Below are 288358 nucleotides of genomic sequence, written 5' to 3'. Positions count from 1 at the left end.
GAAGCGGAGCTGGCAAAGGAGGCAGGAGACCAGGAAGACAGGGCAGGGCAGCCTGGAGTGGAAAGAATTTCAGGAAGGTTGGAGTCAGCTTGTTTAATGCTTTTGAGGGGTTGAGAAAGTTGAGGACCAAGATGTGTCTGTTGGATTTGGCCAATGGAGGACTCTAGTGACCTGGAAAAGAGCAGTTTCAGCCGACTGTTAGGGAAGAAGCTGACGGAAATGAATTGAAGAGAGATGGAAGCTGCAGTACAGATAGCATGGGGAAGCCTCCTCTTAATAGATGTGGGACTTTGGAGAAGAGGAAGGCAATAGGGTAACTGCTGGGAAAGGACTGAGAATTAAAGGGGTTGTGTTTGGTTTTTTTGAGTTGAGAGACACCTGAGGATCTTTGCACACTGAGGGAAACTATCAATAGAGAAGGAGAGAAGGGTGATGGGGGAAGCCATCTGTACCTTTGAGAAGCCAGAGGGGATGGAAACCAGGGTAAAGAGGGGGGTCTGGCTTGCGATGGGGAGCAACCCTCATCCTCTGGGATGCCATCACCTGTTGTCCAAATGTAGTTCCAGAGTTTAGGCTCAGTCTCTCAGATGACCTTTTTGTTTTGTGATAATGTACTCTTACAAATCTTATGGATTTCCATCTGAGACAAGGATTGTAGTTAAGATCATTGGAATCATTCTGGGCAGACCAGGTTAGCAACAGCCCCTGTAAGACACAATGCTATTCCACTCCACTAGTACAAGACAAACTACAGGTACACTACCTTTTCATCTTTTTCAATAGCATACATCGAGTACAATATTATTCCTCTCTTCCCTCCCCGCCTCCCTCTCTGTATCTTTTAAGATTTTTGTTCCAGGATATATTTACATGGATGTTTACTACTGCTGGAATTGGGAATTTGGTGTTTAAATCTTAAATGTTCACTTCTAAAAGTGGCGTGTGGCTGGGAACCAACCATCCCAGTTTGCCCAGGACCGAAGGGTATCCCAGGATGCAGGACTTCCAGGGCTAAACTGGGCAAGTCCTGAGCCAACCTGAATGGCTGACCACCCTGAGTGCGGGTTACAAATGTAAAAGTGGTTTAAGGGTCTTTGGCCTTAGGGTGAACCTACTGAAACATTGTTACTTTTTCTCCTTACCCAATCAGGCTTAAAATACAAGAGCGCTTCTGAGAGAGCTAAGGCGAGTGTAATCCAACTATACCCGAGTCTGGCAAACAAGTTAGCATTGTGTTGTGCTTAAAAGCCAGCCTTTGGAGTCAGAAAAACCTAGGTGCAAGTTCCTGGTACTATTGCGCTATGAGCTTGGAGAAATTACCAAGTCTCTCAAAGCTTCCGTTTCCTCATGAATAAAATGGTGCTATAACGTTAGGACCTGTCACTGATTGTTCTGAGCATCCCCCAAGATCATGCATGTGAAGCACAGTACTTGGCATGGAGGACTCGCTCAGTAATTGATAGCTATGATGTTAGTATTGATAATCACAAGTAGACATAGGTAATAATATCTGAATTACGCCCAGTTCCATGCATTGAAACACTTGAATTGCACTTCTATCATTCACCAATGCAGTGTAACTGATAGGCTCACGACGGCCTAGAGACAGAAATGCCCTATATCCTGTCTGCATAATTGAAGAAAGGATAAATCATTTCAGTACGTTTTAATGTAAAAATGTGTGAGTTTTGGGGCTGGCCCCGTGGCCGAGTGGTTAAGTTCGTGCGCTCCGCTGCAGGCGGCCCAGTGTTTCATTGGTTCGAATCCTGGGCGCGGACATGGCACTGCTCATCAAACCACGCTGAGGCAGCATCCCACATGCCACAACTAGGACCCACAACGAAATATACAACTATGTACCGGATGGCTTTGAGGAGAAAAATAAAATCTTTAAAAAAAAAAAAGTGTGTTTTTTTGTTTTTGTTTTTGTTTTTTTGGTGAGGAAGACTGGCCCAGAGCTCACATCTGTTGCCAATTTTCCTCTATTTTGTATATGGGACGTCACCATAGAATGGCTTGATGAGTGGCGTGTAGGTCCACACCCGGAATCTGAACCCACAAACCCTGGGCCACTGAAGTGGAACATGCGAACTTAACCACTACGCCATTGGCTGGCCCCAAAATGTTTGAGGTTTTTAAAAAATTTCTTAATTAGAAGATAGCATTATGGTTCAGAGCACAGACAGCCTAGGTTAAAAGCCCAACTCCACTACTTACCAGCTGAGCATCTCGGACAAGTTATTGGAGCACCTGTGTCTCTATTTCCTCATCTCTAAAGTGGGAATAACATCAGTTCTTACGTCACCAGATGATCTGAATAAGAACTGGGATAAGATGTAAAATTTAGCTCAGAGTGGGTACCAATAAAGGTACCTGTGATTATCCTATTGATAATGGTATTTCAGGATGGTATTTACACAAACCCTTGGTTGCTAAGTGTATTTAATTCCACATTGAATAAGAGATATTACTATCATTTAAATGAAAAATCATGAAACATAAATATTAATTAGAAAAAATTCATTGAAAAAATGCTAATTGAGGTAATAAACCAAAAAATGCATGCTGAACCATTAAAAATCTATTGTCTCTCCCCTCCCAGAAATTTTAACTCAATATTTCAAAACCTAAGGGTACTACCTATTATTCTAGTTATTCCATGCTACCAAAATAAGAAAAAGAAATCCTTTGGTTATAAGTTTATAAATTAGAGGGAAACATATGCTAAGAGCAACAAACATTTTCAGTTTAAAACTTTTAATAACATTTTTCTCAAACCAAAATAAATATGAAATTATTGCTGAAATACTTTTAACATAGAAAAACACAAAAAAAGAAAATAAGCTCTACCTCAAATCTTATTATCCAGAGATTAACATTTTGGTATATGTAGTTTTAGGGGTTTTTTCCACATACATTATGTTTTCATATTTTTTTCTTAACAAATTAGACTCACATTATATACGTTGTTTGGTAAACTATTTTCTCCTAACAGTATACAGTGACTCTTTCTCAAGTCATTAAATATTCTAAAATTTTATCAGGGCCTATTTATGTACCACATATATACTTAAACAATCACATCTTTTTGAACATTTAAGTTTTATTCAATTTATAGCCTTATAAATAAAGCTACAAGATTTATTCAGTAACCTCTGAAGAATAATAATTCAATGGTTTTTGTTTTTATCCAAAATAAAATGTTTTAAGTAATGAAACTGATATGAGATAGTAGAAAGTTAAGAGCTATACAGATAATATGAGTTAAAATTCAATGAATTTGTAGTTATAGCATCTTAAAGAATGAAAAACTCAAGGGCTGGCCTGGTGGTGCAGCATTTAAGTTTGCATGCTTGGCTTTGGTGGCCTGGTGTTCGCTGGTTCAGATCCCAGGCACAGACCTATGCACTGCTCATCAAGCCATGCTGTGGCAGGCATCCCACATCTCAAATGGAGGAAGATGGGCACAGATGTTAGCTCAGGGCTAATCTTCTTCTTCAAAAAAAAAACCTCACACTCTAAAATGGTCACTCTGAAATCCTTTACACACTAAACGTTTTAAAAAAGTTAGCTCCTTTTTTTTTTTTTTTTTTTTAGAGGAAGAGTAGCCCTGAGCTAATGATCTGCTGCCATTCTTCCTCTTTTTGCTGAGGAAGACTGGCCCTGAGCTAACATCTGTGCCCATCTTCCTCTACTACACCTACCACAGCACAGCATGCCAAGAGGTGCCATGTCCACACCCAGGATCCAAACCAGTGAACCCCAGGCCACTGAAGCAGAATGTGTGCGCTTAACCGCTGTGCCACCAGGTCAGCTCCAAATTAGCTCCTTTTAAGTTGTCTACTGAGCTGAAGTTGAGATGCTTGGATTCTCAACTTTACTACTCATTCCATTTTTCACCAATGGTAACTTCTGGATGTGTCTTATCTTTCCTACTTGACTGGACTCTTCAAACCTCTGAGGATCTTATGTTGTCCAGCTGTCTTTCCTGGTGGTATGACCTAGCCCAGTGACCAGCACTCCATGCTGAGAACTAAATAGTACTCAACTACACGTAGTGATTTAAATCACTGTAAACGTTTGCGAGGTTTACTTTCTTCAACACAAAGATGAGGGTTGAAGATATACTATAAAGAAAATACTATAAGATTTTTCTAGAAAAATTCTAGAAATGGTGACAATAAAAATGAACCAAAGTTGAGCCAGCCCTGATGGCCTAGTGTTTAAAATTCCACACTCTCTGCCTCAGTGGCCTGGGTTAGTTTCCCAGTCGCGGAACCACACCACTCGTCTGTCAGTAGCCATGCTGTGGCAGCATCCCACGTAGAAGAACCAGACGAACTTACAGCTAGGATATACAACCATGCACTGGGGCTTTGGGGAGAACAAAAAAGGGAAGAAGATTGACAACAATGTTAGCTCAGGGCAAATAATTGCCTGCAAAAAAAAAAAAAAAAATGAACCAAAGTTAAAACACAACAACAAGGGAAAAGAAGTTTCAGTGGAAAAGTGCTTTAAGATTTCATTTTAAAAGTTATCTCAAGGAGACTAAGAAGACATGAGAACTAATGGAGCGTGGGATTCTGGATTGGATCCTGGAAAAGAAATAGGACATTATCGGGAAAACTGGTGAAATCTGAATAAAGTCTGCAGGCTAGTTAACGATATTCTATCAAAGTTAATTCCTTAGTTTTGATAACTGTACCATGGTTATGCAAGGTGTTAACATCAGGGAAAGAAAGTTAACTGAAAGATACATGGAAACTCTGGACTACTTTTGCAACTTTTCTTTAAGTCTAAAATTTTTTCAAAATAATAAGTTTTTAAAAAATATCTGGTGATAAACATAAAGCCATAAAACAACCGCCAATGCCATTTTGGTGCCCTAAAATGTTAGAAGATCCAGGCAACATTGCATAATTATTTATTTGGAAGCTTTTTAAAACAAGAGAGAAATATAAGCATTGAAACATCAAGGTACACAATGGAAATCAGCCTCAGATGTTTCAGTGTCCATTTCTATTCAGTTCCAGCTCAGAGTTACAATTAAAAAAAATAAATTGATTCTGTGCTACCGAGGCTGGGTCTAAAAATGGCAGAGAAGAGTTGCTTTATAATATTTACCTCTGTTCAAGCTAACTTCTGACAACGTGGCTTAGTCTCAGAGAGCCTAATAAATAGGAATCTTTTTTTTCTTTTCTCCAAATACCTGAAAATAAAGTGCACAAACCTCAGTGAGTTTTGTCAATAGACTTATCTAGGGGCCACACGTACTTAATGGAGTTTCCACCTATAAATTCATATGAAAGATTGACAGAATCAGACACCTCCAGAGGAGAATTTATATGAAATGCCCAAAATAACCATACAAATTACTTTAATTCATTCTGGGCTTGTTACCTTTCTATCACTTTTATTAAATAGTTGTATTTAATTTTTAAATTTTATTAAACATTAAAAAGTGCAGAATTTAACAGTTTACTCTGTCTTGTATTTTATAATGTCAGGCCAAATATGTAACTATTATGAACTATTCTCAGCTGCTCTAGCGACCTATTTTTTTATATTTTGGAAGCAGTATTATCTGATAAATAAGAGTGAAAAAGATAGACAAATACTTATTAGAGTTTTGTGAAGCAAAAAAAATGTGGCTAACAAGTATTTGCAATTTTGTCTCATCAAAATATATCTCTAGAAACTCAAATGATTGCTTTCCATTCATATAAATATAGTAGGAAAATATTTCTAGAAACTGATAAAAATAGAAGATTGTAATTCTTTACTCTGAATTTTTCTAGGATTCTGCAACCCCATAAATGGATATTTACCTTTTTTTTGACAAGCAAATGCATCTATCCTAATAATAAAGGGAACTGAAATTGTCTTAGTGATATTTTCCCCATGCTATCTGTCATTGAAAAAGGAAAATTACTCAAGGTCAATCAGCGTAATCTGAAGGAGAGGAAGTTTACCCTCATTTCCCAAAAGATTCTCTTTAATTGGGAAGCTACATTGACAGGCAGCCTCAACACCCAGGGCATGACAGACCACCTTGAAGGTCTCAGTGCCAGGAGCCTTTGAAGTCAGAGTAATCAGCAAGTCATCTGATACGCGATCAGACAAATGGCCCCACGGAGAAGGCCGTCTCTCAGGTAGACTGATTGTCCATCAAATAGCAATAACTTGATAGAGTTTGCTGAGCGAATTCAGAGACTTAATGGAACTATAAAGTGGAGATAAATGTGCATTACAAACTGATTTTCAGTGCTCTTACTTTCTATATGTGTTAACTCATTTTCTTTCAAGAGTATAGAAGCATATACAAAAAAATGATCTTTTACTAATGATGAAGGGAAGAAAAATTATTTTGTATTTTATGGGCAGATAAAGCTCCTCCCTCTCTTTTTTGGTAAATAGTAAATTGTTTGATCTAATATTTTGAATAAGAGCCCATCTAAAGTCACGGATAGTACAAAGAAAAAAATTAAATGTTTTTTTCCACAATGTGTGAATAAGATGGGAAAAAGAATTCCCATTCTTGGGAAGGGATTGAGGTTTTCCTATCAGAATTAAATAAAATTTCTGGGCATTAAATAGTCTCTCCTCTCTGATAATAGTTATTAAGATTTCTGTTTATCAAACCTGATTCCACTTGCATTTATTGAATTCTTAGTCGGGTTTTGCCCTCCGTTGAGCAGGTAATTTTATGTTTTTACTTTGTGTAACCAACTCGTCCTGTTCAATTGAAGAGTGATTTGTAGACGCATTGTGTGCTCAGGAAAAGACCTAAACATCGTTTACATGTACATTTGTGACACTCATATTGTCAATGTCCTTGTCAACTCAACTTAGTGCAATAGGTTCTGAGCTCCTTGTGTGTTTCACACACCTGACCAGGTGCTGCGAAGGCTATTCCATGGGCTGAAAAGGCTTTCTCAATAGTATTGATAAATGACAGGGCAATCTCCCCAAAGTGAATGATATGTTTGACATCCTTCATGTGGCTACTGTTCCCAGAAAAACAGTTTCCTAGTTCACAGGAGAGCTTGACTTTCCAGAATATGAGGAGGCTCCCATTGGCAAGCACAGCTCTCATGATTCAGTAGATGCCCTGGAACAAAATCCTGCTGTTGATAACTTGTACCTTCCAGCCTCTTAAGAAGCTCAAATGTAGTGAAGAAAAAGAGGAAAATTAAAAGAAGAATTCTTTGAATAGGAATCAGTAGCATTGGGAATGTTTCGAAAGAGCTGAAGACTCATCTCTCTCTGATGGCTGGATTCACTGACCATTTGCCTTATCATCGGTGAGCATTTGCCACCTGATGGGTGAAACACAGACTCTGGAGTCAGGCCATGAATCAAGTTCCAGCTCTGCCACTTCTTAGTTGAGTGACCTCAAGCTGCTCACTTGAGTTTTCTAAGTCTCAGTTTCCTCATTAGTAAAAATGGGTAACAATATACCTACCACATTCTCAGAGGCTCTCCTGAAGATGAATGAGACAATGCATGCAAAGTGCTTAGCACGGAGCTTGGAACAGAATCAATGTTCAATATCGTGTAGCTTCTATTTTTATTCGGAAATGTCATTCAAGTTTTCCTCAGAGATACTTGGCAAAACATACAATATTTTTCAAGACCCACGGTTTTTGTTCTTGTTGTTGTTATCATTGAGCTATCAAGCCACTATTGCTCTTTTTCCCCCTCCCATTACATCCCTAACTTCCAGAACTCAAAAAAGCTATTTAATGAGTAGATGAATCCAGAGCATTCAGAATTTTCTGCCATGGAGTTGGAGAAAATGTTTGTAAGGACCGCATTGAATACTACTCTGAAGGGGTTGTATGTAAAGATTTTTAACCTCAGTAACAGGAGGAAAGTTGCCGTTCAGGGAAGCTGGCTGAGAACAACAGGCTGAGTACGTTGATCGGAGACAGAAGCCTATGACACAGGCTGTTAAAATAATCCAAGATGGAAACTGTAGGGAAAAGGAGAAGACATCACTGTAGAGAAACTGGATACATAGTTTGAAGAAACCAGCCTCAAAAAGGAACCCAGAAAGCAGTACCATTTACATTAGCACCAAGGAACATGAAATATTTAGGAAAAGATCTAACAAAATATGTGAAGGATCCACATGCTGACAACTACAAAACACCGATGAAAGAAATCAAAGACGGAAATAAATAGGGAGATGTATGACGTTCATTTATTGGAAGACTCAATATTATGAAGGTGTCAATTTCCCCTGAACTCATCTCTAGACTCAATGCATTCTTTTTTTTTTAATTTTATTTTTTTAATTGATTTATTTTTAAGATTTTATTTTTTTCCTTTTTCTCCCCAAAGCCCCCCGGTACATAGTTGTATATTCTTTGTTGTGGGTACTTCTAGTTGTGGCATGTGGGACGCTGCTTCAGCGTGCTTTGATGAGCAGTGCCATGTCCGCGCCCAGGATTCCAACCAACGAAACACTGGGCCGCCTGCTGCGGAGTGCGCGAACTTAACCACTCGGCCACTGGGCCAGCCCCAACTCAATGCATTCTTAATCATCATCCCAGCAGGACTTTTTGTAGATATTGACAAACCCGATTCAAAAACCATTTTTCAAAGGCCAAAAAAAAAAAAAAAAAATCGCACACGAGAAACTAGAATAGCCAGAATAATTTTGAAAAATAAAAACAAATTTTGAGGACTACCTAATTTCAAGAATTACTATAAAGCCACAGTAATCAGACAGATGCTATTGGCAAAAATATAGGCAAATAGATCTATGTCTCAGAAAGAAAGAGCCCAGAAATAGAGATACATATAAATGGTCAACTTTGGCAAATGGATTTTTGTCAAAAGTATAAAGGCAGTTCAATGAGAAAAAAATAGCCTTTTCCACAAATGGTGCTGGGACAATCTGAATCTCCATGTGTAAAAAATATGAACTTCAACCCATACCCTGTGCATACACAATAATTAATTTAAAATATATTATGTACTTAAACATACAAATTCCAAAACGATAAAACTAAAACTTCTAGATGAAAACATTGGAGAAAATGTAGCCTGGTTAGGCAAAGATTCTTAGATATACCACCAAAAGAACAATCGACAAAAGAAAAAAATTGATAAATGATGCTTCATCAGAATTAAAAACTTCTGTAAAAGATACCTTTAAGAGAATAAAAAGAAAAGCCAAAGACTGGTAGAAAATATTCACAAATCACATATTCAACAAAGGACTTTATCCAGCATATATAAAGAGCTCTCAAAACTCAACAAGAAAATAACACAATTTTTAAAAAATGAGCAAAATATTTGAACTGAAATTTCACAGAAGAAGATAATAGGTTGTCATATAAACACATGAAAAGATGCTCAACATCATTAGTCATTAGGTAAATGCAAATTTAAGCCACCATAGGATAGCATTACAAACCTATTAGAATGAATAAAACTAAAAAGACCGACAATACCAAGTGAAGAAGGGGATGCGGGACATCTGGAACTCATATATTGCTGGTGGGAATGTAAAGTGGTACAGTCATTTTGGAAAAGAGTTTGGCAGTTTCTTATAAAGTTAAACATATACTTACCATGTGATTCGGCAATGCCATTCACGAGAGAAATGAAAACTGTGTCTACACAAAAACCTTGTATATGAATGTTTACAGTGTCTTTATACACACTCACATACACAAAAATCTGGAAAGACCCAAAATATTCTTCTACAGATAAACTACGGTTCTTCTATACAATGAAATACTACTCAGCAATACAAAGAAAATATTTTTGATAAATGAAGCAATGTGGATGACAAGAAGGTAGTATGCTAAGTGGAAGCAGTCAGACTCAAAAGCTACATACTGTATGATTTTATACAATAACATTCTGGAAAAGGCAAAGTTTTAGGAACAGAAAATAGATCCGTGGTCACCAGGACACTAGAATAGGAGAAGGGCTTAATCACAAAGAGGCGGTCTTGATTATGGTGGTTGTTACACGTCTGTATTCTTAAACCGTATGTCTAAACCTATAGACCTGTAGGCCAAAAAGAGTTCATTTCATGTACATTTTTGAAAAAGTGAGGAGGATAACAGTAAAAGTTTTTCAGCTGGGGTGGCTAAAATGGAAAAAAACTAAGAGTGAAAACTAGGGAAGACCTCAGAGAAGCAGAAAGAAAACCAAAATACGAAGAGTCATGGAAGAGAAAAGAAAAGAGACTTTTTAGAAGCAGATGATGGCAAACATATTTCATGTTGTTGAAAGTTATTGCTGACTTTAGAAAGAGCTGTTTTAGCATAAGAGTTACCCCATCTAGCAACTACTTTATTCTTTCTTAGGTCAATAATGCATTAACTTGACATTTAAATAACCACTCTTGTAAGAGGTCTGGTAATGATAAGAGAAGACTAAGGTAGTTATTAGATAGGGCTTCAGGTTCAAAAGATGGGTTTTAAAGATGGGGATAGACTTGGGAATGTAAGGTGCAGGGGCAAAGGATTCATAGGGGAAGAGGAGACTGAAGATGTTGAAAGATAAAGAGATGGCCATGAGAACATGGCCCCTCTGGAGATGGGAAGAAATAGAGCTTAGCCTTTAAGGAGGAGGAATGGCCTCTTTTCTCTTGAGTCAGAGGGAAAGGCAGAGATAAGAGGATGAGACTGAAACATGAGGAGAAAAGAATTGTAGAGGGCACAGATTACCACCGATGGCTTGTGAACTCCATTCCCTCTCTAGTGATGATGAGTGTCGAGACAGTGTTAAAGATTTTCACACAGCGTCTTCCTCCCTGTGGTAATTTCAAAATGGCTGGTGGGAGTTCTTTTCTTGTAGCTTTGACTCTACTCTCTCTGGCAAGCTTGCCCCACTCAGCGGTGTATCCAGGAAGGTGTTAAGCGAGTGCCCCCTTGTGGGCTCAGAGAAGAATGGGGCCCGTTGTACATTTGCAGACACAAACCACTAGACTCGCGATGCTCTGTAAGAGGAGTGTGGAGGTGCTATTATATCCACCACCATTTTCTTCTCCCTAAGGTAACCAAGGTGTAGTCAAGTGTCACCTTAAATAAATAGCCAGGGATAATGTGCAAGGAGAAATGTTGACAATGAGTAAAAGTAATGTTTGACTGAATTCTATTTCCAGATGTGTTCCAGTATGTTTATGTTTTTGTTCAGACAAGACTTGTGCATATATAACTTTCGGCATCAGAAAAAAGAAGGAAAGTAAGAAAAATCCTGAAATTGTTCTGACTATTTCTGAGCCATTCCTTAATGGGTGTCATTCATAAATCTATTTGTAAGGCTACGGACCACTGACAGAGAAGCAATAGAAACCAATTTGCAGTGCTGTTTGGAATGAGACTTGGGACATGGACATTAAACATCAGCAAATTCAAAGCAATTTTTCCCGCAAAGTCCTAAGAATTGATGAAATTTGACATATGTCATACCGTGTTTGCCAATTAAATAAAAACCCTACAGAGACACACGTAGTGCTTTAATTGCAAAAATAACACCTACATAAGGAGAAGTACAGCAAGAATCCTCATGATTCCCATTACCTCTAATTGGAATCAAACAGCAAAACCCCTGGCCTCCAGATGGGGTATTCATTTCACAGCTGACATTTGGTTTTTTTCTCAATTGATATTTTTAAATTATCACATAGGAATAAAAATGTTTTAGGACTCTGCTTAGGTCAGGGTTCCAGCACTGATTTGTAGGATTACATTTAGAGGCCAGGTTGAGCCCTTTCTCCATACTCTTTTAGGGCCATATGGTAAGATGAAAATAGAATCGGCTAATTGCAGCTTTTCCTTCTAAGCCATCCTGTGAATGGGAAAGTGCTGTGGTGAAGCAGAGAAAAGTGTGAATTTCCAAGCTCATAACCAGTAAATAAAGAAATAAATTACTCTCTGGTTTCCATCCTTAAATGGAAACAAAGCAGCAATTTCGTCCATTCCGTCTGAGTCGTTCCCAGAGGCCAAACCCTTCCAGATCTGGAAATGATTCAACACAGCGAAGGTGAACCCCAGGATGTGCCCAAACGTCTGTACACAGGTTGACTATAAAAGCTTGATAGCCTGAAAGCTGAAGTTTATATCAGCTTCAAAGCTACCACAGTATTTACTTCTTAAATTTGCCTGGTTGGGAATTAGTAAATCTATTGAGAAGTCCTACAGGGAATTTCTTCCCGGGCTGTTTGAATAATGAAGAAGAATGAAAGGAACACGGCCAATAGCTGAAATGCTATTTGGTGACTTCCTTGAGTCCATACAGTAGCAAACACCTGAATGGAAACTGAAAATGCAGTAAATTACCCTAGATATGTAGCATGCCCAACATCCAAATACACAAAAGTACAGACACAATAACCTTCTTGTAATATTGTTCTCAGGACCCACTGGAGTTTCCCATGGAGAAACTACTTTATAACAAGGTTTATTTTAGATAAAACCAACCAGGAGAATGAAACCACCCCTGAGAGTAACGGTTAAATCAGAAATAGAAAGGAAAAGATATAGACATAAATTTGGAAATTGGCGTTAGAGAGGAACTATGTGAGCAAATGAATTTCCCAAGTTTTGGAACATAGGGAAGGACAAGAAGAAGGTCAAAAGGATGGACGTCTGGTGGATGCTGGTGATTAATAGCGCCACTCCCTCTCGCAGCCACCATCACTCTCTTCTTTCTCAGCCCCTCGCATATTGTATGCTTATTTAGCATCTATCCTCACAGATGAGGTTGGGACCTCACCACTATACATAAGCTCTCTAAGAGCAAGTATTTTGTACTGCTCTTGTTGAAGTCCCAATGCCTAGACCATTGCTTGTAGTACAGTAGGTACTTCAAGGAAATGAATGAGGCAGAGAAAAGTACAAAGAAAAGAGATGAGAACCAGGAAAAAAATTGCGGGAAGAATCGGAAGAAGTAGGTGGCTCATTGCTGTGAGGTGAAGTTGAAAGGTACAGAAGCCAAAGGTCTAGGAAGGCATAATGCATTGGAGGGAGGGTTAGCAGAGTGGGCAGCTAGGCAGGCCATCCCATGAGTGGTGTAGCAAGCCCCCTACTGAAAACCTCTCTCCCCGTGGTCTCCCATAGCAGCCCTGAGTCTCCTTTGAGTTAAGGCAAAGCATTTGTTAATTTGTAGTGAACAGAGCAGGAGGCACAACAGATTGTTAGAAGCCATTAACGTAGATTTGTTTCTCAGGTTGTTAACTTTCCCCTTCCTTATGTGCTTTTTAAGATGTCAACATAAATGTGTGACGTAATTCGTGACAAAACGTCTTACTGATTATTTGGAAAAGTTCCCCGATTAAGATTGCTTGTAGAGATCGGAACTGAAATGTATTTGGAGCACACAGTGTATATCTTTTTGCAGCATGTTGCATTTTCTATTTTGATCGGGTTAATATTAACATAGCTTTGTTGTCTGTGAGTATACACACTGAGGGCAGAAGAAGTGACCCCAAAGGCTAATATGGCACAGAGAAAGCCACTTGAGATATAAATGTGCTCTGAATACTCTACATACAGCCAGCCACCTAATATTTCTGATTTCTAATTCCTATTCAAGGGCAGCCAGCCAGAGGAAATGCATGTACTACAATTCTATGGGGGTCTGGCTTGGGTTTTAGACAATTTAACTTTTTAATCAATGACACATAAAATCTAATAGAAAATATTGTCATTAAATATCTGGATGACCTAAATTAGACCACTATAGTGCTATAAAGAACCAGATTATAAATAGCAAAGCAACCTTATTAAATTGTCAAATAGAAGGTAAGGACATACGTGAACAAGACAGAATTGGAAGGTGAGTCACAATTTGACAAGAACTGAATCAATAAAGAGGAGAGGGGTAAGGAGGATCCACTCTGTGCAAACTGGGTAGAAAAAGATCTGAGGGTCACAGTGATCTGCAAAATAAATACTAATTATGTAAAAAGTGTCTTAAGTGCTTTTGTGAAAGAAATTATCAGCATTAATACATAAATAGGGACCTGAGGGTCTGGGAGCACATATATGAGTTGTTTTCTCCGTTTTAAAAATTCAGGCTAACCAAGATTGAAGTCAACCAGCCATAGCAGGCTGCCTTTCCACTCAAGCCCGCCACATTAGGCTGCTGAGATCTCCTGGAGTGAGGTCATCTTTGCAGATAGATTTTCCCATAGTTCCTCTTCTTCCAGGCAATGGTGGCCACTGGTCTTGAGTATTCTGGCCTAATGTCCAACCTCACGATGATGTGAGAATAAAGATCTAGTGAGAAGGAGCTGCCCCGTGAGGAGAGCAGCCTTAGCCATCTGGGGAACTAACTTTTTGGTCCAATTGCTTTGCTAACAACACCTGGAAATTAGTGGCCACCCTTTGCCAATTATTCTGCTACTTATCAAAGCACACTTAACCGTATCCCCAATCCAAAGTCATGCCCACCAACCCCACCAAGTCACTGTCGCCTCCCTCCTGTCGTCACTAGGAAGAGATGAGAGCTGCCTTGATGTGTCAGGAATAAGTTGGGATGCAGTGCCTGGAACACACAGCAGGTCACTGAGTGCAACATCAATGAGTGGTGGACCAACTTGGAAAATACTCAAAAACAGTGGTTTGTGTTTCTTAATGGTTTGATTATGGGTTTGGGAACTTGATCTGGAGAGGAAAAGAAAAGTGAACTGTATGTATTTAATGAACAGAAGAGAATCCTGACAGCAGACTCGATTAAGGGGACTCTGTTTGTGACGGTTAGCTGCTATTTCATGTGCTCTTTTTCTTTTTTCTTTTTGAGGAAGATTAGCCCTGAGCTAACATCCACTGCCAATCCTCCTCTTTTTGCTGAGGAAGACTGGCCCTGAGCTAACATCCGTGCCCATCTTCCTCTACTTTACATGTGGGATGCCTACCACAGCAGGGCTTGCCAAGTAGTGCCATGTCCAACCCGGGATCCAAACCTGCAAACCCCTGGCCGCCAAAGCGGAACGTTTGCACTTAACTGCTTCGCCACCTGGCCGGCCCTGTCATGTGCTCTTGAGAGCAGTTGATGAGTCTTGCTCTGCACCACGGTGGATTGAAGTGAGACATTAAGACCTTCCGAAATGAACTCTTTACTGAGACAATGAATTTGCTGTAAATTTTTCAGAGGAGACATACAGCATTTTGGAAAGCTTGGAATCAATTACACTAAAGGTATGTGAATTTTGAACTATCACCAGCTGAGGATTTCTGGGAAGCATGTGTACATTTAAGAGGAAAAAATAATCTTCCAGGAAAGCTCTAGTGCCCAGGGCCTCCAGTCAGCTGGCCTTGCATGTTGTCATGTTTTATCCATTCTGCAGATTTTTTTCTCTTGAGCTCTGGAGGCCTGTTTAAAATAGGGTCATAATTAAAGTTGAAGGAGACCTTTAGTGTCGAAAGAAAGGGACCTCGGAGATGGTTGAGTACAGATGGAGGTGTGTCCTTCTCACATTGACTCCTTCTAGAAGGGAAGAGAGGCCTGGGAGTGTGGGAGTCAAGCAAACAGATTAGAGACTTGAGGCCCCAGATTAGTGACTCAACTAGCTCTGTGACCATGAATTAATTAACCTTTCAGAGCCTAACATTTTTATTACATGTAAAACAGGGATAATGATAATATCTAATTTGCAGTGATGATAATAGGATTAGTTGACTTAAACAAAACTCCTGACCTATCATTGGCACTCAAATCGTAGTCATTATTACATCTGTCCACCTACATTCTCCACCCAGAGCTATGTTATACTGTATTGCATTGTATATATTGTGATGTTTACCTCTAAAAACACAGTAGACAGGCACCCAGACAAACTTGACCTGAAATGTACATTTCAGATAAATGACGTTCATATTAGTATAAGAATGTCGAATGCAATTTTAGGGACATACTTATCCTAAAAAATTATTTGTTTATCTGAATTTAAATTTATCTGAGCGCCCGGCATTGTTATTTGCTGAATCTGGTAAACCTACCTACTCAGCGTTTATCCCCTGTTTACCTCTTTCTAACGGCATGTAGATTTTTGTTGTGGTGGTGAACGCTCTCCTACAATGGCTAACTTCACCTGCCCCCCCGGGGTTGGGGGGGCATGGTTTAAGCCAATCAATATGTTTCGTCCCTCCAGCCAAAGTGATTGGTTATTTGCTGGGCATGTGACCTAAGTCAAAGTAAATTTAGGGACTCTTGTTTGGGACACAGAATTAGAAATACTTGCTCTCCCCTGATGTGGACAAGAAGTAAGGGGCTCCCCAAATTCTTGGTAATTGTTTGACCACCAAGAGGGAACCTGACTCAGAAGACGCAAAACCAAGATGACGGCTGGGGAATAGCTCCTTCCTGGAGCCAGGGGTGGGATCCGTTTCCTTTGATGCGCATGGCTGTGTGGGGAAGAGGTTGACACCTGAACAAAACCTTTTTGTTGAAGGAAGAGAAGGTGGAATAATTGATGCATCATAGGAACCTGCTAGGATCCACTACAGAGTGAAAAGAAGAACTAAGAGAATATCCTTCTGTGAGTTGGAATGCTTTACTTGCACGTGAAGAAAAACCTAACCCAGATGGTTGTAAACAATAAAGGGTATTTAGAGGTTCTAGAACATAAAACCCCAAGGGCAGGTGAGCTTCAGGTTTGTCTTCAGAGTCCTCTCTGGGGAAGGTGTTTATATAATAGCGAAATAGGGCAACAGACAGACAGTGGGGGCTTTCTTTTTTCTTTTTAACTTAGCTGCTGCTTGTATTTTTATGATTCCATAATTCTACGATGATTTGGCAAACTCAAAATGCAGCTGTACTCATCAGTTTTCCAAATTAATATTTATACAACTTGATACATTATTCAAGGCCAAATTTTTAGCAGAATTTTATGAACACTTTATTGAATTTCAGTCTTATCTGCTTAGAAATGCAAGCGTCACATTTTCCTATACATATCCCAGAATTGCTTCTGCCAATTCAGGATTTCATGATAAGTTTGCACGATGTTTGCCTTTGTAAGCTTCACTTCCTGATTACTTGATTTGTGCCTTTGCAAATTCTAATTCTATGCACGTTCAGTAGAATTATGAAGACAATCAAAAAGTCTGGCTGCTGAGTTTAGATCTCAGGTTTTAAAAAATATTTTTCCTACAGCTGATTTTAATAAAATATATAATGATAATTGCTATGGAAAAAAAGGGCATATGATAAGGAATTTTCCTTTCAATTCAGCAACATGGTTTGAACACCTTTGTTTTTTGTTTTTTTTTTTTTAAAGATTTTATTTTTTTTTTCTTTTTCTCCCCAAAGCCCTCCGGTACATAGTTGTGTATTCTTCGTTGTGGGTTCTTCTAGTTGTGGCATGTGGGACGCTGCCTCAGCGTGGTCTGATGAGCAGTGCCATGTCCGCGCCCAGGATTCGAACCAACGAAACACTGGGCCGCCTGCAGCGGAGCGCGCGAACTTAACCACTCGGCCACGGGGCCAGCCCCGGTTTGAACACCTTTGTATCTGGCACTAGGATATTCTTACGCACATGAACTACTAATATGCATATGGTAAAAGATCTCTGATCCAGGAGTCTTAACACTGGAAACGTCCAAACAGGGGAATTGTTCTGAAATAATGCTTTTCAATGACCATCCGTTTTAAAAATTACATGTTGAAATATTTGAAAATAACAGTTAGGTATCACCCAAGGAGCTGAAATGATAGCTCAGTGTTGCCTTGTGAGCTATTAGATGCCAGGGTGGCAGTCAGAGTACGACCATCACCTGGTAGACTTGTGGGTTCCATACTTACTGCCTTAGCTCCCAGCCAGTACATAGTTCCGACGGCAACAATTGTTTTAAAGTGTTGTTTTCCAATCATGCAAATATGTGTTCTATAAATCATTTCTTGATTAGTACAATGGAAAGAAATACCACAAGATGCATCTAGTGGAACACAGCAAATCTTTGCCTGCCCTCTGGGCTATGTTGGTGTTAAGATACCTCAGCTCCAGAAATACTGTTGATTTGGACTAAGACAGAATTCATACTGTCCCAGTAAATTATCCTCAGCTGGAAATACCATTTTATTAATAATGAAAATAAGAATGGCTAACATTTACTGAGCTGTTGTTATGTCAGGAGCTGAGCTAAGAGTTTGCCATTCACAGCCCTGGCCCCATTTTTGTGGCTGCCATTTTGCTGATTCCAGAGCGACAAGGGGCCACTGGGCCCTGGTTGCTGCAATAGCAGAGCCAGCGTGAGGACATAGATCATTCTGGGTTCTGCTGGGGATCATGAGCAGTAGGATACACCCCTCAAAATTAGGGCTTTGTGAGACAGTACTACTGTTCCTGTTCTGCAGAAGAGAAAAATTAGTCTTTTGCCAGACATCTAGCTAATAAATGGAAAGCCTAGATTTAAATTCGGACTTCTGAACTCAACTTCATTGCACCCTCTGCTATATATCTGCTACTGTCCCATTCAAATACCTTATCAGTTTTTATTTATTTCGCATAAAAAGCTTAAGAATATTGATGACATCTCTCTTGACAAGAAGAAATGTTCGATGACAGAGCTAAGACCAGTTAAGGAAACTTTGTGGTTTAATTGATTTGGGGATATAAACTTTTCAGCGAATATTAAGCCTCAAAAAACAGCTCTGTTTTAGTCAGCATAAGTGAAGGTAGCTTAATCCAAGCAATAATGTTCTAAACCCATGTGTTTTTTCTACCTGTAAGACAAAGAAAGAAAACCACACAAAGGACATTAAATTTAAGAGAGAGATTTTCCTCGCCATGCATTCAAATAGCATCCACAAGCTCCATTATTGGCACCGCTGAGGAATTTTTTTCTTTTATGTAATTCAAATGGTATTATAGTCTTCCCTTCGGGGTCTGGCTTAAACTCAAAATACAACAAACTACAAATTAAGACCTCTCTTTTCAAATCATCCTTTTGTTCTGCAGAGCCGAGGCTAGCCCTCCAAGTCAGAGAAATTGGTGTTCCAGCAGAAGCCTGCTGCTTTAAGCAAAACAGCCTTTAAAATGGAAAGATTCTCCCTCAGATTGCTGGGTGTTTGCAATACCACCCCAAGTCAGCTTTATTATTATAACCTACCATCACAGCGAGGTCATGAGAAGAATACAGAAGATGCTAGGGGCCGGTTGTTCACTCTCTGTTCTGTTCTTCTCATAGAAAGGACTGTATGTGGCAGTGGAGCTTGTCCTCCTTCCTGTGTGGGGCAGGTTCCAGAGTGTGTTCTACCTAACTACATGGGCTAAATGTTTATGCGCGGATATGTGTATGCATGTGTGTGTGCCTCTGTGTATGCATGTGGGTATGCGTGTGTGTGTGCTGGTGCATTTTGACGTTTTCCCATCTGCCACCTTGGAAAAGGTCACTGGCCCTTTTAGACTTCAGTCTCCTGATCAATACGATGAAGCCACTGGACTAGATCAGTCGCTCTCAGAGAATGGTCTGGGAACATCTGGGAGTTCCCAATATCCTTTCAGCTTGTCCTCAAGGTCAAACAAGTTTCATGATGACAGTAAAGGCATTATTTTCCTTTTTCACTCTCGTGCTCTCCTCAGTGCATGGTGGAGTTTTCCATGACATGTGATGATGTCATCACTCTGAATGTGTGTTTATATATTCTTGTATTTTAAAATTATCTTGAGCTTTAATTTCTAATACTACAAATACCAGTAGATATAACCCACATGAAATCTAGTGGGGTTCTCAATAATTTTGAGGAGTGCAAAGAGGCCCTGAAATCAAAAAGTTTGAGACCTGTTGGACTAGATCATCCCTGACTTGGTGGTTTCTAACTGCTAGTGCTGAATTAAAATGTCCTTTTCATTTTTGTAAATGATGGCGATGGTAGATCTTAAATACTTTAAAAAAATTCCTACTTGGTAAGATAAAAAGTTGTGACCTTTTGTCAGGCCCTTCATTAAGAAACAATTATACTCCTAGTTTTTACATAGGCACTCCTAGGAACCCTTCTTGTGTTAGTTTCTATGTAGGTTCTTATCACCCATATGAGTCTTAGATGAAGTTATATGAAACTGTCTGTCCTCAGGCCCTCAGAGCTTTTATACAGAGTTGGGCTCGATTGAAAATCTAATTGAGAAAGATACACTTCTTTCCTTTATCAATTCTCCAATGTCAAGTTCTACCTTGTTTTGTCTTGGGCTTTCCTAGATTTCCCACAATTGATTTCAAGTCAGATCCTGAGACTTGAGCCAAAGGCTTATTCTTCAAATGTTATTTTAAGGTGTCAGAAGGAAGAATTGATCAATGAGAACGCCTCCAGTAGGTGCTCCAAAAATTGCCTTCTGGAAAATGCCAAGGGGAAAATTTTCAACTCAATCAATAGCTCTCTTTGGAACACTCTATGTTTTTGACAGATTAGTTCTGGGTCAGTTACAAAAATGAAAGTTCAATTTTCAAATTTGAGTAGGAACTTTTATGCTTAATTTTAAAAATTGCAACTCAGAACGATATCACTGGGTGTTTTCTTCCCTAAACTGATTTACATGGTAAAATCAAGATTATCATGTTCATTTAATCCGCATAAAGTCCATACCATTAAACAACAGATCAGCTAATTAATTACTTCCAAAGCACTTCTGTAGCACTGAGGAACGTTTTTCTTACTCTGACTCCCTATTTAACAGGCTTTCCAATGTGTGGTGCATTTCTCTTGCTTTCTTTAAGTACTTCTTTTTATTCTTCTCCATTACCTCATCTTTTTTCCTCTTTGTTGGACTGAAGTGACAAGAGGCCTTGAATTCATGATGAAAGAAGATGTAATTGAGCCTACTGAACTAACCACAGGAAAATCTGAGTTCGAACTCTGGCACTCTCTCCCCTTCATTATCAAACCCTGGAGTTTCATCATCGGGACAATGTATATTGTTATAATACTTCATGGAGATGTTGTAAAGATTACTGAGTACATTTCCTTTGGCATCCTTAGTCTAAAGAGCTAGACAGAGATAAATGCTTTTCCAAATGCACTCCACTTCAGTGAGGTTGCAAGGTCTGAGAAGCAACTCTCTCCCAAAATGCCAATCAAGTCAGTAGCAGTAGAAACAAGGTGATTAGAAGTATGGTTTTCTCCCTCGTAGGAAGTTGTAATTAACCTAATTTCTTTTTGAGGGAATCTGAAGGACCTATCACCTGGGAAGTAGAACCTGTTCTTCTTGCTGTGAAAGTGACTTCATTCTGGTATTGGTTTCCAAGTAGGTGAAAGGAGCGGGGAGCAGGTCTCAGATCTGAATATCCACACTGCTCTATTACACTGACCCCTTGTCTTTTCATTTGCTTTCTGGGAAAGTACTAGTCAATGGTTTCCAGTGCGGAATCCCTTTGATCACTGCAGAGTTCTATTATGCTCCCGTGGAAGGACCTTCACAATGGTGACATCTCAGTGTGTAGCTGGGCTTCTCAACCTCAGCACTATTGACATTTTGAGGTGGATGATTCTTTGTCTGCCCTGGGAGGCTGTCCTGTAAATGGTAGGATGTTTAATAGCCACCCTGGCCTCTACTCACTAGATGCCAGTAGCATTCCCTCTCCACGGTGGTGATGATCAAAAATGTCTCCAGACATTCCTGAATATTTCCTGGAAGGCAAAATCACCCTCAACTGAGAACTGCTGGTCTATAAAGTCATGAACTGTCAGAATTAGAAGAAACTGTTCATGTGTTCTTTTTTCCCCCAAATTGTAGCTTATGACCCTTTGTAGTACACTTGATGATTTTAGGTAGAGAGCAGCATTAAATGCTGTTGAATCACACAGAGAGAAAGTAATTATCTTTCAGCTGTCTTTCAGGTGTTCTCGTTAATCAAGACAAAAATCTCTATAAGTACTAGAGCATCTTTAACCCCTCCCTGATATTTGCATAAGATAGGGAACAAGGCAAGTGAGGCCTCAAGCTGAGAGCCTTCAGCAGAGATTGTCTGGCTATTATTTAGTAATCTTCTTTTCTTTTTATGGTGTTTATTTTGTCTTCTGTTTATAAGTGGCACTGGTTCTCCATTTGCCCTATTCATATAAAACTTTCTTTTAAAGTTAATATGACTCAGCAATTCCACTTCTGGGTATTTACCCCACAGAAACATGTATTTATATTCACCAAAAGACATTTGAAGAATGTCCTAACAACCCTGTTGATAATAGTCCCAAGTTGAGTTTTTTTCAAATGCCCATCCACAGATACGCCATGTATGCTCACACAATGGGATTTATATGGCAATAGGAAGAATGGACCAAGACTACAACGATGTAGATGAATCTCACAAACAAAGTATTGAGTGAAAGAACCCAGACAAAAAAAGACTGCGTACTATGTGGTTCCATCTACAGGAAGCTCAAAAACAGGCAAAATCAATTCAGTCATTTAGAAGTCAAGATAGTAGTTACCTTATGGAGTCATGACTGCCAGGGGCATGAAGAATCTTCTGGGGTGCTGGTGATATTCTGCTTCGTGATCCAGTGGCATGGGTGTGTTCCATTTGTAACAGTTTATCTAGCATATAATTACTATTTGTACATCTTTCTGCATATATACTTTCTATATATATACTAAACTTCAATATAATTTCAAAATTAAAATAAAAATATCAGTAAAATAGTAAGTAGATTGAGAGGAAAATATTAAGCAAATTAAATAAATAATTGTACAGGTTGTACGTTAAATAAAGGAGCACAATTGTATATGTGGTTTGTAAATGACGGAAGTTGAGGAAACTCAGGCGTTGTACAACCCTGTTGTATAAAGAGGAGGACGTGTAGGGCCAGGAAAAGGAGGAGTGACCTGCCCAGAGTCACAGGCGATGAGTAGCTGGTGGCTCTGCAACTATAACCGAAGTTTTAGCTCCCAGTCCCGGGCCTTTTGTGATGAAACAGGCACGTGCCAGGTTTCCTACCACCTGGTCTCAACCCTCAGTTTCTGGCATCCCCATATTTCCGCCTCCTCATTCAGCCAGTGCCGGGTCACACCAGAACTTTGGAGTTGACAGTCGGAAACATATTGATGTGATGCTCTTCACCTTCTTTGCCCAGTTTCTCCAGAACATCCAGGATCCCAGGGGCTGGGACAGGCACTCAATGTCCTACCTCCGACTGAGACAGTCCCCTCATCTTCTCCTATGGGTTAAAATGAATGAACAAAGCAAACCGAGAGGCCTCCCCCCACACACCTTCTCATTATGTCAGCAGAAACCGCACTGAGAACTTCTAAAACATGACATTATTCTCACAGCATTTCCAGGTATCATTAATTAACATGAAAGCAAACTGCATAACACTGATTGTGAAAGGGGAGGGACGAGGAGTAAGACACCCTCTTCTTTCGGGGAAAAAACATGAGCTTGAAAAGCTCCTCATCAGGCCCATCAAAGGTAGCAGTTTTCTGCCACCGTGCTTCCTCAGTAACCTTCTTCTAAGGATGCGGCTCTTGATTCAGAACAACTGCAGTGAAGATGACACAGCGCTGGGTGTGGTGTGGCTCGCTGCCAGGGACATCGCTCATCCCATGGAGCTTCAGATTCATCATCTATGAGATGAGGTCAAGGAAAATACGTCCTATTTATCCTATAGGGCTGTCATGGGAACCAAGTGAGTTGAAGTATGTGACAGTGTTTATAAAAGGTGAATTTAGGTTTATTGTTTCCTCTGTTAAGCAGCTCAAATACTGTGCCTCTCCTAGTGAACATTATATTTGGCATATCTTAGTATTAATATTAAAATAGCAAGGTTAGGTTGCCTCCATAACATATTGTAACGTGGCCAGAGAAAGGATATTACAAGCACCTCATTCATAATAGCGTGATCCTAGGCTTGCAGTTTTTTAAGAAGTTTTACATTTCGTTGCAATGAAAAATTTGACTTTAACAGATTTACTACTGTGTCACGGGGCTGATTATGCTTGTAGATGGAGACACCTTTCCGCAGTTTTCCCCGTGATAAGCAGCTCTGCATTCTGGGAATCCAGCCAGCTCCAGTGGAGAACTGGGCATTATGGAGAGTTCAATGTGCCCATAGACAAAGTGGCGATATTAGAAATTATGCAGATGACACACTGCATGATTGGGCTCGTATTTCTTTGCAAATGCTGCTAAATCTCTTTGCATACTAAATCAGAGTGAGAATAATGTTGATCTTTGGCTTGCATTACATGGAGATTTGACTTTTTAAAGTGATTTTTGAGCCTAACTGGTATGATTTTTTATTTGATGGGCCAAAATTATGTCAACAGCAAAGGCTTAATTACTGTCTTGTCAATGTGTTTGGGTACAATGAAAGGCTCTTGTTTTTACTTATAGGTGACAGTTACATCATCCTGAAAGAACAGGAAAAGCTGCTATGATGAGAAACTCTGCAGCAAAGGGACCCAACCTTTGCAAGTTTACAAGTTGTTGGATTTCAAATGGCATGAAAGGAAGCCCTTTGGGCCGGAAGTTGACATGTCATTCTGTAGCCCTTAGCCTGACCCTCTCCAAACATCAGGTCCCACACAAAGACACCCTGCTTCAAATGACTTTTTTACCTCCAGGCTGGTAACCCTATCGTCTTCCTGAATGACACCTCCGCCACATCCACTCTTGTCAGGAAGGAAGCCTTTTAATTCCTTGAAGCTCAAAGCCAGTAATGTTCTTCACAGTGACCTTGAGGGGTGGCTCACCCCCTAGTCCTTGCCAACTACAGATTAATTTCTATTGTTTAGCCCAGAGGAACCTGTCAGGGAACTGTGGATCCACGTAAGCTCTCTGATGGGCTAAAGTCAGTTTAAATTTATTTGCAGATGAATTTATTTGTGAAGGATATTTTGATGGGAATTACAGGCTATTTAAAACTCTCTCTGTTAGAAAAATAGTGCGAAATTTCAGTAGAGATGAATATATTTGCCTCCACGGAAGGACTGCAAAATTATTAAATGAAAAAAAATGGAGGTTAAACTGTTCTATTTTGTTAACTAAACCAAGAGAAACACAGCCAAAGACTAGATTTGAAGGCTGGCCTCAAATAGTTTCCTGTAATGAAAATTGGGATGAGAGAAACAATCCAAACTCAAAGAGAACCAACCTTGATTTAAATAAAGCTGTTGGAAGCTCTGAGAGTACTTTTCCTTACATCGTTTTCCATTTTGAAAATCCTCTTTCTCACTTAGGCTGCGTGAGAAATTGCCCAGAGATTATTGAAAAATAATTATAGGTTATATGGGCCGTCTAAGACACTTTCCTTCAGAGCAACAAAAAGAAAAAGCCCAGGGGTCCGTCAAAGATAGGATTCAAAAACAGAGTTACTGCAAGTTCAATTTGGAGATGCCTTTTGCAGTTCTGTGTCTTGGCAGTGAATTGAAATAGAAGAAGGTCCTTGGGGCTGTGGTAGCACCATGCACTTGTGCTGGTCCTCTGTGGTTTAAGGCCTCTGTAAGCCTGAAGTATTTAGGAGTCTCTGTGTGTGTATTCATGTGTTGTAATTGAGGTGAAATTAACATAACAGAAAATTAACCATTTTACAGTGTGCAAATCAGTGCCTTTTAACATATTCACAATGCTGTGCAACCATCCCCTCTATCTAGTTCCAAAACATTATCACCCCAAAAGAAATGCCATACTTGTTAAGGAGTCACTCCCCAATCTGCCCTCCTGCTGGGCCCTGAGCAACTACTAATTTTCTTGTTGTCTCTATGGATTTGCTTATTTTAGATGTTTTGTGTAAATGGAGTCACACATTATGTGACCTTTCGTTCCTGGCTCCTTCCATTCCATATAATGTTTTCAAGGTTCATCCATGCTGCAGCATGCTTTTTACTTCCTTCCTTTTTATTGTTGAATAATATTCCACTACATGGATATACCACAGTTGTTTATCTATGCATCCTTCGATGAACGTTTGGGTGGTTTCCACCTTCTAGCTATTGTGAATAGTGCTGCCATGAATATTTGTGTGGAAGTATTTGAATACCTGTTTGCAATTCTTCTGGGTATCAACCTAGGAGTGGAAGTGCCAGGTCATACAGGAAGTCTAAGTCTAACCTTTTGAGGAACCCCAAACTGTTTTCCACAGCGTGTGCTCATTTACTTACGTGCATATAATCCATCTCTTCTCTTTTAACATCTTTTTGAACAGGACTCAAGCAAAGTAGATAAAACTTTAGATGACCTGGTCTTCTTGAATCTTCTCAATGTGGAGAAGCAGCAGTGGCTGTTATCTGTTCCATTTGGAAAAAACTTTCTGGGGGCCTGATAACATGGGAATTTGTCCAGCCTGCTTTGTAAATCATCCCAAACTCCAAGTCTGTCTCCATAGGGGACGACAGCTGTCATATTTGGGAAGTATTAAATACAGTAAACACTTATTACGGTGTAGCTTTTCAAGGCCTGGATGTGAGGTTGGAAATCGTGCCCTTCTTTCGCATTTGTGTAGAGAAGCAGGGAGACTTATAAATCAAAAGAACCAAGCCCCTGCAGCTGTAGAAGTCTGAGAGCAGAGTGTTCTTGTGATGTCTCTCAGGTCACACTGCATCCTCTTCTCATTCTACTCCTTCACATGTATAGGGACTGGCTCCCTGAGTCTTGAGAGATAGGAAGAAGTTTGGCAGGTGGGCCTCAGAGGAAGAGAATTCCAAGCCAAGGAAATGGCTCCTGGAAAAACTGACATCGTAAAGGATGAGTGAGGGGAAGGACTCTTGAGAAGGGTATGGAGCCTTTCCAATATTCTCTGTGGAAAGTGGAACAGGCAAATTAAAAACTCTTGAGAGGAAGTAAGGAACCCCATATTAGACAGGGATCTCTTCTTTTAAAATTTCTTGATCAGTTTTATTTTTGAATTTTCACCCAAAGTTAGAAAGAAAACTCCTTTACTCTGTCAAAAAACCAACAGACATCTGTGAACCCTGTACATTGCCCGATTCATACATGAATAAATGGAAATATGAGGTTTTGACATATTGGAAAACCATTCAAACCATTGTTTAGATTTTGAGACCATACTTATTTTTACTCAGTCTTTTGTGGAGGCTTCCAAGTTGTCCAAAATTAATAAAGAAATAAATGGAGGTCGTTCAGCCATTTCTGTGAATCGCTTCTGTTAGAAAGACATCTCCAAGCATCCTGTGACTGTTTGCAGGTGTCTATTGATACAAATGTTCTCTGATTCCCTCAGTGTTCAACTGGGCCAGACTTTCTAGTTAAACATGGATTTAAAAAGGCGTTCATTCTCTCAGACTTCAGTAATGACTTCTCCATTTCTGCTCATTTATTGGGACAACTTCCTCTTGGAACCAAGAAAGGTTCTTGAAATGTCACTGGCTTAGACTCTTATTTGCTAGCAGATGGCTTCAAAAAGGGCCTGGTTTGCTACCTTGGGTCCCCTGGTGGCTAAAAAGGTCTTAACTCACACTCTTTAAGAGGTTAATTTATAACCCAAGACTAACTTGACACAGTGTAGTGGCAGTCTGAGTTTTTTGACTGATATATTTAAAAGCCATTTCTATTTTTCTCTTTGTCAATAGACCATCTTTGTACTGATATATTCTATTTCATCTACTCTTCTCTTTTACCCTTATATAATAAAGTCTTTGTAAATCTTGTCTCTACATTTTCTCTTTTCATGGAATAATGTTACTCATGAGACCAGGAAATTTTAACAGTATGTCAGAAATCAGTTTTTTTCCCTATCATTGAAAAATGGGAGAGATCATATTAAAGAATTGTGTTTACAGTGACTTGAATAGGCAGTGATGCTATAAGAAAGGGATTGAGAAGAAACAAATCTTCTCCCAGGTCTTCTGGAAAAACCGATGTAATGGCTGGTGTGTTGTTCCCAGAAAGGTCCAAGGTTGAGCTAGGGTGGGAGCCAATACTGGAGACAAGCTAGGGTGCCCGGCCACAAAAGAGCCGCTGCTGAGCTCCCTGGAAGGAATTTAGTTGAATCTATTATAGAATAATCCATGTTCTTTTCTCAGCTATTTTCTAGATGCAGTGCTGATGACATAAGTTAAATGTTGAGAATTCTGGTGTAGGGTCATGTCCTGTGATATTACATGTTTAAAAACGTAGTTAAGGGGTTGGTGGTGTGAATAGAGAAACTACCACTCAAAGGAGAGTGCAGACTCCCAGACACACCATCTTTGAGCTTCTTTTGTGCACTGCCAAGCCAGACCCTCAGGTTTAGCCTGATTTGGATGTCAGACAGTCTCCTTTTATTTCAAGGGGGTCATTGATTCTGTTTTGCTTTCCATGCTTTTTCCTGAAAGTGTGCCACAGTGTTACTGTACCTTTCCCCAAAGTGAGTCAGACGTGCTGACCATTGGAACACCAAAGTGGTGGTTCCCATAGCAGCCAGAACCACATGGAAGCAAACAATAAAATACCAACCCTGTTCTCAAACCCACTGGAGAACTGCGATCACTAGAGCAAATCGAGGATGTAGTCAAAACGCTGTGCCTTTCTCATGTCGACGTTTCTTTTCCAAACTGGAAGAGTTGTACCTCCTTCTCTGAAGGCGTCTTCACAAAGTGAATATTAGAGCCTCTCAGACTTTCCGGGGAGGGACGCTCTTAAGTTTCCTCTTGTATGCATGGTTATGGCTAGGATGACGTTATTTGGTGGACTCACAAACAAGACCCTTTTGCGGACTTTCAAAGTAAAGCCAGATGTTAGTTGCTGCTTCCACAGAAACTAAATGAAGTTTCAGGTAAATCAGATATACACATGATTATAAAATTGCATGGTCCATTTCACTGAAATCTGCACTGGTGCAGAACACGACCTCCACGGCACAACCTTAAAATGTGGACCTGAGCATTTACCTGGAAATATTTTCAGATTCCATAGAATCCTATTTGGGTAAAATAATTATAGGGACTCACCAGTTATACAATATTTACCTTTGGAACAAGGAGACAGAAGAAAGAAACACATGTTCTTGGAAATATGACCAAAAGAGATTTTCTTGATTCTGTGCGAATAAGATCCAGAAAACATTAACTAGGAGATAAAAAAGGAAAATTTCTGGACTGATATATTTGCATGGACAATAGGGAGACAGTGTAGCTTAGTGGTTAAGAGCATATGCTCCGGAGTCAGGCAGGTCTGAGTCTGTCTGTGACCTTAATATCTCGAAGCCTCGATTGCCTTCCATTAAAAGGGAAATTATGATGATAACAATTGTCCCTGTTTGTTGACCATTTCCTGTGTGACAGGCACCATGTCAAGGTTTTATCCTCATTTCAACCTCAAAACAACTTAATGAGGTAAGTTCTATTACTGTTCGATTACAAATTGGGAAACTGAGGTAGAGATAGTTTAAGTAATTTGCCTGTGTACCTCATATAACTGACCTGTGGCTTAAGCAGTTACTAGTGTCTGACACATATTAGCACCAACAGATGATACCTATGATGAGATTGGATATTTTGTGTAATGTGTAGCATTTAAAACTCTCTTCTGTTTCATCTTGAAATGGATTTTAAAAAGTATTTTTTTCTCATTTTTCCCCAGCTTTACTGGGGTAAAATTGGTATACAAAAAACTGCACGTAATTAATGTATACAGTTTGGTGAATTTAGATGTATGTATATGCTTGCATTACTGTCACCACAGTGTAGGTAATAAACACATCCATCATCTCCAAAAGCTTCCCTGTGCCCCTTTGTTGGGGCTTTTTTGTTTTGTTTTGTTTTTGGTGGTAAGAACACTTAATATTAGATTACCCCTCTTAAAAAATTTTTAAATACACAATACTTTATTATTATAATTTTTATAATATTATATTATAATACCTTATTATTAACTATAGCCACTATGTTATACAGAAAATCTCTGGAATTTATTCCTCTGGTATAACTGTAACTTTATAATCATTTTCAAATGTCAATTTTTTTTTAATTTTTGGTGTGGAAGATTGGCTCTGAGCTAACGTCTGTTGCCAATCTTCCTCTTTTTCTTGAGGAAGATTGTTGCTGAGCTAACATCTATGCCAGTCTTCCTCTATTTTGTATGTGGGTCGCCACCACAGCATGGCTTGATGAGCGGTGTGTAGGTTCACACCCGGGATCTGAACCCGTGAATCCCGGGCCACTGAAATGAAACACACAAACTTAACCACTACACCACCAGGCTGGCCCCTCAAATGTCAAATTTTAAATTCCAGGAACTGATCTCCCCCCCACCACACACACACGAAATAAGCAATAGGTCCTCAAAAGAAAATTCTCTTACGCTACTTTTTCTCTACCTAGAGCCATCATTAAATGCGAAGGTACAATTTTACTTTTATTTATTTATTTTGTATTGGGCTAACATCAGTCTATAACTTTATATAAGTTTTGTATGTACAACATTATAGTTCAACTTCTGTATACACTACAGTGTGCTCACCCTCAAAATCCAGTGTCCATCCGTCGCCATGCAGTTGGCCCTCTTTAGCCATTTCGCCATCCGTTTATACTCCTTCCACTCTGGTAACCACCAATCTGTTCTCTGTATCTATGTGTTTGTTTTGTTTGTTCATTTATTTTGTTTTTTTAACATTCCATATATGAGTGAAATCATGTGGTTTTTGTCTTTCTCCACCTGACTTCTTTTGCTTAACATAATACACTGAAAGTCCATCCATATTGTCGCAAATGGCGAATTTCATCTTTTTTATGTCTGAGTAGTATTCCATTGTTTATATACCACATCTTTTTTATCCATTCATCCATCGTTGCACAATTAGGTTTTTTCCATGTCTTGGCTATTGTAAATAATGCTGCAATGAACATAGAGGTGCATATATCTTTTTGAATTAATGTTTTCATTTTCTTCAGATAAATACCCAAAAGTGGAATAGCTGGGTCATATGGTAGCTCTAAATTGTCTGAGAAATCTCCATACTGTTTTCCATAGTGGCTGCACCACTTTGCACTCCCATCAGCAGTGTTCAAAGGTTCCCTTTTCTCCACATCTTCTCCAACACTTGTTATTTCTTGTCTTTTTAATAATAGCCATTCTGATGGGTATGAGGTGATATCTCAGTGTAGTTTTGATTTGCGTTTCCCTAATAATTAGTGATATTGAACATCTTTTCATGTGTCTGTTGGCCATCTGTACATCTTCTTTGGAAAAAAGTCTATGCAGATCCTCTCCCCATTTTTTAATCAGGTTGCTTGTTTCTTTGTTGCTCAGTTGCATGTGTTCTTTGTGTATTTTGGATATTAACCCTTTGTCAGATATATGATTTGCAAATATCTTCTCCCATTTGTTAGGTTGTCTTTTCATTTCGTCGATGGTTCCCTTTGCTGTGCCAAAGCTTTTTAGTTTGATGTAGTCCCATTTCTTTATGTTTGCTTTTGTTTCCCTTGCTGAGGAGACAGATTCACAAAGATACTGCTAAGACGGATGTCAACGAGTGTATTGCCTATGTTTTCTTCCAGGTGTTTTATGGTTTCAGATTTTACATTCAAGTCTTTAATCCATTTTGAGTAAACTTTTGCGTATAGTATAGGATAGTGGTCTCCTCTCATTCTTTTTCATGTGGCTGTCCAGTTTTCCCACCACCATTTATTGAAGTGACTTTCCTTCTTTCATTGTATGTTCTTGGCTTCTTTGTTGTATATTAGTTGGCCATATGTGTGTGAGTTTATTTCTGAGCTCTCAGTTCTGTTCCATTGATCTCTGTGTCTGTTTTTGTGCCAGTACCACCCTGTTTTGATTACTACAACTTTGCAGTATAATTTGAAACCTGGGAGTGTGATTCTCCGAGCTTTATTCTTTTCTCTCAGGATTGCTTTGGTTATTTGGGGTCTTTTGTGGTTTCATGCAAATTTTAGGATTTTTTATCCTATTTCTGTGAAAAATGTATTGAGATTTTGATAGGGATTGCATTGATTCTGTAGATTGCTTTAGGTAGTATGGACATTTTAACAATTTTAATTCTTCCAATCTAGGAGCACAGAATATCTTTCCATTTCTTTGTGCCTTCAATTTCTTTCAAGAATGTCTTATAGTTTTCAGTGCACAAATCTTTCACCCCCTCGGTTGAATTTGTTCCTAGGTATTTTATTATTTTTCTTGTGATTGTAAATGGGGTTGTTTTCTTAATTTCTCTTTCTGCTAGTTCATTGTTAATGTATAGAAACATAATATATTTTTGTTTATTGATTTTGTTTGTATTGGTTTTTTTATTTCTAATAGTTTTTGGTGGAATCTTGAAGATTTTCTATATATAAAATCATGTAATCCACAAATACTGACAATTTTACTTCTTCCTTTCCAATTTGAATAACTTTCATTTCTTTTTCTTGTCTAATTTCTCTGGCTAGGACTTCCAATGCTATGTTGAATAAAAGTGGCAAGAATGGGCATCCTTGACTTATTCCTGATCTTAGAGGGGTAGCTTTCAATGTTTTACCATTGAGTAAGATGTGCCTTTATTATGTTGAGGTATGTTCCTTCTATACTCATTGAAAGTTTCTATCATAAATGGATGTCGAATCTTTTCAATTATTGAATTTTTTCAGATGCTTTTTCTGTATCTATTGAGGTGATCATATGATATTATCCTTCGTTTTGTTAATGTGGTGTATCATGTTGACTGATTTATGGATGTTGAGCCATACTTGCATCCATGGAATAAATCTCACTCGATCATGGCATATGGTCTTTTTAGTGTAGTGTTGTATTTGGTTAGCTAAAATTTTTTTTTGAAGATTTTTGCATCTATGTTCATCAAAGATATTGGCCTGCAGTTTTCTTTTTTTGTGTTATCCTGTCTGGTTTGGTATCAGGGTAATGTTGGCCTCATAAAACGAGTTAGGAAGTACTCCTTTCTCTTTAATTTTTTGAAAGAGTTTGAAAAAGATAAGACAACATTCTTTGAATGTTTGGTAGAATTCACCAGTGAAGCCGTCTGGCCCTCGACTTTTGCTTGTTGGAAGATTTTTGTTTTTGTTTTGTTTTTTGCTGAGGAAGATTTTCCCTGAGATAACATCTATTGCCAATCTTCCTCTTTTTGTCTGTGAGCTGCTGCCACAGCATGGCCACTGACAGAAGAGTGGAATAGGTCTGCGCCTGGGAACCGAACCCAGGCCACTGAAGTGGAGCGTGCTGAACTTAAACACTAGGCCACCAGGGCTGACCCTATTGAGAGGTTTTTGATTACTGCTTCTATCTCCTTACTAGTGATCAGTCTATTCAAATTTTCTGTCTTCTTGATTCAGTTTTGGAAGTTTGTATGATTCTAAAAATTTATCCCTTTCTTCTAGGTTGTCCAATTTGTGGGTGTATAGCTGTTCATAGTAGTCTCTTATAATCCTCTGTATTTCTGTGCTATTCATTGTAACTACTCCTCTTTTGTTCTTGATTTTATTTACTTGAGCCTTGTCTCTTTTTTTCTTAGTGAGTCTAGCTAAAGGTTTGCCAATTTTGTTCATCTTTTCAAAAAAAACAGCTCTTAGTTTCATTGATTTTTTTTCTGTTTTCTTTTTGTCTCTATTTCATTTATTTCCCCACTGGTTTTTATTATTGCCTTCCTTCTGCCGACTTTGGGCTTTGCTTTTTCTTCTTTTTCTAGTTCCTTTAGGTATAAAGTTAGATTGTTTATTTGAGACTTTTCTTGTTTGTTGAGGTAGGCCTATATTGCTATAAACTTCCCTCAGTACTGCTTTTGGTGCATCCTGTAAGTTTTGTAGGTTATGTTTTCATTTTCATTTGTTTTCAGGTTTTTAAAAATTTCTCCTTTGATTTCTGCATTGACCCAATAGTTGTTCAATAGCATGTTATTTAGGCTTCACATATTTATGACTTTTCCAGCTTTCTTCTTGTAGTTGATTTCTAGTTTCATACCATTGTGGCCAGAAGTGATGCTTGATATGATTTCAATCTTCTTAAGTTTATTGAGATTTGTTATGTGTCCCCACATATGGTTTATCCTTGAGACTGTTCCATGTGCACTTGAGAAGATTGTGTACTTTTCTGCTTTTGGATGGAATCTTCTGTACATATCTGTTAACTATGTCTGGTCTAATGTTTCATTTAAGGCCAATATTTCCTTGTTGACTCTGTGTCTAGATGATCTAGCCATTGATGTATGTGGGGCATTAAAATCCGCCAGTATGATTGTGTTGCTGTCACTTTCTCACTTTAGATATGTTAATAATTCCTTCATATATTTTGGTGCTTCTATGTTAGGTACATATATTTTATTAAATGTTGTGTTTTCTTGATAGATTTCCCCTTTATCTTTATATAATGTCCATCTTTGTCTCATTACTTTTTGGCTTGAAGTTTATTTTGTCTGACATTAGTATCATGACACCTGCTTTCTTCTGGCTGCAATTTGCTTGGAATGTCATCTTTCATCCCTTCACTCTGAAGCTATGCTTGTCTTTACAGTTGAGATGAGTCTCCTGGAGGCCACATACAGTCAGGTCTTGTTTTTTAATCCATCCAGCCACTCTGTGTCTTTTGATTGGTGAAATCAATCCATTTAGATTTAGGGTGACTATTGATATATGAGGACCTAGTACTACCATTTTATCTTTTGTTTTCTGGTTGCTCTATATCTTCATTGTTTCTTTTACCTCATGTTCCTGTGTGCCACTTTAGTTTGGTGGTTTTCTATGATGTTTTTCTCCATTTCCTCTTTTTATAATGTTTTGTGTCTCTGCTCTAGGTTTTTGTTTTGTGGTTACCATAAGGTTGACATAAAATGTCTCATAGATAAAGCAGTCCTTTTTCTGCTGACAGCATCTTATCCCCATTTGCCTTTACAGGTTCCATCTTTTATATTTTTATTGTCACAAATTACCCCTTTTTATGTTGTGAGTTTCTTACCAAATTGAAGTAGCTATAGTTATTTTTGCTGCTTTTTTCCCTTTTAACTCTTATGCTACAATTGTTTAACAACCTATTCTGATTTAGAGTTGCAAGTTTCGAATTCCGTCTGTCTATTTGTTGCCTTATTCAGAGTTTTGTGTACTTTTGAGTTTTTGCTTCAGGTAGAAGAGTTCCTTTCAACATTTCTTGTAAGACAGGTGTAGGAGTGATGAGTTCCCTCAGATTTTGTTTGTCTGGGAAAGCCTTTATTTCTCCTTCATATCTGAAGGATAGCTTTGCTAGATAGAGTATTCTTGGCTGACAGTTTTTATCTTTCAATATTTTGAGTATGTCATTCCACTTTATCCTGGCCTGCAGAGTTTCTGTGAAATCTGCTGATAGCCTAATGGGGGTTCCTTTGTGGGTTACTATCTTTTTTCCCCTGACAGTCTTTAAAATTTTTTTGTTATAATTGACTTTTGACAGTTTTAATATAACGTGTCTTGGAGAAGGTCTTTTTGCATTGAGATGATAAGATGTTCTATAAGCTTTGTGGACTTGTATATCCAGTTCCTTCTGGAGGTTTGGGAAGTTCTCAACTTTTATTTCTTTAACTGAGTTCTCCCCTCCCTTCTCTCTCTCTTCTGCTTTTGGCATACCCATTATCCTTCTATTTCCTTTTCTAAGTCAGATATTTCTTGTAGAGTTTCCTCACTTTTAAAAATCTTAGTTATTTTCCTCTTTTATTTTCTTCTTCCACCTGAATCATTTCTAGATTTCTATCTTTGATGTCCTTAATTTTCTCTTCCATATGGTCTGCTCTATTTCCCATGCTTTCTGCTTTATTCTTCATCTCATTTACTGAGTTCTTCAGCTCCAGAATTTCTGTTTGCTTGTTTTTCAGAGTTTTAATGTCTTTGGTAAAGCATTTCTTCTGTTTTTTAATTTTATTCGTGGGCTCCTTCAGCTGCTTTCCTGAGTTTTCTTGTAGTTCATTGAATAGCTTGATGACAGCTATTTTGAATTCTCTGTCCATTAGATCACAGTCTCTTGTGATTTTAAGTTTAGTTTCTGAAGAACTGTCATTTTCTTCTTGTGATACTGTATTACTGTGGTTTTCATGGTACTTACTGAGTTGTTCCTCTGTAGGTGCATTTGAAGTAGAGGAGACCTTTCTTGTTTAGGTAAAGCTATGTTTACCTTAAATCTAATAATTCAATAAGCTGGTAATTAGAGGGCTTTCTTTTATTTTTCAGAAGGTGAAGCTGTAGTACCAGTTTTTGGTTTCTTTTACCTGAACTGCCTTTGGCTATATTTGAGAATTGGTGTTTTACACTCTCCACCACTTCTGCCAGTGGTGTCATCAGTGCCCTCCTCATCACTATTTGTGCCTTTGAGGTTGCTGGTGCCTTACTGCTGTTGGTGTCACCACAGTTGCTGTCATCACTGCTCTGGGCACGAAGATGGCAGGTGTCTCCACTGAGTCCAGGGTTGCCTCATTTGTAGGCACTACTGCCACAGTCAGGGGAGCAGATGGTAGGGGGAGAGCCAGGGTTGTGTGCACCACTGCCACATCCAGGGTTGTCAGGTTCATGGGAGCCACTGGCTTGGGCAGGGGAGGTTGGAGTCATGGGCCCTTCCACCACAGACACCACTGTGGCCAAGAGGTTGGAGTCATGTGCACCTCCACCTCTGCTGCTGCTGCCAGATTCCCAGGGTTGTGGGCTCAGCTGTTGTGGCCAGGGGCCAGGATCGCGAACACTGCCTCCACTGTTCCCTTGGTTCTGCCTCATCTGGGTTCCAGTCCACTCACCTTCATCTGTACAAATGTGTGGATCTTTCCGGCATCTTGGGATGTTAGGCAGAAGAACCTTTGTTGAGTTATGGATGTTTTACTAGTTGTAGATTGAAGGGGAGAGCCTAAGGGAACATCTCACACTGCCATGATGCTGACATCACACCAAGAGTATTAACTTTTATTGATAATCATGGTACCCTGGAAAAAGCTCTTCCATACCAAGTCCTGCCTCTCAGGGCAGTGACAGACTCTTCCGCAGCTGGATCAGTTTTACTTTTAGAAAGCTGTTTTTCTGCTACTCTAAAATTGGTCATCTCACCTCCAAACAGTTTATACCTTTTTTCTATGTTTTGGGGAAGGCACTTCACCACTGGTTATAAAGACTTGCTTTCTCACTTATCATGGGGAAAGTATAGAGTGAAGTTTCTTTAGGGAGAATTTCTTCCAGTGAAAAGGAAAAGCCTAAAAATAAATCTGAACAATCCAAACATCCATGAGTGCTTTAAGAGAAAATATTAAGATCCCCATTTTATACACACACAGAGATATACATATTTTCCTGAAAGTTGGACAAGAGCCCAACTCTGACGGTTTCTGCAGTGATGAGAAAAAAAATAAATGCATATGAAGCCATGATATAGTGAAAACTCTCATAGGCCTTATTGTTTCATGCCAGATAAAATAAAAGTGAGTTGATTGGGAAAGAATTCCTAATAATGCCAGCATCATCAAGAAATAGGTTAAAAGATCTTATGTTGAAATAAGGGCCAAAACAGATAATCATGGACTTATTACATAAATAATAGTCTGTCCTTCATATTGCGGTTGTGGCCCATAAACCTTGATTCATTTTTCTGGCAATGGGGATGAATGTGCGCTGACCTTTCACACAGTCTTGTCTGGACCACCTTGTGATGAGGGTCAGGAATTTATGGACATGAGTGGGGTTTGAGTGCGATCCAGAACATGAATCAGGGACACGACTTGCTGGTCCAATTCCTGTCCTGGCCATGCTGACATGGGGTTCTAACCAATGAGTTACCACAGGAAACTGATGGCTTCCACACAACTTAATTTCCAGAGTTCCAAAGGCATTTCATTTACCTTTATTGAACTCACAGTTCCAAAAAAGATAGTTCTTGGTAGGGCTTACATTTGGCAGATACGCACTTCTTCTGAATATGGTGTCCACAAATTATCAGATAGTAAATATTTTGAATATCACCCTGAGTGATTGCATAGCACAATGTAACGGTTAGTGCAACGCACCTATCAAATGTCTGAAAGCATGTTAATTTTAAAAAGATCAATGCACAATCAGACATTCAGAATTTATTGCCTAAAATTGGTCTTGCTCAGTCCACTTAGATATGCGATTTTTAATTTTTCACTTTGCAGATGAATCTCTTTCCAGAGTTTCCAGTTGAGTGTTGGTAAATGATTCTTACATGAAGGTTTCCACTGTCAAAGAAATGATTTAAATTGACTTTCTATGACTATGGGATCTACCTGCTTAAGCCAATCACTAAGTCTAGGGAGAATCCAGACTTCATAGCAGTTTCAAAGTACACATTTTGACATCACAGTTTTGAAAAACTTCCAATACGTTTGCCAAGTGCCTTTCCCCCCCTACCTTTTAATATTTGAACAGATTTAAGGGAAATCTAATCCATATGTTTCTGACTCATTTACACTTGAATCATAGATATATTATTTTCTAAGAGCCATTTAACATCCAACAGTTTTTTGTCACTTGCAAAATATACACTTTTAGACCTTTTCCCCTTAAGAACAAAAAATCAACTTGGAGCAAACTAACATAGAAAATAGGTACAATTCTGGTTCAAAGTTCTTGTTTTTGAGTTCATCTTAAACTTGGCAAAGTGTGCTTCTTACAAGTTCCCTGTTTGTTATGTTAGCTTCAGAAGCATGCCAATTTCTCATTCTTTTACTATATAATTATTAACTTTAGTGCCATTGTGGTTCCTGTTAATTCATTCCACACGTTGAATAGCCTCTGGAGACCTTTATTTTTCAAGTATCTTTAAGCTTAGGTCATTTGGGGCTTAAGGAGTGAAAAACATGAGGTGGGGGCAATTTTGCTTTTTTTTGGAATATGGATAATTTTTAAGCAAATAATATCTTAAAAGGCATATATGCTGTGTGATCCATATTCAACACTGAATTATTTCTTCTTTATTTTGATAACAAATAAATAAAATTCCAGACAGCACAATCATTCTAGAAAAATCCTCCAAGGAGGCCAACAGACATTAATGCAGTCCTTGAATTTAAGGTGATTTGAATCAGAATCTGCTGTTTCCAACACACTCATGAATAAAGAGGATTGAAGGACTGAGAACCTCAGAAACACTATTATTATACATTACTGTATGACAGCCAAAAGGTTTTATTTTTTTAGCAAATATTATTTTTTCGCTTTCTCCAAAAAGTTCATCTTATTTAATGCATTTCAGTAATGACCATAGATATGTTTCTATTTCTCACTGAAAATATTTCTATTAATTGCTTCCACGTGTTGGTATCCATGCTGATGTAAACTTGTCTTTGCTGCGAAGCACCCAGTTATTGACTTTGACGTGACATTTTAAGTATCCTGTCTTTTCCTTACGTTTATTTAGCAGCTTCATACACTTGATGTAGTACAATTGCTATCAGATTTATAGATCTATCCTGAGAAATAAAATGGAGGCATAGAATCTTGAGAAGAATAATTACTCTTGGTCCCATGAGATATTTCATGCATCTGTATGTGACCTGGCAAGCTAGTTCCAATCCTTATTTAGCAAGAGGTATAATTAACACGTGGCAAGAATATCCATGCTCCATTAAACTATTTAACTCAAGATTTTAAAACTTACTTTTCATTAAAAAAAGAACCTATAAGTACTCTGATACATCCATGAAGGTTTATTTTGATTAGGAGGTATATCAGGGTTTATTAGAGGATGAAATAAAATAGTTTAGACTATGTCTACATGGAAAACTCATTGTAGTTTTACAATATGTCAGTCAGTAGCAATTCAAAGTAGATGCAAAATGAATGGCATCATCAAAGGAATGGTTGGTGTGAGTGGCCTTGTCTTGCAGCCAAATGATTTGTTGGTCCCACCCCAGGAGCTGTTTCACCGGCCCAGGCACTTGACTGACAGCACCTCAGACTTTCTTTTCTACCCTCCCACTTCCTTGCCACTTGCTCCAGGGTCATCTCTCACCCTCTCCATCACAGTTAAGACATTCTACTCCCTCCCACAGCTCCCACCAACAAATACAGAGACGAGAGCTTGGGAAATGTCCCTGCACTCACATAGAGGAAAGGGAGATAATACTTTGTAAGAACTCACCGCAATTGAGAATGCTTTTGTTATCATTTTCCAGGATCGATCCAAGTTGCAGAACATAGGAAAATTTCAGTGATCCCAAGATCATAATGCCTTGCACACCTAAGTATGGTTTGGCGAATCAACTGTTCAGTGCTAAGCTGCATGGGGTAATTCGCCTCTATGGAATGGGTGTTTCAAAGAGACAAACACAAAGGTTTTCCCAACTCCTTTCAGTGGCCACAGTTCTTAAATGTGAATGGCACGTGTCAAAGAAATGAACACTAATATGATTAGTGCCAGTAATTGCCAATTCTATAACTAAATCCATGTTCTAGACCCCTACTCTCATCTTAGAAATAAAAATTGCCACTTTGGTTCCTACTTCATGCCAGGGAAACAGAACACACATTTTGGCAGTACTGGACAGCGTGGAGAAAATCTCCAAGTAGAAGCCAATTCCCTCAGAGATGACATCCCAAAGGCTTGTTTCTTAAAGACCTGTAGCCCAATGTTCAGAGGATTTATGTTCTGGAATCCTGACTCTGCCATTGGCTTGCGATATAGCCTACGGTGGGTCACCTGGACACCAAAATATCGTGAAAAAGTAGTATGTTGATCTGCACAGTGTAAATAAATGAGAAAATATGAGTGAAATTTCCTTTAACATGTATCTGTGGGAAAATGAAAGCAAACAGAATATTAAAATGAAATGGATGTGTTTACTGAAAGACGCATTCACAGAATTAGATGATATGGTTTAAAAGCAGAAAAAATCTTAGAAATGACACTCCACCCAAAAAAAAGATAAGACAAGCTGACTTTCAGTTAGATGACAAAATTAATTTTTACTAATGCAAAAGTTCCTGCGGATGTACGCCCACATACAGTGAATTTTTGATGAGAATTGCTGGTTACTGGCCAGGAGTCAAAGCTCATGAGACAGGAAGTTCAGGGACCACAACCTTAGCCTTGGAGATGTGAATGCTCTGGGATAACTCATACCACCCCACGTGAGGGGCCGCCTCGTGCACATCTGCCGTAGGAGACAAGGTTACAGTGTCCATGATCTGTGTGATATGTCCACTTATGGTTCCTGGGGGAAAGAAGAGTTTCTGATGTTGACACTAAGTGACCCAACAAAGCACTTCTCCTGGCGTTGTTTGAATATAGCAACAAATAGCGTTAGAGTCCCAGAAACAGAATGGATCTGAGAATGGGGAGGCAGAGTGATGTAATGGAAAAAACTCAGGATCTGGAGGTGAAAAGCTCGACTTCAGTTTGCTCCTTACTGCATGACCTTGGACTTGGAATTCATTAAGCTTTGAATTCCTTAGTTTTAAAATGGGAATGATACTATTACCCTGAGGGAGGATTAAAGTACTCTGTATATAAATAAAGTAGTGTACAATTGCCAGACATTATTCTTATTTAATTATTCAACAAATATTTAGTGAGAATCTGTTATGAACCAACCCAGCATTATTAAGATGCTCTCCACAATAATAAGATGTGGAGGTCCCCACCTCCAAAGAACTTAAAAGCAGTCTAGTGAGGATCGTAAGTGAGAAAGTGGGCAATTTCAATAGAATAGAATATAAAAGATACAAAAATTTTTTACCTAAATCACTGAGGGTGGGAACTGTCTTTGTGTAGAAAAAATACCTTATAGGTGGGAAGAGGAAAGGGATATGAGTTAGCAGGGGCCTATTCATTTCACATGTATTTATTGAGAGCCTACTGTGTGCTAGACTCTCTTGGCTCTTGGGATCCATCAGTAAACCAAATCCAAGACCCTGCCTCCTATGGAGCTGACAGTCTAGTGAGGGGAGACAAACAACCCTTGCCAACAATTTAGAGGGCGAAAGTGCTGGGAGTTTGTTCATTCAGGGTGGACAGAGTAGGACTTGTTGAGAAGGAGACAGTTCAGAAATGACCTCTTAGGGGGATGAGGAAATTAGCTATGTGGCCATTTGGGAAACAGCGTTCCAAGTAGAGGCACCAGGCACCACAAAGACCTAAGATGGGAGTGTGCCTCCAGCTCCTAAGAGCAGCAAGAAGGCCCCGACCAGTGGAGTGGAGGGAATGCCTCAGAGACCAGTGGAAGATGAGGTCTGAGAGGTAATGGCGACCTTATAGGTCCTTACACGCCCATCAGAGGCCTATAAGGATTTGACTTTTATGCTGAGTGAGATGCCGAGTTTTGAGTCAATGGAACCATGATTTGTATTTGAAAAGGATCATCCTGGCTAGCAAGTCATCCTTGTAAAATAAAAGAAAGAAAGGAACTGTAATTTCAGAAGGGAAAGGAGGGCAGAGTGTAGAGGGCAGGGTGAGAGAAAGCACACAGCCTGCAGGGAAGGAGGGCTGGAACTGCAGAGAAAAGTGAGAAATTGTCAGGAGGGGATGGGCACCAAAGGACGTTTAGTCCAGAGCTATTTAATATTTGGTTCTACAGGTCCTTTCTGTTGCTGTGACGTCAATTTCTAATAGCTCTGCAAATCCTCAGTAAATTCAGATACTCTCCTACACCCAGAGATGGTCTTTTAGTGGGGAATAAAGAATTACACCTTGACCTATGTTCCTTCCCTCCTCTAGTGCCAATGCAAGGGAGAGGCATCCTGTCTCAGGAAAGAGTGGTCCAGGGTTGCAGGAGATGAATAGGATTGGAGCTAAGAGTGGAACAGAGAAATAGCTATGGAGAGAGGTAGCCTGAGAAGCAGGGGAGGTGGCCCTTTGGCAGGTACTGTAATAACTACAAATGACAGTCTCAGGATGTCAAGGGAGCTTCACACGAGGGTTACGTACCATGGTGAGGAAAGGCATCTGCTAAGAAGTGACTTCCAAGTGAAGACCTAAGAAAATGTAGACTGGGGCTTGAGGTATGCGACTGTAGGGTCCAGGTAGAAGGGCGAGCCTGCACTCAGGCCTACTTATTATTACAAACATGGAAATATGGGAACCCGTGGTGCTTCACAGTATGGCTGGGGAGTTGATAGTGAGGAGAAGTAGCAGGAGAGATGACCCGGGGCCAGACTGAGATGAATTCTTTAAGACAAGCTCTTGAGTTTATACTTTATCCTTATTGCCAAAGGGAGCCATTGATATGATTAAGAAGGGTGTTGACAATCATTTAGAAAGCTCACTCTAGCGAAAAACAGTGTATAATTGAAGTTTGAGGTCAATAGAAGCACTATGGACCTTAGAAAGCAACTCAGCATTATTCTACCAGGCTAGGGGGAAGGCCACCAGCATCTACATTGTTAAGGTACTGTTAATTCTGACAATGAAAAAATAGAACAAGGCAGGTGGTATTGCATGAGTTATTTTAATGGCAGAAAAGCTAGGAAAACTAATAGGTCCTTCCTCAGTGCACTGTCTCCTTTGGCTAAAAGAATAATCTAGTAACAGTGTTCCATTTGATAAATCTTTAATACTGCTATTTATATCTACCAAATTATCAAGTATATGCTAGATGATTATAAATGTTAATCACTCCATCTTCTTTTAAGTCATCTTTGGGGGTGAGACGAATCAATCAAATTCTCGATATGATCTTCAGACATCCTAACGTGACGGTGACTCTGAATAAGTTGATAATGTCGCTAAGTGTCATATTTCCTCCAGTTCCAAATCAAATATTATATCGAAACAGTCACTCTTTTGAATCAGTTCGAAACCCATTCCTGGACCACTCGGCTCCTTTAAAGCCTATCAACCTCACTCATATTTCTTTAACTATGGCACCTGGAAGGGACTATTGGAGAACTTGTTACGATGGCTAGAAAAGGAAGGAACGGGATGGAGAGACAAGATGAGGTATGGACTGAGAAAAGATCAAGTGACAAAGAGATACATTAATCCTCAAAGGGAATTTTGCTCAGGGTAGAGAGAATTAAATTTAGCCCAAGCTGGGGAGAATGGTTGTTCAGTGATCTTTATTACATCTGATTGTGGAGTTATTCTCTAGAGGTCATACATTCATTTTCCACTGGAAAAAATATTTATTCTACTAGCCACTCCATGGGACATGACTAATAAATAATAAATGGAAACAATAACTCCATTTGGTACAATTTATTTCAGTGGGTCAAGGCGCATTTTTATTGCTTGCTGTCGAGGACCTTGCGTTTGGAGCGTGTTCACGTGTCTATTTATCAAGAGACAGGTACTGATATTGGCGGAAGAGAGGGACCAACAGGAACTAATCAATTCCAACCTCGTGGTTTCTCTCGAGTTCTTCAGCTGCCAATGCACAGGCTGTATTCAACATTCTCAGAGCCTAGGAAACCACAAGCCAGTAAAACCTGCTTTCCTCTTGCAGTTATACATCCTGTAGAAGGACAACTTTCCCTGGTTTGGGGTGCACCATGACATTCGGTGGTGAGAAGGAAGTGGGGGCCAACGCTGGCCTTCAGAGAAGGCCTGGCACTGTTGACTGTTGAGCCAGATGTCTGGCGTCACATTACTTGGAAAACAACCCTTCATTTTTCACTCCCCTGAAGCTGGAGGGCGGTAATTCTTGGGCTCATTACCCTTGTCTGTAAAATATAGGCATGTGAGAATGTGCTGGAGTAGGTTTCAAAGCTGTCGGACTTTGTGGTCTTGATATCTACTTGGGTGCCCAGCTTTGCGTTTTATAAAACCACCGCCTTGCACGCTTTGTGGGCATCATGCTGGATAAGCACTTTTCTGCTGCCAAAACTTGGGGGACCTGGAGTGACCAGACTATTTCCAGGCTATATATTTTTAGGTGAAATGAAAAAAACAGGTTACAAAAGATGGATATATATCTATATATATATATAAAAATAAATTTTATATGTAATATTCATAGTGGAAAATCTGGAAAGCATTGCAACAGTGATGTTACAAATGGTTACTTCTGAGTAATGGGATTTAGGTTAGTTTTTCACATGTTCATTGCCTATTTTAAGAGAACAGACCCTGGGTTTGAGTTCTGAATCCACCACTCAATAGCTGGGTGATTTGCGATGTCATTCAACTTCTCTAAATTCTAGCTTCTCCATTTGTATAAATAGAAATAAAAATAATATCCACTATTCAATGAAATTAAATGAGGTTAGATATGCAAAAATCTTAGTTCAGGTCCCAGTTCACAGTAAGGACTCAATAAATGTTAGTTATTGCTCATATAGTACAGTGTTAGCACTGTTGTGGTTGACGATGCAATATATATATTGGGTGAAACCAACAGAGGCATTTCCTCAGACTTGTGATTCCCGGCTCACGTGTGTGTGTTGCTCAGAGACCCTACGGGCTCAAGTTGTCCATGTAGCTCTTGTAGCACTTCCCAAGAAAGATGGGATTAGTGGGTTCCAAGCCCACCCACACCACTCCCCTAACTGGCTTAGTCCACACGATCTGAGAAAATCATATCTTCCTGTTTTCGCCTTCACTAAAAGGAAAATAATCTTCATACCATGGCTGCTTATCGGGATCCTTTGAGTTCTCTTAAATCACTAGGATTGTGTTGAACATCATGGGTAACTTAATAGAGAGTCCCGTGAGAAAATTCCAGAGGGAACATCTCGCTCTTATGACTGAGTCTTTCATCTTTATGAAACAAGTAGAAATAACCCCTAATGCATGATTCTTGCAATCTCAAAAGCCCTGGAAAACCAAGGCAGCAGGTGAGAATTGCACCCTTGGAAACCATGTTTAGTTAGGGTGCTGGAAGTCCCTACACGCTCACATTCATCAAGGCTGAGACTTTTGGGAAGGGCTGGTGAACATTTGGATTGGCCCCTAGGTATTTTGAGTTTCTCCACAAGGTTCGAGATATTTTACCTGAATCTCCTCCTCATGGCCATGCAGATGAAGCTTTGTGCAGTTTTATAAGGAGAATTGATATTCTGTGGGAGCATCTGCCTACTGATGAGATTCCAAAAACCTCGAAAAGTCATGTCTTCTAAAAAGTAGTTACCCACATATCTGCCAGGATGTTGCCGTCCCCACCGCTAACTGGTCTGAAACTCCCCCAGAGGAATCATTTTCCTGGATGAGTCGTTGTCTCTAGGAGACTGACGTTTTGATGGGAGTGGTTTGAATTCTAGCTTGAGGAGCACTCTCACTTGTCCCCTCTCCCCTGGCGTTCTGGCCTGGGTAAGCTTACCAGAGGAGCACCTCCTCTCAGCACGACACTCAGTGGTTCCCAAAACGCTCTTAGCAAGTGGACCCCTGCACATTTTGGCAGATGCAGAGGGGGTGAGGAAATAATTGCAGCCGAGGCTGACTGGGCTTAGTGAGGGCAGGAAAAGAGGAGAACAAGCTCTGACAGGCCTGGACCTTAGACCCCAGGAGTGTGAGGGTGGGGAGTGGCGGTGGATTAGGTAGACAGACAAGTAAGCCAGGGATCCCGTGGGAGTAGTGCCTCCAAGGGAGTGGGAAGAACGGAAGCTCATCCAAGATTACTGTCCTACTTTTCTCAGGTCAAATCTGCCCTATTACAGGTCAGCACAGGGAACCTTAGAGATCATCCTGTCTGATGGTCCTGGATGTATTGTGTGTATCAAGAGAGGCCTGGGGAGCTAGTAAAAATGCAGCTTTCCAGCCCACTTGTAGCTATTCCTACAGACCTGCCAGAGTGAGGGCCAGAAATCTGTATTACAACAAGCACTACAGGCCTTCTGATACGGGTTGTCTGTGAAGCACACTTTGAAAACCTTCTAATCTAATCATCTCATTTTCTGAATGAAGAGACGGAAGCCCAGAGAAGTCACCTGACTTACTGGGTACTACACTGATAATTTGGTAGCAGACTGGGCTGGAACCCAGGTATTTCTTACTCAATAACCTACCACGTGCCAGAGACTTTTCTAATCTCATGCCAGGCTGCCCCTCTATAAAAGTATGGTCTCCGTTTCCCAGAATGTGCAGCCTCTTTCTGCCACCTGGAGAGTCCTGGGAATCCCTTGTATGTTGAATGACAGGTCAGAAATTCTTGTCCAACAAAATACGTCAGAACTGAGATTCAGGGGACATCAACTGGCCACATGGCTTCAAACTGTGTAGCTATAGATTCTGCAGCTTCCACCCTGCGCACTCAACGCCACATAAACAGAGGGCCCGGATCCTAATGCTCTGGAACTCAGTCTCACAGACCCAATCCAGAGCCACGTAAGGGCAGAGTAACAACACTCCAACCTCCCAACCATGAGAACAAGGGTCCACAGAGGCCTCTTGCCCTGTGTCCTTCTCTCCTGGGACAAGCACCTCTACCTTGGAGGTGGCCAGAGAACCCTGTTGCCAGCGGAACAAGCCATGACAGGATCCCTCCTCATAGACACATGTCATCCGGTGCAGAAACCTCATCTTTAGCTCCTGTCTGGGATAGATGTTTAGGTGAGATAACTCTACAAATCTTCTATTTGGAACCAAATTATGGTGGAAAACACCATATACTTTAGACAAGGCTATCTAGACATGACTTAGATGATCTCAAATATTTTGCCACTCTCTGAAGCTTCCCAGTCAGAAGTGACTTCCCATCAGGTTGGTTAATGCCTTGACCCTAACTAGCTCCAGCAATGCCACACAGTAATGGCACGACCTGAGCTGTTCTGTGGGGAAGGGTCTGGAAATCCACAATGAGGGCAGAACGTGATGCTCAAAGACCTCAGGCTTGTTCTTCCACCGAGGGGTCTTCCGAGGGTACAGTTGGGCAACCTGTAGAGTCCTGGGATCTTGAGCTCCCAAGAGTGAATGACACCATGTGCCTGTGGACATCACTCAGCTCAATGCTTTTAACCCTCAAATCCTTAGATTTAACTCAGATGAGGTCAGGGTGGCAAGACACAGTTGGAAGCTTCATTCTTCACCTCTAGAGCTCTTTTGAGAAAAAAACCACATCGATGATTATAAAAATTAGTGGCATAATAAAACGGAATTTAAAAAATATTTTACAGTGAGAAATTTGCTGTAATAATAAATCAAGCAGTTAAATAAAGTACTTGAAGTAGTAGACAGAGATTGAAAATCTCTCTCTCATGCACACATATACACACACACACAAATGTACAGAAAATTGTCATAACATCAGAAGTAAAAAAAGTCAAAACACTGAAAAAAGAACAAGTCCAGAGTAAGTGAATTTTGATTTAAAAGTTGGAAAAATACTAAAAGATCTCATAAAAACACAGAATCAATGTTTCTGTTTTCAAATTTTGACATTTTGGCTGCCAATCCTACCATTCTGGACTTTGCCCTGTGGATCTACAGAATTAACAACTAAGCTCCCAATCTTGCTTTTCTTCCTTATTTGCTCTTCATCATAAAAGGGTTTTGGAATATTGAGAGACTTCTCTGCTCAGAGAGATTTAATCATAGAGCAAGACTGATGATAGGTACCCAATTCATGGAGGATGGCAAAGCTCCCATTCCTCCATCCGTTCCTTTATACCTTAATGCATTCCTTCATTCTTATGTGTGTGTTCATTCACCCACTAACTGAGATTTAGATGCTGTATTCCAAAATGATCTCATCCTCCTCCCTTACATCATCCTCTTCTCCAACGTTGACTATCTCTGTTAATGGAATCGTTGTCTTTCACTTCTCTCGTTTATTCACCAGCCACCACTTTCCCACCACCATGACAAGCGTCCTTGAAAATCTAAGTATTGACTAAATTATCTCCCTGCCCCTCGCTCAAGGATCCTCTGATTTCTCTTTGAATCCCCAATTTGAGCCAAGTATCCCGTCAGAGTCAGTGTTTAACACAAATGGAACGAAGAAATGAATGGATGATTCATCCTCTAATTCTCTCACCTCCCTATCCTCTTTCTACCACTGGGGTTATAATTCAGGGCTGTAACCCCTCTTGAATAGACCACTGAAGTCACTTGCTGATACAGTCTCCATTCTTATTTTCTCTCCGCCACCACCCATTCCCTGCACACCCCACCCCAACAAAACCCTGTTCTGATCTGGTGACTCCTCATGAAGTCTAAAGTCTTTAAGGTGGCATTCTAAGCCCTCCACAGTTTGTCTCCAATTTATCTTTCCAGTCGCATCTCCTGCTGGACCCCATCCTGAAATCCCTGAGCTAACCAGACAACAACAATATGGCTTTGCCAATTTCTGAGCCCTTCTCTCTTTCTAGAATATTCCTGCCTGTGCACCCATGCCCACTCTATCTCATTCTATCCAACTTCTACCCACTCTGAAGGCTCATTTGTATAGTCTTAATTAATATTTTCCTCTGTCCTCTCAGGATAAATTTTACTTATAACATTCATTGCATTCTTTCTTACCTTTTAGATATTTGTAACTATATCTTATCCTCTACTAGGTTATGGTCTCATGATGCGGGGAAGTTGTGTCTATTTATCTTTCCCCCACAGAGGCTCGAAAGTGCCTTATATATTTTAGGCACCCAATAAATGATGCTAATTGAATTGAATTGAACACAGAAATACATTATAGTTCTTACTCTTAAAGGAATCAGAAGAAAAATATGGGAAAGAACATGACAGAGTGAAGGCTATCAGCTTTTGGCCCTGGAGATATTTGACTACCAACTAGGAAATGCAGATTTATACCATGGACTATCGATGTCTTTTATGTGCCTGACACTGAGAGTATAGGATTCTCTGTGCTCCAATACCTCCAGCCCAATCAGGGCACTAGCAACAAAAAGCTAAAAACACATACAATTTAGCATTTTCAATTGATGGTGGACTTAGAGACCTCTTCTAAATCCATCATTTCGAACATGAAGATGAGGAATGAAGCCCAAGGAGGTCAATAATATCCTTGTACAGTTATCATGTGCCAGATGCTGTGCTAAACGCTTTATATGCAATTCACCTTGAATTCCTACACCCTATGAAGTGGGCACAGTTATCAGCCCACATTTCATAGGTGGGGAAGCTGAGGCTTGAAGAGGTTGAATAACTTGCCCAAGTTCCATAAAGCAAAAATGCATAATGCAGAATCACCATTAAAATCCGTATTGTTTGACTCAAAGATATTCTTTATCATGTCAGTAAAGCAACGTTTTCAAGATCTTTCAATGAGTTAGCGATAGGTAGAGATGACAATTCCAAACTTCTGACATGTGTTCCACATCTCCTTTACTCACCACTTTCATTCAGATTTTGCTAGCAAATAGGACAAGTTTGCAAGTGCTTAGAAAAAGCAAATTAAAATCTAGTACAATTTGCTTCATATCTCCAAATGGTGGATAGTCTTCTTTATCTGTTCTAATGTCTTCTGTGCTTTTCTATATGTTTGAAATTTTCTGTAATTTAAAAAAGTCTACGGTAAAAAATGAAACAAAATAAAATAGAATTTATTCTTTGACACTACAGAATTATTCTCCAGGGAAGAGCCACATCAAAATCTCCTTAGCAGGCTTTATTTTACCAAAAATAATCTTTTTCAAGGTGATTTTCTACTGAGACTCATCTAGGAACATAATTTTAAATTTAGGCAAATTTTCAGAAAAACGTATCAGGAAAAAAGAGGGAGAAGAGATCAGTGTAGTTTTGAGATGGCAGGGGCGGGGGCGCATTCTTGTTTCTTTCACAGGCGTAGGCCGCCCTCTGCTGTAAAAAATAGGCTTTTACAGTCCCTTGTCTGATTCCACAACAGAACTCTTGTAGCAGATGTGCCACATAAAACCAGATTGTAAGGTTTTAAGTGCAACATTGATATTCATTATGTGATAAACGTATTGCCTTGGATCTGAAAGGCAGAATCTGGAGATTCAGATTGGCAGATTAAGTTAATGAGATGACTTTCATGCGTGCCTTGAAAACAACTCTCTTCATTTTATAACGATTCCTTGAATGACCAAATCTTAGTTAATGGGAGGTCAGAACCACTCGCCAGAGCATTTCTTTCACTCTCCTGTTGGAAGAAAGTGCCAACTGATGAGACAAGTTCCCATCGCAGGCCTGTGGTCCAGATTAAACAATATATGCAAAGCACCCAAGCACAAAGCTGGGCACGTCATGACTGCTCAGCAAATAGACGTTGTCCTTGTTATCTTTATCCTCATTGTAATCGTATCCAGAGGAGTGTACTAGTCTGCTACGGCCCCCATAACTAAATACCATAGACTGGGTGGCTCAAACAAAGGAAATTTATTTTCTCACAATTCTGGAGGCTACAAGTCCAAGATCAAGGTGCCATCAGGGTTTATTTCTGAAGATAACTTTCTTCCTGGCTTATAGAGAGCCACCTTCTCAGTGTGTCTCCACAGGGCCTCTCCTCTATGCCCACATAGGGAGAGAGAGAGAGCTCCGGTATCTCTTCCTCTTATTATAAGGATATTGGTCCTCTTGGATTAGGGCCCACATTTATGACCTCATTTAACCTTAATTTCCTCTGTAAAGTCTCTATCTCCAAATAGAGCCACATTGCAGGTTAGAGTTTCAACATATGAACTTTGGGGGGACAGGATTCAGTCCATAACAAGTAGCATAATAAAAACAAGTCTTGGGCACATCTGGGAATGCACAGACAGGCTGCTTGCCTGGGCTTCCACCATTTAGGTCTGCAACTGGGTAAAACGAGCATTCAAGTGTGATAACACGACCCTGAGGCATTGCATAATTCACTTGTGCCTTCTAGTGTGGAATTCACAAGGCTGGCCTCCCATATTTCAGGAAGATTTTCAAAAGGGTTAAAACAATTTATATTTAATGCAAAAAGGAGTTGGAGAAACCTTAATTTAAGCTGAAAATTCAAGAAGAAAAACCAAGTCCTCAAAGCCATCTGATTAATAGAAAGTTCACTCTTATTTTTTGGTGATTTCATCTCAAAGCCATAATTCCAGTTCTGATAAACAACAGAAGCAATCAGCCTGTCCTTGTTGACGCCAACACTCCAAGAGAATCAAAGCAACTCTTGGTCCTTAGAGGCAGTCATTCTGTACTGGGAATAAATGTTATGTTATGCTCACAGGACTATTTTTTGGCCTCCCAAATTGCTGTTTCATTTGCAAGTCATTTGCAAAGATTCCAGGCACTATTTGGCATAAGGTAGTAACTACAGTAGAAACACGGCAAGTGCTAAGATCTTTGTGGATTTTGTAAAAAAAAAAAAAAAAATTATGAGTGCTTTGGCCCGAACATCAACTTTCACCGGGCCCACTGCCACATCTCTGTTCAAAGAACAACTCAGGGAAACTAGACGATTCAGCAACAGCCCTGCTATTTCGCTTGCTGAGGTTTAAATTTTTCCTGTGTTTCGAGGGTAAGACAGCAAATAGAGAAAGAGACCGAATTAATTCAGAGAAGAATAGAATGAATCTATCCATTTAGAACAATGAGTGTCTGGCCTTCTATCGCCCCCTTCCCTTACTATGGAAAATATTTCATCTTTTGACACATAGTCAAGGCTTGTTGCCATAGAATGTTTTCTTTTTGGAAAGTTACAATCTCTGTGGTTTTAAAAATCTTCTTTGTCAAGGCAAAATTATTTCCATCAGTTTTTTGAGGTGTAGCTGATACTTTTGTAACTTCGTTTATTCAATGATCTCAAGAGACTTGCTAGGAAGGAGTCTTTTTAATAAAGTCCATAAGACTCCTAAGGATCCAGCTTCGGGCTCCCTCTCCAAATTCACCTTTTCTTCACCTTCTCTTGCTTCTTCCAACCAACCAACTTACTGATCCCTAAACACACTGATGGCTGTCTTCAATCTCCATGCATTTGCATAGGCTGTTGTTTCTGTCTAGAAGGCCCCTCCAACCCCACCTTGTTTGCCTGTCAAACTTGTAATCATTTACGTTTTAGATCAAATCTCTTGACCCTTTGGAATGTCTTCATGATCACTACAGGATTCATTTTCATAGTACATACATCTATTATATCACTTCTTGTAATGAAAGGCAACTATTTCTTTACACAATAACAATAGCTAACATTTTCTGAGTACATATAACACGGTAGGAACCCTGTTGTACATTTCACATGCATTATTTCTACTCCTCCTATTAAACATGAAATTCTATAGATGTGGAGACTGAGGCTTCAAGGAAATTAAGTGGTTTGCCTGTGATTACACAGCTTGTGTGTGTGGAGCTCAGATGTAAACCCATTTCCTTTCAGTCCACAAGCCATGCTATTTGTCACCACCTTACATTGCCATTCCATTCACCATCCCCAGTTGATGATGAGCTCCTTTATGTCAGGGACACGTTCGATTCTGTTTGGTACTCCTTATGTCAAGCATAGTACTCTACATCTAACTGTTGTGTCCAAATGCATGTTGAATGGATAAATGAAATTCATGAATCATTGTAAAAATTGTTTGAAACAAAGATCAAATAGCAAGGACTCTACTTTCAAAGGCTGAGAAAGGAGGTCCTCAGAAGGAGTCAACATGAACTACTCTTGGTCCAGCTCCATATCCTCGCCTCCCATCCACTTCCCGTCCCTCCCATCTAGCAGAGCTGCTTAACATTCACTTGCTCAGAATCGCCAGGACAGCTGCCCAAGTTGCACAGGATGTTCTCAGTCCTCTCTCACCTTCCTCATCAGGCCATTTCTCTTTTTCATCCATGCAGCTTTTTCATCCATGCACCTTGGATGGATCCATCCATCCAGACTCCCTGCCAACAGTACTTCCTTGGACTAACCAGACAAGGGGCAAACCACGAATACTAAAAGCTGTAAGGTGCAAACCCATGCAGGGCAGCAGTGTGCAGTGGTCAGAGGCGAGGGCTCCAGAGTCAGACACCTTTGAGTTCATTTGACTTACTTGCTGCATCATTTTGGGAAAGTAGCTAAAGTTCTCTACATGGAATCTTTTCAAGTGTTCCCATCTCCTAGGGTGGTTCTGAGAACCCACGCTTCTAAGGCTTAGGACTTGGTCCAATATAAACACTCAAGGAATATTAGCTTACATTATTAATAAAACAGAATTTAATAGACACACGGTCAAGCAGAATGGGAAGGGAGGAGTAAGTGTTAACTTCTCCCCAGATATCAAGGCCCAACTTTCAGTGATCTTATGAAAAGACAAAATTCCCAGGTTACATCCATGGATGCAGCCATTGTATATGAGTCTGTCTTTGGAAGCACACTGAAATTTAGGACCAGGAAGCAAAAACTATAGTCCTCTATCTATTAAAACAGGTAACAGCTACACACGGTGTGATTTTTGGCAAGGAGATTGATTCAAGGGCAACTGTTCAGGAAAAACAAGCCATTTCCTGTTTTATGGAATGGCTCATAAACACTTGGGCTGTGGTCTTTGAACTGAAGCATGTCAGGTCTCCAGCGACTAGTGTTCATCGGAATTATTAATTGCAAGGCAGGGACACTTAACAAGTGTCACAGAAAATTAATGATGATTCCTTCAGAGGTGCAAAGAATGAACAAGGGGGAGGAGGAGAGGAAACAGATTCCAACAAGGAGCAGGGACCCATGGAGAGACAAGTGGGAAGACAATATTGCCCGACTGACTTCATTTCTAATCCTTCTTTCCCTGATGAGCGATGTACTTCCTTTACCCCTTTGGCTGTAGGTTTCCCAACAACTTCTTTGACAAGTAAATGTAACATTTTCTCTTCCTCAGTGTCCCCCTGCACTAAAGGCTATGCACAAAACCAAAGCTTCCTCGGCGAGAAAACCTTTGGAGGAAGCAGTAGCGTGTGGTCATCAAGGCATGAGCTTGAGGTAAGGTAGCCCTGGGTTCAAATCCCAACCACGTCACTCAATAGTTACGTGACTTTGGGCACTTCATTTAACCTTGCTGAATCTTGGGTTGTTCATTGTAATAAAGAAAAATAATAAATAAGTAAAATAAATAATAAATAAATTTCCACTTCAGAAAGTTATTGATGGGATTCAATGAAAATATCAATGAAACATACTTAGTACGGGGCTAGCACTCAATAATTGTTAACTATCGTTATTTTAATCATTATATACATGTATGCGTACGTGTAACAAAATATTTGTAGTTAACCAAAATGATACTTGTGGTAAATTCTCAGTGCCCTATGATAATACATCTTTTTTATACGCTCAATAGAATGAGAAAGTCTATCCATGGTCCATCCATTTCCAAACTCATTTTGCCACCCTAGGGATCACCAGAGCTGCACTGAGGTGTCAGGTCATGGCGTAGCTTTCGTCTTAGGGTATCTTCCAGTTTGGTTATAAGCAATGGGAAAATCCACCTCATTATTCCCAGAGAGCAAACCGCTTGACCAAGTTAAAGCTGAGCATGATTTGCCCCATGAGCAACTTAACCCACATCTGAAGAGAGAATACTATTACGTAGAATTGCTAGCAACAATGTCATATTTTGGATCCCCGCCTTCTTAGAAGTCAAAGCATACAGGTCACTCACTAGCCACTGGGCAAGCACGTGACTGCACTTGAGAATTATCCAACCACCCTACTAGAAGAATTGGCTTTGGCTTCTCAGTAATAGTTTTAGGTAAAGAGGGAAGGTATTGAGGAAAAACAAGAATAAATGGAATAAGCTCAAATTCAACGTATCTGCCTTCTGGGTATTACTATACGTATTACACTTCCCTCTTCATTCTTCCTCAACTAGAGTGAAAGCTCCTGAGGACAGGGAGCAGATCTGTGCTAAGCACCCAGGCAGCGGGTGCTCCGCAAATTTCTATGTAATTGTTGAGTTGAATTTACTATGATGTTGAAACACAACCTTTAGAGAGCATAGAGGCACCTGTTCCTGCTCAGTCTTCAGAGGGGGCTCTACTTCCCAGCTCTACTTCCCCCAGTTATAGTCAGGAAAAAAGGCATGTGAGCATTGTGTGGAATAGAGCCCATCCTAATGAGAATGTCTCAACCATAAATAGCGTGCTTGCTGGGAATGAATGAAAACAAGTCCAGCAAAAAGAAAGAGAAATTATTGGTATAAATCTATAAAATTCACTAGCAACTGATCACTTCAACATATCTTCTAGAAATATAGTATGTGACATTTGCAAATGGAAAATTCCTAGAAAACATATATCAGAAGAGCAAAGCTTTCTTTTCCTTTCCTGTGTACCCCGCAATCTTCCCGAGGAACACAGGAGAGGTAAAGAATGATTAAGTCAGTGCAGTTCTCATCCCAATCAGAATGCACAGAGACCTCATGCTGAGTGTTTAAGGGTGAAGCTGATGTCAAGCTTGAAAGTGACTTTAAAGATTCTGTATGTTAAGGCATTCTCCCCAAGTAGAAAAAGTCTGGTGGGAGGAGAAGTGGATTCTAGACTACTTTGGCTTTGTGCCTGCCACTCAGCTTAAAAAAGTAATAATAATATTACTAATAAAATTGGCGCCCTTTGTTTCTCTCTGAATCACACCCTATTCTTTCTCTCAAGGAATAACCACCACCCTGAACTTGGTGTTTATTATTTCCATGCATTTCTTTATACTTTTGCCACATAGCTATGTCTCTCCAAGCAACGTATAGCATTACTTTGCCTGTGTTTAAATTTTATATATATACAGAATTCTGCCATGTGTTTCTGCAACTTTTTTGCTGCATATCAAGAAAAAGATTTGTAAGTTTGCTTATATTAAAATTGAAAACTTTTGAACATCAAAAGACATCAATCCCAAAGGCAGAGGGAACAATCTTCGGATGGGGAGAAGATATTTGTAATATTCATGTCTAATAAAGGATCATCAGGCAGAAACTAAGCTCAGAATTTATATCAGGTTAAAACTGGAATCTGTACACTCATTTTTCAGGCCTCTGTACAAAGGCAGCCTTCGACACTCGAAATAATAGTGCCAGCACTGGACCCTCACGGCCGTCCTGTCACAATACAGTTGCTCAGGAATGAGAACAGATCAGAAATCAAGATCAAGTTCAGATAGCTTGTTTGGAGACCACCCAGAAAATGTATTGTCTCTGCCAAGAAATCCAATTTATCCAACCCCAGCTAGATTAGACAAGTTGGATGATACAAAAGAAAAGAAAAAAGAAACTGTGGGGGCGGGGTGAGTAATTGTGGTGACTGATGAGCTTATAAAGTAAGCTTGAAAAGTAAAACTACAAAGTCATCTGAAGTAACAACCAGAGTCCGTGGTATCAGGGACCTCGAGGCCATACGATGGCCCCATTGTAATAGGTCGAATGATGTCCCCCAAAAAGATATGTTCCGTTCTACTCCCTGGAACCTGTAAATGTGACTTTGTTTGAGAGAAGGGTCCTTGCAGATGTAATTAAATTAAAGATGTCACAATGGGATCATCCTGGATTACCCACCCGGGCTCTGAATCTAATGACAAGTATCTTATAAGAGACAAAGAGGAGAAGACCCGGGGGGAAAAGACATGTGAAAATGGAGGCAGAGATTGGAATGATACAGCCACTAACCAAGGAACGCCTGGAGCCACCAGAAACTGGAAGAGTCACAGAAGAATTCTCCCATGGAGCCTTTGGAGGAAGCACTGCCATGTTGACACTCTGACTTCAGATTCTAGCCTGCAGAACTGTGAGAAAGAAAGAAATTTCTGTTCTTTCAAGCTGCTAGGTTTGTAATAATCTGCAACAGTCCTAAGAAACTAATACACCTGGATTCCATCAGAAAGCCGACTGTATTCTCATTGTCTAGGGTTTTGTTTTGTTTTGTTTTTTTTGATTAGGCCATTTCCAATATTTAAAGAGAGTTGGCCTCCTCTGTTCTCTGTTAACTTCTGGACCTGCTGAGCTATCTGAGTCTTCCGTGGGCACGTGCTCTTTCAGTCTCCCAAACAGAGAAACAAATTTGAGAAATTAATAAGACCGCGCATCCGATGGCCGGATACTCCAACATTTATCTAGTTGGGGCCCATCATTAAAAATTTACAAGGTCATTTAACTTTGCTAGTGCAATGTTAAATGGACACACATCCAAAGTTATGAGTTGGGCATAAGAAGATACAACTGTATAAGTAGAGATTAAATAAAATTAATTAAATAGAATTAAGCTAAATCAATAAGAATGGAAAGCTATGTGCTCGTCAATAGAAACAGTCCTGACATTAATAAGAACGTAATGAATGGAGGAAACGAGGCTGCAGCCTAGGTCTACACTGCCTGATGCCCTTCCTGGGACCCCCATGTGCTGTGAGCGACATCTGCAAACTTGACCTCATCCCAGGGAGGGCAACGAGGACTCTGGAGTGTGGGTGTCATGACAAATGAAGAGAAGATGAAAGATTTTGTGATTCTCAGCTTGGAGAAAATCTTTAGAATAAATGTGATGAAGTCTCCATGCCTTCAAATGACCATCATAGGAATTAGATTGGGCTCTGGGACCAGTGGGCAGAAACTGGTAGAGGGGGTGAGCCTGCAAGAGACGAACAAGAAGTGGCCAGGGAGGAGGGAGAAAGACCAGAGCGTGTTGTTTCAGGGAAGCCAACGGACAGCTGTGGCCCGGTGATGTCAGTGTAGAAAGACACCCATTGTACCATGTGGACTGCCGGTCACCTTGACGGTGCAAACTGAGGTACAAGGAGGGAGAAATCTCGGAATATTTCCAAATTACATTCTGTGTCTTGTCACATATCCACGTGGGCTTAATTTTCCTGAATCTGGAAAATTACCCAATTCACCTGGTCTCTACCTTCACTCGTTGGTTTCTAATGGTGGTCCATTGCTGCCGACAACCTGCGAGGAAAGTTCCTAATGGCCATCAGAGCGAGGAAAAGTAAAGACAAGGCAGTAGGCTTCCACTTGAAAGGGCTACTCTCTGTTTTGAAATAACATCCTTCCTACTTTTTTTCTGAGTGTTAAAATACTCATCCTTATTTGAAATCATGATGACAGTTGGAAACTGACTTTCTAAAATGTCTTCTTTGGTGAAATAAACAATCGACAATCCCAGTTGTGATTTTTAAAAAATTTCTACGTCTGAGAAACCCCTCCAAAATTAGCTTTTTTAATTCAAAGACAGAAACCTCAAAATTATTGAAGAGCTTTTCCTCCTAAGAAATTAGCAATGAAGGAAATAACATTTAGATGTTAACATAATTTGGAAAGGTTTTAAAGTCCATAGGATGTGGGATTTTTAATGTAGAATCAAATTAGAGTAAGATTTGGACTGACTCCGTTAGAAGCCTCTCTGGTTAGTGTTTGAGTTGAGTTGCTCTGGTTTAACAAACGGGGGGCGTCAACTCCTGTGTGCTGGCCTGGCGCCAGCACAGAGCTGTCATCTCCCGCTTCATCTGCTCCCAGTAACTCCCACATTCACTGCATTTTACAGAAGAGGAATCTGAGAGTTTGGAGAAGTTAAGGGACAACGAAAGAATTAAATTCCGTGCCACACTAATAACCACAGCACAAGCAGTTTCCAGAAATAATTTTGCATTTCTTTCTCATCGGCACCCCCGCATTCCTGCGATACTACTATTGACCACAAGGGGGCGGTATAGACTCAGACTTTAGTACGCGTTCATTTTCAGTCATCGCGGTTTGACCTATTCTCAGATTAATTAAAACAACTCAAAGTGCAAAAGCATATGTTAACAATTTTTCCTGTGTCTCTGTTTTCATCCATAATATTTATGATTTGGCTAGAGAGAGGATCCAAGATGGAAAAGTGAACAGAAGACGGTACCACACTAGAATGTGTGTTCTCATCTTAAAACGCAGACGTGGAATAATATACATGTGGGAATGCAGGCTTTCCACGAGAACAAGCAGAAGGAGTCTGGTATTTCCAGAAAGTCGCAGCAAGTAAATCTACCGCTTCATATTTATTCTGAAAGCTGAGGCCTGGCTTTAATGCGTGTAAAATGGAGATAATTATAATAATCTTCCCCACTTACCTCACGCAGACAGTTGGAGGTTCAAATGAAATGGTCATCTTTGGCCTTCCCTTGAACTAACCACTTCTCCAGAAACAATCCTCTAAGAACTGTAAGACTACTTGCAAATATGACCCAAGGACAAGGCTATGGAGCTAGCTGTACATTTGTGTCTCATTAATAATAAAGTAGTCGTGGGTAGCTTCCCAAAGCTCCTTTCTAGAAGAGCTGTGATGGCCGTGGTGTTGTTTCAGAACTGCTACAAGGGATGTGGACATCCATGGATGCCCACAGACAGAAGAAATGATGGCCATGTGTGGGGATGCCCTTGACGTTGACATGGTGCAGAACCCCGTTTATAGAGGACTCCCTCCAGCAGAGTTACGTCTCTAGAAAGACCACCAGCTGCTTTCTGGAAGCTGCAGAGGGACAGGTTACGTCTCCAGGGAAGTAAATCGTATTGAGTTCCATAGCTGCCTTTATGAATGGGACCATGTCACCAAGAGGGAAACATGAAGTTTAGGTGGGGCCATGTCATCGCGGTGGGGCTTTGTCGTTGCAGGAGGAGGGGGTCAGCCCCACGTGGTGCCCAGGGTGGGTGTAGAGGAAGAGACTCCAGGTGGGGCCGACTTCGAGGGAAGGAAGATGGAGCAGGCAGAGAATCCCCCCATCCCTCCCACAAGACCCCCACCAGCAACACCTCCATTTGGGGTCCCGGGAGATTCTTGTGGCCTCTCTGAGGACGTCTGTCCTGGTCCTAAAACTGTGGCCGGCTTAGCTGGGCACCACCTGACGTTTGCTCTCCCTTCCTCCCTGCCTTGCTCCCCATTTCCCCCCACTTTCGCTTTCCTGCAGACTGCAGTTCCCAATAAGGCGTAGCACCCACGCTTTGGCTTCAGGCTCTGTCTCCTAGGGAATTCAGGGTAAGACAGAGTGTTTTGTTATTTTAAAATTTGAAATCTTCGAGAAGGCGTATAACCCTGATGCCTGTATTCGTGACCAACGACCTAAACCGTTTCAGTTTGAAGAAAAGGCAGAAAGTAACCTTGGGCCTTAGTTAAGAGTGAGCTAAGGGTTCGCTGCAACCTATAAATTGACCCCTAGGTGGCGCGATAACCACATCCTACAGTGACTGGACAGGTTGTGCGGAGCAAAGAACCGGGCCTCCTTCAATTCAAGTATTTTTCTGATTGAATCCTGTGCTAAGTGCTGGAGCTGCAGAGAGTTCCTAGAATAAAGGAAGCAGTGCTTATGTAAGCAGATAATATAGTGTGGAAACATCTATTGACAGATGTATTTACTGCCCTTGAAACTGGGTTTCACATGACTCATTTTATTTTGATAACATATATTACTTTTTTTTACAAAATCACTTTCTAGGTGAAATTCACATGATGTAAAACGAACTATTTTAAAGTGAATCATTTAGTGGCATTTAGTACATTGACAGTGTTGTGCAACTACCATGTCTATCTAGTTCCAAAACATGTCCATCATGGCAAACTAAAACCCTTTTTAGAAGTTCCCCCATTCCTGTCATCGCAGCGCCTGGCAACCAGCCAATCTGCATTTTGTCCTGATGGATTGATTTATCTGTTCTGGATATTTCCTATAAATTGAATCATACGATATGTGATCTTTTGTGCTTGGTTTCTTTCACTTAGCGTAATGTTTTCAAGGTTCACCCATGTTGTGGCATTCATTCATTTTTATGGCTGAGTAATATTCTACTGTATGAATAAACCACAATTTGCTTATTCATTTGGGACATCTGGGCTGTTTCCACCCATAGGCTGCTGTGAATAGTGCTGCCATAAGCATTCACGTGCATGTACTTATTTGAGTACCTGTTTTCAGTCCCAGGAGTGGAATCGCTGTGTCATATGATAATTCCACGTTTAACTTTTTGAGGAACGGCCAAACAGTTTTCTACAGCAGCTGGACCACTTTACATTTCCACCAGCAATGTAGGAGGGTTGCAATTTCTCCACATCCTCACCAACACTTGTTATTATCCTTTTTAAATGATTATTATGAAGCTATCCTAGTGGGTGTGAAGTTATACCTCATTGTGGTTTTGATTTAAATTTCCCTAATGACTAATGATGTTAAGCATCTTTTCATGTGCTTGTTGGCCACTTGTATATCTTCTTTGGATAAATATTTATTCGAGTCCTCTGCCCATTTTTAAAAATTGGATTTTTGCCCTTTTGTTGTTGAGTTATAAGAAGTCTTTACATACTCTGGTTACTAGACCCTTATCAGATATATAATTTGCCTGTATTTTCTTCTATTTTATAGGTTATCTTTTCACTTTCTTGATAATATCCTTTGATGCACAAAAGTTTTCATTTTTGATGAAGTCAAGTATATCGTTTTTTCTTTTGTTACTCATGCCTTTGGTGTTATATCCACTGCCAAATCCAACATCAGGAAGGTTCACCCCTATGTTTTCTTCTAAGAGTTTAATGATTTTAGCTCTTATATTTCAGTCATTCATACATTTTGAGTTAACTTTTGAATATGGTGTGAGGTAGGGGTCCAACTTCATTCTTTTGTGTGTGGATATCCAGTTGTCCCAATACCATTTGTGGAAAACACCATTCTTCCCCATTGAACGGACTTGACAGTCTTTTTGAAAATCAGTTGGCCATAGATGTGTGGGTTTATTTGTGGATTTTCAGTTCTGGCCCATTGGTCTATATGTCCATCCTTATACCATTACCACATTGTTTTGATTGCTGTAGCTTTGTAGTCAGTTTTGAAATTGGGAAATGTAAGTCCTCCCACTTTGTTCTTCTTTCTCAAGATTGTTTTGGCTGCTTGGAGTCCCTTGCCATTCCATACGAATTTGAGGATTTCTGCACAAAAGGCCGCTGGAATTTTTATAGAGAGCGCATTGAATTTGTAGGTTGCTTTATGTAGTACTGATGTCTTAACAATGCTAAGTCTTCCAATCCAAGAACACAGGATGTCTTTCCATTTATTTTGTTGTTCTTTAATTTCTTTAAGCAATATTTTATAGTTTTCAGTCTTTCCCTTTCTTTGTTGAATTTCTTCCTAGGTGTTTCATACTTTTGGATGCTGTTGCCAGTGGAACTTTTCTTTTCAGATTCTTTATTGCTAGTGTATAGAAACACAGCTGAGTTTTGCTGAGGAAGATTTGCGCTGTGCTAACATCTGTGCCAGTCCTCCTCTATTTTGTACGTGGGTTGCTGCCACTGCACAGCTGATGAGCAGTGCATGTCCACACTTGGGATCTGAACCTGAGAACTCAGGCCACCAAAGTGGTGCACACTGAATTTAACCACTATGCCATGGGGCTGGCCCCAAAACACAGCTGATTTTTGTGTGCTGATCTTGTACCTTGCAACTTGGCTGAATTTGTTTATTAGCTCTTGTAGCTCTTTGTGGATCCTTGTGGATTCTTTTGTAGATATATAGGGTCATGTCATCTACAAATGGAGATAGTTTTAATTCTTCCTTTTTAATTTGGATACCTTTTATTTATTTTCTTGTCTAATTGCCCTGGCTAGAACTTCCAATACAATGATGAATAGCAGAGGTTAAAGCAGACATCTTTGTCTGGTTCCTGGTCTTAGGAGGAAAGCCTTCAGTCTTTTACCGTTATTTTTGATGTTAGCTGTGGGTTCTTCATAAACACTTATGATCTTGTGGAAGTTCCTTTCTTTTTCTAGTTTTCTGAATGTTTTTATCGTGAAAGGATATCAGATTTTGTCAATGACTTTTTCTGTGTCAATTGAGATGATCATGTGGGTTTTTTCCTTCTTTCTATAATGCGGTGTATTACATTGATCGATTTGCTTCTGTTAAAATCATCCTTGCATTTCTGAGCATATATTTTTAATAGGCTTTTTTTTTTTAATGAAGACATGAAGTGATAATGAAGACATACATAAGGTGTGGCAGGATTACAGATGAGGTAGAATTAATTCTGCAGGTCAGGGAAGAAAGCATGGGAGGGGCAAAAGGGAGGAAGAGGAAGACAACACAGCCAGTAAAAAGCAGGTAGGAATGACCTTGAACGATAGGGGTTAAAGCCAAACCTTCAAGCAGAGTCTTTCTCTAATCCCAGATGTGTAGTTGAGAAGCCATATCCAATTCCCAAAGATCCGGCTTCACTTTCTTTATCTGTAAAATAAATAGATTATTTTGGCTTTATCATTTTATAATTATAATTTCTTATCATGCTCACATTATAAACCTTTCCTATGTAGTTATGCAGTTCGGGGACCACAATTTTTAATTGTTGCATAACAGCCCATAGTTAGGTAGTCACAGGAGACATCTAGATTAGTCTTTATTTTTCATTATTTTTAGCATAGTGTGATGAATACAAAGAAGATTATTTACGAGACACCTTCTAGCTCTAAAATGTTATGCTTTATGATTCTATGAAATCTATACCACAGGTTTCTACCTAATTCTATGAATCCCTAATCCCAGATGGTTAGAAAATCTCTCTGTTAGACAACTTCACTGTCTGCCTTAATTCTCGTATGCTTCAAGTCAGACATACCGTCTCCTGTCCTGTGTTGGTGAAGATGGAAAGCAGTGGATGACCCATTGCCAGTGGAAAGTTGTCTATTCCTCAACTCACTTGCACAAGTATCTATGAGGCACGTCTACACTCACGGCTATTCTAGGCACAGTGGGGAGACAAGCAGCAAGCACTGCGGTGAGCAGAGCCCTCAGTCACAGCTTTTCCTGGCTTTACCCACCTCATTTTTCCCTCCAACTGCTCTTCTCTGATCTTCAGATGGGCCACCTCCTGCCTCCACTTCTGGGCTCCCCAGAAGTGTATAATTCTGTGAGCCAACAATCCCAGCTGACGCTAGATCTATTCTCTTTTTAGCTCAGCACATATACATTAGGCGTTTTTCAAATCATCTTCATTAGGAGATTAAGAGAAAAACAAAACCAAAAAGAAACAGATCTGTTTATAGATGACAAGTGCCTTTCCATGGGTTTCTTTGGCTGGTTCCCAGCTAAGCAGACAGATCCTGGCTCCTTTCTTCACTTCCACACCATTTTAAGCACTCAGACCCAGGTATAACTCTGTGGGTCATCTCTTGTCCCAAGTTAACACCCAGGGCTAAAGTGACCTGGTTGGTGGGCACCATTTTCCCACCAGTTTCCTTTCACACCTGGGAGATGTCCTTGGGAGGCAATGGGATGGAGCAGGTTAAGGGTTCAAATTCTGAGCTAGAGAGAACCACGTTTACACTCTGACTCTACCACTATCCTCGTATGGCAACTTACTGAAGCTTTGTGAGCCTCAGTTTTCCTATTGGTAAATCAATAAAATCACAGACCTACTAACGGTCTAAAGAGAGCCTTAAGAGGATAATATCTATAAAGTATATAGCATGAGGCTTAGCATGTTTACAATATTAATTTGTCTCTTCCACTTTTAAAGCTTTTGTCCCTTAGGAAACTCACTCACTAAGTGTCTTTTCCCAAGAACCATCAGATTATGTGCAGAGCTGACATGCTGCATGTGTCAGGCAGTGGTGACTAATTAAACCAGTGTCCCGCTTGTCTGTGATGATTATATATCTCAGGGAGTTTTAGAGAATGGACTTTCCCAAGTCACCATCATTTCACAACAGAAAGATAATTTAAACCAAAGAGTAGCAACAACTATTTCCTATCAGAGCAATTTATTAAATATTTATTGAGCACTTTGTACTAGACAGATGGGGGTTATAATTTCATAAAGATCCAAAATGAAAAGCCATGACCCCTACTATGAAGACATTTACAATCCAGAGACAGAAAAAAAGGCAAGCTCGTGCAGAACCAAGGCAGAGGCATCGTTTCCAACTTTTGTGTCTTTGAACTGAGGAGTCCTTGTCTCTCTTTAAACTTTTGGTTGTTAGTTTAGTCGAAGCTGAACCCCTAGAGCAAGACCAACTTTGAAAAGAATCTTGTTAGGCCATTGGATGGTAGAGTTCCTAAATGAATGGTACAGTTTCTAAATCCTGTACTCTTTTAAATTTGCCCTTTTAAAGTTTAGTGATAAATGATGAATCATGATGACTTTCCTGTTCACTGTCTGGCCCAAGTCAGAAGCCTTATAGTCATCGTTAATTTCTTCCTGTCTTTCATCACCGGCATCCAGCCTCAAACCCAGTCAAGTTGATTCTAGCAGTAAAATGTCTTTGGAATCCATTGCTTGTATCCCACCACGACTCTCAGCCTGGGCCTTCAGTCTGTCCTGCCTCGACTGTCCAGTTCATGCCTCCTTCAACCCATCCTGCATGCCCCAAGCCAGTGACCGCTCTCAGAGTCCATGCTCAGGGGACTCACATCTCGAGACAGGAAACCAGCCAAAAGGCGTGATTCTAAAGCACCAAGAGCACATTTTGAGAAATCTCTGAGAAAGGTGAAAAGAGCTACAGGAAAGCAATGGGAAAATATTCTACCTAAAGGGGGAAAAAGCTCACTAGATTCTCAAAATGCTAGACCAAACTTCGACATTTCCTAGGCTTCTAGGAGTTTAAAGAAAGCCATCATATTTTTTTGCTGCAGATTCTTTTATTTGGATCTGGTGTTTTTCCGCTATAATTTTTACTCTGGGACAATTCAAATACAATCATACAATGCTTGTTAAAAGGTCTGGCAAATCTCCTTGTCTTATCATTTTTTAACACTAATGAAAATTTGCCTTTTGAAAGAAATAACTTTAAATACCACAGTCGCTGTGCTTACTTGATTTCTACAGCATTCAGAAGAAGCTTTTTTGTACCTTGGTAAGACTGAGTACTTATCATAGAAACGAAGTCGGTAGTGAAGTTTATAATCGACAGTGAAACCACATAGAAACAGTTCAGTTCTTCTGTGCAGTGAGTCAAAGGACACCAGAGGAGACTGAGCCTAACTAAAAGATTTAAATGTAGGTTAATTCTGTCCTCCTGTTCAGGCTCCCAGCCTCCCTGTTTGTATGTACAACAAACCACAGGAGGCGTCATCGATGCTGTTCAGAAGACCCATAAAAGGGAGCATTTTAGAAATGTAAGGGACTCCAGGCTTCATCCAGCCCAGACCCCTCATTTTAAGCGAGAAACCAAAGTTGGAAAAGCGAGTGATTGCCCAGGGCCACCCAACAAGTCAGGTTCCCAGAACACCCCGCCATCACCCCGGGCAGACTCCCGCGTGCTTGGCCGGTGCGCATCGAAAGCAGCTGCGGAAAATAGCTGTCCTAGTGCCAAATGCTTATCTGCCGGTTTCCTTCAGATTGGGTGGGCTGGGTGCCAAGGGGACACTCAGAGTCTATGAATTCTAATCCTGGACAGCTCTGGTCATAGGGTCTTAAATTTCCCTCCAGAGCTGAGGTTCTGGGAGAGATCACAGGGGAGTTGAAAGCGAGAGTGCATCCTGTGGGTGCATCTGCATCAGTGAGTCTTGTCGGTGCTGTTTTTAACCCTGACATGTGAGTGTGGCCAAATAACCAGTCCCGGCATTTTTCTCTCCGGCTGTCCTGACCATACAAATCTATCGTAACCACCTATTCTCACACCCCAATAGGAGCTAGCTGTGCGGCTTGTCCTGAAAACCAATACCTTGAAGATTTCAAAATTCTGAACACGCCAACCCCTTTAGAGGACAGCTGAAACAAAATCACTGTTAAAGGCTCAGAGTTTTCAGATTCCAGGAAAGATGAAGGACTCTGAATTATCAGGGATGTATGTGGTCCTTAGCACTTTCGGAAAGCAGGCCAAGGGACCACGCAGGTCAGCTCAGCGTGGTGCTGCTGCTCATACTGATGGACTCACATTTGTTGATGACTTATTATACCAGGCATTTGCTACTGCCTTTAATTGTCACCACAACCCCATCACCTAGATTCTATTGTATCCTCATTTTACAAATGAGGAGACTGAGGCTCCATGGTTTTAAGTTACTTGTAAGAGTCCATGCTTTTAACCACCACACTCGACATTAACCCCAGTCACTCTGCTAATATTGGAAGCCCTCCATTACTGACAGGTCTTTCTGGTCTCCTTCTCCCACCCTGTCCAACCCTCCTCCAACATGACTTGCCTCTCCGGTTGGTTCCTTGGGAAGCCCTCCATGACTACCCAAGTTTCGTGGGTTTTGTGCCCTTCCTTGGAGAGCACCACTTTCTCTCATGGCGCCTGGCCCACCAGACTTCAATCATCAGTCCGTTTGTCCATTTCCTCCTTCCCAGCTCCTTGAGGTGAGGCTAATGTTTCCTCCAGTTTGTTCTATCCAGCACTGTCCTGACTCAGCAGATGATCAAAAAGTGTATCTTCAATCAATGGCTGATGTGGAAATTTACTCAGCAACATGTTTTGGTTATCAACTGCTGCATGACAACTACCTCAAATTTAGTTGCTTAAAACAATAACTACGTTACCATCTCTCACGATTCTGTGGGTCAGGAATTAGGATGGGGCCCAGCGGGGTGACTCACCTCTGTGATCTGTCCTTGATACTTCTTCGTGCTCGGCTAAGACACCTCCACAGCTGGCTCTAACGGCTCCACTGGGATCCTACGTGTGGGGCCTCCGTCCTTACTGTCAGCTGGGCTCCTCAGTTCTCTTGTATGTAGTTTGAGAGCTTCTCTCTCACATGGCATCTCCATGTGGTCTCTTCAGGAACATGGTTGGACTTCTTACATGTCCGCTCAGGGGTCCTAAATAAGTAAAAGCAGAAGCTTCTAGTCCTTAAGGCTTAGACCCGGATCCGTCAGTCACTTCTGCCACCTTCCATTAGTTACAGCAAGTCGCTGGGCCGGCCCTACACAAGGGCGTGGTCATGGGAGGCCTGGCTCATGAGGGAACGTCTTTAGTGACCCCATACTCAGCTGGAGCCAACTCCATCCCACCCAAGTCTCTAAAGAGATGGTGTTAGTCAGAGAGGACTGGGCCAGAGAAGGAGGACAGCTCAGCCTATTTCATTATCACAATTTCAGGGAAAACTTGTTACTAAAGCATAGAAAGTTAGAGATTCCCAGAGAGTTTTGTGCATGTAAACAGCTGGTGATAGAGTCCCTGGTCAGAAGTGCCTAGAATGTTCCGTTTAGAACATAAGGTATAGCCTGTGCCTAGCAATGCAAAGGTTTGAGATCTGTGTTATAACTTCAGCCTTTCCTCCCCTTACAGCTCCTCCTGTCTCTGTGTGTATCAGGTTTAGCCACCTTGTACCCTGGGTCCCTGAGCTCTTGGGTTCCCCCTCTTAGAGCACTGCCCTTTGAGATTTAAGTGCTCCTTAATTAGAGTTAGCCTGAGGCTTCTCTGTTGCTACATTTTTTTTTTTTAAAGAAGATCTTATTCTTTCTTTTTTTTTGAGGAAGATTGGCCCTGAGCTAACATCTGTTGCCAATCTTTTTCTTTTTTTTTCTCCCCAAAGCCCCCTAGTACATAGTCGTGTATTCTAGTTGTAGGTCCTTCTGGCTCTGCTATGTGGGTCGCTGCCTCAGAATGGCCTGATGAGCGGTGCTAGGTCCGCGCCCAGGATCCAAACAGGTGAAACCGTGGGCCACCAAAACAGAGTGTGAACTTAACCACTTGGCCACAGGGCAGGCCCCTCTGTTGTTACTTTTGCACAGGATACTCTCTCCCCACTCCCTAGCTCTTGGAACAGTTTCCTTAAGGATCGCCCAAACCCCTTGGACCTCATGTCCATGAGCTTTTTATTTTATGGGATCCTTTTCTTTGTATTTGAAGACGTTTGCTTCCAAGACATTTGAGGGTTTCCTGGGTTTTGTTGTTGTTTGTGTTTGTTTCTTTTGCCCTCAAATTTTGCATTTCAGGGAATTTAGTTGTTTCCGTCATGTGCCCTATATGAGTTAATAAATGTTATCATGAATAAATACATTTGTCTGCCACTTGGCAAACCTATGGATAAAAGACTCTTTGTGGAGAATCAGCAAAATGATTCCTGTGTTTTGTTCAATAAATTTCTGCAGTAGGATGATAGAATGCTGTGACTCTAACATGGCCCTCAGAGGAGATTAAGATATTGTCAAAATAAACGGGGTTTTACACTCCCGAGTTTGGGGCATCACTCTCCCTTTCATCTGAAAGCCAGGTCCAGCTCTGAGGCTACAAAGGCTCAAAACGTAAGGGCCTTTGGGCGACAGGCAAGATGGATATGGGGCAGAAAGAGCAGGAAATGGTACAGAAATCCTCCTGAGAGCAGCCTGTGTGAGACCCTCTCAGGCACTGGGCCTGCTGATTTGCTTGGCCAGACTACAGTGTGATGCATGGCGAAAGCTGGCCCCACCTAAGTCCTCATCTTAAGCTCTCGGACGAATCTTTCCCATGAGATGTCAGCTCCTATCTCCAACCTAGGCACCATCTACAGACTCCTGTCCTGCTGAGATTGCCACAAAATCAAGAAACCATGGAATCTTATCAGTGAAAAGGGCCTTGGGAATTATCTAGGCTAGTAATGCTCCAACTTTTTTTTTTTTTCTGGTGAGGAAGATTCACCCTGAGCTAACGTCTGTGCCGAACGTCCTCTATTTTTTGTATGTGGGATGCCACCACAGCATGGCTGATGAATGGAGTACGTCCAAGCCCGGGATCTGAACCTGTGAACCTAGGCTACTGAAGCAGAGTGCGTGGAACTTTAACCACTTGGCCACGGGGCCGGCCCCTCTCCAACTCTTTTTGTCTCTAGGCTCTTTACACCTTTAAAAATCATTAAAGACCCTGAAAAGCTTTTGTTTATGTGGCTTATATCTCTTGATATTTATGGGTTAGAAATCAAAACAGAGAAAGTGTTTGTTAATTCATTTAAAAATAATAATAAACTAATTACATGTGAATGTAAATAACATATTTTTAATGAAAAATAGCTATGTTTTCCATAACATTTTAATGGGAAGAGTGGCATTGTTTTATAGTTATGCAAATCTCTTTAACATCTGACTTCATAGAAGATCTGACTTAACAGAAGTGAATTGGATTCCAAAATCTCAATGGGTTGTGAGATATTATTTTGGTTGAAGCGTATAAAGAAAATCCAGCCTCCTACAGCTATGTAGTTGTAAAGGGAAAAAGTATTTTAATAGTAATATCAGGCAATTGTGTATATTCTTTGATACTACTCTAAGACACCACAGGATAATTTCTGAAAGGTTGGCTGCATTATGAAATCCACAATCGCATCAGTGACATGTTTGTACTGTGTTACATCAAAACCCATTGGTCTACCCGTCATTCCAGAATGAGTTGTTTTTTATCCCATTGACAATTTTTGAGGCTGAGTGTTACGATCTTTATTTTTCAAGAGAAAATCAAACGAAAACTTCTCCATAATGGCAAAAAAAAAAAAAATCAATTAACTTAGGAAAATTAGATGTGGCATAAAAGAGCAAGGTGATAAACTGGCAAAGGGGAAGGGTGGGACAAATTTGCAGATGAGGATCGAGGTCACCTGAACTACTGTTACAGGAAAGGAAAAAAACTAAGACTACAATTTTTAAAAATAAGCATTTATGGAGCATTTCCCAATTGCCTAATAGAATTATCTCATTTAATCCATTTTTAAAATGGTCTGTGAGGTAAGATGTGTTATTCTTTTCTCGCAGAGGAGACAAAGTGCCTGAGGATGCAGAGCTATAAAATGGGGCGACCACACAGGAATCAGCTACATCTGATGCGGCAACTTGCAATCTTTTAAAAATATATGAGTTTTTAAAAATTCCAAAAATAGTATACAAACTCTTTCAACAAACAAAGAAAAGTAAAAGATAAAAACCTCTTGAGACTTGCTCCCCATTCCTTTCCTTTCCACTGCTGGGAGTAATAGTCATTACAGACACCGTAGTTTTACCAAAACGAAAGCCCTTGCTCTTAATCATCCCACAATCCTCTTTATCCAATGAAGGGTCCCAAAGTTGATACAGAACCCATCGTGGTGAGAGCAGAACCAAAAAGGGAAAAGGTTGAGATAATTCAAGATAACTCATACCTTAGTGCTAATTGTGTTTTCACAATTACATGTGGATTTCTGACTCTGGCTAATTTCTAGACCTTCTTAGAGTTAGGAATTGAAGGACTTCTCTGAACCAATTTTCACTGTTGTGGGAGAGAGTAGAAAAATAATCCAAAGGTCAGAACAGAATAGAAAAGGAGATGAATGGTGAGTGGTGAGTGTGAAAATGCAAGCACGCTGGCCGACTCAGGTGGGTAAGTGGGAGGGCCCGGGCAAAGGACAGCAGCCAGGTGCTCAGTCACAAAGGGCAGCATCCGGACTTTCTCAAGAATTTTTTGCTCCATGGTTTCTGGACTTTTGCAGAAGTGAGATGCTTGGCACTGAGAAGTCAATTACCAATTATGAATTCACTTATTTCTGCCCTTCCCAACATTACTTAAAATGACTTTCTCAGTTATTGTTTAAATTTTGGAAAAGTATTAACTGAATTACTATCTACCTATTATCTATTGAAATGGAATGTTTTCCAGTTAGTTCTTTATTATGGGGGGCGGGTGGTGGATGTCTTTCTATTTTTTTTTAACTTACAAAGTATTTATTACCAGGATGGAAAAATTGTGCCTGTAAAAGATCTCCTTTGCAAATTGTGATGGTCATTGTCACTTTCTGTTGAAGGAGGAAAGTGAACTTGTCACTTGAAGGCCAGTGCAAAAGAATAGGCACCATATCGATTCAACATCCACAACCAAGAGAAACACCTAAATGTTTCAAAATTACCGTGCCGAGAGCATTTCTTTTAAAATATTCATCTTAGGAAGAGTCTGTGAAAGGGGATTTTTGCTCTCTTTGATTGAGTCAGTATCACTAATAATAATGTCTTGGTCCCTCAAAAAGCCCCCTGAAGAGTATTTTTCAATTTACTCATTTTATTTGTTATTCAGTACTTTCTACATTCTATTTCTTAGACTTTTGTCCCTCAACTTTTCTCTCACAGCAGTCTAATCAAATTGAAATAACCCTAAGGACAGACTTACTTCTCTTTTTGTCTTAACCCCCTCCTTCCCTCAGCCCTACCCCACCTCCTATTGCTCCAACCCACATCCCTAAAGGAAAATGATGAAGAAAAAAATATGGAAGCTCTGGAACGCCTTTCTACCCCTTAGAGCACAGAACAGTCCTGACAGATCAAGAGAAGAACGGTTCAAGGTGCTTAACGGCCCCCCCACCCCCAATAGCAACTTTTGCCCAGAAGCTTGAGCAATTCACCCTGATTCATTGGGACTTACTAGAAATTGGCCTCTTTCTTTCTTTCTTCTTTTTTTTTTATAACACAATTCTTGGCATCGAACTTTTTACAGAAACCATGGAGCAAAAAATTCTTGAGAAAGTTTCTTTTTTCTTCTCTATAAATTATAGGATTATAAAATGGCAATAAAAAAATGAGTTTGCTGGGCCCAACTCTGCACAAGTGAGTTGGTGAATAGCACTACCTTCATCGGGGGTGAAGTAGGGGCAGAAAATCTGTGAGTTCACCCCTGGGAAGTGCCTGAGAGAACACAATTATAGAAGCAAACAATTTAAATATTTTTCTTTTGTTTATGAAAATTTACCCCAATTCTTCCTTCTTTATTCAAATGCTTGTCTTATCTGTATTCACTACAAATACTGCATAGTCTTTCTTTACTTCTTGTGTCTTACTGCCCTTGAGAGACAATTCTCTTTTACGGTTGTAAACCAGGCATCTCAAAATTGGATCCAAACCTAAAGACTGAATTCCAGAAATGTCTGTTTAAAGTGTCCCCTTTTGCCAAAGCACGCCCCCCTTTTCCTTTAGCAGTCAGTACTAGGGTGCTGCTCACCTCCAGCTAGAAAGCTTGCTTAGATATTATCACGTTCCTTCCTGACAACAACAGGTAGGCACTGTTATCACTCCCATTTTGTAGATGAGGAAACTGAGGCTTCCAGGGGTTGCATATGCACTAGTCTGTGGGGCGGCAGAGCCTGGATTTCAAGCTGGGTTCTGTAGACATTTAGGTTCATCTTAACAAGGTACTGTGTGCTGCCTCGTTTCTGTGAAAAGGACCTCATTTGCTGGAAGCTTTGGAAAAGACCTTGACTAAGAGCTGGCCTCCTACAGACACCCCAACCCCCAAGAAGGTGCCACCCAGAACTTACAGGGCCTAAGTGTCTTTAACCATCAGGGAGGGTTTCCTGTCACTAGTTACTCCCCAGTTCTCCTTGACCAGAGAGCCCCTGGTGCCACAGAAACCGACTAATATAAACCTCAGCCCTGGCTGCAGCCACTGAGCACTGGACCAGGAGGGCTGAATCCCCCTAGAGATGAAGAAAATGGGGTCAGAAAGCAGTTCTCCGGAGTCTGGGTTTGGTTTAGTTCAAACAAGCAGCCATGCTCCCTCACCGCCCCCCACCTCCTAAACTCCAGCTGTATTTTCTCTCTCTGGTCAAGAAAACTGCCTTTCAATTTTACAAAACAATGGACACGCCCCAAAGTGGGCAACCGTTTAGGTAGTTTCAGCCTTCATACTTTTCTAAATATTTTACAAACAGGATGCTGCTCTAAAAAAGACTGGTGCTTAAAAACCATATGATGGGTTTCCCAAGTTGTTATTTGCTGTGAACATTGCAGTGAACATGGAAGAAAATGACAAGGAAAATGGGGTGGTGTATGTTAAAAACACTATATAAACATTATTTGGGAAAAAAAAAAAAAAGAAACTCTACTGAAATACAAATTGGCACCTTGTGTTATGATTTTATTCCGCAGTTAGACCTGAGACTCACCTCTCACTCCTGTTTGTGGGTTCTTGAACTACTTGCAGTTGTAAGCATTGGAGGGTGCTTTAGGCTGGAGAAAGTGTCCTGTGGGTGTGTGGTGTGCGTGGGCACAAGAAAGATGTGCACCTAATTTACCTGGAAGAGTTTATGCCTTTCAACGTGGCCCTGCCCCCAAAAGACTCTTAGGGCCTAATAAGCATCCAGTTCTTGCCTTCCAGGAACCCTTGTCTCCAGAAGAATCAGAATCATAGAAAGTAACCAGTTCCATTCAGAAACGCAGTGATGCAAACGTGATCACTACCGTTCCGCCCCAAATGACCCAAAACCCCTGTCCAGAACCACGAGGGCTCCTTTAACTTCCAGACCAAACTTCTTTAGAAGGCAACAAAGACTACACTCGGACGCACCCAGGGGCACTCGGTTTTCACAATGCGTTTTATTATTCATAAAAAAATAAATTTATTTACATTTGCTAATTACCGTGGTAGTGCAGCCGGGCGGCAGCCTTCCCCTGGGCTAGGTCGTTAGGTACCGAGCAGCCCCAGGCGCCCACCGCGCGCTCCTCCCCGAGCGACTAAGAAACTGCGCGCCGGGAGGCGGTGTTGGAGGAGGGAGCGACCCGAGCTTGGAGGGGGCGGCCAGGTGGGGACAGTCAGGAGTCGGGGAGGGCACGCTGCAAGGAGGTGGGAGGAAGGAGTCGAGGGAGGCCCGAGGAAGACCAGAGCCTGGTGCAGGTGGGCGCAGGGGACCCGGAGCGCGCCGGGCCAAACCCGGCTCAGGTAAAGCGTGCCTCCTTCTCTCCTGGCGCCGAGAGGTCCTCGTCCCGCCTCGCTGCCCTGTGGGATACAAACCTGGCCCAAATATGCCACTCTCCTCTCTTTGCAACTTAAAAAGATCCCCCTATGTGGGTCTCACGTGAGGACTTCAGTCTTTAAGGCCGATCACCGAGAGCGCGTTCTAACCATTGCCTAACCTTAAAAGGCCTGGGCTCTGCAGAGTCGGGCCATCACGTCTGGCTCAGCTTGGAAACGAACCCCCAGGCAGTTTGGCGCTGGGCTCAGACCGCAGCGCGGGGGGTTAGTCTACACTGCTAGAGCCCGAGGTCGGATCTGGGTCCGCGCTCTCGACTGAAGGAGGATCCTTCTGGAGAGGTAAAGTGTCATCGCCCAGATCCCAGGCAGCCGGAGCCGTGGGCGCCCTGCGAGGACAGCCACGCCGCTGACCCTCCGGCTCTGCCCCCCAGGCCCGCCAGCTGTGCTGTTCACAGTTCGCGCGGGGGTGGGGGTGGGGTCTAGAAGACTCCAATGGAACTTTCTTCCCATTCTCTGGGGGTTCTCACGCTGTCTCCTTTCTCTCCGTGGCCCCCAAAACACGCGCTTAATCAATAACCTCATCGAATGGGTTCGAGTTCGATCTAAGCGGTGGTCCCACATAATCTGTTGGCTGCGGAAACTTCTTTGGTGTCAGAGTCGGGTCGTCCCGAGACCACAAATGGCCACGTCTGTAAAATCAAAAAAGAGCGTCAGATACTGGAGGAGCCCAGATAAAGAGTCCTGTCTCAAACCGAAACCGCTCTCCCTGAGCGAACCCTGGAATATCCCTGGCCTTGAGTAGTTCAGATTTTATCAGTGTTCTGAGAATTGGCGTGTCTTGTCTCTAAACTAGGATTTTAATTTTACTGGAGTTTGATTACGTGAGCCCCGAGACGTCGGTCTGTGCTTCCTCCCGGACTTGCCCTCAGGATGATTCGGTGAGACTTGCAAAAGTTTGGGATTTTGTGGTTTAATTCCCTTCCCCCAACACACACACACACACACACACACACACACACTCAGTCCTCCGCTCCAAGTAGGAACTGGGATATGATCTTTCTCAAGCCAGGAGAGTTGGCAGGTTGGAGAGGGGCTTTCCAGACAAATCCCATTTGGGGAAACCTCTGCTTTTCTGCGCGAATTAAAAAAATCCAAAGGCTCTTTATAACAGAGTTTGGTCGTCCCTCCTCCTTTCGGAAAGTAGGGCTTGTTGAACCAAACCTGTCAGACTCTTAGCTGGAAAAAGCTGGGCGAGGGAGATCTGCCATTCAATCTGCAACCGGGCAGTAGACCCAGCTGGAACCCAGATTCACCCCGGAAGTAGGATATTAACCAATAGCTGTCACTGGGCAAAGCACCAAGTACAATGATGAGAATGATGCAAACCCAGAAGGGTGGATGGCTCTTCTCCAGGAAAATGGCTGGCCCCTCTCGTGATTTGGGAGAAACTAAACTGGCCTCCTCACCACCCATACCAGAACCCCCGTTTCGGCGGTTCTTCCCAGCGGCCTGATTCTGCCCGGCGCCCGGGAGCGCTCTGGGCGTCTCCTGGCCGCTCGCCCCCGGCCTCGCACAGCGCCCCTACCAGGTTCACCGGGTGCACGTAGCCGTTCTCGTAGCGGTCCTCCTGCAGCAGCTGCCGCAGGTGCGCGATGTAACTGGAAGCCAGCCGGAGCGTGTCCAGCTTGGAGAGCTTGGTGTCGGGGGGCACCCAGGGCAGGCTGGTCTTGAGCCTGGAGAAGGCTTTGCTCAGCACGCGCATCCGGGCGCGCTCGCGGGCGTTGGCCGCGTTCCGCTGCGACTGCTTGCACTCGGCGGCCGAGCCCTTGGGCGGGAGGGGCTTTTTGCCGCCGCCGCTCCCAGCCACCCCGGGCCGCTTCCTCTTGCAGCCTCCAGCGCCGCCGGCCGCGCCCAGCGCACACTGCTCCTCCTCGCCGTCGAGGTCTTCCTCCTCGGCCGACGAGTTGTCACTGGGCGAGATGTAGCTGCGCTGGGCGCCGCGGAGGGGCGGCCTCTTAGAGGCGGGGACCGGGTACCCCCGCTGCAGCCCCCGCGGCTCCATCTCCTCGGGGTCGCTCACCGAGCCGGTGGACATCGCTGCGTCCCCCAGGCCCCAAGCGCGCCCGCCTTCCTCTCCCAGGCCAGTCTCGCGGTCTCCGCCTTCCGCTCCCTCCCGGAGGCGGGGGCCAGGCCGGACTCGGAGAAGGACTAGAGACCCGAGTCGGGAAGCGCGGAGCGTGAGAGCAAGACCCGCCGCGGACCCCGGAGAGCGCGGCCGAGACGTCGGCGGCCCGGCCCAGGCTCGGCGTGCACACCCGCGAGCTGCGCCTTTCGAGAGGACTATTTATCTGTACTCCTCGGAACAAACCACCCCAGGCCAAGAAGAGGGGGTTGGAAAGGGGGGCAAGAGGTGGGGCAGGGGCGTGGAAGGGGTGGGGACCGCTTTTCTGAGCTCAGAGGATCTGCTGGTGGGGGCGGGGGAAGGGGAAGTCTCTGCTGAGCCGAGATCTGGACCCTGGGGTGGGGGCGGGGGGTGGCGATGGCCCCTCAGACTGTCAGCGCGAGCTAAGCGTGCGCTGGGCTAGTGATGGAGGGGACCTTGTTCGTACCTACCCCACTTCCACTCCCAACTAATCTTAGCGATGGTGAAGATTGCCAGACCCTTAGAACCCCAGGATGGCTACCTCTGCTTCTCTACCAGTTTTCAGGAGAACTCTGTTTTCCAAGTTCATCGCTCATAGGGTATGACTGAGTATCCAAGGCTGGCCCCACACAGGAGTAAAAGCAAAACAAGCAAACGACACTGAACAGCCCACAAGTTACCTCGCGTTTTCTTCCTCCTCCTTTTCTTTTAGCATCACTTTATGATTTACAAAGCACTTTACTCTACATCCGTTCGTTTCATTTTCAAACAACGTCTGTGACTCAAATATTATCTCCCCTTTGCAGAACTTGAAGCTAAGCCGCAGAGATAGATGCTGAGTAAAGGACCCCAAATCTCCAGGCTGGTGAGTAGAGTATGGACCCAACATCCGTGTTTAGATCTCCGGACCCTCGATATTCCTATCCTACCCGCCTCCCCACCACACACCACAGGATGTTGTATCTGCTATTTTCTACTGTCTTGAGAGTTCCATGTGTGATTTTGATTTTACACCACAATAAGAAAGAGGATCCTGCCCCCACCCTTTGAGTGAGTTAAAGTCTAGGGAATCGATTACTCTTTTGGCTTGTGTCTTGAAGAGCATGCCCCTGGAAGCAGAATGCTAAGTCAGCACAATCGTCCAACTTCAAAAACGACAAATAGCACCCAGAATTATCGTGACCCACGTCAACCAAAAATAAAACATCCTACCCCCAGCCCCCGAAGGAAATAAAACAAAACTGTGATCTCATCACTTTCTAACTCCAAGGGCCTTTGCAATACGTAGTCCGGGGATGTGTACTTATTTTGGAAGGAACACCAATGGCCAGCTACTGAGTGCCTGCTGTGTGCCGGTCACTGAGCAGGCGCCACGTGACAGCCCACTGAGTAATGAAAACAAACCAAAAAAACCCCCTAAAACAACAACTAAAGAATTAAAACTTTCTGAGGTTGGAATATGGTTACTCCGTTTTCCAACGAGGAAAGTGAGTCTTCACACCCAATTTAGGTTTTCTTGTGCTTCCCGTCAAAGCCCAAAGGCTCCCAGGCTGAGCGAAGCGCAAGGAGATGGACGTGCCGGCAGCGCGGGGCAGGGCAGGCAGAAGCCACAGGGCCAGCCTCGCTCCGCGACTCCTCGAGCAGAACAAATGCGCCAGGCTCCGTGCCTGAAGTGCCGCAACAGGTGGCTGGCCCGGGCTGACTTCATCACTCAGGCATCGTTCCACCTTCGTCTGTCTCCCAGGCCATGCTTCCCTCGTGAGGGATGTTTCACACAACCCCTCCCGCTCGCGCCCATTTGCAGAGGTTTTCTCTCGGTAAATTTTGTCATTTTGTTGGGGGCGGGGGAAGGGCTCCTTCTAAGATCAGTGGAATAAAAAGATCACTCGCTCTCAGTTCTCTCTGGGCTAGGAAAAGGAAAGCACAGGGAGTATTCCACAGAGCGAAGGAATCTGTCCTGGAGCACTTGAACTTGAACTTGACTCTAGGCGCGCCAGGCGAAGGAGGGAAGCAGAAAAAGAGAAGGGAGAGCAAAAAGATGTCAAGGGGGAGATCCCAGGCTAGCTTTTTGCTGGCCTATTGATTACTTGAAGCTATCAGTATAAATACAGCCTCACACATTAGAGGCAGGCATATAGGTTTTAAAAATCTGGATTGTTTATACAGGTGCAGAACAAAGTCTTTCTTTAGAAAAGATTAATGGCGGGGTGAGCGCTAGATTTTCTCTAAACAGTCGCAAAAACTGTACCCAGCCTCAGCGCTAAGCGGGTCACGGCCAGTTTCTTTTTCTTGAAGGAACTGCCTGGCTCCAACAATTTTTGCTTATTGTTTTCGTAGCCTTTTCCTTTCCTTGTTCCTTCTTTCTTTTCCTTCCTCTTTCCGTGTTTCTTTCCTTCCTTCCTTTCTTTTTCCTTCTCTCTCTTCCTCTTCTTCTCTCCCTCTGTGCTCTTTCAAAAAAGACAGCTATCTTCTCAATTTTTCTTTTGTCTTTCTATCATTTTCCCTTTCCCGTCATCTCTTTCTAGATGTATTTTCATTCTCTCACTCTTTTTTCGAGGTTGCAGACTCCTAATAAAGATCAGGAAATGTATCCTCATGTACATTTCATATTAGTATAGAACCGCAGTTTGTTGTAACATGTTTCTAATGCTATCTGATGTTTGTCACTGCTTTACACTTTCAAAACGCTTTTATTTTTCCTTCTCTCTCAATGATTACAACAGCCCCATGAATCGAACAGTTCAAGTACAGCTTTCTCTTTTGAAAACCCAGTTGTTTTAATTGTTTTGGCAAGTTACCCCTTGCAAATGAATAATAAAGCCTTTATTTTTGTATTTTAAAAAAGCACATTTTTGTATTTTAAAAAAGCACATTTGCTGCTGCTTTACAACCTTTTAGATCTATAACATGGACATACAGTTGTTTATGGTGTGCATTGATGGTCTTCAAATTCTCTAAGATGTTCTTTTTAAGTATGCAATAGGGAGGGAGGTTAAAGTTACATTATAAAACAAACGTTAATATATTTGATAATGTTTTCTAATCCTGACTCTCCTACTCATTGGCTGTATGACCTTTGGCAATTAACTTTTCCTGAGGCCCAGATTCCTAATCTATATAATGAACTATCTATCTTGTTGTGAGAAAGAAAAAGTAGAAGAGCAATTGCCTGGGCCAGAGCCTGAAACAAGGGAAAGATGGATAAATGCTAGTTCTTTTTATTACTGTGAATTGCCTTGCCCACACCACACAGCTAGTAAGCGACGGGGCCTGGAGCTGACCCAGGTTTTGTGCTCCAGGCCTTGTTCTGGGTTAAAATGGCGCCAGGCCATGTTCTTTCTCTACCCGCTGGCTTGTAGGGTCTGAAGGGCCCGGTGCCATCGCTTCACATTTTCTGCAGATCTCCTCAGGGACCTCACTGAGGGAAAATAGATGGGACTGCATTAGAAACTTCTTCCTTCTCCACGTTCTCTCCTCCTAAAGTCACAGCACTTCTCCAAGCCTCACTCTTCCCTATTTGAAAACTGGGATAAAACTCCTAAATCAGAGTTACCAAAAGGACTAAATGAGGTTGGAGGGTATGTAAAAGCAGCATGCTTGGATGTAACACAGAAAGGTGCTTAATAGGTTAAAATATTCAAAAATGCAGACTTTGGTTTTCTAAAAAAGGAGAATGAGGTGGGATGGTAATTACAGGCCATAGAAAAGATGGCCTTTCAGTGCCGCCCCCTCCCCCCCAGCTCTGTAGTGGGACTGGCTGAGGACGTCTGAAGCTGGGCAGGGCAGGTGTGGGAGAGCAGAGGCTGCATCTATCTTCTGTGAACACCAAGTCAAAACACATAGTAAGTAGGTGCTTAAGAAATGGTTGATGTGGGAATGCATTTGAATGGGTAAAGCTCTCCCCACAGGACTTCCCTGGTGGTGTGTCCCCACAGCCTCGTGAGGTTCTGACCTGTCAGGTTGGCTGAAGAAATTGCCCATACCTTTGGGATCACTCCTACTTTTGATCTAGGAAAACAAAGAGTCTAGGTCAACACTGGCCAATATGGAAGCCGCTTGCCACGTGAGGCTGTTGAGCCCTTGAAATGTGACTAGTCAAGTACACTACTGTAAAATATACCCCAGATATTGAAAACAATATGAATAAAAGAATGCCAAATATCTCATTAATACTTAAAAAAATTATATGTCAAACAATAATAATATTTTGCATATATTGGGTTAAAGGAAATATTATTAAAATTAATTTCACTTGTTTCTTATTTTTATAATATGGCTACGAAAAATTGAAAATTACATCTGTGGCTCGCATTGCATTTCTATTGGATAATTCAGGGATTAACTGTGTAGCCATGCATTGAGTGGCTACTTTTTGCTGTGGCAGGTGTTGGTGAGACGGACTCCTGCCCCCTCGGAAGGCATAGTCTCGTGGGAAAAAGCGTGATAATGTGGGGCGCGCACATTACGTCACATCCTTTCTCGCCTATCCCAGTCATCTGGCCTGCGCCTCACCACGTGCACCTGGTCTGGTCTAATCCGCCCAAACCCAGGACGCCAGGAGAAACGCTTCCGGTTTGGATCTCCGCAGCTCCTGGTAATGGAAACCTCAGCCCCGGAGAGGCCTTGGCTCGCTTTTCCAGGCAGGACAGGCCACCCTGCGGACGCCGGCCTGGGCTCGGTGCCCAGTACCTGGGCCTCTTCAGAGCAGCCCTGGGTACAGAGTAGACGCACAGGCCAGGGAGATGAAGGCTCAAGGTCATGGGATGTTCGAGTCACGTACTGTGCAGGTCACGTGGGATGCCAGTCACGTGAGGGGCAGGTCACTTGGAGGCAAGTCGCTTGGGGGCACAGAATGTGACCAGCCTTTCCCTAGGCCCAGGCTCTTCTTCCTTTATCCACGCGAAGCCCTGAACCCAGCTCCAGGTCCGGGCAGTTTGTGTCTCGGGCGCATCCTGAATGTCCCCACGCCCCCTGCCTGGGAAGGAAAGGAGCTCCTGGCATTTGATGCCCACCAGCCACATGGTTGGGCACCTGTGGGAACAGTGGAATCGACCAGAGGAGTCCTCTGTCATCCAGACACAACCATCCCCTGCTGCTGGTTTATTCATCCAAGAAGTGTGGCAAGATTTTTGCCTCCTCAGAGCCCGGTAAGGCCTGAGCGTGGAGAGAGGCCGGTGCCAGGATGCATCAGGCTTGGGGAGGCTGAAGGCAGAAAAGCCAGGGTTAGGAGTGAAAAGGGAGACGGAGAGTGAGAAGACGCAGAGACCTGATTTCCTCTGCCATTCAGGAGAGGAAATAAAAATCCTCGTTGATATCTTGACAACTACAGATGCACGTGGCTTTGGGAAAAGATTTTCTTTTAAAGCTGTATTTGTGGATTCTAGGGAGGCTGCGCCAGTGTGTAACTGTTCTGCAAACCCCGGATTCCACCTGGAATGTCGTGTGTCTGCTGCAAATCACTTTGACCACTCAAGCAGTGGAGTACAGCAGCCCAGCTCTCGCGGAAAAAGCCCTGCGGTGAAGGTCTCCCTTGGAGGCCTGTTTGCAGAATCCCTGGACCTCATTGATTTGGAAAATCCTGAAGGGCAAACAAGTCTGGCCTGTGGCTTGTGGGTCTGCGAGCAGTCTTGTTTTAAGAAATCCCTTGAGACAGCTTTTCACTCTTAGGCAGAAGCCAAGAAACTTGTATCTCGGGAGATTTTTCTTTGACTATTGATTTTTATTGGCAGTACTTTGGGAATGTGAAAATACTCCATTATGGAAACATCCCTTGAAATGCAGCACACGGCTGTGGTCTCCAGTATGTGGTCCTGGCCCTGTTGGATTTAGTTGTGGAGTTAACCTAGGAGAGAATGACCTCCTGCCTTGTGGCACGTACTGGTGCTCTGCTGCAGACATCAGGAGATCTCTGCATCTACCGGCTGAGTGGCCTTGGGCCACTTGGAGCTGTTTCTCTGTGTAGAGCCCACCTCCCAGGTGGTGGTGAGGCTCAACACGACTGCCAGTGTGCAGGCTCCCCTGGAGGCCATAGAGCATTGTACAAGGTCAGTTATTACGTTATTGTCCCCATTCTCTCTCCTACGGGCTCATTCTTTCTCTACTTCCTCTCCCAATAGTAGTGGGCGCTGCTGCTCATTTAGCAGCCCTCCGCCGCGCACCCCCATCCCTTATAGGACATCAAGTGAAAAGTAAATGCCTCCTGGCGCCAGAAGGAAGTTCTCATGTAATAGATACTTTGTGGTGTCAGAGAGCAAGGATTCTGTACACTTTGTCAACCAGTCCCTTCATCAGCTCTTCTGTAAAAGATGGGGCCTGGCTTATTTACGTACAAACTTTGTTTCTCCGGCTCTAAGCTCCCTGACCTGCAGTTCTGAAGTGAGCTCTCATAGATGATCAGACAGCAGGGGGGTGTTTTGGGAAAAATGCCCACTTTTTCTGGATGTGTTTTTCCCTTGGTTTATTTGTGCTGCTCTGCCCAATTAGCAAGGATAACGAGCCAGTTAGCTTGCAGGGAGGGGGGAGCCGCAGTTACATTCCTCTTTAGGTTTCAGTCTCAAAGGAGGCCTCCTGGAGGATGTTGGAAAGAGAACTAGGTAAAATATCTTCCTGTCTTGTTCCATCGCCCTGCTCCTGTTCTTTCTTAGATGGCCACGTTCAGGCAACTTCCTTTAGGGAAGAGAGGAGCAGAATTAAAATAAAGAAGAAGAAAATGAAAAGACCAAACTGTAAGCTCAAGGAAGGCAGAGATTGTGTCTTGTCCTTCTGGATATCCCCAGTGTCCAGCAGCTTATGAAAGGCACCACCTAAATATTTGATGATTGAAAACATTCACAAACACATGAGCCAAATCCAGTCTGCACCCATGGTTAATGGAGACGCACACTCATTTAACCAACTCAGTTTATTCCTATGTACTCTACCCTACAATCAACGCTTACTGGAACCCAATTACACTTCTCATTCACTGAATGGATGCTAAAGAATATTTCCTGTTTGCAAATGTAGCTTATATATCTTATCTACTTATCATATACTCCACTTGCCACAACCCCAGAGTTAATTCTAAATAACCAAAGAATTACATTTATAAACATCACAACAACAAGGTTTCTTCTTATAAAAATGAAATCTAGTCTTAAATACCATTTGTAACACTTTTTTCCTAATGGAAAAAATTCAGAATTTTCATAAAATTTTAGAGGCTCACAGACCCAAAAAGCCTCAGATTAGATCTTTATCATAGAGTAAGGAGAGAACGGAGCCTTTAACAGTCCACAGTTTTAATGGGTGAGCAGAGAAGGAGGATTTGGAGAAATCAAGGCAGTAATCAGAGAGATGAGAGGAAAACCAAGAGAGAGGAGTGTTATTGAAAGCAAGGGAGCAGTTTCAGGAAATAGTGGATGGGGACTTCCAGTTGAGATGGTTTGGTTGGGTCACATTTTGAAGCTTCCGCTGAGCTCCAAACGCATAGCAATAAGAGTTAAGGTATAAAAATAGGCAGCTGAAATGACATAGCCATGTTCAAAAACAAGAAAAATCCCTCTGTGGACCAGGAGTGGAACCGAAAGCAAACACTGAGTGGGGTTGAAGCTTCTGGCTCGTCCTCGGCGTCGGCTCCAGGCAGGAGTATGCAGGAGTCGAGTTCCTTTGCAGACAACGGGAACGTGACTGGCCCATGTGAGGAGCGAGGCTGACCTGGGTCAGTGCTGCCATTAGGATGCTGGAGCAGGGCTTCACCTTTGTGAATGCAACCACTACGGAAGCAGAGGGAAGCAGGCCCAGCCAGCGGAGTGGCTCTGTGACTGTCATTTTCAGTTGTCTTTTTCTCTTAATTGTGGGTCACGTTTTCCTGCTGCTTTGCATGCCTGGTAGCTTTTGTTTGGATGCCAGACATTATGAATTTTACCTTTTGGATGTTGGGGATCTTTGTGTTCCCTGAAATGTTATTGATCTTTTGCTCTGGGATGCAGTAAAGTTAGTGCAATAGTTGGAAATAGTGTAATCCTTTTCAGTCCTGCTTTTCAGATTGGTAGAAGGAATCAGGACATTGCTCATTCTAGAGCTAATTCTTCCCCCTACTGAGGCAAGACTCTTCTCAGCACTCAGCCCAATGCCTCGTGAATCATGAGATTTCGCAGTCGGGCTGGAGCAGGTGTTATTCCTGGCCCTGTGTGAGTACCTGGCACTGTCCCCTTTAATCTTTTTTGCTGGCTCTTCCTTCAGCCTCTGGGTGTTTCCTCACCCTCTGCAGATCTCCAGAGTTCTCTCTCTGTGCATCTCCTTGCTGTCTGGTGCTCTGTTCTGGGAATTCTAGCTGCTTTGTTCTCTCCAGTCTCCCAGCACTGTCTTCTCAACTCAGGGAGTCTGCTTGGGTTCTCCCTTCTTGCTCCTCAGCATGGAAACCTCTGTCACAGCAATATCTGGGGCAATTATAGCCTTTCCTTGTTTGTTTCCCATCTCTCAGGGTCCACTGTCCTTCATGGCCTTGTGCCCAGTGTTTGGAGAACCATCATTTCATATATTTTGCTTGTTTTGTGGTTGGTGGTCGAAGACTGAGTCTTACCTCTGGTCCTTAATCCTGGCCACAGGTGGAAGTGTTTGGAATCACACCTTAGTAGGAAACTATTTTCTTTCCTTTTGTATTTAAGGGTGAGAGTTGCTTAAGCATGCTTGTATCTTGGGCAAGAGATTACAGATATTAAAAATATGAGAAACAGAAGGAAATAATGATGGGCCAAGATGGGGTAGAAGGAGATGGGAAGTTAGCTTTGAAGAAGAGAAGATAGACCTCTTTGCCTGAAGTGAGATGAAAGTAAATAATGTAGGATGCCACTGTAGATCAGTAGAGGTGTGTAACGACAAGCTAAGAGATTAGCCCCTGATAGTCTCTGTTTTCTCGGTGGAATATAAATTCAGTTTATTGACTTAGAATAGGCGAGTAGGCATGAGATGTCGGATTACCAGAAGTGGGAAATGTGGGGAGTAACCGTGTTGGAGAATATAAGAAGGGTTTGATTAGGTGTAAGGAAACGTATTTCAAAGCAGTTTTAATGCCCCGGTGAGGATGACTGATTGATACTTATACCCATTAACAAATGTGAAGTTAGCTAGCGCAATGATTGATACGTAGTGGTTTTCAGTTAGAAATAGTCGAATCTTGATAGTAAGATTGCCTGTTTCCATCTTTGGTAGGAAGAACTTGCAGGAGTGAGCCATTAGTGGGTTCCTTAGGTTTCGCTGGGGCGGAGAGGTGACTGAGGAGCACGGAGATTAGGGAGACACTTGGAGAGACTTACATGGAGCTTCTACAGTCGGGGACCCGTGGTATGCAGGAAGGAGGCAAATGAAGGCATACGTTTTTTTTCCTTTTTCGGGTAAGTGGAAAGGGAAGGCTTTGCGAAGACACAGAACCGCTGTGTTGTAGAAGTCGCGAGGGTGCCATTAACGTAGAATGCCATGTGGAAATTCTATTTACTTCTTGTATTTTTCACCTGTGCCTTGTCTATGTAAAATGGCCTTAAGACCAAAAGTATATAAATGCGTGCAAATATATATGCATAAACATAAACTATTTGTGAAAATTTAGGCCGCCTGGAGGTACTAGTGGATTTCTTTCCATATATCCTTTAGCCATTTAGAACATAGCAAATATTGGGTATTTAAAATCATGATAACCCTCTGACTTTTCAGTATTAGCCATAGGGCACCCACTGGTACGTGAAGCATAGTTGAACGGGGGAAAAAAGTAGAGTAGGTTAGACTGGCCCCCCACCACTGCCCTTATTTTCTTATTCTGCTCACTAAATGTCAATATCCCCCCACATTTTGTGATGAAGCTGTTGAAGTTAAGAGAGGCGAAGTCCATTGCCGAGAGTCACAGAGATAGTTAGCTGAAGGGGAACCCAGATGTCGAGAAATAACAGTCTAGCCTCATTGTTACTATATCATGACCGTGATGGTTGATTTTATGTGTCAAGTTGGCGAGGCCACAGTACCCAGACATTTGGCCACACGTTATTCTAGATGTTTTTGTAAAGGTATTTTTTTTTAGGTGAGCTCAACATTTAAATCAGTAGACTTTGAACAAAACAGATTATCCTTTGTAATGTGGGTGGGCCTTATCCAATCAGTTGATGGTCTTAATAGAGAAAGACTGACTTCCCCAGAAGAAAAGGAAGTTCTGTCAGGAAACTTCCTTCAGACTTGAACTCTAACTCTTCTCTTCAACCCGCTGGCCTACCCTGCAGATAATGCTCTTGGACAAAGAATGTTAAATCCTGGAGAACTTAGAAAGCAGGATAATGTGAAATGCTAGGCACTCTGTGCTTAAATTGGGAGTTTTTAAGTAATAAAGGGATAGCTAATCTCATAGTTCTTGAAATTTAATCCTCATTTTAGAAATTGTGGAAAAATTAGTCTAGCTAGGGAGGAAAATGCCAAGTAACTATAAAATATCAACACATGACTTTTCATATATTTTTTATATTATTATACTACTTGGTTGAAAAATATTGTTTTTATTACAGTCTTTTCTTCGCATTGCTTGGATGGATATAACCACTGACTCTTTTCTTTTAATAGAAATACAATTCTTATATCATAAAATGTTCAGTGGTTTTTAGTATGCTCACAAGATTGTGCAACCATTACCACTAGGTTTTTCCCAAACATTTTTATCATGCTAAAATGAAACCTGACAGTGATTAGCAGTCACTCCCCACCTCCTGAAAGCCACTCCTCCTTATCTCCTGGAAACCAGTAATCTTTCTGTCTCTGTGTACTTGTCTATTCTGGACATTATTACATAAATGAAATCAAATAATTCCATTTATAATCAATCCATATTATAAACCACAGACCCTTTGTGCCTCGTTTATTTCACTAAGTATAATCTTCTTCCAGGTTTATCCATGTTTTAGCATATATTGGTACTTCACTTTTATATGGCTAGATAATATTCCGTTGTATGTATTTCCCAAACTTTGTTTATCCTTTCATCAAATGATGGTCATTTAGGTTGTTTCCACCTTTTGGATATTATGAATAACTATGCTATGAATATTCGTGCACAAGGTTTTGTGTGAACATATGTTCTCAAGTCTCTTGGGTATATATCTAAGATATAAATACTGAGTCATATGGTAACTCTATATTTAACTTTTTGAGAATCTATCAGGTTTTTTTCAAAAGAGCAGTACCATTTTATATTTTCTGGAACAAAGTAGAAAGGTTCCAATTTCTCTACATCCTCACCAACACTTTTTATTGTCCTTTGTCTTGATTTTAGTCATCCTAGTGGGTATGAAGTGATGTCTCATTGTAGTTTTGATTTGCATTTCCCTAATGACTAGTGATGTTCAGCGTCTTTTTATGTGCTTGTTGGCCATCTCTTTGAAGAAATGTCTTTTCAAGTCCCTTGTCCAGTTTTTAATTGGATTGTTTGTCTTTTTGTTGTTGAATTGTGTTATTTATTTATTCTTGATACTACACCCTAATCAAATATATGATTTACAGATATTTTCTCCCATTCTGTAGGTTGTCTTTTCACTTGATAATGTCCTGTAAAGCTCAAAAGTTTTAAATTTTAACCAAATATAGTTATCTATTTTTTTCTTTGTTTGCTTAGACTTTCGGTGTCATGTCTAACAAACCATTGTCTGATCCATGATCACAAAGATTTACCCCTGTTTTTCTTCTAAGAGTTTTATGTTTTATGTCTAGTTGTATGGTTGATTTTCAGTTAATTTTTGTGTATGGTGTGAGGTAGGGATCCGACGTAGGTTTTTTTTGCATGTGGATATCCATTGTCCCAGCACTATTTGTTGAAAAGACTCTTCTTTCCCCCATTGACTTCTCTTTGTACCCTTGTCAAAATCAAATTGACCATATATATTGTGGTAAACTTATGGACTCTCAGTTCTATTCCACTGATCTATATATCTGTTCTTATACCAATACTGTAAATTCTTAATTACTTTAGCTTTCTGGTAAGTTTTGAAATTGAAAATCTTTTTCAAGATTGCTGTGACTATTCTGTGTCCCTTGAATTTCCATATGAGTTTTATGATCAATTTGTCAACTTCAAAGCCAGCTGGAGTTTTGATACGAATTGCAGTGAATCTGTAGATTAATTTGGGAGAGGATTGCCATCTTAACAATGTTAAATCTTCTGATCCATTAACATGGGATGTCCATTAATTTAGTTATTTTTTACTTTCTTTCAATAATGGTTTGCAATTTTTAGGGTGTAACTTTTACTCTTCACATGTTAAGTTTATTCCTAAATGTTTTATTTTTTGGATGCTGTAGTAAATGGAATTGTTTCCTTAATTTCCTTTTGGGATTGTTTGTTGCTAGTATATAGAAATACAATTTATTTAATCTTGTAACCTTCAGCCATTCTGAACTCCTTTATTCCAACTGTTTTTTGGTAGATTCCTTAGGATTTTCTATATATAAGATTATATTATGTTCAAATAGAGATAGATTTATTTCTTGCTTTCTGATTTGGATGCTTTTTATTTCTTTTTCTTGTCTAATTGCCCTAGCTAATACTTCAGTACAGTGTTGAATAGAAGGAGTGAGAGTGTAAATCCTTCTCTTAATCTGCTGTTAGGGGAAAAGCATTCATTTCTTCACCAATAAGTATGATGTTAGTTTTGGGGTATCCATAGATGCCCTTTATCAGGTTGAGAAAGTATCATTCTACTCCTAGTTTTTTTAATGTTTTTATCATGAAGGGGTGTTGGATTTTGCAACATGCTTTTTCTGCATCTATTGAGATGACCATGGTCTTCACCCTTTATTCTATTTGTATAGTGTGTTACATTAATTGGCTTTGGGATATTAAACCAATCTTGCATTCCTAGAGTAAATTCCAATTGGTCAAGTTGCATAATCCTTTTAACATATCACTGGATTTGGTTTGCTGGTATTTTATTGAGGATATCCGTGTCTGTATTCATAAGAGGTGATAGTTTTCTTTTCTTAGGTCTTTCTCGGTTAATGATATCAGGGTAATACTGGTGTCATAGAATGAGTTAGGAAGTGTTCCCTCCCCTTTTGTTTTTTGAAAGAGTTTGTGAAGCATTGGTGTAATTTATTATCCAAATGTTTAGTAGAATGCACCAATGCATTCATGGACTTTGTGGGAAATTTTTTGATTACTAATTCAATCTCTTATTACAGGTCTATTCAGAAATTTTATTTCTTCTTGAGTCAGTTTTGGTAGTTTGTGTCTTTATCTGAATTTGTCCATTTTATGTAGATTATCTAATTTGTTAGCATACAATTGTTTATAGTATCCCTTTGATCCTTTTTATTTTTGTAAAGTCACTAGTAATGTCCCCTCTTTAATTCCTGATTTTAGTAATTTGAGTCATCTCCTCTTTTTGGTCAGTTCGGCTAAAAGTTTGTTAATTTCATTGATCTTTTTGAAGAGCCAAGTTTTGATTTTGTTGATTATTCTTTAATTTTGTATTCTCTATTTTATTTAGTTCCACTGTAATAGTTGTTTTCTTCCTTCTGCTTTCATTTGGTTTAGTTTTCTCTTCTTTTTCTAGTTTCCTAAGGTGGAAGGTTATTGATTTGAAATATTTTTTCTTTTTTAATATAGGCATTTACAGGTGTTATGGATGATTTTATGTGTCAGTGTGGGCTAAGAAATGCTAAGATAGCTGTGAAAACATGGTTTCTGGATGTGTCTGTGAGGGTGTCTCCAGAAGAGATTAATATTTGAATCAGTAGCCTATATAAAAAGAACATCTTCACCAATGTGGATGGACATCATCCAGTTCCTGAGGGTCTGAATAAAACAAAAAGATGGAGGAAGAACAAATTCATTGTCTCTGCTTGAGTTGAGATATCTATCTTCTCCTGTCTAGAAACATCAGCTGTCCTTGTTCTTGCGCCTTCAGACTTGGACTAAATTACACCACTGGCTTTCCTGGTTCTCTGGATTACAGATGGCAGATTGTGGGACTTCCAAGCTTTCATTGTCCTGTGAGCTAATTCCTATAATAAATTTCCTCTTATATATATCTTTATATATCCTATTGGTCTTATTTCTCTGGAGAACCCTGACTAATACAACAAATATAAATTTCCCTCAAGGGTTGCTTTAGTTGTATTCCTTAAGTTTTGGTTTGTTGTGTCTTCATTTTCTTTCATCAAAGTATTTTCTAATTTCCTTGGTGATTTCTTCTTGGACTCATTGTTTTTCCTTTTTAGGAGTGTGTTGTTTAATTCCCACATATTCGTGAATTCCAAATATCCTTCTAGTATTGGAAAAATATTTTGTATTATTTCAATCCTTTTAGGTTTATTGAGACTTGTTTTGTGACCTAGCACATGTTCTATCCTGGAGAATGTTCCATGTGCACTTGAGAATAGTTTATATTCTACTGTTGTGTGGAGAGTTCTGCAGATGCCTGTGTGGTCTGCATGGTTTACACTACAGTCATGCACCACATAAGGATGTTTCAGTTAATGATGGACTGCAGATAGAATGGTGGTCTCATACTATTACTACCATATAGCTTAGATGTGTAGTAGACTATACCATCTAGGTGTGTGAAGCACACTCTGTGATGTTCACACAATGGCAAAATCGCCTGACAATACATTTCTCAGAATGTATCGCTATCATTAAGTAAGACATGATGGTTTTGTTCAAGTGTTCTGTTTCTCTGTGGATCTTCTTTCTAGTTGTATCTATTATTGAAAATGGGATATTGAAGTTCCATATATTATGATTGAATTTTTCTAATTATTCCGTTACTTCTGACAGTTTTTGCTTCATGTATTTTGGGCCTCTGTTGTTAGGTTCATATAAGTTTATAATTGTTATATTTTCTTGATGGATTGATCATTTTATTATAATTATGAAATTTCATTTTTTTGAAATTTCATATTTTATGAAATTACTTCATAATTTATTATAATTATGAAATGTTTTTCTTTAGTCTGGTGAAAATGTTGTTTTGAAGTATATTTTTGTCTGATATTAATTTGGCCACTCTAGCTCTTTTAGTGACTATTTGCAAGGCATATCTTTTTCCATTCTTTTACCTTCAACCTATTTGTGTCTTAGAATCTAGAGCAGACCTTTTGTAAACAGCATATAGTTGGATCCTGTTTTTCATCCATTTTGCTTATATCTGCCTTTTAATTGGAAAGTGTAATCCATTTACATATAATGCAATTATCAGTGAGGTAGGATTTATGCCTGCCGTTTGACTATTTGTTTTTTACATATCTTAAGTCTTTTTTATTCCTCTATTCTTCCATTATTGCCTTCTTTTGTGTTAAACAGATATTTTATAGTGGACCATCTTAACTTTCTTGCCATTTCTTTTACTGTATATTTTTTGGAATTATTTTCTTTTTGGTTGCCCTGAGGATTACAGTTAACATCTTATTTTATGTCTATTTCAGATTAATATCAACAACATTCAAAAACTTCACTCCTATAGAGCTCTGCTGTCTTTGCTTTCTTTTTCTGTTATTGTCATACAAATTGAATCTTTATACGTTGAAAACCCATCAATACAGATTTATAATTGTTGCTATATCCAGCTCTCTTTTAAATCAAATAGGAGAGTTACCAACAACAAAATGTTGATACTCTTTTGTATTTACCTATATAGTTACCTTTACCAGGGCTTTTTTTTCCTCATCTGGATTCAAAGACTTGAGTTGTCTTTAATATATCGTGTAGGGAAAATTAGCTCATGACAAATTTTCTCAGTTTTTAAAAAATCTGAGAATGTTTTAATTTGGTGTCCATTTCTGAAAAATTTAGCTTTGTTGGATATTGGGTATTTTCTTGTAGCAATTTGAATAGGTCCTGTTACTGCCTTGTGGTCTCCACGGTTTCTGATAAAAAATCAGCTATTAATCTTATGGGGAATCCCTTTTGTGCGATCGGCCACTTCTCTCTTGCTGTTTCTAAGACTCCTTCTTTATCTTTTGGCAGTTTTATTTTTGTGTGCTCAGTGTGGCTATCTGAATTTATCCTACCATACTCTGTTGAGTTTCTTGGATGTTTAGATTCATGCCTCTCATCAAACATGTGAAGGTTTCAGCCATTATTTCTTCAAATAATTTTTCTGCCTCTTTCTCTCTCTTGTCTCCTTTTGGGATTCTCATAGTGGGTATAGTATGTTTTATTGTGTCCTTCAGGTCTCTGAATCTCTTTTATATTTTTAATTCATTTTTATTTTTCTCTTCCTCAGATTGGATATTCTCAATTCAGCTGTCTTCTGGATCACTGCTTCTTTCTTCTGGCTGCTCAAATCTCTTGCTGAAACCCCTCCAGTGAATTTTTCATTTAAATTTATATGTTTTTCAATTCCAAGATTTCTATTTGGTTTCTTTTTGTGATATCTGGTGAGAAATTCTTTATTTGGTGACACATCATTCTCATACTTTCCTTTAGTTCTTAGACATGGTTTTCTTTTAAAAGTTCTTTGAAAATATTTAAAGTAGCTAATTTAAAGTATTTGTGTAGTAAGTCCAATGTCTGGGCTTCGTTAGGGATAGTTTCCTATTGGTTGTTTTTTTCCCCCCTGTGTAAGGGCCCTGTTTTATTGTTTTTCTTATGCCTCATAATTTTTTGTAGAAAACTGGACATTTGAGATAATATAGTGTGGCAACTCTAGAAATCACGTTCTTCCTTCTCCCCAGGTTTGCTATTTTAGTTTGTTGTTGTTTCTGTTTGTCTACTAACTTTTCTGCATTAATTCTGTGAGGTCTGTATTCTTTGCCATGTGTGGCCACCTAAATTTCTACTTGGTTAGCTTAGTGGTCTGCTAATGATTGGGCAGAGATTTCCTTACATGCCTGGAATCAATAAATCTCCCAGTCTTTGCTGAGGGGCTCTCCACATGTGTTGGGGGGCACAGCTTCAACACTTAGCTAGATAGTTTATAATTCTGCCATAGCCTTCACTTCCTACTTGCACAGACAGCCAGAGGTGAGAGTGTAGGGCCTTTCAGGTCTTTCCTAAGCATGTGCACAGTTCTGGGAGTGTGCACAGACCTATATGTGTTATGGCTTTCTCAATTCCCAGGAGCATATCAGAGCTTTTCAAAGCCCCTAAGGAATTCTCATTCTCCAGATTCTCCTTTTAAAATTTTTGGTTAGCTTATTGTTTACTCCAACTGTTATTTACCACCTTAGGCAGTTTGAAAGTTAAACAGTTGTCTATAACTGTTTTTGGCAAATGTACCTAGGGAAAAAACTTTTTGCATTGAGTGAGCTCTGAGTCAAGTTAAAGACATTTTTACAAGTGGAGTCTTCCAGAGAATTAATAGACAGGTCAAATAATGACAGTTCTCTTGGAATGAAACTTTGAAGGCACTCTACCTCATTCTGCTCCCTCCAGTGGCTGCCAGGCTGCTGGTTTTCACTGTGATTGTGAGCTGTCAGTTTTCAAGGCTACAGTGGAGATGGAGAAGAGGAATGGGAATGAGGCAAGTTAAAATGCTACAAAGCACACTGTTCTTACCAAGATTCAGCTGTTTTTCTTGGAAAACCACTACCCAGATTGTTGGGAGCCTTTGGTCAATTTCTAGTATTCTGAAAATATTGATTCTGACAATTTTTATGAGTTTTCTCATTGATTTTATGGAGGAGAGAATTTTTGGAGGTCCTTAATCTGCCATTTTACTGACATCATTGCCTTTCCCACCAAATTTTAATGTATATTATATATATCATGAGATTCAATTATAAGGCTAATAAATTAAGTGCCAGTTCTCCTGTTCACATGTAGGAAGGAGAATGTTATGAGGTCCCACATGTGTTGAGGAATTTGCATTCAATCTTTTCTGAAGTTTCCAGCTTCCTTTGATTCAAGAATCAGAGCAGAGAACAGGAATCAAGGAGAAGTTAGCTACTGGGATTCAGCAAAATTGTCTTCACTTTGCTTGTCTACCATATCCTCCTATGTAAACCACACTCCTGTGCATTTACTTTTTTGCCTCTCCATCTTCCTCGGTATCTTCTCTGTGGTTAGACTTTCCATGGCAGCGGCTGAATCATTCCCTTGAGAGAGTCTGATGTGGGAACAGCTGTGTCTGAAAGGCTTTCCCTCCACGTCCAAGAGGGAAAGCTAGTTAGAGGAAGGGAGGGGGCCTTAACTATTTCTGTCTATGATGATAACAAGTTGATATTCTCTAAGACTTTTGTAAAACAGTTCCTAGGTGAATAAAAATACACAGAACTTATTTAGTTTCTTTCTTTTATTCTTATCTCCCTAATACCTTCACATATAAGCAGAAGTCTCCCACTGCTGCCAAGTACAATAGTCATTTTAGCATATATTAAATCAATAAATTCTGTGATGAACCCAGTTAATTTAGGTTCATTCTTTCAGCAAGGACATGGTGTGTACCTACTATGGACGAGGCATGTGATTAAACTTTTTGACATCATTCTCCCAGAATTCCAGAATTCTCCTATTCCTTCCATATCCTGGTTGTGAACCACAGAGTGTGGAATTGACTTTATTTTTACTCCCTTGTTTTATCGATGAACACAGAACAAAGTGATCCAGATGTCACATAAAATATTCAGTAGTTTCTCTTTCTCTCTCTCTGTCTCTTTCTTTTTTTCCTCTCTCTCTCTCACACACACACACACATGTAAAGTAAAGTAGAAAAACTATGAAACCTAGAAATGTTAAGTGAAAATAATTTTTTTTAAGTTCATACCACTTTCTAGTATGAGACAAGACATACTAGAGAATGGTCATCAATTAGTTCTTTCTCCTCTGGCTTTGCTCAACACCCGGAGACATGTTCAGATACTAATTTGACATATTGAGATTGTGGGGAAATTCTTCTATTAAAAGATTCCAACTCTAGATCAAATATGTGTAGGGTATCATTTTCATACATATTTCATCAATTTACTCTGTACACTTCAGAATTTCCTGGTTTAACTTTAGAGGTAGTGGGATTGCCAAGGTTTTCCTATTTACCGTCACCTTGTTTCCTCTTTGTACATAAGCAGACATAGTCTGCATGTGGTTTGATACTCCCAGTTATGTAGGGGAGGGGAGGGTGGGAACAGTGACAGCTGCCAGAACGGCTGTGGTCGTGGACGGCTGGATGCAGGTGCATAGACTGCCTCAATTTGACAGGCATTAAGGCTTGCATTATCTCTAGTGATATCCAATATCCTATTCAGTAAAGTCCTTAAAAGCAACAGAAGTAACCCAGTTACACATTCACCAGGCATATACTTCCATGACGTTCACTCAGATCTACGTGGATAAAACATCTGTAATGGGTCATTTTTGTGATCTGCATGGCCACAGTGTCACAGCAGCTTAGAAATTAAATCTTGCACCTGACGTTATGATATTTCATTATCTGCATGATTTTCTTCTTGCCCTGTATACTACATAAAGATTGGAACTCTTAGTTTACATAACAGTTTCTTGCCAGAGCAGTGCAAGGGGTAGACAGTAACTGCTGGAGGAGTTGTTCTTCTGGTAGAATGTTAGTGTAGAATTTTGAAGCTGCAGAGGGTTAGTGTACCTCTGATTTTGAGATTCTTTCCTCAGTGTCTGATGGCTTGGGCTTAGTCCTACTCCACCACTAACTAACTAGACCATGGATGAGTCATTAACTTTTCGAAGTCTCCATTTTTTTTTTGGCTGTAAATTGAAATTAATAATCCTTGCCTGGCAGTATCGCATGGTGGTTTTGAGAATGAAATGACAAGAATGCATGTGAAAGTAATTTGGAAATGACTGTTCGAGGCAGACAAGAGCTAAAAATTACCTCCCCTCCTTGCCAGCTTCTCACCTGCAGGGAGAAGAATCACTAGTTAGATGAGGGTTGAAAGTATCGTCTTTTTAGGCAGAGAAGTAGCAAATAAAATTCAGGGCTCTGGGAAAAGGGCATTGGAGAATGTGGCTTAGACCTGAGGCCAAAATTGGGTGCCCTCCCTCCCAGCCCAAATAAAAACCTCTGTATTTGCCAATAGAGCCCAATCTGCTCTGCAGCCTTCCAGTCCACTTACTGCAAGTTCAAGGACCACTTCGGGAGGCCAGGAGGAACTGGAACACAGAGAGAATGGCAAGCATCTTCACTGAGTGGAGCAGGTCCTCCCAAAGTGGGTTAGTTCTCAGAGATAAGAAGTGCCGTGGCTTGCACCAGAGGAGGAGCGGGATCTCAGAGCAGGAGCACAGGACAGGCAGAGAGAATGTGGCGTCATGCCACAGGTGAGCAGTGACCGAGTGAAGTCAGCCTCCCACGAACAGATTAGCACCTCTTCTTCCTGAGGGGAGGACCAAGTAAAGGGAGAAAGAGACTGGGCCTGTTGACTTCATCACTCTCCAGAGGAAGGAAAAGATTGGAAATTTGCCCCTAGGTGGGTTTAGGAGAAGAGTGCCCTCTTCTCACCCAGCCATGGCAATGGGGTAGGTCTACAAATGGATTAGGGTTTTCCTTTATAGGGTTTGCTTCAGTGAAAAGTCTGCAGAAATTGTTTACGTAAGGTACATTAGAGGTTACGTAAACAGTGCACTCAGTTTACAGGAAGAAGGGTCCAACGGTAGGTTGGTGACTGGCTCAACTAGCTAATGTCAGTTGTCTGGTTCTGAGAAGGTTAGGTCAGAAAACAGAACACTCAGTAGGAAGGACAGGACTCTGGTGGGGGTCCCTGGGCTGCCAGAGAGCTGCATAAGACCACCAGGTGCTCTGGGGAGCAGGGGAATGTGTTCTCAAATGGGAGAGGGGAGAGCAGAATGGATATGGAGGAGATGAAGATCATAATTTTGTTTAAAGCAATTTTCTTCAAATATTGAATTATAGCTACGATTTAGACAATCAAGGTAAAATCAAGTCATTAGCATGATTTTAATTATGTAAAGCAGGACTAGGTATTTCCTTCTCACTGCCCTTTGAAGGTGTATTTTCTTCTCTATAGTATTTCCCTTTCAGTTCTTATGATGGAAAAAATATTTAGGGTCCCTTTGGGAACCACCACTCTCAGTCCACATAAAGATGGGGCTGACCTACTCCCGAGGCTAAGGGGTGGTCTGCTGACTCAGATCTGGCCAGTTAGAACATTTCATTTCCCTGACCACAGGAACTGGTTCAGGGAAGGGCATGTGTCCCAGTCCAGGAAAATGACACCCCTTCTTGGACCTCTTGGGAGTGAAAATTCCCTTTGCTGGAAAGTTTGCAGCTCAGATGGTATGATATAAACCTAGAGTTACTGTTGACCGTCTTGTCACCACAGAGAGGGAGTTGGCTTGAGAATCAAGCCAGCTCAGAGGAAAAGGAAGCTGAAAGATGGAGAGAAACATGTTTTTTTAATGTAATTTTTGAGCATCTTAATCAGGCATGTCCAAGGTCAGTATCCCACTACAATTTTCAATGACATAGGCCAATACATTCCATACTTTCCTTTGTTTTTGTTCAAAGCAGTTTAATTAAGGTTTCATCACTTGAAGTCAAAAGAATCCTGACTAATTTCTTTTCTCTTTTTCTTTGTTACATCTCAATCGTGTTACCTGTGAGTAACATTTTTCTGTTCTGCTCTTCTTCCTTTCTCCTCTTTATTCACCCGAGTGTAGACTAACCTGAATAATAAAATGAAAAAGCATATCTTTTTGGGGTTGGCCTGGTGGTGCAGTGGTTAAGTTTGCACCTTCTGCTTCGGTGGCCTGGGGTTCGCCGGTTCAGATCCCAGTGTGGACCTAGGCACTGCTTGTCAACCTGTGCTGTGGCAGGCATCCCACATATAAAGTAGAGGAAGATGGGCATGGATGTTAGCTCAGGACCAGTCTTCCTCAGCGAAAAGGAGGAGGATTGGCAGCAGGTGTTAGCTCAGGGCTAGTCTTCCTCAAAAGAAAAAGAAAGGAAGAAAGGAAAAAAGAATCATATCTTTTTTTATCAAAGGTCAGGAGACTGTTCTATTTTCCAATAATATTAGGCTATGTTTTTTGTTCAAGACTGTCTTTAGGTTCACAATATGTGTACTATCACAGAAAAAAGTTTTTTGCAGTTATTTATTGCTGCATAACTAACTACCCCAAAACTTTGTGCTTATAGCAACAACCATTTTATCATATATTATGATGTTGTCTGTCAGGAATTCATCTAGGGATCAGCTGGATGATTTTTCTTCTCCACATGGCATCAACTGGGGTCATTTGGAGATGTTCAACTGAAGGCTGGCTTAGTCTGGACTGTCCAAGATGGCTTATGCCCGCCATCTTGGTGGGGATGGCTAGAAGACTGGGTTCAACTGGAGCCTCTTCCCATTTAATCTTGGTTTCTTTCCTTGTTCTCTCACAGTGGCTCAGGACTTCATGAGTAATTGTTCCAAGAGGTCTTGTGTGTAAGCTGGAAGACTTCTTATAACTAGACTCAGAGATCCAAGGATGTGATTTTCACCTTATTCTATTGGTCAAGCAAATTACTAGGGCCAACCCAGATTTGAGGAGGAAAGGAATTTGATAACTAGACTTCATCTTTAAATGAGAAATGTGGCAAGGTATTTTCAGCCATCTTTAATGTACACAGGGTGGGATAGCAGTGGGAAGAGCTTGAGCTTAGGGATTGGACAAACCTGTCTAAGAAGGGCTTGCTCACTCCCTAGCTGTGATTATTTGGCTTCAATTGTAAAATAGGGGATAATAAAACCTCTCATAGACTTTGAGAATCAAAGGAAATAATTTGTATGAAGTGCCCTGGGACAATGCCTGGTACACAGTAGTCACTCAGTAAGTTGTAGTTGGATTTCTTTAGGGAGATTTATCTTTTGATTATAGAAGTTCTTTTTCCACCAAGAGTACAGTCTCTATCGATTGTGACAGATTATTAAGTGTGCTGAGATTTTATCTTTATCTGTTAACTCTCACTATGTGGAAGCATTTTGGGTGGCCAAAAGCTAATTCATAAACTCTAGCTACTGCTTCTTGGCTCCAGAGCCAGCTTTATTGCATATTGTCACAGATAATATCAGTCTGCCTGGGGCCAGAATCATTTATTTTGTAGAGGAATAGTGTCACCAAAAGGTAATAAATTCAGCATCTTTCTGCAGGCCCGCAATTCTCTTTCAGCATGAGGTTTCTCAGTTCACCATTGCCCTTGCCACAAACCAGACTCGGATCAGGGCTGAGCACAGTTCAGCCATGGGCTGTCATTGAAGGGCATTAGAAAATCTTCAGTCAAAAGCTCAACAATTCGTTTGTGTGGAAACCTCACCCATGACATCTGCGATCCCCCGTGCGTCTCAGAATTCCCTTGGAGTTGACATTAGTGCAAAGAGGTTGTTCTACGTTTGTGAAGTCGCTTCCTCTTGAGCCACAATCCCCCTCCCCTTATGTCATTATAATCATAATAAATTGGCTGTACATGCTGGCTGCCTGGGATGGAAATATATTTTATGGTTCTAATATAATGGGAAAAAAGAAGTGACACGCATAATACTCATACTTGGAATTGCTAAACTCTGGGAGCCATTATTATTATACCCATAGCTGAGTCTGTGGTTTGCATTTGGTATATAAATTCCTAAGTTCTGCTGAAAGTTATGTGCAAGGGGTGTTGTTAATGAATTATGAGTCTTCTGTATTATGTTTTAATATTTTGTCCAGTATTTTGCATAAAATTGCCGAAGTGTCATGAGTAGTATATGGGTCTTGCCATCATTTTTCAGTTGTTTGAGAAAAATAGTGCCTTTGAAAGACTGCCCATTTAAAGTTTTGTAAAATAGTCGTCGTTTTATTTCAATTGCTTGTTTCTTAAGATGTTTATATTTTTACTTCTTTGTCATCTCATGTTGCAATATTGAAGCAATCTGGAATGTGGGTTTGCAAATTCTGTTCTGAGCAGCAGGCCAGCTGGGAGCCCTGCACAGATATCATGCTCTACTTCTGTGGGAAAATAGAAACCTCTCTCACCACTAATGACCCCTATAGATTCGATAAACTTAAAATATATATATATATTTTAATAGCAGCTATTGAAAATTTCTTTTTTATTTTTGCAATTTTTATACATTTGTCGTTTATTTTGTTTACTTCAATGACTTGTACCTGAAATAAGATGATAGACATAATGGTTCTCAATCACATAGAGAAAACTTTTAATCTTTCACCAATAAGTTACTTATTCATTTATTTTAGTTTCTCTATTTTTTTTTTTATTGAGGTAACTTTTTTTACTGAAGATATTTCAACTCAAATATTTGGAATAAATGAAAGAAAGAAAGATGATAAATTATTATAGTTTTTTAAATTGATGGTAATGTCAATCAGGCCAACAACAGATTGTTAAACAAGATATTATATATAGCTCACCTAACTTTAAATTTTAAGATCAATTTAGGTAAGGATATAGCTTTAAGAAGGCATATATTAGGTTGAATATTACAATCACCCATTGGTATATTACTACATCATTTTTTCTGATAATTCAGGTGTTAAACTCAATTTCTAGAAGAGAAAGAAAAATCCAGATTTTGTTCCGCCTCATTGTTCAAGTGCTTGGTTGTCACCATCAAGCCATTTGAACTATGTTCGCTCCAGTAAGCTATGGACACAGTAAGTCCTCTGCTCTCTTACATAGAAATGTTCAGTGGATAGTATTTTTACAGTGCTTTGAATGCTTCAAAATATATACAGCGTTCCCCCCATTCGAGTATAGGTGCTAAATAAGTCTCATAAAATTCCTTCACTATTAGTTTAAAGTGACACAATTTTTGAATATGTAACGAGTCCTGTTAACTAAAATATCTACCTCCTTCTACTTTATCAACATTTCCATTGCCTACCTATTTTCTCTGTTTGGGTACATTTTATCACAAACAAAATAAGTATTTTTATACTAAAGGAAAAACAGTCATACTGAACCAATTAAAGCAAGCAAAGGAAAGAATTAGCTGAGAAAATCTGTGGTGTTTTATGGATGAGATGGCATATACGATATCGTCCCTCAAATTATCATAACTCACAGACTTCTTACTTTCTTAATGAGTGACAATGGCAAATCTGGAAAACATCTGCCTTGAAAAAGAACCCTAACTGCTCTCTGCTTAAAAAATGCTGCTCGGCAATTACTGTGTGGCAGCCACGCGTATCATATTGTGGTATGAGATGTCTTGGTTGCAAGAAATTAATATTCTCATGTTTGATTTCAAATTGTCTAGAACAGAATCCCAGCATAATTCAAATCGTTGTAAAGCCACAGTCGGAATAAAGGACATGATTTACTATTAGCAAATCTTCAACACTGCTACTCAGTTCTCAGCAATCATTATGCTTCGGGAGAAGGAAATTTAGCAAACCGTTGCGTGATTTTGTGCCATCTGAAGGGAAAATCTGCAATATGGAAAGAAAATCTAAAAATAACCTCTCATTTATATAGCTAACCATCTCAATTGATAAGCATGTGTTGGCTGCACAAGTAAAATATATTCTTTAAATCTCATTACCACCACAAGAGCAAATGGGATCATAATAAGTTTATTAATATTCCCACCTGTGTTTCTCTCGTGGACAGGTGTATTTTTCCTTTCCTCTCATTAGCAATTGATAGGTGTTTGAAAGATGAAAGAATGACACTTTTAGAATAAGAAACAAACAATTCCAGTATCAATTGTGCACTGCACTACCTCCTTAATATTTCCAAGTTATTGTCAAATAAGTGTGGAAGTTAAAAGTAGCTGTTGACTTGTTTTTGTTTCTCCTTAAAGTGGGAGATAAGATCACTGTAGATAAACTGCTTTCACACTTTGGAGACGTGTTCTCATTCTACTAATACTGTATTGTTAATTTCTAAACTGTTGCAAAAGCATGGACTTTGGCAAAATGCTAATTATTTCTTTCTTGGCTTAGAAAATAAATTTGGTCATGGAAAAGAATTTGTTTCCGGATTATCTCAGATATTTGTCGTCATCTTTTCTTTTTTCATTTCAGTAGTGATGCGTTCTTATTACAAAGTGTGAAAATTTTCATTCAAGAGTGACTTTATCCAAGACATTATCTAATAGAACAGCTGGTACCCTTGTTCGGATTGACCCTGAACCATAGAGAGGTTCACAGTTCTTGCAGACCACTGGCTTGCCTTTGTCATAAACAGGGCAGGGTCTGAATTACTTGTATTCACTGTTTAGCTTGTCGTCTGTTATGTTTGATGAAATAATTCACGTGAACTGAAGACAGAGTTTTTCCGTATACCAACTGTTTTAAATTGCACAGCTGATTTAATCTCAAACATTTTTTAATATCCAAAATGCTCTCAAATTTTGTAGTTCATAATTTTATATAGATAGATGGATATAGATCTGTTTTTAGATAATTCTGTTTAGCCCAAAGCATAAGCAGATTTGAATTTTTAATCTTGTTAGTTCCAGAAGGCAAACCTAGCAGTGTATAAAGAGGCCTGAGCCAAGTTTGGTGGTAGCTTGTGAATATTTCTGACTCTGAACAGAATCATATACTGTTTATAGTTGTCTTTTGAGTACAGGTGCATTGTGGGAAAGTAACCCCCCACTGAAGTCGCACGAATCCTTTGCTTCAAGTCTTTTGCTGGCAGAGTAAGAAATTAACAATGCTGTATTTGTTTTCTTCTTACTATTTCTCATATTTCTTATTCTCATTCTGTAGGAATGCATTCTAATCCAAGGACACATTCTCATACATTCATTAATCCTTGTGCTCCAAAACGATTCACATGAAAATTTAAAATCAGATGGTTTCATGTGTTCCAACTCAGCTTTTGCTAAAACAGGGTCATCCTTGAACTTGTCATCTGCTGAGGTATTGAGTTCCCTAGTTCACTCAATTGCGTGATCTTAAGAATGTGGCCATTTGCCATTTCTGTCTCAGCTTTGAACACATGTTTTTGCATCTAACTCTTCAACTTTAGGATCCCCTCAATTATAAATGACCTACTGGAAAAAAGAGTAAATCGTTTAAGGAGCTACCTAAGTAATACATAAAAATGTTGTTTCTGTTTAAAAAGAAAGTATTATGAATGTCATTTTCCTGGTAATGACAAGTTTTAACTTTTTAAAGCATACTACTGCAATATCCAAGATATAAATTACCTGTTTAAAGAGTAAAGTATTCCTTTAGTTATAAGAAGAGTTTTTATCTATTTAATGAAGTTGTTATCAAGGTGATATTTGGAAAGAAAACCAGTTGTCATTTTTTCTAATTTAAAACAGTATCCTAATGTGGAATCATTTAATTGTAAAAAATTTATTTTCGTATGTGTATATTATGTTACCCAGTTTTCTTCTAAAAACGAATTGGACAGGTATTAGTTTCAGATAATTGTAATTAAATGATTGAGTCAAATTAAACATATTTGTCTTCTCTGCTGGACTGAAAACAGATTGTGTGCTATTCAGTCTTCAGATGGAGATGGAGAAATGACTAGGACAAAGTTTGGCATACAGCAGGTGCTCATTAAATTTTGATGAACTGATCTGAATCTTTATGTGGCCAGATGTAAAACACCTATTTTATTTTTAACCATACAACCTTCAACTAAAGCATAAAATAGAAGCTCATACTTTGCATTTATCCTGTATCTTTTTTTTTGTTGTTTTTTACTTTTCAGATCCCTTTCACATAGTTGTATCATTTGATCGTTTTAGAGGGTGGTTTGAGTAAGTCTTATCAGTCCAGGTTTCTTGTTTGAAGTCACACTCCTGCTTAATTAATTACATGGCAGAAACGGGAAACTATTTTTTTTTCTTTTAAAAATTTGTAGGCCCTTTACCCTATACTTATTCACCGTTTTATGAGAACTATGTGGGATGGGTCAAATTGCCTCTTTGTAGAAAAAGACTTCATATTTCAGCTTGGAGATGAAGGGTGCTGAAAAGACTATCACTCCTGCTCGAACAAAGAGAAAAAAAGCTGACAAACTGGAAATGAATGACTTTCCTTGAACCCTTGAGAGAAATGAGATTGCAGGGCAAAAAGCTACCCTGAAATATGGGGGGAGACAAGTGCTTGCGAAAAAAGATGTTGCCAAACTCCACATAAGTCGAAAAGAAGATTCAGCTAGAAATTTTTAATGAATTGCCAAAGGCTGGGTGGGAGTGAGTAGTCCCTGGGGGCTGCAGACGTGCGTGGAGGGGGTCACACTCTCCTGAAGGGTTTTCCTCTAGGAACTCACAGGGAAGATGGGGGAGATGCCTGGGATACTGGCTCGAGCAGGGGAAGGAACAGAAGCCACTGCCGAAACACTGCCAGATTCATCTTCTGTATTGTTTCAGAGGAACAGAAGCCTTAATGTGCAGGGACAAGAGAACAAAAGTGTAGACTGAGGTCCCTGGGGGAGGGCTGGGGCTCTGTAGAGGCTCAGCATTGCCCCTGGGGAAGGAGGGGGAGTACTTGAGCCTGTCATAGCCCAAGACCCGCGTTCACAGAGCCTAAATCTGAGGCTTAATAAGCACATCAGACAACACGCCTTCCCCCACTCCTCTACCTCCCTCACCCTATGAAGTGTCAGGTGAAACTGAGTGGAATACAGCTGGGAGAGCAGCTAGAGACCGATTTTCTGTTGCACGAAGGAAAAAACCTAAGCCCAGTGGGAAGACCCAAAGCCAAGCTGGAAGCAACCGTCAAACCCAGCCCAACTCCTGACGACATTGACATGGACTCCTCCACTGACAGCCCAGCAGAAGGAAAGGGGTGCTCATCTCCCAGCATAACGATTATCTTAATATCTCTTTTCTCCTACAATAGGTCTAACTTTCAGCAAAAAACTTATAAGGGATATGAAGAGGGAAGAAACGATACAGTTTAAAATGACATAGGACTCAACAGAGCCAGACTCAGGTATGACCGAGATGTCAGAACTGTCAGGTGGGGAATTTGAAATAGCTATGATTAATATGGAAAAGGCTCTACTGGGAAAGGTAGACCACATGCGTGGTGAGGCAGATACTCGGAGCAGAGACGTGGCAACTGTAAAAAAGAAAACCCTAGAAAAGAATAATTCAATAACAGAGATGAAGAATGCCTTCAACAATTTCATCAGTAGATTTGACATAGCTGAAGAAAGAGCCAGTGAGTTTGAAAATGGGGAGAGATCCATGGAAACTACGTGAAGTGAAACACAGAGAAAAAAAAAAAAAAGAGTAATAAAAACAGAACAGAGCATCCAAGAACTGGAGGACAATATCAAATGATCTAACGCAGGCATAAATGGAATTCCAGGAGAACAAAGAGAAGAAGCAGAAATAATATTTGGAGAAATAATGTGTAAGAATATTCCCCAAACCCAGCACCTATGAATATCATATTCAAATTTCTTAAAACCAAACAGAGAGAAAACCTTGAAGGCAGCCAGAGAAAAGTGATGCGTCACAGCAGTGTGAGAAGGGTAAGAATTGCAACAGGCTGCGCATTAGGAACCAGGTTAACAAGAAGACAAGAGAGTGATGCCTTTAGAGTGCTGAAAAGGGGAAAAACCGACTTACACCCGGTGAAAAGATCTTATAAAAGTGAAGCAGAAGTAAAATCTTTTTCAAACAAACAGAAAAACTGAGGTAACCCATCTTCACAGATCTATTCTACAAGAAATGTTAAAGAAAGCTCTTCAGGGAGAGGAAACATGATATGGTCAGAAAGTGGGATTTACACAAGGAAGGAAGAATGAAGGTACAATGGAATATTTTTTCTTATTTTCAAATGCTCTAAAAGCTGGCTGTTTAAAGCAAAAGTTGTAACAGTGTTTTATTCCATCAAAAAATGTGAACTATATGACAACAATAGCACAAGGTATGGGAGGATTTGAGAATATGCTGTTACATTATATATGAAGTGGTATAATATTATTTGAAGGTAGACTTATTAACCATTACAAAATTAAATATTAAAAAAGAGGTATCAATTCTCTGTGAGGAAGACACTGTGGCTGCTGCTCCGGACTCACCATTGTTCCTTCTTGCTGAGGAACAAGTTTGTCAGGAAGTTGTGCCACAGCCGTGTGGCAGCTATGGCTTTTAAGGATACCGGAAAGACACCAATGGAACCGGAAGTGGTGGTTCACTGAATTAGAATTATCCTAACCAACTGCCAGGTAAAATCCCTAGGGAAGGCGTGTCCTGACTTGATTGGAAGTGCAAAGGGAAAGAACCTCAAAGGGAAAGGACTGCTTTGGAAGCCTACCAAGGCTGAGAATCGCCATGAGAAAAAGTCCTGGTGGCGAAGGTTCTAAGACTTGGCATCGTTTCCAGATGAAAATCCACAAGTGGCTGATTGATTTGGCTGGTCCTTCCAAGATTGTTGAACAGATTACTTCTATCAGCATTGAGCCAGGAGTAGAGATTGAAGTCACCATTGCAGGTGCTTAAATCAACTATTTTAATAAATTGATTATCAGTTGTTTAAAAAAGAGGTATAAATAATAAGTAATTAGAAGAGGTAAAATGGAATCATAAAAATGCTCAATAATTCAGAGAAAATGGAAAGGGAACAAAAAGGCAAGAAAAAACAAATGAAACAAATAGAAAACAGCTAGCAAGACAGTAGCTTTTAATCCAACTGTAGTAATAATCACTTTAAATGTCTAAATTAATTAAAAGGCAAAGATTATTAGATTGGATATAGAAACAAGACTTAGTTATATGTTGTTTATAGGAAACTTAGTTTAAATATAAAGACATACAGTAAGTTAAAAGAGAAAGCATATACCATGCGAACACTGTCACCTCTGTCGCCTACAAAAAACCAAAGCTGGAGTAGGTGCATTAAATTCAGTCAAAGTAGACTTCAGACCAAGAAATGTTATCAGAAATAAAGTGTAACATTACAGAATGATAAACGGGTAAGTTCTCCAACTAGGAATAACAGTCCTAAAGGTGTACACTCATAACAACAGGACTTCAAAATACATAAGGCAAAACCTGATGAATCTGAGAGGACAAACAGACAAATCCCCTATTATCGTTGGTGACTCCAACACTCCTTTTAGTTATTAACAGAACATGTAAGCAAAAAAAATCGGTAAGGATATAAATGATACGAACAACACCATCGACCAACTTGACCTAATTGACCTTTATCACTCCGCTGAAGAACTTTAGAATACACATTCCTCCCAAGTGCACATGGAACGTTCACCAAAATAGACCAAATTTTGGGTCACAAAACAAACTTTAACAAATTTAAAAGAACAGACATGGTACCAAATATGTTCTCAGATCATTGCAGAATTATATTAGAAATCAATAGAGGAAAGATATCTGGAAGATCTCCAAATATTTGGAAATTAAACAGTACGTTTCTAAATAACCCATGAGTCCAAAAGGAAGTCTCAAGGGAAATTTCAAAATAGTTTGAACTCTCCACAATAGGAAAATAAACAACCCAATTAAAACAGGGCACATGATCTTAACACAAAATAAATATACTCACTAAAAGGAAATATACAGACGCAAATGAGCATATGAAAAGATGCTCTGCATTATTTGTCATTGGGAATTTCACATTAAAACAACAATGCGATACTACTCCACACCTGTTAGAATGGCTAAAAAAAATCTCTGACTATATAATTGCTGGCAAGGACGTATAACAACAGGAACTCTCATTGCTTGTAGGAATGCAAAAATGATATAGCTACTTTGGAAGAGAGTTTGGCAAGTTCTTACAAAGTTAAACATAGTCTCATCACACAACCCCCAAATCACACTCTTACATATTTATCCAATTGATTTTAAAACATGTCCACACAAAAGCTTGCACGTGAGTGTTTATAGCAGCTGTATTTGTAATTGCCCCAAACGGGAAGCAGCCAGAATGTCCTTCAGTAGGTAAATAGATAAATAGATGTTGGCCCATTCATACAATGAAATATTATTCAGCAATAAAAAGAGGTGAACTATCATGTCATGAAAAGACATGGTGGACCCTTAAATGCATATTGGTAAGTGAAAGAAGCCAGTTTGAAAAGGCTGTATATTGTATGATTACAATCATATAACGTTCGGAAAAAGTCAGAACTATAGAAACAATAAAATGATCAGTGTTTGCCAGGAGTTTAGGGGCCGGGGGAGAGGTATGTATAGGTGAACCACGGGGAATTTTTAAGGCAGAAAAATTATTCTACATTCCATTGTAATGGTGGATACAAGACATTATGCATTTCTCAAGTCCGTAGAACTTTACAGCACAAAGAGTGAAGTTTAGTATATGCAAAATTTGAAAAATCTTATAGGAGATTGGGGGAAGCCAGAATGACGTGTAGAAGTGACAAAACAATGTAACTATATTATAAGTGTGTGAAAGGGGTGTGGAGGAAAGGTACTGAACTAAATAATTTTGGAAATGAGTAGAGTCTGTGAGCCTATACTCTAGTTGATAAAGTTGTTTGTCATGGGGGTATGGTTTAATAATTCTGATACCGCTATACATGTAGGCTGGAACTGAACAACTAAGAAATGCATAGCAATAGTGGGAGATAGGCTTCTCACTGTTGGAGAGGGAGTTTAGAGATGACCAGGAGGAAGAGGACAGAATGATCCATGTGGTAATAGATTAGAGTTGGAGACATCAATATGAACTTCTGTTTAGCTTAATATAGATAGAGATCGTCAGATATAGAAACACACACACAGGTTAGTATACACACATATATTTCCTTGCTGTGTTAACTGAGGGCCTGAAGCAGTGAAACCCTAGTAGCCACAAGTATACCTCCTACCCATATCTTGGTTTGTAATATCATTCTCCACTAAAGGGAACAGGGCTCCTTAGAGAAATGGCTGATTGTAGGACTGGGGCAGGAAATCTGGATGAGTCTGGAGCATCTTATAGTGGCATAAACTAAAAAATATGAAACCAACAATGATAAGATGTGTCAGAGAGACACAGGAGCCAACTGAAAGCGCTCCCAATGGTCAAAGCTATAATAATTTGGGCAATAAAATAAATTATATTGGATTATAACCCAAAATAAATAATAAATATTCATGAGTCAACACTGCCATAAATGAATGAATAAATAAATAAATAAATAGGGAAGAATAGACAAATCTCCATGCAGAAAAATTCCAAATAATTTATGTAGATACTCTGCCCTCAAGGAGGTGGAGCCTAATTCCTCACTCTTTCAGTGTGGGCTTTACCTAGTATCTTCCTTCCAAAGTGTACAGTGTGGAAAGAGGAGGAAAGAGTAATTTTACTATGGAGACAATATCTCATGAATATCTCATGAGGAATTTTGCCTCAATAAAATATTAGCAAATTGCATCCAGCAGTATATAAAAAGTATGATGTATCATGATCAAGTGAGATTCATCCCAGAAATGCAAGGCTGTTTTAAAATTTGATAACCATTAATATAATTTGATGCATTCACAGACTATATAAGAAACACCATATGCATCATCTCAATAGGTACAATAAAAACATTTAATAAATTTCTACATTCTTTCATGATAAAACACTTAGCAAACTAGGAATAGAAAGGAATTTTCTTAACCTAATAGAGGGCATCTACAAAAAAAAAAATAAAATAAAACTTCAAAACCAAAAAACAAAGCTACTGCTTATGTCCTGTTGAATGGTGAGAGATTAAATTTTTCTCCTAAGATCAAGAATAAGGCAAGGATGTTTTCTCTCCTCACTCCTGTTTAACATTGGTTGGAAGTCCTAACCAGTGCAATAAGGCACAAAAAAGAAATGTAGGTGATACAGATTAGAAAAGAAGAAATAAAACTGTCTTATTTCATAGACAATGTGACTTGTCTATATAGAAAACCCAAGAATCTACACAAAAATTCCTGGATCTAGTAACACAAGTTAGCAAGGTTGCAAGATAGAAGCTCAATATAAAACAGTCAACTGTATTTCTGTTTACTAGCAATGAACAATTGGAAAGCCATTTATAACAGCACCACCTTCCCTAAAGGAAGTACTTAAGCATAAATCTAGCAAAATATGTGCAGGATTTGGATGGTGAAAAACTACAAAATAATGATGAAAGAAATCAAAGAAAATCTAAATAAATGGAGACAACTACTAAGTTCATCCTCGGTCTGTAAATTCAGCACGATATCAATAAAAACTCCAGCAGGCTTTTCTTTAGGTATCAACAAACTGCTTCTAAAATGTATGTGAAAAGGCTAAGTAGAATAGCCAAAACAATTGTGAAAAAAATAACAACAGAGTTGGAAGGGTGTACTACCTGGTCTTAAGACTCAATATGAAACTACAAAACTCAGAACAGTGTGGTGGTGGTGAGAGGATACATATATATCAATGAGACAGAATAGAAAATGCAAAATTAGGCCCACATAAATGTAGTCAACTGATTTTTTGAAAAAGATGCCTAGGCAATTCATTGGAGAAGGAATAGTTTTTCAACAAATGGTGCTGGAACAACTGGGCATCCATATGCAAACAAAAGGAAACTGGACACGTGAGCCTGACATCTTTACAAAAAATTAACTCAAAATAGACCATACATGTAATTGTAGAATGTAGAAATGTAAAACCTCCAGAAGAAAACACGGAAGAGATTCTGCATCATCTGAGCAAATATTCTCTGAAGATAAATGGATAGTAAAAAAGCTTAACATTGTTATTCACTAGGGAAATTCAAATGACAACCACAATGAAATTCCATTGCACGCTTGCGCTCTGTTCACTGGGAGGGCCTAGAAGTAGTTACACCCTAGTAGCCATGAGCACACCCAGTGCCCAGATCTTAGTTTCTAAATACCGTTCTGAAAAAAGAAAAGAAAATGGAAAAATGGCTGACTCTAGGCCTGTATCAGGGAAAGTGTGAGAGGAATATGTAGCATCTTGTAGCACCAGAAAGCAGTTAAGTGCTAAAAAAACACAAAACAGATGAGAGCATGTCAAAAAGACACAGAACCTAATCTGTAAGAGCTCCCAATGGCTAAACTTGGAACAATTTGAGCAAGAAAATAAATGATATTGGATTATAATCTAGAAATAAAATCAATAGCCATGAGGTCGTACTGATATAATTAAATTATTGAATAAATAAACAAATGGAAGAAAAGAGACTAATCTTTCTTAGAGAATAATTCCAAATAATAAACATAGAAGGGATGAGGGAAATAGAAATGACCATCAGAACACCTCAGTAATGACAGCTACAGGCTGTCCACAGATGATTTTTAAAAACAGTGGGTAAAACTTTACAGAGAAACAGGCTATTTACATAGCCATGTGATATTTATGAATTGTTGTGGTTTTAACGTGTTTCCACAAATTCCTTCGTACTCACCTTTCCAAGAGATGGAGTTTAATCCCCCTCCTCTTGAGTAAGGCATAGATTTTGTAATTTGCTTCTAATGAACAGAGTATGGAAAGGGGGAAAATGTTAATTTTACAGAAAAGAATCATGCAGTGATCAAAACTCTAAGTGATCAAGTTAGCTGTACTAACTTTATTAAGCTTATTAACCAGTAATAAGTCAGGTTTACATCAGGATATGATGTGATGAGAAGGGTACTTGACTTCTGGGGTTTTCTTCCCCCAAATCCATATTCCCTGTCTAATCATGAGAAAACATCAGACAAACACAGTTTGAGGGTCAGTCTACAAAAATACCCAACCAGTACCCTTCCAAAGTGTCAAGGTGTTGGAAAAAAAAAAAAAAAAGAGGAAAGACTAAAACAGTCACAGATTGGGAGAGACTAAGGAGAAATGATGAATAAATGCAATGTGGTGTACTGGAATGGATGCTGGAATAGAAAAAAGACTTTAGTGGAAAAACTGGTGGAATGTTTTGATAAATGAGCTACAGATATATAAAATGTTAACCTTAGGGGAAGCTGGGTGAAGAGTGTAATGGAACTTGCTGTACTATTTTTGCAACTCTTCTGCTAATCCAAAACTATTTAAAAATAAAAAGTAAAAAGAAAAGCATGTTGTAAATGATTTTGATATAATAAGTGAGGCTATTTGACACTTCTTTGATCTAGGCAAAGAAACTCATAAATAAGCATAGCCATAGACATTTATATAAAGATAGTAGAATGACGAAATAGTTCTGGTGCAATGTACTGTATGCTATAGGTACAAGTAGCTTTATCCATCCCACAACTGTTTAATTAATATCTTCTTTTCCCCATTCTTTCTAGTAATGCAATCTCTAGGGTTGTGCTATCTAATAAAGCTTTCTGCAGTGATGGAAATGTCCCTTATCTGTGCTGTCTAATATGGAGCCACTAGCCAGATGTGGCTATTGAACACTTGAAATGTGGCTGGTATGACTGAGGAGCTAATATTTTAATGTAATTTAACTTTTTAACTAATTTAAATTTAGCCACATGTTGCTAGTGACTATCATATTGGACAAAGCAGCTCTAAATAATACATCCCTTGAGAGCAGCAATTTGTTTTACTCGGTTTTTATCTTTTTTGGAGATTCTGGTCTGGTACAATGGTTTTCAACCTGCACGCACATTAGAATCACACAGAGGGGACTTTAAACAGAGTTTCACTTTGTGATCTCCACCCCAGGCAGTTAAATCAGAATCACTTGGTGGGGGATCAGGAAGGAGGGAAGAGATGTCCAGATATAAGTATTTATTTTAAAAGATGCTAGGTGATTCTGATACCACCAGAGTTGAGAAACACTGTTTTCAGTAAAGAAAGGATATATAACACAATGATCAAAAATGGATTTGAATTCTCTACCTTTTTATAATGCCAAAGCTGTCTCACATTATCTAATAGACTGCAAGGTAAATTATGTTTCATGCCTATAATTTTAAATAAGTAAATGCCAAGTAGTACTCTTAGGAAAAAGAGACATTGTATCATCCTTTAGGCTGTTATAATTTGTGAAAAACTTATGGTTTAGACAGTATATACATATATGTATATATGTACATATATAAAATTTATATGTACATATAAAATCATGGAGAATAAGATACCTTGAACATATACCTCTGCAGTTCAGAAAAAGTGAAATAGATAAATTTCACAGATTTTACTGTGTGTTGTAGTAGAAACTGGTTCAAGAGAATCGTTGCTAGAATTGTTTTTCTGGTCTATACAGTGCCTAGAGATTAAGTAGATTTATTACCTGGGCCCTAAATGGTGAATTAGCATATGAAATGAAAGGTTTGAACCCAGCTAGGGTAAAAGCCAGGGAGGTGACCGCCATATTCCTTCACTCGCTATGGAGTTCCTCCTTCAAATTCCTGGGTCTTTGTGTTTTAATTTGGTGTGTAGGTTGGGAGATTGTGTTTAAACCATTAGGGGATTTTAACTGGAGAAAGGTGAGAGCTGAGGGGTAATTGTTACTGGATGACAGTATAAGGAGCTATCAAACATTCGGCTTCAACTTGGATAATCATTTATCTTCTCTACATCTGGAATTCCAGCCATAATCATAATCAATTACGTGTTCCTTTCCTGTTGACTTTTTTCCTTTTATTTTTTCTATATAGAGTGGCTGGTTTTTTTTGGCGGGGGGTGCTGAGAGGCATAAAAACCCCATTAGTTACAGGGAATTATTTGTTGTATAGAATTACTTATTACTGATGGTGAGCTGTTTTTACGGGCCATTTACTAAGACTTGGAAATGATTTACCTGGTGTAGTGGGAAGAGCATGCACATTGTGCAGACAGACCTGGTTTTGAATCTCAGTTCCTTCCCTTACTACCTATATAATCTTTGGCAGGTTTACTTCTTTGAGTCTCAGTTTCCTCTTCTATATAATGGTAATAATAATACCTGTGTTAATGGAGCTGTTGTGAAGATTAAATGAGCTAATATTCTGAAGTGCATAGCAGCCCTTAATCCATTTTAGGTTTTCTTCCTTTATGGCACCTCATGCTTCTCTCAACAAAATCATCCCCCTGGCTCCTTCTGGCTCTCAGGGGTCCCACACTGTGTCCCCACTATGTCTGTTGTGCAACCTTTCTTTCACCCCCTATCATTACCTCGCTGTGCTCCTTCAGCTTCCTTCAGGTCTCAGCATATTGACTACTTTCTCCGCCCCTCCCTTCTCCTGATACTAGAGTTCGTATTTATTGAGTACAGTGTTAAACTCTTTAGATCTATGTCCACTTCATTAATTAACTAGTAGCATTATTGGTTATGTCCATTTAATCGTCACAATTTTTTAGATGAGGCCACTGAGACTTAGGTGAGATTGCCCCAGGTCACATAACTAGCTGACGTGACACAGCCAATTCATCTCTTGGTTGGATTCAGGTGGCCCACAGGACCCGGTAATAAATTCTTAGGACAGAAGACGATACTGTTCACAGCTAGGTCCCAGCCTTATCCTGTCATTCTACTCTAAGCTTCAGCCACACTCGAAGACATTCCCTAAACATTCTGTATTCTTCCATGCTTCCCGGCTTTCCACGGGCTATTTCTTCAGCCTGCAATGCCCTTTTCTTCTTTTCCATCCGTCTGATAAACTTGAGCTTCTGTTCTGTAGTCTTGGCAAAGATGTCAAGCCCTCTGTGAATCCTCCCCTGCTTGTTGCAGGCCCTCCAACTTCCACAGACTGTTGCACAAACCTGTGACTGTAGCTCTTTTCACACTCTTTGGGAATTAGTGATTCATCTGTCTCTTTCACTATACTATTATTGTCCTTGGACTGCTAATGGGAAGAAGAATTTTTGACACCTGGTTGGTGTTTAATAATGGTGTGTGTGTTTAGCTGAAATTTCTATTAAGATAATTTTAGATTCACATGCGGTTATAAGAAATAATAGAGAAAGATCCCTTGTATACGCTGCCCATTTTCCTCCAATGGTAACATTTTGTAAAAGTATGGTATAATATCAAAACCAGGTGTGTCAATTGACATTGATCCAATCCACCGATTTTGTTCAGGTTTTCTCAGTTTTACTTGGACTCATTTGCGTGTGTGCGTGTGTATTAAGATTACATAAAAATTTTTTGTCTGTTTGGTTTGTGTATCCACCACCACAATCAAAATACCAGACAGTTCCAATACCACAGGGATCCCTCATGTGCCTTTTCATAATCACATCTATGTTCTTGTGCCCCTCCCCCATTTCCCACCACATCTGTAACCTCTGGCAACTATTTATCCTCCATTTCTAAAATTTTGTCATTTCAATAATGTTACATAAATAGAATCATACACTATGTAATCTTTTGGGATTGGCTATTCTAACTCAGTGTAACTCCTGAAATATTCATCTAAGTTATTGCATATGTTAATATTTCATTCCTCTTTGTTGCTCAGAAGTATTCCATGGCATCTGTATACCACAGTTTATTTAACCATTCACCCGATAAAGGATATCTAGGCTGATTCTAGTTTGGGGCTATTATGAATAAAGCTGCTGTGAACATTCCTGTTCAGACTTTTAGGTGACCATAAATTTCGATTTCTCTGGGGTAAATACCCAAGAGTGCATAGGGTGGGTCATATGGTAATTGCATGTTTAGTTCTGTAAGAAACTGCCAAAGTGTTTACCAGAGTGTCTGTACCATCTTACATTCCCACGAGCAATGCATGAGTGGTCCAATTTCTCCGAATCCCAGTCAGCATTTGGTATTGTCATTAAGTTTTATTTTGGCCATTCTGATCTCTCTCTTTCTTCCCTCCTTTTCTCTCTCTTTCCCTCCTTCCCTCCCTCCTTTCTTTGGCTCCTTCATTCTGAGAATTACCGCTCCCTCACTGCACGCAGTCTTCTACTGTGGGTGTTTTCAGGCAGGTGCTCACTTCTCTTCAGGATATTATTTTCCTGCCTCCTGTGCGTAGCCAGGTAGCACGCATGGAAGGGAAGGCAGAGGTCTTTTATTGCGGGGTGGGTGCCGACCACTCTTCCTGCTACGGCTGCTCCTTTTCAGCATCCATGGTTCCTCCCTATTCCCAGGCTTGGTTGTCCCAACATCCTTGTAGGAGACCTTTAATATGTTTTTCATAAATTAACCTTTGCTTCGTTTAGCCCGATATCTGTTGCTTACAACCTAGAATCCTGGCTATTGTTTGCTTTTTAAAATTTAAATGATTTTAATCACTAATTATTCATAGTAGAATATTTAACATATACTTCAATGTCTACTCTTAGTGATACAAACACATATAACTGTTACATAACATGGATGAGGGCTAAATATAAATGAAAAATGACAAAGGTTCAGAGGGAGAACAATTGTGTTTACCTAGGTGGAGACAGGGAGAGGAAATCAGGAAACCTTTGTGCAGGATGCAGAATTTGAGTTAGGTCTTAAAAAGCAAATAGCATTTGGACAAATTATAATCCAAATTGAACAGCCGTTTGCTGAATTTTGGTTTTATGCTTATCCAAATAGATCACATAATATCCATTGAATATCTTTTCTGCTTTTTCACTACCTGTATATTTACCCATTCTAAATAGATAGATAATAGATCCTGTACTCTAACACAATCTGATTACCTTGGATTGGTGTAAATGTGTCTCTGTCCGCCCTGAAAGAGAGAGATGGCAATTGTGATGGAACTAAATGGTCAGGGCCTGGGGAAGAGGATGCCATCCGACATATTGGTGCTGGATTCTTTACACGATGATACTTAGAGTTTTGTTTTGTTTTTTGTTTCTTTTTTTAAGCTTTTCCTAAAAACATACTGAGTTTTACCCAGTTGCAAAACAAGGTGGAGATAGAAATTTTCACAGTATACATTTGATTATGCTGGCAGGAATTGTATAACTCCCAGGGGACCTACCCACCCATGCTGTGCTTACAGGTGGTAAGGTGCGATATCAATGAAGGGAGCACAAGGTAAACTTGTAAAGTGTCATAGACATAGTTTAGTGTGATTATTATACTGAAGCCAGAGAATGGATTCCTACATGGACTGTTATGACCTCACTGAATATTGTATTTCACTTAGCTCCAGAAGCAATGAAATCTGCATCAAGTCATAGATTATACAAGAGAGGTATAAGCAACATCTGAAATATAGTTAATAGATCAAGAAGAACTGTATTTTAACTTATATGAAGGAAGTAATTTGTGGCATTGTTGAGATGAGCAACGTGAATCACAAAACACGATGCATTCTGGAAACATATCACAACTCATATTTTTTATTGTGACATCTATCATTCTTATAAAAGTATATAAATAACATATGTGCACACTTTAGAGAATAATAAAATAAATAGCCATATTCTAGGCACCCTATTTAAGAAATAGATTGTTCCCAATATCTTTACGATTACCATTTTCCCTCTTGGGTCCCTTCCTTTGCCTCCCTCCTGGAGGTGGTTATGAGCCTGAATATTGTGTTTATCATTCTCCTTTCTTTCATTATGATTTTATTACGTATGTATGTAACCATACACCATAAATATTTTTTAATTTCACATACTTGCAAAGTATATATAAATGGAATGTACTGTATCTGTTCCTCTGTGATTTGCTTTTTTGCTGTCAGTTATGTCTAAGATTTAATCATGTAGATGCCTGAGCTCGAGTTAGTCATGTTTACTCGTATCTATTGTCTGTTTGTAACAATGTCCCACAGATATTTTCAGCCATTCTAGTTGTAATGAACATATATTTCAGGGCCTACTCTGAGTGGATGTGAACACACAAAATGTGAAATAATTTAGAAATACTGTTTTTCTATTATAAACGTGAGCTGATATCAAGGTTCCTTTAGAATAGTATTTTATACGCTTTTCTGACTATGGCCTCAGTAAAGTATAAATTGATTTTGCGTAGTTTTCACAAAACAGTACTTTGATTACAGGTGCTTTTGATATTTTCCATTTCATTTCATTTTTTAAAATTCTAGTTATGTTCCTCTATATTGATTTCTTGAGCTACTGATGATCAGTCGACCAGCAGTTTTTAAAATATTGCCCTAGGAACAAGAATGGAATTGCTGTGTTGCAGAGTATATATACCCTCAGCTTTATTAGACAGTGCCAAATTGATTTCCAATTGACTAGCAAGTTACTCTCCCAACAGCAGCCCCATATGTGTTCCCTTTTTTCTAAAGCTGTGTTAACGTTTGATATTGTCAGATTTTTACATTTTCTGGTTTACTACATTCCATGCTTTTAATAAAAGAAAATTGAACAGGAACCCAAATTTAAAGCTCACCATAGATAATAGAAATTAGAGTGAATCTACTCAGTCTATCAACAAAAATTACACATTCAGAAGAAATCAGAAGTTTCCATTTTGGGGCATTTTAGTATATGAGGTTTTTTTTAGGAAAAAAAATGACGTACGTATACACTAAGAAGTGAACTGGAATTAGAAGTTCAGATCCCAAATTGACTCTTTTGGGGACTCAAATTTGTCCAGATCGGTAGTCAACTATAAAAAGCATAAACCTAGAGTTGTAAAAAATCCACTCTGGGTTTTAATCTGAGTCAACAAAAATTTTAGCAATACCAGTAAGCAGAGGAAATGTGTGGTTTGGGCTTTCGGAGCTCAGGTCTGCAAGGTATTGAAGAAATTTCTGGCGTTGTCTTTCTGCTGTTTCTATTTAAACTTGGACAAAACTGTGACTCCTCGATTTTCCCACTGTCTTCAATGAAGAATGATAGGAAAAGATTAGAATAATCTGCTGCTTTCACTCTTACATCGAAATCCTTGAGATAAATTTCTGGTGAACATGCAACTCTCCAGTGGTGAATTAGGGGCTCGGGAGGCACGGGAACTTGTGCTCTGTGACTTGTGCCTCTAACTGGCATGTGGAAGGTTCAGGCGTGTAGGATTTCCAAATTTCCATGCATGCAATCCTTGGGAGGCTTGCACCATCCCCAAGCCCTCAGCCATTCCCTATGCTGAGGCAAATTAGCAAGACCAAGGAAGTCAGTTAAGTTATCTTCTCGCAGACAGGCAGCAAATTTATTTACGGCGAATTCTTTGGCCACTTGCCAGCAGAAAACATGTTCACACAAAACTGGTTGGGGAGGGGAGGCAGAGAAAGACACAAAGCTGAACCTGGGCTGCAGCATCACTAGGGCTTCCTAAGGATACAGCCTCCACGAGAGTTTTGGAAGGGCTGTTTGGGGGAAGATTTCCTAATCTGACTTCAAAAGAGATGCATTCTATCATTTGGTGGGCCTTTCTGCTGCCTGGAAACTGATATTTTAAAGCATTTCAGCAATAGTATTCCATTTTGCAGAGCAACACATAAGATCGAGGAAAGGAGGAGTAACATTGGTAGGAGTTAGAGAATTTTTGGTCCTGGCTCTGTTGGCATTTTGGCAATTAAAAAAGGAAAAGACAGTTTCTATTTAGAACTCGTTACGAGGTTTTTAGATCCATAAATTTCCGTCTATATTCACAGGTTAAATGCAACGTACAGCACTTTTTGCCATTTTACTCTCAGATCATGATCCCTTATTTTTTCAAAAATATACTGATCACCAATAGGACTCTCCATGCAGAGCATTTTCTATCAATTGACTTTGAGTTCTTAAAACTTACACTTTTAATAAGATTATTTGAGTGCTCACATTTATGATTTAAAGCTATAGCTTTATTTCAATGTGAGTCAAAAGGCTGAAAAAAACTAATAAATTTTAGTTTATAGACATTCTTAAGTCTAATCCAGATTAATATTCGAGTAATAACATTCATCATTCATTCATTAAACACCCATGCCAGGCACATACTTGACTTTTACGAAGGGCTTTATCTTTGCACAGTACTGTCATGCATCATTTCACAAAAGTCCAGCAGAACCCTGGGAGTGTCTTAGGGGGTCCACCGGGATCAGAATGGTGATGTTGCTGGGCTGCTGGAGACCTGCTCAACCAGGCTGAAGCCTGAGGGTCTGCTCCAGGCTGCAGCGAGGCAGGCAAAGGGGCTTTCTAAAGCCCATGGGACCTTGGTCGCAATTTCCCCCTTCCTCCCATCATTCTATCCTGAGCCAGTCCCTGTCTTTGGATGACAAGGTTGAGATAAAGACAGCACTGATGTGCTGATGATTTACCACACCATCCCTCGCAAGACTATCCACCTGAATTCTATAAGTGAGAGGCGAGCTCACAGAAATTTCCCATCCTGGGGCTTCGCAGGTTGTGAAACCCAAGTGGAGGAAACATTTTCGCTCATTACCTACTCCCTAGTCCAGGAAGACCCAGGCGATAATTTTTGTATTGAGCAAACAGCTTCATTACTGTGATTTTTTTTTTCTTTGCAGTAACTGTAAGACTTCTGATATTTTTGTGACTATTTTAGCTGCTACATTAAGTAAAAAATTTCCCAAATGTGTAATAGCAAGTTGAAAACATTCCTAAACAATTATGGGAAGGAGTGATTCTTAAATCTATTCAGAAGGCATCCACAATAGCTGGAGGCTCTGCCTGAGTCTTAAAAAGCTGATGAAATGAACTACAGGCAAACCAATCAGCTAATGACGTGCACTGAGGGCTTCCACTTAATAAACTCCGCAGCCTATCATGGAGACAAGCTACCTTTCTGCCTTTGCCTGTCTTTCACATGTGTATGTTTGATAAAATTTTGCATATATTAATAGGCTACATGAAACAGTTGCCGCGTCTTTCACCCTGTATGCCCCTGGTGGTACTAAGGGGCACAGATACTCTGGTCAAGCAAGAAGGGAAAAGAGGAAAAAGTGATTAAAACAAGTAGTGGAATTCCTGTCCCTCCAGAGAAGTTTTCATGGCACAAGTGGCTCCGGTTGAGAAAAGACCAGAGAAGTTTCAGCTGCTTAGGGTCTGCATCTGCTAGAAGATGGGAAGTGGTCAACCAAGGACTTGGTGATAGATACTGAGGAGGCGAGGAGTTACAAGAATTCTTGGTTGCTCTCAAGATTCAGTGCACCAAGTGGGGTCTCAGCAACTGCGAAGCTGAGCACAGGAACCAGTGCCCTCAAGGTTCTGCCTGCCTGTGGGGAAAAGTGAGAATCCAAGTCTCAAGGAAGACAGCTGAAGTGAAAGGGTAATGAAACTGAGATTGTCTTCTCACTTAGAGTTCATACATGGGCACACCACGAGTCGGTTAACCCAACATCCATTCCCAGTCGCCTACTTCTGCTATAGCCGCTGGGAGAGCTAAATGCTTACTTTCACAATCTCCCCTGCAACTTAGGGCAGACATGAGAGAGAAACAGAAGGCTGCCGTGGAGTAGGGATTGGGGAGGGGTGCGGGCTTTGGGGGGTGATTCTGGGGCTGGGGATTGGGATTCTGGAAAAACTTTTGCTTTCCTAATAAAATGGACAAAATATGGCTTCTTTACTCCTTTCCCCTTCTTTTCTTCTTTCTGTCTTAAGTGGGGATGTGTTGTCAGAAGCTGGGGGCAACTGTCTTATAAAGGAGAGAAAGGACTTCAGAGTCGCTGTCGCTGACATTGTTGAGCTGCTAGACAGACATGAGCATTTGCCTCCCTGAAGAATTCTTGCTATGTGAGAAAAATAAAGTCCTATTTGTTGAGGCCACAGTAAAACTTTTTTGATGCTTGCTGTTGAAACGTTCCTTACTATACGACATGTATACCATGTGAGTTTTCTCTTGATTCAAACTTCTTGTAACTTTGCTGTAAATGTTGTTGTCCTGTGGTTCAGATATTTCCGAGTAGACCAGGGAAGCCTGCAGAACCTATGCCTCTTGACAATGTTTTTTGTGAAACCACCTGGAGGAATTAATAAGATATTGTTTGCATGGATGAGCTACAAATGTAATGGCACATTATTCAAAAATGAACTTACTGTCATTTTTTTTCCGAATTATTTTTCCAATAACTTGATAAATTTATGACTAACCCACTATAATGTCATTTCCATTTCTACAGTTTGGGTGTAGTCTGTGACCCTGGTACTGTCAAAACCAGCAGATCCTTTAAGATAAGGGGGGGACATTTGGTATAGAGAGGAAGAGCAAAAAGAACAAAGTCTGTAAGAATGAGAGAGAGTTATGGGAAGGTTGAAACAAGGGTTCAAAGGAAAATTATGTTCTATTTATTGTGTTTCCTCTCAATTAGTGTTCCTGGAATGTTTTAAATGAGATCGCATTATTAATTTCAAACCAACAATTGCATCTCTGTTAGTCTTGGTTTATTTTAGGGTCAAAGCCCCAAATTTAATTATCCCGAGGGAAACCTTTCTTCCACGCTTTGTGTCTCCTGTGTCCCCTCCTCCTGTATTCAGAAAGGATGAGAAATGTACTGAAATAGATCTAACCTTATGAGCTTTGTGGTTCTGTTTTCGAGTAGAAGTGTTGGGGATAAAGTTGGATGATCTGAACCTTTAGAAAAGGGATTGTATTCATTGAATTTTACATTTTGCTAAGTGTGATGAAAACAAAATAAAACAGGTGCCCTTCAAATGAAGGTCTGGTCTGGGAAGCTTTTTCCAGTCAGCTTAACTGTAACATTTCTTTCCTGCGTCAAATTTGGCAAGGGCTTAGAAATTGAGTTCTTTTTTTTATGTTGGGTATTGGGAGGGAAAACGATTCCTGCGCTGAATGTGAATAAGATTTGAAGGTTAAAATAGACTGGAAGTGTCTTCTAAAACTATATTATTTCTGGTCTTTTTCCCTGTAAAGTCAAATAAATCTTCAGAACTCTTCACATTTCAAACACAATATTTTTTCATGTCCATGAAGTGATTTTCTGAAGCTCTCGAATATCCTTGCTGGATGCATGTGGCTTTTATGGTCTGTACAGTGCTTACCAAGAATATTATTAGTTATGCCTCCTGAGAACTCTGAGGGGGAACTCATATTATTACCTGGTTCCATACTTAAAAAGCTGGCAAAGGCTTATCAGAGGCCACCTCTGTGAGCTCTTGGAACGGTGACATGTGGCAAACGGCTGAATCATTCTGTACTTTGTGTATCTTTTTAAGGAGTTCTTAAAACATATTCTAAAATGAAAAAGGAAACGACTTCTTAGCTATATAGCCACTTAAAGATATATCGTCTGGTAATATCTCATATAGGTATTTTAGTTCAGCTATTTCCTAATTTAGAGTTGGTACTGACCTTTATTTTTTGGCTTAGAATTTGGATTAGGCAACTATGCCTGGAAAAAAATGTCTGATATATTCACTTACAATACCCTTCCCAGAAACAATGCTCCAATTCCAACTAGGTCTAGAAGGGAAGTACCAACACTGATTCCTGATCTAAAAGACTGGACAATATTCTATTACCTTGGGACTGTGACTTCTCTCAGGGCTGTTCAGCATTTGGCTCAGAGGGGGATGGTTTTAAAATCAGTGGCAGCCAGGAAGAAGGCAAAGAGCTAGATTCTTAGGTGCTCCAGTTAGCTGTTTTTCAGGCTTCTTGACCTGTATATGCCAGGAGTCATGACCATGTTGAAAGTGGTTGTGCTGCCACTGGTAGGGCTCAAACTACCCACAGAAAACATCTGTGGACTATACACAGGCCGTGATTTTTGAGAGGAGGAAGATTTGGTAGCTAACTTTAAGGTCCCCGCTCATATTGGTCCCCTATGAGTTAATAAACTATCTACAGTTTGAAGATAGAGTTATTTCTACCTAACAAGTCCCTATCAGCTCATTAGTGTTATACTTGTAAGAAAAATGATGTAAATGTTTTTCTAATTATGTATTCAATCTACAACACATAGAATACTGTAGAAATCAAACTGTTGATGTGATTATGCTGGTATGAAACTGGGGATTTTTGGTATCAGATATTGTTATGATACAAGAACATTTATTAGGGGAATTTGGGGAAGGGGCAGTTTTCCTAGAAAAAATGTGAGAGCACGTGGACTTTCCATGTCTGGATTTCTCTTTACACTAGGGTGAGTGGTTCATTTTGAGGAACTGGAATTTAACTCTGTTCTTGTTTTGTTTGCTTTGCTTTTAAAGGCACATGCTCTTTATTTCTGAGCATCAGAATAGACACTTACCTCAATGCAGCGTTTCTTAAATCTTACTTAATCCAAGGCCCAATTGGAAAGGTATGTTTGTATTGTGAGATAACTCTGAAGAATTAGATTTCCCAATGTTTCTTTTGAAGTTGAAATATGTATTGGAAAGATGGGAAAAGTGATACAGGGAAGGAAGACAGCCAGTAAAGGGTGAGTTATTAAGGCGGCCACCAGTGTGGACAATTGGAACTTCATTCCACGAGGGAAACTCTGGGAAATGGTACATGCTTCATGGAATAATTCCTCTGAGGAGGCGAGGAAACTTGAATGGTTATAACCAGCTCCCATCATTGTTGGGTGAAGCCTGCTCCCAGGGAGTGTTAATTCTCTGGCGCTTGTATTTCCATGGTTCTGGCAAGAGTCCCCTGCCACTGAGAGGCAGACCCTGGCCATTGGAAGTCATCTGGAGCACCTAAATAGTGGGGTTCAAGGAATATGAGTGGGGCACTGACAGTATCTGGTACAATGGAAGGTGGAGTTACTGTGAGTGGTCCGAGAGTCTGCTGTGAAATGCAGCAGTACTTTTTATGTTACAAAGTCATCCTTATACATGAAAAGTTTGAGAACCATTGGTATAGGCTATTAATCAATAACTCATAGATTGTCGGAGAATTGTCTAATGTGATTTTTTTTTGTAGATAAGGGAATTGAGGTCCAGACAGTTTTAATGACTGGTCAATATCATGGCACCACTTTCCGCACAAGGGTCTTGTGATTTAATGAATTGTGGTGGACGAATGGTCTGGTTATCATTAATTTCATTATCTAGAGAGTTCTCAAAAATTAACATGTAGGCATGTGGGCACAATGGCTCCACTGCTCTTGGCTTCCACTTTCGGCACCATTTCTCCTTATCCCTACATGCAACCCACCCACCATGTGGGGCATTCCTTTTTGAGTTCCAATACTTGGAAACCATTTTCTTCTAGAGATTTTACTCCATACCCCTCAAAACTTGCTTTGGAAAAAGTCTTTTAAGTTTATCAATACTAAGCTATAAGTGACTAAAATAATTCTATATTGAACTATTTGTTCAATAATAGAAAGTAAAGTCTTTAGCTTCAGTGATGAAGCTTTGATGTTTTCAGGAGAGGGGATGTTCATTTTGGGTTCTGAGGGCCTGAGACTAACTGTAAGTACTCATACACATGGAATGTTACATACTTTTAGAAAATACTGCTGATCTTTTAACCAATAAATTGAATTATATATGATGAGATTAATTGAGCCTGGGGAACAATGGTGGTCCTTAGAAGAAGGAACTGAGAGTTTAACAGCTATGAACCCAGTTAGTCACTATAATGTAATCATTACTAGACTTTTACAGTTTGGAAATATCCAGTTGCATTTTTCATCATATTGGGTAAAATACAAAGATAAAGTCCATTAGTCCATTTTTAATTACAAACTAATAGAAATAGCAACTGTTCAAAGAGGATCAGAAAATATTCAAATTGCAATAAAAATTCAGGATTTGGCTTTTAACTACTGTAATGTTTCCCAAGTTATGTTTTCTTTTTGACTAGGGTTAAATTACATCCAATTGTATTCAATACGAATAGTTATCATTTTTTGAACTCCTACTGTGCACCAGATAAAATGTTAGGAGATTTACATACTGTAATTCATTTAACTTTATAATGTCCTTGTGTGATAGATATTTTATCCTTATTTTATGGACATAAATGAATTTAAGTAATTAATTTATATAACAAATTCAATGCCTGGCCCATAATATGTATTTAGTAACAGGCATTTCGTAAGTATTTCTGAATTCAGAATGAGCGAAGAAGACTTGCTCAAAGCCATAAGACTTCAGAGTGGCCAGTGGGGCCAACCAGAGGGCTCTGCAACCTGTGGGGCTGGTCCAGCTCTGAGTGCAGAGGAGGTTTTCACTAGAGGTTCTGAAGCCTTGGGAATTGGAGTCAGCTTGGCCTGGAACATGATCTGCACAGTTGAAGCTCTTCAATCCAGTTCACTCCAGTTGGTGCCCTGCAGTAACTCCCTCCTGAGAACTGAGTTTGTCTTCTTCAGGTCCACTCCATTCAATATGATCTGTTGATAACTGTCGAGGACTTTGGCTCCCCTTACTGCTCAGAGTCACATATTATTCATTGTTCGTGTGCTCACTAAACATTTACTAAGAACCTACTATGTGCTGGGAAGTTGGCCGGATTCTAGAGAAACAAAAAAGGAAAACGATTGAGTAAGATCAAGATTGTGTTAGAGATATGCACAAGTAACCTAGAAAATGACTGAACGGATCTCTTGATTCCCTCCCAGGATTCCAAAGAAAGATTCTTGTGCCAAGAACATTTTAGTGGATCAGAGAACTACTGATTAAATGAGAACATACCGTTCAGATATTGGATTTTACGCTTCTATATCATTTAATAAAACACTTGAGGGGTAAGCAAGCAGGGAGAGAGGTATTGCCTTACTCTGGATCCCTTCCACTTTGGTTAGCCCAAGAATTCCCGAGCTATTTCTCATTCACTCATAAGAAGGATCCTGGATCAGACATACCCTGACATACCCAGCTCAAGGCTGAAAGGTAGGCAGTTGGATGTGACAGCTTTTTCAGCTGCCGTCCTTCCCAGGGTGTGATTGTGACATGGCTCCGCCATGCAGTCTTGATGGCTTGAAAGGCCCATGCATGCTCTTCAGCATGGTCTCAAAATAAAAATACAGAGTCACAAAACGGGAGTTCTTACAATCTGAATTCTTCCCTAAATCAAAGATCTCTTTTGTCACAAAGGATTTTTTTATGATAGGCAAACATATCCAGGTTTGCTCATAGACTTTTTGGGAAGGCATTTTTCGGGCTAAGTTTTAGTGCTAAAAGCCAATCATGGTGTCACAACATAGTTGAACTATCCTTTAGCATTTTTTTCCGGGATTTCAGATAAAATGTTTTTGCAAGGAACATCGTTTTTTTCCCTTCAAGGCTCATGTTAAAATAAAGGTCAGGAAATTCAGTCAAGTAAACAAGTTAGCCACAACTTTCATCCAAAGGGCCAGGCATGACAGGTGTCGCGCAGTGCTGCTTGCGTTGGTTTGAACACATTGGTTATGGTTATATATAGCACGGAAAGTCCAAACATGCGCTCCAGCTCCATCATCACTTACTCAGGTTGTCCCAGCAAATTCCTCTTGGACTATTTCTTTGCCAAGTTTAAAAAGCAGTGGATTCTAAAGTATACCAGAGAAAAATCAACGTCTCTATTTTAGAAAAAGGTAAAAAGTTTGCCCTTTTTTCCTTCCCCTGAAAAGGAAGCTTCTCGCATGCAAATAAATTCAAAGAAATACATCTAGTGACTGCAGCATGAAAGCAATAAACTAGTTGATCTCGGTAGATGACATTTTTATAAATTAAAAAAGCTGCAGGAAAATAATGCCATGTTTATGTTATTGTTTTTAAAAACCATGGAAGATAAAAAGATAATAAATGGCAAAACAGTGTACCTAGTATGCTTTCTAAGAAAACCTTTCACTAAAGGGAAATATACGTATAAAAAATACACAGTTCATAAGTGCACAGCTTGAAGATTTTTCGCAAACTGAATACGCCCTTGTAACCAGCACGCGTATCAAGAACTAGATCATCATCAAAGCATCATCTCAGAAACCCTGTTCTTCTTCCCTGCTACTGAGACCATTTCCTGCCCTTGTGGATAGCCACTACCCTAACTTCAGACACCATACACTTCTTTTGCCTGGTTATTTTTTGGTAACTTTTACAAATGGAATTATGCATTATGTGCTTTTTTTGTGTCCAGATAATGAATAGTGCTTGTGGGAATGTGGTTGTACACATCTATTGGTGAACACGTGCATACATTTCTTTTGGATATAAACTGAACACTGGATTGGTGGGTTGCAGGGTATGTATATGTTCAGTGATGGTTGATAATGCTAAACTGTTTGCAGAGTGGTTCTACATGCTTTCCATTTATGCTCGCCTATACCATACTAGAATGATTTTCCCAGTCTCATTTGTCATGAGAGGTTTCCTTAAACTCAAAAGATTATCTGAAAAACACTCTGCTGCATAGATGAAAAGATCAATTTTGCTAATATAGTTATTTTCTGTGAAATTTTTTTGTGATCTAAATCATAACTTGTGAAAACGTGTTCATAATAGTACTAACAACTCCACCTAAAGGGCAAGCTGTAAGTTCTGCAATGAAAGGTGAATCACCATGAGACAAGGCCGTAGTCTAGTTTGAAAATAGAGTGTATATTCTAATCTTACATAACTGAAGTTTCCATGTTACAAAATGATACTAGATTGCTTTCCAGGAAAATCAGGTAAAAATGTGTTCCTACGTCTTTTCCCCAAAATGTATCAGACAGTTTTTATTTGTGAGCAACTGAAACCAACTCTGGCCAATTTAGCAGAAAGGAAATTTGATAAAAGTATATTTGGTAGCTCACTGAGTCTCTCAGAGGACCAGAGAACCAGGCGTGGAAACATTTCACTTATGCGAGAGGCCTTAAAGCATCTTTTGGAACTGGTCCTCTCTGTAGAGGTACCAGTTGCCACTGCCACAGGGTTACGGATTTCACAGCCTGCCTTGGGTAACCAGGCTCCAAGATGGCCCCAATGAGTCTCATAGCCTGGTTTTCGTGCTCTTGTGTGATCTCCTTCCACACTGAGTTAGGGCTGCTCTGTGTGTGACTCCTGAGGCTAGGTTATAGAGAACATTGAAGCTTCCACTTGGTCTCTGAGGTTGCATACTCTGTGGGAAGCCAGCTGCCATGCTCTGAGGACACACCAGGAGCCCTGTGGAGAGGAACCATGGACTCTTGCTAACAACCAGTACCGACTTACCAGCCATGTCAGTGAGCCACTCCATCTGCACTGGAAGCAGGCCCTCCATCTCGAGTCACACCTTCAGATGATTGCAGCTCCATCTAAGGCCTTGACTGCAAACTCCTGAGGGACTCTGAGCCATGGCCACTCAGCTGCGCTACTCTGAATTCTTGACCCACAGACACTGTAAGAGAAAGGAAGCCATCAAGTTTGGGGTAATGTTGTCACACAGCAATAGAGAGATAATACACTCACCAATCCTAGATATGAAATACAGCTGCTGGAACTGTTGCCACTGCTGCTTTTGGGAATTGGGTGTGTCTGCAGGCAGCCTCACCAAAATGAATTCTGCACAGTCCCCACTTCACTTCATGGCTTCTCTGATTCAAAGTCTGGGCTCTTTGCATTTGGCTGACACTGCATTCACGTACTCATATTTTAGTTGTAAAGAAGGCTTGGAAATGCAGGTAGCTGACCTTTTCAGCTTCTAGAATGGAAGGTGAGCTCTGCTTCATAAGGAAATTCCTCCAAGCTAGGAAGACAGTTTAGAGACTGGGCAGCCAAGAAGAACGCCAAGTGTTCATTATACCAGGGCTCCTCAAAGCACGCTGGGCAGTGAACTTTCTGTTGTTGGTTCATGATGAGAGAAACGTAGAAAGGGAGAATAAGCATTCAGAAACTTTTACAGCCATTTGACATAGCCACAATATTTTTATTGTATTTGACAAAAATACTGATCCACAATAAATTGAAAATAAAACATAAAACCAGTTCTTCACCGCAGATACTTTGAGAAGCATGGCACTACTCTGTATCTATAACAACAGGACTTGTTTGAAAATACTCTCTCAACTCTGTCAAAATCTGCAGGAAGAAGTCGCTTTGTCATGTGATTGACATCACTGAGTGATGATTTTCTCTGCATCCTTTTACTCCAAGACCCTGACATCCTTTATGCGTAAACTCATTGCACTAAAAATCAGATTATTTTGGCCAGTGGACATGATAGGAATAGGAGTAATAATCCTGTAATCTTCACAACAAATCTATGGGGTAAATATTATTATGGTGCCCATTTTACCAGTGAGGTAACTGAAGCATGAAGAAGATAAATATCTTGCTCAGTGACACAGTTTTTAAGTGGCAGAACCAGGCTTTGAATTCAGGCAGCCTGGTACTGTCCACAGCTTACACTCTTGGCCACTCTACAACATAGCCTTGCTAAAGTCACAGGAAAAAGATTGATATGGCCCAAAATCTTATGTCAGAGTGTTACCTGGATATGGACTTTGTTTCCTCTTTGCGTGGTGGCCTTTGCAGAGAGCTCTAGGAAAGAACTTTTAGGAAAATGCTGTTTTTCTTAATTGTCAATATACTGTATGTTACAAAAGATCTGGTGCCTGCCTTTGACAACATTATAATGCCCTTGAGACATAAGAAGTAGTTACATTCCAGAATGATGCTTTTAAGACAAATACCTTTGTGGAATTCAAGCCAGGGTCTAAAGTACAAGGCAAATACCTTTGTGTTTTTAGATCATTAATGAACATGGCCTTTAAAAAATATCAGCGTAGCTCAAGACTAATGTTTACAGATCTTTCAAAATTTTAATTTCTAAAATATTTTTCATGTTGGGTTGATTTCAGCATTACACATCAATCTTATTAAAGATCTGTATCTATAATGGATATATATATGCATTTCCATTTCATTTGATCTCTTAACAACCATGGTTCATTTAGCAGACCATAAAGCTGATCTCCATAGGCCAAAGACGAACTCACCATCATGAAGCAGCCGGCTGTGACCTCAGAGCAAGTCAGGGCAAGTCTGGACTCCAAGTCGGAGGCCTTTCTACACTCTGTAACAATCCACATCCACCCCTCACTGACACAGCCCTCGCTGCAGATTTCAAGCCCTGTAAATTCCCAGCACACTTCTAAGAAGTTGGGGATGGCTAAAAGTCATTTCACAGTAGGATTGATTTGCTTCCAGAATCAACCAGCCTTTGGCCTCATTTTTGTGTAGTTTGGATGATTCTATCATCAGATCTGCCTCTCTATATAAAACGTTTCCTGTTTGAGTTTCCTTTTTCAAATGAATGGATTTATTATCCTAGAGGAAGATTTGGCCTGGCTGTTCAGAGAAGGGCAGGATGAATGAGAGGTTATAGATCAAATGCTTTTATGTGGCCCTGTCAGCTGAGAATTGGTTTATGTGTATCATTTTGTGGAGAACAGAGGAACAGTGACACATATATTGAATTTATTGAATCAAGTGTAACAGCGCTGGGTAAGTCTAAGAAAACAAATATACACAGAGTCACGCGCTGCATAAAAACATTTCAGTCAACTACAGACTGCATATATGACGGTGGTCCCTTAAGATTGGTACCATATAGACTAGGTGTGTAGTAGGCTATGCCATCTGGGTTTGGGTAAGTACAGTCTATGGTGTTCACACGATGACACAATTGCCTAACAACACATTTCTCAGAATGTATCCCTGTGGTTAAGCGACTCATGACTGTATGTGGGGAGAGAGAAGAGAAGAGTTAGTTCACATGGCCACTTCTTATCTCACTTAGGAAGTCAAGGTGTGCGGCCCAAAACCTTCCATGCCAGCAAGTAGAGGAGAAGAGGGAGAGAACAGTGTTGGATGAAGAGGGCAGAGAAGGCTTCTTGGAAAATTTGGAATCTTAGGCAGGATTTGAATAACAACATTGCCTAACACTTACTTTATTAAACATGATCTCATATAGTCTTTACAACGGCCATTTGAAGTAGGTACTACTGTACTTTACGTTCTGTTTTACATTTCTAGAAGATAGATTGCTCGCATCACATAGTTAGTCAGAGCTAACTGGAATTCAAGCCAGAGTCTAAAGCACGTGCTCTGAACACTACCCTTCTCTATGCTACCTCAGGCTGGGCAGGAGAGGTGCTGAGTCCTGAGTGGGGATGGGAGACAGAACAATCTAAACAATGGTCAGGAGGTAGATGAAAGTATGTTCTTGAGTCAGTGCAACTAGCCTACCTAATGTGCATGATTTGGGGGGGAGGTTGTGGTTGATAAGACTGGAGATTTGATAAGGTTGAAAAATGTTATAGACATTAAATTTCCTACATTAATGGATTCTGATCAGGGAAGTAATACTAAGAAAAAACTATTTTCTTAAGCAGGTGAACTCGGCAGTCATCTGTAGAAGGACAGCAGAGGGATGGACAGACAGAGGGCAGGCTGGGAAATCATTGAGATGTTGTACAAGTTGGGAGATGAGTCAATAAAGACATGGACTAGCATAGTAGTTCCTAAAGTTTTGCTCTTGGGACCATTGATACGCTTAAAAATGATGGAGGACCCCAAAGTGCTTTTATTTATGTGAGTTTTATCTATCAATGTTTATCATCTTTGAAATTAAAGCTGAGAAATTTAAAAATACTTCATTAAATTATTTAAAAATAAAAATCTTTTATATGTTAACATAAAAGCCCTTTTGTGAAAAAAATTAACTGTTTTTAAAACCAAAGTCTGAGAAAAATGACATCGTTTTATACTTCTGCAAATTTCCTTAATGTCTGGTTGGCTTAATAGAATCCAGCTGGATTGTCATACATTCATGCTGTTGTAATGTTGGGTGCCATGTGGACTCTAGAAAACTCCACTGTTCACTTGTGAGAGAAAGTGAAAGAGGCAAATAACACCTTAATATTGTGAAAGTCGTTTTGACCCCACAAAGCCCTGAAAGACTCATGGGGATTCCCACAGGTCCCTGAACCACAGTTTGAGAACCACTGGGCTACAGTGTGGCTGAAGAGATGGAGAAACGCAGAACCAACACAGAGAAATGAAACAGCAGCATCTGGAGACGGATCAGGTTTAGGGGGAGCTGCAAAGGAAGGAATTTTATATGGCCCAGTACAGCAAACCTGAGTAACCTGGGACATTGCGATGCTTCTTGCGAGAATGGGGAAACCCATAGGGGAAGGCAGTTTGGTGGGGAAGTTAGTAGTTTCTGGTTTTGGCGACTTGAATGTGAAATGACAGAAAGCTTTCCAAGTACATACGGAATCAGGTCACAGAAGATGATGGAATCTTTTGTTACTAATGAAAGTAAATTTTTCAAAAGTTAATTTAAAAATGCAATAGAGCAGGTACTATAATTTCTCTGATTCATCACAAAGTATTTATTAAAGAGTGGAACATTAGAGGAATTTAACTGTACTTGATTTTATTTCTTAAGATGTGGATATTTCTTGTGTTATTCTTCATACATGTTTATATGCCTGGAATAATTTATAATTAAAATTTTACAGTTCATGCCACATACTAACCTACACATCTCTCTCTCTCTCTCTTTCTCTCTCTCTCTCTCTCCCTCTCCCTCTCTCCCCCCCTCCCTCCCTCCCTCCCTGTCCCTCTCTCTCTCTCTCTCTCTCTCTGTTTCTGTCACACACACATACTCAATGTGTATATTCCTTAAATCAGACGCCATTTTATTTCCAGGTGCTAGTGCTAGGGATGGCCCATGTAGAAAAAGAAAGAATAAGAGAGAAAGAAAGAACCTAAACTCAACTCAAAATCTAGTACCTTCCCTTTAGATATACAAATGCAGTCTGTAGGGAAAGGCCTTACCTGCAACATTGGCAAAGAATAGAGAAAGTGTAACCCAAACAGGAAGACACACCAATATTCACAAGCTACCAAAGATCTGTATTTTATTACGTGCATTTAGCAATAATTCAATCAGACCTGAACTTCCTCGAGTTTACAGCACTTAGTGGGGAGAGGTGAATGGGAAACAAAGAATTACTGTTCCTATGATGAGTTTCCAGAAGAATCAGGGGTATCAGAAGAACAAAGTACTTAGCAGGGGCATCAGAGGGGAAGCGACTCCCTGCCCCCGGGAGGCTGTGTAGCTCAGATCCGCTCTGGAATTGCAGGAGATCTGAGTGCGAGCACCGACTCAGGAACAATTAGTGTTGAGACTTTGGGAAAGTTACTTAATTGCATAAGCTTTAGTTTGAAAATATTTTATTGATAAAAGAAATATGGTAATGGTAGCTGCTTCACAGGACCGCAGTGTGGCTAGCGCAGGATCAGCCCCAGTGAATGTCAGCTCCTCTTACTCTAAGCACTGACCGGCCAGCCTCCGTCTGCCCTCTGCACTCTCCCTGCCCACCACAATGTCCTCTCCCAGATGGCTTTAAAATGCCGCTGGCTGTCGGCGTGAGCTCTCCAGGTTCCGACTGCTTTGATTACTATCTTGGCCACCCGTGTCCTGTAATTCTCCTCCTCCTTAAGCCTCTGAAAGCCTGAGCTCTAGTTTGCACCAGCGTCACTCGTCCTCAAGCATTTCTGGAGCGTACCTTATGCTTCCTTTCTATCCATTTCACAGGCATTTTATTTTCTGATTCTTCCTTAGCTCTACAACTATGACATATCCACCATACTACAGATCTTTCTTTGCCTTAGAATTCATTCCAGAGTGTGTCCTGTAGCCATTTTAACTGACTAATAAATGAAGTGGGAAAGAGTATGGAAGTTGTTTCACCTTTTACACAAGGAAATCATATGATAATAAAAAAAGTCTCCTAAAAGTCTCAAAAAACATGTTTTGTGTGCGTGTTTGTGTGTCTGAGGGGAGGATGACCGTTAGAATATTTTAGATCATTAGCAAGCAGATTCACGGGCAGAAGGATGCTGTCATTTCCCTTCATGTGGTGTCTACCTGGGTGGCTATTGGGTGAATAGACTCTCACCTGAGGCTCTGAGTGAGAAGTAAGCCAGGTGCTCCTGCAGCCGGGTACCTTCTTTCAATGAATCAATGGGTGAATGAATGCAGTAAGCAATAATATATATGCAAAGACTGCTTAGCCAAAAATAATGTCCATATACTGAAGGGTATGAATTGCACTGTGTAGATAATTTAGCCAAAAATGAAGCTAAAATTTCTTGACAAACAGGAATTTCAATTTTGGTTCCTTTTTTTACCCAGGGATATAATTCATATAAAGTAGGGTTAAAAGTCACCTTAATGCAAGTAGAACTTTCTGCTAATTATTGTTTCACAGATATATGTGTTCTATAAACTATCATAACCGTCATTTTTTTTTTAGTTGTTTCATGACCTTTGCAAACAAATGAAACTCTCACATATGCTAAGTTCCCTTTAGGACTTAATTACCAGAAATTTAAGGACCTTGTAGGGCCTGCAGCTGTTCTGAGTTTCAATTATTTTTCTGCATATCTTCCAGGCTAATAACTTGGAGCTCTGGGTTGAATGAGTTCCATTTTTAGCAACGAGAGGCATCAAGAGAGTCTTGTTTCCTACAAAACTCAATGCAACAGAACTGGGTCACCTACAAGCTTCAGAGACCCTCCTGGAAGGGATTAGGAGATAAGCAGGGGCATTTACACTACTGGGGACAATTGGTTTTAATCAGAAGATTCAGCAACAAAAGCAAAAAACTAGGCTGGAACAGAATGGGTGGTAGGTAAGACTTTCTAAATTAGAAAAGGTTCCTGGGTACAATCATGATATATGTTATTTTGGTGAATCTGAGTATTACTGCTGTGGTTTAGCACCAAGACGTTGACTCATGTGTCTGAATCAGGAATCATATGTCTGAGTCATATGTCTGAATCATATGTGTTGAATAAGGAAGCACAAGTTATGCATATCACAGCACCAAGACGTAGAATCATAGATTTTTGCAGAGCTAAATTGGATGTGAGGCATCTCTTGGATGGGTTTCTTTATAGCCAGGGACACTAGGACCCAGAGAGGTTAAAGGACTTATCCAAAGTCACATGGCCCTTACAGGACATTTGGTCCTGTCCAAAAGGTCCCTAAGACATTTGATCCATAAGACATTTAGTCCACGTGAAAAGGTCCTTGACATCTGGTCATATTTGGTCCTGTCCACAATGTCCGTGGAGACATTGGGTGCACACCAAAAGGTACTTCCTTGATTTTTGCAGGACCATTTGGTCCTGTCCAAAACATTCATAAGACATTGGATCCATGCCAAAAGGTCCTCAATATCGGGTCATATCCAGTCCTGTCCAAAATGTCCATGGAAACATTGGGTCCACACCAAAAGGTCATTGATATTTGGTCCTGTCCAGAACTACTTGGCATAGCCCAAATACACTTATGGACATTTTTGACAGGACAAAATGTCAAGGACCTGTTGGCATGGACCAAATGTCTTATGGACCAAATGTCTTATGGACGTTTTGTACAGGACCCAATGTCCGCTAATCCACACCACTCATCCGTGGCAGAGCTGGGAACAGAACGCATTTCCTATTCCCAGTCAGCGCACTTCCCTCCCCACCACATGTGCTTCCTCTTTCCTCTGCTCCTTTAAGCTTCCTATCCCTTCAGGCCAGAGCTCAAGTGTTCTGGTGGGTGTTCTCAGCACGATCTCCAGATGGCTGTTTTTGACACTTCTGTGTCTGGCGCACCTTCTGGTCTCCTAACTTAAAAAATGACATTTTTGTAAAATTACTAGGTTTTGTGGTAGAGGTAGGCACTAACGTTTGAGAATTTATTGCATTGGGACACTATCTAGATAGCAACTGATAAAGAGCTGTGTGCTACTGAGTTAAGGTGTGTTTAGAGAATCATATAGCTGGAAGGAGTCATTTGGATCAAGCGATCTAAGACCCTGCTTTGCAGATTAGGAAACAAAAGCCTAGAAAATTTGGCGGCCATTAGTTTAAAGTACAGAAATCCTAATGTCATGGAACATTCTATCAAAGCAAAGTTTATGTGTTTGAACTTTGACTCCAGCAAAGATTAAACAAAAATGGTCATGGGTTCTTATTATATTCTAAATAAGATTGTTTGTATTTATTAAATGTCTATGTACATTATTATTCATTGTTTTTCTCATTTGGAGGAGTTCTAATAGGAATAGCATGAAACCATTAACCATCAAAAATTATTGGATGCTAGGGTCAGTGTGTTATAGGAAACCAAATAGTTTCATGGAATTTGAGCAGCAATAGATTATGTCATTGTCAATATTGCTGTTTTGATTAGATTGACTGTCAGTGTACTTGTCACATGTTTTTGTCTGGACATCACTGCTTATGGTGTTGCCATCTCACTCCCCTACAACTTTGTGGTGAAATCTTCCCCATCCTTCAAAGGTCAGGCAAGTGCCCTCTCCTCCATGGAGCTTTCAGCAGTTCCTTCAAACCCAGCGGATCCCTCCCTCTGCATCCCCAGGGCTCTGAGTATTTCTCTTCTGTCGCTTATTACACCAATCTGTGTTTTACAAACAAATTAAATGCAGGTGTTACCCATATTCTGGATTTGAAGCTCCATAAGGAAGAAATCAGGACAACAGTTTTGGTTTCCCCACAGTATCATGTATTTTGGAGATGCACAGTATTTGTTGAGTGAACAAGTGAATAATAAATATCATGAAAGCACTCGGCTGAATACAAAGCATTATACTTCAGAAGACTGATGCTGAACAACACAAATTTGGGAAGCCCTAACTTTTTAAAGTTGAGAGTCAGTTGGGAATCCATTGGGAATCTGCGTGTCCAGAGCAAATATCATAAAGAATGTTTCTAATGCCTCTCTGAGAAGCTTTTATTAAGTGGGAAATAACAGTTTGTGAAATACTAAATGACACTGCAAATTATGAGTGGAATTTTCATAATGTTCAGTTCCCTGCGATTTAAAAACCACATGTTGGCCTTTCAGTAACTGTTTTAGCCGTATCAGGTGCATGAACAGACTCCAGGAACCATCTGCTTGCCGGCTGCCGATTAAGTTTGCTGTGTTCTTCCTGACAGACTGACTATTCCATTAAAACAAGTGGCTTTTCCAGGAAAAAAGATCTTGGGATTTTCTTTGGTCATTAGATAGCTCTACACCAGATAGGAACATAAAAATTTTCTTTGTGTGGGGAAAGAGGAGAGCTTTCCTAAAATTTGACTCATATTACTAAAATGGGGGGAAATGGATTTAAGTGCTTATTTCAGTTCCTTTTCCAAACATGGAAAGTTAAATAGTAGTTCAGCCTCAATCCTTTCAGAGGAAGATCTCATTGCAAATGTAAACTTCGCCACTCACTCACAGTGTTTCATATATTGCAAGTAAGCCAGACTCAGAATTCAAACTGCCACATGCAAATCCTGATTTAAGGTCTAGAAGTGTTAGCGAGATCAAAAGCAAACGAACTCTCGCCATGCTTTTACATTCTGAGTTAACCTTATTTCTTTTAATTGTCTACATTACGGAGCTCCATGTTTTATCCTTTTCATTGTAAAACAAATGAGAAAACTAGTATCACACTGTTAGTAGTTGACCACAGAGCAAATTAGTGGCAGAAATGGAGCATGGGCTTGGAATTTTAAACTTGCTCAGGTTCATGGAGAAAGACTGCCTCACACTTGGCTTTGTTGCTGCTCTGTGGCGAAGACGGATCAAACACACTTAACTATTTTAAGAGCACCTTCTCTAAGTACAAAAGTTCCATGGAACATGTGTCTTGAAACAACGCGCAGAGTCAGAAAACTCCATGTGTAGTTCCATCTTTGCAATTTACTGGACTCTGCGAGCCTCAGTGCTGCCAGTTTGCAAAATGGGAATAATCATCTCTCTTACACCCTGCATATCTCCTAAATTCACTGTGGAAGTCAAGATAGCCTTGAGAATTGTGAAGTCCTGCATAAATGTGAGGTATTATCGTAACTGTAGAGTGCTACATGTACTCACCTTCTGAACCTTTGATTTTCTTTCCCGGAAACACTAAAATGTACTGCATATCAGGTACCTCCCCAGAACATGCCCGTTGCTCTATAGTTGCTTACCCAGAAAAGGGAAAAGGTCTGCTCTCCAGAGAGGATCAGAGAGGACAGAAAACCTTGTTAATTAATTGGAAAATAAAACACATATCGAGAGTTTTCTGTCCCCTGAGGAGCTGCTTTTCTTCTCTCCTCCTCCCTTAGCCCCAGCCGTACACACACACGAGTGCACACACATCAGCATAGACTCATTGATTCTTTTTTTTTGTTCGAGTCAGTAATAATCCATTACTTTCATTGTTCATTTTGATGCTCACATGGTCACAGATTTGGCCATGGGGAGCTCCTTTGTCTCTGGGACCCATTGACGTGTCCCATCATTCTTTGAGCACTTTGCTTACTTTTTGCACAAGATGTGCTTGGCTTATGTTGTATTTTCCCTTGCGCAGCCCTAGAATCAACCGTTTTCCCAAGAAGCCCTGATTCCTTTTAGTGGAGAATGGAATTTGAAAACCAGGATCTTCATGCTCGATGTGCTCATTGCTACCAGAGTGTCATTGCTCTTAGGTCCTTTCAGGGATCAGAAGGAAATAAGGAAAAAGAAGTAACAAGTCAGAAGTGTATACTGTTTGTAGGTGACATAATGAGTCTTCCAAGTAGAAAGCACAGCACATGCAGGGGTGTGGGGGGTGTGTGTGTATGTGTATGCCTTCTTATTTTCTTGTTTTTCATTTCTCTAATTATTAATAATGCTAAGCCCTTTGCCATGTTTATTTGCTATTCATTTTTATTCTTCTGTGAAAAGAAGTATGTAATTTTTTCTCTTTTGCCTAGTTCTCTCTTGGTTGTTTGCCACTTTTCTTATGTATTTAATCGTTTTCCTTTTTGAACTTTACATTTTTTTAAAAACTTAAAAAATATGTACACACTTGAAAACAGGGACTGAAATAGATGTGCATATTCAAATATTCATTGCAGCATTATTAATGATAGCCAAAACATGGAAGCAAACCAAGTGTCCATCAACAGATGATAACAAAATGGAATTTATACATACAATGGAATGTTATTCAGCCATAAGAAGGAATGCAATTCTGATACATGCAATATGGATGAACCTTGAAAACATTATGCTAAGTAAAATAAGTCATACACAAAAGGACAAATATTGTATCATTCCACTTATATGAAATATCTAGAATAAGCAAATTCATAGAGACAAAAAGGAGATTAGAGGCTATCAGGGGCTACAGGGAGGGAAAATGGGAGTTTATTGCTTAATAATTACAAAGTTTCTCCTTGGAGTGATGGAGAAGTTCTAGACATAGATAGTGGTAATGGTTGTACCATTATGAATGTCTTTAGTGCCACTGAATTGCCTGCTTAAATATGGTTAAAATAACAAATTTTGTGTTGTATATATTTTACCACAATAAAGAAATTAAAAAATCCATAAATGGACATATTTGTGTGGGTCTGCTTCTGAGCTGTCTATTCTGTTCCATTCATCTATGTGTCTGTCCTTCCACTGAGACCACACTGTCTTGAATACTGTAGCTATATAATAAGTCTTGAATTTGAGTAGACTGATTCTTCCCACTTAATTTTCTTTTTCAAAATTATTTTAGCTATTCTAGTTCCTTTGTCTTTCCATGTAAATTTTAGAATAATCTTGTCTAGATCCACAATAAAAATTCCTAGGATTTTGATTGGTTAAACCTGTATTGTTGTATATTTTTGATGATTTGTCCCCGTCACATTGTGATATATTCCTATATCCTTTGTAATATTTTTTTTCACAGTCTAATTTAAAATGGCCGCTCCAACTCGCTTACGGTTAGTGTTTGTGTAGCATATCGTTTTTCATCCTTTTAATTTTAACTTATCTGCATCTTTCTATTTAATGTTTGTTATTAATAGATAACATATAGTTGAAATTTATTTAAAAAATCTAGTTTGATAATCTCTGACTTTTAATTGATATGTTTGCACCATTTACTTTAAAATAATTGTGTGACTGAATTTAAATGTTTTTATTTTTCCCACCTTATTTGTTCACTTGTTTCCTTATTCCTGCCTTCTTTTGCATCAATTAAATAGTTTTTGTACTTCATTTTCCCCACTATTATTGGCTATATCTCTTTTGTTTAATATTTTCAGTTTAATGTTGCTATCTTTCAGTAACATTACGCCACTTCACTTATAATAGGAAAATCTTTATTTTATTTCACCTCTATCCTTTGTGCTATCGTTCTCATACGTGTTACCTCTACATGTGACATAAAACCACAAAACATTGTAATTATTTTTGTTCTAAGCAGTCATTTTCCTGCCTCGGAAGTTTAAAAATGAGAAAAAAAGGCTTTTATGTTTACCCATATATTGACCATTTCTGGTGCTTTTTATTAATTTATAAAGACCTACGTTAAGACTTGATGTCATTTTCCTTCCACCTGAAGAACTCTTGACATTAGTAGTAGTAGTGCTCATGCTTTTGTGAAATGTCCCTCAACTTATTTTTTGTGGTGTTTTTCTCACGAGTAGCTTGAAGTTATTGATTTTAGGGAAGAACACCACAGAGATTGTGGACTTGGCTCAGTACAGACATCAGAGTGTTTATAATAGCAATGTATCTTATTAGTGATGTTAACTTTGGTGACTTGGTTTAGGGGGTATATGTCTGGTTTCTCCACTGTAAAATTACTGTTTCCCTCTTTACAATTAATAAATATTTGGGAGAAGATACCTTGAGGCTATGCAAATATCCTATTTCTTCTTAAACTTTGTCCACTAATTTTAGCATTCATTGATAGCATTTGCCTGTATCAATTGTTACTATAGTGTTCTAATGGCCATTTTCTATTTTCGTCATTCTGTCTACATTTACTGATTGGAATTATTCTGTAAGGATGTTTTGGCCCTTCTCCTTCATTTATTTATCTGTTTGTTTGTTTGTATCAAGATAAGCCCCTGATAACCACTAATTTGTTTTCCATACTGATAATTTTCTCTTTTCCTTGTTGTATATAAATGGAATAATGCAAGATATAGCATTTGGGCTCTGGCTTATTTTACTTAGAAAAGTACGTTTAAATCTCATCCATGTTGTTATGCGATTCGATAGCTCATTTCTTTGTGTTCTTGGGTCATATTCCACTGTATGATGTACCATATTATGTTTATTCATTCATCATTTGAAGAACATCTAGGCTTTTAGTTTTCAGCAATTATGAATAAAGCTGCTAAAAACATTTGTGTACAGGCTTTTGTGTGACCATAACTTTTTAATTCATCTGGATAATAAATAGGAGTGGGCTAGCCAGGACATGTGGTAAATATAAGTTTAAATTTGTAAGAGGCTTCCACACTCTTTCCTAAGTGGCTGTATCATTTTGCATACCAACCAGCAGTGTGTAAAAGTTTCAGCTGTTATGCATTTTTGCATATAAGTTATGAATATTATTCATTTTCTTTTTTTTAATTTTAGCCATTTTAATAGGTGTGTTATAGTATCTCATTATGAATCATAGTAATTATTCTTTTAAAGATTGGCACCTGAGCTAACATCTGTTGTCAATCTCCTTTTTTTTTTCTTCTCCTTCTCCCCAAAGCCCCCCAGTACATAGCTGTATATTCTAGTTGCAAGTGTCTCTGGTTGTGCCATGTGGGATGCCACCTCAGCATGGCTTGATGAGCGGTGCCGTGTCTGCACCCAGGATCCGAACCAGCAAAACCAAGGGCCACCGAAGTGGAGCATGCGAACTCAATCCTTTGCCATGAGGCCAGCCCCTGAATCATAGTAGTTTTAACTTTTTTGTTTGATAACTTGAGCATCTGTCACATCTGAGCATGGTTCTCTTGATTGTTTTGTCTCTTGGCAGTCGGGATTTTGTTTTTCTTCCTTTTCTCATAATAATTTATTGAAATCCAGACATCATGTGTAGCATAGTAGAGGCCAAGATAGTTAGTATTTGTGCCTGAAAATGAACACAGCCCTTCTTCTGCTACGTCTTTAGTGTGGAAGTTTTAAATTCTTCTAGTTAGGAGCTGAGCTCGATTTGGATGTTACTATAGTTACTCTCAGTGTACTACTGGCTTCAGATATCTCTAGCATTACTTTGTGCTTAGGGTGAGGACTGGGTTGCTGGGTTTTTCTCAATTTTCCTGTTCCACTGAGACTGCAATTCAGAGATCTCTCTCTGTGCTCTTGTCTGTCCCCAAGTGGGAGACTGCTGTCACTTGTTCAAGGCTTGCTGGCTTGGCGGTGGGAGAATAGTAGACAGTATCTGCTGTCCTGGTTCAGCCCCATTCTTAGGCAGGCCATGTGTCTCTGGGTCTCAGGGTTAGGGCTTTCTCAGTGGTCTTGTCCCCTCCCCAGTGCTAGGGGCTCTCTAATGTTCTGGGTCCATGCCAGTTTTCTACTCCTTCAGAGGTAGTAGTTTTTCTTCCATTTCTTTTCCCCAGATGCAGTAGATTTTCACTTGTGCCTATGAACGGCTGGGAGCTGAGTGAAGCAATTGAGGCGTCTAGGGCACAATATTTAAGGAGACACTCACTCTCGGGTTTGTGCAAGTACAAGGTTGGCACTGCACAAACCTTGGAGTGAAGGCTTTCTTATATTTTTCTCGCTCAGTGCCTCACTTACTTCATCCTACTTCTGGCCTTGGCCCTAGGGATGACAGAGTTTTCTGCTCTTCCACTGATGAGTTAAGGCTTTTTGTCCCACTGGAAGAAGAATCTGGATAGGGCTTCCTGCCTTTGCACATTGGCAGCTGATCCCTTCTCCAGGCCTACCCACAAGGGAGACCTTCTCAGGCCACCTGTCCTGCCTCAGTGTTTCTTGTGAGCACCCAGTGCAACCTGTGGACAGGAGTCTGTGAGTGGTGCAAATTCCCATTATATCTGTGATTCTAAGAGGATATAATTGCACTTTACCTCCCACTTGGGTTTTAGTAATATGTCAAAGATTTTAGCTGAAATTTTGCCAGCTTCTATGGTAGCTCTGCTTCTTCCTGTACTCTGCCCTAGTTAAGCCTATTTATGGATGTACTAGCCTTTTCTTTGATGTCAGAGTAATTGGTCCCCCTGTGTCTTCAGTTCTAATGGGCTCAGGAAAAGTTATGATTTTGGAGATTATCCAGATTCTTTTTGTTGTCGGTGTAGGAATGATTCTGTTTCCAGCTTTCTGCATCTAAGGTGGAATTTTTCAATACTGAAAGATGTTATTTTCGTATCTTCTGACTTGCTTTTTTTTTTTGCCTGAGGAGTCAGCAGTCTTGTTCTTTATTCTTTGCTATGTAGTGTTTCCTTTTTTATATCTGCTTTCATAATTTTCTATAACTCTTCTCTTATAACTTTCACACTAATTTTCAGAAACTTGATTATTACCTGCCTTAGTGTGGTTTTCTTTGGATTTATCTTTCCGTGGATTCTTTGACTTTCTTGAACTTGTACGTTTATATTTTTTATCAAATTTGGAATTTTTTAGTTGTTATTTCTCTGTTATTTTTCTGTACGCTCTTCTCACCTCTTTCCTCTAGAACTCTAATTATAAATATGATAGACCACTTGATATTCTACACACCTCTGAGGTTTTGTTAAACTTTTTAGTCTTTTTTGTTTCTCTTTGCTTACATTTGAAAAATTTCTATTACTTATCTTCAAGCTCACTTATTTTTTCTTCTGTAGAGTCTGATAAGTTCTTCCTCCTGTCCAGTGATTTAGTTTTTTATTTCATATACATTATGTCTAGACATTCCATTTGATTCTTTTTATATATTTAACTTTTATCATTATTATATTCATGTTTTAAGTGCTTGAGTATATTTATAGAAGCTATTTTTAAGTCCCTCCTGCAAAATATATCATTTTTTCCGTTTCTGTCTGTTTCTGTTGACTGATTTTAATTTTGGTTATGGGTCACATTTTTCTGCCTCTTTCCATGTCTAGAAATCTTCAAGCAAAATACAGACATTGTAGGTATTACATTGTTGTAAGCTGGATTTTGTTGTCTTTCCTTAAAGAATGACAGACTTTCTTTTGGCTTGCAGTTAAGTTACGTGCGGATCCACTTGATTCTTTTGAGGTTTGTTTTTAATCTTTGTTAAAGAGAGTTTAGAGTAGCCTTTATTCTGGGACATGGTCCTTCTGGAGTCTTTATTAAATGTTCTGAGTTTTCAACAAGAATTCTTTGCTCTGACCAGTCAGATTTTCACATCTCTCAGCCCTACGTGAGCTTTGGGACTTGTTCAGCTTATGGCTTCTTGTTCTTTGTCCAGTTTCGTGGAGTTTCACTCTACACGTGTACATTGGTATTCAGCCAATGATATAAGATGAGTGATATGGAGAATTCTGGAACTTTTTCTATGGAGCCGTCTTTTCTCTGATACTCTGAAACTCAAATACCAGTTGGTTCGGGCTTGTGAACTCTAAGCTCTGTCTCATAATCTCAGTGAGATCCATCTGTTCTACTTGGGGGTCCCTCGCCCTGCACAGTGGACCAAAAAGTGCCTCAGATGGAAGGTCTGAGTAACCATAGAGCTTGCTTTATCCGCTTTCTTTGAGAAATAACAGTCCTGTGCTATCTGTTATCCATGTTTAAAATCATTTGCTTCAGATATTTTGTGCATTTTTAAAAAGTTGTTGTTTACAGCGGGAGGAGAAGTATGGTCCCAGTTATGCCATCACAGCATCCTCATTTCATTTTCTAACTTGCTTTCATTTTAATCATGCTTTTCATTGTTATGTTCCTGGCTAAAAATTCTCTCTACTGTATTTAATATAATGCTTCTGGCTATCCTTTCAAATTGTTGTGACAGTTTTTAAACAGCAGGGCATGCATTATAGTTTTCTGGAATTATTGTTTAGGGTTTTCTTTTCCCAAAAGAAATACCAAGGCTCAGGTTCATTTAATATCCGCAAAATAAAATGCTTAATTTAAAATCATACATACACTCAATGTTTGTAAGAGAGCTTATGCCTGATTCTAATTCACTAATCGTGTTTGTGATAATGTTATAATTTCCTTTGCTGTCAATATAGTTATATTGAGTCGTAGAAACAAATCATGAAAGTCAGAAAGATGATTTTGTTATTTTAAATTTCACTTAATATCTTGTGCTTTTTCAGTTTTTTGAAGTTAACACTTCATTCTTTCTAAACATCAATCCATGTTAGCAAATGAAAATATAATTTTAAAATTATGTGTCTAAACAGATAATATGATAAGGTAATCCTGAAATCCCAAATCCAGATGCTTATGAATAGTCCATTAAGTGCACTGTAGCAATAAGTTGATTTGATGTGGAAAAAGCCAATTTTTGTGTAAAATCATAAGGAAACAGAACTAAACTACTGATCCATAAAGAGGTAGTTTTATTCTTTAGTAAATCTGCTGAGTGACCCCCCTCAGACTGTGGTATTCACATTCCATCTCATCAACTCAGCAGGTGAGCACTTGTGTCACAGCTACATCACTGACATGGTGGGCTCCTGGGTACCGCTTGTGGACGTGTGCAGTGTGCACTGTGACACAGCTACAGCACTGATGCTGTGGGCAGTCTGGTACTGTTTCTAGACAGACTTAGCAGTGACACCAGTCGTTTACCATCTGCAACCTAAGGAAGACTGACGGCTTAGTTTCCTTTCCCCTCCTTCCTCCCTTTGCAGCCTTTACCAGGCTGATGGTTTTAGAGGTTGGGGTTTCTTCTGCCAGATTAACAAGGGGGGAAATATGGAAGAGGCGAGGTGTATGGAACTACTAAAGGTAGTAAATGTGCTGAATCTATGCCAGGTACTGTTCTAAGAGCTTTACAAATAGGAACTCATTTAATCTTCACAACATTATAAACTTGGTGTATTATTATCTTCCTGTGTTTTCCTGTCTACATCAAAGATCAGATACTGGCTTGGCTTCAGTAGGATTATGTTCAAAATTACCACAGTTTTAAGTCACAAACTTGCAGAGAATTGAAAACTCTGCTGATTTATCTCACCCAATTTCATTCCTCCATCCTTTCCACCCCCAAGTTTAGCAGATGTGAGAAAGTGAGGTTCTAACTTTACTTTCATATATATATGACAAGAACTTTACGATTGTTTTTTAAACTACTAGTAATACCAGCTCTGCAGGAAAATGCGCTCTGGTCAGCCTCTGGTTTTGTGTGTCTTCAGCATGCCACTGTGAAGACCCACCCAAGCATATGCATAAAGATGGTTTGAGGAGCTTGAAATATTACATTTTAACTTTAGTGATGTCTTCTTTTCTGGAAATCAGTCATTTTCACTTTCAATTAAAAGATGCCCAGGTGAGAAACAAGGGCAAGTCAGATAGTGGGCTAAAGGGATGAAGGGACTGCCTACCCATAGTTAACTCATTGGAGGGAGAGGTCTGAGGCCAGAGGTGGTCAGTGAGGGTAAACTCGAGCTTATTTTGGTAGTGCTGGTGTGCGGGAGGTGGCTTGCAGGAGCTCATAAGAGCTGACAGTTTCAGGAGTTTTGCAAATCATTATTAAACATTAAATTATATAAACTTCCATTAAATAAACTATATTAAAAGCAAGTTAACAAACACTCAAGATTCCTCATTTCTCAGTTATTGTACTCTTCTCTGTGCCGTTGAAGTTATTGCCATGTATTGTAGCCCTTTGAGGGGCTATTGCATGTCTCTTCCCCACTCTGGGTTCAGTGATGTCACTTTGATAGCTTGAAATTGTCCAGGGAGTTACACCACGGAGAGCTGGTGGTTAAACATTTACCAGCATACCACTGCTTGGAGGGAACCCGGCGTCTGAGGGAAACTCTTTCCTGCTTCCGGCTGGGAAGGGCAGGTGAGGATGGAGAGCAGAGAGTTCTAGGTGAAGGCACTCCAGCCCGCAGATGTGTTTGCCTTCCGCATGTAAAAAAGAGTTTGAATTAATTGGCATCATTTATAAATGGGAGAACTTCATGTGAAAAATCAGATTTCAGTCTCCTTAGCAAATTAGAACAATATGGTCATACCTTCTCACATGGCAACAATTGGCTAGAGTCATGATTACCCTCTATAAGGGTATCTGTTCTCCAGGATCGTTTTATCTCGCTGGCTCAGGTTGTCATTTAATGTCATTACCCCTGCTGTAAAGGTAAGTGACGTTAGGGTTAGTAGCCAAGGAAATAGAATGAATGGGGGAGTATGAGGTGCAGACTAGGTGAGGTTAGATGCTTTTCTGATTCAGTTTACAAACATGGGCCTGTCCTCTAGTGTTCCTTTTTATGGGAAGCTTAGACTTGCCAGGACTGGCATGCCTTCTTAAGAACCCACACAGAGCTGGATGTAGAAAGGTCTCCACAGCATCAGGACACACGCCATGCATGTAGTTCATGATTTAAGGATCCTATACTTTACATAAGACCCCGTGCTCTTACTCAGAGCCTGATTATTCATTTTAACATTTATTTTTCTTTTAGATATAATCACAAAATTATTTATATTATCTAGATTTCCAGACCGCAGCAGATTTTGAGATAAAAATTGACAATAGGAGCAGTGTTACTAGAAGCAGAAACACTATCAAAAGTCACAAGGGATGGTTGATGGCAAAAAAAAGATACAAGAAAACCAGATACATCAAATGTAAGGCCTTAAGACCAATTATATGGGACCATTTATCTCAAGGGTAACAACTTGCCACATCTCTATAACTCCTAGACACCATTTCTCAGCACAGTATAATCACTGATGATTAAAATGATGACTTGAATAAGCCAGAAAAGTTTATACCATTTTTAGCACATTTAGGTTACGAATGTAGAGAAGTGCAGGCCCTTACAGAGATTTCTGTCTTCTCTACTCCAGGAGTTTCCTTCCCCTTGGGGCCTTGTCTGCTGTGTATAACAAGGCTCTTCTATTCTTCTTTCTTCCCCTGGCTAATTTCTGTTTGTCCTTCAAGTTTTAAGTTAATGTTACTTCCTCAGTGAGGTCCTCCCTGATTTTCTTGTCAATATTGGATTCCGCTGTTATATACATTCTCATTGTACCCCAGACATTTCCTTTACTGCTTATTCCATCATAATTCTAGTAATTTCTATGTTTCTTTGTTCAGTGTTTATCAGCATCACTGGACTGCGAGCTCCGCTGAAGCGCTAACCATGTTTGTTTTTTCGTAGCTGTGTTGCCCAGTGCACGTGACGGGTATTCAATAAATAAATTCTTTGAATAAATAATGATCAAACTAAAAAAAAAAACAAATCTCAAAATGTTGCCATACATCTACAAAGTTGGACCTTAATAAAAATGTGGCATATGACTGAATTCCTTATGTATGCTTTTATTTCTTCTTAGTAGATCATAACACGTGTGTTAAAAATATGATAAATATAGGGGCCGGCCCGGTGGCACAGCAGTTAAGTTCCCATGTTCCATTTCGGCGGCCTGGAGTTCTCCGGTTCGGATCCCGGGTGCCGACATGGCACTGCTTGGCAAGCCATGCTGTGGCAGGCGTCCCACATATAAAGTAGAAGAAGATGGGCACGGATGTTAGCTCAGGGCCAGCCTTCCTCAGCAAAAAGAGGAGGATTGGCAGCAGATGTTAGCTCAGGGCTAATCTTCTTCTTCAAAAAAATATGATAAATACATGCTGGATGAATGGTGCTATATAATTAATTAGGCTTTGGTTCTTTTTCCTGAGAGCCAGTGATTCTCACAGCACTTCATATTTGAGAGTAACTGAACATTTTCCAATTTTAATTACAAATTTAAATAGGCAATTTTTTTAAACAGATGGAAAAGTCTAAATCTCATCAAATGTAACACTGTTGCAAATATAGGAAAATGCAACAGTACGTGCTTATTAATTAGCCACTTTAAACCCCAAAGTGTTCCTCATTTTATTTTTTGGATCATAAACACTGTGTGGACTCAAACTACCAAAAAGTATGTCTGTTTCACCAAGCGATTTCCCAAATGGAAGCTGGCCTTTTCTATAACTAATGATAGGCATTTGTGGTAGCCAGAGACAAAGATGTTTTAGTTGGGAGGAAAAACAAAGGTTATGTTTTAATGTAACAGAAAATTAGGAACCCTAAACAATTTGCTCATCAATCAAAACACTGGAAACTTTGAAAAAAGGAGCCTTCTAGTTAACAGCGTTTTCACCTGGGGCTCATTAGTGGTTCTAAAAGCGGTTCTTTCTCCAGTTTCTAACTAATGCATGGCTGGGAGTCAGGCCAGGTGTTCCTTATACTGATTTCCACTCTGAGCAACTTTATCTGGAAACCCATCCCCGTCACACCACACAAATGCAACCTGTTTGCTGGTTCCATTGAATGAGCTCAGCCCCTGCTACTACACACAGACCAAGACGAGCGGCTGGTTTCAAATAATAAAAGCTAAGAACCCTAAATTCTTTTGCCTGTTTATCTTTGGTTAATGGGAATGGAAGCTGTTAAAATTTGGAAAATTCTTTTCTTTGGGTTGCCTTGCCACATTACAAGAATTAAATGAACCAGTTTTCATAGTCACTTTAACAAATTTGTTGAGCAAGTAAAATATCAGGATAATATTTTTAAATGAAAAATTTTAAGTTTTCAAACAATACCCATTCGTCTTCTATTGTTTCAGCGAGAGAACCGCAACTGTGCATGAAGAACTTGCCTCAAATCATTGGGTTTGGCTTCTCCTATCAAACTTTCCCCAAGATTTTCCAAAGCTGGAGCAGACTTCCATTATTCCTGAACCACACCTTGGTGAGAAATGCCTTGACGTATTCTTTCCTTTAATTTAATGTGAGACATGACCTTGAAATCTTTCTGTGTTATAGACTTCCTTTTCAAATCATGGACAGTGCTGGCAACTGAGAATGAGAATATAAAACTGCGCCAGACCATACCATAACTTGTTCCAAGGGCGACTCAGTGGGGTGTTATCACACACCAAATGTATGTGGCGACTCCACGCTAAAGAGCTTTACTGAGCCATTAAGAAAATAACACAACTTTAATGGTTTGGGGAAATGGGAAACAAGTAATAAACTATCATAAGGGATAGAGGGGGACAACCTATGATTCCAGTGTAAGGAGGAAGTCAGAGAAAGGGAAATGATAGAGGGTTAAGGCAAGTAATGGCAGAATGAATACACTTCTGAAAGGAACCTGCAGTACGATGAGGGACCAATACATTTCACCTGTGTCTTCTAAATTAGATCAGGAGACTTTGATTAACATGACAGAGAATTGTGTCCTGTGTACTTAGAAGAGGACGTGGGCTCTCATCTTCTCCAAGAAAGTGAAAAGACCGTTTTCAAGATCACTGATGACTCAGCCATAGATGTTAGACTGACCGCATCCTGATGCAGGTAGGAGGAGATGCACTTGGCATGTAGAGTAATCTGAGACCTTCCACATCCTCTAGCTAAGGTGAATTTACATGATTTCTTGAGTCTCTTCTAAAGGGCAATAAAGGTTTTCACTTAGAACTAGCATGCAGCACATTCTGGGAATAGCCCCTTATCAATGAACAGACGGTATCTAATTTAAGGTAGCAAGAAGAACCGTCACCTAAATTTGTCATTTGACTTGCACTAGGTCCAGAGAGGAAAGTGGACAGAGTTTTTTCCCCAGTGTGGCCTTCTCTGGGGTGCTGATTTTTGTGGCTGCCCTGTGGATGAGGCAGAACTGAGAAGGGCTCTCCCTAGCGGGGCTGTGCTCCCTGTTCACCATCAGGACAAGGAACGATTGCACATCCCCGCTCTCCTGTGTTCAGGGTGAATGTGTTCTACAGAGACCCAAGAGGCTAGCTCTTCTGAGACACAACTTGAGGCGTACCTCCTGCCTTGCCTTAGGTTACAAAGGCCTAAATACACATGCCAGATCTACCTGCTTCTCTGTCAGCTTTCTTTGAGAAAAGGGGCAGGTGGGGAAAAATCCACCTCAGAGTGGTTGTTTGTATTTGGAATTTTAGGTCACTCTAGGGGCAATGTGAAATTATTTGCTTTCCTTGATCGACTAGAAAGGCCCAGGATGTGGTCTACACGTACAGTCACAAATAACCATCATCAATAGATAATTTTGTTAAATTGGGAAGGGCTTTTCTCTCACATCGCTTTTAAAGGGTTCAAATAACCCTGGAAGAGTGGAGAGCTACTACTCAGGTGCTTTTTCGGATGAGTTGGACAAGGGAGTTAGAAATCGAGTATATATATACACACACATATATATGTATATATCTTATACTTATATAAATATTTATAATATATATTTTACGTATATTTAAGTTTAAAATATTAAATCACTTTTTCCCATAGTTCTCTACTGAAATCACTTCCTGGTTGTTAAGCGTTACTAAAACACAACTCTTTCAAGCCACCAGGAAGGTGTCACAGTTATGGTATGGGACCTATAGTTAAAGATGTAGAGGCTTTACAGTTTGGAAATAGAAATGAATCCAATAAAGCTCATAAATTCTGGTGATATTTGGTTCCAATGTACAGTGTACGATACATTAAGAAGGTTAACACTGGGTTTAATTGTTCATTTAAGAAACTAGTTGAGCTGTTTCTGCCAGTCCTATCAGCCTTTGGAAAAAACATACAGACTCAGTCAAACTAAAATATGGGTGATTTATGGTTCTCAGCAGGTATTTATTTGAGAAGGAAATCACAGCAGGTCCTGGTTCATACTTGTATGTGGTCGTCACAAAATTGGCCTACTGACTGCCTTTCAAAAAATTATACATGTGTAACACCAGTCTTTGCTTGGCTTTAAGATACCAATGAAACCAAGACCTACCATTTGCCTGGTTGGTAACAGTAAGTTGTGCCATAGGTTCAAGTTTGGGAAGCCAAAATCTCAAATGAACACTGAGGACACAATGAGGTCCCTGTTATTGGATTTGCAGCAGACAGAGGCAAGTGCACAGTTTTAAACGGTATCTTGCAGCTAAATCTCTCCCTTAGAAAACTAACATGAGTGTAGGAAAAGTGAACTTCGCTCTATAGGAGGCTAAATGTCCCTGATAAACCTACGTCCAAAAAAAAGAGAGAGAAAGGAAAGAAGGAAGGAAGATAAGAAGGACAAATGAATAAACAGGACACAGGTCTCATCAGAGGTTTATGTTGTTCAGGGTTTCTTTTAGCATTTATTTAAAAAATAATATTTAGGAATTATATAATATTCCCTACCTAGCATGCTGTATGTACTATCACTTAGTATGTCAACAATCAAGATTGTTAATCAATATAGTAATATATTACAATGTAGCAAATCAATCAAAATTACAGTATGGTAAATTAGGCAAGCAGACTGATTTCTGCTTTGGTGGCATATGTTCAGGGTTTTTTGTCTTCTGAATTATTTTGGACTTGTGATATTCTCTGGAGGTATCAGCTACTCTGTCAGAAAACATGTGGGGAAGGAACTAAAGTCCATGCCCTAAACTGTACCAGTTCTGATGAGTTTAAAGAGAAGGGACAGGATGAGCTTCTAGGAGCAGTGACCCAAATACCCCAAATCCACTATTGACGATTCGTGTTGCTGCCACTGTGCCCGGCAACTGTCTTGGGCAGGATTTCACCTTTCCACACCTAGGAAGATGCAGCACTGAGGAAAGGCACTCTCTTGAGATGGTGTCCATCAGCCATTTGGAGGGAAGGGGTCAGAGAAGTGGGTGTCCAAAGGCAGCTCTTAGGTCAGCACGCAGTACCACTTTCATTAATTGTTCACGCATGCAGGGCTTTTGAACTGCCCTGATCTCAAAGGACACCAGCACCAGTGCTTTGGGCCGTTTTTGCCCTTTTCTAGGGAATAGATGGGCAAGGATTGTACCAAGTCAATATGGGGTGAGGGAAGAGAATCCAGTGGTTCCCTCCAGCTTAGCCATTGCAGCTTCCTGCTCCCACCTGCCCCAGACTGCAGTTGCCCAGCTCCCACCCACATCAGTTTAAGACAACCTGCAGCTCAGCAGGAGGTTACCATGGTCTTGTCCTGTGGTTGTTTCTAGTTCTGGAATCCATGCTTCTCTTTAGCTTCTATAGTTTCTCCAGGTTTGGTTTCTGAGGAGGGAGCCAGCAGTGTATTTACCATTTTGGACAGTAACAGGAAGCTATGAAAGGACTTCTAACTTGTACTTCTGTGGAAGCTCTCTTTCTATATGCTGCCTGATCTCATTTACTCATTGAAAAAGTATCTTTACATTTAGTAGCTAAGGAAAATACTAGAAATGCCCTCAATCTCTTATTGAACCTTGAAGATTTCACTGTAGCCAGATAGTGATTGTTGATTTCCTAATATTTAAAAATGCTAGGAAACTTTTTGATATGCTTTAATTTGACACTTGGATAGATAGCATGTTATTAGACTGCTGAACATTATAATTTTATTAATTTTCTATATGTAATTGTGATTACATATTTTGTATTGCCTGATTATTCAAATTTCCAGTGACTGTTACTTAAATAGCAAGAAAAAGCAAGCATAGTCAGGTCAATAACATATATAGGCAGTCCTTGCTTTGTACAGGATCATGAAAATGACTTTTAGAGCTGGAATCGTACAAAGCAGTCTTAATAATCAGTGAGTAAAAATTATGATTGTTCTGTGACCTTTAAAACTTTTTGGCAAGCATTAAAAACTCTCTTACTGTTAGTCATAAATATATAGAGAAATGAAAAAATATAGTAAAACTCATGTTTCTTTGATACATTGTAATTTAAAGCATTAGAAACAGTGAGAAAGACAAAACCTTATCGCGTGGCGTGAACGATTTTTGCCTTCTCGGCATCTAAGTTAAGATGCTGAGTCAGCGTTTCCCCATTCCTTGGTGAGTCATCACACTCCTTGCTGAGCTTGGTTTACCTTCCAACATTTTGTTTTTGCACTTTCAGTGTTGTGAGAGCTCTCTGAGAGTCCATTCAATGTGAAGATTTTTAACCCGCATCAGTTCCCCTGGGATATCGTCATCCTTTTCGTCATTAATGTCATTAACTGCATCTTCACTGTGTTCCTCTGTTGGCATAGCTAGAGCCTCTCCAACTTCTGCGGTATCAACATTCCTGTGGGCAGCTGTTTCTTCTCTAACTCCATTTGCATTCAGTTCAAATGTCACTTCTAGCATTGTCCCTTTTTGGGTTTTTGTTTTACTTTCATATTTGTTGACCAGTTCCCTCTTCTGATTATCTATTAATGTAAATATCACATGGGTTTATCACTGAGAGACAAGGAGACAAAACAAATATATGTTTTGTTATCTGTGCATGAACTTTATAACTTTGGCACAGTGACCCGTCACCAAAAGACTTTGAAAGAAGTGACATGGTTAGCTTTGAGGAGGAAGGTTGTGAGTAACCCTGGGAGAATTTCCGCTGGAGGTGAGGGTAAATTATGTGATTGTATTTGTATTTATGAATACTTCGCGGCTGTATTCGAGATGGACTGGAGAGGTGATAGAGATGGAGGTTAAAGAAGGGGCTGGGAGCAGAGACGTACCTTAGGCCGGGGATCCATGTGAGAAAATAATGGGAGTTTGAAGAAAGAGGGGCAGGGAGCAGGAGATAAGATGCGTTTCAGAAAGACTTACAAGTAGGAGGAGTAGAACTTGGTGCCTGGATCTGATGTGAAGACAGAGGAGTGTAGAACGGTCCTCGGGCTTCCGGCTTGAGTAACTAGACCGAAGGCTGAAGGTGGCGCATTTCTTCGAGTCGGCAAAAAGAGGAGACGCGGGTTTTGGGGAAGATGATGAGTTTAGCTTTTGGACTTTTTGAGTTTGAACTGCTAGTGAGATATCTCAGTGGAATTATCTAGGAGACAAATGGATATACATGAATTTGTGTTCAGAATAGAGATATGAGATACATGTACATATATATATATTCTCATATATTATGCATATACAATATGTATATGTATGTGGCTCATATATTTTATATATTATCTATGTATAATATATATGAACATATATATGTGTGTGTGTAGGTATATATATATATATGTATAAACTGTCGTGTGTATAGCATATTTGAAACCACAGCATTGATCAAACAGTCTAGGAGAATGTATAGAAGAGGAAAAGGCGACAACGGGACTTCAATCCTAGAGAAGCCAACATTGAAAGTGTGCGAGAAGAGAATCCTCTAAAAGTGACTGAGGAAACCTGGGCAGGAGGCAGAGACAAAGGAGAGTGGAGGAGGCCAAGGGAAGGAAGGAGAGACCCACTTTTGGGTAATGCTACAGACGTGGTAAGTGAGGTAATAACGACTATTCACTATGTTATTGTTACCGGGGACTGTACTTTGTAAATGCAATGTTCCCTTAATTCTTCCAACCTGAAAAAAATGCACTGAGGAGAAAGCAGATTCCAGGAAGTCAACTGATGTAGCCAGTATCACAAGAGTTAGTAAGTGGTAGGACTTGGGTGTGAACTCAAATCCTGATATGATGTTGTCTCTTGAAAAATACCTATCATGTTGTCCAAGAGAACTCTTTCTGTAGAGTGATGTGGACAGACAGACAGTAGTGCTGGCAGCAGCCTAGAGGTTGGGGAGGGGAGAGTTTGGAGGCAGTGGGTATAGACTGTTCTTTCAAGAAACTTGAGCCCTTACTGTGTGTTTGACAGTTGCCCGACACAGGTAAAGATACTTACCGGTTGAAATAGCACACGAACAGTAGTAATGGGTATGTAGTCACTCAGCAAGGCTGTAATAAGTACTACGATGACAGAGCCTACAATGTGGCTTTAAAGAGCTCTCCACAGACTGAGTTTCCCTCCTGATTATGTGATAATTTACTTGATGTCTGTGTCTCCCACTGGCCTGTAAAGTCCAGTAGGGCAGGGACTATGTCAATTTTCACTCACAATTTTATCCCTGAAGCCTGGCACATAGTTGAGTAAATATTTTTTTTATGAATGACTAAACAGTTGAACCTTTTTTTCCCCGCCATTCTCATTATTGATTTATGGACAACACATTTGTGTAGATTTGGCTGTACAATTAGATGCGGTTATTAGGATAGTCAATTTTTAAAAATCATTTGATCAGTTTCCTGTGGCTGCTGCAGCAAATTACCACAAACCTGGGGACTTAAAACAACACAAATTTATTCTGTCACCTTCTGGAGGCCAGAAGTCCAAAATCAAGAGTCGGGAGAGACAAGTTTCCTCTGAAGACCACAGGGGAGATTCAGTTCCTTGGCTCATCCAGCTCTGGTAGCTCCAAGTATTTCTTGGCTTGTGACCACATCACTCCTGTCTCTGCCTCACTCCCATCACATGGCCTCCTCCTCTGTGTGTCCGGCTTAGGGCTGCATCGCTCCAGTCTCTGCCTCTGTGTTCACACAGCCTCTTCTTTTGTCCATGTGTCTTTTCTGTGTGTCTCTTACAAGGATACGTCTCATGAGATTTGAGGCCCACCCAGATAATCCAGGATGAACTTCCTCTTAACTTCATTACATCTGCAAAGACTCTTTTTACAAATAAGTTAACATTCACAGGTTCCATGGATGTGACATAGATATATCTTTCTGGGGGCCACCATTCAATCCACTACAGTTGTGAAAGGAGAAATATTTCTTATTTCAAGTACTCCAGACCCAGGGACTTATCTCATTGTAACATCATAAAATTATATATGCATCAAGACAGTTGTCCTTGTTTTATTTTAGTTGGCAGCAGAAATGATGTTGTTAATTTTCAATAAAAACACTCACAACATAAACTTTCTTTTTGTGATTAGATGGAATTAGAAATGTAAATAGACTTGTGATTTTTTTTCCCTTAAAATGTTTGTGGAAGTTGTGTAGGTAGTTTAGAAAATTCAGCCAAGTTGAATTCACTGGATTTCCATTCTGAGTCCTTGTCCTTAGGAAGACATTTTTCAGTAGGAAAGCCAACTTTTAGCTTCTGTTTTTAGCAGATCTTTTCCGGTAAATATTTATTCTAATAATCTAATAATCTAATAAAAGAGGATAACTATATGAAGCTTCCGTGGAGATTCAGAAGCCAGAGGGAAATAAAACGTGGCAGAAAAAGATTTGAAAATTGTCATAAAAATTTAAGATTTTGGAGGAAGGGCAATTTTGTTATAAAAGCTTTTTAAAGAGCAACTGACTTGGCTGCCCTTGGGCGTACACAGCTCCTACTGGAAAGTTGACTTTGAGAGAACCAGGACTGACTGAAGATAATGCCCCTGATGTTGCCTCTGGGTGATTTATTTCCTTTTCCCTAGAAATTAGAATCTATACATTTTGAGAGTACTTGTTTTGTTTTATTTTATTTTTCTTAGGGAGATAGCAAAGAGTTAAGTAGCCTCATAAAAGATTGACGTTTATTCTCAATATTGGCACAACCGTCATTTTATGTTTCAAACTTGGAGATCCAAAGAAACACAACAAGAGAAAAACATCTTGTCTGGAAAATATGGATTTTGAGTTATTTAGCATGTAGGAAGATAGATCAAATCCCTTTCTGGAGTTCCTCCTAGGATTCTCTAAGAGTGAAATTAAATTTTATTTTTATATCTATATTTTTGTTAGTGGGAAAACAAAAAATGGAATTGGTGAGAACTGAAAATGTCATTTAATGATTGGGCAGGATTTGACTGATCAACGGAAAACAGTTTTGTCATTATTCCAAATGGATTCTCTGCGAATCCCCCTAGTATGCCCAATTCCAGATGCTTCATAAAAGCCATCAATATAATGAATTAGATGGAAATATGAATCCTTCATCTGCTGTATTTTGACCCCAGCTGGTAATAGGACTGTGACCTGAGGCAAGAATTTCCAGAAGTACTAAATGCAATTGGAATAGCAGCAACAGATATTAGTCTCAGCTATCATGATATCAGATTTTCATTCTCCTCCAGCCTGGTGCTACCATAGCAGTCCCGGGAGATGCTTCTCAAGCCTGGAGCTTTCGTGTTCAGATCCCCAGAATCGAAATCCCTACTTGCATAACAAAAGGAGAACCTGGAAATATGTTGGGAAATGAGAGTTCGGATAACAAACCTACAGATTGTCCGGAATTTGTCCAGTGTGACTCACAATGTGGTGTGCGGACAATAAAGACGGACCAGCCCTGGCTCACAAAGGGAGAGTTAAAAGACGACCAGCAGCTGTTGTCATTTCTCCTGAGGCCAGAAGAGGAAGTGGGTTTACACTGGAGCGGGAGGGATTTAGACTGGTATATGAAAGGATTTCGGACTCAAGGTAATGCTTTCTCACGAACAGCACAATCACATCTCCAGCTTCTGTTATTTAAAAGCAGAGAATCTGGTGTCTTCTGATGGCGGGCTGGAGACCATTGGTCCCCAGAGTCCCAGAGGACCACAGGATGGCTCTTTTTAATATTTCAAAAAGCCTAATAATATAGATTCAACATTTAAACACAACGAGTTGAATAGACTCATAAGAATGTCTTTTTGAAAACCCTTTGACTGAAATTATATCAGCTCAGTATTATTTCACGTTGGTCAGATGCTCGTATTTTAATAAATGTTTTCTATGACTACAAATGGGGAATTCTTTGTCATTTAATTGTTATCATTTGTTTGCTGGTCAAAAATATATCAAAACTTGGTCCTGTGGGAGAGAAATGAAGAGTTAAAAAGAGGCCTATGGTGGTGAAAAGGCAGAAATCCGTTTCTTTAGAAAGAGAAAAGAGGATTATTAAGAAACTAGACTTAGGGTTCAGATATCTCTGAGTTAAAAGCCTAGCTCTTAACATACTATACTCAGGGATTTTTCATAGCCGCACTAAGCCTTTTCTTTCTAATTCTAAAATCATGCTAAGACTCAATTTGTAGACTGTTAATGAATATTACATGAGAAAATACATGTGAAACTAGGTTTGAAGACCTCTGGTTCTGAGGAAGATGGAAGCAAAGAAAGAAAATTTCCGGGAAGGAAATCAACAAATACACAGAGCCACACAATTAAAGGAGAAATTTTGTCAGTTGGGCTTAAAAATGACAGAGTCATATCATTGTTACCTGTTAAACATACATGCTTGTCTGTCTGTTTTTCTTTACTGCATAAATGGAAAGGACCCATTTACAAAAACATAAGCAATAAGAATGAAGAACTTTTACAAGTGACGGAGATTTTACTTTTTGCTGTCTCTGTCTTCTCGGTTATTACTCATTTTATTAATGCAATTTTAACAGTTGGTTATACATCCAGCTCATTTATTATTTATAGGATCTATGTGTTGTTATTCCCTCATTGATTTCTCAAGCCTTAAACATTCTTTAACCCAGTGGAAAATAAATGTGATGTGGTTCTCAGGCACTGGTTTCCAGGTTTCCCGTTCGCTCTTGGCATTGCACTAACAGCTCGCTCATAGAGGAGAGAGCCAGGAACCCAAGTCAGCGTTAGACCGCAGGCTGCGATTGCTGTCCTGCTTCTCTTATTCATGTACAGGTGATGCTTTGCTGAAGGTTATCCAGGTGTTTTTCTGGCAAAAATAAAAGAGAGCCGAGGCCTTGGCTCCTACTGGAAGGGGCACATGGGGGCTGCCTGTGTATGGCAGAAATTTTGGAGGCAGAGAACAATCGAGTGCAGACACCTGTGCGGCTCTTCTGTGGGTAGTGTCAGCCCGTTTCTGAGGAGCATCTCATTTGGAACTTCTCTCTTTGTTTTCCTACTGGAAATTTACCACCATGGCCATCAACCATATATTTAACCTCTTTTTGAGGTTTCTGAATATAGATAATTCCAAAGTAGACCTGGATGGTTTAGGTAAGATAGATATATGGCTATGAAGAGTAGCAGTCCATGGCAAGATTGATTTATATACTTTTTTTTTTAAAGGAACAAGAAAACATCTCTAATTTTCTTGAAGTAACAGAGAAAATCTCTAATCTGGAATGTTGAATGCTCTTTTTTTTTTTATTAAAGCAAATAGTGTGGCTGCATATGGTGACTAAGTTTGGATAGGGTCATCTTTGAAGGCAAAATTATCTCAAAAGTTATAACCTTTCTTTTAAAAGAAAGAGTCGTATGGAAATTATGAAATACATCATGCCCCTTATGAGAGGAGAATTCCTGAGAGGTTGAAATGTTCGTCCTCAAAAGTTTATACTTGAAAGATAAACTCAAGCTGTGCGTTTTCCCTGAGGGCCTGGCTTATCCATCAGAAGGCCAACCTTGGACTCAAAGGCCAAGACTGTCAGCCTGTCCAAAGTTCATCTTCCTTTTGGGACTTGCCTTGAAATGCAATTAGTAGGACATCTGTAGACATCTTTTTGGTGTATGGTTACAGAGAGTGTGGGATCGACTCAGCTTGGAGGATGGCAGCAAGAAGACCCTATGCTATTCTTTTCTGAAGAGAGCAAAGATCATTGCCTGGATCACGCCATGTTTAATATTTGAATGCACTTAACCACAGAACTCCTAAATGCCCTTTCCTGGCCACCGTTTATGGAGATGCTTCCCAAGACATTCCACGGCCAGTGGCGCGAACTCCATCCCAGGCTCCTCACTCATGATTTGGAGAGGCTGTGTCATGTTTTTTTGCTCTCTGTTTTTTCTCACTTCTGATGTGGATTAAAGTCTGCACTCACAGCTCTCTCCAATAGTTTAAGGATATTTGATCCTTCAGTATTTATCCATTATTGGCTCTGTTTACCCAAGGGAAAATTAAGTGCAGGGCCTTAGAACAGTGAGCCCTTTAATACGCGGATGCACATGCTGATCTCTGACAGATGTTGGTCTTCGGAAACAACAGAAGGGCAGCGACGTCATTTGCTTGGGAAGCTGCTTATGCGAACTGACTGATCCTGCAGGTGCCCGGGCAGTGTGGCCTGAGCAGCCCGCAATGCTGAGAAAAATGTCTGGTGCAGGGACAACTCCCGAAATATTTTGGTTTTTCACACACACAGCCCGGCCAGCTGGCAGGGGAATTCAGAGCACTGCCTTGTAGGAAAAATAGTGGTTCTAGGAGGTTTTGATTCTAAGTATATGTCACTAGGCTTTAAAGTTTAACTTTGTGTTTTCCATAAAAAGAAAAATCTTATTTGTATTTGTCATTAGGTCCTCTGATGTCCGAACCTACCCAGGTATGGTCCGTTTCTCAGGCTAAAATGGATGTTAGGCAAGATGGCTTTTGTGCATGTAGTTGAGGGGGTGTGAGTGTCAGTGTGTGTGTGTGGTCTTGTATATATTTGGTGTAATAAAAAGCCCTTCGGGCGGATTTAGGTGAAAACTCTCTTGTTTCTGATTTAACACTTTTTTCTATTTTCGCTGCTGTGGGAGCCTCTTAGGAACGGGCTGACATCTTTGGGAACACGCCACTTTTCTGTTGCCTTGAGTCAGCATGTATGAAGTGCAGGACTGCCCCCTGCCCCAGAAGTGCTTGGGGGCTGGACCGTGTTGTTCCCCTGGGGGTCCCCTGTGCTAGCATGGCGCCAGTTACGCCTTGGGGGCTTGTGTGTTCAATGAAGGCATGCTCCTGACCTAAGCAACTGTCCCAATCGTCCTAGGTAACTGCTTCTGTGTATCTTATTCCCAAAAGGGAAGAAACCCTACAAGGGCAGTCATGGCCCTGAGACTTTGTGTGAGAACTTGAGGAAAACCTCATTTTCACTATGTGTGTAAAATCCTTGTTTTTTCAACCACCACCCTTTCCTGAGACAGCATTGGTCTGAATTACCATCAGCATCTTTATCGGATCTGGGCACCCTCCTAGGACTCTATGGACGGCTGCCATCGCCGTCCTAAGACCTCATCATTAAGAGCAGCAGCCCTGGAGCCAGTCGGTCCAGATTCAAATCCAGGCTGTGCCCCTCCTGGGCCGACCTTGGTGACTCACCTCTCTCTAAATCAGTTATTGTGTGAGGATTGAGTCAGTCCGTGTGAAGTGCTTTGAGCAGGGCCTGACACGTACTGCAGACTCTCTACGTGTTACTCTCATAGTTCATTGCTAAGTTCTGTAGTAACCTCTTTCCTTCTGTTCACACCCAGAGAATGAGGTGAAATCCAGCGGGAATCTGTGAACTTTTCCTTCCCTCCAGGGACTCAGAGTGTGGCACTATCAGGGGTGTCAGGGCTTTCTGTGACCTCAGGTCTCCTCCCAGCCCTGCCTGCCCCTCCTGGCTCTGACTCGCCACCTCAGCTCTGCTGCTCGCTGCTGCTGCCCCACGCCTGCCCCATCTCCTGGTTCTCAGTCTGGACACCAACCCACATCTCCACTCGGACTCCTGGTGAAGGTGGCCCACTCTGCCCTGGGTGGTATAATTTGAAGTGGCGGAAAGGCTGTCTCTGCAATTTTAACTTAAAGAACTTAAATCAAGTTCCCCTTCCCTCAAGGGAAGCCAAAGTTTCACTCTTTGAGATTATCGACTGAGTATCTTCTCATTGAAAGGCACTGTTCTCTGTGCCTGGGACACAGCAGTGAACAAAACAAAGCATCTATGTTGATGGGGCTCACATTCTAGTGAGGGAGACCGACAATAAGCAAATAGATATTTAAGTGAATGTTGGATTTCTGTGCACCCACATTTCCTTGGGAGTTGCAATGTAGCCACCACAATAATCTCCATCTGAGGAATGTTTGGCCCTGTGGGGCCTCCTATGTAGGTCAAGCCCAGGATGCCACCATCATTTCAGAGCTCCTTTAAGCAAGCAAGAGTCATCACACTGGTTGATGTTCACCCTTCCAGGAAAATGTCTGCAGCACATGCAGAGTTACGAGGTTGAGGTGGAGCTGGCATGACGTCAATCCCTTACTCCCAGGATGAAAGCAGCTTCTACAGGCAGAGCCTCTCCCAACATCAGTGGAGATCACAGGGCTGTAGGAAAGGCAGGTAAGTTGATGGGTTCAGGCTTGACGTCAGACTGAACTGCTTCCATGTTTAGTTTCACCATTACTTCCCAGCAGAACCGTCATCAACAAGCTACTTAACCTCTCGTAGACATCCAGCCCAGTACAAGATGAACTGTAGTTGATGTTTAAAATCAGTGAGCTAACTGTTTTGGAGTAGGAAAGAACTACTCCATGACAAAATTATTGGGAAGACGTCCTCTAGAGACCACCAGTGGAATTTGATAGTAAAGAAAGAATATCATCTAATAAAGCTCTTACAGGGATTAGCATGATGAGAATGCCGTGACTCCTTTTTGGCTTTTCTCGCACATGATGGTAGAATTTTCAAATAATAATTTCTCCTAATAATCGATCAGCGGTATCTACTACAGCATCATGGTAATTAAAGCTCTGGAAGTCTGCCTACGTGAAAGCCATTTCATAGTAGGTGGGTCTTTGTTATTGCTTCAGTGGCATTCATCAAAGCGTCACAAGCAAGTGGAGGTCTTTTGCCAGCATGTTCCAAACTGTCAGTCCTCGGCGTTTTCCCACAAGCCACTCAAGAGCACTGATTTTACGACCAGCCTGTCTACACCCATGCACAAGTTCTAATGCAAGAGTTATAATTCTTCCCCTTTCTATTCCATCCAAACAAGTATGTCAGAGTACACATGAAAAGGTCTTATTGTCAAAATAAACTTGAAGCTCCTCAAATTACTTACAAAAAGCAATTTCTAAACTCCAGAACCATATTTTTACCAATAAATCGCTTGCAACACAATTCATTAATGATTGTGATTTATGAATGGTTATAAACTGCTATTCTGATCAAGTTCACTAGCCATAGATTTGTGTAAATCAAAATAGTTCTTGAGAGCCAGCCCTGATGGCCAGTCATTAAAGTTCAGCCTGCTCTGCTTTGGTGGCCCAGGCCTGGTTTCTGGGTGCAGAACCACACCACTCAGCTGTAAGTAGCCATGCTATGGTGGCAGCTCACATAGAAGAACTAGAAGGACTTACAACTAGAACAGACAACTTTGTACAGGGGCTTTGGGAAGGAAAAAAAAAAGAGAGGAAGATTGGCACAGATGTTAGCTCAGTGTGAATCTTTGCCAGCAAAAAAAAAAAAAGTTCTTGAATAATAAAGCAAATTAACATTTTGGGCTTATAAAGAAATAAATACCAAAATACAATCTAGCACCTTTCCCCTTAAATCTTAATTTATATGATCCTAATTTAATCTAGACTGCGATTTGTATTTGCTTTTCTATCTAGTAGTCATAGCCCCCAGCAGTGGGCCCAGTGGTGCACTCAGCAGGAATAAATTGGGACGAGATGGGTCCATGGCTAATTTGAACTAATATGAAGGTATATTGGCCCGCAGGAAGTCAGTAAGGTAAGTTAGAGCATTCAAGAGGCCACAGTTAATGTTTATCCTGCCTGGGGTGCCACAAGGTGGCGGGGGTTGTCCGGAAAGCAGCAATATTTTGTTAGGTCAAAGACAGCCTCTTTGTTGTCTGGTAAAAGCAGATATCTTAGGCATCATCTGAGAAGATGAGGACGGTCAGTCCTTATGGAGAAGGCACTCTTAGGAAGCAGGCAGGGGGGAAGTCGAGGGGTTCAGAGCAGGTCTTCAGTGCTGGTGAGGAGTGAGCATGAAAGGAAAGTCAGACTGACGCAAAAGCTTGGAAGCAGGAAAGGATGCTGAACCCAAAGTGCAGGAAGATGCCTAGTGTTCCACCCAGGGCAAGCTGGGCCCCAGGTTCAAGTCAGCAGGTGGATCCCAGCGCTGAGGGCCGGGCCTGCTGTGGTGTGACCTGGCTTGGATCTCCTGGGTGCAGGACCTGTGCTTATATAGGTGTAACAGGAGTGCAGACTTCCTCACACACTGTGCTCAGCTGTGCAATGAAATGCTACGTCTTTATTTTTTCTCCACTGATCTAATTTCCATGAGCCCCACCTGTGGGATGATCAGGGCTTTATGATGAAATTTTAAGCTCACTCTCTTCCACTGTCATAGTTTCTTTTGAATGACTCGGTCCCTATCAGATGAATCCAGATAAATCATTCACTAAGGGAACTGCTTTAGTGTATCTTCTGACGTGAGAGAGGGCCTTGAGGAAAAACTCATATTCCTTCTCACAGATGATGTTGAACAAAACACTCAAGTAGAGCATCTCTATAAATGGAGATTTTCATGACTTCATTGCAGGCTTTCTTTTCCCTTCCGCCTCTCTTTTCCCTCCCCTGGCGCTCAGGGCCTCTTTCCCTCTCCCACCAGGCTCCAGAGTTTGCTTTCTCCATCAAGGAGCATGGGCCTGTGCACGAATCCTCTGAGTGAAGTAGACGCTCCTCCCAGAAGGCCATGCAAAAAAGAAAAAAAACAGTGGATACATGTTTTTTAGGGTATAATTTTTCTCCAAGGTTCAAAAATGAGCAAGATTTGTTTTTCTATACACTTATGTCACTATTGACTAGTCTCATGGACATAAACAAGCTTTGGTATCAGCCATGCTTTTTTAAATATGGATAGACCATACTATGTGTCTTAGGAACTGTTATACTAAGAGAACCAACAAAGAGATTAGACATGGGAAGAAAGCTTGCTTATTTAGGAAAATAATGCCCAAGATTAATGGCAGACATGTATAAAAAGAAGAGATGGGGCCCAGGATTGAAATAATCAAGGAAAATTGATTGATTACTTAGCTGATGAGTCTGCAGAAGTTTTCTTAGTTCTGGCAAGGTGGTCTGACTTCAGTACACTTGGGGTGTTGTTTACGTGTTCCAGAGGGCTAAGGAGGCGAGTTAAGCTTGAGGACTTCTGTTGGAGCGACACATCACCCTGCCTGAACCCCACCAGGGTTTATTTCAGTACCATCAAGGTTCTGTCTGAATATGTTTCCACTCAGCACAGCATTGCCTTTCAAGTAAGGTCAGCTCGACCTAACAGATTCAAAGAATTTACTAGTAAGCCCACGCTCATGCACAAGTCCCAAGGCGATGGTCGTAACTCCTGCCTAGTCTATTCCATCCAAGAAAGCATCTGAGTCTTCCCCTTCTCATTCCACTACTTTGCCTCTACGGCTAATGTAAGCTCATACTGAGGCAGCTGCCTCTCTAGAATCCTCTTCCATTATCAGAATCTTAGAAGTTGAGACTGTCCATTTATGCCAGGGATCTCTCTGTGCCTGATCCAGAAACCTGAACCCTATACTTTTAAGACAATATTGGAACAGAAAATAAGGATATCTAATATTTCAATCTAATTTCAGACTTAATTGCCCCAGGAACAGTTAATTGTAGAAATATATAGAATATACTAGAAATACATAGAACATGCTAGAATACCCATGAGAATTCATATGACCGTTTCCCTTAGACCTACAGATGTGGTCACACACCACTCTACAAAGAGGGGAGTCTTTCCTATTGTGAAATGATTTTATTATTTCCTATTAAGCCCATGCTAATATGTAATAGCCTCACCATCTCTCTTCTTGCCTGGACTATGACAGTAACCTGCTGATTGATCCCCTTGCCTTCAGACAGTGTCACTTCTAGCACCTAACCCCATCAGCGTCAAGTTATTCCTTTGAAAACGTAAATATGATCATGCCAAATATTATCTTAGAACCTCTCAATGCAATACCATTGCCTACATGATAAAGTTTAGATTGTTGAACACAGCATGCAAGACCCTTCACTCTCTGGCTTCCACATGCTTCTCCAAAATTATTTCCTGTCACTCTCCCATATCTATTCCCATCTCTGAGCATTCCTACCCTCCTGTTGTGCGAGAGTCCATGGTTTCCATGCCTCATGCCTATGCTCTGCCTTTGAGTCCTTCCTTCAACTGATGTACATGGAAAGTCCCACTTATCCTCCCTCAGTCTACCTTGGTTTCACCTTCACCTCTAGGCAGAGCTAAATTTTTCCCTCTCTCCCCATATTACCCTATGTTCTATTGAGAGCATTTATCATTCCTTTGAATCTCTTATTAATGTGCCTGCTTCCTCGTCAACCTTGACAACTTAAAGACAGAGATTTTTTCCTCTGTTATTTTTAATGTTTCCAGGGGTAGGATAAAAGGAGAGTTAAGTATGTGTTGAATTAACATTAATCATTGAAAGTCTCACAGACCCAAATGTCTTTAATCCCTTCTTGATCCAAATCTACTGAAATTATAAAATGCTTTTGAAATATGAATAATCTTGGTGGATAGCTCTGGATATCTGTCATTCAACAAAGATATTCTAAATGTTCAAAGCCACAAGACGTTTTTAGTTGGGGAATGCAAAGATCAGACAGCTATTTGTTGGTCAGTTCAGAAGAACCCCGGCCGAATGTTGGCAACAATGGAAAAAAAGAAAAGTCCTAAATAACTGTCATATTGTATAACCTACATATAATGCTATATATAATTGTAAATACAAATATAAAATATTAATTAGCATGTTTGAAAACTAGTTTGTTCGTTAGGTTGTTTTTTTGGGCCCCTCAGATAGTGAACTTGGCCTATGAACTGACTGGAAGAATGAGTTGGAAACGGCCAGGTGGATAAAGAAGAAGTACCCTTTTGGAAATAACTCACCAGAAAAGGAGACTGAAGAGCTTGCGGCCTGTCTAGGGAAGGCTGGTGGTTCCTCTCGTCTGAACCACAGAGAAGGCTGAAGAGGAGTTGGGAGCAGATCATGGCGGGTCTTACAAACCCCAGTAAATTCCAAAGACCATGGAAAGTCTCAGAAGCGTTGTTTCCACAGGAGGGATGTTATCAGACTTGCAAAAAAGTCAGACATGAAAGTAATTCTAAAGATAGCGTAGATGCTGGAAGAAACAATAATGCTAATTATTGACACTCAGGGGACCCTTATTCTGTGCCAAGATCTATTCTAGGCACTTTGCGTGTGTTATTCCATTTCATTTTCACAGCAACCTAAGAGGTAAGTACTACTAGCATTTCTTCTTTTGCTGAGCCGCATAAACAATAAATAGCAAAGCTGAGATTTGAACGGAGGTCAGCAGGCAGGAGAGTTTGTTTGCTTAACCGTTTGGCTACAGTGCTTCCCCTGTAGGGCAGGGCGGATTGGAGACCAGAGGTAAATAGGTTTAGTTAAAAAGCAAAAGTAACAGTATAGGAAAGAAATAATTTAGGACAGTGGTGAGGCTAGTACAGAGATAAATTCAAGAGACATTTAGGAGATATAATTAATTAGGTTTGGCAATGTGCTGGAAATCAGGTAGACGGTAATGTTTCATATTGTCTTGGGCCAGTAAAGGCGCTATTTGCAAAGACGAGAAATAGGAGAAGATACTGGTTTTGAATGGAGAGGGAACTTTCAGCGTGGGGTGGGATTCAACATGTAAAGCTAGTGATATTAAACAGTGTTGCAAAGTGATGCATTCAGAGTCATGAATGCCCGGAAGAGGAAATGATCCTTTCTCCCTGAAGAAGACTCAGGGGCCGGCCAGGTGGCTCAGTGGTTAAGTGCGCATGTTCCGCTTGGGCCGCCCGGGGTTCGCCAGTTCGGATCCTGGGTACGGACATGGCACCTCTTGGCAAGCCATGTTGTGGCAGGCGTCCCACATATAAAGAGTAGAGGAAGATGGGCACTGATGTTAGCTCAGGGCCAGTCTTCCTCAGCAAAAAGAGGAGGATTGGTAGCAAATGTTAGCTCAGAGCTAATCTTCCTCAAAAAAAAAAGAAGACTCAGATAAATGACCTGGACTTTGGATCACATATGTAGATTTTCTCCAGTGGCAAAAGGGAAAAAAGCCCAGGCATAGGGAACAAAATGTGTAAGTTATGGCGTCAGGAAGGCAGAGTGACTTCCGGGATGTGGTGAGGGTTTGGGCAGGGCGCACTGTGTGTAGTACGGAGTGGGAGGAGATGATGCTGGGAAGGTAAGCAGGAAACGCATTGGGAAGGGCATCTGCCTGTTTAGGAGCCTCTCATCTCTGCAGACTAGCAAAATATGTCCTCATAAGTCCCAGGGTTGGTCAGTACCCACATGTGGTTATACCTCTGCATGATTACACCCAAGGTGACACATGAAAGCTCCTGGTGAGCTTTAAGGGGTCACGATCTAAAGCCTGAGCTCATGGGTCAGCCAACCCCAGAGGAACTTCTATTCTCAACTGAAGATTCTGCCTTGAACTCCAGTGCCAGAATGTGCATGCCTGGCAGCTGTCACCAGGACAGCATTTTGCACAGGGTGTGCTCCCTGGCCAAGAAGATATGCCCATTGGGGGACTGGTGGACAGTGGTGGGCATTGTTTCCAAACCCCACTCCAGGTCACAGTGTCTCTCACAGGGCCGTGCACACACAGGGCTGCTACTGGGGACAAATCTAATTTACTCAGCAGCTTATTGTCCCTTGCAAGCCACCTTGCACATTAAATGGCATGTCCTCCTCCCTTTCCTGCCTTGTGCCTCCGTCCCTCAAGTCTTAGATGGGAACCTTTTCTTTATGCTCTCAAATTCCATAACAAGTGCCCTGTGTGCAGGATCCCAGCAGGTATTACACTTGGTTTACTTATCCATGTGGTTTTCGGTCTCCTCCCCTTGACTGTGGTCCTGTCCCGTTCCCAACCCCTTCGTTCTGTATCGATTGTGCCTAAAGCAGTGCCCAGTGCATAGCAGTCACTCAGGTTTCTTATTGAGAGGAGTCAAATGTAAGATAAAAGGAATCTAATTTACTTCTTTAACACATAAATTTCTCTCCATGTGATTATTAACCAAACTTTTTTTCCTTTTTCCTTCCGTAGTCAGAACCCCCTCACTGCAGGCTTTGGAAATGCAATCCTTATGGAGCAGTATGCTCCATTACCTTCACAGAGGATCAAGCCCATACTCCGATTCCCATATTTCAAATGATAATTTTTCTTGACTATGTGTGAAATGTGCTTATCTGTGAAGGAATCGATCGGTTCTGACCATCCTTGCAGTTCACAGCTGCAGGAGGAAATGCTTTCAGAAATGAGATGCAGTGAGGTCCATAATCTGTGAAATCATTTTAGCCCAAGTGAACTTTTTGTGTCCTTTGTTCATGGAGATTGTGTGAAACAGGGCACTCATGTTTCAATCGCAACTGAAGCTTCACTGAGAATAGGAGTTTTTGAGTCGCGTCTTTAAAAATCTTTCTTGCATTTGTGAGAAAAGAGAGAGCAAAGGTAGAACCCAGTGCGGTCATTTGAAAGATAAGAAGGTACAACTCTGTTCTCTTGAAATAGTGGACTGCGTCTCACCCTCTCTAATCTGGCCTCAAAGAGCAGTTGTACACACTTTGCTCCCAGCCCTAGTGTTCTTGTTGAAAAGGGAACGCTGACTATGGGGTTCATTCCAGGGCATTCGCGCCTGAGCTGCTACCTGTTAGGGGCAGAAAACCTTGTAGGTTCTTTACCTTAATGTGTGGACCCAGGGGCAGGCGATGCTGACTAGTAATCTTGCCAGTTAATTATTGGAAGAGGCAAGTTTTGTTTATTTTGAATGTCTAAATCATCTTAGAAGGAGAGAAACAGTGGGTCTCCCAAAGAGGATGGTATCTGAGCTGAGTTTTTCTTTCTTTTCTCCTTTTTTTTTTTCTGCTTTTTCTCCCCAAGTACATAGCTGTATATTTTAGCTGTGGGTCCTTCTAGTTGTGGTATATGCGACTCCGCCTCAACATGGCCTAATGAGCGATGCCATGTCCGAGCCCGGGATCCAAACCAGCGAAACCCTGGGCCGCCAAAGCAGAGCTTGCGGACTTAACCACTCAGCCATGGGCTGGGCCCTGCGCTGAGTTTTGAAGCATGAGAAGGAGTTAGCAGGGAAAGATTGTGGGGGGCAGGTATTCTAAAGTTAGGGCACAGCACGTGCGAGTGCAGAGAAATGAGAGACCAAGGTGTCACACTCAGAATAGTAATTCTGAAATGTTGAAATACTGAAAGTAGTTCTGTAGGACTAGAGTATAAGGTAAAGGAGTGGGAAATGAGCCTGGAGAGGTGAGCAGAAGTCAGATGAGGAAGGACCTTATATAAGTCCTCAAGGACAGTGTAGTTTACTTTGAAGTGAAGGAGGAGCCAATTGAAGATTTTAAGCAGGAAACTCATATTGTTAGATTCTTCTTCATAGAAAGATAACTTTGGAAGTGGAATGGGGCGTGCATCTAATTGAAGCAAGATTTGAGAAGACCCAGCAATGCCTCTTCAAAGTATGTATACCTGAGAAAATTCCTCTCGTGTGTGGAAGAGACACAGGCAAAGAGACTCACTCCAGCCTTTTTTCCAAGAGCAGAGAATTAGAAACAACCTAAATACTCGTTATTAAAGGATTGATCATATCAAATGCTGCAGTCACATGAATAATGTATTAACAGAATTTAGTGGTTTGCATTTGGTCTTTATATAGCAACATAGACTGACCTTAAAATAATAATGTTGAACCAAAAGAAGTGAAAGTTTTACTATGGTATCATTCATGTAAATGTATTAAACACACACAGAACCAAATAACATATGACAACCTATGTGTGTAAGTAAAAATTTAAAAATAAACTGGTTATACACCAATCTCATGATAATGGTTTCATAAGGAGAAGTGCAAGGAAGGAAATAGGGTTGAATAAGGGTAATGAATAAAAGAAGCTTTAGCATTATCTGAAATGCAATATTTCCTTTATATGTTTTAAAAGAAGGATATAGGATTATATTACTCAAATAATTTTCCTAAGGGTGTAATTAAGGAAAAGAGAGACTGATAGTAAATATCACACAATGTTATTAGGCATTGATTCTGGGTTGTAAGTGTTTGTTAAATTATATGTTATATTGTGCTATACTAGGAAAAATAATTCTCTGCTTGTAAGTAAAAAAGTGTGTGGGAGCAGTGGCCAGAGAAGTGTGAGTACCAGCAATCTAATGCATATAAAACCCAGGGATGTGAAAATTCAAGAAGAATTGTCAACAAGATGTCAAGACGAGGACCAAAAAGAGTTGAATCAAGTTGTGATTAGCAGGTCGTTGGTGGCCTTGACACGGATGATTTCCGCATGGTGATGTGAGTGGAAGTCATATGGCAGTTGCTTGAGAGAATGAGTGGAAGATGAAGAAGTGACAGCAAGTTCCATCTATTTCCAGACGTTTGACTGTAGATGGAAGCAGTAGATGAGCTAGTACTTAGAGAGGGATATAGGTTTAAGGAAGGTGGTTGTTATTTTTAAGAGTAGGGAAACTTGATATTGCTTATCTGAAGCAGGAAAAATATAGTAAAGAGGAGAGGTTGAAGATACATCAGAGAGAGGAGGTAGCTGGTGGGGCTAGGGTCAGGAGAAAGAAAGAAGGAATGGAACCTCTGGTGGGAAGGTGGGCAACTTCCTGAGGAGTGGAAGTTGACGGGAGTGAGCAGAGACTCAGAGTTGCAGGAGGGGAGGGCTGGAATTTAGGCAAGTTCCGACCAACAGCTACAATTTATTTTTATCAAATTGCAAACTTTAATTCTGCCTTACTGAATATTATCACTTACACAGAAAAAGTATGTAAATATGTGCTTTCTTGTACGTAGATAACTGTGCTACTATTTATCTTCTTGTCATTATGAGAAATATCAAAAGTAGTAAAAATCTTATTATTCTGGCAATGAGATCAACTTTGGTTTCTTCAAGTATAATGAGTATTAGAAAGAAAAACAAATTACCAAGTAATTTAGGTAAGCTTTTAAATGAAGCATTTTCCCTTAGATCATGGAGCTTAGGTCTGCTCCACACCAATACCTCATGGAGGAAATTCAATCAAACATATTATGTTCTACCACGTCCTAAGCACATGAGATACTTTATAGACGTATGTTGTTGCCAAACTCTTAAACAATCTATTTCCCCTCCTCTCCCATCAGTACTCTGCTGAATTAATTTGATATTTCAACCAGTTAACTGGATTCGTAGATATTTCAGCATTTTTAGTGATACCTTCCTCTTATAATGCAAACATACCTGCAAATAATGTCTACTGATTTCATCCATTCAAGAATACTCATGGAGCCCCTAATATCAGAACCTCTTACAATAACTTGATTTTCATAGCATCATAGAATTCCAGGATTGGAAGAAATGTTAGATGGCTTCTGGTCTACTTCAGCTTCCAATCCGTAGGATGAGTCCTCACTGTCCAGGGAAAACCTGGAGGGACATCAGAACCACAGTGAGGGGATGAGGAACCAGCAACATCTTCTTTCTGTAGCTGACGTGCATGACTTACTGCCCGTGGTGAATATGCTAAAAGCAGCAGTAAGAATTTATTTCTATTCATTCAGCCAATAGTGGCTGTGCATATGTTTACTAAATAAATGCAAATTTATGTGGGCAATGGTCACCTCCTTTGTCCACCGGGAGCTTCCAGTCAAGTAAGAGAGAAAAGCCCCCAGAAATCCAACAAGACACACAAATACTCCATACCCAAGGTAGAGCACACCTGGTTTTATAGTCAGCAGCAACTGTTTGTGGACATGTACGTTGCTATAGAGATTTATACTTGAGAGATAATCCCATTGGGGGATCAGGACATCTTTTATGAGGAAGTGGCATTTGAGTCGGACTCTGAAGGATGGGTACGTTTGGACATACAGAGCTGGTGGGAAACGGGCATCCCGGGGAGACTGACGAGAGGAACAAAGGCACACTGCCATCCAGGCATGGGGCAGGCCTGGGAGCAGAGAGGGCTTCAGCTACAGATCCGATGCTCCTGAGAACTGTGATTGGAGAAAATGCAGGAGAAGTGAGTTGAAGTCGGACTGGGGAAGGCTCAGGGATCTGGGCTTGATTCAGGAAGCTGAAGCAATACCTATACCCTTTACATTGCAGAACAACGCACAGATACTTTCTCTTTCTTATGCTTTACTCTTTTCAAACAAAAGTGAGAGGTAAATTTCCATACTAAAATTTCCTTATCTGTCCCATATTGGGTAGATCACAGACAGAGAAGTGGCCACTAATTTGACCACACTCTTGTAGAGGAAGGAGAGAGTGTAAATCATGGTTGCACAGGGAGCCAGGTGAATGGTAAAGCTTTGCTCATGGTCATCTGATACAGATAAGGTGACGTTCATACCTAGCCCACCCTCTCCATACTCTGACCTGTCATCTATACTCACACTTACTAAAACTTTTTGCATAACCAAGAATTCGTTCATCTAGCAGCTTATTTGTGCTAAATCTGAGTAACTATATCGTATTATTGATTATTGCTTTTGATTTTCACTCACCAAACCCTTCCATTCTCAAAGAGAGAATTTCTTCTGATTGGTATTTCATATTTTTACCTGTTTCTTGCATCTCTTTAGTAAAGAACCATCTTGAATTACCAAATGTCATGACAATACTTGATAGGAATCAGATTGAAAAATCTAACAATATGGATAAACTCAACAGAGATACCACAGAGAGTCACATTTTTTTTTTTTTAAGCACAAGGAAAAGGACAGAAGAGAGATTTTTAGGAGAGCCACAGAGCTAGCTCTGTTTCTTTGGAGTTCCTGTGGATTTTTGCTAATTTGGGCAACTATTCCAGTTATTTTTCTACGGAAGAGGCGTCTTATTAATTAATTAGCAAATGGTTGAAAACCTTTCAGAACTTCAAGGTGTTTGGAGTATCGTTTTTGTCACTAAGATCACCTGATTTACGTATTCTTGGAAAGCTGTTAAATGAGCTTGCAGGTGAAGAAAGCTACATGAGTGCTGATCACAACGTGTTCTGGTTGAGTATCGGCCTCCTAGAAACGCTGCGCTTCCATTGTACCTGCTGGCCCAGCAGCAGTTTCAGTTCCAATGAAAGCCTTGTGTGCTGATGTTCTTGAAAAGGGGAAAAAGAAGGAAGAACGTGTGAAGGCAGCATAATCCTCACTTAGGGGATGTTTAACCCTAGCCCAAAACTTCTTAAAATAGTTGGACCCAAAAATTTGAGTGCAGAAGGGAGAAGTAAATCAGTTAAATTTTCTGTTAATTTATGTTGTGAGGCTGTAACCCACAACTCTTTATTTACATATAAAGAACTAAACTTTTGCTACATTGATTAATGTCAGCCAAGGCCCTTAGGAAGTTGTGCTTTCAGACAAATTGCACTGTTTTTAGCAGATCTGTTGGTTTAGAAAAGCAGACGTTGATGGCAAGTTACTTTTTTATTTGGAAAGAGTTTTCATACTATATAGAGAAGGTTTGAGTAGCTTGCATATTTGAATTGTTTTCTGATTGTTTTGACATTTAATATAAAACTTTTATCATTTTTTCATAAGAATTGATTAAAGCTATAACTTTTGTTAATGAAAGGCTAATTGGTTAAGAGGGTGGAATGGTATCTTGAATTTCCAATAATCTTTTTGAGGGAGGGAAGGAACACAGGTTGCGAAGCCCAGAGCTGTTGCACGCAGAAGCACCATCTAGTGCCCAGAGTGAGTACCTGCGTGCACGCAATTCGTGAGAATATGAAAGCAGCACCTGCCCAAGCTCCGGATACCGGGACAGGCTCCCATGGGCTCACTCTTCTACCAGCCTCAGTGTTATTATCAAATGCAAATAAAGAATAATTTGTCACTAATTCGTTTCAAGCCTTACCCTCATCTCCTTTCAGTAAATTCTTAGGGTTTTATGTTTTTATGTACTTTTCCCCTTTTTGTTACTGGCTGTTTCAAAATGACCTGACAATCATTTTAAGTTGTAAATAACTGATAATTAACGGAAAGTGTTCTCCTGCTAGGATATATTTGAATTTTGAAAGACAGCAGTCTGGTAATCAATTCAGGGATCTCGTGGGTTAGTGGGTCTGTAGTTATTTTTGATGAAGGAAAACTTCTCAACTATTTAAAATCATTGACCAACTATTAATAGCATAAAATTTTTCCTGGTTGGATGGCATGTTCATTAGAAAACCACTTGGAGACATCACTTAGGCATTAAAATGTGTGGCTAATGATACTTTCCTATTGCTTAGGAGGGCAGTACATATAAAGCAAAACACTACGAAGTTAGGCCGATATATGTTGACATTGTGTTAGTGTGTGTTATTTCTTATGTAATACCATGATTTTTGTTTGTTGCTTTATATGCAAAATACAGCTTACTAAAATCCAAGGTATGCCTGATGCCTCTTATGAAGAAGAAACAGATTTCCTGAGAATACATCCAGATGAAGGTATTATAATTTCTTTTCGGGCCTGGATTTTCCTTCTCCACCTGCTCTACAACCAGCCCATTCAGCACGTTCCTACTTGCTTCTCCGTCTCAGAGAAGTGTCATTTTTATCATCAAGGACATCCCTACTACTTGTTAAGATAATAGTGCCCACAAACTACATGTCCAACAACAGTGAAATGATTAAATAAAATGTAGCCTATCTCTATCCTGGACCAACATATAGATAGGAAAAACAAATTGTCTAAGAATATTTAATGACAGAAAAATGCTTCTAATATACTTTGATGGGATTTTTTAAACCCTCATATCTATACTTTTAGTCTCATCTCAAGTTTGCAAAAAAATTTTAAAATTTTTTATATTCCTGGAAAAAATACTAGAACAATAAACTCATTATTAAGCACAGTTATTTGTGGATGGTGGGATTAGGAGATAAGCTTTGATTTCCTGTTTATCCTCACTTGCCTTTTCCAAAATTTCAGCTACTATTTTTGCCAGATTGTATTAGTGTTCTTAATTATTCTCCTGTCTCTGTATTCTCACACTTCATCACATGATTTGATAGCCCTCCCGATAAAAAGAAGTGTTTCACCACCCCTTCTGTTTGGGTTCACCCTTGTGACTTGCTTTGGTCAATGGAATGTGAGCAAGCATGTCATGAGCAAAGGCCTAAACGGTGCTTTCGTGGTTGGGCTTGCCCTCCGGTGCCTCTGCCGTCCCCATGAGAAGACTGGCCTCGGCTAGCCTGCTGGTTCCAGGAGGAGGATGAAACACACGTGGAGCAGAGCCAAGCAGAGCTGAACCCACTGACCCCTGCCGCCCTGCATGTCTCTGTCTGTGGCTGAGGTTTTTGTGGTTGATTGTTAGGCAGCATTATTGTAGCAATACCTATCCAACTCACTATTCATATAAGGAAAAGGCTGTATTTGTGATTCAAAGAAGTCAAGTCCAGTGTAATTGTGGAGTAGAAAAGAGAGACCCAAGGATGGAACATGTCTCCACATTGCAAAACAAGTGCCATGATGCCCATGCTCAGAGCTTCCTCTCACTCTTTTACATTGTCTTCTTAGACAATGAGATCTTAAACACTTCGAAATCTGTAGTCCAGATGTGGAGAGATTGCAAGGACTCTGGGTCAGCTCAACTCATTTACGTGCTTTTCCAAGGATTCTTTCCCTTGCTTTTCCTTTTGGTCATTAGTGAGGAAATTTATCAGTAGCATACTCTTTGTCAAAGAAGTCACTGTATTATTTTTCAATTTTCCATGCTCCAATTTCTCCTCCATCCTTCTTTCTCTCTCTCTGTTCCTCCCTTCTTCCCTCCCTCTATGGTTTTCTTTATGACAATAGCGAAACAACAGAAAGGGGCAGCAATTCTAGAGGACCACTCCTCTTTTCAAGGACCGCTCCTTGGAACAACCCAATTTAGTACAGGACTATTTCATTACTTTTTCCCCCCAAAGGTGTTACTCTTATATGCCATCCATCCTCTGCTTTATGGAGACTCAGGTGCATTTACAAACCATGTTTGACTACACTGACCAGCCAGCTGAGTGCAATAAGTCCAGTCACTATTCCACTTGTCTCGGGCCAAAGTGAGTGGAGCTTCAGTGGAGGTGGAGAACTCAGAACTAAGCCAGTCTATCCAGAGGGGGTTTTCTCTCAGAGACACGGGGAGTTAGGACTGGTCCTGGATTATCAGCAAGGCCGAGGAAAGAGCAGTGTTCCCCTATGCTCTGGGCTAGTCAATATTGGGATACTTAATGCCCAGAGGGAAATATGAGCCACTCAGGGCTACACAGAGAAGTCGTGACAAAGGACAGAAAAAGATGGCCACCTCATCTTGGGTCTTTGAGCAGGCTGACACTAGCTGGTCTCCTTTTTCCTTCTCCCCACTCAACCTCCCTAGATGTGGGGAAGAAGGAATCCCATCCCACCTCCACTTCAGGCGCCTCCAGCCTGTGCTGGTTTGGGGATGAGAAAAGCTTGGAATGAATATGAGGTTCAAGCTTAAAAAAAAAAAACTGGAGTACATTTTAAGAACTAAAATAAAACTTTTAATAAATTGAAGTCACTTAAAAAGAGGGACTCAGACTAGTATCGCTAAGGAAAACTGAAAGCCAGATCGAATGGAGAGTTTGACAGAGTACAGTTAAGAGCAGGTATTGAAAAGCTTAAGCCATTTGATGTTTAAACTCCCAGCCAGCTGAGACCGCTTACTAAACCAGCTTCCTCAACTTACCAAACAAGAGATTTGGGTTGGGGAGGAAGAAGAGAAAAACAGATGACTCTTTCTTTAACTGCTCACGGTAGGATCACTGTCCCCTGCCATTCCCTGCCACACCATCTCTTTCCTGCCCCTTTCTGCACACCCCAGAAAGGACTTGGCTGACTTTGTGGACCAGTTGCTTTCAGACAAGAGGCAATCTCCAGTCAAGCATCCTTCAATCTGGCAGGAAGAGGGGCCAGGTGGTTGCGTCAAGTTAGGAAGAGATAGTTGATGCTCCACGTACTCTGTGCTCCTCATGTGGCCTCCTTCTCTATTCTGAGTCCTCCTCTTGTATTAATGTGTTGGGGGAGGGAGGACGAAGGGGGTGCTTACCCCAATTCTCCTAAAATGATACCTTGAAAATCTTGAAACCTGGAATGGGAGGGACTAAATCTCTTGGGTCCTCATCAGTGGGCTGTGGTAGTTAATTCCAGGAAACTAAGAAGCACTTCCTCCTCACCTCACACTGGCCCCTTTGAAATATGTAACTCATGTGCGTGCAGCTCCCCCGCACCACCTCTCCTTTGCCCAACCAGCCACTTGACTTGACCCGCTGGTTTGGACGTAACTTTTACTCTTACTGCCGCAGCCACTAATGATAATGGTAGTTTATGAACTACGACTGGAGTGTACTCTGCACCAGGGGCTTGACCTGCTTTGTGTCGTCTGTCTCACTACCACACACAACTTTATTAGTCCATTTGACAGACGAGGAATCTCTGGCTGTGACCGCCTCTCTCCCACCCAAGGTCAGAATTCTAATATTTCCTTTCTGACCTTATGCCCCTCTGAGGTAAGCTAGGCACCCTCATAACCGCACCTCACCCAGAAGCCCAGAGCCACCCCTGTCTTTAGAGTACCTGCCACCCTTGCCAGAGAAGGCCAAACAGAATGTGATTCCAGGACCAGTTACAAAGATTCTCCTATTTTAGTGGGTTTTTGCTCCCTGCCTCTATTAACCTAGGACCCCTCTGATAGGGCCCCTCCTTTGCAGCTTTCACTATGCACTGCCTCCCTTCTCCCCAGTGGCCCACCTTCCAGGTTGGTCCCCACTTCAGGTGACACTCACAGACGCCTTGGAACTGCTGGTTTGGACCACATGAACTAGCCATGCCTGCAAGTCAAAAAGTCAAATATTGGCACATTTGCATGCACGTAGCACTTCACGCCTACCAAACCCAAGGAGAGTGTATGGGGATTGTGTGCAGTCAACCACCATACATTTTATCCCAACTGTGTTAGAAGATTTAAAAGATAATACACCTAACAAAAATCTTTTTATCACTTCAAGTTTCCTTTTATAAGACAAGTAAGTACCTGTGGTCCATCCTTGTTTGGCACAACTGGGGCTTTTTGCTAACATCAAGCACAGCAGTGTCTGTTTAGCAGAGTTAACTATAAATTGTCATATTTCGTATTGAATTTGATTGCCTGTCCAGTGTAAATGTCGATTATAGAAATAACATTAAACTTTCTTAGTAAATGCTAAGCCTGGAGAAACTAAGTCAGGAAAATATTCATGGACTTGTTCATTTGAAAAAACTTAATAACCGTTGTTCAAAAACAGCTACTTTTAGTTACTTCAGGTGTTCTCAATTCTGAGAAATTAATGTTCTAAGTGAAAGAGAATAGAGTCTGGCCTTTCAGGGAAAAAGGTTCTCCGGAGGAGGGTAGTTCTCTTTAAATGCTGCTTAGCTTCAGGTTCAAGTGAGCTCCTAGGCTGCTCGCTCCTCTCCGGTTCTGACTTGAAGCCTTGAGCAAGGCCCCTTTCCTAGTTGTTCAAGTCACACATCCTAAAATCCTGCAGCTGTTCCCCCAAGATTGCCAGCAAGATAACAGCTATAAAACTTAAACTGTAAGATGCGAAGCTTTGCACATTTTCTCAGTTCCAACCCAGCAAAAACCTTTGCGTCCTTCCCCGCTTCCTAAGGCCTGCTGCTCTGTTGGATTTTATGACTGTTCACAGGGAAAGGAGAAGATTCTGCAGACCAGTTGGGCTTACCATGTGTCTCAGTTTCTTTGGGACCCACGACTTGCCCAGGACGGACTTGGTTGAGAAATGCTGTGTTGGTTTCAAAGGACAGCAAAGGCAGGAAGGGCCGTCTTTGAAGTGAGTGGGCACAGACCACCCTTTTGCTTTCGCCAGTGAACAAAAGCACAGCCTTTCTAGTTCTAATGGTTTGGACTAATACGGTGTGAAAAACTAAATATAGAATACTTTTGTTAAAATCAGATTAGACTAATTCTATATGAAGAGCTTTAATGAAAAATGTTTAATGGTTGAAATACTATAACGCTGGAGTTAAAATGCAGGTGCAAGAATGAAATTCTACCCTCCCCAGAGAGCAAACTAGTACATACTGTGAAATATCAATTAAAGTTTATAGTTGCCTGCGTTGGCTAAATGTCTTTTTCATGGGAAATTTTCATTCTCTTATGAAATAATCATTTTGGGTTAAAATATGTGCTGAATTATGGGGGCATTCCAAGTTATTAAGAAATGGATTTATTTTACAAGCAAGCTGTAAGCATTCTTTGCTGTTTTTATGAGGTCATCGACATGACTTTTAAATGGGGCTCTAGGCCAACTCTGATTCTCACGTCAGTTCATTAATTCACACAGCTGTCTCTGAACACTACAAGAATAATATATACTGCAGACAGAGGGCCAGAGAGCGGGTGGGGTGAGATTTCAAGGCTGTATATCAGTCGGGGGATCCTGCTGACATCATAAACTATGAGAAGACAGCTTAAGCTGTTTGGGGAACAGCAGTAGCCCCCCTGATGGAAATATGGCTGGTTTAATTGATTCTTTTTAGTTTCAGAATATACAGAGTGGGGACACCCAGTTGTTTTGATTCCGAGCAAAGTCCGAACATGAAAGGCAGACCCTGCAGGAATGCATTAGCAGGGAAACCCCAGCAGAGACCTAAGGTGTGGGGAGGGGTTTGATCGTGTTAACGATATATGAGCAGCCGCGCTGACATATGAAGGGCAGCGGCCCGGTTGACTGCACAATGATTTTGTTTTATAGGCGATTGTGAACTCATCGTCTCTATGAACAGTTTTTCCAAACGAGATGTGACAAGGGTGCTATGACTGTAGCGTGAGGGAGGGGTTGGGAGAAGCAAATCTTCTGAAGAAGCTTCCTCACCCTCTCTCAGCTCCCTGATTTGTAGCCAACACTGAATAAGGAGAAGTGAACTGTCCTGTGGTGGGACTTCTGACAGCCTTTCTCACTTGGTCAGAAAGAGGCATTGCTAATATCTGCATTAAAAACTCACCCTGGTAGGTGCCTACATTTGCAAGGGTTTTATACCAAGCTGAATTTGGAGATCACTTATGCAAAACTCATGTTTATGAGAATGTCCTGGTTTCCAGTGCCTCCTTCGGCATTAATATGATATTTTTTAAAAGCATATCTGCAGCTTTATATCCTTTAAATTCCAAATTTGTTTTGGTTGCCATGGGAAGGTGAGCTAAGCCTCTCTGAGGGTAATTTCAGTTTTACGAATGAATCCAGCCAAGTTTTTATGTCTTTGGATGCGGGAACGTTTTAGGAAATGTGACATTTTAAGTGGGCTCTTCAGTGACTCTCCGTTAAAACGCTGACACCTGTGTGCATGTGGATATTGGCGATTTAGTTGTCCTCGTCTCATCTGTGTGCACAAATGTCTTTTTGTACATGTGAATTGAAGCTTTGCATGAGAAAAAGATGTGTCCTTAAGAGTAGAAGACCGCTAATGCGCACGAAAGAGTGAAAAAATTCAAATTTACTGAAGAGATCAGGGTTGAAGCTCCTCTAGGCTTCCCCTGTGTGCTTTTCATGCCCTTTCTATACTTAATTATGCTGTGGACAAATGCTGTGGATTTTTCTCTTAGAGTCTCGAAAATATGTAAAAGCCCAGCATGTTGAGCAGGATTGTCTCAATCCATTCAGGCTGCTATAACAATATACTATAGATTGGCTGATTTATAAACAGCAGACATTTATTTCTCACAGTTCTGGAAGCTGGGAAGTCCAAGATCATGACCCCTGTGGATTCCCCATCTGGTGACAGCCTACTTCCCTATACAAGGCCTTCTTGCTGTAACCTCACAGGGTGGAAGGCGCCAGAGGGAGCTCTCTGGGGTCTCTTTTACAAGGGCACTAATCCTACGCAGGAGGGCTCCATACTCATGACCTAATCACCTCCCAAAGGCCCCACCTCCTAATACCATGGGGGTTAGAATTTCAACATATGAATTTGGGGGTAGCACATTCAATCTATAGCATTTCACCCCTGGCTCCCCAAAATTCATGTCTTCTTCACATCAACAACTCCAAAGTCTAAATCCAAAGTCTCATCTAAATATTGTCTAAGTCAGATCTGCCTGAGACTCAGGTACAATCCATGCTGAGGCAGTTTCTTCTCTAACTGTGAACCTGTAAAATCAAACAAGCTGTGTGCTTCCAAAATGCAATGGTGGGACAGGCATAACGCAGATATTCCCATCTCAAGGGAGAGGAATAGGAAAGAAGAAAGGAGTGGCAGGTCCCAAGCAAGTCAGAAACTTAAGGCTCGAGAATAATCTTCATTGACTCAAGGCTCTGCACTCCATGCCCACCAGAGTTTCCACCATCCAGACACTCTGGGGCAGGAGTTGAACCCCCTTGAATTTGCTGGTTGCTGGGCACAGCCCACATTGCAGCTCTCCTGGACTAGAATTGCAAGCTGGTGGCTCTGCCAGTCTGCAGTTGTGGGGGCAGCCACACTCCCATGGGTCTGCTAGACTCTGCCTCAGTGGGGGCTCTCTGTGATGGCCCCACTCCTGAGATGACCCTCTGCGTGAACAGAGGAGTTCAAGGCAGCTCCATCCTTGGAAATCTAGGTGGAGGCAGCCACAGCCTCACAGCTTCGCAGGGCGTACTACACAGTACACTGGGTCCTGCCACAGCCATATCTAGGACGACCAAAGAGCACAGGGATGGAGCGTGGGAGCAGAGTCCATGGTGTGGGGCTGCAAGGCACACTGGGCAACAGTGGCCCCTTCCTTGAAATTGTTCTGCCTCACAGGCCCTTGCACTGTGGGCCTGTGATGGGAGGAGCAGCCCTGATGCTCTCTGAAATGGCTACGAGATCATTCTTCCAGTTGTCTTGAATAATAGGTCCTGCCTTTTGTTTAGATGGCTGACTAATCCCCCCACTGCCTTGGTAAACAGCACCAGAGTTCTGTTTACAATGCCAGCCCAGACTTACCTCCTTAGCAAATTTGACCACATCTTTCTTATTGTCTCCTGAACAGACTTTCTCATTTTTTACAAAATGGACAGGCTGAGAATTTTCCAAATTTTTAAGTTCTGCTTCCCTTTCTATTACTGGACCAGGTTCATTTTGCCCATCACACAAAAAGCCAATCACTGAGATGATGAGTTTGCAGCAGAGAAAAGATTTATTCACAAGGCAGCCAAGTGAGGAGATGAGAGAACAAATCTCAAATCTGCCTCCCCGAAAATGGGGACTAGGGATATTTATGAGGTAGAGAGGCTGAGTGGTCTGAGATGTGGGGATAGACGATTGGAAACAAGGAAGAGTGAGGTCATTGATGGTCTGCATGAGCATGGTCAAGCCTCATGGCTCTACATAGGACACATGTTCACCAAATGATGGTGTCAGCATGATCTGAGAGTGGAGTTTTTAGTTCCTTGACGTCAAGAGTTCATCTCTCAGACACCTGCGCAGACCCAGTTGGTGGGTTGGTGGTCTTGACCAGCCTAACCAGATAGGAGTCAACTCTTAGTTCTTGAAAAACAACTCAAGCATCCATTACCGTAATGACCCGAGAGTCAGGGATGTTATCTGAGAGGAACCTAGTGGGAATTGGGTAGTATACTTCCTAAGCAGCACAGCTAACAATGGGCAGGCAAACAACTAAAAGCTACAATTAATAACTGCCTTAAAAATTGTAGTTACTAGATACCTAATGGTATCTTTCCACTGGTTTCATTTTGATTAAAAATTCTATCTTTAGGTCATTTCTCTCTTCTCACATTTTACTGTAAGCAGTCAAGGGAAGCCAAGTTGCGCCTTCGAGACTTTGCTTAGCAATTGAGGAGTCAAATATCCAATTTTATCATTCATAAGTTCTACCTGCCACAAAACAATAGGATGCAAACATAATCTAGCTAAATTCTTTGCCACTTTCTAACAAAAGTGCCCTTTCCTCCATCGTCCAATAAACGTGTGCCTCATTTCCACCTGAGACTTCAGAACGGCCTTCACCATCCTTCTGCCTACCAAACTACTGTTTAGGATTACGTAGGTTTTCTCTAAGGAAATTGAGGCTTTCTCTGTATCTTTCCTTTTTTCTTCCTGAGCTCTCACTAGAATTGCCCTTAATGGTCCATTCATGGCAATGTAGGCTTTTTCTAGCAGGCACCTCAAAACTCTCACAGCCTTTACCCATTGCCCAGGTCCAAAGCTGCTTCCACACTTTTAGGTATTTGTTACAGCAGCACCCTACCTCTCAGTAGCAGTTTTCTATCTTAGTCCATTCAGGCTTCTATGACAAAATACCATAGACCGATTGGCTTTGAACAACAAACATTTGTTTCTCACAATTCTGGAGGCTAAGAAGTCCAAGATCAAGGCATTGGCAGATTCAGTGTCTAGTGAGAGTGGGTTCCTTCTTCACAGAGGGCTTTCTTCTTCCTGTGTCTTAACATGGAGGAAGGGGTCAAGGGATCTCTCTGGAGTCTCTTTTATAAAGACACTAATCCCACTCATGAGGGCTCAGTCCTCATCACTGAATCACTTCCCAAAGGCCCCTCCTCCTAATGCCATCACAATGGGGATTAGGATTTCAACTTGTGAATTTGAGGGGGCCACAAACATCCCATCTATGGTAGGAGCACAGCACACAGGCAGCAATGCCCAAACATTCCTTGAGAGGCTTTCCAGCTGGCAGCCACAGCTCTGCACCCACCACCCCTGGTCCTGTCTCAGCCTCCACAGTCTCTCCCACAGCCCTGTGCGTGATGACAAGACACTGGATCAATTGGGGGCACTTCTTCAACAAGGAAAGGTTGAGGATTATCATGGAGTGCATTTGACACCTTTAGAAGGCCAGTTCACCCTTTGATTCTCTTGTGTGGAGAAATCCAAGTTCAGTTAAACATGTTGTGGTTTGTTTTTAAAAGATTTTTTGTGTTACATCTGTGTACATAAAGGAAGTGTGTGTATAGCCTATTAATGGGTTTTCATTCGTTAAAAGAGAATGATTTTCAATTTTGCATGCCAGGTGATAGATGAATGAAATAAATGACAGCTCTCATGGGTGAAAGGACCACTATTAGGCAAAAGTGGACAATTTTAATTAAAAAGGAGTAAACTTATAAATTAGGTAAGGGAGCAGGAACTACGAGAGAAAATTTAGTGCAAGTAAGAACTTTACAGAGAATTGGTTGAAATCAGAAACTGCTCTTATAGTTTTCTGAGGGATGATACTTCTGGAGTTAATAGTTGGCAGGTGTTAGGGACTGACGTTTGTGTGCCCACAAGATTCATAGGCTGAAGCCCTAAGCCCCAATGTGATGGTATTTGGAGGTGCGGCCTTTGAAAGGTAATTAGGTTTAGATGAGGTCACGAGAGTGAAGCCTCCCAATGGGATTAATGTCCTTACAGGAAGAGGAAGAGACCCCACAGCTCTGTCACTCTCTCTGCCATGTGAGGACACAGCAAGAAGGCAGCCATCTGTAAGGCAGGAAGAGGACCCTCACCAGGAACGGAACCAGCCAGCACCATGACCTTGGACTTCCCAGCCTCTATAACTGTGAGAAATAAATGTCTGTCATTTAAACCAGCCAGTGTATGATATTTTGTTATAGCAACCGACGCTGACAAAGACAGCAAGTTTATTATGAATTTTATTCATTTGTTCTAGTGAATGAGTCCTTTTCTCTACAGTTATTGAATTTTCTTTTTTGTTATAAAATTTGGGGGTTTTGTTTAAAGATTACAGGTATCTGGACTTATCCATTGTTTCATTGTAGCTGAATCATCTCAGTTATATATTTCAGGTCATTGTTTGTACCACATAGTTCATACCTTGCCAGCAACTGGTAGCAGCAGACCTGACATGCGCAGGTGACAATGAAGACGTCAAAAGAATTCCTATAAAATGGGGATGTTTTAGGGCTTGTGGATCTTGAATATGTTCACCTCATAAATAAATCTAGTATTTTCCTTGGTGAATAAAATTGAAGTTATTAAAAAATATGTTCACTTCTTGTAAGAATGTGTGATACTGATTCAATAATAATTGAAGCCCTGTTTTTGCCCCTTGAGTATTCATTCTTGTTCTCCAGTAGAACACTGATCTTGGAGAGAGACTTAGTTATTGAATAAATTCATATTGTGCATAGTTTCTTCTTCATCTATTTCAAATATAGCAAAGCGTTCCAAATCTGATTTCAAATATATTTCATGTAAGCAACAGTCTAAAGCTCTTTTGAGATTAATATTTCCTAATGTCCAGCCATTCCTTCTGTATTATATCACATTTTTTTAGTGACATATCCCTCTGATTCTTTCCTAGAAAGAAAGCAGGCCATTTCAGATAATCTCATTACTTTTCTGAAGGGATCTTTTATTACTGGTTTTATTTATCCTCAGGAGCACCTGGAAACTATTCTTCAAGCATTGAAGGCGGGCTCTGCTGACCTGCTGTCTGGAATTGTGGTTCTGTGGTGAACTGGGTGGCTAGGCCGATAATCCACCCGTCAAGATGAGCTGGACTGCAGCCTTCCCTCCCCCACACAGATCCCCATTCCCTTAGTTATTTGGAGTCTTCATGGCTTCCCCTCACTGTTTCCTGAGCCCTGAGGAGCAGTGTTAAATAGTGGTTAAATATATGGCCTCTGGTTTCAGACAGGCCTCAGTTTAAATCTTGGTTCTGCTATTTAAACATTATATGGCATTGGGAATGACTATCTCTTCATCTCTAGAATGGGCATCCTAATGGCATGCCGTCTTATGAAATGGTTGTGGGGGTTAAAATGAGACCATGTGTGTGAAGTACCTGGGAGTACCTGCACACAGTAGGGACTCAGTTAATTCAGTTCTCTTCTGTTCTCCACACCTGGACCCATTTCTTCTGTTTGCTTTTCCCCAGCTTCGACTGGAAGCTGACCTAAGGTGGCTGTCCCATTGGAACAAATGTAACAAAGATTCACATATAGACATCAATAACTGATAAAGGTGAGTTTCAAGGAAGTTTGCAACTTTCCTAAGATGATAGAGTAAATGGCAAAGTCAAGGATCAAACTCGGGGTTGTCTGACATCAAAGTCCACAACCTTGACCGCTACACCAGGCAGCCCCACAGGAGCTGCTGCCAAGCCTACACACAACGGGGAATTCTCCTCAAAAGCAGTTTGAAATACAGATGGCAAAAAGAGCAGAGTAGACACTGAACAGCCAAAAATAAGCAAATGTTCTTGATCAAAGGATTTGCTGTATTTGCTCCCAGCAACAGTGGGCAAGCTCACCCATTTCTCGGCACACTAGCTGATGCTGAATACTACTGGCCTTTTTAGTTTTGACTTTCTGACAAATGAAAACCATCACTTTGCTGCCATTTGAATATCTTCTTCAGTAGTATATTAGATTTGATTTTGGCTGATTTCTAATGTCCGTTCATTTAAAGACATTTTCTAAAGGAAAGGCTCATTTTCTAAAGGAAATAAGACAATAGCTTACTGGTAAAATGTTATTAAGGTGCCTTGACAATGGAATTTTGATGTACTATAGTTATTCAGAAGATAGTAAACAGCTGTTTTCTGACTAATGAATTTAAAATGACAGTAAATATGTTTAATGTGCTTATTGCACGGTCTTTTGAGAAAGATAAAAATAGAGATGCTGAAAATCCCTAGAGCCTGACAGTAGATTCCAACAGACTTACCTCAAGTCTTAAGTCTCTGGTCGGTGTTTGGTGCAGTGTTTGTGTCAGTCATTTTTCTCTTTTAGGTAATTATGTTGTCTTCTAGTTATGCCATTTTCCTAACGCATTGCACTCAGCATCAGGACGTGAGCATTTAGACAAAAGTAGTAGATTTTTGGAATTTGTTTTTCAACAATTGGTACTACAGAGCTTAAGGATGACAAATGATATCCAAGGTTTGAGATCTCATAAAAACATGTACATAGGTTGTTTACACTTGTGCAAGTATGTACATATCCATACAGCTCTCTATCAGTAGAATGTTGTGTTGAGACAAATGTAACCTTTACAAAAATATGTCACATATTAGAGCACAAAGTAAATCTCAACAAATATCAAGGAATTTCTGTACATGGAGAGAGACTGTATTCTCAGAGTAGAGTGCAATTAACTTAGGGATAGTTAGTCAAAGATAGCCTCCAAATACTTTCGGACTGTTAAAATCACTTCTAAGCAGTTCATGAGTCAATGAAAAAAACCATAATTTAAATTTTACTTCTGAATATAGAAGAAATTCCAAATAAAATATTTACATATCAAACCCACCAAGTGCTGGAAAAATATATGAGAACCAGTTATTGTTTACCATAGGTATGCAAGGAGTTAACGTTAGAAAGTCTATTAAAGTAAATTAGCACATTTACAATTAGCTGGAATATTGCATTATAAATTAAGAGAAAAAACGATGGCCTATTAAGTTAAAACTTCGGGGAAAATTGGCTATGATATGGAAATAAAATAAAATTAGGTCCCAAATTCACACTGCCTACAAAAATGAATGCCAGGTGATTTAAGCGGTTCAACTTGGAAAGTAAACTTTAGGACTTCTGAAAGAAAATATAATTAAATTTATTTATGTCACATCAGGATAAGGAAAGATTTCTTGAACACAACATAAAATGAATAAAATGTAAAAGAATAGATTAATGAAATTTACTACATTCTTATTTTTAAAAACTGATGAGATGAAAATATCCCCTGTAAACAAACAAACAGACAAGTTACAGACTGGGAGAAGATACACAATGTAATTAGCAAGAAGGAATTCGTATAAGGAATGTATTTTAAAAGTCTCACAACCCAGTTGGAAAATAGGCAAAGGATCTGTATTTAAGGACCAATAAGCATATCAAAATATGCTTATCCTCACTAGTAAGAAGAAACACGTAAATTAAAATAGCAATGTGATAAAATTTCACACCCACAGGTTTGGCAGATATTCTGATAATAGTAAGTGTTGGTGCAGAGGGAACTCCTCTCCTGCTAGTGGGAATATAAGTGGTGCAATCACTTTGGAGGGAGTATCCACTAAAGTCAGAGAGGCACACGCCTGGGACCAGGGACTGCTATTTTTGTAACAAACCTTGTAATACTGTCTGATTCTCAAATACATGAGAAATACAGCTTCTAAATAAAAATTTAAATATTCATTAAAACTAGACAGAATAATAAGGAACTATGCCTGGAAATGTAGGCTAAAGCCAAACTTTAAAAGCTTCTAAATATCAAACTAAATCTATTTGTAATTGATTCAGTGGTAATGATAAGCCACTGAGTAGTTTTGCATAATGACGTCATACAACCAAAGCTCCTCTTTAAGACTGTCTTACCAAGGTGTGGAAGATGGTTTGGAGGGCTCAATGACCAGAAAAGGAGCATTGCATTAATCTGGGAATAGATTATGAGAAGCTGAGGTAGGGGATGGTACTAGGTAATGAGAAGAGAAGCCAGATACAGAGTCTGGAAGTAACCCACCTGATGAATCAACCTCCCAGGCTGCTGCCGTGCGCTGCTGTTAATCTCATACCAGTCCCATTCCTCTGCCCCACTAAGGATGCTCTTCCTTGCACTTGTCCTACTGTCCCCTCAGCCCCTAGAGCCTTCAGGACCTTTTGGACAAGGTAGCCTTTAAGTCCATCACCTAACTCACAACCTTATCCTCCTGGCCGTGCCTGAGGTCGACCTCCATACCCAGTGAGTACCATCTCACTCTTTTGCAAGGTAACTTTACTGAATTCCCTCACAGGCACACCAAAGAAGCAAAGTTGCCCCCTCAGTTTTCTCTTTCTCGTTACCACTCTGTGACTTACCTTCAGAATTCCAACACTTCCATAAATTAAGCACCATCACTTTTGAAAGAAAGAGTTAATATCCTGTGCACTAGCAAATATGCTTTAGATATAAAATGGGTTTGGAAATGTTCCTTCTTCAATTTTTTGGAAGAGTTTGAGAAGAATTGGCATTAATTCTTTAAATGTTTAGCAGACTTTATTTTTAAAGATAATATCTCCACTTAGCTATGCCATTGAGGGAGTAGCAACAGCTACCTCATAGCTTTAGGGTTAAATGAGAAAATAGATATAAAGTCCTACCGCATGGTCTGAATATAAAAGAAACTGCATTAAAAGTAGTTTTTCTTCCCCTCTATCTCAGTAGGCTTGTGAGAAAAGCTCAATAAATGTTCTTAGAATTTTTAAAGCTTATCTACACACACACAAGTAGTTTATATATTACTGTAACAATAAATCCTTATTTTTCATTAGTATCTGACAGTGAATAGTACCTGATTTAAGCTTCCAACTTTTTATAGAATGAACTATGTAATTAGTCCTTATTATATAAAAAGTGACACTTTAAAAGTATTTGATTAGTAATTTGTTATGACATTTACAAAATTAAATTAGGATAATTTTTTATCTTTTATTGGTACACTGACATATCTCCAAGGTTAACCTTAAAGCCTTTAATAGCATACTTTTTGTGAGAGTATATTATCAGAAAATGTTCAATAAATCCAGGAAACGTGTATTTCAGCTTTAGAAGCTAAACTGTTACCAAAAAATCACGGCAGCTCTTTTTCTGGAAGGCTGCAAATCAAGACGATTCAGATCCCTTCCAAATATACTTTTCTTGAATTACTTATTCTGTTTATTTTTTGCCTAAATCCTATGAGCAAAACTCCAAAACTTCTGATGTGTAAATGACAAGTTTTATTTTATTCGCATTCTACACTGGGCACTCAATTCTGCATCCTTTTCACTTAAAAGTAGGGCACCTAGGTAAAGCCTATAGTAATGAAATTTAACTTTTATTTAGACATACTGACTTCCTAGAAGTCAAAGCTGAGTTTCCAACTTTCCCCTTTTTGTTAGGTTGGAACTTTGCTGTGTTATGCTTTCCCTTTCAATATATTATGCATGGGGAAGGACAAAGCATAATTGGAAATTGGGGACAAAATTTCAAATCCATTTCCAAATGTCCAAATGTTCTGACTTTAACTTAACAGGTTAGAATTAAATATTGAGCTCATCCTTGATATTTGCGAACCACCTCAGCAACATTAGTTTTATTATTGACTGCATAAAATACAGTACAATTAAATGCTTTAAATTTATAATTTCTTTCACAATAGGAGAGATTTCTTTATCTCATTATTGTAAGAAAGTTGCTAATTTTTATAATATTCGGATTGATTTTTTAAATGCCAATGTTTTGAATGTTTTTATTTGGTTATTTTCACAGCTAGAACTTCATTCTGACTATTACATTGCTATTAAATGGGATTATTTGTAGCATAGCACACACAGTAAATGGATTTAAGTTAACTTAGTTCTTGTCAACTCTCATTAAGTTAGTTTTGCTTCATTTATAGTTCTACGTAGTACTGTTACTTTTCTCCCCACTTTTAAAAGGAGATGCTTACCATAGAAATGTTATTAAGATAAAACAAAAGAGAAAAACCAAATGAAAGTCACTTTATATGAAATTTGCCTCTTGCCTTGTAAAATTAGGGTCTGTAAGGTTAGGCTGCTGATGATATGTCAAGCGTTGGCTGTGGAGATGCTTGGCTGTTTTCACAGGTAGGTGTATGCGCACATGGAATATGAGTGTAACTTGACCTAGATGGAATTTCACATTGAAAGAAGTAATTTATTTCATATTTGACCCGTTGGATCTGATAAAGGAAACATATTCTAGAAAAAATTGTAGTACCTCTTATAAAGCATTTCTTAGATGAATGTTCTGTGCTATTTTGGCTCCAAACAGATTATTTGTTCCTTAGGTCCTTGTCAAACAAAATAATTCTCCATCGAAGTTGCATATTTTAAAGTTTAATTGAAGATAAACTTACTTTGAGTCAAAGATTGAAGTTTAGTTTGGAATTTGAATGCAAATTATATAACTGGATGTGGAAAATAATGTGTAACTATCATCAAAATTAACTCAGCTTGTGGAGTTTGACACAAATTCTTCTTTTCCATACTGTTGGCGGGACTTCTTCAACGGGGTCAGTTGTCATTTATTTGAAAAGAGATGTTAGACAGTCCCAGGGAAAACTTCCCCTGCTCTCCCATTCCAGCTGCCGCAACATTTGGTATCTGCCACTGCAGGTCTTCCCCGTTCCTACAAGCAATGACAGTCCAACAGGGCGACCCCCCGCATAGCGCTCTTGCTAGAAAATTGTGTATCCTGTTCTCTCTCACTTACCAGCCTTGACACTCAATTGATCACAAATACCTCCCAAATTCTGTCCTTCTCCACTCAGTTAGCCATTTCCTGGAGCCTCTGAGGATCACGTCTCCACTCCGAGGCTGTTGGTAGGCTGCTCCTAAGCTCTCCCTCCCTCATCCCCTCAGCCACCGTCACACATCTTTTGCATCAAGCACACTAAATTCTCACCTTTCCTGGAATATATCTGGCTTTTTCACAATCCCATGCTGTTCTCTTCCTGGCTGTACTTTTCTTCTGTTTGGCTTAGGAAAAAAACTTACATACCGGTCAATATCCTTCTCAAATGCCACCACCTCTGTGAAGCCTTCACTGACTGCTCTTCTGCACTCCAACAGCCTCTCTTATAGCACATACGATGTTGTAGTGTAATGTTTTTTATTACACTTACCCCCACCTACCCACCCACTAGGCTGAGCTTCCTGAGAGCCTGGATGACTTCTTAACTTGTCTGGGTCACTGACATGCCCGCAATATTCATCACTGTGCCCAGCACTCAATGTGTCTGACATAGGTTAGGTGCTCAAAATATGTTTGGTGAATAAATGGCTGAACAAAACTCTAACATTTGGGAGTAAGACATCAATCCACTGCCTCCAAATATGTTCTCAGGTGCATTTCTCTGGGATCGGAGGTACCAAGTAGCCAGGGGATATGGGGGGTTTGGGGACCCTGATGGAGCAGAGAAGAGGACAGCAGGGGCTGAGGAGGCCGCACTTCACCTGCCTGGGGATGGGCTAGGCCCTGGCGTGGTCCATGGGATCAATTCTAGGAGGATTAAACTAACAGACAAAAGAGAGGAAGAGAGGAGGGAGGGGATGTTGCTGGACACTGGGTCACTTGGATGACTGCTCTGTGGACAAATACATTTTAAAAAAATAATTGAGGTGAAATTCATATAACATAAAAGTAACCATTTTAAAGCGAAAAACTCAGTGGCGTTTAGTACATTCACAATGTTGTGCAACTAGGAGAGATGGAAATGTGCTTTGGAACTAGAGAAATCCGTACTTTTCATCCTTTCCTCTGGCCACTGTTTCACACAATGTCCCTTCAGTAAATGAATATGCTCCATGGCTGTCCTCACGCTGGGTCTTGAAGCAAATGTACAGCCGAGGTGTGAGAAATGTGTCCCAATGCCTGCGAGATGTGAATTGCACCTGGTAAAAGTCTGGTATAATTGTGTGATGCTGAGGGAGGAGCTGGAAATGCAGGTCAGGAGGACCGCAATAGCCTCAGACTGAAACCCACATTTCTGTTCTGAAGTTTGGGATGAGAAATACATTTATTGTGGCTCTTCTATGTTTGACTTCAGATGAGAGAGAACACACACAGAAATTCCCTTATTTGAGGGAACGGCAATGAGCACATGCCACAGGAATAGGTAAGACTGTGCCAGATTAACCTCCATCTGACCTCCTGGGGAAGTGTGTGTGTGTGTTACTGTCTATATCAATGTGATCTCTTCATAAGAGTGTAGATGTTGGTAAATCTTGAGATTTATAAATATGTAGTTATGATTCTACCTTCTTCGCGTTCTCTAATTGTTAAAATACCCAATATAGTGCCATGCAGAGACAAACGTTGGCTAGGGAAAATATAAGCATACAAAATTACAATCTAGAAATGTGTCTAAATATCTGAAATGCAATTGACACAAACAGCAGATCTCTCTACCAAATATTGAGACCACGTGACTATGGATCTGTATTAGTTGATGAATTATAAGAATGCCATGAAGGCTATGAGAGGATGTACCTCAAATATGAAAAATTACAACTGGCAACCTGTGCCAATATCTTTTATTATTTTGCTTTTTTAAGCTTTCTTTTTAGATTACACTTCTTCTAAAAGACATTTATTTTTTTGTTTCTTTAGAATTAGCCATAAGTATGCACTCCAAGACATGGAAATACGTCTCAAACTACCATGACCGTCCTGTCACGAAGGCAAGGCTGTCACCACATTGTTCACAAACGCTTGGCCCAGTGTAATCTCAAGTGACAAAAGGGAATAGGCTGTCACCACCCGCATAGACAACGCTCCGTTGTGATGGAACGAATAGACTTTTAGGAGACATCCTGATACTCAATATATGGTTTCCTTCCAATAGCATTGTCTGTTGCTTGCTCGTTTTAAACACAACTTAATCGATGCTGTGAAACTAAATCCCATTTTCTAGCTCCTGTAAGAATTCAGTGCTTCTGAGTTTGAGCTTTGTTTTCGTAGTGACATCAGTTTGTTTTAACATTCCCATTAGGGATTCTTTTGTGAGGGGAGATGTAAATTAGGTTTTACTTTGTTTATTCTGAGTTTGTCGTGAGCAGAAGTTTGATGAAATAATCTTTGAAAATCCAGAAGACCCTACACACTATGGTAGCATAATCCAGTTTCCCCCTCACTATTGCGTCTGACGTCCTTCTGAAAAAAAAAATGAATATTTTAGGCAGGAGACAAACACGAGGGAAAGAAGAGGTTTGGGGGTGAAACTGGGGACAAATGAGAACTCCAGTGCTTCGGTGAAATGTATCTGCTCGCTCAGTGTACCAGTTCTCAATCTTCCAGCTTCCCCTGCTTTTCCACCCCATTTGACTCCCCCACCTGCAAGGTCAGCTGCTCCAAGGAGCAATTTATAAACTTGCAGCTCATATTGTGGTTGCAGTTCCAGGACTGACATGAAATTAAATCAGTCTTGAGTGCTGTAGGATGCAAAAGCTACCTTCCGAGTTTACTGAGCCCTCCACGACTCCTAATAAATCTTGGAAAGGTAGCATTCCACCAGTAAATGCCCAGCGTCTCTCCTCACAAAAGGACCTTGAAATGGAAACAACGAAGTTTTCTTTGAGGCCATATTTCATACCACAGAGAGGGAGACGTACATGGAAGCCGCATTCTTAAGCACCCTTTTCCAGCTCTGCAACAGGCGCTTTGTGAGACAATGTTAAATGAGCCCTTAACTTGCTCCTCCACGTTCCCAACTGCTGGGGCCGCGTGGTATGAAAACATCCGTGAAAAGTTGACTGTACTCACAAAGTTTCATTATTGTTTTTCAAGAGCAGAAGGTGAGTCTTTAAAAGGTCAATGAGCCTATAAATATGGCTTTGCTACAAATGTGTCACCCCTCAATTTCCAGGGACACCGAAGCTTATTGCTGGAGGCTCATCAGTGTGGCTGAGAAGGAATCTGAAGCAGATGCTGTCAGACGGTAACGCTGAACTTACACCAGACGATAACGCACGTTTTCTAATATTCCAAAATTTAATCTTAAACCGTTAGTCAAATCTGCCTAAAATCTTGGGACACAAAGTCAGTTATTGGGTCCTGTGCAAAGTTTATTGTAGGTATTAACACTTAATTTCCCCCAAACCTCTCTGAGTGAAATATTATTAAGGTCCCCTGTGATGGTTAATTTTATGTGTGAACTTGGCTAGGCTGTGGTACTCAGTTTTTGGCCAAACACCAGTGTAGATGTCGTGGTGAAGGTATGTTTTAGATGAAATTAACATTCAAATCAGTAGACTTGGAGTAAAACAAAATACCTTCTATAAGGTGAAAGAGCTCATCCAACCAGTTGAAGGACTTAAGAAAATAAGACTGAATCCCCTGGAGGAATAGAGAATTCTGCTTCTAGACTGCTCTTGGACTCGAGTCGCAACATCAGCTCTTTGCAGGTCTGCCCTGCAGATTTCCAGTTTGCCAGCCCCCACGATCACATGCACCAATTGCTTAAAATAAATCTCTCTCTCTCTAGTTATATATTTATATATATACATATGCTTTTGTGTGTGTGTGTGTGGAAGATTAGCCCTGAGCTAACATCTGCTGCCAATCCTCCTCTTTTTGCTGAGGAAGACTGGCCCTGAGCTAACATCTGTGCTCATCTTCCTCTACTTTATATGTGGGACGTCTACCACAGCATGGCTTGCCAAGCGGTGCCATCTCTGCAACCGGGATCCAAGCAGGCGAACCCTGGGCCGCCGAAGGAGAACGAGCGAACTTAACTGCTGCACCACCGGGCCGGCCCCTCTCTCTAGTTATATAGATACATGCATAGATATTTCTCTGGAAAATTCTGACTAATCAATCTCCATTTTACAAATGGTAAAACAAAGTCTCAGAGAGATAAAATAATTTGTCATAGGCTACACAGCTAGTTGGCAGCCGGGTGGAATGCAGGCTGCTCTTTCTTGCAGGGCCGAGCTAGAACCCAGGTTCCTCCCAGCCTGTGGCCAAGAACCGTATGAGGGGCACTTGAAGAGTTGGTTGTGTTTAATCCTGTCATCGGTTTATTGGAAAGCTTTTCACTGCAGCCTGCAAGAGGGAAAACGACTTGCTTGGGGTGAATGTGGCCACCAATGCGCTCTTTCCCTTCATCTAAACAGAGACTCAGTCACACTTCATTGATCATGCCTCTCGCTGAAAGGTCGCCTTAATGCTGGCCAGCAAATATTATGTTTCTCAGGCAGCCCTATGCTGTCAACCACATTTCCTGATCTACTCTGATTAGATATATAAACAGCTTCGGTAAAACAGAGCCCGAGCTTTGCTGTTAAAAATATAAGATAAGGCTTCCATAAATATTCATCAACAGCAGAGACACTGTGTCAGTTAGGCCTGAACCCTCAGAGCACACAGCTTCTTTTTACGGTGTTGTAAGAAGGTCAGTGGGCAAATAACCATGATTTATAATCATGTTTTAATAGTGACTGGTGTTCCGGCTGAGGGACACACTGGGGAGAAGAAAGGGTTAAAACAGTCGCGAGGGGTCACGAAGTGGTCTTGCATTAATGACCTAGCACATGAGCAACATTACTAAAAGTTCCTTAGTTATTTTGTATCTGCTAAGTGTGACCCCATCCCAGCTAAGAATAGGGACGAAATGGTCTGACGCCTGCAAGGTGCAGAAACGTGAACGAAGAACAAGGACTTCCCTGAAACTCGAATGTGCTGCCCAATTGGGGAAATGAAGTAATCAAAACCACGCGTTTTATACCTTCAGATGCATCTCGTCCCACAAACACGTGCAAGGCAGGACCAGTTTATGGCGTTTTATTACAGATTCATGTGTGTTTAATTGGTATGCATTTCAAAATACTCTTCTAACATTTGTGCCAACGTTGGGCTCGATGATCTAAAGGATTTTTTCAGCTCTAATTCCTTTGCATGAGAACATGTGCCCTTTCCATATAATTTTTGGTATTTGTTTTCCAAAAAGCTACAAAGGGTTGTCAATATTGGTTTTAAAGAGGAAAAAATAAGATGAGAGTATGAAGAGACTATCAGAAGTTGCTTGGTGGGAAAATATCAGAAGTTAACATACTGGATGAAGTTTTAATGTGCTTGGATATTTATAGATAGCTTCCGAAAGACATTTTGCTCACATAAAGAGCTCACTACTCCCCACTTCAATGATCACTTGAAATTTTCCTAAACTAATCAACGCAATTTCTACTCAACACTAAATAGACCTGCTCACATTTGTTGAGCAGTTATTATGTACCCAGCACTGTTCTAAACACTTTACACAAATCAGCTGAGAAAAATCCTGTCGGCAACCCAAGAGCCTGCTGCTTTTTTCCCTCTTTATCGCAGCCTATGAAATTATGCATACTCAATTTAAACCTTTCTTGAATTAAAGTAATATTCTCCCAGGTTGACGCCTGGTTTGGGTTAACATCAAATATAAAAGCCTTTTATTTTCCCGAGATAATCGTTTTATTTTCTTGGAATTGTTGTGACCAATAGTTCCCATGCTTGGCTGTGCATCAGGATCGCATGAGGAACTTTCCAAAAAAGCGAGTTCCTAGGCCAGAACTCCCAACCACCGAATCTCTACAGGCGGGACTCAGGAATCTGCATTCTAACAAGGAAGTGGTATTTTTATTCCTTTCTCAGAAGAAGTAACCAAGTCACATAAGGTTGAATAACAGCCTGAAGTCACACTGAGAGTAAGGAAGAACTAAATGCAAACAGAGGAAGGTCGTAGGTTTTTTTTAAATTGTACTTGAGTTGGTCTTAATGTTGTTTGTGCTTCTATAACAAGAAACATGTTTTCTTTGTACAAGGTACTCAAATACTAAAAGCCAAAGTGATATTAGGCTGCGCTGAGGGCACATTTGGGGAACTTAGGCCACCTCTCCGAGGTTTCCAGAAAAATGAGTACATGTGGACTGTCTTTCATTCTTTCCTTTAGTTAGGATATCTTTAGTCTTGGTTTACACATGCAAATGGGTTTCCATTATTAGATTGACCCAGAGAACCCCTCAGACTCGTGTGGGTCTATGAACAGCGCTGTAGAAAGATCTGGGATCATCCGTGTTGGGGAGGAACAGACATAACCCGAACCTAGAATCAGAGGCCCAGGGTGCCAGTGCTGTCCTGTCCCTTCCTATCTGCTCAGCCTTGAGCAATCTCAGGACTTCTTTGAGATCACTTCTAGTTATTGCCTTTGTGGGACCCTGAGACACAGTGCTCCATGCATCCTCTAACAAGTAGTGCTACAGCTTCCCTGAACAAAAGCTCAGAACAGAAGTTCAGGGCATGTGTTTCATGAGCCCATTTCCTTTTGTTTGTTTGTTTGGTTTTTTTTGGTGAGGAAGATTAGCCCTGAGCTAACATCTGTTGCCAATCTTCCTCTTTTTTTTCTTTTTCTCCCCAAAGCCCCAGTACAGAGTTGTATATCCTAGCTGTAAGTCCTTCTAGTTCTTCTATGTGGAATGCCACCACAGCATGGCTTGACAAGCAGTGCATAGGTCCACACCCATAGGATCTGAACCAGTGAACCCCCGGCCAAGGAAGTGGAGCATGCAAACTTAACCACTACGCCACAGCCCCACAAGCCCATGTCTGAATAAAGGCACGTTCTTCAAGAGGGACAAAAAAGTGGATCTCTGATAAAATCCAGGCATGGAGAGCCTGCAGTTGAAATTGACTTGCTGGACAGGACACCACGTCTCCAGGCCATAGGTGCTGGGGAAGCATGGGGCGTATTTAGCTTCTCATCTGCAGAACGAGCGCTCTGTTCTGCATTTTATTTTAAAAGTTCCTGCAACATAGTCCCCACATGTTCTAAGGAAAGGAATTTTATATTATAAACATTACATGCAGGGCCTTTACTGTAACAGTAAGTTATTTCCTTAATTTTGTCTTAATTCCCCAGTACACAATGCAGAGATAAACAGATCCCGCCTTTTACCATTTAAAACCCTGAAGTATTTATCTATGAATCTGGAAGCCCCACTATCCAGAGTGTGCAGGGTGATACGGATCAGGTTAGTCTGTCTTAGAGTGCATTCTTTGGTTGCAATTTCCTGTTTATTCAAGGTAAAGAAGGGTCTTGCTACCACAGACTGGAACCAGACATAGCCCCTTTGCACCCACAAGAGCTGAAATTACAAGGACCATCTCTGGTTTTTAAACAAGCTGTGTTGACTCTAACCTCTACACAGTTCAGCCCCGCCCATTTCCTCATCATGTTTATGCTCCATTGCTCTATTTACATATTTCTCCCAAAACCCTGTGATTGCAGCTGCACACATTGTGATTTCTTTCCACTGTAAGGTAACACCTTTTCCTTCTCTATCACATCCCGCAGCTGCTACTTATGGCAGCGCCCAGTCCATTCTCTTCTGTTGTCCACTGTCTGTTGACCTAGCAACATCTGAAATAAATGTGAAGTGGACAATGATTCAATTTATAAAACAAAGAAATAGGACAATTCTCTGCACCCCCAACTTTATGAAATGCAATTTATTCTACCATACCTGTTAAGTTTAGTTAGATTGAAAGAAATGTTAGTCTCCCCAGCTGGAGTGTGAGCAACTCAACTAACGAGGCTGAGCCTGGTGTGGCCTCAACGCCTTCAGCTTTATTAGCACAGTTAGGGCCCTGCGTTGCTGACTGACTGCCCCGCCTTTGTGCCCCAGTTCTTGCTGTAATGTCTTTCGGAAAGCAACTGCAATTGGTGATTAAGCCCTTTGCCTTCAAAGCAAGTACCCAAGAAACACTCATTTTTGGTTTCTGACTAATCTTCCTATTTTCAGATGCAATGCTGACTAATCTTCCTATTTTCAGATGTGATGCTGACTGGACTTACAGAAATGCAAAGTAAGGAGGTAGTTTAAGAATTAGCAAAAGTCCCTTAATGAGAAATTGATCTAGCGTCGAGAGACATCCACGTGGGTAGTTGGAACATATTTCGAGAATATCTTATAATCTTATAACTAGATCTATGAATGAGCCCATGCACAGTGACAGGAGATAAATAGGCCAGATCTTCTGGAAATTCTAGAGAACAGTTAAGTGATGACCCTTTTCTTTTTCTGTTTCTGTTCTGATTCAGTCTTAACTCTTGAAGAGGCTTACAGACTTTTATAGAGTCCTGAATATTGCTCCTCTAATCCAATGTTTGTCAACCTCGGGCAATTGACATTTGGGGAATAATTCTTTGTTGTGGGAGCTGTCCTGTACATTATAGGATGCTTAGCCTCATGCTCATTAGATGTGAGTAGCATTCCCCCTGCCTCAGTTGTGACAACCACACTGTCGCTGTCCCCCATTCTCTGGCCCTATTGGGTACCACTGCTCTAATCCTATACTTCTAAAGTCTCAGAGGGCAGAGTAGGGAGCCAGCTGCGGCTCCACCAAGTGGCTAAGGGTATGTACTTCCCAGGGGCCACATGTAGACCCTACAGAGGGGAGTCAGCCACTAACTATCTTGTAAAGGACCACTCCCTGGAGGACTTCCCACCAGGGAGGAGGAACTTAAGCCAAAAAAGACTGTCTATATGATGTTGAATATAAAAGGTAAAGGGTAAGGAGACAAAATGACCGGCAAAGGAGACATAACTTACACCGTTTGAGGTCCCCAGCAGAAGACTCAAGAACTCACAGTGGCATCCCATGAGAGAGTCCGCTTTGGATGTCTGCCATACCCAAGAGTAGCAATGTTACATTAGAGCTGGACTAATCAGTGAAAACTTCTCCTTTCCCCTTCCTGTAGGAGCCAGAGGCAGCATGCTGAACGTGGAAGGAGAGATTGATGAGGAAAGAGAGGAGGAGCAAAGTATGCCACATTCTCTCCACACTGCAGGCTTCTCAGGCAAGCCAGGCTAGGATAAGGGAAATGTGTTAAATTAGGTGAGTACCTGTCATTTTCAGAGTGAACTTTTTATTACCTAAAAGTGACTGGAAGATTTTCACTAATGGGTGAAAAGAAATGAACCCTCAGAATGTGTTTGTAGGATCAGACTTAAAACTGCTTTCAGCTTGTAATTTACCAAGTACTCAGTACTACAACAGGCATATCCCTAACTTTGAGATCTTCAAACTAAATGAAAACAGCACACATTCTGCATTAAATTGCCATTATTCAATAGGAAAATGAAAAAATTCAATAGAAAAATATTGGCTTCTGTTCACAGAAGGTGTGACACAAAGGTTGTCCCTGCTCGGCCCTGTGTTGGCTTTCTCTCCTGTAAATGGTCAACCTTCCCGGGTATTATGTTCTTGCTTCTTACATTTCTTTTAATGTCTTTATCCTATATCCCATAGTGATGAGACACATGGCTGCGCACTCTCCTCTGTAGATGTGGTCAGGGAAGAGCCACAAAGCTCCTGTTCCTCCCACCATTTTAAAGGACACCTTAATAAGTGGGCCTGTTACCCAGAAGACAACCAAGGTGTGGAGAAGTCTAGATGAAATATTTCATTAAACATATTGGGAGAAATGAGCTTATATAGAGAGACAAGGGAACAAATGAAATAATAGAACCCACAATAATCTTTCAATCTATAAAACCAAAATGGAAAAATTTTGTGCTAACCAAGAAAGCCAGCTAAGGCAGGCGTTAGAAGAAGCAGGTATAAAGTTAAATATGAACCATCTTTCTAAGACTTTGCCTGTGCTGGTGATGGGATGGCTATTCATCAGGAAAACACTAGACAAGATCTTGAATTGGGTAAAAGAAAAACAAGTGGATGAAATTGTCATTATTGTAGTCAATTCAATTATTGGTGGTATTTGGGGTCCCAGCGGACACTGGGTCTGGTCTGGGGCAGCCCTGAAGCCTCTGTCCATTACCATCCTCATTGGCAGTCCCTTATTTCTGGCTCTGAGAAAGGCTGGCCTGCTTTGTCCTCAGACTGTGCCTACCCCTCACCCCCAGCCTTGGCTCGTACAGGAAGGCAGGCCAGGGCCCCTGAGTGTAGATGATGAAAAAACTTTGCCTGGGCAATGAATCAATAAAAGACTTTGCCTTTCCTTTGTGCCATCAGATACTGGACAAGAAGAAAATGGACTCCCCCCCCCCCAGGTTTATTGAGATATAATTAACACCTAACATCGTGTCAACTTAAGATGTACAAGGTATTGATTCGACACATTTATAAATTGCAAAATGGTTACCACCTTAACATTAGCTACCATCTCCATCCTATCATGTAGTTACCAGTTCTTTTTTGTGGCGAGAACATTTACGATCTACTCTCTTAGCAACATTCAAGTATATGAAACAGTATGATTAGCTATAATCACCATGCTGTACTTCTTTTTAATTATTTTCCCCTTTTAGAAGTCTAGTCTCTCAATCATGAACTTCAGCCCCTGGCTTCCTTCTGCCCTTAAGCAAACTCTTTCAGATCATTGATGATATCGACATGATCCATTTACTGTGTCCACGTTCTGGGAGAGACAATGACTTCACGGGCTCTGGCTGGACCATCAGCCAGGGAAGATCTTCCTGTGTCCACGTGCTGTTCCTTGTAATAGGCACTTGATAAATATCTTTCGAATAAATGAATCAGTCAGCCAAGAAAGCTTAATTTTATTGTATTTTTATTTCTGGAGAAATAAGTTTTTTTGTTGCATTTATCACAGTAATAGGACGAAGATACGTATTTAAAGTAACGTCCATCAGTTAACTAGAAGGATTAATTGTGTGCTCATTAGATGATAATTATGACAGTAGTGAATTCTGTTTGCCAACAGGATCTGTAGAAATAAAATCAGTTGAAGCATTATAAGTAGAAAAAGACCAAAGTAAAATTGCAACAGAATTTGCAAAGGCTGAACAAAGGAGAGCTCCATTAGCATCCAGTTACGATAGAAAACTGGAAGTTACTTAGAACAGTGCCTGGCAAATAGGAAACACTCAGTAAGTGAGGATGATGATGATGATGATGATATCACCGTCATCATCATCATGATCCCCTGGTAACAAGATAATTTTAAGTGGCATTCAGATGAGACATTAAATAATGTCAAATCGCACATTGATGAAGTTATTTCCTTTTTAATTTGATTTCACTTATTCTAATGACCGCCAAAAGAATGTTGCCAGGTGGTCCCAGTATATCTTGTACACTAGCCCTCAAGATCAGAACCAGATTTTAATAGCATTGTTTTGTTTTCATTGTATTTATCTATTTTTATTTTTATTGAGGTAACACTGGTTTATAATCTTATATAATCTTCAGGTGTACATCATTGTATTTCGATTTCTGTGTAGACCACATCATGTTCATTGCATTTATTTTTATGATCGCTTTCTATTTATTACAAACAATATTGACTTTTATTAATGGTAGTGTTTAAAGTTTCCTTTAAAATAATATTTATGTGTATAAAGCAAGTCAGTTTAAAGAAAATGTGAAGTTGCTGATGGGACAGGAGGCATGTAGATCAGGCAAAGTCCTGGTGGTGGAAGCTTATGTCAAAAGTTTGGGAGGGTGCTTTGGCGCATTTGCCGGAACTCAGCAGACCTCCACAACCCAAAGGTTTCTGCTCAGCAAAGATGCTGTGCCACATGTGGGTGCCCCACCACTGCTCCCTTGCCTCTCCCTGGCCACCTGATTGGCACAGGTGGCCTAGGAAGTAATCCTTCCTGCATTGGATTACTAATGGAGAGAAAGACACAGCACTCGCTGGTGCCTACACTACCCTAGTGTCAAATGCCTTGGCTCTCTCCCCACCCCCCCAACCCACCTGGTAGTTGCATATACTGTCTGTATCCTGTTCCACCGCAAGGTGGAGCCCCTCCGCAAAGACATACACATCTCCAGTGGTGTGCGTGTAAAGGCTTGACAACAGGGCTCTAGGGGAAGGGCTGGTTTGCTCCATTTGCTGACTTCAGTGGTCTAAGTACTACCACCTTAGCTGATTGCAAGCATGCCTGTGTTTAACAAGATGACAAAACTGAAGATTTAAAAATTGCCTCTAGGGAGCCAATGCCAGCAGGCTCCTGCACACCACTGCAAGTTATCTCCACTGTAACCGGTATTTGATCATGTAACTGCTTTCCCCCTCCATGTGTATCTCCTCTGCTAAACTTTCAGCTCCCTGAGACAAGAGATCCCATCTGTCCTATTCACCATGGTAACCCTCACACCTAAAGCAGTCCTGACACCTAGGAGATGCCCCACAAATACTTATTGGAGGACGATCAGAGGCTAAAAGGAGTTCCCACAAAGGCCCTAGTCCCTTCAATTTTGCAGATTTCTTAAGCTTAGGAAAGTTTGAGGTCTTTTTTTTTTTTTCCTGGTATTCTTTTTCTTTGAGCAGCAGACCAGCGTGGCTCCACCATTTCAAAGAGCAAGTGTATATTTATGTAAGCCTGAGATGAGCCGGAGCTGGTGGGAAGCAGAGGAGGGCTGACCGAGTCAGGTCCCCTGGTTCAAATGCTCCTTTCTCCCGCATCCGCCCGGGTCGCCAGCAAGAGCAGCCCCCTAAGCCAGCCGCCCTGCTCCTCAGTGTCCCTGGACCTCTCCCAGAGTCAGGGAGTCTGGACTGGCGGCCCTGCCCTGCCGAGATTTGGGGAGCATTCATTCCTGCGCCAGCCCGAGGTGGGAGCGGCCGGGACTGGGCGGGCGTCCCGCGGGGATCGGGAGGTGGCGTGCCCCCCAGGCGCCCCGGGAGGCGCGTGGAGGGGCGGGCGCGGGATGCCCCTTCCCCTCAGCGACTCCGGGTCTGTTGCGCAGAGTCGCCTCCGGATGGTGGTGGTGGTGACAGGCGGGGTTATGTACAGCTTCACAGATAAAGAGTCCCGAAACGCCCTCCCCTTTGAGGTTTAGGAGTGGTGACACCTTTTGCTCCCGAAGGCAGCGACCCTTGGGGGCCTACGCTCACTCTTTGCCGGGGGAGGGTTGTTTCAGTGGCTTATGGTATCTCACCTCGCTGACCTCCTGCCCTGACCGCGATGTGCAGAGCCTTCGTGGGACTTCTGTCCCCTCTCTCTAGGCTTCAAAGCCACAGAAGCCGGCGAGGGAGGAAATGACCTTAGGCAGGACGTTTCACCTTCCAGTCAGCGCCTACTTCTTCCAGGGAGCTTAAAAAGTAATAAAGAAACTATGCAGGCCAAGATGCCTTGGTTCTGTTTCCAGTGCAGTCACTAATGAACTGTGTGACCTCAAACAAGTACCTAACCCTCTCTGGACGTTGGTTACTTCATCTGAAAACGGATGGAGTTGGACCACAGGGTCGTAAGAGCTCTTTCAGTTCTGAGGGTCCAAGATGCCAAAATACTGCTTCCTGAGGATTTCTTTTTTTTTTTTTTGAGGAAGATTAGCCCTGATCTAACATCCACTGCCAACACTCCTCTTTTGCTGAGGAAGATTGGCCTTGAGCTAACATGGCTGCCCATCTTCTTCTACTTTATATGTGGGATGCTGCCACAGCATGGCTTGATAAGTGGTGCATAAGTCCATGTCCTGGATCCAACCTGGTGTGCCCTGGGCCCCCGAAGGGGAATGTGCGAACTTAATCGCTACACCACCTGGCCGGCCCCTGCTTCCTGAGGAGTTTTAAAAGTATAACACAATCTCTTCCCTTAGGAATATTATACACTTTTAGCAAACAAGACTAGCAGTTAGAAGACACATGCCACAGGCTTGTTTCACATGTGGAAAAATGAAAAGAAAAACTATAAAATATACATTTAAAAGATTCAATATTTATTGAGTCCTCCAAGTGCAAAGCATTTGACTAGGAATTGATGACAATAACAACAACTAAATCAATAAACGCATGAACTATGGCCCCTGTCTTCAAAGAACTTATAAATATATATATGATATTTACCCTAGGGCGTATAAATATGAATAAGCTCAACACGAGGCAGCACTAAAATGAAGAATAGAGAAACTGAGTGTAATGCAGGGGATAGAGACAAAACTAGAGTTGTGCTCAGAGAATGAAAAGCATAGTGCGTTTCATATTTCATTTGGATTATAAAAGCAGGGAAACAAGGCAAGAGTGGACCAGGTGATTTTTTGGGTTCAGTGTCAAGACTCAAGACAGTCCAGATATGTCCATAATCTATTATTAATGACACGCAAGACCTATTCCTAATAACTACTATCATTCACTGCCACCTAGTGTTAACCAAATGAATCTTTTCCATATTATTTTATTTGCCTAACTTCCTTTCTCAGCTATGTGTTCAGATTAAAGTGGAGAATGCGAACCGTCCTCCTGAACATCTAGTTTGGTGCGGTGATGTCTGAGTCCTGAAAAAACCCATGCGTTTCCTGCCCACCCAGATGCACCCTGTGGCTCAGGGGCTCCAGCTTATTCTCTGTTCTCCTTCCCTGCATGGCCATCATCGGCACTAGCCCTCTTTCCATGCCCTTTGCTTTCAAACGCCACAATCTCATAAGACTAGAGGCGTTGGTTGTTGGTCAGAAAGTTTGTAGCAGAAAGAGAAAGTTTATAACTCACAAACACATTGGGGAGATGACTCAGAAAAGTAGTTCTCCATTTTTGCAAGTGAGCTTAAACTTTTACTCTAATAAAACTCCGCATCGAGAGAAGCCTCTTAACTTTATATTAAAGAAATACTTGGGTTCCAAAGGCTCTGAAATATTTTCTAAAAACCAGCTAAAGTTTATTTAGGTAAACATCAACTTGCTTTCGTGTTTGTCCCATAACTTAATAATAGTAAGTACATCTCTGGGCATATACAGAAATGGCCTCTGTTTCAAATGTCTCCAGTTACTTTGTCAAAATATCCCCAATTTGTGTCAAATGTCTCCACTTGCTCATATAAAATTCCTATTACAGTTGTTTTAGGGAACTTGTTAAAGAAAAAAATACTATACTTAGATCATTTACAAATAGGATAAAAAGAAAATAATTTGCTCATAATACTAAAATTGAAATCATCTATATTTATGAAACCCTATCTTAAGAATTGTAACTCTATCAAGCTTCATTTTGAGTAATTTGTATAATCCCTTCACAGTTGTGAAACTAAAATATAGAAAATTCAAAATCACATTTTATAAGAGAGACAAATTATTGCTGTGTTCCTGGATCTTCAGAAGTAAGCTTATTTGGAGGTTGAATTAACTCTCAGGATGCTCAGGATGTAGAGAGAGGAAAATGAACCTAGCATTTGGTAGAGAGACATTTTCTATGGCTAACAGAAGATATGTTGGAGCAGGAAAATCTCTTGTTCTCTTCATTTAATTCGTTCACTCTTTTCCTCTCTGTTTCAGTTTCTTGATAAGGCAGTTTTATGCTTACCTAAACATGGAGCTTTTCATCCAAACCTTCTTTTACAGCTATCTTAACATGTTTTTCATTCTTCTGACATATTTGTAAGGCTGTTTTGGCTCTAGTCACTTGAGATTGGATTTTGATGAAACTTCTAGAATCTAGAGGAAATCCTTCTTGTAATGTCATCCATTAGTTCAACAATCAGGGGTGTGCTAGACCTTACGTACCAGCCTGAGAGACTAATGTCAAATTTTCAGGAATTTTGCAAGTAGCCACATATCTCTTTTTTTCCCTGATGTTTTTTGATTCCTGAGCTTATCATAGCAGGAAGAAAGTTAATAACTAGTCCTTATTTGCGTAAGCATATTGATGGCTGTGGACCAGTAGCTACTGAATTCAGGGAACGAGCAGAGCATCAGGAGACAAGAGGAGAGAGAGCTCTGGGAGTGAAAGAGTATGCAGTAGACTCTGGAAGCTGTCAACTCACAGGCAGGTAAGGTAGCCTTCTTTAATTAAATGCACATGCACACACACACACACACACACACACACACATGCATACTCCAAACTTCCAAATTTGGCTCTAGAAGTTCTGCCAGTAGCAAAGAAGCGAGTGATGCCCCATGCACTATCACATCTGCCATTACAGTAATTACTGCTACCTCTGCCATCTTGGCCTCAGGTGGGCTCTGCTTCATCATTTAAATATTCTGACCTAAGTGTGAGCAAAATCTCTTGACTCAAGAACTGGCTGACAGCTGAAACAGGAATAAAATGTTCAAAAATAAACTATAGTAAATTCTTGAGTAAAAAGAGAAACATGAGGAGTGCCATAAAACTAAATAATTTGGCTTGCAAAAAAAAGTGCTTGCTCTCTGGGGGCATTCAACAGTTATCCTATTCCCCATGGACCTCCAGAAGGAAAAGGAAGGCCCTGCCTGGAATATGTCATTAACTAGTTTCCACCAAGTTTCCTTAAGACTGGTTTTCTGTTTAACACTTAACCTCTTGCAAACCCTTGTGGATATTTGTGCCATTTAAAAGACTAGGTTGAGCGAAGTTCTCTCTACCATTTAGCTAAGACCCACCCTCAATAGCTACATATGGAGGATGAACCAGCCATTGGATCTTTTTTAAAAAATTGATTTAGCTACCTTAAAGTTTCTGGGTGGCACCTTACTTAAAGTGCCAAGTTTCACAGTAGGTTATTCACTACAGGTGCTTATCAGAGCCTTTATTAAGCCAATGTGCATTGTGATCCTGGAGTGGGGGTGGTTAAAAGTATGTAGCATTTCCCACACTTGACCATGAATTTTTTTTTCAATGACAAATCCGGCAGTAATAGTATGAAACAATCTCTGGAACAGTGCTTCTCAGATTGTAGTTTGCGTGTGAATCACCAGGCAACATTTTATTTTTATTGAAGTATAGTTAACATACAATATTGCATTAGTTTCAGGTGTACAGCATGGTGATTCAACATTTATTTACGTTACAAAATGACCACCTTGATAAGACTAATAACCATCTGTCATCATAAAAATTATCACAATATTGTTGACTATATTCCCTATGCTGTACATTACATCTCCATGACTTATTTATTTTATAAGTGGAAGTTTGTACCTCTTATCCTCTTCATCTGTTTCACCCTTCCTCCCTTCCCCCTCCCTCTGGCAATTACCAATTTGTTCTCTGTATCTGTGAGTCTGTTTTTGTTTTGTCTGTTCATTTGTTTTGTTTTTTAGATTCCGCATATAAGTAAAATCATATGGTATTCTGCTTTCTCTGTTTGGCTTTCTTCACTTAGCGTAATACGTTCTAGATCCATCCATGTTGTCACAAATGGCAGGATTTCATTCATTTTTGTGGCTGAGTAATATTCCGTTGTATATATAAATCACATTGTCTTTATCCATTCATCTACCGATGGACACTGCTTCCTTCCATATTGTGACTATTGTAAATAATGTTGCAATGAACATAAAGGTGCATATATCTTTTCAAATTAGTGTTTTCATTTTCTTCACAAAAATACTCAGAAGTGGTATTGCTGGATCATATGGTAGTTCTATTTTTAATTTTTTGTGGAACCCCCATACTGTTTTCCATAGTAGTTGCACCAATTTACACTCCCAACAACCGTGCACAAGGGTTCCTTTTTTCCATATCCTCTCCAACATTTGTTATTTGTTGCCTTTTTGGTAATGGCCATTCTGACAAGTGTAAGGTGATATCTCATTGTGGTTTTGATTTGCATTTCCCTGATCACTAGTGATGCTGAACACCTTTTCATGTACATGTTGGCTATCTGTATGTCTTCTTTGGAAAAATGTCTATTCCTGTCTTCTGCCCATTTTTAAATCAGAGTATTTGGTTTTCTCCTATTGAGTTGTATGAGTCCTTTATATATTTGGATATAAAGAGGTTACCTTTATTGTATATTTGGATATGTCAGATATATCATTTACAAATACAGTCTCTCATTCAGTAGGTTATCTTTTTGTTTTGTTCATAGTTTCCTTCACTGTGCAAAAGCCTTTTAGTTTGATGCACTCCCATTTGTTTGTTTTGCCTAAAGAGACATATCCAAAAAAATATTGCTAAGACTAATGTCAGAGAGTTTACTACCTATGTTTTCTTCCAGGAGTTTTATGATTTCAGGTCTTACATTTAAGTCTTTAATCCATTTTGAGTTTATTTTTGTATATGGAAGAAAAGTGGTCTATTTCATTCTTTTGCCTGTATCTGCCCAGTCTTCCCAATGCAATTTACTGTCTTTTTCCCATTGTGTATTCTTGCCTCTTTTGTCATAGATTAATTGACCATATAGGCATAGGTTTATTTCTGAGCTCTCTGTTCTGTTCAGTTTATCTTTGTGTCTGTTTTTGTGCCAGTACCATAATGTTTTGGTTACTATGGCTTTGTAGTATAGTTTGAAATCAGAGAGCATGATACCTCCAGCTTTATTCCTCTTTCTCAATGTTACTTGGGCTATTTGGGGTCTTAATTTTAGGATTATTTGTCCTACTTCTGTGAAAAATGCCATATTGGCATTTTAATCGAGATTGCATTGAATCTGTAGATTGCTTTGGGTAGTATAGATATTTTAACAATATTAATTCTTCCAATCCATGAGCATAGTCTATCTTTCCATTTCACTGTGTTGTCTTCAATTTCTTTCATCAGTGTCTTATAGTTTTCAGTGTACAAGTCTTTCACCTCCTTCGTTAAATTTATTTCTAGGTATTTTATTCTTTTGGATATAATTGTAAATGGGATTGTTTTCTTAATTTCTCATTCTCATGGTTTGTTGTTAGTGTATAGAAACACAACTGATTTCTGTATATTTATTTTGTATTCTGCAACTTCACTGAATTCATTTATTAGTTCTAATAGTTTTTTGGTGGAGTCTTTAGGGTTTTGTATCATATTGTCTGAAAATAGAGACTGTTTTACCTCTTCCTTCCCAATTTAGATTTTTTTTTTTCTTGTGTGATTGCTGTAGCCAGGACTTCCAACACGATGTTGAATAAAGTGGTGAGAGTGGGCTTCCTTGTCTTATTCTTGACTTTAGAGGAAAAACTTTCAGCTTTTCAACATTCAGTATGATGTTAGCTGTAGGTTTGTCATATATGGCCTTTATTATGTTGAGGTATGTTCGCTTTGTATCGACTTTGTTGAGGGTTTTTATCATAAATGGATGTTGAATTTTGTCAAATGTTTTTTCTGCATCTATTGAGATATTACATGATTTTATCCTTTGTTTTGTTAATTTGGTGTATCACATGGTTATTGAACCATCATTGCATCCCTGGAATAAAGTCCACTTGGTCATGGTGTATGATCTTTTTGATGTGTTGTTGAATTTGGTTTGCTAAAATTTTGTTGAGAACTTTTGCGTCTGTGTTCATCAGGATATTGGTTTGTAATTTTCTTTTTTTTGTGAAATCGTTGTCTGATTTTGGTATCAGGGTAATGCTGACCTCATAGAATGAGTTTGTGAGCAATCCTTTCTCTTCAGTTTTTTGGAATAGTTTGAGAAGGATAGGTATTAACTCTTCTTTAAATGTTCAGTTTTTTGGAATAGTTTGAGAAGGTTAGGTATTAACTCTTCTTTAAATGTTCAGTAGAATTCACCTATCGTATCAAGCGTATTTTCTGCCCACAAAGGTATGATAGTAGAAATCACTTACAAGAAGAAAACTGGGAAAAACACAAACACATGGAAGCTAAACAACATGCTGCTAAACAGCTAACGGATCAATGAAGAAATCAAAGGGGAAATCAAAAAATACTTTGAGACAAGTGAAAGTGGAAACACAATGGTCCAAAATCTATGGGACATAGTTCTAAGAGGGAATTTTGTAGTGGTACAGGCCTATCTCAAGAAACAAGAAGAATCTCAAATAAACAATCTAACTTAGACTTAAAGAAAAAATAAGAACAAAGCCCAAAATTAGTAGAAAGAAGGAAATAATAATGACCAGAGTGGAGATAAAAGAAATAGAGACTAAAAAACAATACAAAAGATCAATGAAACGAAGAGCTGATTCTTTGAAAAGGTAAAGAAAATTGATAAACCATTAGCTAGACTCATCAAGAAAAACAGAAAGGGGTCAAATAAGTAAAATCAGAAATAAAAGAAGTTACAACCAATACCACAGAAGTACAAAAGATCATAAGAGATTATTATGAACGATTATATGGCAACAAACGGGCAATCTTGTTAAAATGCAGACTCTTCTTTAGTGGATTTAAGGAGGGGTCGAAGATTGCGCTTTTCTAATAAGTGCCCAGGGGATGCCCCTACTGCTGGTCCACAGCCCACACTTTGAATAACAAGGCACCAGAACAATCAAGAGTCAAGAAGAAATATTTGGCATCTCAGTGAAAGAGCAAATGACACCAGCAAAACACATCCTACTCACCCTGAGGACCAATTCTTTAAACAAGTATCCCATTTAGGGGATGAGGGAATCTGAGACAAACCCACATGAAGAACAAGTTTTGGAGGGAGCAGAGAGCAAGACTAAATTTAAATAGCTTAAGTAGGTCAGGTCTCATTCAGCTGAAGTTTAGGTGGTAAGTTAGCTGGGAAAGGGGCACAGGGATGGATAAACAGCCCTTCAATTGGCATATGAACTAAGGTAGCTTCATTTTTTTCATTTTTGTCATTCAAACCCAGGTAAGAAGGGAAGAAAGCCAGGCCCAGTATTGGTTCAGATTTAGTTATTATTTTCTCTTTCTACCCACAAACTCAAGTTCCATGGGTTACAAATTTTTTTAACTCTTTCATTTGTTATTCAAAATGGAATATTAATGTCAGACCTTGGAGGGGGGAAACATGGACTGGGATCAAAAGACCTAACCTGAGTCAGTGAGGAGCTAACACTACAAAAGATAGTCAGATATTTAAAGGCTTCACCAACCCTCCTATCTCCACAGACCCATCTTTCTGACCATTCCCTGTTCTAGTCTGGAAACCTAACTGTGGCATACTCTTCTCTCCTGGCAACTTTGGCAACTGTGTTTTAATAACCTTTGTGGTCATACAATTCGTAAACCTCGAGCTGGGATTAGGCTAATGGAAGCGTGATGAGATTCTCCCGTATTTCTGCCAATGACTCATTTCTACCAGTTATGGCTTGACATATTTTGAGTAACTTACTTGAAACAAAAAGGCTAATAACTCATGACTTCCTAATAGAGCAAAACCTTATCAGTGTAAAGCAACGTTTTTGCCTAATTTTATAGTTTTTCTCTTGAGTTCTTTGTGTTTAGTTCATTTTATCACTCCTGTTGTTTACATTTTTAGATTTACCTTTGATTATATTTCTATATTGCTAGTTTAGATTATTCTCTAGTAATTACATTTCTTAACCCTAATAGAGAGTATTTTGCCTTTTACTAATGTTTACATTTGTTATCAGAATTGATGGGTTTTATTTTATTTGTGTAGTCTTGTTTATGTTTTTGGATTTTTGTGGATCTTGATGCTTTCCTTTCTTTCTTAAGCTCTTTTTATATTGCTTGTTTTGTGTATTTTCTTCTATTTTTTAATGCATTGATAGGTATTTATTCTGTGTAAATTGTTTGTAGTTACTTAATTTTTAAAAGAAAGTATCTATCCTACAATAATTTAATTTCAAATGTCAGGTATGAAACAGTTTTTTGATTTGAATAGAATTCACTCCTAGCTAGGAATAATGAGTGATTTAGTGTATTTACCATCCCCTGTTCAGCACCTATAACTGTGAAATGCAAAAAGTTTGACTATTTTATAGTTGTCAGGGCTGTCAATGATCAATAGAGAAGTTACATAGCACTGGCTTGGTCTCTGAAATGTATGTAGTGGAAATTTACAAATAGGTTAGTGATTGTCCCATAAACATCTGTGTCCTGTCACACACATCCACGCTATGTCATTCCCGATCTCTTGGAACATTTGTTGATTAGTGAGAATTCATTGGTGTCTCTTGATCCAAAGTTTGGGCTCAGGCATGGTCAATTAAAAATAAGTTTTAAAATCTAAAACAACGATCCAGTGTCCAGTAGGACCTTAGGAAACATTCATATCTTCATGTTTCAGCCCTGTGTTTCATTGCTCTCATCTTACCTAGTGGAACTGTCACACTTGTCAAATGGTGCCCCTCATTATAGTGAAAAATGAAACAAAAGATGCTTTTTTCCATTACCTTACATCCTGAAATAGCCAAAATATATACACACAGCACCAGAAGAACAGAGAGTTTGCCTTTTTCTAACTTGTTTTGAAAGTGCGGTGCAGACAGGCTAAATCCAGCTGGGAATCCTGTGAGTCGCAGTGTCATTAGCCGCGCAGAGTGGAGGCCTCTGTGTAGAGCTGACTCTTTAGAATATTTACACGGAAACGTTAAGCTGGAAGTGTGCTTTTGTTTGTGTTGCCTTGAATCTTCTCCTTTGAAGATTATGATGGGTACTTAATGACTAAGTGGTTATTCTTTAGCAATGATGCATTCCTTGTTTAATCCAAGCGCATTGGGTACTTCTTGTCTTAATGAAAATTTTTGTTACACACGTAAAACTCTGTATGTTAATGCAACAGCCCAAATGTATTGTCCTGGTTTGCTATTTACCCCTCTGATTTATGTCATTTGAAATAGGCTATTTTAATCAGATTTTACATTTCACAAACTATCTTTAGTAGTAAGCCTCAGTATATTCACTGGTAAATAGCTCTTAGAATGTCATTTTTCAGAATATGAAGATACATGTACATATCCTTGCGATCTTAAAATCTGCAGCTAATTACTGTTTTCTGACACTGTGATATATACATGTAATATTTTTCTATGATCGTGGTTTCTTAAAATATTTATTTGAAAGCAAATATTAACAATAAATGGAAACATATAAAATTGTACTGATTTTTGCAATTACCATTGTAAATGGTTTAATCAAAACACCCATGCTGACTTTTCCCCCACTTTTCCCCATCCTTCCTTTCCGAGCAGGTAAGGACCTGAATCCTAGGAAACATTTTACCCCAGCAGCAAAGCTGAGCCCAATCTGAAAGGCCCACCCCACATTTTTGCTCTAGAGCGTGCTTTTCAAATTAAACCACCTTAAGAACTAAAAATAGAACAGAATAACTACTTTAAGCAACTCAGCACTTTTTTGGCCCTATTTTATTCTATTTTCCGAGTGGGTTGTGCTAATTGCGTACCAACCTTGAGGAAAACTAAAAGCAGCAATTCGGTTTTTCACAGATTCTCCTCTTGCTGGATCTGCACGTGCGGAACTCCCCCGCAGAGTTCTACTCACGTGAGTAGAAGGACAATTTGGTTTAATACGTTTCCCATCTTATTTAAATTTGGATGAAGAAGTAATTTTTAGCAAATTTATAACTGTGAAAAATTTTTTAAGTGACACCGGAGGGTGGTCATTGCACACATTTTCTCAGGTGGTTCAGCATTGCAGTTTTCTGAGATTTTTCTGGTTTCTGTAGCACACTTAGCATTTGAAAGGTAAAAGGATCTGGGCCATCGAGCTGCCTGAGGACCAGCTGCCAGGCTGGGGTGGGAGAGATTTTGAATCCCTTCTTGAAGACTGCAGTTCGGCAGACTGGTGTCCCTTCATGGCACCTAACCTGCCTCTCCAGGGCCGGAGCACCACCCAGCCCCACTGCAAGCTTGGGACCTGCAGGTTTATATGGTTGTGAAAGATTTTGCATCTAAGTTGTACTGAGACTAAAGACATCTGCCCCCTTCAACCCCGGCTCCTGGTTCGTTTCCATGACGATTTCCTCAGGCAGCGCTAGCGCCTTCAGAATCAGCGCTCTGTGTCTGCCCAGCATCTGGTTCTTGACTGACCTGTAGTGGTTTTGCCATTACTGAGTCGATTCATAGACAGGAAAACAAGTGCCTTTGTTGAGCCGCTGGATTTTTCTGCCATGGTTTCCCTTTTTTGTGGAAATCCTTAGGAGGGGGACCCAAACTGAGGATCCTGCTTTGCCCCTGGACCATGCCTGCCACAGATCTTGATGAGAAATTTGGGTTCTGAGAGCAACTGTTTCTGTGGGGCTGTAGAAGAGGTGGTTATTTTTCTAACAGATTCCTGAGCATCAGTATTGCTTCCAAATTTGATCCTGGCAAGCTTGTTTAGAAGGTGCAAGTGAAACCCTCTGTTTAGGTTTTGCTGGTGCTGACATACTGCTGAGACCCTTTCTGTGCATGAGCCATAATAACCTTCCTCCTTCTCCACGACCGCTTCTCCATCAATTTTTGAAAACAACTGAACAACTAACATTACCACTGATAACTTTCCCTTCTGAGTTTTCTTCCTCAATACTCACTTTTTTTCAGATGTGGATCTAGAGAGGGCATTATATCTCCTTTAAGTTGCTAAATACTTCTGATTCACATAAAAGCATCATTTTATACACTTGGTTGTTCTGTGTATCTGTTGACCAGCTGCCTAAATACCGTAATGTTGCAATTGCAGTCGAAGCCTCTTTAAATTAGTACCACCCTCCACCTTTGCCCTTGCAAGTAACCAATAAATTTCAATAGAAGAACGAGCAGTGTCAGATGTGATTGGCACTGTAGGTTTTCCTGACATAAAGATCCTCCTGCGCAAAACAGAGGTCTCAGTCCGAGGTCTTCTGTTCGGGCTCAGTATCAATCGCACCTCTAGAGAGCGCTGGTTTCATTGCTGACATTAGTCGGGTTACGGCTCTGTCGTCTTAATTCCGCCTTTGCCTCCTGAGAACCTGTGGAAATGCTCTGATGCCTTTTTTGAAGAGTCTCCAGATGGAAATTGCAGGAGGTGGCCCGCAGCTTCCTGTCTTCTCTGAAGGCATGTTACTATCAAAGATGTTGGTATCAGAGACTTCAAACTAGAGGCTTCAGTTCTAACAGAGTGAAGTTTAACCCGTCATGAAGCCACATGGTGGATGGAACTGTGACCATCCCTAGAATCAGAAACAGGTCCTCTGTCGTTTGTCTCTGACTGCTTTTTAGACACCATTTCCATAATGTCATGAGGAGGTTTTCCAGTTCCTGATTCTTGCAGTTTCCCGCTAATTACACTCGGGATCTTGAAGCCAAGCAGTTGCTGCTCTGCAGGGCTCTGTGGCCGGGCTGGCACCTGGTGTCTGTGGGTTACGAGTTACTGGCCCCTCTCACAGACGCTGGGCCTGCATACACTGCATGTACTAAGTGATTTTTAAAGTTAAGTGTTTCTTGAATGTACTTTGACAGCTTTTTTGAAAATTGCTTTCTACCGTGGCCAATGATTCCTTGTTTTGGAAGGATGCAGCAAATTTCCAGGCTGCCTCTTAAATCTCATGGCTCTTAAAAGTCAGTCTTTAAAATAAATCTGTGGCCTAAACACGTGTAGCAGATAAAAGAAGAGCCTGGAAAATTCTTATATGTACTAAGATTTATATCTAGTTTTCAAATGATACATTTTATTTTCACCATCTTCTTATAAATCTCCATCACTTGAAATGGATATCAGACTAGAGAAAGGGCTATCTGGGTATACAGTGTCTATCTAGTCATATTAAGAGAAGCAATTTTCCATTTGAGTTTTTACAGCTTACAAAATGTCACTCATGATCTGCTAAGATAGTGAGGTCAAATCAAGCACGTGAATTAAATATTTGAGAAATTTTGGAACCAATCCAGGAAAAAAATCTGAAATAGGATATAATGGCGGAATTTTTAAGATAGTCCTTGCATAGTTCTTACATTTCCCAGTTTGGATAAAAGGGGGAAAAAAAGTGCTTTAAATAAATGACTTTTCTTCTGGATCTTTGCAAATGATTTCCTCTTCCATAATGGCTAGTATTTCTTGAGTGCTTATACTTTGTGGCAATTCACTATTCCAAGTATTTTACCAGCATTTATTCGTTTAATCCTCAACACAACTCTATGAGGTATGTACTCTTATTCAACAGAGAGGTTAATTATCTTGTTCAAGGTCACACAGCTGGAAAGTAGGTTGACCTGGAGCTGACTCAGCCAGCCTGGCCTCAGACCCACACACTTTCTTTCATTATGTCTGTAGTGTCTCATGTCTCCTAACCTTGAAATGCACTTACTTATGAATATTACATTGCAAATATCTGCTCAGTAACCTTTCAAGTATAAAGTCCCTGAGGAAAGAATTATCTTTCACTTGATTTTTATTTAAAAGACAGTATAGTTTCATGAGAACAACACAGAAGCCAGAAGTAGACTGCTGAGTTCACACCTCAGCAGTGTGACTTCTAACAAGCTATTCACCCTGGAGGTGTCATCATTTCTTTCATAAAACAGGGATGATGGTAATAATGGTACCTACCACATATGGTTGTTTTGAGAATCAAATGAGTTAATAAGGAGCACTTGGAGCAGTGCCTGATACAGAGTAAATACTTTGTAAGCCTTTTTCTTGTTACTATTATTTAATCTGCTCAGATCAAAATGTCTAAAATGGCTTAAAAATACTCAGTGACAATAATTTACTCAATGAGCAGAGAACTGGGGCTCTGTTGATGTTTAGTGATTTGAATCTGAGCCAAAAACAAAGGTAAGAAAAAGTGCTGCAAATTTTTAATCAGTTTCCTCTAAATAGGAGGTTTTTATTGTAGTACGCACATTCCAGCATTTGTTTGGCTAGTGAGATCCAGAAGCACCCAGAAGCTTCAGCTTGTATCAGACTGCTGATTAATTAACTTCTGGGGAGATTCCATGAATAATCGGGACAATATGACAATTCCAGTGTTTTATGAGCCCCTTCACCTGGGGTAGACCAGTTCTCCTAAACACGCTGCAGTAGGAGCTGTGTGATGTAGGTACTGTGCACAATAGGTACTGTGCACGCATGATAGTGTCTGATCCTGCCAACACCGCAGGGAAATATGCTCTTATCACCACTATAGAGATGTGGAAACATAACCAGTCACCCAACCAGTAGGAGGTAAGGTCAGTATTGAGGCTCTAGTTGTCTTACTGCAGAGCACGAACTCTTTCTATTGCCCATGCTAACCATAGTTAAAATCCACAAACGAACGAACACATTGAAGCAGTGGGAAAAGGCAGAAAAGGGATGTTTTAGTGTCTCTTCCACCAGTTAGAGGCAAATCATTCAGCTCCCCTAGGATGCAGGGTCGATAGAATAGGGACACTGAACTACTTTTGAGGCAGGCTGAACCAGTGTACTTGCAGTATCTTTCAGGCCTATGATAATTATTATTTTCACTGATTTTTATTATTTATGTATGTATATTCATGGGACATCTAATATGTGCGTGGCCCTGTGCCAGTGGCTACACGGGATGAAAAAAAGTGAAACAGGATGTAATTCTTTGGATTGCTTGAGACTAATGATGATAGTGAACGATGGACCTTGGAAGTCTACCCTCTAGTGGGAGAGAAAGTCATGGTCAGCAAAGCAGGCAGAAACGCCGGAGGAGATGCGGTGTTCTCACTTCAGAGGAGGCAGAGGGCATCATCAGCTGGGGCGTTAGAAGACTTCGAGGTGCAGGTGCCGTTTGAACTGAGCTTTAAAAGACGTGGAGAGAGGACATTCTGGGTGGAAGACAGCGTAGTGAGAGGCAGGGAGATGGAAAAACATGAAGTGTTTCGATGAAATAGTGATCTTTTGATTTGGGTGAAGTGCAGAATCCTGAAAGATAAGGCTACATTAGACTGCAGAGCCAGGTTGAGTAGATTAGGTTGCTTGCGGATGAAAAGGAAAGTCTTTGAAGCTTTCAGCATGGATGTGAAGGCTTAGAGCTGTACTTTAGGAAGATTAATTGAGAGGGTCTGTCAGTTTCAAGTCTAGGAGCCTGAGAGAATGCTGGTACCATTGATGGAAAACAGGAGATCAGAAGGAGCTGGTTTTACCTCCCCCTTATTCATATTTATATGTATTTAGTTTGAAGAACTATGGAAACGCAGAACTGGACTTTGGGAGGAGCAGAAGAGACCGTATCAATTTGTCAAACATAAGTGAAGTTGTGCTAGGTGATTGCAAACGAGTGTGCGAGGGCACGTGGTCAAGGACAGACCTTAGGTATGTAAACATCTAGCTAGCAGGTGGGAGAAAGAAGCCAGTAAGAGAAGTAGAAGAGCAGTAGTCAGAAAAACAGTGGAAGAAGCAGAGAATGCAGCGTTGGGGGTTAATGGAGAATTTCAGAAAGTAAATGGTGACTCATTAAATTGTAAGATACAGGTAAGATAACCTAATTAATTCAATATTCCTCACAACAGTAGGGTGCAGTGTTTCACACATTGTTGGTGTTCGATAAATGTTGAATGAAGATCTCTATTGTGCAATGCCACACAAAATCTGGGGAGCGTTAAGACTGTGAAAAGACCTTTGTTTTCATGATCAGGGCATCCCTGGTTATTGCTCCCATATTGTGAATTTCTAACCTTTCTGTTTGAAGGAAAATAAAGAACAAAGATCTTCATATCAAAGATTAAGGCAGGGGGCTGGTTCGGTGGCACAGTGGTTAAGTGTGCACCTTCTGCTTCGGTGGCCTGGGATTCACTGGTTTAGATCACAGGTGCAGACATGGCAGTGCTTGGCAAGCCATGCTGTGGTAGGCGTCCCACATATAAAGTAGAGGAAGAACGGGCACAGATGTTAGCTCAGGGCCAGTCTTACTCAGCAAAAAGAGGAGGATTGGCTGCAGATGCTAGCTCAGGGCTAATCTTTCTCAAAAAAAAAAGATTAAGGCAGGTACAACATTGCCTCTAGGCCATGTGTTCTGTCAGACCACAAATATAAAAATGTCTATTTTTTTCATATGACATATTGTCACTCAGAATTCTGCTATCTGTATGAGTGTGAGTATGTCTGAGAATATGTGTGATAGCGGGAGGCGAAGGCCACAAAAATGTCCATCCCTGGAGACAAGATCAGTCCAACATGAGGGGCACACAATGATAGCAAGCAGCTGTCAGAAGCCTTGTACTAACTGGACAGATGGTACCACAGTTGTATCTTGTAGATATAGTGTCCAGGGAACAGAAGTACAAAGAGAACAAGAACCACAGCATAATAACACCTATGTAAATAAACACACACCTAAATCAATACTATTCAGCATAACCCAAGGATACACGCATGGCCCAAGACTTTCATTAGAGTGGGTGTCTCCTGGGGGTAGTGAGGGAATAGACACAAGAATCACGGTGAAGGGGAAAATAAAACAACAGAAAGACCTTGAAAAGATCAACGATGAGGTGTGTGATTGTAGGGGAGGAAGGCATTTCCTCTACCCACTCTGGGTCCTTCTGGCAGGACAACAAATTAAATTCACATGAGACAGAATAACAGGAGAAAATTAAACACAGCTTTATAACATGTATACATGGGTGAGGCTCAGGAAAACTGAGGAACTCACCAAAATGGTGGAAGCTCTCACTTTAAATACCCTCCTGAGCTAAAGGCAAAGGAGGATGCTGGGGGTAGGGGAGTCAGTTATGGGAGGTTACCAGAAAAGCACAGTAAACAAGAGTAGGGTTATTATGCAGATTTAAGTCCTTGCCTTCCTCATTGATAAGAGCTTCTAGAGATAAGGCCATCCTCCCTTCTTCCTGGTACAGAGAGGGAGACACCCTTACAAATGGAGATTGCCTAAACAAATGTAAATATCTCCTACAAAGGGTAATTCTACTTTTCAGAGTTTCTCTCCTCTCTGCAGTTTTTAAAAGTAACCAGCCCAAAATAATCCTCATGCCAAAGAGACTATCTTTGGGCGGCCAATTCCAATCCCCCACATGACTGATTCATGCTTTGTAGTGGACATCAAAAGAAAAAAAGACATACATGATGGAGGCATTTTTGCAAATTTCAAAAAACTGAATTCAATAAAAGGCTCACACAATAATCAGTGGGGTAACTATATAGGTTTTACATTTATTATGATCCATGGCAAACAAAAAATACAGAAATAACATAAGCTATCTATAGTAAAATTCATGCATATCACAAGGTCTATTAATTTTGGCCTCAATTCAAAGTGACATCAGGTGTGTTGGGAGCAGCAAGAAGGGTGGGGAAATTTATTATGGTCAGAACAGAGTACACAGGGCTCCACCCACAGGATCTTCCAACACAAAAAAACATTCTAAATGGTAGAATCCAATCTAATTCTTTATTGTGTAATACATTACATATTATATAATCATCAAGCAGGAATCCAGTATTGACATTTGTATTCTAGCTTAACAGTTACATTTATTACTCTTTATCATTAAAAATGTAATTCTAGCCAATTAGTTTTCTACCCATTCAAAGAATGAGAGGTAAAATCCAGCTTGAACATAGCAGCAAGGATATTCCCAATACTCAGTGACTGGCAGAAAATATAAATAGACAGACTTTATTTTTATATAGGATACAGGAACCATGGTTTCACATGTAGGGAAATCAGAATCAGATTTCTGCTTTTTCCTTGCTCTTTCCAAATTGGAAATTAGACCGCAAAAGTCATGCAGACCCCCCATCGGAAGCCCTGTTGCATTGGGTAACTAATGCTAAGAGGGGTGTGTTTTTGCCTTTACTGCTCTCAACACAGAACTCCATTTGCTGTTCCTCTGTTCTAACAGCTCTTTTTTAAACCTGTCTTGAAAAGAACTATGGTTGTCTTCATCCTCTGTCTCAGAGATGATTTCCATCTTCTGAATGATGAGTTTAATAAGCTCATGCTGTTTTTCCAGAAGAGATGTGAGATCCTTCAGCCTAAAAGGACATACACATTTTATTAATTTATTTTCAATTATCCTTTTAGGTGTTCTGAGTGCAGGGAGGCCTACGTACTAGAAGCGTTCCGTATCAGATTGAGCGTGCTCAGCTTATGGCCTCACAGTAGTCAAATCCTTCTAAGGGAGACATATTTTTAAAGTTTAAATGATTTTCCTAAGGTTAAACTGCTAGTTCATGGCTAGTTTACTTTTGTTCCCATTTTAAAGACTAAAACACTGTTGCACAGACAGGTTAAGTGACTTGCCCAGGGTCAAACAGTTAGTAAATAGTTAGTAAATAGTAAATAGTTCAGTGGGCCTTTGAACTCAGTAAATTAACACTGAAGCCCTCATGCTTAACCACTACACACTATATGGCTTCTCCAGGGATCCTCAAAAATTTACAGTATGAATTCGGATGGCTCATGAAGAATGCAGTTCAAGATACAGATGGGCAAACTAATTGATGAATAGCAGCAAATAAGTTGTTGAGTCTAAAAAATGTCTCCTGATTCTCAATATACTAGCAACATCAGTCAATTAAATCATGACAACAGATGAGCTAAAAACACAAATATACAGTATAACTTTACCCTACGCATCATTTAAGAGTTTTAAGTTCCTCAAATACAGATAAAAGGAAAAATACCGGTATTTCTGCTTCAATATTTCCGTTTCTAAAGATGTATCGACATTTGGTATTTCTTGTCTCGCTTCTCGGGGGCAAAAGATATGAGAATACAAACGCTATGGGATAAAAGATTAAAAGTTACTCAAGTTGAACTCAATTCAGGAGCTAGTTCTTGAATATGTGCCATAATTCAGCTCCTGAGCCAGGGGTGCTGGCACCAACACTGTAAGACATAGCAGTGGCCTTGCAGGAGCTCAGTCCACTGACAGAAAGAGACATTATAAGTGGCAGTACGCCATACAGGATTAGCTGTTGATTCTCTAAAACTGCTCTGCACCGTTAACCAACACGACTGAATTTTACGTGGAGAATTTTCTGAAATGCTATTTTAATATGTTTTTAAATTTAGTGTCGTTTAAACCATTTAGTGGACTGGAGAGGATCAAGGGCAGATGTGAAATGACCAGGAATAAGGTAATTCTAGAAGTCCAGGCAGGAGAAGATGACCACTTGCACAGGCCGCCCAGGAAGTCAAATGGACCAAACACGGCATTGATTAGGTGTGAGGGGAGAGGATATGTCAAGAATGACATCTTCCACGGGCAAATGAATGGTGGTGACATTAGCAGCAATGAGAAACTTGGAGAAGGATGGGGCTTTCTCGCTCTTTCCCTGTAGGGCATGTCTGGAGGGAGGATCATGAGTTTGTTTTGCATGACCGGGGGTACCTTTGAGACAGACCAGTGATGCTGTCAACGAGACAGTGGGATACAGGGGCCTGGAACTCGAAGGAGAGCTCTAGGCTAGAGAGAGCAGCTGCTGAGCCTTCTGAGTTCAGGTACTACCCGCAATCATGGGGACAAGTGAAATCGGATCGGGAGACAGTGTAGAGTTCAAATACAGCCGAGGCTGATCTCAGTTGGCCTTTATCATTTGAGGACTACACACTGGAAAATGAACCTAAAAAGAACTCAGAAACACTATTCCCAGGGACAGGAGGGAGCCCAGGCACGGTTAAGATTAGCGTCCAGTACTTCTGACTTAGTGTTGGCCCTTTTCCATTGAAGGCGATGGCCTTGCTTAGTCTTTGACACTTCGTATATTTTCTATAATGTACACCCCCACGTATGTGTGTGTATATTTATGCACCTATGTATACATACATGTGTATTCCTTACATGACATAGATACACATGTATATCTGCACATATATGTAAGTGGCGTGTGCCTAGGAAAAACAAATGAAGTGGACCTGCGCTGTAAAAAAGATGCTAAAGGGAACGGCTGGTCCACCTGCCCATCTGCCCTCCGAGGGATACGGTACATCTTTAACACAGACACTGTGGATGAGCCACTCGGAAGAGGAGAGGAAATGTCTCCCTCCACTGCCCATCACTTTCACACTGTGGGTAAATCATGCACTTTTTTTTTTAAAAAAGCACAATTATTTCAGGGGCCAGCCCTGTGGCCAAGTGGTTAAAGTTTTGCGTGCTCTGCCTTGGCAGCCCAGATTCACAGGTTTGGATCCTGGGCGTGGACCTGCTCTGCTCATCAGCCACGCTGTGGAGGCATCCCACATACAAAGAAGAGGAAGACTGGCACAGATGTTAGCTCAGGGTTAATCTTCCTCAAGCAAAAAAAAAAAAAAAAAAAGAGGAAAGTTGGCAATGGATGTTACAGCAAATCTTCCTCACCAAAAAAAAAAAAAACACAATTCTTTCTTTCCCACAGGCAGAGTGACTCCAAGCATATAAAACAGCACCCTTAGGGATAACACAATGAATGAGTACAAAGCAATATCATGTTATTTAAGTCGGTATTTGCTACATGTACTTACTAATAACATTCCAGTATGTCTGGGTCTGTTGGGGTACACCATAATGGACTTCTGATCCACTTTGTGTAGGAACCAGAGCGGCAGCTTCTTCTCTAAGCTGGTATGAAGTTCCACCTAAAGTGCGTTTTAGATTTGTTGATAAAAGCCATTATTCAGTATCTGGAATTCTTACACTGCTCGGAAGCAATGGTTAGTACAGCAAACTGCAGACAGACTCCTGGGTCCTTGTTTATGCACCAGCGGCTGGGCTGGCCAGGTTCCCTTCATGCCCAGCTCACGACACCTACATGCCCCTAGATCTCACCTCATCCCCTGACAAGAATTCAGTCAGCAGATGCGTACTATTCAGTGACTGTGACTGACACTGGGGCTACAAAGAAGAAAAAGACTTAGCCCATACTCAGGGTGTACTAACACCACAGCATGTGCACAGCTGGAGCAGTGGATGGTCTGAATGTGTAGCTATGACAGGAGAGTGGAAGGTGTGCTGAAATGGAGGCTCACAAGGTGAGCAGTGAAAGAACCAGAAGCAGCATGGCTAAGAGTATTTCATCAATTTCTCACACTGTGCTATCAAGTGGAAAATGGTTTATCCAGGACATATCTTGAGTGTAATTTTTATTTTCACAGATAGAATCTTTTGTCTCACTTAATGTTTTCACCTTGAGTTTATATTAATTCTCAGGTTTTCAACTTCTTTTTGTTTGCCTTTGACTCTGTCTATAGCCTTTGTGTTCGTTGTTTAGTGATGTTTAATTGCCATTGATGCAAGATTTAGTTTTCCAAACCAAGACCATATGTTTTTTAATATTTAGACATTGAAGTGATTTGCATTCATAAATGGTGAGATGGTGAGAAGTTCCCGACCATGCTGTTTAAAATCGTAGTCCCCCTCTCCCGCATAACACCCTCCCTATCCTGCTTCTCTGCTATTTTCATAGCAATTGCCACCACTTAACATACTAACACATTAGTTCCAGTTTCAAGAAAAGCTATGTTTTCTTGTATTTTATTAATAATACCAATTATGTATCTTCTTTGAGTTTCTATAGTAAGTAATTTTCAGGGTTCCTTTTTCCCTCGGGTCTTTAGGGCAATATTCCTTTCTCCCGCCATAGACATTGTTCAGAGGTCACGTGTTATCATTCACTTACTCAGACTTCATTGAAAAGATTTATTCACACCAAGGGTTTGCCAACAGATAAAGCACGTGGTGTATCTTAATCTTGTTCATTCTCTGCCCAGGAGCTGCCAGACTTCCTCTCTCAAACATGGTCCTGGGGGAGGATGGCAAGCAAAGCCTCAAGTCCAATCAGAGTGGGTCTGATGAGACCCACTGAATGTGGCTCGTCTGGGCTGAGGAAGCAGCTTCCCCTCCGCTAACGGGCGGGTTCCATGGTGAAGGGGAAGATGGCCTCTGTGGGTTTCCTTTTGTCATTTGCAGCGGGTACATAAAAGTTTGTGGAGTGTCTCCAGCTTCCAGCTTGTGCTGGAAAGGGGGGTCACCAATGTTAAAAACAAACAACTTTAAGCCCCTCAAAATACTCACAACTCCTGTCTTTGAGGAACTGATAGTCTGCTTAATGAATACACCTCCCAGTGTAAGCCATCCCAGCGACCCTTCTCTCTCCACTCTCATTTGAGATGATGTTGTTTGCAGACCAAATGACTCTTTATGAAATGCTACCCATCCCCTTACATCCCTGGTTCTGTTGTGGGCTCAGACTTAGGTTGTAAGTCTGATGTACAGAGTTGTACATGGATGTAGACTTGCTTAAAAAACAGCCCAGGGGAAATAGGAGAAAGGCTTCCTGGGTTTTCTAGTCAATGCTGGTTTTGTTTTGTTTTGTTTTGAGGAAGACTAGCCCTGAGCTAACTACTGCCAGTCCTCCTCTTTTTGCTGAGGAAGCCTGGCCCTGAGCTAACATCCGTGCCCATCTTCCTCTACTTTATATGTGGGACGCTTACCACAGCATGGCAGGCCAAGTGGTGCCATGTCCGCACCCAGGATCCGAACCGGCGAACCCCGGGCCGCCGAGAAGCGGAACGTGCAAACTTAATCGCTGCGCCACCAGGCCGGCCCCAAGTCAATGCTGTTCTTGATCCAAAACAAGGACAGATAACATGGGAGGACTTGCTTTGCTCACTTCCTTTATAGGCCTTTGTGCTGCTTGGTTTCAGGGAGCAAAGCAAACCTCATATAGCACTGTGCTTTCAAATCAACTGCACTGACACTGTCGTTTAGCGGGCTTCCCCCCAGACATCTGATCTACTGCTGTTGCTTACATTGTCCTTTTTCTTTACTTTTCCTGGTATTTTCAAGAGTTATTAGTTACGAAGTTCTGCTGATGTGCCTGCCAAGAAGCTTACATGTCCCTTCTCTCCTCACCCAGCTACCTGCAGTCCTACACTCCATCTCTCTTAAGGTAATAACCACTCACTGGCTCCTCCCTCCTCCACTTTGAGTCTGTTCCCATTCTTTAGAAGGACTCACAAGAACTTTCCACTCACTAACAAAATGACTTGAAGTGCTTCATCATTTCCTGCCCTTTCTTCTAAAGCTAAGGCTTTCGTTTGCCTGCTGTTTTTGAATAAAGCCTTCGATCACTGGATCAGCCTTATTGCACCCTAATGAGCCATCCTTCCAGCCCAGGGGGCCCTGTCACACCTCCTTAGGCTTTTCCTCTTGTTCTGCCTTTGGCCGTTTGCTCCTGCTGGGTCCTTCCTTTCTGGAATGGCCTCTCTGCTTTCAAAATCCCACCACCTTTCAATGCCCGGTTCACATCCCAACGCTTCCATATAGCAGTTCCTTAATTATTTTGCATTTATTTTCTGTACGTGACATTTTAACTATTTAATGCACATATCTTCATTCTTTAATGTTCCCAGCTCTCTGTATAATAGACAGTTTAGTCACAGACGTAGAGGTTAGGGATGCTTCTAAATTTTGATATTTTATTCTCTGAATGTTTAGTTGGTGTGCTCTCTAATTAGATTTATTTTACTTGTCATAGTCAAAGATCACATCTCTGTAATTTCTCTGAGGTCTCATGCTAAGTTGTGCTGTGCTTTGCATATGCCATGCACAGGAGCATTTTTAAAAATAAATATATGCTAAGGTATTGCTGAATGAGTAACACAGAAGAAGGTAGAGTAACAAAGAAAAGTGAAGAGAAGAGTAAAGAGCAAGTTACACCTTAGCATGGATTTTTCTTTCTTTTGATCAGACCTAAGTTTCCAAATGCATACATTCAACTGGTCATCAGGTATTTTTGAAGCATCAAATTTGAAATTTAAAGACAATGCAATTAAGAGCATACAAATAGCTTGGTGTTGTGTAACAAGAAACTATCTCACATGGTTCAACAGCCAAGGACCTATCCAGAAACCTTTGACTCTAGCAAATTTTACATCAAATTATCTAGAAAAATTTGAGGGATGTCACAAGGGTGCAAAACCTCATGGATGAAGTTAAAAGTTCAATATGACACTCACTGTGGGGACATTGTAAGTCTGTGCCCAGAATATCAAGAACTCCTTCGAGCAGTTAGGCTATGACAAGACAGACTACACACACCCGTGATGTTCTTGGTCCAGCAGCTACCTACCTGGTTGACCACATGCTGCTGTAAAAAGAGGCTCAAGGGGCCAGCCTGGTGGCGAAGTGGTTAAGTTCACATGCTCCACTTTGGCAGCCCAGGGTTTGTGGGTTCAGATCCCAGGCACAGACCTACACACTGCTCATCAAGCCATGCTGTGGCAACGTCCCACATACAAAATAGAGGAAGATTGGCACAGATATTAGCTCAGAGACAATCTTCCTCAGGCAAAAAAGAGGAAGATTTGGCAATGGATGTTAGCTCAGGGACAATCTTCCTCACCAAAAAAAATAAGAGGCTAAAGAAATTTCTGTCATCAATTTTGATTCTCTGACTACAGCACAGAACATGCACAACAGGCACCGTATGCTGCTTCTCAGTATTGGAAAATGCCAGTATTAAATAAATGAGTTCTCAGAAATCAGCTATTCTTACACATGAATAATTAGGGTGGTGCTAATTTCAATAAGTTTTAAATAAATACAATACTTACCTGCATAGCAATCCTCTTCAACAATGCATGCTTCTGGACCTCAGCAATGTCACCAACAGCCAAACCAATCTGAAGCATAACACAGAGTCACTGTCAGTTTAATGGCTCCCCTAAGCGTGCACTAAGGTCTCTCTGTCTACACTGAGGGAGTGGGCAGGTAATTGCTTAGCAGTGGCCTCAAAACGCTTTGCTAACACATCTTACAGAAGACTGCAAAGCCTATACACCTTTGCAACAGGGATGGCCACATTGGTGGGTCCAGTAATCTGAAGCATAGTCATGAAAAATTACAACACATGGATTACTCTGAAATCCATTTTAATTGAAAATAAAAAGATGTTATTTTTGGAGAGGACAGCGATGATGTGATATCAAATGCAATTGGTGTAGGCAGGCAACATGGCTGCAAACCCCAGGAGTTTAGCATCTGAGGTGAACAAGAGTGACAACACGGAAGAGTTAAAACATTACACTGGGGCAATGAAGGACTTTGTATCTCACATATGTTTGGCAGAAAAAGGTACACATCAGGGGTGGGTGAGACTCTGGTAAAAAAAACTCCATGTAGAAATTCATGGTGGATAGTGTGAGGTGGGGGGAAGCTGTCGGCTCAGTTCCACTCAATGAGCTCACATGCGCTCACTCTTTCACTGTGTGTTCCACACTCAACACTGTCTACGCTGAGCCAGCCTCCTGTGTGCTGCACCAGAGAGAAGCTAGTGCCTGCTCTCAAGGAGCTCAAAGTCAAGGAAACTCCACAAGACAAGGGCGCTGTCGGTCCAGGTCACCACTGTATACCCAGTGCTTAGAACACATCAGGACACATAGTAGGTACACAAAATAGCTGCTGAAGGAGAGAATGGTGAAAGAGTATGTTCTAAGGTGTGCAAACTAGCACTGAAAACCATATATAGTCAGCAAGTCAGTTTTATTTGGCAGGATGTTTTTGTCTTTTTAACTCGCAAGCCTTGAGATGGGCATGCTCTCTACATCAGCCTCCATCAAAACCAACTGTCCTATAACTCCTTCTGGGTACAGTGAAGAGACTTGCCTGGGCTCTGAAGACATCTGGGCTTGTGAGTCAAAGAATGGATCAATCATTACTAGTTAATAGTAGCTAATGTTTATTGAAGCCAGCCCGGTGGTCTACTGGTGAAGATTTGGTGCTCTTACTGCCGCGGCCTGGGTTCATTTCCTGGTCAGGGAACCACAGCAGCCATCTGTCGGTTGTCACACTGTGGTGGCTGTGTGTTGCTGTGATGCTGAAAGCTATGCCACTGCTATGTCAAATACCAGCAGGGTCACCCATGGTGGACAGTTTTCAGTGGGGCTTCCAGACTAGGAAGAAGGACTTGGACACTCACATCGGAAAAAACTGGCCATGAAAACCCTATGAACAGTAGCAGAGCATTGTCTGATACAGCGTCAGAAGGTGAGAGGATGGTGCAAAAAGACCGGGCAGGGTTCGCTCTGCGTAGACAGGGTGCTAGGAGTCAGAATTGACTTAATGGCACTAAAAACAACCACAAATATTTATTGAATGATTATGATGTGCCAAGCACTGTTTTAAGCGCTTTTAAGCTCATTTCATCCCCTCAACAACCTAGGAAGTAGGTTTTGTTATTATCTTTCTTTGATTTGTGTCCTCCAAACTATAATAACAAAAGGAAGGGGCATCCGATTCAGACTGGGGTGACTCGGGTTGGGGGAGCTGGTTAGCAAAGTCTGCCCAGGACACAGGGTGCTTGAGCTGAGTGTTTAAAGCTTAGAAAGAATTAACTCAAGGAGGGAGGGCTTTCCAGGAAAAGGAACAGCCTGTGCAGAGCCCAGGAGGCAGGAAGGAAAGCTTGGCACACCCAGTGAGCACACGTGGTCACGTCTGGGCGAGTCCTGAGAACAGTGGGGAGCTAGCTGGGTGAGCTCTGGGTAACATCCAGATCACAAGGCCCCTTGCATGCTATGCTGACGGGTTTAGACTGGACTAAAGCTTTTGAAGAGTTATAGAAAACAACATGAAAGAGCCACTGATGGGCCCTGCTTTTCATTACCAGAATGTCACTATGGTGACAATTTGCAGGAAGGATTAGGCGGAAGAGTGAGACGAGATAGAGAGACTCTTCAGTCTACTGCAGCAGCAATATGGGTGAGGAACCCGGAGCGTGCGTGCCAACCGGAAGGCGGTTTATGAGGCAAACGTTTATTGGAAGAACTGAGGAGGAGGGGGTGGGTGGATCGAGAATATCTTCCAGTGATCTGAGTCAGATGACTAGGAAGTGCTGCTGAGAGGCAGCAGCAGAGTTTGAAGGAAAGATAACACTGTCAGTCTTGGCTCTGTTGCGTTTGGTTTTTCTTTGGATTATGCAGGTACAGATGCTCAACGGGTCCTGGATACACGGATCCTGAGTATTGCACCAATCTGTACTACTGCTATGCCAAATTCCCTTCTAGATAATTATCTTCCAAAACATAAGAGATTCTAAGAGAAGAACGTAGGCTTTATGTCATTCTTTTTTTGCTGAGGTAGATTAGCCCTGAGCTAACATCTGTGGCAATCTTCCTCCACTTTATATGTGGGTCTCTGCCACAGCATGGCTGACAAGTGGTGTAGGTCTGCACCTGGGATCCAAACCCATGAACCCAGGCCACCAAGCAGTGTGCTGAACTTCACCACTATACCACAGGGCTGGCCCCTTTATGTCATTCTTTATTATTCTTGGTCCTATCTTTTATTTTATTTTTCTTGGTCACCAAGAAGGGCATGTTCTTGTCGGCTGAAGGTGTCCAGCCTTTGACAGGTTTAGAGGGGCACCTGAGTGCCAGAGATGCCCTCTGCATGAGAGGCTCCTCCCCACTTGAATCTCTGGTCAATGAGGAATTTCAGGGCAGAGATGAGGTTTTAATCCTTCACTCATGAAGGTTTCTGCCTCACCTTTGACCCCAACCTCAAAGCAGCACACACCATTCATGTTTATTTCCTTCTTCTCCTTTGTGGTTCTTCATAGCATTTATCACCCCCATGACACCATGCTACATATTTAGTTGTTTACTACTTAGCTCCTTGACCAGTTTATAACCATGTAAGGGCTGGGTATTGGTCTGTTTTGTTCACCGCCGTTTCCCAGCACCTGGACCAGCATCTGGCATTTAGTAGATTCTTGATAAGTATTTGCCAAGTGAATGCATTTTTGCATCCTCTGTGCCTCATGCCGTGCCTGGCACACCCCCAGCACTAAATGAATGCTGAATGAATGAATTGTATAGCAGTCCATTTTTTCCTTCATGGAGGGAGATTAAAGAGGCAAATAAAAATAAATTAAAATAAATTTTAAAAAAAAGGATAATTATCATTACTAAAGGCCCCAAATGATCAAGAAACAGAAGATACGAGGATAGATTACTTACAAGTAAATTCATGAGGACAATTGGGACAAACATTGTGAAGGCAATAAGTTGTACAAAGGACAGAAATGGATATGCCAATTCATTTCTCAAAAACGGTTGTAGGAAGGCATCACGATAGTTGATGTCTCCCAACATCATGCTGAAGGTCTGCATGATAGAAAGCGGTGGAGAGCTGAAGGCATCCTGAGAAAAGACGGCAAGACAGAAATGAAACGCAAAATGCACGCAATGAAAAACCGCTTCCTGGAGAGAAAAATGGTAAAAATCATATTTAAAATCTTTCTAAAAGTCATAGGACTATCGCTGAAATATGGTGACAAGAACTACCAAGAAACTGGTGGTAAAGTCATCAAAAAGATTTTCTCTGCACATGTAACGAATCGTCGTGCATTATACATAATGACTTTTTTTCATTGTCAAAAGGTTCTAGTAAGACTATACTTCTTCCTGGTATTATATCAGGTAAATATAGTATTAAAATATTGTTAGGTTACTATTCATTTTCTAGGCCATTAATATTTCAGTATAAATATATATTCCTGATATTCACAGCAACCAAATCAACTACTGATGTAACTGCCTCACCTGGACACTCAGGAGGACGTAAAAGCTGAGTCCAAAAGCCAGAAGAAGGAAGATAAACACGACCGTGGACCTCAACAAAGTTTTCATAATTACCTCCAACATAACGATGAAAATGCCACAATTTTCAAATCTAGGAAAATTTTAAGAATTAAACTACTTATTCCCTTTTCTGGTCAAACTGTATTTCACTCAGTGTCAATATTTATCATGCACGAGGTACCAGGTTTCGCAGATGAAATAACTGAGCCCTCCTCTCAAAAGGAGCCACGAGAATTCATGAATAGCCAAGTCTAATTTTCAAGCTGTTCATCAAAGTGTTTTGTTTCTTCCTCTTTCCCGCTTCTCGTTAATGTTTCTCTTTAATTGTTTTACCACTCGACCACTGGACATTACTTCCACCAAAGTAGGAGAGAAAAATCATAGCTTCCCAATATCAAAGATAATGCTGCCAAATGCCTCATAAAGGGGTTAGAGGTGAGTTGTGTGATATGTCCTGTGGGGATTGTTTGAATGAGCTCATGTGCCCGAAGGCTCCTATCACAGGGCACATACATATGATTTACCTTCCCCATCCTCAGCTTCCTGAGGTTTGCTTTTCCTCCCCCAGGAACCTACATTGTGAAATGTTTGAGTCGTAGATAATGGGTGTGTCATCTGGCCACTAAGTTGTACTTTTCCTCTGGCAAAGACAACTTGTTAAAAGGGTAGTCATAAGATTTTAAAGCTGAAAGGGACTTCAGAGGTCTCAGAAACTAAACTCTCAGAGATGTCCCGTAACTTGCTAAGGTCACTGATAACGACAGAGCCAAGAGTGGCAGTGCCTGGAGCTGTCTTGAAGCCCCTTGACTTCCAGGCCACTGCTCTTCCCACCATATCGTGTTCCTTCCAAGGGGCTGGGCTCAACCCCACAGCATTGTGTGACAACACAGCAAGGCAGATGCTACAGTGGGAGAAACATGGTCCCTGAAGTTGACAAGACTTTGGTAAAATGTCTACGTCTTGACTTACTAGCTGGGATCTTGGGCAAGTTCCTTAACTCAGTGCTTCAGCTTCTTCTTTTATACACTGCGAGTACTAACATTCACCTCTTGTTATTGTAAAGATTATATGAAGTAACATTTACTTCAGCATGAGCAATTGTGGGAGGGAGGAGTGCTTAGCCCTTTTTCCGCTTGAGAATTAGATCCTTTGGGGTAAATTCTTCTCTTCTATCATTATTATTCCTCACACCTATCACTTCATTTTGATTGTTTTAATCTAAAGTAAATGCTTACCCAATAACACAGGTAAAAGCAGAATAGCCAACACTTTTATTCCTATTTCCTCTCCACATTTAACCTGGATTTGCCTAGACTAATGGTTCTTGACCTGGGGTCGTTGTGCTACACGGAGTATATTTGGCAATATCTGGAGACGTTTTTTGTTGTCACACTGATGTTGGGGAGTTACTACTGGCATCTAATAGGTAGAGGCCAGGGATGCTGCTAAACATTCTACAGTGCACAGGACAGCACCCCACAACAAAGAATGATCCGGTCCCAAATTTCAGTAGTGCCAAGGCTGAGAAACCCTGGTCTACACTCTGAACTCCAAACCTCCCTCTCGTTTTCCTTCACGGTGGCAGGCCTTCAGAGTCTAAAGCAATTGGAGGAGGAGTGAGCCAGTTAGAAATCTATGGCTCTCATAATAGTTCTTCTTTTGATATCAAAAATGCCTAAAAGATATAGAAGTCATTCAAGCTGGTTTTACCTCTGAAGATACATTAAGAAGTTCATCCAGTAGAAAAATATAGCGATTGCTCCACATTGCCACTGCACGTGAGCTGGGATACCAACGAACAAGGGGGACACGAAAATGATGCTTGTTGTGTAAATCATCCAGTCAAGTACATTGTTAAATTCCAAAAAGTAATTCTTTTTCTAGGGTTGAAAAGAATGAAGAATTACCACCTGTAGACACCGAGACCTGGCATCTTATGGATGGTTATACATATGTAACCCGTAACAACATTTTTCTGGCACTGCAGCTGGAAAGAAGTTTAGGACCAAGGGGCCGGCTCCTGCCATCCTGGACCGAACTTCGAGCCCTGTGTACGGATCAGTGTTGGAAATGGCCCAGCCTCGTCTGTTGACCTGGCACTTTGGGAGTCTGATGCCTATGGAAATCCTACAAGTTTCTGGGCCTTCCCCATAGAGTCCCTTCCATCTTAAGGAAACTCTTGGAGGCCTACAAGTTACTTTAGTAATTCCTTTCTGTCTCTATAGGGAGATGCATGTGGATCTCTCAGGATACAAATGAACTAAAGCTGCTTCTAAGGAGGTTTGAGACCTGTGATAAAATTTAATCACCATAATAATTTAGTGTCATTTCCTATTCTTTTCTTTCTTTTTTTTTCTTTTTTGTTGAGGAAGATTAGCCCTGAGCTAACTGCTGGCAATCCTCCTCTTTTGTTTTTTGTTTTTTTGCTGAGGAAGACTGGCCCTGAGCTAACATCCATGCCCATCTTCCTCTACTTTATATGTGTGACACCTACCACAGCATGGCGTGCCAAGCAGTGCCATGTCAGCACCCGGGATCCAAACCGGCAAACCCCGGGCCACCAAAGTGGAATGTATGCACTTAACTGCTGCGCCACTGGGCCGGCCCCATCATTTCCTATTCTTAAAGATGTCATGTTTGGGACATTAAATTTCCTGCAGACCATTTAAATTTCAGTAAGAAAATGTGGAGACCAAATCTGAGAGAGAAATCTTATAACTTTATAGTTCAATTTAGACTATAATCTGCAATTCTCATTTTAAGAAAATGAAAATAATGACGAGAGATTAAATAATATGCCCTAAATATTTAAGGTACAATGGAACAATACAGTCTAACAGTCAGAATTGTGACAAGTTACTGAAAGTATATATATAAAAGTACTTATAACATATAATATCAAACAAATGCAAAACACTGTTATCATCATCAACATTCTTTAATGCAAATATTCATGTGGTTATACTATCTAACAAAGTAAATTTTTACAGAATATGAGGTGCTGTATAAAAGGTATATGGCTTATACAAAATAACATCCACAAAAAACCACACCAACAAATGAATAATAAAAGACTTTAAGCCTCCATACTGAGAAATAAAAGATTGATGCCATTTACCAACCAAAGCAAGGATCTGCAGATAATTGACATAATTCTTACGTCTGACCCGAACCTGGGTTGCCCACTTAAAAAAAGAGTATAAAGTAAAAATTATGCTATAAAATGTTCCCAAATTTTATTATAACTTGAAATGTTATCCAATAAAGAAAAGGAATTTTCTGTTAGAAAAGGAATTCAAAGAAAGGCCTGTTTGAAATGGAGTCTTGGGCCAATCAGTTCTTTTATAAACATTGACATTCAAAATTATCAACCAAAATCTAACTGTTATGTTAGCAAAATATTAAACTGATATAGGAGAAAACACAGAAAAGTTATTCATAAGCTCATTTGTAGCTGGGCAGACCCATATGGACTAGTAAAATGGGAACATCTCTGCCTCAGATATGTTAAATTAAATAAGCACCATCCAGTGCACGGACCTTATGTAAAATCATGCGATTTCTACATTTGGAAAAGTTTATGCTTGGTATTTCCAATCAATACATTCATCAAGATACGTGATTTTATTGACATATATTATTTCAATAATAGTTTAGCAACTAATTTATGTTCTGCATATTAAAATATTTGCAACTTTAGAGATATAAAATGTTTTGTGTACCTGTTGGAAAATTTGCGCCACTTCTTTGCAATATCCAAATATACTTGATAAAAATACTAAAATCATGCAAACTTTTATAGAATATGAATTCTGAAACAAAAAATGTATAAGACAGGCAGTTATGTGGGATGTAAAAATAAAACAATTTAATTTTTTCATAATTTCCACTTTACATATTTATTTTTCCTTTTGCTTCATTTCTATGCACTGTCCATATTTGCTTTAAAGACAAAACTACTGTGATGTCGATATAAAGATGACACATACTTATTTCATAATGTCCTTATTAAGAGAGGGTCAAAAATTGCCATTTGAGGTGACAAACGGCAACTAGACTTTTGATGGTAAACACAATGTAATATACAGAGAAGTCAAAATATAATGACATACACCTCAAGTTTATATAATGTTATATACCAAAGCCACCTCAATAAAAAAAACTGCCAATTGAATTCTAAAGGAATATGAACTTATAGACCCACATAAAAATTTTTTGTTGTGGTCAAATACACATAACATAAAATTTACCATTTTAAAAGTTTTATATTTTACATGTACATTTGCATTTTATAATGTACAATTCTGTGGCATTTAATACTTTCTGAATGTTACATGACCATCACCACTATCTAGTTCCATAGCTTTTTCATCAACCCAACCAGAAATCCTGTGTCTACTGTCACTATCCTCTCCCTGTAACCCTTGCAACCACAAATCTGCTTTCTTGTAGACCAATTTTAAACTTTTATACTTCCACATTCAAGCTAGCATCTCATACATGTCAATTCATTTTAAATTAGTTTACAAATTCATTTATTGACCTATTTATTTATATTCCCTCTCATTTCACAAAGAATTTTAGGAGAAACTGCCACCATAAATGAATTCTATAGGCTATTTGTAATAATCAAAGTCTTGATATTTCAGATTTATTATGGGATTAGTATTCCTAAGGAAAAAACCACATTTTTGATAATCCTCTATTTTAAGAAGTTGAAATTTGAAAATACCTTGGTGTCTAACATTTCTGAATGATCACTAGTTTCATTGATGATTCCAGTTGAATTGAAAGCCATACCTGGCTTTATATTGACAACAAGTAAGGTCATAGGTATGAGACCAAGACAGTAAGATCCTAGGTTCATAAGATGGGCTCTAAACCCATAAGCCATCCTATAAAAAATAAGCAAACCATAATTGAGTATTTCAACCAAAAATATTTACTTACGATACCTGTTGAAAAAGTAGGTATAATGTCTCTCAGTAATCTATTCAGTAAATTGACTCAATTTAGAAACAAGATCTTTGAATTCACCTTTTTCATTTTCAGAAAAGCAATCTTGGGGCTGGCCCCGTGGCTGCGTGGTTAAGTTCACACGCTTCATTTTGGTGGCCTGCGGTTTGCCAGTTCAGATCCTGGGCATGGACCTACACACCACTCAAGCCATGCTGTGGCAGCGTCCCACATAGAAGAACTAGAATGACCTATAACTAGGATATACAACTATGTACTGGGACTTTGGGGAGAAAAAAAACAAAAGAGGAAGATTGGCAACAGGTGTTAGCTCAGGGCCAATCTTCCCCACCAAAAAGCCATACTTAAAAGAAAAATAAAGACAAGAAAAGGAATCTCAACTTCCAAGAAAATCATGACTTATTTAAAATCTCACCAATTAATGGAAGAGCAGAGATTTAGCTCACACCTTCTGACTCCAAGTTGAGTGCTCTTCCCAGGAACACACCTCTCACTTCATTGTCTGCTACACTGCAGGGCCCACGAATGCTTCTTCATGATTTATACAACGATTCCCCCCAGATATTTCATTTAATGTGAAAAATAAATTGATGCATTTTTAATATCAAATTTTCCTTTGACACATTTCTTTTTCAAAGTGTAAAATATTAAAATAATAAAATCTAAAACATTAAAATACCATGAAAACAATTCTTTAGAAGACTTTCAATAAATTTAATGAGGCCATCACTAAAAAGAAATACTCCTTAATACTCACCATTTCATAAGTAAATATTCTCTACACACAGGATGGTTGAGAAGCTCTATGCGGTTATGTTGTACCATTGTCTGAGAAATAAGGAAAGATCAATAAAAATACAATCATATTAAACTAGTAAGTATAAACTAAGTTTTTGTTTGCTCATTTTATAACTTTATTTTGATATTATAAAAGTAACATTTATTTAAGACTATTTGAAAAATCAAAAATTATATCAAGAATATAGTTTTTAAAAAAACAGTTGAGAGAATCATTTTATACAGAGGCAAGTATTTGATTCAGTATGTTTGATTTCAGTTTCTCAGTAGTTGAGACAGATAAGCTTTTTCATCTTACACAAAGTTACAACTGGGAAGGACGGTAAAGATAAAGCAGCAAGGGCTACCCCCTTGTTCTTTCCTTGAAGAAACTCAGGCTTATCTTTCTAGAAGGGTTTAAAATAATAGAGTACTCAGAAACAGTAGTTAAATTAGCCTGTAGATTATAGGTTTTCATGAGTTATTTGGAACTACTAGTGTTTATTTCAAAATTAATTTTTAACTATTCAAAAAATACAGAGAGAGAGGGATGTCAGCAAGATGGTGGAATAGGAAGCCCCAAACCCTCTTCCGCCATAAAGGCAGGAGACATCAACTTAACAACAATACACAGATCGACTGCCATTGTGAGAAATCCAGAAACCGGTCAAGAGGTTCCTGCACCCCAGGTGAGCCTGTAGCCAAGAAGAACCATGTCAAAGACAGGAGGGAAGTTCATGGCGTGTACTGGCCACAGCCCCTCCCCCAGGACAGAGCAGCGAGATCAAGAGAAAACACCCAGCCTGGCTTCTTTCGAGGAGGGAAGGAGAAGAGTGGATATGTCCAATGTTCTAACCTTTTGGGGGGCTGCCCAAGGGACTGGTTTCTTCTGTTTTGTCTGAACCTAAGCACGCACAGATCCATCTAGACTTCCAGACTTTTGTGCACAATAATTTCCTGTACCAGATCAGCTCTCCCTCCAGAAGAACCCCACTCAGCTCGCTCAGAACAAAGGTGAGGTGTGCCATGTTATTAAGACACTAGTCAACCGTGTGCCGACGTGTCGCTTACTGAGTAGTGTACTTATTCAAGTGAGCCCGTTTCTTATAATTACACTGAGTCTGTATTACATAGATTCTATTTCTTTTTAGATGCTACCAAAACTTTTACTTCCTCCTGTTCTCATTCTGGTAGTGGAGAAAATAAACCCCTTCTGATAGAAATTTAAATTACAATCTAAAGAAAAAACCTATATACATACACAAAAATTCTCTTAAGTCTACTGTGGCGTAGTTACTTTTAGGTCACTTGGCTATTGAGTCTGAACTATAACAACAACTGCAAAACATAACACACTCCAAGGGAGCTAAAAAGCTTTACATGGAGCAAATGTGAGAGTCAGCTGCCATCGCCAGCCTGCGGGCACACAATCCACATGACTCTTCATCCTTTCCACTCCAAGTACTCAATAAGCCTTCCAGATTTCACTTTAGGTGATGGTTGGTACCATGGTCTATACCAAAGGCTTCCATGTAGGGAAATGAATTCATTTAAGGTGGATGAAAATGTCTCATTGGTCTAGACCAGTGCTGTCCAATAGAACTTTCTGCAATGATGGAAATGTTTGATATCTGTGCTGTTCAATATGAGAGCCATGAGCCACATAGGCTACTGAGCGCTTGAAATGTAGCCACTGCAAATGAAGAAATAAATTTTTAACTTTATTTAATTAATTTTAATTTAAGTAGTCACATGTGGCTAATGGTTACCATATATATAGAAAGCACAGATCTACACCATACACCCCAATTTGCAAATCCAACCATTCAGTATGTTTTCTTTTACACGCACACAATTTTAATTTGTTGCCAATATTTATATAAGCCTAGGTTGCCGTTCTCACATGACAACAATTTGTTGAAATAAGTAGCTGCTGTCCTTTTAGACCAGGAGCCCATGTTCCTCATCTGTTAGCTGTTTCCTCTGCAGTTATTTGAGACCCCTGGGTTAGGCTGCAGGAGACCATCTGCATGGCTTTTATGACCCCACCAGCTAGAAATGTAAATGTACTCTTTGGAATAAGGGCTGGTTTGGAGCAAGACTCTTGGAAAATCAGCGTCCATACTGTGCATTTAGGGCCTGCTTTCAGATTGGGTTCACTCTTCCAAAAGGATCGAAGAGCTTCTAAAAGGTGAGTGTTTACCGTGGAACCCAGGGGTTGGCTGAACTTGGAAGCTATAACTGTGAAATGTCACCCCCTGCATTTTCCTGTGGTTTACACTGGAGGAAACTCTTACACGTGTGTCTATATTTAGGTGGTTGGAGGTGGGGAGCAAGTGCTGACTGTCAGCGTGTGTTATCCACAGTTTATTGGATTCTGGGTTAGCGCAGGTTTAACACGACCATTAGGACTACAGTAATCAAGGGTGTGGAACTTTAATGGGACCAAATGATAGCAATTATAGAAAATGACTAAAAAACAAAGGGTTGGGACACATGGCAGACACAGACATAAAACTATAAATGTGGAATTCTCTCCAGGCCCCTCCCTGGAACTATTGTACCAAAACATCACAGCACTTGTGTAGAAACTACGTGGATAATGAAAACACTGGACTTACATTGAGGGCTGTAAGAGGCTCATATTTAATACTCTGGTCAGGTGTCACTTTTTTGGTGAATTCTAATGGACATTGAAGATATCTGAAATTATACTCGATCTGTGGGAGACATAATTTTTAAAAATTGCAGACTCATACAGGCCCCAAAAGTAGTTTCTGACAATCAAATACCCAAGTCTACAATTCTGCTGAAAATTAACTGATTCAAACAAAATTGGGTAATTTCACAGGAAGAAAAGTAAATTAAGTTACTGCATATTAGTTTCAAAAAAATAAATTTCCTAGAAGGCTGTTCTTCAATTGCGTTATAACTCATAGTCCTGGACAAAGAAGGATCCTCAAAAGATCACTTAGACGTTTTAGAACTTCAACCTTTCAGAGCTTAGACCTCTTAGAACTACCCAAGAAAATAAAAAGGCTAGAAACAACCCTAAATAATGCTATTAGAAACCATTAAAATATTGGGGAGAACTGAAGATCTAAGGAAAAAGTTCCCTCACAAATAGATAATATATTAATATAACAAATGAAGACAATAATTACCATCTTTTGAGATGGTGGAACTCTAGTAACATTATTTTTAATATTTCTAAAAGAATTATAATAAAATCAGCTTCAAATTATGATGATAATAAACTTACATGGTAGTCTCGGCAGGACTTGTCTTCTGTGGAGGGTATTATGCAGAAATCTAAAAGTACCTTGAAAGAGAAAAAATGGCGAAGATACTTTCTGCAATGATGGAAAAGGCAGGCGAAAAGAGACAGGATTTGATCCCACTTCTAAAATAACACCCAAGACACTCCCTTCCTCTTCCTTTGCTTCTTCCATCTCAGATAAACTATAATCCACAGCATTTGTGAACAAAATTTAAAATAGAAAATGTTACAACTACTACTTCATGCCTCAGAAATACCAAGTGATTCAGAAAAATACCATGCACTTGAGAATGAAACTGCATTTACTAAAATTTGAGTAAGAAATATTCCACAGTTTTGCCTAAGACTTGGTATTTTTCTGGGCTTCTAGAGAATATGTAGATTGTTGAGGATTCCTTTGCTCGTATCTTATAATGATAATTTACTGTCCCCGAGTGAGACCTTTCAGCTGAGCACTGGGTCTTTCTTTGGTCTAGGTCCCATCTCCTGTATTACTGGAGCCTGGAGTACTGTGTTTGCTGCTGGAGCTCGCTTGCCAAGCAACACTGACAAACTATTCATCCAGAGTGGCATGGATGGGATAGCGGGGGACAGATGTTATAAGGAGAAATATGGAAGGCCCTCTAGATGCATAACAAAGGAGAGAGCACTGAAGAGGTCATTAGAGCTGCCCCTAGGGTATGTGGAGACAAATATTTTTGAGGGCTCCCTGTCTACATAAGCAATTTGAGTCACCCCAAATCTGTGTGTTGGCACCTTTCTGGTGGCCCAAATTCATTATCTTGAGAAAGAAATACTGCCCAGCCAGGCTGCCCTCCTGGAACCGGATCTGGACACAGGGCCCCAGATGATCCCATCAGTGTGCCCCCCAAGAGCTCCTGGGGCATCTGGTCAACCCCACCAGCAGGACACAAGGGTAGAGGGTTGGACAGTACCCCAAACGGAAGAAACAAGGACCCGGGCCCCACTGTGAAGGCACTGCTGTCCTGGCTGGTCTCAAGCACCAGAGGGGTGTAAAAAATTTCACGAGGTCTCTGTTGGTGATCAGGCAGTGGTACTAGGGGTCATAATAGATATCATGAAAAGTAAAGACAAAACTGGTCAATAGTGCTGTACAACGCAGAACCAGAGAGGCAGGGCTGGCTATGAGAGTTTGAGAGCTTTGTAATAATCACCACAGGCACAATAAAGGACAGGCTGCCCGGGGAGGGGGCAGGGACAGGGTCAGGGGTTATGTGAGTCATTCAAATGTGTGACATGAGGCTAAACTAAAAGATCTTTAAATTCTCCTATTTAAAAAAAACCTTCACAATACTAAAATAATACAAGGCCGTTACAGAAAACGAACTAGAAAATATATAGTAGCATAAAGAAGAAAAGAAACACCGATCATAATCCCACAACTGTGATAAGTATTATTAACGTTTTGATATAAGTTCTTGACTTCTTTTCTATGTTTTCCGTATGTGCATATTTCTAGCATATATTTTTTACTACTACCAATAATGCTGCAAGAAACATCATCGTATATAAATCTGCGTATACCCCTGATTATTCATTAGGACAGATTCCAACAACTGCAATTACTGAGTAAGAAAGTCTGAGATCATTTTCAATCCTGGATATTTATGTGCCCTTTGACGAAACTTATTCACCTAAAATGCTAATCTATGAACTGGACTGGCTCCAATTTCCATTAGATATTATAAAGAAAAAATGCACACGGAGAACTTAGCACATGCTGAATGCTTATTGAACCAATAAAAACAGTAAGTGTTAGTAGCAGTGGTACTAATAACCACATAAGTGGTATGAAAATAGTAGGACATATAATACGGGCCAAGCACTATCCTGCACACTTTTATGTATTTTACCTCTAATTTTTGTAATCACTTTGCAAAATCAGTTATCAGCATCATGTCTTAGAGATTTTGAAGAAAATAGAAAATAAAGCTCAGAGAGGTAACACGACTTGCCTAAAGCAGCACAGAAAAAGGCAGAGCCAGGACTAAATCCCAGGGCCACCAGGCTCCAAATCTGGACCTCTGGTGTCACTATGTCTCACGGCCTTCTCTGGTATTTGAATATAATTTTCCCTATGACTGGCATTCCAAGTCATTCCTCTTTTCTTGATTATTCCATGTCAGTCCCAATCCTCAAATCTCAACTTTCCCAAGAGGTCTTTTATGTGCATCCTTTAACACTCACGTGCTCAGCAGCGTGTGGGTGTTTCTCTTGTAGCAGGAGTCCAGCCATGTGCTGGGTATGCATTCAGTCTAGCATAGAGAATCCCACATTCAGAGACCCATAAGGATCAGGCGAGTAGTGTGAATGTCTGAACTGTGCCAGCCTTAAGAGCTCTTTCCCACTGTTCTTGAAATGTTGGATCTCCTGGGGCTGGCTTTTATCTTCACAGTTTGGATCAAGGCACATAGAGATACTCTCTGCTACAAGGAAAGCAATTACACAAGAATGACAATATGTGCCAACTAACGCTAGGCATTCGAGCTCAGTGAACAAGAGGAAGAGGTGGGTGTGCTCTCCCATCGAAAGGAAGCAGCTGCTTGTCACCCAGAAATTTCTGCCTTGTAAGAAGGTAGGCCAGTCACCAGACCTTCTCATTGCTACAGGAAGCCAGCTACCTGGATCCTTAAGGGAAGCATCCTGGTTTTAAATGTTAACAACTAATGCAAACTTGAAGCAATAACACGCATGTCAAAAACACATCTAGAGGCTTTATTCAGCCAGCAACCACCATTAATAGTCTCTGCTCTAGACTCAGGTTATTTAAATAAAAAAATCTGTTGACCATATTTTCCCATACTCTACCTAACAATTAATAGGATTCTTTAATCGAAGTAGGTCCCTATTAAATATTTGTTGGATCACTTCCCTTATGGCCTATGGAAAACTAGAAGTTTTATTTAAAGAAGGAAATGACTATTATTTGAGTTGTGATTACAACAATCAATCCTCATATTACATATTAGATGCAGTTTTGTTTGGGCAACTTACTTTCATGCATTCTGGGAGGTATTCTATCATTTCGATGGTTGGACATTTATTGCTTGGAGAATAATGACTGAAAGCTTTAAAGCAGTCTCCCCATCTGTAAAAAATATATATAATAACAATAAAACAAACACAAGTCTTAATCTTTCTGTTCTGCACAACAGCAAAACTACCAGTTGAAATTCCAGATTATATCTGTAGGAGAAACCTGAATTGGTTCCAGTGGAATCCATATGTGAACCATGATTAATCCATTACCAGGGTCTTTGTCCATTAATGGATATTAGAAATGTGGGCAAATTTTAGTATGCCTGTTATAATCACTGTTCTCTTTCTCTAAATGCCTTCTAAAGAAGGAAGTCTTTAACCTTCTTCTTCTCCTGAAATCATGAAATAGTAGGAGCTGGTCGTGTTGGGGAGGTATATCCATATTCATATACAATCGCAACACAGTACTGGCACATGATACTTAACATTTAATCCATGTATATCTCCTATATTGAATTAAACTACAAAATAACACGTTAAGTACATTAATAAGCATGGGTTCTGCCAGAACATTGCAGAGTCTGTCCCTTTCTTCCTTGCCATCCAGTTGGATGGGATAAGAAGATGTTTATGATGCCAAGGAGGAAATAAATCTACAACAGGAAGTGAAGAAGAGACCATCTACCTCCAAGATCCTAGCTATGTAATAGGAGACTAGTTCTAAAAACTATCCAGACAAATTTTCTGTTAACCCTACTGATAAAATCTGTCTAGAATGTCTGCATAACCAGTAGGAAACTTTTTGTTGCACACTTGCACTGACTAGTGTTTCAAAGGAACGATCAGCAGGAAAATCTTGAGACTGTCCATACTCAAAAACACAGGCTTGATCTGCCTTGATTATGAGATTGTTCACTTCTGTGTCCACTACTGGGTGATACTGGGCCCTTGTGCACATCTATCTGTGATTATGTAGAAAAGCTTATGTTCGAGAAGCAAGAGAAACTACCCTCCAACTTCATCATTCAAACTCCTGAGAGTATGATTTCAAAATCCACAACCACAAAAGATCACATGTTAAGGGAAATTCCCTTGGATGGCACTAGTAACAACATGGATTTACCTTGGAGACTATTTTCACCAACATCGAGTTTGGGGGTTCTGTTGATAACCGAGTGTCAAGTTCAGGTCGGCAGGGTTTGCTTGACAAAGACCATGGTGCCAGACACAACACAAGCCTGAACTCCGTGAGTCTTACGAGAGTGCTACGAAGGTGGTCCATGCTCCCGTGATTTAGAAATGGAAACTGAAGATCAGAGAGCTTAAGCAACATGTATGTTGTCACCCAAAGAGTTCATTAAAAATTTTATGTAGGGGACGGCCCAGTGGCATAGTGGCTAAGTTCATGCTCTCCAATTCAGCGGCCTGGGGCTTGCAGGTTCAGATCCCAAGTGCAGACCTACACACCATTCATCAAGCCACGCTGTGGTGGCATCCCACATACAAAATAGAGGAAAATTGGCACAAATGTTAGCTCAGGGGAAATCTTCCTCAAGCACAAAAAGGAAGATTGGCAATAGATGTTAGTTTAGGGCCAATCTTCCTCACCAAAAAAAACCCAAAAAAATTGTAAACAACTGACCTTTAAACAATGTTGATTAAGAGCTGAAACTTATTCTTCTTCTCCTTCCGTTTCCCCTCAGCTTGTGAATCATCCTTCACGTCAGAGGGCACTAAATGACAGTAGACAGGAAGACGGCATACCTTTCATTCCTGATGGTTGTAAGAACCACCTCCTTCCTCTTATTGTGAATTGCAACATGCAAAAAGGAGGCTTGTTGCTTGTTCAGGATGATGTCCGCCCCGTAGCTCAGGAGAAGTGCGACGGCTTTGGCGTGGCCTTCCTTTGCAGCGAAGTGAAGCGCGGTGTTCTTTTAGAGAAGACAGAAGACAGAAAATCCAGTGATGATGGCTAATCATCTAAGGCTGTTTTACCACTTTGTTTCATTGTTGAATTGCTTAAAAACAATTATTAACAAAGCTAACTATTTAGTACCAAAATGCATAAAATTTTAAACTGGTGTTCAGAATCAAGCTTCAAAATAAGGAGTTTATGGTTCAAACACTGTGTGTGTGCAGGGTGTGGGTGTGGGGGGGTCTCTGTGTGTATACCTGAATTCCAAGTGGCTTGTTTTGCTTTGTTTTTGCAGTGGGGTGATGCCACAAGGACAAAGGACAGGATTTCAGGGTAAGGATGTTGGAATGAACACAGAAGAAAATACTTCCAGGAGATTTATCATCTGGCAGAGCAGTGGTTTCCAAATTTGGGGTTTTCATGGGTTTTTAAAATTAAGAAAAAATCAGTGATTGCTATGTGGTTGCCAATCTTTAGTTTTGCCACATAAAGACATTTTAAAAGGCAGTTCCTCTCTATCATTTGGTGAAAGAATGTACATTTCAACGCTGGCTCTCCAAAAAGGAGAAAGAACTTCATAGCAGAATAAAGGGCAGTCCTTCAAATCAAATACACCGAGTTATATGAAGACTTACCCCTGCCCTCTTCATTTTTCTCCATTCACTAGAGAGTGGGGAAAATTTTCTCATCAATCCACAGGGGCCTGTGGACCAGCCTCTGTGAGATTGAAGAGGTGTCTTCAACACGCACCGCCCCCAACTCTTGGCATTCTCCTTATTCTGTTCCCCTCTTACTCACTCCTCACTCTAAGGGTCTGCATAGTAAGAATCCAATAAAAGACCATGAATGGGGCAAGGAAGGGAGGAGGGTGGCTAAGAAGAAGAGGAGGTTTCTCTATGCCAAGATTTCGGGGCGGTATGAGGAACACAGTACGTACCCCTTCTTCATCCAGCTGATCCGTGCACTTAAAGTTAGTGTCAAGAATGACCTTCATGGTCTGAGTGTACCCACCCAAGGAGGCATGATGCAAAGCAGTCCAGCCATTGTGGTCACTGTTAAAGAGTTAAGAGAAGATGTGCGCATTCACTTTAGAGAGAAACGTGGGAAGGGAGGCCCCTTGGATCATTAATCTGAAAAGTGGTCTGATGGCAAAACAAAAGCATGTCTAAGTTGCTAAAGTTCTAGCAACAAAATATTTATCACATATTTATAACAAATGAGCTAACTTCAAGCCTAGTGGTCTCAAATGATCTACCTATAATGTGATTCACGTATTTTTTTAATTTAGCATATTAAAGTATTAAGGTATACAAAACATCATCAAAGACTTGGGGGTGGGTGAAACTAGAGTTAGCATGTCTGTGTCATAATACTTTCCTCAAGGCTGTAATGTACTTAAACACACTATTTTAAATCATGTTTCATTGTTTCACTGAACATTGTATCAAAAAATTTCCATGACGATGGTATTAGTTTTCCTGGCCACTAGTTATTGCTAATAGTAATATCATCTTAGAATACACGGCTTAGGGACTTAGCTTAGTGCCTCTTAGTCTTCTGAGAGTTCAGGTCTGAAGAGATCTCTCATCTGGGCTCTCAAAGATGCTTACTTAATCCCTTTGGAAAATGTTTGTCCTTTCTCACAGAAATTAAGATGCAAATACAATGAAGGCTTGTCATTTTTCCAAATTAGATATAGAAAAGAAAAAGTGTGACATCCTGACACAATTTAATTTCAGTGCTACTGAGCAACTGTTTCAGGGTGCAAGAGCCACCTTGCTATTTCAGTTACGAGGTAATTAAGCAACGACTCTCTGGCCTGGGTCCACTGGGGTCCCCTTTGCAGGTCTGCTGCCTTGTGATCCCTTGGAAGCAGGAAGGAACTGAGCAGAGCTCTCATTTCGCAGCTGCATCACTCCATTGCTGGGATTGGTACTCTGATGAAGAAATGTATTTGAACATCAGCCTAATGAGCTCTTTGCCGCCACCTTGGTGAAATTAGGGGCTACTTCATCACACTTTTAGGAAACTCTTCTGAGTTTTCCTTTTCTCTTTACAAAGACATCATTTAATTATGCCACGTTTTTATTATGCTTAATTATTTTAATTTGGTTTTGCTCCTAGTGTTAGAGTTCCTTTAAATATAATGAAATTCAGGAATTTTTTATGTCTCATGTTGCAGCTTAAAGGGAGCTTTTTTTTATGTCCATCACTCATTAGATTGAATGAAAAGTAGAGTCTTTGAATTTGTATGGGGTGTGTGTATGTACATGTTTTTCATCTGCATAAAAAGATGGTAGCGCCATGAAGTCAAATGTGAGGAACTGTATTACAAAGGTTCTGGGAACTCCTCTGCACAAAGCCACTTATTCTGTGAGCTTGGACGAGGTCTTCAACTCTATACACCTCGATGTCTTCATTTATCAACTGGGAATAATACTGACTTCTCTTTCAATATTTGAGAAGTCATATATGTTCCGAGGATTAAATAAGATGGATAACGGTACTTAGCAAGATAGAAAGTTAGATGTCATAATCAAAAATAAAACAGAAAAACAACCTGAAAATGGCTAACTAATTAGAAAGAAGATGTAAATATTCCAATCATATATCCTCACCTGAGAAATAATGCACCTTTCTTCAGAAGAAGTTGAACTACTTTATCGTGGCCATTTTTTGCAGCCAGGTGGAGAGGAGTCATTCCATGCAGGTCACCTTCATTCAAAAGCCTCGTGTCACTCATGTCTTGCAGGAGCCTCTGACAGGTGTTGATACGCCCATAACTTGAAAAATTTAGGTTTCATATTTTTAAAGCAAATATTCAACAGAAAGAAGACATGCTCATGTGTCACATAAACTGACCCTCACCTGGCTGCAAAATGTAGGGGTGACTTCTTATCTTTGCTCTTGGAGTGAATGGACACGTTAAAGCCAAGGAGGTTATTTACAGAGACAGGGACCCCCTGTCTGCATGCGTAATGTAGAGGGGTGCACCCATCGTCGTCTTCGTCCATGACCAGCTCTTTAATATGTTGCATCTATGGGAGAAAAATCAATAACTAAATATAACTCTATCATGCTAATATAGTGTTTTCTAACTATTCTTTACAACAGTGTTTTCCAATAAAGGGCAAAACTATAAATAACCTAAAGGGTACTAGAGTAAAATAAATGTAGAGGATGGTGCACGCTCTGTCTCCCTATAATGAACATTACCACGTTAAAGGCACTGAGAAATCCAAAGAGTAGGAAATGTACTTAACATTTTTAACCCAGCATTTCCCAAACGTATTTGACTGCACACCACTCCCCTCACCCCTTCACTTTTTTCCTCCAAAGAACACTTGAGTTTAATGCTAATGTGTTCTGTTCAGTGAAAGGGATGAGATGTTAAAATTAGTTTTACTTTATCTTTTATATGAATATTAAATAAAAAACAAATGGCAGATGAGCAGCTTAATCCAATCAATAAACAAACATATTTTAATTTTTGTTTAAAATAGCCAAATACAAGTATATTTTTGATTCTTTATTAAAGATATTAACAATATTAAAACTATTTATTATAAAGATATGATGTACTTCAGATACACCTAATAGTCACTCAGGAACTACTGGTTGGTGAATATTATATGGAGATAATGTTTTCAAACCTGTCAACCAGTCAAGTCTATTGAGTAGCTTTTTGTAATTGATAATGCTAATTCACTCATTTACTTGGCTTTTCTACTGATACGCAATCCGTAAGGGTCAAAGAGTGAAGGAAAGCTGACTTCTTACGGATGGGGATATATACGAACCTCCTCTATAACCTGGAAAACTCAATCCCACTGTAATCTATTCTCATCATCACACTCATCACCACTATGCTGTAAATAAATATTCAGATGTGGCATCTTTATTTTTAAATAATTTTTAAATGCCAGAATCAGTCTTCATAATAATAAAAGTCGTAACAAGCAAAATCACTTTACTCTTTGTTGAACCCAACTCAGTTTATAGAAATCTGGACATGTTTACCTGCATAAACTCAGGTCGCAAATTTTTTAATCCATAAGGTTGCTGTACAGTCAAATGCAAAAAATTACGTCCAAGATGATCTTTTATGTCTACACGGGCACCTAAAAAAGGTACAATATAAATATAACTTCTACTCATTTATTTAAAGCATGGCCTACGGTGGATTTTCAATTTAAGAAAATAAACGATTTTTGACTTAAAACTTTGCCAAGCTTTAACTTACAGGAAACTTTACTTAGGTAAGAAAACTAAATATATTTAAAAATAGGTTTACTTTACAGAATGTGTGTGTGTGTGTCTGTGTAAGGGAGGTAGAGAATAGGTAATTTATTACATTAATTAATATAGGAGGTCTTACATTTTAAAGCATAAAATATAAAGACAGAGATTAAAGATCAAGCAAGAAGAGGGGATGATACATCTATTATTTGTTATCATCACATCGGCTTAGTATCTAAAATGGGGACAGTTACAGTACCTCCATCATATAGGATTAATCATTGAAAGAATGTAGAGAAAATGTTCAGCAAAATGCCTGGGACATAATAATTGCTTTATAAATGTTATCTATTGGTGTTCTGAAATTATCTTTTTAAGTTTCACTCCCTTACTGGACTGAAAATTATTCTAGACATGAGAGGTATTCTATTTATCTTTGCATTCATCGTACCTGGCCCAAAGCCTAGCACATAATAAGTGATTAATAAATGTTTATCTAACCAAATTGAGTAGTAGCTCTAAAGGCTTGTCTTGGTCCCTCATGGTACCTTTAGAGAGCAGCAAATTTACAATATTCCAGGATGCAGAAGTAGTTGCTAATATAAGTGGAGAACGTCCTTCAGAATCGGTGCTATTAATGTCTGCTCCCTAAAATAAAACAAAGCCATTCAACAAAGAGCTTATAAACAGATAAATCAGCTTACGTTGCAATCTGTAAATAATGTTAATTCATTGGGGTAGAGTGTCCATAATGTGGTTAGCACTCAGCATATGACTCACTATAGAACTGCTTGAAATTTCCCCATAATTCATATGTTGTAACATCAGAAATCAAGGCATTCTTTTATCATTTCAACAAGAAAAATTATCGTCACATGTTAATCTTTTGATGACATCTGGCAACAGATCTATATTACTATCTAAACCATAAAAATAAAATCCTTTAACCTATAGTAATAGTTTAGTTCTTACTGGAAGAAAAAATTTGTATATGTCCATAATAAAAAAATCTTCCAAATTTATTGCATATATGATTTTTAAAACAGTCACAAGAAATTATTCACTTTTTAAAAAATCTACTCCATCTGAAACAAATGAACTCAACTAATTGAATTGAAATAAGTCAAATCTTAACGTAAAATTCTAGCCAAATATTTGAGAAAATTCATATTTAAAAATCACATCATATATATATTTTAAACGAATAAGTCAATATTTACCATTACTTGTTATGGTTATAATATTTGATATGACAAAAAACAAAGGCTTTAAAAAAGTTCATGGAAAGAATTCTATCTTTTGGACGGGGTAATAAAAATAGCTTAAACTCCAGTTGTGGATATTTCCCTATTCCTGGGGGACCCATCGGATACAGACGATGACGGCAGCCATATTCCCTTTGAAAGAAGGATGGTGGTCGGTGAGGTTCTGCCTACAGTTCTCTTGCCAGGTGAAGAGATGGCTGCATTTGCAAGAAACCATGTGTGACAAAACTATGGTAAATAATGTCTTCCCAGGATTCTTCTATGTAAATACCACAATGTCAATAGTTGCTGGTGACAACAAACACTTGTTAAATATGCAAATGAAACTACATTGGTTGCTCATATGGTGGGGCTTAAATACATCATATATTCATCTGTATAAATGGCTTATTAAAATTTAACTGAAAGCCAACCGATTCCACTTCTTAGAGTGAAAAAGATCTCGTGCTTTCACTTGTAACAAACCTTGGACGATATTTTTAATTTCTCAGTTTTTCATTGTTTGAAAGACGGCACTGAGGCAGCTGGGGCAGAAGCTTACAACGGATCGTGAGGGTGACAAGTGTTGCCTGTCCTGCCTCCACCTCAAAGCCACCTGTGCTGAAGAAGGGTCGGCAGAGTCGCCAACCTTAACGCTGTCCTAGGACCAGTTGACAGAAGAGCTCTCCCTGCCTTGGACCCACCAACTCCCCACGCTAAAAACCTTGGTACAGCTATCAAGAGTACACTTTGTTACTTCTAAGTTGGTGGGAATGAAGTTTGGCCATTATGCGTACATACATGACATACTCTATTTACAAATGTGTCAATTATCTTTTTGTAAACTTTCTGCTCATAAGCAAGAAATTAAAATCTGGCTTATTTTTGAAAATTCATATTATGTAATTATATGATGTTTTTAACTGTACACAGTAATAAAAAAAAACTCATCAATGGAATAGTTACCACTGAAATTAAGTAGTCGGCTAGTTCATAGTGATCAAATAACGAGGCTCTGCAAAAAGAGAATTATAGGCATATTAAGGTACTACTAATATAAACATATAAAATAAAGCTACTATACTCAGTAAGTCAATTTAAATGACATTTAATAGCATGATAAAAAATGCTAGAGAATTAATAACCTTTCAAAATCTATAATTAGTCTTTTGTATGTAAATTTCAGAGTTAGCTTGCCAATTTTCACCCTAAATTCACAAGAGGTTGCATTATATTTAAATTATATTAAATATATTTAGTAACTGTAGGAAATAAATAATAACATTAAGGTCCCATTTGATTTGTTCTTATCTCTCACCAGTTTAGAGCTTTAACACTCAAAGTGTGGGCTGCAGGTCAACAGCACTGACGCCACCCGGGAATCAGTTAGAAATGTAGATTCTCAATAGATCTGGACTTTGAGGCTTGGGGAGGTTAAATCGTTGCCAAATGTTACACAGCCAGGTAGGCTGGAAGCCCTTTCCCCTTACTCTTCAGAGTAAACTCTTTGGAGTTTCAGCCAAAACAATGCACTGAGGTCTTTCCACTACAGTAACAAGAGGAATTCTAGCCCAAAGGGCAAACTTTCCTTTGCAGCTCAAGAAAAACTCCAAATGTCACTGGAAGGACATTCCAGGACTGTAGATCAATATTGATTAGTCAGAACTGGACTGAACTGGTCCAAGAAATTTTCAGCCAAGCCAAGTTGAGTATGTCCAGCTAGAGTCATCACCAGGCTAAGGATACTGATGGGCCAGGTGGATGAGTTTATTTTCCTAAAAGAGCTCCTTTTTATGCAGATTTGTACATTAAAGCTGTGTTCTGAATGGACACATTTTACCTATACCCACATCATTGGGTTTCTAAATTGGCTAACCACTGGAATCACTTAAAGAGTTTTTTAAAATTCCAAAGACCCATTTCAAAGACTCTGACGTATTCTGGCGTAGGAACTGGCATTAGGATTTATAAACGCCGCACATGATTCTACGTGCAACAGTGTGAGAATCTCCAGGCTAGACGTTAGTCTATCTATTGAGCATTTGTTTTAATTCAATGGCTTTTTTTTTTTTTTTTTTTTTTGCATTTCTAGGGCTTCTAACTGGATCTTTTTCATATTACCAATCTTTGATTCTTAAATACCAGTTTGCTTAGCATAATCTGTTATCTTAATCTACTTATTTTTACACACCTGCCTATTCCTTCCTTTAAATTTCTAAACATTTTAGATGTCCTTATTTTAAAATTACTTTCACATGATCCTACTATTTCTATTTCCTTAGAAGTAGATTAGCCTTTTGTCGATTTTGCTGTCTTTTCTAAGTTTTCCTTTCTGCCATGAAATTTTAGTTTGCAAACTCATCCTAAGTGGGAGTTCCTTTCTAGTCACGCATATCCCACTGTGGCCGGTGCTTTTGCCAATGTGGACATTCATACCCTGCCTCCCTGGCTTAGAACCAGATCTTATATTGGTAGCTAGAGTTTCTTTTTCCCTGAGAGATATTGTAGATTTCCTGGTTCCGTTACCTACTGGGAAAATCTCAGCTCTTTTCTGCCATTCCAGGCTTCCACCATCCTCCGAGGTTTGCAGGGGGTGGTGGGGAGGGTGGCAGTGGGGAGAAGAAAGACTGACAGACAGACAGACAGACAGATCCCAGCCACCTTTCGCTCACACAGGAAGCATTTAATCCTTGTCTTCCAAAGGAACAGAATTCAATTCTACACTGCCTGTTTCCTGTCCTAGCACCTAGTAAGCCTCTAATTTCAGATGCTTTTTTCTCTGACATGTATTTCCATTAAATTCCACAGAAGTATTATCTTGTTTGGAGCTTGGCTATCACTTCCTACAACTATATGTTTTGAAAACATTTATCTATAATTGGGGCAGTGGGTGGAAAGGGGAACAGGGTGGGAAAGGGGAACATTCATATGTATCTGCTTCATTATCTTCACTAAAAATGCGGATAAGACACACATGAGGAATTGGAACAGATTAGAAAGGGCTTGGACAGCCATGTATGTTGACCTCCCGAGCATATAGAAAATTAATCTTGTTCCTATATCCACTGGATTAAGAATTGATCCAGAATACACCACTGGAGATTTTATTCTATGAAAATCTATTTAACATTCTACTTTGATTCCAGAGGAACAAAGGGATTCCAGCTGAATCACAGGATCTTTGTTATTTCTGTTCCTTTCTTTTGAACTACAGAGCTTCCGCTACGCTAAGTGCTAACTTTTTCTTGCAGGGTACAATTTAACACTTGAACACTAAAAATCTGTACACAGAATGACAGGTGGGAAACTTGCCTGTGAAGTGGCGTCTCCTGATTTCCGTTCACTGCATTAACAATATCACTGCTACCGGAAAAGGAAGATATCATCAATTTAACAATCTCAGTGGCTCCCTGGGTGGCCGCAAAATGAAGGGCTGTGCACTTCGCATTCTGTGAAGAATTTTGATATCAGAATCACTGTTTAAGTCCCCATTTAACCTAAATTCAGCTCTGAATTTTTTCTTCACAGGTCAGCAAAATCAAGGAATGTGGAATTTAAGATGATGAATAGTAATCAGTTTCATATACTGAAAAGTATCAATATAAAAATCATAGCTGGCAAGTTTGCTTCCTTGCATCCAACGGCTCTTCACACCTCGGACAGTACATCTATCAGTATCAGTATCATGATCTTTACTGCATCTCTATTTGTGTTTGCAGTTGTTTTCGGTAGCTCTCCAAACTCCTTAGATTGCAATGTGCGATATTCTCTTTCTGTTTCTACATAAACTGCAGAAAATCATACCTATTTCCATCCAAATTAACTATAAAAGAGCTGTAAAGCATTTTGAAAAACCACTGGATAATTCTAAAATGAAAGCAACGTCTCGAGCATGAACAATCACCTCCATCAGTTCCAACTGTGCACCATTGTCCAGGCACATCTTAATCATTTCCAGGTCGCCACTCTGAACCGCCATGTGGAGAGGGCTAGCTTTCGCATTATTCACAAAGTTAATATGAGACTCTCTGCTATATCCATGTTCTTCACCTTTAGAAGAAAATAAATTCAAGATAACAAATGTTATAAATTAAAGGAACTTTTTAAAAGAAAGGATGTTTAGACTTACATAGAAGCCCATGTATAAATTCTATGAAATACTTTTCAAATTAACAGCATCCACCAGAATAGACTTCTTTATAGCATAAAATGTAGGAAAGCCTCTACTCACCAAACTTTAATATTATTTCCATGCATTTTTTGGCACCCGAAAACGCAGCCTGGTGAACAGGGAAACATTTCCATTTATTTGATTTACATGGCTTAGCTCCTTTGTTGAACTAGTGGAAAAGAAAGAACAAAAAAAGTCAAATACACAAGCTAAACCCCAAGCACAAGGATGGACAAGAATTGTTCTCCTCTCGCAGACCATTTCTCTAGTCTGCGCCTATGTAAAACTGTAGAGAAAATCTTCATATGATATGAAATCTAGGCAAGAAGGTAATTTTGGTACTCGGCTAAGATTCTGAAATAGAGACACTATATTTTCCCAAGATGAAGTAACAATGTAGACACAAAAATATCACTCTTGATACCTCAGCAAACTAAAGTCAACACATTTTTCAATGGGAATAATGAGATATTTTTAAATATTAACATGACTACTCCTACACTTATTCTCAATTCCTTATCCAAATAAAGTGATAATATTTCCCAGATTCTTTTCCTTTCATTTGTGTAAAATTAATAAATGACTGGACCAACATTCTTGTTAAACTATGAAAATCTGGTATTTTCACTAATGGAAGTTCTCTATTCAAAAGATGTTAGAAGAACTGAATCATATATTAACTTGGCCTCTGAGTCAATCATTTTCAACTACCATCTTATAGATCATTGGACTTCAGGTTAAGTACCTTCTATTTTCGTAAAAGGAAAGACTTTGAAAAAGCAGAAAAGTGTGAAATAAATATTACTTGTAATCTCACCTTCTAGAGGCGCCATTGGTTTACATTTTAGATTTTCTTTTTTCACTTATTTCTTTGCAAAAGTAATTATTATATGTATACTGTGTCATCATACTGTTCAAAAGAGTTTTTACTTAAGATTTAAAAAATATTTTGTCAAGTACATATTCCATTTTGGGGTACACAAAATTTTATACAATGAATCCCTGTCATTGAACTTCAATTTTTTTTCGGTTTTCTCCCTCTGGTATATAACATTGATGTTAATATCAGTGATAGCTTTAATTATCTCCCTGGGATGTATTCCAAGAATTTGAATTGGTGAATCAAAAAGTATTCACACCCAGGGGCCGACCCAGTGGCCCAGTGGTTAAGTTCCCACACTCCGCTTTGATGGCCCAGGGTTTCACCGGTTCGGATCCTGGGCGTGGACATGACACTGCTCAGCAGGGCATGCTGAGGTGGCATCCCATGTACCACAACTAGAAGGACCCACAACTAAGAATATACAACTATGTACTGGGGGGATTTGGGGAGAAAAAGCAGGAAAAAAAGTATTCACATCCACAGTGAATGAAATTCCCCTACTCATCAAAATTTCTCTAACACTGTATATCAACAAGGTCTTTTCATTCTTTCAATTTAAGAGATGAAAAAAAAGATCTCATTGTTTTAACATGTTTCTCTTTGATTATTAGAGAAATTAATTGAACTTCATATGTCCCTTACCAATTTTCTATAGAGTATTGTCTTTTCCTTACAGATTTCTAAGAATGCTTTATAGATAAATCCATATCCATTTAAAGATAAATATATGGATATAATCCTATGCTTTGTCTACTCGGGCCATTTGATGTGCTACAATTTGGTATTGAACTATTCGTACGCTCCCTGAATAAGGCCAACATGGTATTGCATGTTACTTTTAATTATTTCAATGAATTAATTTGCTAGTATTTTTAAGATTTTGCATCTATGTTTATTTATATGTAACACTGATCTACACTGTTCTTTTGAGAGGAGCTGTCAAATTTTAGAATTATTATGATGCTCAATTCATAAAATTAATCTGGACGTTTTCACTCTCCTGTTGTGCTATAAAACTATTACCTGAAATGGAAACTTTGTCCTTGAAAGTTTGAAAGAACTTGTAAAATCTATAAAAACATGTAATATTAGTGATAATGTATTCTCTTTTTTTTTAGTTTTTATAGTTTTCTACAAATCTTTCATTTTAGTTAATTTTGAAATTTTAATTACTTTCAGCTACTTATCCATTAAGAAGGATTTTCAAATTTTTTAGGACAGTATCACGCAGATTAATTTTTTCTCATTAGAAACTCCAGCACATCCAGGTAAATCTCGTTACTTCTGATTTTGTTGATTTGTACTTTTTTTTCTATTTTAGTTAGACTTGCCAATACCATGTCTAATTTATCTTTTTCAAAAAAAATAACTCAATTTATCAAATAATTCCAAAATTATTATTTTTTGTTTTCAACCTTACTATTTCTTTATTGCAATTTTCTTTGGGGTTATTTGGGGCTCTTTTTCTAAATTCTTGATTTGGGTGTTAATTTATTTTTATTTTTTTAGTCCAATCATGACAGCTTTCTCCAAGACATCTAATAAATATGTCAGACTATCTTTCTAAATTTAATTATCAGTGAGATATTTTTTAATTATTTTATTTCATATTCTTACCATCTGGGATGCTGGAGAGGGAAAATGAAGCGATAAAAATATAGAACCTGGCCCAAATAACACACAAGTGATTAAGGAATATTTGAAAGAAAGCTACTTGCTGGAATTCTAGTACCACACTCAGAAGGGACAGGATGTGGAGCAGCTGTTGGTCCTTTAGACGGGCATCTCCAGCGTTTCAGTGGATCGCGCCAGGAAATCTCACCCAGAGAGAAGCTGGCTTTACACGCAATGGGCTGTGGCTATGGGCCTCAGTCACTACATCACACAGGGCTCCCTTTTGGAGAACCGGTGGCAGCCATTTCTTCTCATCTTAGGAACATGAACAGGTATGTTTTTCTCGGCTTTTACTTCATGGGCTCAACAATAAGCCTATTTATCTTTCCTTTGACTATTCAGGAGCTCAGAGTCAAAAGTATGATCCACTTTTATTAACATACAGGCTATTATACTTTGTATTTTGTTTTCTAGCCTGACCAGCAGCTTCATCTTAATTCTTCCTGTCTATACTTTCTTTTCACTTTGATCTTCTCACGTTTTCTTTAACGCCTCCTGTTGGTCTTCTGTAAGCAATCTCAGATCCACGTAAGAGTTAAGAGGAGCATACATATACAAAAACACATAGAACTATTTCTTCTCTGACATATTTTCTGTATTTTATATTTTCCTAAGAAGAGAAACTGAGAGCTGTTGTAAATAACAATAATTCATGTTGTACTAATGAAAAGACAAAGAAAGCAGGAAAATTTTGATTAAAACACAAACCAATATCTGCAGGGCTTCACTATTATCCTTGCAACATGCAATCATTGCAGCTGTGTTTCCATTTTCTCCTTCCAAATTAACATCAGTACTGCTGTGCTCAGTCAAGACCTACACAAAAGACGGGAATAAGTGTCAAAAAGTTAACTTGCAGTTTTCCAAATAGGGTATTTGTCTTCCACTAGATTATAAGCTCTGGATGCTGGGGGCCATGTCCTCACTCATCTTTCTTCATCCCTCTCCCATAGAATCTGGCACAAAACCTCGTATCTATCAGGTACTACATAAATTTCTCAAATAGATGAAATAATGGTAATTTCTACATCACATCAATTAAAGCAATATGGATTTGTGGAACTGGAAACAGAATAAGAATCGTAGATACTAGTTAATACTTTTCCCTGTATTAAGTGAGCTCTGTTAACTAATATCTTCAAGAAAATAAATTTGTGGAGCCATTTGGAATGTGTGGGTAGGGGAGGAAGAAGGGAGGGAGGCAGGAAGGGATGGAGAAGACAGGAAGGGAGGAAGAGGGGAAGGGAGGAAAGAAGGAGAAGGGGAAGGAAGAGGGGCGGGAACCATTTCTTTCTCCCCTCTAGTCATTTTTCTTTGAACTAGATTGCAAGTATTCTGGGAAATGTCAACGAAAACTCCCCTCTCCTCAGTAGAGAAAAGAGAGTTTCATGTAACACTGGTACAGCTTTAGCACAATTGATTCAAACTCAGTCTGGAACATGATTCCTATGATGTAAGAAATCAGCATGCCTGATAATTTATGAAAAAAGCTGTTTCCTAAAAAGCTTGACTTAAAAAAAAAATCACACCACCTCCTACCAGAGCCCCTTGTTAATAGAATGTGTGCTCAAGTGTCAGCAAATGAATTAAGTCCACTAATTAGCACTGCTCACAAAAGAAAATTAAGCTGAGATTTCGGTACATAAGAACATATAGGGGAAATATTGATGGATGAAGGAAAATGAGAACACAAGGCTCATTCTATGGATTTGAGGCACTTCCAAGTTCTGCTCTTAACACTCTAGATTCACATGCAAAGTAACCTACCAAAGTCGTTAAGACGAGATCTTTCTCTCTTTGCCCTCTTAGAATCAGAGATCACAGATTTCTAGCATTTATTAGGGTGTTATTGTTGTACCATCATAGGCACAATCTTTCAAAAAGCTGTGTTAAATTATACGTGGCAGGGGTTCCAGAGGGAATGACTAAACTGCACCCACTTCAAATTCAGTCATGACCAGGCAAGTCTGGAAGGTTTGCAGGTGAGGCCTCCAGACATCCCCTTAATGAGAATCCAGGAAGCCTCACGGGAGGGTCAAACCACTGGATACTGTGAGGTTAAGCCCCAAAGACCACGGCCTGCAGGCTATTGAGAAACAAGGCCACCACCTCCTGAACCCCCAGACCAGTGCGCCCCAGGGAGCGCTATGCATAGCAGCGGCGTCTGTGCAAGAACTTGAGGTAACACATGGGTAACAAGTTTTTACTTTACAATCATACAGGCCGTGGTGGAGGTCTGGGGGAAGGCTGTCAGAGCAGACAATGGAGAAGCACTCTAAATTGTCAAGAGCTGGTGGGGCACAGGCCTGACCCACGGTATAACTGGCCACGAGGACTGCTATTTGCAAACACACGGGAAGACTCCAAAATTTCTCCTCCTTCTATTCTCTTCATCTCCAGTGAAGCAGAGGGGTTTAAAAATATCTTTTAGGGTCCAGCCCCGTTGCTAAGGGGTTAATTTTGCACGTTCCACTTCAGCGGCCCAGGGTTTCTCAGGTTCAGATCCTGGGTGCGGACGAGCACTGCTCATCAAGCCACGCTGAGGCGGTGTCCCACATGCCACAACTAGAAGGAGCTACAACCAGAATATACAGCTATGTACTGGGGGCCTTTAGGGAGAAAAAGAAAAAGAGAAAAAAAGATTGGCAACAGATGTTATTTCAGGGCCAATCTTTAAAAAATATATAATTTTTAGATTAAGTTACAGCTAGTAAAACCAAGTAAAGGAGAGACAATTATTTCAATGCTCTTATAACCCTATTTTTCTTCTTGTCCTGGTGTCACCCAGGAAAATCTGTTATATCCCCCATCTAGTTTATAAATCAGTCATGGGCTTATTTCTAAACCTTCTTTCCTATTTCTATGTGACACTTACCTTCTTATATTTGTTAATCTGAAGATTTCTGATTTCTAATTAACATTAGCCTTTTAACTGTTACCTGCTTTTAACTTTTACCCAAACCATGCTTTCAGAGCCAAGATTAAGTCAGTGGGCATTTGTTTATGAAAAGAGCCTCCAGAGGAAGCACAAGAGATCCATGGGGTAGTATGTGACATGGGGAGGGGGGCGGTCCTTGTGGTCACTAGTGACCCAATCCAGATGATACACAAATAGCACCTGGCTCGTGAATAATGCAGGCACTTAAAAAACACACAGCCTATTGCCAAAGGCCTTTCCAATAACTTCCTCAAGGAGCTGCCTTGATTCATCTCCTTGGGTGCTAACACCTAAGCTCTCCCCTTCTCCTTTAGCCAAAATGCCCATTAGGCATTCATTCCCTCATTCAAGAGCCATCATCTACCAGCAGTGAGGATGACTGGAGATATTCAGATTAGTCACACACAGTCCCTCCTTCCAGGATGACCAGCTAGAGGGGGAGAGAAGCACAGGAACATCTGATCATAATACCACGTGCTAAGAATCTGACAGAGCTACATACGAGGTACAATGGGAAAGCTTAAAGGAGCCACGGACACAGAGGGCTCAGAGGAAGGTGTCTGGACTAAAGGAAGCATGGGGCTTGCGGATACCCGAGAGCTCTTTGGTGATTTATAGACAAAGTAGGTTTTGGTGTGGTGGGATTGACCGAGTGCTTATGTTATGTTGAAATTCTAACCTTCATAAATTGAAATCCTACCCCAATATGATGGTATTAGGAGGTGGGACCTTTGGGAGATGATTAAGTCACAAGGGTGGAGCCCACACAAATGGGACTAGCACCTTCATAAAAGAGACCCCAGAAAGCTCTCTTGCCCCTTCTGCCATGTAAGGACACAGCAAGAGGATGGCCATCTATGACCCAGGAATTAGGTCCTCACCAGACACAGAATCTGTCTGTGCCTTGATCCAGGATTTCCAGCCTCCAGAACTGTGAGAAATAAATGTTTATTGTATAGAAATGGTGTTTTGTTATAGCAGCCTGAACTGACTAAGACACGTGGCTCAGCACGACAGCCAAGTCATCATTCGCAATATTGTTTCTACAAGAAAACTTACATAAGTTCCAAAGTGCCCACCTGAGAAATGAATTTCTGGAACCTGATCCATTTGTAAATCACCTTCCTCCTTAAGTAAGCATGTGTGTTTTCTAGCATGTCTGTGAGACTCTGAGGTGTAGTTTAAAAGCCCCGGCCTAAACCTTACCCTTTAGGCATTTTCCTGGGTTTCCTCTATTTGACTAAACTCACTCTCAAGCCTGGGATAAAAAAAGAAATATCCCACGGGTATCATTATGTCTTCTAACAAAAAACAGTAAATCATAATTATGCTTTCCCTCTTCACTGAGGGATTCATCACCTCCTTTATTTTAATCATTAAATCAGTCAGGTACAAGTGGTAAAGCATTAACTTGCAAACAAAGATGAAAACAAAATTCCTAATTCTTGTTTTCACCAGTTATGTGAATATGGGAATAATAGAAGTCTTACTTCATAGTTTTATTTTTTTATGACAATTTAAAAAACTAAGACATATAAAGTTCTTAATAAAATGCTGGCTCATAAGTACTATTCAGTAAAGATAAGACTGTCATCATCGTCGTCATCATCATCACTGTATCATCAGTTCGTCAGAAGTAAAGCCAACTATAAACAGCATACAAGATGGAAGAACTTACGCTAAGGACTCATGAAAGGCACAAGAAAATGGAGTTATGGGTGTGACTGACAACACCTTAAAGAAACACCCAGAGATGAGGAGACAGCACAACTGCAGACCTGGATAAGACGTGGAATCGGCATAAAGGGGCGAGAGGAAGAAACACTGATGCCAGGGAGCCATCCCAGAGAGAGGATGACACGCTGTCAGTCGCCTGGCTGATTCCCTGCCTCTCGCTGCTCCCTTCAGCTGGACCGATTTCTCATTCTGGACTTGCTGGACCGTGCCAAGGACTTTGTGGATTTTGGTTCATAACCCTTTGCATATTGAATGCTCCATGTGGTGTTAATTAATATGTTTTCATGATACACTATGAGTTAATGTGTGATGCTTGATCGAGTCTCTGTAAAGGAACGCTAGGCTGTTACCGCCATTCCTGGACCTCGGTCACTTGTGGCGAGGTCCTTTATAAATTCTGGCATTGTGGAAAGACACAAAGGTGAGTGGATATTCTATTACTAACCGCTCAATACACCAACGCTGTGATCATTACATCTCATTTTCCCTGGCAGCCTAAATTGGCCATCCTCGCCCAGGCAGAGACAGCAGACCTGGGTCCCAAAATGACGGTCTGTGCCTCGGAGCCGGCGGGCAGGCTTACCTTCATCACCTCGTTGTGTAAGCCCTGCACAGCTATGTGGAGGGGCGCCATCATGTTGTAGTTTCGGAGGTTTGGGTTGGCTCCTTTGCTAAGAAGAAACTTAACGCTTTCAACCTGGTTTTTTTCTGCGGCCCAATGCAGAGGGGTATTTCCATAATCATCCATCACATTCAGCACTGGAAAAAGACGCCAAATCTGGGTTAGATTTTGCTTGGACAGTATTCAACACCTGCTGCGTGCCTATTCACTTCAAAGCTCAGTGCCAAGTGCTATTGCAGTAGGCTTCACCTTCTTTACAAAATAAAAATATAGCTTCAGTCCTCAAGAAACATCTAATGGACACCTCTAGGGGATGCACAGAAGTATGGTACTGACCTCCTCAAATGAGTTAGATGTCTATCTACAGCATCCATAAGGAATAGATCCTCCTATAGCAACATGTTTTTATATATGGTATGAATTTGGGGATTGTTAGAAAATATTGAGTTTATATAAAAGTAATAACTATATGCCAGGCACTCTATTAAGTTCCATACAACCATTATTCCATTCAGCCTTCCAACAGCCTACAAGGAACCATGACTGTTTTTCAGAAAAATAAGGCCCAGGGAGATTCAAAATCTTGCCAATGTTACACAACTAGTAAGGAGTTCTGTAAGTTGCCTTAATTCTTTGAACATCAGTTTTCTCGTACTCAAATTTGGTTAAAAAAAAAAGAAAAGGAAAGAAAGAAAATAAAATCTATATATATACCTTGCAACGTTCTTAGGAGGAGAATATCAAATCCTATCTTTAAAGATCTTAATAGAGCGTCTGGCCCATCGCAATGGTTCGAAAAGGATTAATGAGAAAAAAGACACACCACTAATAAACCACAAGACTGGAATTAGAGCTTCAGCCCCGGATGCCACACATGGTTTCCATGTATTTCTACAATACAATACAATTTCCACAGCTACTTCCTGTGTAACAACGGCCCTGTGGGGGTCGCTCCTTTCCCTCCATATTTCTAATCTACTACAATACTAGGTATTGGTCTACCAGATATTTCCAAGTGGATGTCCCCTGGGCCCTTCAAACTCAGTATGACCAAATCAAAATTCATTATCCCCTTACATCCTCACAATCACTTTTCTTCTGTTTCTTATCTGCCTTCTTTTCTGGACGGTTATACTATTAGCGTAATTTCCTAAATTAGGAATCTCAAAGTTAGTTCAACTCCTTGCTACTTACTCCTCACATTCAATCTTTTATCAAGCACTGTCCACTCTACGTGTAAAATAGCTCTTGACTCTCTCCCATTCTCCTTATTCCAACCTCAAAACCCCGGTGGGCTCTCATCTTCTCTTTACTACTAAAATAGCCTTTTAATTGGGCTTCCACTTCCAATCCATCCTCCACAATATTGACAGAATTGTATTAAATAATAAAGGTCTTCTCACACCACCTGTCTGCTTCAATCTCTGCAGCATCCCCCTTCCTTATCTGACTACAGTTGCGTTTCTCAAACAAGGCTGGGGTGGGGGAGGATGTTACATCTTCTGGGAGTCTCGATTTTATTCAATGATAAGAAATTTAAGTGTAGAATGACCTCATGGAAATAAGTCCATGGAAATTTTGTGGTCTATCATAAAAATTCAAAGAAAATCTGTGCTTGTGGGATGTCCCAGATTGGTGCACTAGCCTTGGCAGAATTTCAGTGGGAAAACTTGAGAAGCACTACTGGTCTGTTGGGAAAACCACCCTCCTGAGTGAGCTATTCAGGCCCATTATAATCTGGAACTAATCTACCCTTCAGAATCATTTCATATTTCTCTTCCCAATGAATCGCATGGGCTGACGGATTTATGGAGCGCTCATGGTAACATTTTGCTACCTTCACAAGAGGAGTCATTGATGATCATCTGCATCAGCTCCACTTGACCTTCTCCTGCAGCATGATGCAAAGGGGAGGCATTCGTATCATCATATTTGCTTAATTTCTTTTGTTTCTTCATGAAGTTTTGTAAGCCACATGTACTGCCTTCAAAAACCACCTAGAAGTATATAAAAAACTGTTACCTCAAACAAGTGAATGTAAAGCATTAATATAAGTTAATCGTTAACAAAATTATCATCCAAAACCATTTGTCATGCTTACAATAAGGTAAATATTTTTTTTTTGAAAAACACAAAATGCTTACAGACATACAGAAGTTACAAGCAAACACCTAACATTGATAAGTACGTTAAATAAATGATTTTATTTCTGACCATAAACTCATATATGCTGTAGAAATAAAGGCCTTGAAAAATGTTTTGAAGTAAATGTAAGGGATGTGATCTGAGAAATAATAAGTATAGTGAAAAGAAAGAGGAATTTTCTTTGCCAAGTGAAAATGTACTTAAACTACAGCATGAGGGATTTTGCTTAGATAAAAAGATTTTCGTGAATGCAAGGATCAAGCCCAAGAATCTGCGTTACTATCCTTTCTTTGGCTTTCCTGCCGACAGTGAATTCCCACTCAATACTTCCTTATATACTGGAGCTGGAATCATACTGAAACAGTGTCGTGTAATTCACTTGGCGGTAATTCAGAACGGCTGCCCACACCCCCAAGAATGAGTAATTCCTCCTCTTTTGACTACTGGAATCCTGCACCAGGCCAAGCCAGGTCATGTTCTCCCCCTTATTGTTATCTACACACAGGAAATACTAGCATTACTGCACACTTACTTGGGGCCAGAAACCAGGACACGGAGAGGTTACACCATTTGCCCAAAGGCACACAGTAAGTGGCAAAGTCAGAATTTGAACAGGAGGCTACATGGAACGTATATTTCGGCTGACTGATTAATGCTAAAAACCAACATACAGTAGAAGCTGAAGTTGAGGTCAAAACCACAGTTCCAGAATAAACTGTGTGAGAGAATAAGATATTATAAAGCATAAGAACAGACTTTGCAGAGCAGACTCAACATGTCTTGGCACAGTCGGCTGCTGTCACTGGCCTGCACAAGTGTAATTCCAACAGATGCTCGCTTCCACTGATGTCAGGGGAGGAGCAAGAGCTTGGCTGAGTATCTTATTTTTCTCGAACTTTCTTTTCTTCTTCATGCTCCTTATAGTCTTTCTTATGTCTGGACTGAAGATGATTTATCATGAATGACATTATGTTTCCTCCTTGTGAAATTCTAAGGTGACCATGTTGACATTCTGCTTCTGATTCATTCTCACAAGATAGGAAAAATTCCCAAACATGACTTTTTCTTAAAAAGCTCACGGCCTAAGTGGAATAAACTTAGTAAAAATTAAATAAATCTTTAAAAATTATTTTATTGAATGTTATTAATGTTACTACAGCAAACAATTTTACAAAAGCCTTCATGTCATAAATTTGCTTCTATTATCTGGCCTTGAATTATTATTTAAGTTTTCATAAATATTTTGGATCAAAAAATGTATTCTGTTCTTCCTAAAATTAACTAATGCATCCTCTCTTAATATCTGCACTAACTGACATCTAGCTCTCTATTTAACTACTTAAAAATTCTTACTATCTTTTTACAGAAAATTAAAAATTTTCAAAATCATTAATTATAGTTATATTTAATTATACCTCAACAAACTGACAAGATTTTTATTCCAAGTTGCTCCTAGAATTTCTGCCTATATTTGAAAGTGAATATTTAGGTATTATCAATAAATATGAATGACATACCTTATTCTAGTGCTAACATTTTCACATTGTTTAGATATGATAGTATCATATCTAAGATTCAGAGATGCCAGAAATGGCATCAAATTAGGTATTCTGATATTTGGTTGCCAAAGGCAAAGCTGAAGCCAAAGCTGAATTGCAGCTTTTGGCCTCAAATCGAGGCTGAAGCCAAACTCCGGTATGTCCCTGGATTGCACACAAGAGTTCTACTCCAGAAGCCATGCTCTTCCAGAACCTGCTGTGCTGCTGGCCTCATACGGTGCTAGAGTCTTACCTGGCCTTCCACCCAAATGAAGGGCACCCTTCTCTCTTTCCTTGTTCCCGTTACGCTGTCTTCCTATAGCCGCCCAAGTCTTCCCTCCTCCTCGAGGCCTTCGTGACCGCCACAGGGTGCCATCCTCTAGTCCAGCCCCTCTCTGTCTCTCAGGAATGCACACTGGAGTTTTCCAGAGGCCACAAGATGTGTGCTGACATCACGGTGCTGACAGTTACCGGAATGTGTGTATTCTCACGTTTTTAAATTTTTCACCACTTTAACTTCTAATTCGGTAAATATTGGTAGCTATAACCCAATAAACAAGCATTCTTTGGAATCCTCAATATTAAGTTTAAAGGGGTTCTGAGGCAGAAAAAAAAGTTTGAGAGTCACTCTCTAGCTCTCTCCTCACACTGTCTGTGCTAAATTCCTTCTACACATCTGTATACTTATTCTCTGTGAGACTTTCATGTATGGAGATAGTTTTTCCAGAAAGAGAGAGTGAAAGAAGGAAGGAAGGAAAACCCAGATGTACGTAAGAGCAGCCATACGGACTTTTATACACACTAGAACTTTCCTGGACTATTTGGTGAATTTTAATTCCCTAGAGGCTTAAACATCAATGGGAAAAATTAATGGAGCCTCATTCCAGTTTTATGGTAATATAGAGACTGAAATTACTGCTCAATGTTTCTTCCAGCTTTGCAAATACATGGTTAGATTATACACCTGGCTGAAATTTTTTCAAAGCTATTTCTTGGCAAATATTTCATCCCATGGACCAAAAGCAACACGTTCTACATGGCAGCAGCTTTTCATGGAACCCAGTGTAAAATGCCTATTTTCTGAAAATGCAGAAACCTCCCCCAAGCCAATGACCCAGGTACTTGCTTTAATTCTCCCTTTGATGGTGACTGGGCACATTTGACACACAATAATATAGGTGTCAAAAACCCTACTTTGCTATTTTAAAGATAACCAGAACATTTCTCACATTAAAATTGAAAGCTACCATGAAATAAAATGAAGCATTAAAGTACTTAAGGTAATTTACCATAGTTAATAAAGAATCGAGCACATTTGAATTCACTCAGTAAATGTCAGGTTGGCACATATAAAACAAAATCTTAAAATTGTGAACTTTGGCTTTTGCTCTGTTATCACAGAATAGCACCTAAGAAATCAGTCTTCTAAGGTGGTCCCTTAAATAGAGATGTGTCACTTTTCAACAGCAAAATTCTATATAGGCTACATACAGCTTGGTGAATGCAGGATATGACAACGAGCATTCAACCATTTCCAAACGTACACATATTCAGGAATGAATTAAAAAATGGGCTTCTGGGGCTGGCCCGGTGGCGCAGCAGTTAAGTTCGCACATTCTGCTTCAGCAGCCCGGGGTTCACCAGCTCGGATCCCAGTCGCGGACCTGCACCCCTTGTCCAGCCATGCTGTGGCAGGCGTCCCACATATAAACTAGAGGAAGATGGGCACGGATGTTAGCTCAGGGCCAATCTTCCTCAGCAAAAAGAGGAGGATTGGCAGCAGATGTTAGCTCAAATAACAATAATAATGATAAAGCTATGAAAAAAATGAGCTTCTTACAGATATAGGCTCTTTCTCAATGTTTCACCCTGTCAAAGGAAGTGTTTACCTAAATCCATTTGGAAGTATTTTACCACTTGAATTTGATATGTCCTTCCAGTGGCAATAAAGGGATTACTTCAGCCACCCCACAGTGCCAGAAGGAGCAATGTGTAGGTCTGTCCAGTGATGTGCTGTCACCCCAAACCCAACTACACACTCTCGAGAGCAAGTACCAGGTTCGGATGCTCAGAAGGTGCTCCTGAATTCACAATGACAAAACAGCATCTAAATCCTTTGTGCACGCTCATCAGATGTGCCCAACTGTCTGAAACTAAACAGTACATGACATGTCAAGTCAGGCTTTGAAAAGATTTCTTAAAGTTCCGAAAGTCAGGCAAAGGCGTCATTTAGACAGACTATTACAGATTCATTCTGTGTAGTTTTCTACTGTCACATGGTCACTTCAGATTATTTGGATTCTGAACTATATGACTAGATACAGACCATCATAGACTAGATCATTTTTAAAGAAGCTAATTCTAACTGAGCTCTTTAAACGGAGATAGCAAATACGTCTGTTTTAGGTTGCTTTAATGAAATACACAAAAGCACTAATGGGGCAAAAAGGAAGGAAACTAATGTGACAGATGACAACAAATAGGAGGTCAAATGCTAAAATATTAGCTCTCTTCACAGAAAGTCCCTGGAAAAGGCTAAAGGCATCATTTAGATGGTTCTTTTCCACATTTCTCATCTTGTAAAGTTTCTCAATCCCTGATTTTCTCAGCATTCCTAAGGTAGCGTGTGTGCTGGAGAAAATGTTATACACCAGATCTTTTTAACCAGGAAATCCTCCGAGTTCAGAACTCTCCACAGTGTGTTATAGGTATTGATTTGTAATTATTCTCACCACTGAGGTTTCTGCAGAATGATCCGGAATGACTGCAGACAACAAAATAAAATAGATAAATCCTTCGATCTACAAGCTGTACTGTGGCTTCTACAAGCCTTAAATAACATAAACGGCTTTATTTGACTTAGGCAATAAAACTAAAGACAGACAAAAACAGCAAGAAAAGTAAGTTTGAGACTTTGTGCTGCAGAAATCCTTCAGCTAATATCTCTAGAAAACGAAACCACATCGGTAAGCAAAGGATGTATTATTTCTGGTGTCATTTTCAAAATTTTAAAATTTCTTCCCATCTCCTAATATTTATTCCAGAGACACTATCCTAGTGCTTGAAATGCCCTCATGGCCTCAGTTCTTGGGGTTAAGCCAAAAGACCTTGGTGAATATGCTAATAGTAAGGAGGAGGAAAAAAGTCAGTGTTTAATCTGGATGTGCAAATAGACTGACTTTGGGAGGCCTGGTTTGTTGGTTTATGTGATTTACTACACATGTGCGACTCACACACATGATGGGCAACAGCGTCAATTCGTGCAACTTGCTTAGAGGGCGACTTGGCAATTTCTACCAAAATTACAGCTATACATACCTCTTGATCCTGCTAGGACATTAACACACATACACAGTCACTAAGGTACCAGTGGACAGACAGATGGAGCCACTTGAACACTCACAGACACACTCATTCACGTGTGTAATAGCAAAACAAAACAAAAACACAATTGAAGCGCCCATCCATGCAGGACTGCTTAAATAAATCATGGTACCTTCATATAAGGGAATACTATAAAGTTGCTAAGAACAGCAAGGTACAGCTCCAGGTGCTGATTTGAAAAGTATTCTAAAATATATTTCGTGAATAAATCAAAGGGCAAATCTCTCCGACTTCATACTTTTATAAATAAAAGAGATATACGAGGGGCTGGCCAGGTGGTGCAGCGGTTAAGTTTGCACGTTCTGCTTCGGCAGCCCAGGGTTCCCGCGTTTGGATCCCAGGTGTGGACCTACGAACTGCTTGTCATTCCACGTTGTGGCAGGCATCCCACATATAAAGTAGAGGAATATGGGCACGGATGTTAGCTCAGAGCCAGTCTTCCTCGGCAAAAAAAAGAGGAGGATTGGTGGCAGATATTAGCCCAGGGCTAATCTTCCTCAAAAAAAAAAAAAAAACCACATAGATATATGAACGTGTGTTTGTATAAGCACTTTTCTCCTGGAGAATACATAAGGAACTGTTAAAAGGGTTCCAGTGTGGAAAGGGATCTGTGATAGGGGTTTGGGGTGACACTTCTAATGATATCCTAACGTTTAAAAAGACCCCTTTCCTCCTGCAGACCACGTAAGGAAACCCCCCCCCCCGGCAAGTTTTCTGAGCCCCCAGCAGCCTGTGCCCTCAGACTGCGCCCTCAGGCGGTAGCGCTGAGTAGTGCTGCCTTTGGGTGAAAAAGCCCCAGGAACCTCACAAGACACAGAAGCTCCATCCCAGCCCTTCGGAGCCCTGGGGAGACCACGACCCATATTCAAAGGGTCTCTTCCTCCACAGTCTTTCCCGACGCCCCGATGCCCTGGAGGAACTCGCCACTCCTGCCATTCCCTGTAACGCCTCAGTGCTGGCGTTGGTTCCTCTGTTTCACTCCACAAGACAAGAATACTTCCCAACCCAAGGCACCGAATAGCTGGCCGATACAGCCATTTAGCTGTATGCCCCACCTTCGGAGAAGGGCCCCTCTGGTCCCGCACACACGCCCCGAGATGAGCAGCCCTCATCCCGCTGCGCCCCCGGCCCTCCATGCCCGGGCCGCCCGCTAGAAACCTCGAAACGCAGAGCGCCAAGTTAAGACAAGCCGAGCCCCCCCCCCGGACTTCGGGGCCCTCCCGACCGCCCCGGGTACCTTAAAGGAGTCCTTGGAGTCGTCCATGTCGTCCTCCACGCCCTGGTAGACAACGCCCGGGGGCTCCTTCTTCTCCCCGGGGCGCAGCATCTTCCTCAGGCTGCGCTTCATCGACCCCACCCCGGACGCCACCTGCTGCAGCTGCTCCCCACGTGCGCTGGCACCTGGGGCGAGAGAGCGCGCTGACCGGGCGCCAGGTGTCGGGTTCCCGGCGCGGGGCGCAGGGTGCCGGGCGCAGGGTGATGGGCGCGATCTGGGTCTCCCGCGCCCTCCGCGTCCGCGCCCGAGTCCGGAGCTCCGAGCTCTCCGCACCGGGAAGTTCCGGAGACGCGAAGAAGTTGCTTTGCGTGCGGCCGGCAGAACTTCTGGAAGCAGCCCGGCCTAGGCTACTTGTAGCGAAGGAAGCGGGAGGGGCGCAGGGAGGAGGCAAGGGGACGCAGACCTCGTGTCCACCCGGCGAGGGGGCGGCCCTGCCGCGGCTGCCGGGGCTCCGGATCCGGGGGGAAGCACGACTTGCCTGTCTGCGCTGCAGCAGCGCACCCCGGAGTTGAGGTGTCAGGTCAGGAGGGATCCAGGGAATCTGGAATCTTTTATAATAAAACCCCTAAGAGCTCCCCGCCCCGTCCGCCCTGCCCCACACCCAGAGAGGAAGGGAGGGGGCAGAGAAAGAATGAGCGAGAATAGCTAGGTATATTAGAAAGATTTTTCTCTTTTAGGATTTTTTTCCCCAGCTAAAAACTGCTGGGCCTGGGTTTCCCATGTCCACTTCCTTTTAGAAGCCTCTTTGATTTGGAAATAAGGTATTTAGAAAAACTTCTCTTTCCGAAAGAAAAGGGAGAAGGGTTAAATCCTAGCACTGGTCTGAACTACGAGGCCAATTCCCTTTGAATCTCAGGTTCCATTTCCTGTGAATAACAATGCTAATGCCCTGGGGTTTGGTGTCTTAGAATGGCTAAGAAAATGACTGTTAGGTTCAGGGTTAGTCATAGTGACTGGCGGCGGCTTGTTTACCCTCAGCTTTGTTGGAAAGGCTTCTGTCTTCAGGGGCCTGCGCTGTGGTTATTCATCACCGGCACAGGTGTGATGCGTGGAGTGGAAGGCCTCTGCTCTCCACTGGAGAGCCCACTTCTCGTTTATGTAGAGGCGGTGCAACCTCTGAAACTGTTGCCACTCCGTTTAGGCCACAAGGTCAGAAGGCAAAAAACTCCTTCCAAAGCTAATGACACTTTGCACAGGACAGAACTTAGCTTTTACAGTCTTCTGTTTGGTTAATCTGTGCTCCTTTAAGGCCCTGGATTGTCATATTCACCTGGCGACCTCCAGCGCCAAACGCAAGACCCACGTGGGTCCAGGACCTGGTATAGAGCCGGCACTAAATAGAGGTTTGTGGACTGCAGGACCTAGGATCTACACTGGGCTGAACTCAAGGGTAGGTAGAATGGTCATGATGATTTTGAGGAACTCTGGGACGGTCCCCCCAAATCTTCCAATAGATATGGCTAGCTAGGTTGCCGTCAATTCTACCCCTGGAAGGATAATATTGAAGTTATGGCCAGTCATCAACCTTTGAACGTGGCCTGCTGAAAAGCTGGTGAAGGATGCAGCATTCAACTTCAGCACCTGCTGTTTTCTCATCAGCATCTACGTTCAGGAGTACAGAACCGTGATCAGTACATCTTGCTATTATCTAGTTGAGATAGGTAATGTCTTTGGAAAATCCAATAAGAAAAGAATCAGAGGGATGGGGAAAGAGAATAACTTTGAGTCACTGCTATCTGCCGGGCATTTTCCATATATGTTCTTATTTTAAAAACGAAATGCCTCATAGGAACATTAAGACTTTTTCCTACCATCAATTACTTTGATCACTTGCTTTTCTCCTAACCTTTAGCTGAAAAGGGTCATTAAGGCAAAAATAGAATAAACAGGAGGCTGGAAGCTGGGCAGAGGGCGTCCTGGTGGAGAGCATCAGTTGGCTGTGTTGGCCTTAGAGAAATGTGGCGGTCGGGATTCCAGCGTTAGATTGGGTACTGAGGAGAGGGTTGTAGGAGGCCAACGCTTCTCCCTTGTCATGTTCACTGGCTTCAGCTGCCAGCACAGAACCTCTCCAGAATACCTTCTGTGTTTTCGCTTCTGCGCCCCATTTTCATCCCCTAAATGTATGCTTTTAAATTTGTCCTGTCCTGTTTTAACACTGAAAAATAAAGAGGGTTGGTGTTATAGATCTGACTTTTTTTCCTCACTTTCTGTTTATGAAAACAAAGAGATTGAAATATTATTCAATTTTTCTGTTTATCTTTTGCTGGACTTGTTCATTTCAGGCTGTAATCTCCTAAGACCTCTCGAGAATTCCCATCAGTGTTTCTTATTAATAGTTAAATTTTTTCCTACCCATTAAAAACATCCTTTTCATAGGCAAGGCTTCCTTTTTAAAGTTACTGCAAATCTTGGTTTTAAAATGCGTAATGTGGACGGGAACAAGATGATATCTAGCCATTTTCAATCAAGACCTTATTCCTTTGAGGTTTAATTACGGATGCATACTAATACAATGCAATATTTCTACACCAATTTTAATTGCAAAATATGGATAATCCTTAGAGAAAATAAACTTTTATAGAAATTTCCAGAAGGTAGTTTTTATTATCAAATTACTTTTTATTACACAGAACTTTAAGAAAATGAAAATAAAGAGAATTTTATTTAAATTCTCAGGGAAAATATAGTTAAATACATGTATCAGCCCAGCAACTTTTTACAAAAAAATCTAAGTTGTTAGAAATTATCTTTAGTTATTTGATTCCTTACATTTAAAAAATTGTTTCTGTTTATTTGTTCACAAATTAATTACAAAAATACTTATATTATAAAAACACCATTAATCCAAATACATTATTATTAGTACCAAAACCGTTTGGTTATCTTAGCTTCAGTGCCTGAATTCAATGAAATAATGAAAAGGGGTCCAATAAGCCCACTAAGGAACAGAAAATTTGTGTTGCATCTTTTTTTAAAACATTATAAAATTCGCCCATGGTATGTGTACACTTTGATGATTTTTAGTACACTTCTACAATTTTGCAACCATCTCCGCAATCCAGTTTTGGAACCCTTCTATCAATCCACAAAGTTCCTTTGTGCCCAAATGCAGTCAATCCCCTCTCCCACCCCCAGCCTTAAGAAACCTTTGATCTGCTTTCTGTCTTTATGGTTTTGCCTTTTCTAGAAATTTCAGATACATGAAGTCATACTCTACGGAGTCTTTTGTTTCTGGCTTCCTCTGCACAGCATAATGCACTAGAGCTTCATCCATGTCATAGTGTGTATCAGTTGTTTCTTCCTTTTTATTGCTCAGTAGTATTCCATTGTATGAGTATACCTTATTTTCTTTGTCCATTTGTCAGTTGATGGACATTTGGATTACTCCCAGTTTTTATCTATCATAAATAATACTGCTATGAACTTTTTCATACAGATCTTTTCGTGGACACATATTTTCATTTCTCTAGGTTAAATACCTAGTAGTGAATTGTTGGGTCATATGGTAAATATGTGTTTAGCTTTGTTAGAAACTGCCGAACTGTTGTCCAATGTGGTTGTACCATTTTCCATGCCCACCAGCACTGTACGAGGATTCCAGTTTCTCCATGTCCTTACCATAGCTTAGTATCAGCTATCTTTTTGAGTATTGTCATTGTAGTGGATATATAGTGTCACATTGTGGTTTTAATTAGCATTTCCCTAATGGCTAATGATATTGTCCATGTTTTCATTCCTTATTAGCCATTCACATGTCTTCTTAATGAAATGCTTATTAAGTTCGTTTGCCTCTTTTTTAATTGACTTTTCTTACTAATGAGTTGTGAGAGTTCTTTGTTTTCTAGATACAAAGCTTTTATCAAATAAATGATGTGCAGATATTTTCTCAGAGTTTGTGACTTCTTTTTATATTCTAATGGTGTCTTTTGAAAAACAAAACTTTTAAATTTTTATAAAAATCTAATTTGTTAATTTTTTGTGGCTTGTGCTTTGGGTGTCATATATAGACATTTTTGCCTATGCTAAGATTAAAAAGATTGTCTTCAATGTTTTCTTTTAGAAAGTATATAGTTTTAGCTCTTACGTAGATCCACTTTGAGTTAATTCTTGTGTATGGTGTGAGATAGAGGTCTAAGTTAATTTTTATTGTGTACAGATATCCAATTGTTACCATTTGTCAAAAAATTATACGTTCTTCATAGAATGGCCTTGAAACCATTGTCAAAAGTCAATTGACCATAAATATACAGGTTTGTTTCTGGACTCCCTATTCTATTCCATTGATCAATATATCTCTTTAAGCCTAAATCACACAGTCCTGATTTTGTAGCATCATAGCAAATTTTGAAATCAGATAGTGTAAGTCCTCTAAATTCGTTCGTCTTTTTCCACATTGTTTTGGCTATTCTAAGTCCTTTGCCCTATAAATTTTAGGATCAGCTTGTCAATTTCCACGGAAAACCTTGCTAGGATTTTGAAAGGAAATGCACTGAGTCTCTAGATCAATCTGGTGAGATGTGCCATCTTAATATTGTCTTCTAATCCTTAAACAGGGTATTTTTCCCCATTTATGCAGATCTTTCTTTATTTCTTTCAGGAATGTTTTATAGTTTTCCATGTACAGGTCATATAAGTTTTTTATTAAATGTACTCCTATTTTTATTAGTTTTAAGCAATTCTGAACGGAATTTTTTTCTTAATTTTCACTTTCAGGTTATGTTATTAGTAGATAGAAGTACAATTGCAGTTTCATATTCCTCTTGTATCCTTGTTAATCTTGCTCATTAACTTTAACAGCTTTTTTTCTAGATTCCTTATAAATTTATACATATAAGATCCTGTCTTATGCTATAAAAACAGTTTTGCTTCTACCTTTTCTGACTGTATGCCTTTAACTTCTTTTTATTTATTTATTTTTTTGACCTTAAGGTAGTGGTTAGAAGCCCTAGGACATTATTCAATAGAAGTCCAGAGAGTGAACATCCTTTCCTTTTTCCCCGATTGACGGGAAAGCATCCTCTTTCACCTTTAAATATAGTGTTAATAGTAGATTTGCATAGTTGCCTGTTATCAGGTTGAGGAACTTATCCTCTATGCTTAGTTTGTTCAGTTTTTATAATGAACGAGTGTTACATTTTGTCTGATGCTTTCTCTACAACTCTTGAGATGATCACGTGCTTTTTCTTATTCTATTATCTTATATTAGTTGATTTTCTAGTATTAAGTCAACTTTTTATATGTTGCTCGGTTCAGTATGCTAATTTTTTTTGTGTTTATGTTCATGAAGTTATATTGGTCTATAGTTTTCTTTCTTGTGTGATGTCTGTATGGCTTCGTATCAGCGTAACAGTGGCCTCACTGAAGGAGTTGAGAAGTGTTCCCTTCTATTTTCTGAAGTAGTTTGTATAGTATTCATACTGTTTCCTTCTAAAATGTTTGATAGAGTTTACCAGTGCAGCCCTTTGGGTCTAGGCTTTTTGTTTTCTCTCTGGGTATATGTTTCATTACCGATTCTCTTTTCTTATCTTCTATAAATATTTTTTATTTCATATTTTTGCTTCAGTAAATTTTTGTAATTTATATCTTTCAAGACATTTCATCTGAGTTTTCTATTTGATGGCATAAAGTTGTTCATAAAATTTCCTTACAATCCTTTTAATTCCTGTAGGGTCGGTAATAATGTCCCCTGTTTCTTTCCTTATTTCAGAAATTTGTGTCGTCTCTCTTTCCTAATAGTATTATCAATTTTCTTGATGTTTTCAAAGAACTAACTTTTAATTTCATTGATTTTTCTTTGTTGTTTTCCTGCTTTCATTTTCATTGTTTGTGACTTTTTTTTCTCTCCAGTTTTCCTTTTTTGCTAATGACTTTGGGTTGATTTGCTCTTCTTTCTCTCCTTCCTTGATATATAACCTTGGGTTATTGATTTTAGATCTTTCTTCCTTCAAATGTAAACATTTAAAGCTACAGAATAATTTCTAAGTGTTGTGTTAGCTGCATCCATAAATTTTGATTTGTTCTGTTTTCATTTGTGGTTTCTTCTTTGACTCAGGTTATTTTTCAGAAGTGTATTGTTTAATCTCCAAGTATGAGGGATTTCCCCAAATTTCTAATTCAGTCTGGCTGTGGTCAGAGAGCATGCTTTCTATGATTTCAGACCCTCTAAATTCAAATGTACACTTACTGAAATGTGTTTCAGGGCTGGCATATGGTCTATCCTGGAGGTTGTTCCATGTACATTTGAAAAGAATGTGTTTATTCTGCTGTCGTTTGGTAAAGTTTCTGAGTATGTTATTAGCTCCAGTTGGTTAATGGTGTTGTTCAAGTCTTCTAGATTCTTAGTGATTTCATGTCTATTCTATCAGTTACTGAGAGAGGAATATTAAAATCTCCAATTATAATTATTAAATTGTCTATTTATTCTCTCAATTCTGTTCAGAATTTACTTCATTTTTGTGTCTGTTCCTTGGTCTATGCATATTTGCAATTGTTCCTATTCTATTATATTTTCCCTTTTATCATTATGAAATGTCTTTCTTTGTCTTTAGTAATATTTCTTGTTTTAAAGTCTATTTTGTCTGAGAGCTACTCAAGATCATTTATGTTTTCTGTTTACATGATACACCATTTTCTATCCTTTTACTTTTAATCTATTTGTGTCTTTCATCTAAAGTATGTTTCCTATACATGGCATAGATTTTGTTCTTTTATCCAGCTTGATAGTCTCTGCCTTTTAATTACAATGTCTAGCCATTGACATTTAATGTAATTGTTGCTATGTACTGCCATTTTGATATTTGTTTTCTGTATCTCATATCTTTTTCTGCCACTCTCTTCCACCTTTACTGACTGCTTCTGTGTTCAACAATTCTTTTAGCAAATCATTTTAATTCATTGGTAGATTTTTTTATGTTATTTTCTTAGAGTAGAGTTTACAATGTTCATCTTTAACTTATCACAATCTACTATAAATTAATACTTATTTAATTCCAGTAAACTATAGCAACTTTGCTTTAATGTGCCTCCATTTCCTTTCCCTCCTTTATACTATTATTGGCATATGTAATACATTTATAGATATATATCATATCTATGTATATTATATAATTCAAAATAGTGTTATAATATTTACCATATCCAGTGCTCTTCATTTCGTCCTGTAGATTTGAGTTACTGTCTGAGTATCATTTACTTTCAATCTGAAGGACTTCTTTTCAAATTTCCTGTAAGGCAGGTCCACTTGAAAAAAATATTAAGGGATATTATTGCTAGAAGTAGAAATTTTATTTGACAGGTTTGCTTTTAAGCACTTCGAATGTTATTATACTGCCTTCTGACCTCCATTGTTTCTGATGAGAAAGCATCAAAATATCTTATTGTTGTTCTTCACTTAAACTTAAGATTTTTGCTAACCTCAAAAGTTGATTGTATCTTCCCCATTTACAACTTACAATTTAGCATGCTTACATTTCTTTCCTTCATCTATATTAAAATATGTAGTATTTTAGTTTCAGATTTTTAAAAATTAAACTTTATAAAATATTTAGACAATTGTAAATTGTGTTGTTGTTATATTTTATATTACTGTTTCTCAAAATCTTTATCATTCTTTTTCTTGGATTCATATTAATTTTTCTGAATTTCATACATAAGAAATTTTTCCAGAAAAGGTAAATTTGGTGATAAAATTTGTGGATCCCTGCATATCCAAAACTGTCCTTATTTTGGCTTCCTATGGGATGATAGTTTAAATAGATATAAAACTCTTTCAAAGTCATTTTCCCTCAGAAATTTGAAAACTGTGTTGCTCCCTTTCATCATCCATTTTTGCAGATAAAGTGCTTATATCAATCTGTTTCTCATTCATTTCTTGGTAATTTGTTTCATTTTCTCTCTGGAATCTTTTAGGATTTTCATCTTGTTCTTGGAGTTATGAAATTTCAACACGGTGCCACTCAGTGAGGGATTTCTGTAGTTCACCGTGTTCTGTACTCTATGATCATTTCTAATCTAGTGATTTTCTTTGGCTCTGGGAAACTTTCTTCCATTTTATTTAGCATCGTCATTTACTTCTACATAGGTTTGGCATCTTTTCATGGCAAGTAAAATGCAACCAAAACTGGCTTAACCAAAAGTGGAATTGATTGGCTCACAGGACTAGAAAGGCCTGTGGTAGTGGAGCACTGATTTAAGACACAGATTGATCTGGGCACGAATGACATCAAAGCTACTTCTGTCTTTCCTTCTATCTCTTTTCTCATCAAGAGAGAGAAATTTCTCTACTTCTTTGAAGGCTCACTTGCAGCAGTACCTGGCTGAGCTCTGCCAAGTTTATGTCCATCGGTTGACCTCTTAATATTCTACCAGCTGTACAAGATTTCCTGATGTACGATTTGCTCTGATTGGGTTGTGAATTCAATCTCTTGGTCAGTCACCATGGCCAGAAAAACAATGATCTGATTATCCACACGTGAGTTACATACTCTCCATGGAAGTTAGATTTGGGGACAACTCTGCCCAAATTACATGGACTGAGAATGGAGGAAGGATGGTTTCCATCACCCTAAGAGAAACTGGAGCGCTGCTGGCAAAAGAAGGAGGAATTGATGCTGTCTATTTCCAGCTGGATGTACAGATGTTTATATACCTTCTTTCTGTTTGATTTTTCTGGGTACATATGAAAATTTCTTCATCCATTTTCTTTGCATCTTAAGCTTACTACCATATTTTTTAATTCTTAGTTCTTTTATACTGTATTATGAGAAAATTCTTTGACTTGATCTTCCAGTTCACTATTTTCTTTTTCAGTTATATCCATCTATCAAGTACTTTTTTTTAATTTCATGAAGAAATTTTTATTTCAAAATCTCTGGTTGAGTCTCTGTAAAGGTCATATATTCTCACATTTTTATTTTATTCTAACGTCCTGATCTACTTGTCCTGTTAACCTTATTTTCTCTTTATAATAGTGTTAGTTTCCTTCAAATGTTGAATAATCCCTGTCCTCCCGTTTTTGTGTTTGATGTCTCTGTTCATTTGCCTCTTCTGTTCCCCAGCGTCAGTGTCTGGTGATTGTGCAGGAGGGGCTGGATGTGCTTCTGGGGGGCTGTGCAGTGAGCCTCAGCTTCCATTCTGGGTACAGCAGCTCCTGTCCTCCTTGGAGCATGGTTCTGCCTCAAGCATCCCATTGCCCACACTCTGCTTTAGTTAATGGGCAAACAGCATTGTTGCTCATTGCTTTTACAAATCAGAGAGGGGAGAGGTGCTGACAAGCCTCATTCTGACTGTTGCTTCCAGATGAATAACCACTGTCATGAATGCTTGAAGACCACCTCTGTATTCTTGTGGTCCCTGGCTCCCCCATCATTCTTCCCATCACAGTATCCTTTAGCCTGTGTTTAACTTGTGCTTTCCTTCATTTTTGCATCTCTGTTAATCTTGTCCTGTCTGCCTTCCATCTTTCCAGAATTTTTTAACATTTCTAGACTGTTGGTGGCATTGTCTTTTGTTATGCCATCTTGGTTTGGATTTACTCCTTATTAAAAAAATTTTTTTCCATTTCATAGGTTTTTAGACAGAAAGGTAGGTAGATGCGTGTGCTCAGACAATTGTCTCAATCCAATTGCTTTCTCTTATTTTCTGTGTAATTTTAAAAAATTCTACCATGTTTCTGCCAGATTGTATAGAAGGGAGAAATTTTTTATATACCGTGTCTTGAAATGTTTAAGTTCCATTAGAAAAAGGTTAGGTCGCGGAGGAAGGGGGGAAACTAATGTTCATGAGATTCTACTACTCACCAGGCCATGTTGTTAGTTTGGTGACAACTGAGTCCTAGATGGAAAATTCTGCTCAATGTGGATAAATAGTGAAATAAACTATACACACAGATTATTGTGGACACCTATGAAATGCTCTTTTCTACCAGGGAATCAGAGAAACTCAGTGTACCTTGCTACAGAGAATCCTGAAACAGATTCTGCGCTGTCTACTACCCAGAAGACGGACTGATATACTCAGATTATGCAAACCAGCACTATTCCCAGGGCCCTTGGCAACCACGGCCTAGAGAAATGGTTGGAACAATTAATAAAAATGCAAATCCAATAAGATTATTTAAAATGTCAGATATAAAAGAAAGTTAATTAAGTTGGCCCCCTAGATACGGAAAACCCTGTTAAGAGTAAATTGTGTCGTGGCAAATAGTGTTTCAAATTTTAGAATAAAGCAAGGTATATAAATTTATTTTATTTCCATTAAATTCTTATAAACTTGCATATAATTTATTCCTTAACTTAATCAGATGATGGAATTAATCTTTATGTTGTGAATTTTAATTTCTAACTATTTAAACTAAAGCAACAGCCAAAATTTTATGATGGAATTAATCTTTTCATTGTGAATTTTTATTTCTAACCTGAAGCAGTAGCCAAAATTTGAATTCTGTTTCCAGGCTGTCTGCCAGTGAATGAGGGAGAATGGCAGATTTTTCATAGTAGCAGTATTACTTTATAGCATTTGCAAGTACAATTGAAACTACCTGCTAATTATAAAAAGCCTCTGTGTTGCAACTTCACCTGCTATGCTCTTAATTTATACCCAGATCATTTTAAACTGGGGCAGTAAGAATACAAAAGAAAAGTCTTTTCTCTTTAAGCACCTCTGCTCTATACCTTAATAACTTTATTATATAGAGAACTTTTTGAGCACAAGAATATTTTAAATTATTATATGAAAAGATTTTATTGAGTTTCTCTTATGTAGCTAACACAAATAATATCTGTAGTTCAAAGTCTATCTTCAGTATATAGAGATATTCTTGTTTCACTATTTCAAGGATCTATTAACTTTTCTGTCTATGAAGAGAAAAATATTTTAGGTTTTCAAGTCTTAAGCCTCTCGGTGAATTCTGGAAAACCATAGTTCAAACAATTCAAATAGAATTAGATGTAAAATAAGATTTTTATTTCATCCAACTTATGATGGGAACTAGGTCAGATTGAAACTAAATAACATCAAATATGAAATCAGAACCTACATTCCTTACAGATGAAACCCAAACTGGCATTTCCAATATATAATTAATATTACAATTATACTAATTTCTTCTATCAGAAACCTTGACTCATTTAACATCTGAAATATATGTATTATCCTTTAAAAATATGAAAGTTACAAGATATTGAATAAAAATTATGCTTACCTTATTCATACAAATTGACATCATGTTTCTAATGTTACACAGGCATAAATATCCAAGTAGAGAACTGTTCCTTTTCTCACACAGTCAATAGGTTGCACCCACTTTTATAGTCCCATATAATTATACAAGGGGTGGTTCATTCTAAGAGTCAATATTATGCCTTTTTATTAGACTACCTTATGTAAATGATGGGTGAATACTGTTTTCATAACTTGAGCTTTGAAATTCGATTACTGAGTACTAAAAAGGAATCACCTAACTTAGCTATTACCTATAAGTTTATCTCCCCTACATGGCCCCTTTTTAATGCAATACCGCAAGTCAAAATAGTTAACAGTGGTAGCCTAAGGAGAATTATCTAGCTTTTCTGGAAAACTACTGTCCTCTTACTGAATAAAAGACAGATTATCAAGAAAAGTAAAGGATTGCAGCATTGTCATTTACTTGTTAAGATCTGTTATATTCCAGTAGATTGGAGACAAAGCTGAGTTATCCAACAGAAAATTATCCAAAATAAATATGACAAATGCCTCAAACCATAAGCATGTATCTATGTCTACCACAGATACGATTTGAAGAAAAATAAATTTCTAAAGAGAGCAATTAATAAATTACCTTGTGAAAGCCACAATGTTTTTTAAATTAGGCTAACTTTGGATGTCAGATGTGACAATTTGATTGAAGATGCCCCATCTGAGGCCTTCTCTGTCTTCTGTCCCTAAAGCGTTTTTATTCCCTCATTCAATTACTAATTCAGCGACATTTGTTGAACAGTAACTACAAATGAGGTCATGTATTAGGATCTCCCAAGGAGCTCCCAGCTTAATGAGAAGAGGTAGATATTCCCAACAGAATATACAGAGTGTGTTAGCAGAGGCTAACTGCTGTAGTAAGAGTTGTTACCTCGATCATGCAAAGTTCAAAACAAGTATTCTTAATCAGCCAGAAACGTTTCTTCAAGTGGTGGTTCAGAGACCAAGGATCCTACCATGTGGTGACTGTCTTCTACATCTTACGGTTTCCCATGTTGCCATGTTCATTTTAAGAAGAAAAAGTGTGGAGCAGCTCTAGGGGCATTGTTTTGGGCCAGACCCCTTGTGGCTACAAGGCCACAAAAACCGCAAGGAAGGCTGGGAAATGTAGTGCGTAGGAGGAAGAGGAAGCGTGTTTGTTGATAGTCCCTCTGCAGGTGCTGTGGAACCACAGCTATGGGTGGGAGGTTGGTCAGGGGAGGCTCTGGAAAGGAAGCAAAGCCCATCTTATTTGATGAGAAGCAGCAAACGAGGGAAAAAACTGGGGTGGTGAACAAAGATGCATGTGAGCAACATCAGGAGGAAGAGCATGTGCAAAGCACAGAAGTGAGAAAGGTTGGTGAAATGAAAAAGTTGCAAGAACATGGGTTCTCATGTGGGAACAGAAGGAAAGGAGAGAGCAGAGGACCACGGATGCTTTTGTAATTGGGATTGTCCATATTGTAGGATTTAAAACTCCATGTTTTTTTGAGATCCTTCTAATAGCAATGTAGGGGATGAAGCAAGCAAGCCAAAAGTGGGATCAGTAAAATCAATAAGGGTAATACAGTG

General features: G+C 40.1%; 2 protein-coding genes, 2 long non-coding RNA genes and 1 pseudogene across 6 annotated transcripts; 3 read left to right on the top strand and 2 right to left on the bottom strand.

Moving 5' to 3' along the window:
- Positions 1–74802: 74802 nt before the first annotated feature.
- MSC (musculin) lies at positions 74803–77292 on the bottom strand. The gene is made up of 2 exons (XM_005614697.4): positions 76783–77292; positions 74803–75886 (listed from the first exon to the last, which is right to left on the bottom strand). Exons 1-2 carry the CDS (start codon positions 77290–77292, stop codon positions 75800–75802), a joined length of 597 nt encoding a protein of 198 aa, XP_005614754.2. The 3' UTR covers positions 74803–75799.
- Positions 77293–77470: 178 nt separating this feature from the next.
- LOC102150230 (uncharacterized) lies at positions 77471–203595 on the top strand. Of its 3 annotated transcripts, none has more exons than XR_011421552.1 (7): positions 77471–77607; positions 78147–78205; positions 151380–151504; positions 151960–152112; positions 189131–189216; positions 197603–197674; positions 203471–203595. It is a non-coding gene; the product is annotated as an uncharacterized lncRNA (long non-coding RNA). The 3 variants fall into 3 exon arrangements; XR_011421551.1 differs by lacking the exons at positions 197603–197674; positions 203471–203595 and adding exons at positions 177632–177707; positions 196348–196581; XR_011421553.1 differs by lacking the exons at positions 189131–189216; positions 197603–197674; positions 203471–203595 and adding an exon at positions 156794–156996.
- Positions 107328–107820, top strand: LOC138915512 (small ribosomal subunit protein uS10-like; annotated as a pseudogene).
- A 14117-nt stretch (positions 203596–217712) lies between the features above and the next one.
- LOC138915513 (uncharacterized) lies at positions 217713–256103 on the top strand. The gene is made up of 4 exons (XR_011421554.1): positions 217713–217768; positions 249513–249591; positions 250020–250057; positions 255720–256103. It is a non-coding gene; the product is annotated as an uncharacterized lncRNA (long non-coding RNA).
- On the bottom strand, positions 224337–275942 carry TRPA1 (transient receptor potential cation channel subfamily A member 1). Its single transcript, XM_001493464.4, has 27 exons — positions 275537–275942; positions 269070–269229; positions 267194–267369; positions 262644–262751; positions 259439–259547; positions 259112–259257; positions 258520–258656; positions 256174–256222; positions 254512–254611; positions 253745–253845; positions 252593–252762; positions 252343–252507; positions 250662–250776; positions 249574–249740; positions 247825–247918; positions 244792–244851; positions 244151–244249; positions 241510–241580; positions 240508–240670; positions 239498–239587; positions 237486–237655; positions 235737–235866; positions 235152–235334; positions 231750–231818; positions 227658–227771; positions 225839–225936; positions 224337–225187 (listed from the first exon to the last, which is right to left on the bottom strand). The coding sequence occupies exons 1-27, from the start codon at positions 275645–275647 to the stop codon at positions 224983–224985; spliced, it is 3360 nt and encodes a 1119-aa protein (XP_001493514.2). The 5' UTR covers positions 275648–275942; the 3' UTR covers positions 224337–224982.
- Positions 275943–288358: the final 12416 nt, after the last annotated feature.

The sequence above is a fragment of the Equus caballus genome, chromosome 9 (assembly GCF_041296265.1).
Source record: "Equus caballus isolate H_3958 breed thoroughbred chromosome 9, TB-T2T, whole genome shotgun sequence".
Taxonomy (NCBI): domain Eukaryota; kingdom Metazoa; phylum Chordata; class Mammalia; order Perissodactyla; family Equidae; genus Equus; species Equus caballus.
Note: the sequence above shows the minus strand (reverse complement) of the source record. Positions and strands in the feature narration are given on the sequence as shown.

What these genes read in the sequence shown, in the direction of transcription:
- MSC (XM_005614697.4), bottom strand. Translation starts at nt 77,292, where the DNA reads ATGTCCACCGGCTCGGTGAGCGACCCCGAGGAGATGGAGCCGCGGGGG. An exon ending in ACGTGCACCCGGTGAACCTG is followed by an intron (nt 75,887 to 76,782) that starts GTAGGGGCGCTG and finishes TTGATTTTACAG; the next exon opens with ACGTGGCCATTTGTGGTCTC.
- TRPA1 (XM_001493464.4), bottom strand. Translation starts at nt 275,647, where the DNA reads ATGAAGCGCAGCCTGAGGAAGATGCTGCGCCCCGGGGAGAAGAAGGAG. An exon ending in CACAGTTGGAACTGATGGAG is followed by an intron (nt 258,657 to 259,111) that starts GTGATTGTTCAT and finishes AATTCTTCACAG; the next exon opens with AATGCGAAGTGCACAGCCCT. An exon ending in TGGCGCAAATTTTCCAACAG is followed by an intron (nt 237,656 to 239,497) that starts GTACACAAAACA and finishes TTTCAACCCTAG; the next exon opens with AAAAAGAATTACTTTTTGGA.